At 38.8% G+C, this 262,843-nt stretch overlaps 5 protein-coding genes and 1 pseudogene across 6 annotated transcripts; 4 read left to right on the forward strand and 2 right to left on the reverse strand.

Moving 5' to 3' along the window:
* The first annotated feature begins 48,700 nt into the window (after positions 1-48,700).
* Positions 48,701-72,568, forward strand: NRROS (negative regulator of reactive oxygen species). Its single transcript, XM_061193227.1, has 3 exons — positions 48,701-48,787; positions 66,326-66,446; positions 70,394-72,568. Exons 2-3 carry the CDS (start codon positions 66,339-66,341, stop codon positions 72,362-72,364), a joined length of 2,079 nt encoding a protein of 692 aa, XP_061049210.1. The 5' UTR covers positions 48,701-48,787; positions 66,326-66,338; the 3' UTR covers positions 72,365-72,568.
* Positions 72,569-110,170: 37,602 nt separating this feature from the next.
* Positions 110,171-116,619, reverse strand: CEP19 (centrosomal protein 19). The gene is made up of 3 exons (XM_061193228.1): positions 116,517-116,619; positions 111,285-111,484; positions 110,171-110,666 (listed from the first exon to the last, which is right to left on the reverse strand). Exons 2-3 carry the CDS (start codon positions 111,412-111,414, stop codon positions 110,305-110,307), a joined length of 492 nt encoding a protein of 163 aa, XP_061049211.1. The 5' UTR covers positions 111,415-111,484; positions 116,517-116,619; the 3' UTR covers positions 110,171-110,304.
* Positions 116,620-116,746: 127 nt separating this feature from the next.
* PIGX (phosphatidylinositol glycan anchor biosynthesis class X) lies at positions 116,747-150,965 on the forward strand. The gene is made up of 7 exons (XM_061192739.1): positions 116,747-116,767; positions 116,826-117,027; positions 119,801-119,864; positions 135,025-135,166; positions 145,040-145,253; positions 147,156-147,256; positions 149,944-150,965. Exons 1-7 carry the CDS (start codon positions 116,747-116,749, stop codon positions 150,085-150,087), a joined length of 888 nt encoding a protein of 295 aa, XP_061048722.1. The 3' UTR covers positions 150,088-150,965.
* Positions 121,046-122,645, forward strand: LOC133093977 (poly(rC)-binding protein 2). The gene has a single exon (XM_061194313.1). The coding sequence runs from the start codon at positions 121,358-121,360 to the stop codon at positions 122,453-122,455; it is 1,098 nt and encodes a 365-aa protein (XP_061050296.1). The 5' UTR covers positions 121,046-121,357; the 3' UTR covers positions 122,456-122,645.
* LOC133093773 (ras-related protein Rab-5A-like) lies at positions 131,774-132,393 on the reverse strand (annotated as a pseudogene).
* A 4,320-nt stretch (positions 150,966-155,285) lies between the features above and the next one.
* PAK2 (p21 (RAC1) activated kinase 2) lies at positions 155,286-242,582 on the forward strand. 2 transcript variants are annotated; one of them, XM_061194314.1, is made up of 15 exons: positions 155,286-155,592; positions 201,256-201,463; positions 218,083-218,183; positions 218,524-218,671; positions 220,242-220,273; positions 221,246-221,350; positions 222,408-222,540; positions 227,528-227,591; positions 229,351-229,399; positions 229,883-229,995; positions 231,305-231,422; positions 233,230-233,329; positions 235,761-235,957; positions 238,163-238,300; positions 238,758-242,582. In XM_061194314.1, exons 2-15 carry the CDS (start codon positions 201,277-201,279, stop codon positions 238,842-238,844), a joined length of 1,572 nt encoding a protein of 523 aa, XP_061050297.1. In that variant the 5' UTR covers positions 155,286-155,592; positions 201,256-201,276; the 3' UTR covers positions 238,845-242,582. The 2 variants fall into 2 exon arrangements, with proteins under 2 accessions (XP_061050297.1, XP_061050298.1); XM_061194315.1 differs by lacking the exon at positions 155,286-155,592 and adding an exon at positions 199,838-199,863.
* Positions 242,583-262,843: the final 20,261 nt, after the last annotated feature.

Here is a 262,843-nt window from a genome sequence, read left to right on the forward strand (position 1 = left end):
ATTGAAAGACAAAGTTATATTTGTTGTATTTCAGCTGAAACTCTGATCAGGAAGAGATGTGTAATTGAATTTGCTCTGTTGACTTGGGAAACCAGGAGCACTCTCTTTGGTTCTTAACTTTAGCAAAGCGTGCAGATGGGTAAGAAAACATTACTATTACTCTTATTCATTCTATGGTCTTCTGTCATACTTGAGATAGGCTGGTTTAATTATCTGGTTTTACACAGGAAAGAAGAAATATTAAGGTTTAAAGTCTGTAATGGTCAATGGCTCACAATTCATTAAAACTTTTCATACAAAGAATTCTGTGGTTAATATATGTCATTTCTTAGTTGCCGTTATTTTTACATTGTCTGACTTTTGAATATTGAACCATTTATTTCATCTGCTTCATTCTTATTCCTGTAAGTTTGGATATAGATTTGATAAGGCACCTAAAGCAAGTAGGTGTTGCTCAGTTGAATACTTCAAGTCACGGTTCCGTGATTAGGCATCTTCTGTCTTTTAGATATGATTTGACCTGGGAGAGAGAGTTTTGAAAAGAACAGAGCCCTAACCCACATAGTAGGTATTACAATTAACTTTTCATTTATGTCTCCAAAATGCTGTTTATATAGACTGTAATATTTATATTTTTGATCGTCTAAAATAATGAACGGTTTGATAAGATAGAAACTTGAATTTTAAAGATGGGTATTGAGATTACATTCTAGAAATCAGGACCACCACTTTAAAGCCTTCCTGAAAGGAACAGTTCATACCTAACCCAAATGCTATTCTAATAAAGCATTCCTCAGTTTCTCTAGCTGAATGTAATCTCTCCTTCCTTGAAATTTCCTTGTCTTTATATTTATCTATACTTAGCTCATGCTGTATTACTTTATACCTTGTATAAATTTATTTATATTTATTATTTGTTTATGTCTTAGCTCCCCTAAACATCTTAAGAAAGAATCTCTGATGGACTCATCTTTATGCTCATGTTATCAAACCCAATGTAGGAAGAAAAAAAGCTCTGAATTTACAGACGGTAGTAACAAAAGATAGATGAGAAAAATTCTTTTTGTGTCCTGTCCGAGTGAAGCAAATCTGAGGCTTGTAAGGAAGAAATAGTGACTGTGAATGCATTTTAGCCATTCCCCTTTATTCTTAAATATTGGTAAACTCTGATACTTAGTTCTTGGTATAGATTTCTTATTTGTTTAGAATTAAAATTAGAATTCTGTATATTAATTTTTTGAAATTCTTTTTTGCTTTAGTTTCTTAATAAAAAGTTAAAACAAACATTAATCACCTGTGATTGCTTACATTTAAAGCAAGGAATTTTTTTGTATGTTGGTCAGAAAGAAAAATGGTAATACCTTAGTAGCCAAATGTGTTGATGGAATTTACCTATAAATTCCATGCCTTTTAATAATGGAATCCACATTTCCCATGTTTAGAATGGACCATGGCCAGGGAATAGTAATTCACTAGGATCTTGTTTCGCTATCGCCTCCACCCCCAGCTAACAGTTGTTTGATAATGCAGTTGTTTGCCAAGAGTTATAAGAAGCAGGCATGGCTGAACAAATGGCTCCTGTGATCCAAAAGCTTAAAAGAATCAGTTGATCATGTTGCTGAAAGTTGCTTGATGTATAAATATGTTAAAATTTATACAAAGAGTTTTAATTTTCTAAAGGAAAATTAAGTAGGTGTAAAATTTCTGTATCTTTTTGTTTAGTGGGAAGAGATACCAGGGACAGCTTTACCAGTCTGTCGTCCTAATTTCTTTTTTGAATCCCCCCCCAAGCCATTTGCTTTTCATTTAATGTATTCATTAAAATACTGTTGAGAGCAACATGTTCTTTACTTTTCAGAATATAGTTTGTTGAAAGAAGTAGCCCCTCAAGATTTAAGATTGTCATTGTTCCGCTTCTGTGTGTAGGATTTCATGATGAATGAGTGACTCAAGAAGTAAGAATCATTTAGACAGTTTTCCTTAGGTCACTCTGTTGACAGTCCTTAATTTCTGTTTCTTTTAAAACAGAAAACATATAAGAGAAAGATTAGGGAAGTCAAGTTCTGTCTGTCTATTCTGCGGTAGATACTTAGTAAGTTGTATTGTCTTTCTTCCTCCTTTTCTCTATAAATGAAATGGAGGATGAAATTGAGTAATGGGAATGGTTTTGAGGTCCTATCTCCTTTGAGAAGGCTCCTGAAATGATTTATTAAAATGCTAATATCCATTTAGATTAATTAGAGGCGTATTGTAATGGGAGTAGGCCAGATCTCTTTATTCTAATGTAGCTAATGTATTCATGTTTTCCAACCAATGTTTAAAAGGTTTTTTATTCAGCCGTGCTCTTTGTTGATTACCTTTACTTTAGAAAGAAAGGATACTTAAGGTTGAAATGGGAGAGGTCAATGACTTCTCTCCCCCCTTCAACAGTCCAGAGAGTGATATATATAGTTCACAACTAAATTGCCCAGAGCTCTACCAGCCTCACTAGACTCCACAACCCAGTGGGCAGAGTGAGGGGAGGGTACGCCTGGAGTACATTGAAAGGACAACCAACTGCTCTTTTAAGTAGTGACTCTACCAAGTAAAGGCTGGTGGGGTTTTTTGGTTTTGTTTTAACTCTCATGGCCTACATCTGTGTAACAATCCCTGCACTTCAGATTTTTCAGGTGCCTCTTTTAAAATGTTTTGAGGAGCTCAGTAATGTTCTAGCATTTTGGTTTTAAGGCAAGAACACTGGAGTAATAGTTCAGGAGTCACAAGCTCTAAGGCCTGGCAGTCCTGGTAGCCATGACATGATTCCTGAGCAGATTTCTTCTCTTTTAGGGCTGTTTCCTTATGTGCTTAAATGAGGAGATTGACCCAGCTCAGTGGTTCTCATTTTGAGCTGCTCACTAGAATCATCTGGGAAGCTTTTAATTTTTTAAACAGCTTTATTGAGATATAATCAACATATAGTAAGCTACACTTATTTCAAGTGTGCACTTTGATAAGTTTTGACATAGGTATACACCCATCACAATCAAGATAATATATACCTGGGAAGCTTTTAAAAGGTAAGATTTCCGGGCAAATTAAATTAGATGGGATAGGGGGGATGCACACAGGCATCAGTAACACTAGTTTTTTTTAAAGTTCCCAGGTAATTCTCCCCTGACTAGAAATCACCATTCAGGACTGACTTTTGAAGAGACTGAGAGGGGAGGCAAAATCTCTTTTATGACCAGGAAAAATATATATATATATACATATATATACATATATATGTATATATATATAATTTATATAATATATAATTTTATGTTTATGTAATTTGTTATATATATATATATTCATATATAATGCTCTAGCCCTTTACTGAGAACAAGTCAATGGCAGAGCCAGAGCTAGTAGCTAAGGCATCTAATACCTACCTCTTCTGTTCATCCTTCTGTCATCCTTAGTGAGCTAAATATATGCAGTCATTTAAAAGAGCTAAATATATGCAGTAATTTAAAAGAGAATGGACTTGAGGACACGGGGAGGGGGAAGGGTAAGCCGGTACGAAGTGAGAGAGTAGCATGGACATATATACACTCCCAAATGTAAAATAGATAGCTAGTGGGAAGCAACCGCATAGCACAGGGAGATCAGCTCGGTGCTTTGTGACCACCTAGAGGGCTGGGATAGGGAGGGTGGGAGGGAGACGCAAGAGGGAGGGGATATATGTATAGGTATAGCTGATTCACTTTGTTATAAAGCAGAAACTAACACACCATTGTAAAGCAATTATACTCCAATAAAGATGTTAAAAAAAATAAAAGAGGTCAGTGTCCTTATTAGGATTCTTTCAGGAACAGTGGATTTAGTATCCTTCCTGAATCAGGGTGGTTATGAAATTTGAGTGCTAAACCAAAGCTGAGGAGCTGCACCTGTGGTTTGTCACATGTTAGAATCAAACTTTTGACCTCTTCGGAAAAAAGGGAGATATAATCATTGAAAATTGCTGCAGGAGAGAAATGGTAAAAGCTGGTGTTATGGGTTGAGTTGTGTCCCACCCCCACCCCCAAATTCATATGTCAAAGTCCCACTTGCCTCATAATGTGACCTTATTTGGAAATAGGGTTGTTGCAGGTGTAATTAGTTAAGATCATACTGGAATAGGGTGGGTCTCTAATCCAGTGTGATAGGTGTCCTTATAAAAAGGGTATATTTGGACCCAGACATGCGCAGAGGGAGAATACCACTTGAAGATAAAGGCAAAGATTGGGTGATTCAGCAGACGCCACGGAATATCAAAGATTGCCAGCAAAACTACCAGATGCTAGGACAGAGGAGGCATGGGACAGGTTCCTCCCTCACAGCTCTTAGAAGGAACCAGTTCTGCCCACACTTTGATCTTGGACTTCTGGCCTCCAGAACAGTGAGAAGATAAATTTCTGTTTTTAAGTCACCCAGTGTGTGGTATTTTGCTATGGCAGCCCTAGGAAACCAATATACCTGGTAAGTTTTCGCTCTAACAATTTTCCTATTTCTCTCTGGGGGCAACTTCGATGCTGCATTGTGGTGTTCACTGAATCAAGAATAAGGCCAGGAACTATTTTCAAGGGTGTTATAGATTTGTTGGAAGGTCTTTTGTCAGGTTGCATTGGTAACCTAGAGTTTGTAAAGTACAATACGTAGTGTAGTGGTTAAGGGCATGGATTCTGGAGTCAAGACTGCCTGGATTCAACCCCAGTTCTACCACTTAATAGCTGCATAACTTTGGAGAAGACATTTGATTTCTCTGTGCCTCAGTTCTCTTCTCTGTAAAAGGGGAGTGGCGGGGGGAGTGCTAAATCGTTTATAGGATATGGTGAGTTTGAAATGAAAGGCACATTGAGCTGCTTTAGAACAGTGCCAGGAACATAGTAAGCATTCAGTACATTTCTCATTATAATAGGTAAATACCATTAAGAACCAACCATGAGAAAAAAGCAATTTTGTGTGTGTGTGTGTAAAAAACAAAACTTTAAACGCATTTGGTCCTAAAATTAGGAATAGGAAACATTAAAAAAAAGTATTCAAAGCAACAGAAACTTTAGGTAGTTTAAGCAAAAGAGACAGATTAAGGGATATTTCACAGCGGTCCATGGCAAGAATGCAGTTGGACTTCACAAGGGACTTGCACAAGGCAAGGGAAAGGCATCAGGAACCTGGGAGTATCGCTTCTTCCTCGTCTCTGAGACATCTCTTCACTCTTTCTCTTCTACATAGTTCACTTTGTGGAAAATGGCTGCCTTATACCTCTTCGTTCAGATATCAACCCAGGATGAGATTGGACTCCTAGTCCTAATACCAAATTCGAAAGATAGGGACTCCACTTCCCACTCCAGTCAGCTGTGGTCATGTCACAGGGTGGGGAGCAGGTTCACTAGTACCGAAGCTGCTAGGGTCCCAAGTCTGTACCCAATGGCTGGGAGGGAAGAGGAGGGTAGTTGGGAGGCAGTCACAGAGAAGAGAGGCTGGATACCACACAAACACCAACAAACGTACTTTTTTAAAAAAAAAAATTTATTGGAGTATAGTTGATTTACAATGTTGTGTTAGTTTCAGGTGTACAGCAAAGTGAATCAGTTATACATATACATATATCCACTCTTTTTTTTTTTTAGATTATTTTCCCATATAGGCCATTACAGAGTATTGAGCAGAGCTCCCTGTGCTGTACAGCAGGTTCTTATTAGTTATCTATTTTATATATTGTAGTGTGTATATGTCAATCCCAATCTCCCAATTTATCCCTCCCCGCCTTATCCCCTGGTAACCATAAGTGTGTTTTCTACATCTGTGACTCTACTTCTCTTTTGTAAATAAGTTCATTTGTACCCTTTTGTTTAGATTCCACATGTGATATGATATTTGTCTTTCTGTGTCTGGCTTACTTCACTCAGTATGACAGTCTCTAAGTCCATCCACGTTGCTGCAAATGGCAATATTTCGTTCGTTTTTTTATGGCTGAGTAGTATTCCATTGCATATATGTACCACATCTTCTTTATCCATTTCTCTGTTGATGGAGATTTAGGTTGCTTCCATGTCTTGGCTATTGTAAATAGTGCTGCAATGAACATTGGGGTGCATGTATCTTTTTGAATTAAGGTTTTCTCCAGGTATATGCCCAGGAGTGGGATTGCTGGGTCATATGGTAATTCTATTTTTAGTTTTTTAAGGAACCTCCATACTGTTCTCCATAGTGGCTATGCCAATTTACATGCCCAGCAACATGTAGGAGGGTTCCCTTATCTCCACACCCTCTCCAGCATTTATTATTTGTAGACTTTTTGATGATGTCCATTCTGACTGTTGTGAGGTGATACCTCGTAGTTTTGATTTGCATTTCTCTAATAATTAATGATGTTGAGCTTTTCACGTGCTTTTTGGCCAACAAACATGCTTTTATTTCAAAGTTCAGCCATATAAATAGTAGCATGTTTAGGGACTCTGAGAGGGGGGAAAAAACAGGAGGCTGAAAGGGGTGAGGAGAAAAGGATACAGAGAGGAGAGCAGGGCAACCCCATAGAGGGATGGAGGCTTACAGCATGATAGCACCCGAGGGAGAGGACCAGCGTCTCCATGCCAGACTCAGTCCTGAGAGGCAGCAGACACTGCCTGGGCAGCAGGGGCTGCACCTTAGCAGGAGCTGGTTTGTTAAATAGAGGGCAAGAATAAAAAGCTCAGGTCCTGTGGATCTTGAAAAAAGAAACTATACTTCTTGCCTCATACTTCTGTTTCCTGCTTTAAGACAGAGCCTAAAGGATGGTGAGATTTGAAATTCAAAGGAAAGCCAGCTCCATGATCTGCTTTTTGTTTGGCTGATCTCGCATCATTAGCACCCAGCTACTCACTGGCTGCTCATTTTGAACAGCCAATGTGTTGCCCTCTGTGAATGTGAAAAATGGGGGTAATTGCATTGTTAATAAGTTGCTCCCTCTCTTGTGGGAATCATGCTTACATAGTTCACTGGATTCCTTTCCTGGAGGACCCCAAGTTTAATTTCGGTTGTTTTGGGGGGTCCTGAAGTGAACTTAGGGTCACAGCCTGGAGGGGAGTTTGGTGATGTGGTGAACTGAGGAAATACTTTAGGGAAAGGACAGATCTCAATCAGCTCAGGCTGCTACAGTGAAATATTATAAACTGAGTGGCTTATAAACAACAGAAATTTATTTCTCACATTCTGGAGGCTACAAGTACGAGATCAGGGTGCCAGGGTGGTCGATTTCTGGTGAGAAATCCTCTTCCAGGTTACACACCTTTCTAGTTGTATCCTCACATGGCTCACAGCAGAGCAGAAAAAGCAAGCTCTCTTGTGACTCTTTTAAGGCCACTAATCCCATTCATGAGAGCTTTACCCTTATGACTTCATCTATCCTAATTACCTCCTAAGGCCCAACCCCACCTCCTAATACCATCACTTTGGGGGTGGAGTTTCAACATATAAATTTTGAGGGGACACAAACATTCAGTCCATAAGAGCAAAGGAATCATATGTTCAAATCCTCTACTGCTTCAACCAAGTGAAATGTTCCTGCTTCGCATGGGGTGAAACTTAAGAGCTACAGGTTTTGAGGTAGAAAAGGAGCTCTTATAGGAAGATGGAGCCAGGCATCCTCCCAGAGGGGGCTCAAGAGGACCTACTGCACTGTCTGCACCCTCCTCCCTGCCCAAGCGTGTATGTGTCTCCTGATTTCATGACCTGTTGTGGCCTGCCACACTTGCACCCATGTCCCTGACCTAGGGACCCCCATGAGGAGTTGAAGTCTCTTCTGTGCAGCTGCCCCTCCCATGAGGAAGCACAAGATACAGTAAAGAACAAGGGTATTACAAGGTCTTGGCCTCTGTGCATCTCTCACCCAGGGCCTTATCAGAGGTGGCTGGTGGAAAATTATGATTGAGGCTTTCTTATCTCCTTTCCCATCAGCATCATGACTAGTGGCACGAATAAAATACTAAGAGCCTCTAGTGTAGGGAATCAATGTAGAGCTCACTCTCCTCACTTGGATGTTCATTCATCTCTCACACATCTATTGAGCACCTTCTTCGTAGCATGTACGGTGCTGTGTTAGGACCAGGTTCCTGCACTCCTGATCTTCGTAGATGCTGTGCTTAATATTTCTGAGCACCTGCTGTGTGCTTTACCTACATTATCTCATTTATTTATCACAACATCTTAATGGTATTCACTTTTTTGGGGATGTGAGTTGATTTACAATGTTGTGTTAGTTTTAGGTGCAGAGCAAAGTGATTCAGTTATACATAAGATAGCACAGGGAACTACACTCAATATTTTGTATTCACTTTTTATAGGAGAGACCTGAGGCTCTCAGAGGATAAGTGACTTGCTAAGTTTCAGAGTTGGGATTTGGACCCAGATCTATGACTCAAAAGCTTGATCACTTTCCATTCAAGGGGGAGGCAGACATGTCAATAGACAAACAACCCATAACAAAGTGGGTGTTTTTGAAGAGGCAGACACAAGTAGTGGTGGTGGCCGACTTCCCTGGAAGGTCAGCAGAGACGCTGTGACAGTTGCTTTATTCGTCAGGACTGGGAAGACAAATGGGCACAACACGTGTTCCCTGCTCTCAAGCCACATTCAGGGTCTGTGCTAGCTCCTCTTTTCTTCCTCTCTCACCTCTGTGAACTGTCCTCTTTTGTTTTGCCTATTAATTATGATCAGCAGTAACTACACAACCCCTGACCTTTGTCTGGGTGGCCAGATAAAATACAGGATGGCCAATGAGATTTGAATTTCAGATAAATGAATACTTTTTTAGTATAAGTATGTTCCCAGTGTTGCATAATATGTACTTATGCTAAAGAATTATTCATCGTTTACATAATTCAAAAAGAGACATGTACCACAATGTTCATTGCAGCACTATTTACAATAGCTAGGACATGGAAGCAGCCTAAGTGTCCATCAACAGGTGAATGGATAACGAAGATGTGGCACATATATACAATGGAATATTACCCAGCCATAAAAAGAAATAAAATTGAGTTATTTGTAGTGAGGTGGATGGATCTAGAGTCTGTCATACAGAGTGAAGTAAGTCAGAAAGAGAAAAACAAATACCATATGCTAATACATATATATGGAATCTAAAAAAAAAATGGTTCTGAAGAACCTAGAGGCAGGACAGGAATAAAGACGCAGATGTAGAGAATGGACTTGAGGACACGGGGAAGGGGAAGGGTAAGCTGGGACGAAGTGAGAGAGTGGGATGGACATATATACATTACCAAATGTAAAATAGCTAGCTAGTGGGAAGCAGCCGCATAGCACAGGGAGATCAGCTCGGTGCTTTGTGACCACCTAGAGGGGTGGGATAGGGAGGGTGGGAGGGAGACGTAGAGCGAGGGGATATGGGGATATATGTATATGTATAGCTGATTCACTTTGTTATACAGCAGAAACACACCATTGTAAAGCAATTATACTCCATTAAAGATGTTAGAAAAAAAGAATTATTCATTGTTTATCTGAAATTCAAATTTCGCTGGGTGTCCTGTATTTTTATTTGCTAAATCTGGCAACTCTAAACCCAGCCAGAGACCTCTTGTTTGGTCCTCACAGTCAGCAGCCATACCTTTCTTAGCCCTTGGCTTTTCTGTGTAGCATCCTGATAGCAGCCTGGCCCTGGGCTCCTGGGCTCCACCCAAGCACTCTCACCTGCTGCTGTACATGCCCCAGCATGGGAGCGGGCTCTGCTGCTGCTGCAGAGAAAAGCTTTCATCATAATTTCTTGCTTTGCTTTCCCTGACAGCACCTCCCTGGCACCACACTGGCAGGCTGGCACTGTAGGCAGAGCATGCAGGTAGAAATTGGCAGAACTTCATCTCAAAGGAAATGGCCCAAGAGGGGAAAATGTTGAAACAGTAGAAGTCTGTGGCCTAAACTCAAAGCACAGACTGTTAATAAATACCCTTCACTTTGCAGGTTGGAAGAAGCAGACATTTTTAGTTACTTGATTCTTTCCTCAGTTAGGGCTCCTGGTTCCTCTCCTCCTCTCCCCTGTTCAGATATTTACTAAGGACCTACCATGAACACCATACTATCAGGCAGGCAGAGATGAGGAAAACTTCGCCCTCAAGGATCTCATGGCCCAGCAAGGAAACCAAAATCTGCCTAAATAGCTGTAACATACAGTAGAAAATTAACACCTTAGGGAAGTGCAGAGAGAAAGCTATGGGACTTGAGAAGAAGAAGAAGGTGAGGGAGAGGTTCAATCCAAGCTCCTTCGTGAAGGAGGTGTCTTTTGAGCAGACCCTCAAAGGATAAATAGTATTTAAACATTCTCATTTTGCTAAATAACAAACTGTTGAACACTAATTCATTAATAGCAATTTACAATTTGTCAAACGACCAGTTCACTAAAACCTTGTTTCTTTTAACTATTTATAGACTTTATAGCAATTTGTTTTTTACCAAAACTTCCAAATATTGTTTATTATTGTTTTTTAAAATCTCAGGCAATGTTCATGTCCCAAATGTCAAAAATATCATAAGGTTTATTTCTCTCTTCCACCCAATTTTATTTTTTAATGTCTAAAAATTGTATAAGTTTCAGGTGTACAGCATTATAATTTGACATCTGTATTCACTACAAAGTGATCACCATTACAAGTCTAGCTGCCATCCATCACCATTACAAGTCTTGCTGCCATCCATCACCATAGAGTTGACCCGCTTCACTCATTTTACCTACCCCTTAACCCCCTTCTCCTCTGGTAACCACCGATCTCTTCTCTGTATCTGTATACCTGTATCTGTGAATCTGTTCTTGTTTCATCCTGTTTGTTCATCCATTTTGGTTTTTTTTTTAGATTCCACATATTGGTGAAATCATATGGTATTTGTCTTTCTCCACCTGACTAGTTCACTTAGCATAATACTTTCAAGGTCCATCCAAGTTGTCGCAAATGGCAAAATTTCATTCTTTTTTATGGCCGAGTAGCATGCCATTGTATATATACACCACATCTTCTTTATCCATTAATTCATTGCTGAACACTTAAGTTGTTTCCATATCTTGGCTATTGTAAATAATGCTGCAATCAACTTGGTGCATATATCTTTTCAAGTTTGTGTTTTCATGTTCTTCAGATAAATACCCAGAAGTGGAATAGCTGGGTCATACAGTAGTTTTATTCTTAATTTTTTGAGGACTCTCCATACAGTTTTCCATAGTGACTGCACCAATTTACAGATTAGTAAGTGGATCCCCATCACCTATGGTCCATGCGATTTTCAATCTGGTGGTTTTACCCTGGTTTTTGGGTAGAGTCTGCTCATGAGCCCTTTAAAAGTGGGTTTTCCAGACTGGTGGTTGCTGAGGGGGAGGGGTTTGGGGGAGGGATGGAGTGGGAGGTTGGGGTTAACAGATGTGAGCTTTTATAGATAGAATGGATAAACAACAAGGTCCTACTCTATAGCACAGAGAAACATATTCAATATCCGATGATATACCATAGTAGAATACTTTTAAAAATAATGTATATATGTATATATATGTATAACTGAATCAATTTGCTGTATAGCAGTAATTAACACAACATTGTAAATCAACTATACTTCAATTTAAAGAAAAAAAGTGGGTTTTCCATTCCCTTCATTTCTATAGTTTTCCTGAGCATATTCCCCATTGGTTTTTCAAAGCCAAGTGTTTGGGGTGCTTGACTGGCTTGTCTCTCCCATGCAGGATCTAGGGGTTGGGATGCCTGATGTGGAGCTCAAATCCCTTGTTCCTCAGGGAAAAGATTCATACCTTTGTGATCCCGCTGCGTGTGGATCACTGTGGCTAGGGTGTGAGTTTTCCCTTGAGGAGCCCGTCTCTCTGCTTCTCTTACCCATGTCGATGCTGTCCTTTTACCTTTTGTTGTGGAAGCTCTGTTCCTCCAGTTTTCAGGTCCCCTTCCGAGGGAATTATTCCATACATAGTTGTAGATCTCTTGTGTCCATGGGAGGAGGTGAGTTCAGGATCTTGCTACACCACTGTCTTGAACCTTCTCTTTTCTGATGAATCTCTTCTAACCAACTTTAAACTCATTTCGCTGTATCCTTGGGCTTCTGCGACTCCACTGACTTGATTCCCACAGGTTCAATTTTCTGCAGACACATGCTTGAAGCTTTCTCTATCTCATGACTATTCCTATGTAATCTTGACTTTTTTGAAATAAGCAGAATAATAAAGACAATAACAACAAACACCCACTGTTCAGCTTTAACAAATCTTAACATTTTTCAATATTTGCTTCAGATAATTTTTCACTAGAAATAAAATATTACAGATACAGTTGAAGCCCTTATATACCCTTGCCTATGATTTGATTCCTTTCCTTTCCAGAATCTGAGACTTCTCTTTCCCATGTTTATTTTTATACTTTTCTACATATGCATGATTCCATAAAGGTTTAGCATTGTTTTGCATATTTAAAAACTATTTATGTATGTACATATATATCATAATACCGTTTATGTCCTTCTTTAACGTTATGTCCTTATGATTTATCCATACCTAAACATAGAGCTGTTAATTCATTTTAGATTACTATATAGCATTCCATTTTACAAATATACTACAATCTATTCATTCTTCTGTTGATGGATGTTTAGGTTATTTCCAATTTTTTATTATTACAAACAAAGCTGGAATACATTCTGTACATACACTCTAGTCTCTCTAGAATATATGACTAGAAATGGCATTCTATAGGTTATACACATCTTCACCTTTGTCAGGTATTGCCTAATTGATTATCAAAACATTTGGACCAATTTACTCTCACTAGCAATATTTCTGTTTATCGAGCAAGGGGCAAGGGCAAACCCCACAGATAACACGTGGTACATGCATGTTTCAACCTCCAGGTATAAGGGAATGTATGTGGTGCCTCAGTTTCTGACCATTTCATGAGGAAGTGTGCTCAGGCCAGGCACAGCTGGACACACTATGTATTGTGTACAGGAGAAGGACTACACATTTCCCGTGACCTCACATGTTTATAGAGGTGTATGGAGGAATCAGGATCATCTGAGCAAGCTGACTTTGTGATTAAGATTTTAGCCTTCCTGGCATGAGAAATGTGTCAGAAGCAGCCCAATAATCTAGAGAATTTATAGACCGGAGGTTCTGCAGCCCTCCCCGAAGAGCCAGCTCATTGATAGGCTCCCTGAACGAGGCTCACAACAGTCGTCCAGTAGACAACTGGTTTATCTCTCTACATTACACCTCTGGCCCTGGAGGCTTATTAAACATAGGCCTTCTGACGCAGGGAATGTATTAGTCGACAACATTGTGACAATGTGCATCATGGGCTATGAAAGGCATAAAAGGTATTTTGGAACTTCTTGTCCACATCTGTAATACAAAGGAAGAAAGGGTGTTTTAAATTTTTTAATATAGGTCTTTAATCTATTCAGAACTTTTTGTTTTGGAGAAAGTAGAAATTTCATTATTAAAAAATATGATTAACATATTATCCTTGTCCTATTTATTAAACAGCTTATGCTTTATTCCATTGATTTACAATGCCCCCTCTGTCACTAATCAAGTTTTCATACATACATGGTCAGTTTGAGGGCTCCCTGTTCTATTCCTCTGGTCTATCCTCTACACATAGGCTAACACCATACACTCTTAGTTATTCTTACTTTATAATCAGTCTTCATTTTTGAAAAAGTAAGTTCCTCAACCTTGTGATTTTTAAAAATTGTTTTGGTTTTTCTTGGCCATTTGTTCTTCCATAGAATGTTAGATCTAACTTGTCAAGTTACCTGAAAATTCTGTTGTGATAAGTATTAAAAATAGAAAACATAAATCAATATACATATTGAATTAATAGATTTGGGAAGAACTGATTTTTTTTAAAGAGCTTATCTCTTTATGATAAAGTGTATTATCATCCATGATCATGGTATATCTCATTATCTTTTATGTCTTTCAATGTTATCTTTGAGGGTACGATAATTAGATAGGGTTCTCCACTTGGATTTGGAACAAATTGAGAAATAAAGGAGTAGTACTTAGGAGACAAAAATATTACCTTTTGCTGATAGAGACCGGGTTAGAGGATATGGCTTTGGGTCAGATAGTCAAGTTCTTGGTACTAAATATCAGTAAGCATTCAAAAGATTTATACAAACAATCTCAAAGATAAAACTATATATAGGACCCTGTCTGGAGTTTGCACCCCAAGAAGAAGAAAAACAGAACTGAGCCTAGCATGCCCACATTATTCTTCCTAAATTTACTATTTAATATCACTCTGTCCTCCAAGGAGCAAAATGAGTAAAGGGGCAGAGAGACTGAGAGGGTTTGTCATACCAGTAGAGCTCCTTTCAAATGGATAGAAATCTTTCAAGTAGGAAAAAATATTCTTTCTTTATATTATATACCTTATATTAGGTTTTAGTCTTTTTAAATTGAGAATGGAATTTGTTTCCCATTACACTTTTTCATTGGTTATCATGGGTATATAGGAATTCTATTGATTTATCTATGATGACCTCATTTTCAGCAACCTAAGAACCACCTTATGAGATAAGTAATGTTATTATTCTCTTTTAGGTAAACTGAGGCAATGGAGAGTTTAAGTAACTTGCTCAGGGTCACAGACGTAGAATGTGGTAGAGCCTGGCTCTGTCTAGGCAGTCTGATTCCAGAGCTTTCACTCTAAATCCCCATGCAAACTTCTTTCACGTGATCGCATAGTATCCGTTGTATGGATGACCCATCATTTATTTACTCAATCCCTATTGATGAACATTCAGTTTATTTCCAGTCTTTCCTTATTACAGACACACTGCAACAAGTAACCTTGTACATATGTCATTTTAAACACATGACATGAAATAAATTTCTAGCATAACAAGATGTCCTAGGTTCATCTTGCACTTTTCCTGCCCCAGACCTGGAATCAATTGTTCTATCAGAAGCCTGGTTACTTTTAGTGGGGAATCGTATTTAGAAACCAGTATCTGGGCTTTTGACACGTATCTTTTACTGAGACTCTCTTAATCTTTAGATGTCTAGAAAATGTCTTCATTTTGCCCTCACTCTTGAATAAGTTTGACTAGGGGAACAAAGTCTAAGTTAACAATTCCTTTTCCTTAGCACTTTGAAAATATTACTCCATTATTTTCTGGCATGATAAGAAGTTTGCTGTCAGTCTAATTATTACTTCTCTATAGTTAATCTTTTTTCTATAATGGCTATTAAGATTTTTTCTTTAAACTTATTATTCCACAATTTCACTTCAATGTAACCAGATGTGAATTTATTTTTATTTATCTTGCTTGATACTCAGCATGTACTTTTTATATGAGGACTCATGTTTTTCTTCAATCCTAAAAGATTTTCAACTATTTTTATAGCTTTATTGAGACATAATTCACATACCATAAAATTCACCTTTATAAAGTATACAACTCAGTGGTTTTTAGTATACTCACAAAGCTGTACAACCATCACCACTGTCTAAGTCAAGAACATTTTCAATACAGCAAAAAGAAACTCCATACCCATCAGCAGTCATTCCCCATTCCTCCCTTCCCCGATTCCCTGGCAATCACTAACGTACTTTCTCAATAAATTTCCCTATTCTGGACATTACATATAAATTAAATCATGTGTGACCTTTTGTATCTGGCTCCTTTCGCTTAGCATAATTTTTTCAAGGTTCGTCCATGTTGTAGCATGTGTCAATATTTCTTTCCTTTTTTATGGCTGTGTAATATTCCATATGTATATACTGCATTTTTTGGTCCATTCACCAGTTGAAGGACATTGTGATTTCCACTTTTTGGCAACTAAGAATAATGCTGCTATGAACATTTGTGTCCATATTTTTAGACAAACATATGCATAAAAATATGGTTTCAATTCCCTTCAGTGAAATTCCATAGGAGTAGAATTGCTCCTATGTAGAATTATAGGAGATATATATATATATCTATATATATAACTCTATATATATATAGGAGATATATATATATATCTATATATATAACTCTATATAGAGTTACTATATTATCCTATGTAGAATTATAGGAGATATATATATATCTATATATATAACTCTATATATATATAGGAGATATATATATATATCTATATATATAACTCTATATAAATATAGAGTTACTATATTATCCTATGGATAATTATATTATCCATAGGATAATATAGTAACTCTATCTTTAAAGTTCTGAGGAATGGCTAAACTGTTTTCCACAGTGACTGCACCATTTTACATTCCTACTAGCAGTGTATGAAGGTTACAACTTCTCCAAAACCTCACCAACACTTGTTCTTTTTTTTTTTCTTCTTTTTAAAAAAAATTCTAGCCATCCTAGTGGTAGTGGTAACTTGTGGTTTTTAAATAATGTTGAATATCTTTTTATGTACTTATTCGCATTTACATAAGTTCTTTAGAAAAATGTCTATTCAAATTTCTTGCCATTTTTAAATTGAAAAACTTGGCTTTTTATTGTTGAATTGCAGAGGTTCTTTATATACCCTAGCATGACGGTGCCCCCTTGAAGTACACAAACTTTTAATTTGATGAAGTCAAATTTATCTATTTCTTCTTTTGTCAGTTGGATTTTTGGTGTCATATCTGAGAAACCATTGCCTAATCCAAGGTCATAAAGATTTATTCCTTTGTTTTTTTCTAAGAGTCTAATAGTTTTAGGTTTTACATTTAGGTCTATGGTCATTTGGAGTTAATTTTTGTTTATGGTGTGAGGTAGGAGTCCAACTGCATTCTTTTGCAAGCAGATATACACATGAACATTTTTTTTTTTTTATAAATTTATTTATTTATTTTTGGCTGTGTTGAGTCTTCGTTTCTGTGCAAGGGCTTTCTCCAGTTGCGGCGAGCGGGGGCCACTCTTCATCGCGGTGCGCGGGCCTCTCACTGTCGCGGCCTCTCCCGTTGCGGAGCACAGGCTCCAGACGCGCAGGCTCAGCAGCTGTGGCTCACGGGCCTAGCCGCTCCGCGGCATGCGGGATCTTCCCGGACCGGAGCACGAACCCGTGTCCCCTGCATTGGCAGGCGGATTCCTAACCACTGCGCCACCAGGGAAACCCCTACACATGAACTTTTTTTTTTTTTTTAACATCTTTATTGGAGTATAATTGCTTTACAATGGTGTGTTAGTTTCTGCTTTATAACAAAGTGAATCAGCTATACATATACATATATCCCCATATCTCCTCCCTCTTGCATCTCCCTCCTATCCTCCCTATCCCACCGCCCTAGGTGGTCACAAAGCATCAAGCTGATCTCCCTGTGCTATGTGGCTGCTTCCCACTAGCTATCTATTTTATATTTGGTAGTATATATATGTCCATGCCACTCTCACTTCGTCCCAGCTTACCCTTCCCCCTCCTCGTGTCCTCAAATCCATTCTCTACGTCTGCGTCTTTATTCCTGTCCTGCCCCTAGGTTCTTCAGAACTTTTTTTTTTAGATTCCATATATAACACATGAACTATTAATTTTCAAAAATTTCTTCCTCACAATTCTCTCCATTCTTTTCATATGAGACTTTTAAAAGAAATTGGAATGGAGACTCAACCTATTCTCTATGTCACTTGACTGCTGTTACATTTTTTACATAAGAGTATTTTTCATAGTGCTTACTCCTCTGTCATATTTTAGTTCACAAACTTTCTCTTTGTGTTCCGGTTTGCTAAATTTTTAAAATCATTGAATAAAGATTATATTTACAATATTTCTAAACTATTTTTTCTGATTAAGGAAAAACCCATTTAATTAATTTATTAGTTTTGAATATGCAATATAGGCACATTGTACAAAATTCAAAAGATATAAAACATAATGAAGAGGTTAGTGGCTTTTTAAAAACACATCTGTTCTTGTTTCATTTTTGCCAGTTTTTGTTTCATAATTTTGTATCTGTGTAATGCATATTATTCACAGAGCTAGATGAGCAGCGGGATGGATAGGAGAGAAGCATTGATGGTGAAATGACAATGGGAAGGAAAGACCGAGGGTTTGGGAACAGTGAAGAGTTCAGTTTGATAGGAGAACAGCTTGTGCAATGAAGTCTAGTGGGAGGCAAGGCTGGAAAGGTGGGTTGGGGTCAGTCTGTGGGCTTTGGAATAAAAGGTGAGAAAAGGTTAGTTGAAAAATTTGAACATTATTCTCTTAGCAATGTAGTCTTTGAAGATGTTTTTCACCACACAACAAATACTGTGCTTTAGGAAGATTAATATGTTTCAAATAGGCCAAAGAGAGAAGATGGGTAGTCTAGGCCTCATCAAAAGCTTTCTGTCTCAAGTGAGTACTCTCCCCCTTGCTCTGCTTGACCTCCTTTTAAAAAAATAAAAATAAAAAGTCATTTATTGATTTTAATTTTTATGAAAGCAATGATCTACAGTGTTTTTTTTTTAACCTCTTTTAACAGGCCTATATGCTGATTCTAAGCCAGATGTTTCAGATATTTCCTGCAAAGCTTGATTTTAGTGTCAGTCTGTATTAAAATACTCTGTTTTGTTGACTGCTCCTTAGAGTTCCTACTTCCACTCTGGGTGCGGAAAGGGGCCGCCCTCCAAAGGCACCCGGCTCCCCGGGTCCTGCAGCATTCTCCCAGCAGGGGGCAGCAGCGGCACACTTCAGAGTCTCAGGGGAGGGTGGGGTGTTGTGGGGTGCCTAGCGGGGAGGAGCTCACAGAAGGAAACCCATTGAGTGCAAAAAGTTAACTAGTTCCTCCACCCACTTCAGAGCCAAACCCACACCCTGCGGTGGGTTGAGCCGCAAACACTCTTTTCTGTAAAGCTGACAGAGTCTTCTCTTATGGAGGGAGGAGGATGCTCTCAATACTTCTGAGGACCCGGTTTTTTGTTTTTTCCTTTCTCCTAATTCTTTATCCTCTGCTTTTGCCCATGAAAGTTCTAGTTCCTCCAGCTTTCCTTTTCCATTCTTTCATTTCCTCCAGTTTCCCACCACCATGGTTGTGGGTCCATCCAAATAATCACCTCCTTGACATTGGGTCACTCTGGGAAGAAGAGATGCAGCGTGAGGGAGAGGCAAGCTGGCTGGCTTCCCGAGCTCCTTGCCTCCCTAGAGGCATCATTTTTAGATTAGATTAGAGACTTGAATCACCTCTTATCAAAGGCACCTGGCAATCTCTTGCACATCGTCCTGTTCCCACTCACTTGCTGAATCCTCTGCCTGGACAGGATGAGAACATGGGCACCACCCCCGCAATCTGGCCTGTAACTTGGTCTACACCTGCATGCCATGTGGGGAAGGAATTCCTGGGGGCAGAACACGTGGGGTTGGGGATCAAAGCACAGTGGTGGGGGATAGTTTTTCAAAGATCCCAAAAGAATGTGATCCTAGTACTTTCTCACTGCTTTTCCCCAAATCTGCTGTTACGATGCCCTACGCAGCATGGCCAGCCTGGCATATTACAGTAGAGGTGGTGTGGTGTAGTAGAAAGCACATGGGACCAGGACACAAGCCATAATGCTTGACTTTACTGCTGTGTGGTTTGGGGCAAGTCACTTACCTTCAAGCCTCAGTTTCCTCTCCTGCAAATGGATATTGATAATACTGTCTATAACCATCTTACAGAGTGGAGATAGTCAAGTAAGATAATGATATGAAAAGGTTTTAAAAACAATAGAATGCTTCAAAACTATCATTTGTCACGACTATTTCTTTTTTTTTAACTTAATTAATTAATTAATTTTTGGCTGTGTTGGGTCTTTGTTGTTGCACACGGGCTTTTTCTAGTTGTGGCGAGCAGGGGCTACTCTTCATTGTGGTGCGTGGGCTTCTCATTGTGGTGGCTTCTCTTGTTGCCGAGTACGGGCTGTAGGCACGCGGGCTTCAGTAGTTGTGGCACGTGGGCTCAGTAGTTGTGGCTCGTGGGCTCTAGAGCACAGGCTCAGTAGTTGTGGTGCACGGGCTTAGTTGCTCCGTGGCATGTGGGATCTTCCTGGACCAGGGATCGAACCCGTGTCCCCTGAACTGGCAGGTGGATTCTTAACCACTGCGCCACCAGGGAAGTCCATGACTATTTCTTTTTGAAGAGCACTTTGGCTTCTGTTTCATGGGCACAGAATCAGGTATTGGGACAAACTGGATTCTTGCGGGTTCCAGGGCTATTGGGAGACAAGTCAGGACAGAACAGAGTGGGACTATTTCTAGGGACTTGGCTCCTAGCCCTCTGTGAGAGGAGGGGTTTCTTTCTTTCCCTTGGGCCAAGGGAGACTAATAGGGTGATCTACCTCTAGAATTCTGGGTCTGGACAAGATCACCAAAGGGTCATTAGTCTTAGGCCATTTCCCTGTCCCTCACCTAAGGCTGCATCTAAACTACCTCAGACAGATAAGAAAGAATATGGTATATAGTCTGTTAAGCTGTTTCTGGGGAGATTCCATATCCTCTCCTGGCAATTCAGAATCAAGTATATTTTACAGTGAGTTGTCATTTGTATTTCATTTTTCGCCTTTTTCTGCAGTTGAAGGTTTTGAACGCTTCGAGGGCAGGAAAAGCGTGCATTCATTTTCGTATCCCATCTAAGCCCAGCACAGAGTGGCCCTGGGGTCCAGTGTGTTTGGCTGAACTGTATTGTACTATCCTCAGCAGAACTAGGAAACATGCTGGTCACTGTTCTTTGCCAGTTTTACATGTAGTATTTGCAAAGTTCAAAACAAACATTGCAGTAATTTGGCTTGCAGCTTCTCTCCTAAACCTCCCTCCTTTGGGGACTGACCAGGATGGGGGTAGGAACTGTCAAGACTGAGCTCCCTGTTTCTGCTCAAGAAACGCCCTGTGTTGGCTTGGCTTGGGCTCCCCTCCCTTTCTTATCAAATGAAATCAGCCACTGAAGGAAATTGGCTTCTCCAGATTGCGAGAGACAGGAAGCAGCATTGAGAAGCAATGTCCTGGGAGGGAAGCCAGAGAATTAGCTCGAGGCCCAGCCCAGTCAGTGCCTGGCCCTGGCCTCCTTCCCTACAGCTCTGTCCTGTTCTCACAACCTCCAGCCCCTCCTCTCCTTTTCCTGGGTCCTGGCATGTGAGGCTGAAAGGGACTGTAGATATCATCAAGGCCAGTACTCCCAAGTCTTCCAGCCTGTGCTGGTTGCTTCCAGAGATGGGAATTTTGCTGCTTCCCCAAGGAATCAGCTCCATTTTTGCCTTTTATCCAGTTGAAATCTGCCTCCTCCAACAGTCCCCTCATGCTCACCTGGGCCTCTCTCCTTCCTCCATGGGACAGGCCTTCAGATGCCTTAGTCTGACACCCCCAGGAGAGGCCCTAATAAAAGCATCAGTTTCTCAGAAACTTACAGACCCTAAGGGCATCTGAATTAGAACCTAAGCGGGAACGAAATGCTGAGGACAATGCCATTGGTCATCCTTTTCCTTGCCAAGGAGACCTGTGTGGTTTACCCTGATGTTTTGTATGGCCTTGACATACTGCTTTTGCCCCCCGCCACTGTGTGCCCAGTGTCTTCAAGAAGAATTTGTTTTCCCATCCATCTCACTTTATTAATTTTTGCTAAAATATTTAGAAGTATATTTAAAGACATCATGACATTCTGCCCCTAAGAACTTCAGTATATATCTCTTTTTAAAACAATGGAACAGGGACTTCGCTGGTGGCGCAGTGGATAAGACTTCATGCTTCCAACGCAGGGGGCCCAGGTTCGATCCCTGGTCAGGGAACTACATCCCACATGCATGCTGTAACTAAGAGTTCGCATGCCGCTACTAAGAGTTCGCATGCTGCAACTAAGAGTTCACATGCCCCAACTAAGGAGCCCGCCTGCAGCAACTAAGACCTGGTGCAACCAAATAAATAAATAAATAATAAAATAAAATAAAACTAAAATAAAACAGTGGAACAATATCTTTATTTTATTTTAAAATAATTTTTAAAGATTGAAGTCAAGTTGATTTACAATGTTGTGTTAGTTTTAGATGTACAGCAAAGTGATTCAGTTTCACATATGCATATTCTTTTTCAGATTCTCTTCCCTTATTGGTTATTACAAAATATTGAGTATAGTTCTCTGTGCTATACGGTAGGACCTTGCTGGTTATCTATTTTATATATAGTACTGTGTATATGTTAATCCCAAAGGCCTAATTTATCCTTCCCCCCACTTTCCCCTTTGCTAACCATAAGTTTGTTTTCTATGTCTGTGGGTCTATTTCTGTTTTGTATATAAGTTCATTTGTATTATTTTTTTTTTAGATTCCACATATAAGCTGTATCAATGATACATTATATATCTTTAAACCATAAAAAATACTTTCCTGCAGAGCTGAAATCAAAATATAATACCCAACAAAATTAATTATAATTTCCTGATATTGTCTAATACTCAATCTAAGCTGAGAAGTGGAAGGGAGCATCTCATCTTCTGGATTTATCCGACTGCTTCCTTGTTGTAGTGTTCTTCTAGCTGGTTCTTCTATGCCCTTTATTTCCTATAAATGGTAAGTTAGATTTTAGGGCTTGATTATATTCAAGTTAAACATTTTTAGCAAGGATATACCCTCGATGATGTTGGGACTTCACGTTGCCTCACATCGGGAGACATGTCTGGTTGTCCTACTATTGGTGATGCTAAGATTACCCTGTGGATTAGGTGTTGACCCCTTCATTGTGTTTTTTCCATTTTGTGACCAGAAAGAAATCTGTGTGGTTGCTGTATTATAGCACTATACAAATGTCAAATGATGTGTATTTTAAAGTCACAATTGATCAGAAAAAGAAAAGGCAGGGCCGGGATGGATGGAGGTTCCATCTCTGTTACTGTGTTCTATTCTTGTATAAATCATTTAACACTCAAGGCGCCTCAGTTTTTCTATATCTGTAAAATAAAGGGTTTGAACTAGAAGATCTCTAAGGTTCCTTCTAGGTTCAAACTTCTTTTTTAAAAAAGGTTCAATTGTAGTAAAATACACATAACATAAAATTTACCATCTTAACCATTTTAAAGTGTACAGTTCAGTAGTTACGTATATTCACATTTTTGTGCAACCATCACCACCATCCATTACCAGAACTTTTTCATCATGCAAATATGAAGCTTTGTACCCGGTAAACAACTCCACTTTTTCCCCTCCCCTCAGTCCCTGGTAACCACCATTCTGCTTTCTGTTTCTATGAGTTTGACTACTTTAAATATCTCATATGAGTGAAATCATATAGTATTTGTCTTTCTGTGACTGGCTTATCTCACTTAGCATAATGTCTTCTGGGTTCATCTATATTGTAGCATGTGTCAGAATTTCCTTCCTTTTTAAGGCTGAATAATATTCCATTGTATGTCTGTACCACATTTTGCTTATCCATTCAGCTGTCCCCATGGACACTTGGGTTGCTACCACTTTTGGCTATCGTGAATAATGCTGCTAAGAACAAAGGTGTACAGATATCTCTTAGAGACTGTGCTTTCAATTATTTTTCCTGTATATCCAGAGTGGTATTGCTGCATCACGTGGTAATTCTATTTTAAATTTTTTGACAAACTGCCTGTTTTCCATAATGACTGTACCATTATTACATTCCCACCTACAGGGTACAAGGGTTTCAGTATCTTCACACCCTTGCCAACACTTGTTTTCTGTTTATTTTTTGATAGAGCCATCTTAATGGATGGGAGATGTTACGTGGTTTTGATTTACGTTTCCCTGATGATTAGTGATGTAGAGCACTTTTTTCATATTCTTGTTGGTCATTTGTATGTCTCCTTTGGAGGAATGTCTATTCAAGTCCTTTGCCCATTTTTTAATCGGGCTATTTGGATTTTTGTTGTACAGTTGTAGGAGTTCTTTGTGTATTTTGGATAGTAACTCCTTATCAGATACATGATTTGCAAATATGTTCTACCATTCAGTGGTTTTCCTTTTTGTACTGTTGACTGTGTCTTTTGATGCACATAAACTTAAATCTATACAACTTGAACTACAATTCTTCCTCTCATCTTTGGCCCATAGCTGCAGCCTGAGGACCTTAACTTCTCTTCCCTAAATAAGTGGCATTCCTATCTCACTTCTTCTCTGATGATTCAGATCTCAGAATAGAATTCTAAGTTCTTAATGACTAGAATAGGCCTTAGAGGTCTCGCCCAACCTCATTTCACTAATGGACAGACTGGGGCCCATTGTTAGCAACAGAGCTGGATCTAAAATATGGGTCTTATCCCTCTCTATCCGGGGCTCTTTCTATTTCACCAACACTGTGATTCAACTCCACAAGTCTACTGGTTATTTTAGTAAACTCAGGAAGCATAATCAATTACAGGAAAAGACAACCAGGCTGTTAAGAGGGAATTTTATTCTACCAGAGCTCTGCCATGGGGAAGTATGCATGTGTTTGTTATATGTAATCTATTTACATATTCAAAAACCTTTTTACATTCTAAAAGTAATTACACATACCTGGGATCATGTCAGTGCTGTTTTCTGGTAGGTTGGAAGCTGGCTTAGAGACCAGGAATACAGAGTGGAGATCAGTGGGCTTCTCTGGGCGAAGTGTAACTTGCAGTATTTCCAAGGAATCAACATGAAACTTGTAAAGAGGATGGTCATTATTTCTTATCTGCCCAGGCTCCATCCCTCTTCTTCTGATAAAAGCACTGATTTTCTTTAGGATGCCACTCCTCCTCCACATTCAATTCATATAGTTTGGATGGAACTTCAAGAGTAAGCATATGACCCAGTCCACAAACATCAGTACGTTCTATCACCCAGCCACAGTGAATGGTGAGGGGAGAAGCACTTGACCCCAGGTCATACCAAGGAGACTCAGTCCTGGGACTTTTGCTGGGCTATTTTGAAAGAGGCCCTCTTTCTGCTGGGATTGCTAAACTAGTAGGATGTTGGCCTGGAACTGCCAGTAGCCATTCTAGATGCCACCTGGGAAGATTCTGCCTAATGGGGTGGCCACACGGAGGAAGATGGGGGTGAGACCTGGAGAGACAGATTTTTGAAAGCATTATTTGAGCACTTGGATTCAGGTTTGCCTTAAATCAGACTTTTTGAGTATATGAATCAATAAATTCCCCTTTTTGCTTAAGCCAGTTTGAGTTAGGTCTTTATCATTAATAATTAAAAGAATCCTGATTATTCCAGATTGTACTTTAAAATGCTTGTGTAAATTATCTGGAGGAGGATATAAAAATAATGGGCAAAGAGTGAGACTGATATTAATTTTTTTAGAATAAAAAGTCAAATTGATGGGAATAATTCTGTAGGGAAATCGTGTGAAACCACGTTAGCGATAAGAAAATTGACTGTTAGGTTTAGGTTTCAGTGTAAGCAAGTGGCTGGTAACATATTTAGGAAACAATAATGTAAATTCTGTTTATAGTATGACAAGTTGCAAGACAAAGAATGAGAGGCATTAAAGGCTCTTTAAGAACGTATTGTGCCGAGATGCTACTGTTGCCCCAACATATTGGAAAAGTATAATAGGAAATAAAAACCAGTTAAAATGATTCATTCCACCCTTGTGTAGAACTACAGTGTGCCGGGTTTATTCCATTTGACTTTCTGGATCCACTCTCCACACTTTTTCCATCCTGCTCTACGCTCAGGGCAGTGGACCTGTATTGACTACATCAACCGTTTCTGTGTCCTTTGTCTTCTAGGTGGGATCCCTAACTGGGAGCCCTGACAAGAGATTAGAGGCAGAGAGGAGAGAGAATTTGGGGTATTTATTTCCCTGGTTCCCTCCTATCAGGGTTTCTTCAGGGTGGCTGCTTCCCTAGGTCAAATGTCCTCTCCATGTCACTTTTGGACCTTCTCGCCTTCTGGATTCTGATCATTGTGGCCTCCTCTCAGTCCTAGGGATGTTAACAGCCCTTTGTGGCAAGTCCTGGGTTCCTGTACTACCACATCTTTGTACTAGTCCTTCTATTAAACCCTCCTTGAATTGCCTGATTTGCATGTGCCAAGTCTTCGCTTCTGGGATCCTGTCTGATACTCATAATATGTTCACACTTGGAAAATTACATTTGTTTGTGATTGCGAAGCCTCAAGAGAAATACAAGCAAAGTAGGAAAAGTCTAAAGGAGGGAAGCCAAAGTGATCAAGGGGCTAAGAGTGAGAGTTAGAAGAGTCACATGGAGACAAATCACAACCTGATGCTTGCGCATAAAATCCTTAAATGAATAACTTATACATTAGATTATAGAACAGGATATTAGTACTGGGAGCACATCCTGACCTGGAGATATATTAAATAAATAAAATGAAGTATTACTTCATGCAGAGGATTGTACACCTGTGAAGTTCATTACCCTAAGAGGTGGTATAATTTGAAAGTAAAGATCAATTCCCAAAATGACTTAAATACAGAAATTAAGGAATTTTACATCACTAAGGGAAACTTAAATTTTGAGGTTAATATTGGTATATGAGAGATGGAAATGGGCTGGCTGAAATAGAGCTGACCAGGAAATTCTTAATGTTTAATAATAAAATAAAATTTGAACATAAATAAAACTTAAATTAGCTTTCCATTTTCCACTTCAGTTAACCCTTCTGAAAACAAATACCTTCAATAGTATTATTACCTCTTTTTTTTTTTTTTTGGATTCCAAACTAGGGTCCATGGACCCAAGCGGTGTAAATAGGATTCTATTTCAATATATTTATTTCCTTTATAACACTATGTATTTTATTTTCTACATTTAAAAACATGATTCTGAGCTAAAATATGACACAAATGAACCTACCTATGAAACAGAGATAGACTCACAGATGTAGAGAACAGACCTGTGATTGCCAAAGGGGAGGGGAGGTGGGGGGGGGATGGACTGGGAGTTTGGGGTTGGCAGATGCAAACTATTATATATAGAATGGCTAAGCAACAAGGTCCTACTGTATAGCACAGGGAACTATATTCAATACCCTGTGATAAACCACAATGGAAAAGAATATAAAAAAGAATGTATGTATATATACATATACATATACATATATATATATATATATATATAACTGAATCACTTTGCTGTATTCCAGAAACTAACACAACATTGTAAGTCAACTATACCTCAGTTTTTTAAAATGTTAAACACACACACACAGACACACAGACACACGTGATTCTGAGGAGTCCACAGGCTTTTCCAGACAATAAGAGGGATGTATAGCATAAAGAAGACTAAGATTCCCTTGTGGATCCACCAGCCATCTGGGGTTCCCATGGTGTTACAGAGAACGACATTGCCTTGCTTCACAACTCTTGCAAGGATCCTGGTTACCAGGACACTTCCCAGCTCTTGTAGAGGCAGGGAATGTCTCTATTTTGATCTAGATGCAGAGGGCACAGAGGACTAAGTTGGGGCAGAGACTGGTAAGAAACATGCAGATAAGGGGCCTGGGATGATAGGAGTCATCTTCCAGGCAGAGCAGCAGTGGACACATCCCTTCCTTGGTTGCTGCTAACATAGACTCTCTCCTTGGCTGATCTCATCCTGCAGCTCTGGATATACCTTCGGGACTGTCAGACCAATGCTTAGGTCTCTTCATCCTTGCCCAGCTCTTTAGAGGCTACACAGTCCTGAGCCAGCCTACTCAGCCAGTCATTGCTTTGTCCTCAGCATGTAACCCTTTGAGGAGCAGACTGATGACCCTGAGTCTTTGGATCCCTCAGCTGGTGCTCCTAATCATGTGGCCCAGGAACCAAAGCCTCTGAGAAGCTGAGGACCACACCATATAGTTGTGCTGGATCCCTGCAAAAGAACACTGAGCAGAGGGGAGGAGCGGAGGTGGAAATCTTTCCTCTGTTTTACATGTGAACTGTATATCTCTTCTAATCACACAAAGACATTGTACAGCAGAAGTCCTGAACCGGAACTACCAGTGGTACTGCCCACCTAGTAACAAATCCTTCCCCAGATGTTTCATTGTGTAGTTTAACCTTCATAAGATCATGGTCTCAGGCTTAGCGGGTGCTGAAGTTCTGAAGAGCTACTTAGTCTTCTAACCCCAACCCCAAATACCATATCCAAATCCCCTTTGAATAAAGCATACATTTAGGTTCTTACATTATGCCTGCAGCAATCTCTCTCTCCTTCTTACTAACTCATTGTTTGCAGTATCCTCATGGATTAGTCAAGAAATAAATATAAACTATCTTTCATCTTTTATCTAATTCATAATGAATATCACTGGTAGACACAATCAACAGAAAATAAAACCGAAAAAACTGCTTATACCGAAACATTTAAAAATTTGTTTTAGCTAAAAATTAAAAAATAAAAATCTTCTAGACAAAATTAAGGCCTGTAAAATTTGAGTCAGAAAATCTGGACTTGATGGAAACAAGAGCCATAAAGAAAATCCACAGTGGGTGTATCAGCTAAGGCATTTTCAGTTGCAAGGAACAGAAAGTTCAACTAAACTGGCTGAAAAGGGGGAGTGGGGGGCGATTTAATGGCTTGTATAGCTGTGAAGCCCATAAATAGCTCTTTCAGATGTAGTTTGATCAGGGCCTCAGTTCAGTTTCCATGGAGACTTATAGGTCCTGTCCTCCTCTATGTGGTGGCTTAGCCCTCAGCCAGGCTTCCCTCATGGAAATGAAATGGCTGCAGTGCTTCCCAGCTTCACAGCTTCATATCACACTAGTCCATGGAAGAGAAGAGAACTGCTTTCCCAGAACACCCCACCAAAAGTTATTTTCCAACCTCACTAGCCTGAATTAGGTCACATGCTACCCCTGCAATAATAACAGTTCACTGGAGTTGGGATTTTGCTGATGAGCCCTGGCTTGAGCCATGGTCCTTTTTAAGCTGGGGGTGGAGTTAGCTTTCCTCAAATCCCCTGGATTGCCTAGTGGATATACGGTTCCCGGACAAAAGTTGGGGTACTCACCAGGAATAAGGAAATGGATGGGGGATGATGGGACAATCACAATGTCACTGAACATGGCAGAAACTTTAGTAAAATTTGATACAGATCTGATACAGATAAAGAAACCAAGAAATGAGACAAAACTAAATTTAAAAATTTAAATGAAAAAGAATTGATCCTAGTGAAAAACATTTCAGTTGAATAAAGGTAAAAATGGAAATGTTTCAAATGAGTGTCATAGAAAGATGATCAATGAATTAAATTGATTTCATGGTGTTTGTTCCAGAAAACACATTCCTGATGAAAATTCATCAATGTTAGTATCATTCATTTGAAATGTTGGCATTGAAAACCTCCTTGGGGACAAAATGGCAGGGATGGAAATATTCTCTGGCCCCCTAGTGACGACGGCCTCTTTGAGGTGCCCATGAGCCATGTCATTAATAATTCATTTTGATTCTGGGACTGGCAATAAATACAATGGCTTGTGATGTGTAGAAGTGAATTTTCTCACTGTTTTGAAAATTGTAATGTGTCTGTCTCCAGAGGTCTGTCATTTAGACAATGCCTCAAGGATAATTCACCTGCAAGTCTCCCCGCAGTCTGGAAAATAATTTCTCTCGTCAGATTCTTGGAATTCATATAGAAACACTGGGGTTGTCTTTTGCAATTTTCCCTCCCACCTCGGGTTAACTTTCCTCTGGGCTTTTCTGTTCTAAGAACATTCCCTGTGACAGAGAAAACAGAAGCAAGATACAAATTGAGTTCTGCTTTCTCTTTGTCACCCACCAACATGACAACATTGACCACAAATAGTGTATCCCTTTTTTGCTTTGAATATGACTTATGAAGCCTTTTACAGGTCTCAATTCATGTGAGGCTTTCACTTTCTCGGAAGCACGTTAGGCATTTGTTCCGCCTTCTTGTGCTCATCAGTGGCTCTGCTCCGCCATGTCCATTTAGGCTTACCTTCTCTTACAATCAAATAAACAAATATATATGTAACTGTATGATTTCTCTAAGTCCCTTCCCCTTTTTTACTGACTTGAAATTTCACAGGTAAGGGAGATGTTCTTAAGAAGATACCAAATTCTTGAGCATCTTTCTGAAGTTTCAAGATGTGGTATCTTCTTTTAATTGTTAAAATCTGGGGAACACATCTAACCATTTCTGTCCTACCATTTCTCTCACTATCACAATCTTCAAGAAGACACAGTTGCTCTCTCCCAAGGTTCCTGTCACTTCCACTCTGCCAACCAATTCCTCCTTTTGGCCAAATTTAGGTTTAGAGTGGCAGTTCCCCTTATTACTTCCTCTACCCTTTGGAAGATGAAATTGTCAGCAAGCAATAATACTAGCTAAAGTCTATTGAGCTCTTGCTGTGTGAAAGGCACCTTTCCTATGAGCAAGCTGAGGCCCAGGGAAGCTAATATCTTGTTCAAGTTCACCCACCTGGCAGGTGGTAGAGCATGGACACCGGTGCCAGGGTCAGACTCCAGAGGCCACGTTCTGTGTCGGGTTAAAAGAGCTTATCACCCGGGCTGGTCTGAGCTGTGTAGACTTCCAGCTGGCCTGAGGAAGCGCTCTTCCCACCAGCATCTTCCCGTCTCCATGCCGCTTTTGTGATGTGGAGAGGCTGTGCGCCATTTCCTGCATCTGGTTGTAGGAGCTGTGGTAATTCCCACCGCAGCAGGCTTCCTGCATCTCTCCTCTTCTTCCACCCTCATCTTTCGATCCTTGTGACCTACCACGCGACACCCTCTTGGTTGTGGAGTTTTCCTTACTAAAGCCCTTCCTAGGGTTACCTAACAGGGTTCCTTGGTTACCTCCCAGGATGTCTTCATCCTCTCCCCTCACAAGTCACACAGAGAGGCTTTTCTTAAACACCTTTGTTTCCCCCCCGCCTGTGGACCACTTTGCACTCATTACAGACTTGGCTGGCAGAAGGATAAGGGTGGCACACCTCTGGGGGCCACTTGAGGTTGGTGATGGGTTTCCGAGCAGAAAGGTTATTTCCTGTGCATCCTCCTTTAAACAGTTCTGCTCTTTTTATTTTTATGTTTTTATTTTTTCTAAATTTAGGTCAGTTGTGGGAATGCCTTGCCTTTTGGGTTTTTTAAGTCATCTTGTTTCAACTAAATTGCTGCCCAAGCCTGCTTTCCTTTCCATAGCCATTGAGAATACATCTGACTTTACCCCAAGTAATAAAAAACCCAACAATCACAATAAAAACAACTAATGCTTATTGAGTTCTTAATATACTCAGACCCTGTTCTAAGAGCTTACGATATTAACTTTAGTCCTTTCAGAACAATTCTACGAAGTAGCTACTTCATAGAATGAGGAAACTGAGGCACAGAGAGGCCACACAACTACTGAGCAGCTCATTTCTGCAGATGATCATCCAGTTTGTGCCTAGCATGGAACAAAGCCTATATGAATCTGTTTCTTTTACAAACTTTCTATTAATTATATTCAGCCAATCCGTGTGATTGAAGGGATCCTAAAATGGAAAAAGTATCATTTCGTTGAAACAACCTTAAATTCAGTGTTACTAAATTTAATCTATAAACCACTATGTACTTAGAAAGTATTACTCTCTTATTAATAATGCCAATTATAATATTTGTTATTAAAGTTATATAGAATTATTACTAAATTTAATCTAGAAACCACTATGTACTTAGAAAGTATTGCTTTCTTATTAGTAATGCCAATTATAATATTTGTTATTAAAGTTATATAGAATTGTAATTTCAGGATAGCTTAAGTAGTAATTATAACCCAAACTATAAGCATTTCTATCACACATAATCATAAACCAGTTCTCTCAATTCTTATTTTTATGTTTGGTCTGACATTATTTCACCTATAAAAATTTATTGCTTATTAATTTTTTCACTAATATTTTTGACTTGCTTCAAATATTTCAGTTCTTCCTATATTATTATCAAGTTTTGGGCTAACATTTAACTCCTGTTCTTTTACGTGTTTCCAGGTCTAACTTATCCTAAAGTACACCCACCAAAAAAATCATCTCAGAATATCAGACACTACTGTCTCTGAAAATAATTCTGTCACTCTATCACTTGAGTGAAATCCTCCTAGGGTAGTGGACTATAATTTTTGACTTGTGCCAATTGAATTGCAATCCTGGTTTCCTGGGAGTCCAGCAGCTTTGCTCACAGTTGCAGGTACTGTCTTACTCTAATAAGACTTGTTGCTGTCACTGCTTTATGCTAATTCCGGGGAAAAGCTTATTTACCTTTCCAAATCCCAATACCTCTTTTATCCCCCTGCTTCTCCTCCTTTGCCCATCACCTTTTTCAACTTCAAGAGTTTTTTTGTATTTTCTTTTTCCCATTTGGAGAATGAGTCGGGGTTCTTGACTGCAAGCAACAGAAGCTGATTCTGGCTCACTTGAGCAGGAAAGGAGTTCTTGGAATGATTGTAGGTAGATGTGAATGTGAAGGCTGGAGATCCAGATAAGCAAATGGGCAGCACCAGGGGGAGGTGGGCAGCTGTAGCCACCGCCATGGTCATGCCATGGGGACAGCCTGGTTGGAAGGCTGCATCACTGTGGCTGCAAGACCCTGTCCCTGGCACTGTTGCCACTACTGCTCCAGACATCAGGAGTTGCTGCTGCCACCTCTGGAGCAGTCAGCTTCTTTGCATCGCTTGCTCCAGACCCATGGTTCTTGGCACAGATTCAGATGGTTGAGCCTGGATTGTGCAATCATATTCTAATTTTCTAGGGATAGGGCTCTGTTTCCTACCAAGACCATGCAAGAAAAGGCTCCCCTAACAGGAAGGGGGTTTGGATACTAAGCACCCCTCAAAAACAGCCCAGCAAATATTGTCTATTACAGAACCAAGTCCTAGGTACGTAATCCTCTTTTCACCAAACAGAGGAAGGGATCCATTTCTGCTCTCAAAAGGATGAGGACCCCTTTCTCTTTAACAAGGAATACCAGCTGCCCAGAGTTTTCGGAAATATAATAATATACAATTAATTTGTATATTTAAATTATATAAATATGTTAGTATTTACATACTTATTATATACTTATATTTATCTTTATATTATACTTACAATATAATAACTGTTTAACATACAACAGTAATATAATTAATATATATTCATGATCTTTTTTTTTTGGCCATGTGGCTTGCGGGATCTTAGTTCCCCAACCAGGGATTAAACCTGGACCCTGGCAGTGGAAGCGCAGAGTCCTAACCACTGGACAACCAGGGAATTCCTAGATGATTGTATTTTAAATAAGAAATCTATAACTTCAAAATCTTCAAAACATTTAAAAACATTTAAACAGGTGTTAAAGGGAGAGTTCAATAACATTGAAATCTTTTTACTTTGAAACGCTAAATATAGATGTGAAACATTCAACATCTACAAAGAGAAACTCTGCACAAATTCAAGAGAGTATGGTCAAAATTTTACGTCACTCTGTCACTTAGTATAATCTTTTCAAACATTAAGATGTTGATAGTTGCTCCTATATCCCATCTGCTTTAGAGTGCAGTGGTTAGGAAACAAGATGTTTTACATAAATGTATTTTCCAGATAACTGGACAATATCAATGTAAGCATTAATTTTTTTAATTCTGATTTTTTTTTAAATTCTTTTTTTTTTTTTTGGCCACACTGCACAGCTTGCGGGATCTCAGTTCCCCAGTCAGGGACTGAATCTGGGCCACGGCAATGAAAGCGCCGAGGCTAACCACGGTACTGCCAGGGAATTCCCTAAAAAAATTCTTAAACCATACAAGATTCTTATAAAAGAAACTAAGTCTACAGATTCTGGGGTTTTTTTTCTAGTTTTACTTTTTTTTTTTTTTTAATTATTAGCACCTTTAAAAAATATTATTATTTATTTATTTGGCTGTGTTGGGTCTTCGTTTCTGTGCGAGGGCTTCCTCTAGCTGCGGCAAGCGGGGGCCACTCTTCATCGCGGTGCGCGGGCCTCTCACTATCATGGCCTCTCTTGTTGCGGAGCACAGGCTCCAGACGCGCAGGCTCAGTAGTTGTGGCTCACGGGCCTAGTTGCTCCATGGCATGTGGGATCTTCCCAGACCAGGGCTCGAACCCGTGTCCCCTGCATTAGCAGGCAGATTCTCAACCACTGCGCCACCAGCGAAGCCCCTCGTTTTAGTTCTTATATAAAAGCTTTGTTGAGATACAACTCATATACTAAACACATATTAAGTGTATGATTCAATGTCTTTTTAAAAGCATATTAACAGAGCTGTGCAACCATCACCACAATCAATTTTAGAACATTATCATCACTTCAAAAGGAAACTCCATACCCATTAACATTCTCTCCCCAGCTTTCCCCAAATCCCCAGACCTAGGTAACCACTTATCTTTCTATTTCTACAGATTTGCCTATTCTGGTCATTTCGTAAAAATAGAACCATATAATTGGTTCTATTATGTGGTGTTTTGCGATTGACTTCTTTCACTTAGTATAATGTTTTCAAGGTTCATTCGTGTTGTAGCATGAATTGGTACTTCATTCTTTTTTATGGCTGAGTAGCGTTCCATCCTATGGATATACCGCATTTTGTTTATTCATTTATTCCCTCAATGGATATTTGGGTTATTCCCACTTGTTGGCTATCATGAATACCGCTGCTATGAACATTTGTATAGAGGTGTTTTTGTGGACATACGTTTGCATTTGCGGGGGGTTGGGGGGGTACCTAGGAATGAAATTGCTGATTTGTATGGAAACGCCATGAGGAACTGCCAAGCTGTTTTCCAAAGTTTCTGCACCAGTTTACATTCCTATCAGTGGTGTGTGAGGGGCCCAATTTCTCTCCAACTTCCCCAGCACTTGTTATCTGTCTTTTTTATTTTAGCCATCTTTGTGGGTGTGAAGTGGTATCTGATTGTGGTTATGAGCTACATTTCCCTGATGACAAATGCTGTTGAGCATCTTCTCATATGCTTATTGGGCATTTGTATATCTTCTGGAGAAATGTATGTTCATATCCTTTGCCTATTTTTTAATTGGATTATTGTCTTTTTATTATTGAGCTGTAAGAATTCTTTATATAAGCCTGTTCTTGTTGACTTAGAGCCTTCTTATGGACATCAATGGCTGAGGTTCACTGTGATACAGAGGCGCTCTCATGGGTTATAGACCCATGCAGGGCTGTCTGCTCTATATTAAAAGGCAAGGTGATGCTATCAGAGAGCACTAAAAAGCAGTTATAAGAGCATGTCCTTATATATTTATGTACATCTTTTTTTCTTACTCTCTCTGCTATCACCCCTTGTTCTCACGGCTCTAAATATTTATGATTGATTACTCTAGGTAGAGGCCAAGGGTGACTCAGCTTATCCCATGAATGAGGTGCCTGGGCTTTGAGACAGCTTTCTGCTGTGTTTTGGGTAATTTAGTTACCAGGAATCTGATTTCTGGGAGAATTAGTGGCACTTTACCTAAGTAGAGGTAGTACATTAATAGGGGAGGATTAATTGGGGCAGGTTTTGAGGAGGTGAGTCTTTAGTGAAATCCCTGATAAGGTGGTGACGATAACCTGGCAGAGAAGAATAGACTCCTGTTCGAGGGAATTTGCCAGACGTCTATGGGAATTGCATCATTGGTGTGACCGATGTTGGTAGTTAAGACAGGAAGCAATAAATAGGAAGAGTCTCCTTCAGAGTGGTGAAGGGTCTAAATTCAGACTTTGAGCTCATTGCCAGGCTGATAATAATTGGTCTGATAGGTCAATCTTCCTCTGGTCTGATGGTGTGAGGAAAAAAAAAAGATCACTCCTCCCTGTTTCCGTCTTACCAGCCTCCCCTGACCCTGTCGACCCCGCCCTGCCCCCAGCTTGTGGCTAAATAGCCCAACTGCTAATTAAAACCCACACTTCCCAGCATGCCTTGCACCACCCAGAACCCCAGTCCCCACCATTCATTCTGCTCGCCAGCTGAAAGCAGCTCGAGCAAATAACCTTCCAGATTCAGGGCCTCTCGCTCTCCAGGGGCCTCTCCCCCCTCCCTCCCTTGACTGTGGCTGAGTCTGCTACCACCTGACAGCAAACCACACTTGACAGGGAACAGGAAGGAGAACCGGGCCCACTGCCTTCGGCCTCTATGAAATCAACAGGGCTGTGCTCCTTCTCCCACAGCTGCCGCTTCTGAGCCTTCCACCCTTTTTTCCTCCCTCCCAGGGTCTCAGGAGGCCCAGGAGGACACTTTGGAGGTCTTATCCTGGATGTGTAGAACTTCTGGGGCTAGGTGATGCGGAATGAATTGAGGGGCTTTTGACCTCTGCTTTGTGGCAGTTTGCACCTTGCCCCACTGCCAAGGCCTCTCCGGTCTCAGCCACTGACACGTCCTCCTCCCCCAGGCACTCCCTCACTCCTGAGGACCCTGCTTCTACAGCTGACCTCCAGGCCTGCAGCCCCCCTCTGTTCCAGGAATCGCACCGCCACCTGTTGGCTTCTTTTGCCTCCTGAACAGCCAGAACCTTGCCTTGCGGTTATGCTTTTCATTCTGCTGCCATTCTAGCATGCCACAGCTGTTGGGAAGCATGGCCAGGATGTGGGACCAGCCAGCTTCAAATCCTGATTTGAAGTCCACAATTCTGAACTCCAAAAATCTCTGAAAACTAAAGGCTTTTTTGGTGAGTTTGACACAAACTCATTTGGTTGCAAAACCTGTGAACTGACAAAAGCCTATTTTGTTCACTTTATCTTTTCCCCACTTAATGTGAATATTTATGTTTGTTGCCAAAATATTAATGTGTTGACTTAGGGTATAGTTCTAGATCCTGTTGGAGGAATTATGTAATATATGGTATATGTACCATGTAACCATGAAAAATTGTGATTTTTGAAACACTTCTGGTCCCAACATTTTATGATAAGGAATTTTGGACCTGTACTGTAATGCCACACAAAATAGACCTGGATAATTAACTATTCACATCTAAGTAGCAGAATAGCATAGAATGAATCAAAATCATGTCCATGGACATTTAGGGACGTAGGAAAACAATTCCAATGTTACAGATTATGTATGTAAACTTACAAAAGAGCATGTGGAATCTGATCTCAACATTGTTTTTTAAAAAGCATATAGCACATGAATGAAAAAAAGCTGGGTCTGCAATACACCATAATGTTAACAGTGAGTTGTCTCTGTGGCGGATTTTCTTCTTTTTAGGCTTTCAGCATCTAGGTAATACTTTTATAATCAGAAACTTTTTTAAAAAAACCAGTAACTGTTACTAAAAACAAGTTTCCACTATGTGGCCTTGGGCAAAAGGCCCACAGTATGTTATCAATCTGAGCCCAATTTTCTCTTCTGTAAGTTGAGGCCATTAGTACCTACTTAAATGGAGTTGTTGAGGGACAATGTACGTGCCTGGGTGGAAGGTAGCTATGACTGTAGGCCTTGTGTCAAGATACCTTTCTCCTCCACCAGGCCTGGACTGCCCACTACTGTTATGCAATAGTGCAGACACATTGCCCGCTGTTTTACAAGTGGGTCCTTACAAATGAGGATGATCAACAGCTAACGATGATCAACAGGCAACCTTTCAGAAACACAGCTATCACATGGAAAAACTCGCCTATTGTGTAAACTGGATTGAGAAATTCTCTCAGGTGATCCTGTAGTTTTTTTTTTTTTATGCTAAAGTAACGTATGCTCGAGCATTCTGGTGTTTTTATATGTGTGTAACAATTTCTTAAAACCATTCAACACAGATAACTATTTAAGTTTTTGAAGAAAGTTGGAAAAGGCTCTCCTCCCAAGGACAGTGGCTGGGAGGAGATGGGGCACAGCCAGTTCCAAACGCTGGTAGAGGGTGCAGTGGCTTTTGGGCTCAGCACCTGGAACCACCGACCCAGGCTGGCTCCCCACGTGGCAGCATGTGATCACAGGCATCTCAGAGTCGAATACAGGCCCTTACGCGGGGGCCTCTGAACCAAGCCTCTCTCCCTTCCTAGGGGTGAGAACTGTACAGAGGGATGGAGCCATCTTCCTCCAGGAAGCCTTCATTCACCCTCAGTGCTGCTGTTGCAACTAGGCTGTTCTGGGCAGGACTTCTGTTTGGGTGGGGAAAAAGAACACGGAGGATGTTGATTACCTTCCCTTCTCAGCCAGCCTGACCTTTTAATACCTTTGTAAAAAGCATGTATGTATTTATAGTGTTTTAGAATTTTCTAACTTTTATCTTAAGAGCAGAGCACCTGTTTAATAAGCATTGTACCCCTATTGTTAAAGAACTGTGTCCTCTCTCTCCTTCTCTCTCCCCTGTAAGTGCCCTTCTAATAAACTTTTCATTGAAAAGCTAAAAAAAAAAAAAAAAAGATCAACAGTCCTTTCGGGTCAGTCTTTCCTTCTCCCTGTCACATTGGGAGACATTGATACCTGCCGCATGCAGAGGGCTTGCCACTTTGCCAAGGCTAACCTGCACTTAGAGACTTGATCCCATCTTCACTCATCTCCCCCTGGCCTGTTGTGCCAAGGAAAGAGATATATTTATATGGCACATCTCATTTTACAAAAGGTGTTCACATACTGATCCTTCCCTTCATGACCTTAATTCTTTTAAAATTTAATTTAATTTATTTTTATTGAAGTATAGTTGATTTACAATGTGGTGTTATTCTCAGGTGTACAGCACAGTGATTCAGTTATATATATATATCTTCTTTTCCAGATTCTTTTCCATTATAGGTTATTACAAGATATCGAGGATAGTTCCCTGTGCTATACATTAGGTCATTGTTGTTCACTTATTTTATATATAGTAGTTTGTATATGTGAATCCCAGACTCCTAATTTATCTCTCTCCGCGCCCGCCCCCAACCCCTGAGATCCCCTTTGGTAACTATAAGTTTGTTTTCTATGTCTGTGAGTCTATTTCTGTTTTGTAAATAAGTTCATTTATATCATTTTTTCATTTCCACATTATATCTACCTATTCTTTTTCGATTCTTTTCCATTTAGATTATTACAAGATATTGAATATAGTTCCCTGTGCTATTGTGGTTTATCTCTTTTATATGTAGTAGTGCATATATGTTGATCCCAAACTCCTAATTTATCCCTCCTGCATCCTTTCCCCTTTGGTAACAAGTTTATTTTTTATGCGTGACGTTAATTCTTTTTTTTTTTTTTTAAATCTTTATTGGAGTATAATTGCTTTACAATGGTGTGTTAGTTTCTGCTTTATAACGAAGTGAATCAGCTATATGTATACATATATCCCCATATCTCCTCCCTCTTGCGTCTCCCTCCCACCCTCCCTATCCCACCCCTCTAGGTGGTCACAAAGCACTGAGCTGATCTCCTGGTGCTATGCGGCTGCTTCCCACTAGCTATCTATTTTACATCATGACGTTAATTCTTGAAAGAGCATTTGTCCCTCCCTGGGTTTATTTTCATACCCCCAGTCGCTAATTAACCAACACGTGGCAACCTGGCTCCTGACCCCATGACTCTGCTGCAGCTGTTTTGTTTTTAAAGATCATTCATTCACTCATTCATGTAGTTCACATAAATTTATAAGCCCCTGTATGTGTCAGACTCAGTTATAGCCACTGGGATACAACAGCTAATAAACAAATTTCTTTTCCTTAGGAGCACACAGTCTAGTTGGGGAGGCAGACAATTAAGCAAGTAAATATATAATAGATAACAGGCAGTGACATGAATAAAAAAATGTTGTGAAGAAAATGTAAAGTAAAGGAAAAGTGACGGGGTGTGTGTGTGTGCCACTTTAGATGGTGCAATCAGGGAAAGCCTCTTGGAGGAGGTGACATTTGAGCAGAGGCCTCAGGGAAGTTAGGAAGTGAACTGTTTGGATATCTGGGCGAGGGGGAGAGCATTCCGGACCCAGGAAAGAGAAAATGGCAACAGCCCTGAGACAGAAGCCTGCTTGGTTTAAATGGGCTGCAAAGATGACTTCATGCTTTGAGTGGAGTAAGTGATGAGGAAAGTGGTAGGGTATGAAATCCAAGAGAGCAGAGAGGAGACCAGATCATGCAGGCCATGAGCCCATGGTAAGGACTGGGATTTAGATTTGTCAATCATGAAAAATGATTTCTCGATGACCAGCAAGTGACTTTTCCCAAGTCCTCAACCTCTCCGACTGCTCTAACCTTCATTCATTTAAGAAACCTTCACTGAGCACCTACTAGATGCTAGACTAGGTATTGCTGGGGATACATACAAATGTGAAAAAACTATAGTCCCAGCCAGCCAGGACTCACTGCCCCAGGGGAAGGACAGAACTGTGACTTGTAAATGATGAAGCTCCTTGGGCAGCACTGGACAGAACCATGAACAAGGTCCTGTGAAGATGCAAAGAGATACCATCACCACTCCTACAGTGTCTCCTCCTTGACCTGGCTTTATCTCATCCTCTAATTCATCATCATCTTTTCTCTTCTTCAGTCTGACTTCATGCCCAGTCCCGTCACGTGAGGATCCAGTTCAGAGGCCATCTCTTCCCGAAAGCTTTCCTGGAAGTCTCCACCAGTTGTGCTCTCTTCCTCCCATGACTCTCCCAGCACCTCGTTCCTGTTTTTCCGTGATTTCCTTCCATTCTGCCCCAAACTGGACCATGGTTAGTTGTGGGTGCCCCTCTCCCTTGATGTCCTACTTCCGCCTCTGCCCTGACACTGACATTATACTTCTGTAAGCATTTTGTTATCTTTGTACAACGTGAAATCTTTATCAAATGTTGTCCTACTTCCGCCTCTGCCCTGACACTGACATTATACTTCTGTAAGCATTTTGTTATCTTTGTACAACGTGAAATCTTTATCAAATGTTGATATGGTCAGTGTTTCCAGAAAAGGAAGAGGCAGTGTCCCCCAGACATCAGTGACATCAGTCACTGGAATTAGTAGCTGAGGGAGGCCATGGACTCATTATTCTGGGAGAGCTTTGTGAGCTACTTAAGTCCCCACCTGCTTGGGCAACAAGGAGCAAGAGGAACTGACCTCAGGACTGGAGATCCACCCCCTCACCCAGATGGTTAGAGAAGAGGAGTAAACATGCCAGGAAGGACCTTCAGCCAAGCCAGCCTCACTTGCCCTCAGTCTTTGCATTGACCCCTCAGCTTTTCCAGGACTGGCATCATGAGGGTTTGAGTGGTACCAGTGTGGGTGGTGCCCTCACCTCTTTCCGGTTTTGATTTTTGGTTCTTAAAAACTACATTCCAAATGAGGGAAATGAAACTACTGAAGACTCTCCCCCAGCAGCCAGCTGACATGGGGCAAGAGAATAATCCCCAGTTAAGGCCCCAAAGGAAATCCCCTCCTTGTCATGTGCCGAGGCCGGGAGAAGCGGGGGAGGCACTAGTTCACTGCTTGGCCAGGCCCAGCCACCAAGGTGAAGGGCCAAGATGGAGGGGCTGCGCTGTCTGTGGCCAGGAGTGGAGAACCCAAGGCAGAGTGGGAAACACCACGTGGGAGAGTGAGGTGACCAAAATCTTGGGCCTGGGTGAGCTGCTAATTTCAGAGGTAGACCCTGCCACTCCATTGCTGGGTACAATGGATTGTACTCTTCTCCTGCAGACCCAAATGCAGGAAGGAAGCTGGTCCCCATTTCTCCCACTGAATCCTTTGCACACTTTGCCCCGACTCGGATGTGTCTCTCTTCCCAGTCTCTGCTGTAGGTCTCTCCACCCCCCAGTCTTGAATAGTATCTGGTTATCATCTGAAAAACCAGTGGGAGGGGAGAGAAGAAGCCAGAGTTCCTTTGATCTCTTTGGGAGACTGAGAAGTTCTACCAGTGACAAACTATTATAAAGCTTAGTTTAAGAAAGAAAGGGGAAAAAAAACCCGTCAGAAGGCAGTGCCTAGAGAATCATCGACAAGGTAGCCGTATTGCCTTCCTTTCTTCTTTTCTTCTCTTCCCTCTTTCCTTCTTTAAGCAAATATTTACTGAACCCCTTTCCGTGCTTTGGGCAGTATACTTTTTGGAATAACCATGACCGCCTTCTCTCAAGAAGCTTATAGTGTAGTTCGGGAAACAAGACAGAAATCCTAAGTTAGACCACAATACAAGAGATATCATGAGGCCAGTGGATGTTGTAGACACTTGGAATCGTGTGTTCAGAGGAAGAGGTGGAGGCTTCACAGAGGAGGGGAGCTCAAACTGTGCCTTTGAGATGGGGAGGGTTGGGGTGGTGTCTGGGAGGTCATTCAAGCAAGGGAACCCTCTGATGGAGGGAGCACAGAGTGGGGAGCTTCTGCTCTATGTTTAGGGTTGAAACCCACTGTGGACCATGTGTTGAAGTATGGGAGGTAACAGTGAAGAGAAGCTGGAGACAAGATTGGGCTGAATGAGGCATCTGGACTTTCTCCTCCAACTGGGAACTGCCTAGCTCCTTGCTTTCACCTCAGATCTCCTTGGAGAACCTGTGTGCTGCTTGACACTGAACTTGTCTTTGTTATGGTTGAGCAGGGAATGGGTACAAACTCACAACAAGTGGAGCAGGCTCAAAGAAAAAGGTACATGGTCCCCCAGACTTTCACCATCCCGTGGAGGCATGTGCTTGACCAGGGCAGGGCTGGATGCACCATGGGCTGTGTTCTGGAGGAAACAGCATGGTTGGGAGGGGGCCCAGAGCACCCATCCACGTTGGAGAATCCTGAGCTGTGCAGTCAGGGTTACAGCCTTGCTGGCATGTAAAACGTTCTGTTTCCAGCTGCAAATCAGCATTGGTTTCGCCTGGAAGTCTTATAGGTCCTCCCTGCTGAGCCAGCTTGCTGCTGGACTAGAGGGAGAGCACTGGTGTTATCTGAACAAACTGGCTTGTCTTCAACACCATCAGGATCATTGGTTTTCTAAGTTCTTTTGAGAGGTAGCAGCTGCTTCTCTCAAAAGAAATTCTAAGGATAGATCATATCTTGGGTCACAAATCAAGCCTTGGTAAATTTAGGAAAACTGAAATTGTATCAGGTATCTTTTCCAACCACAACGGTATGAGACTAGATATCAATTACAGGACAAAATCGGTAAAAAATACAAGCACATGGAGGCTAAACAGTACACTACTAAATAACCAAGAAACCACTGAAGAAATCAAAGAGGAAATCAAAAAATACCTAGAAACAAATGACAATGAAAACACGACGACCCAAAACCTGTGGGATGCAGCAAAATCAGTTCTAAGAGGGAAGTTTATAGCAATACAATCCTACCTCAAGAAACAAGAAACATCTCAAATAGACAACCCAACTTTACACCTAAAGCAATTAGAGAAAGAAGAACAAAAAACCCCCAAAGTTAGCAGAAGGAAAGAAATCATAAAGATCAGATCAGAAATAAATGAAAGAGAAATGAAGGAAACAATAGCAAAGATCAATAAAACTAAAAGCTGGTTCTTTGAGAAGGTAAACAAAATTTATAAACCATTAGCCAGACTCATCAAGAAAAAAAGGGAGAAGACTCAAATCCATACAATTAGAAATAAAAAAGAAGGAACAACTGACACTGCAGAAATACAAAGGATCATGAGAGACTACTACAAGCAACTATATGCTAATAAAATGGACAACCTGGAAGAAACGGACAAATTCTTAGAAAAGCACAACCTTCCGAGACTGGACCAGGAAGAAATAGAAAATATAAACAGACCAATCACAAGCACTGAAATTGAAACTGTTATTAAAAATCTTCCAACAAACAAAAGCTCAGGACCAGATGGCTTCACAGGCGAATTCTATCAAACATTTAGAGAAGAGCTAACACCTGTCCTTCTCAAACTCTTCCAAAATATAGCAGAGGGAGGAACACTGCCAAACTCATTCTACAAGGCCACCATCACCCTGATACCAAAACCAGACAAAGATGTCACAAAAAAAGAAAACTACAGGCCAATATCACTGATGAACATAGATGCAAAAATCCTCAACAAAATATTAGCAAACAGAATCCAACAGCACATTAAAAGGATCATACACCATGATCAAGTGGGATTTATCCCAGGAATGCAAGGATTCTTCAAAATACGCAAATCAATCAATGTGATAAACCATATTAACAAATTGAAGGAGAAAAACCATATGATCGTCTCAATAGATGCAGAGAAAGCTTTCGACAAAATTCAACACCCATTTATGATAAAAAACCTTCCAGAAAGTAGGCATAGAGGGAACTTACCTCAACATAATAAAGGATATATATGACAAACCCACAGCCAACATCATTCTCAATGGTGAAAAACTGAAACCATTTCCACTAAGATCAGGAACAAGACAAGGCTGCCCACTCTCACCACTATTATTCAGTATAGTTTTGGAAGTTTTAGCCATAGCAATCAGAGAAGAAAAAGAAATAAAAGGAATCCAAATCAGAAAAAAAGAAGTAAAACTGTCACTGTTGGCAGATGACATGATACCATACATATAGAATCCTAAAGATGCTACCAGAAAATTACTAGAGCTAATCAATGAATTTGGTAAAGTAGCAGGATAGAAAATTAACACACAGAAATCTCTTGCATTCCTATACACTAACGATGAAAAATCTGAAAGAGAAATGAAGGAAACACTCCCATTTACCACTGCAACAAAAGGAATAAAATACCTAGGAATAAACCTATCTAAGGAGACAAAAGACCTGTATGCAGAAAACTATAAGACACTGGTGAAAGAAATTAAAGATGATACAAACAGATGGAGAGATATACCATGTTCTTGGATTGGAAAAATCAACATTGTGAAAATGACTATAATACCCAAAGCAATCTACAGATTCATTGCAATCCCTATCAAACTACCACTGGCATTTTTCACAGAACTAGAACAAAAAATTTCACAGTTTGTATGGAAACACAAAAGACCCCAAATAGCCAAAGCAATCTTGAGAAAGAAAAACGGAGCTGGAGGAATCAGGCTCCCTACCTTCAAACTATACTACAAAGCTACAGTAATCAAGACAGTCTGGTACTGGCACAAAAACAGAAATATAGATCAATGGAACAGGATAGAAAGCCCAGACATAAACTCACACACACGGTCACCTTATCTTTGGTAAAGGAGGCAAGAATATACAATGGAGAAAAGACATCCTCTGCAATAAGTGGTGCTGGGAAAACTGGACAGCTACATGTAAAAGAATGAAATCAGAACACTCCCTAACACCATACACAAAAATAAACTCAAAATGGATTCGAGACCTAAATGTAAGACCGGACACTATAAAACCCTTAGAGGAAAACATAGGAAGAACACTCTTTGACATAAATCACAACAAGATCTTTTTTGATCCACCTCCTAGGGTAATGGAAATAAAAACAAAAACAAACAAATGGGACTTAATGAAACTTACAAGCTTTTGCACAGGAAAGGAAACCATAAACAAGACGAAAGACAACCCTCAGAATGGGAGAAAATATTTGCAAACGAAGCAATGGACAAAGGATTAATCTCCAAAATATACAGGCAGCTCATGCAGCTCAGTATCAAAAAAAAACCAAACAACCCAATCCAAAAATGGGCAGAAGACCTAAATAGACATTTCTCCAAAGAAGATATACAGATTGCGAACAAACACATGAAAGGATGCTCAACATCACTAATCATTAGAGAGATGCAAATCAAAACTACAATGAGGTATCACCTCACACCGGTCAGGATGGCCATCATCAAAAAATCTACAAACAATAAATGCTGGAGAGGGTGTGGAGAAAAGGGAACCCTCTTGCACTGTTGGTGGGAATGTAAATTGACACAACCACTCTGGAGAACAGTATGGAGTTTCCTTAAAAAACTAAAAATAGAACTATCATATGACCCAGCAATCCCACTACTGGGCATATACCCAGAGAAAACCATAATTCAAAAAGACACATGCACCCCAACGTTCATTGCAGCTCTATTTACAATAGCCAGGAGATGGAAGCAACCTAAGTGTCCATAGACAGATGAATGGATAAAGAAGATGTGGCACATATATACAATGGAGTGGTACTCAGCCATAAAAGGAAATGAAATTGAGTTATTCGTAGTGAGGTGCGTGGACCTAGAGTCTGTCATACAGAGTGAAGTAAGTCAGAAAGAGAAAAATAAATACCGTACGCTAACACATATATACGGAATCTAAAAAAAGAAATGGTTCTGAAGAACCTAGGGGCAGGACAGGAATAAAGACGCAGACATAGAGAACGGACTTGAGGACACAGGGAGGGGGAAGGGTAAGCTGGGACGAAGTGAGAGAGTGGCATGGACGTATATACACTACCAAATGTAAAATCGATAGCTAGTGGGATGCAGCCGCATAGCACGAAGCAGCCGCATAGCACAGGGAGATCAGCTCGGTGCTTTGTGTCCACCTAGAGGGCTGTGATAGGGAGGGTGGGAGGGAGATGCAAGAGGGGAGAGATATAGGGTTATATGTATACGTATAGCTGACTCACTTTGTTATACAGCAGAAACTAACACACCATTGTAAAGCAATTATACTCCAATAAAGATGTTAAAAAAAAAAAAAGAAATTCCGTAGGAGAACCTTAATGTATAAGACATTTAAAAGTGGGGACTTCCCTGGTGGCTCAGTGGCTAAGACTCCTGCTCCCAATGCAGGGGGCCTGGGTTCGATCCCTGGTCCAGGAACTGGATCCTACATGCATGCCACAGCTAAGAGTTCGCATGCCGCAACTAAGGAGTCCACAAGCCGCAACTAAGACCCGACGCATCCAAATAAATAAATAAATGTTAAAATAATAATAATAATAAAAAAATAAAACATTTAAAAGTGGAATTGCTTGGGATAAGGAGGGGATGTAATGCCCGGAGTCCCACCAGACAGTCCTTAGGAACCCTGAACCTGCTGAACCTGGTTTTAAACTGCTGATCCAAGTAAGAGGCGGTGGCAAGCCATGAAAGGGCTGTAAGCAGGGAGTGAGATGACCCAATATATATTTTATAAGGATGCCCATGGCTTCTGGGTGGAATCTTTGGAGGCAGGGAGCCCGGTTTTAGAAGGCTACTGAAATGATCCAGACATGAGTTGATGAGGTCTAGATCCAGGGCAGTGGCATCAAGGATTAACAGTAGGTTCGGATTCAAGAAATGTTTCTGAGTTAGAATCAGCAGGGAATGTGAGAGGTGGACTCTGGGAGGGCTGGAGGTGTGCCAAAAATAGTGACAGCCAAATACGGGGAGAGACCAGCTAGGCCAAAGGATGAGTTCAGTTTAGGACACATTGTGTTCCGGCCACTCTGTGACATTGACCAGTGGACAGTTAAAAATATGTTTGGATCTTCTCTCTTGGGAGAGAATGTTGGAGCTAGAAATTACAGTTTGGGAATAATCAGCAAATTGGTAGACACAAAAGACATGAGAGTAGAAAATGTGTATACCATGAGAAGAAAAGGCCTAAAAGACAACAATGGTTTGTGACAATTTGACTTTTGTTTAGTTTTTTTCCATTGGTGTTATCATTATTACCGTTACGAATGAATATTTTAGGGAGCAGAGACAATTTACTGGATGTTTGGGGCAGGAAGGACTTGCTCCTGTTCTCTTAGGATGGACATGCTAATGATAATAATGCAATACAGAATCACAAATCTACAGGTTACAAGAGATGCGAGCGAGCCCTCAAGGACGCTTCAACTCTCCAGATCTGATGGGAAAGAGCAGAACTGGAGATCCTAGCTCTGACTCACAGAGTATGCTTGTTTGCATTACTCTTTCCGAATGCAGCAGACACTGTAAATATTTTGCCTTCTCCACTAGATGGTAAGCTTTTGGGTTTTTTTGTTGTTTGTTTGTTTTTATTTTTTTAATTAAATTTATTTATTTTTATTTATTTATTTTTGGCTGCGTTGGGTCTTCGGTGCTGCGCCCGGGCTTTCTCTAATTGCAGCAAGCAGGGGCTACCCTTTGTTGCCGTGCGCAGGTTTCTCATTGCGGTGGCTTCTCTTGTTGCGGAGCATGGGCTCTAGGTGCGTGGGCTTCAGTAGTTGTGGCACGCAGGCTCAGTGGTTGTGGCCCTTGAGCTTAGTTGCTCCTAGGCATGTGGGATCTTCCCCGACCAGGGCTCGAACCCGTGTCCCCTGCATTGGCAGGCTGACTCTTAACCACTGCTCCACCAGGGAAGTCCTAGATGGTAAGCTTTTGGAGAAGAGGAGCTATGAGATAATGCATAGAAAGCGCTTAGTGTAGTGCCTGGCACACCTCTTTGATGGTGGCTATTATGAATTCAATTAACCTTTTGCATTCTTGGCAAGAGCTAGCAGGGAATTTTGTAAACATCGGGTACAAAAAAATTCATCCATGCTGCCTGTGATCAAGCAGTTCATGGCACCACAAAGCAATTTCCATTTCTTTTTCTTTTTTTGATTTGCTGGAGTCAAGTAAAGACTAGCTGAGTGGATGACTCTCTCCCAATTGGGAAACGTGTATCCTACCCATTCTCAAAGTTTGCCCTAGCTTGACCCTTGGACATAACCTTGAAGAAGAGTTTCTGGGTCAGCAGAGCTCGTAGGCAGGGCCCCCAGTTCCCTACCCCCTCAAAATCTCGAAGGCCAGAAACCCTGGGGAGCCTTGGTTAGCACTGCTGGGAGACCATAAAAATATGTGACCTCTTTCGCGACTAATCCAGTAGGTAGTCCGGGGGCCACTGCCTCCCGCCCTCCTGCCCGCCCTCTCCCATCCCCCCTGCCACCCACCCGCGGCGGCAGTTCCCTCTAAGATGCCTGCTCTCTGTGAGTGCTGAGTTGCTGAGCTGCTCGTTCTCCATGTGACTTCAGTTTCCGTCAGTTCCTTCCGCAAGTGCTAAAATAATCTGATGCCCCAGAGAGAGCAGGCAGTTCAACCGCGCGTTCGGCTGCTGTCGAGGAGGAGGCCAGAGCCCCGGGAGAGGATGCGCCCCGCGGAGCCGCCTGGGCCTGCGGGAGCCGTGAGTATTTCCTGAGGGGCAGCCGCGGTCCCTCCAGAGGCGGGCGGCTCGGAAGAGTGGGGAGGCGGGAGGTCAGCGTCCGTGGCCCACAGCTCGGGGCTGACGGGGAAGTTGTGGCTTGCTGCATCCAAGCTCCACCAGTTCTGTTTGGGGGCCACAGCTCTGGGTGGAGGTGGAAATACCTCCCTCTGGGAGACTTAGTGGTGGCGTGGTGTAGTGGAAACAGTGAGGGCTTCAGAGTCTGACCTGGGTTTGATTCCTGGCTCTGTGGCAGGAATTCCTGAGCCTCAGTTTCTTCGTCTGCGAAATGGGAACAGTAATGCTCCCTCCCTGGGCTGGATGACTGGATGTAGTGAGACTGCTCTGTGAACACTCAGCCTGCCTTTCCTGCCCAACAACGTGGATTGAGAACCACGATTTCATAGATGAAGACCCTGCAACTCATTAACAACAACATATTTATGGATAGCTTCCACGTGCAGGCGAGTTGGAGTTCAAGGTGTTGGGTGGGGCTAGAGCTGTGAAGAAGACAGACAAAGCCCCTTGCCCACAGAGTGTGTGTCCTTGGGAGATTCCCCAGGTTCTGTTACTTGAACCCACAGCCTGGAGACTAGACTCCAGGCCTCTGATCCCCTTGTACAGTGTTCTTCTGTAGCCCACGCAGCTTCTCCATGTGGGCTGGATTCTGGAGGATTCAGCATATATCCCCCTGCCCTCAGGAGCTGACAGAAGTAAGGAGCCACCGAGTGGGCTGTGTGCTGCCCTCAGAATGGGCTGCCAGCTCACTGCACCCCTGAGGGGAGGTGACCACGTGTTCCAACGGTGGCTGGGACTCCAGGAGGCTGAGGCAAGGTCCTAGGAATGGAGCCCCTGGATAGGGCTGGTCCAGGGTGGCGCACTTCCAGGGGGGAGTGAAGGGACTCCACGGGAGGTTTCTTCCATGACGGGAACAGCCTGTTAGGAGTCTGGACAGCAGAATCACTCAGGGTTTGTAGAGTTGGCCTTTTGAGGTCTCCTGTGTCCCCTTCACCTACTAGCTGTGCTGCACAGACTCTTTCTGTGGAGGTTGATGGTTTACTGGGTTTTATAGCCCTGAGACTTATTTATTTTCTTCACATACCACATAGGTTTGTACATGTATGTCTGAGAGTTCCTAGAGGGGATTATAGAATCATGGGCCCCGGGGGTGTGGGTAACCTCAGCTCCCGTCTTTAGGTTCAACAAAAATCAAAACCTCTATCACAAAGAGGGTGATCTCATCTAATGGGTGCCCTCATGGGAACTTCATGAAAACCCATGTGAACCTGATCCCATAGAGTCCTTAAACCCATCATCCAAGAACAGGAGGCTCCCAAACAGAGCAGGCTCCGGGTAATTGTCCCGGGGCCTGTGTTAGGGATACATTGACCTGTCTGTCTCTAGTCTTCTTGATTCTTTCGGAAGAGTGATGCTAGTACTGATTGTAACTTGTGTTCTGGCTGTAGTGTGCATCCACATCACAAAGTGTGAGCTAGATTCTTGGATGGAACACTAGGTGTACCTCACATCATGCTCAGATCCACACTGTAACCACATACATTAGGGGAGGGTGGGCTTTCACCCATGACTGAAAAACGTTATCTTTCTTAAGACATGCATGTATGGTCAGGGATGCTCACTGATGTATCTGCACATTAGTGACAAATATTTTTCTTTATTATACTCATTTCCCCCAAAATTATTCTTCTCAACCTCATCATCAAACGAATGTTATGTGTTCAATATGTGGGGGGTTCTGGGCTAGGTTAGATGATGATCTCTGAAAGCTCAGAGAGGTGAGGAGAGGGAAAAAGGACACTGATCTTATCAAGCCTCACAAGCAACTGTCAACTTGAGTTTAGGGGTCGTTTGGTTGCAAATGACAAAAACCTAACTGAGCTTGGTTTTGGGGGAAAAAAAAAAGAGGATTTATTGTTTCAAATGACCAAAAAGTCTATGGGGAATAGCTTCAGGCATGGCTGGATCTGGGTGCTCAAACATTGCCAGGCATCCATCTATCTCCATTCCTCACCCTTGCTTTCCTCTGTGTAGGCTTCATTATCAGGCAGATCCTAAAGTTGTTGACAAAGATGGCTGCCTGCAGCTCTAAGCTTAATTCCCACCAGTTTGGCATCTGAAGCAGGAAGAGAAAACCTCTTTTCTAATAGTCCTAGCAAAAATGTTTAGATTGATTCTCATGGGCTTGGCATCTGTGCTGTACCTGTTATAAACCAATCACTGTGGTTAAGGAATTAGGAGGCTCTGATGGGTCCAGCCTTGATCATAGTGCTCATCTTGGAGCCATGAGTTGAGGCCAGACCCAAAAGAACACAGACTTTTTAAGAAAGAAAGGGGGTTGGTTGCAGTGTAAATATACTTAACACTAATGATTTCTACACTTAAAAATGGTTGAGGTGGTAAATTTTATGTTAGTGTATTTTACCACAAATAAAACATTTTTTAAAATAAAAGGAAGAGAGAAAAGAAAGGAAGGGGTGGTTTCCTCAAAGGGGAATTGGGGAGCTGTTACCAGAAGGAGAAATGAACGTGGGTAGGCAAAACCAAGTGATTTCCAGAGTGAATGGAGTCAGCGGCTGAGACCAAACCACACGTGTCTTCTCATTTTGATGCGTGAGTGATTTCAGGCTGAAGAAAGGGCATAAAAGAGGAAGTAGAACCCTGTAGTGGTTCTCACTAGCGAGGTGGGCATGAGGAGCAGGGCTGGTGCCAGTGATGGCTAAACGTGGCCACAAAACCCTGTGAGGACACAGGGACTCCCCACCTCCAACCTCAACCCACAAGGTCGCCTTGCTCAAGTGCTGTGCTGTGTGCCCCAAGAAACTTTCTGTTGGCCCCTCCAAGAAAGAAAAGAATCGGGAGGGGATTTTTCTTCACAAGATAGCACTTGGGGCTCTCTGTCTTTCCACCCTGGCTCTCTTAAGCAGGACCTAAGTGTCTGAGGCAACACAGCACCCACAATGCTCCTCAGGGGCTCATCTTGGGGTGTACATCATACTCCCCAATAACTTCATATCATTCTGTTTTAGATGCCAGGCTGGACACTGGCTCCTCCTGATCGTCTCTAGTTTTGCTCCTTGTTTGGCCCAGCCATGATCCCTCAGGTCTCTCCTGCCTTTCCAGTGTCTCCCCTCAGTGGTCCCACCAAAGGGAAAGGCTGAGCTCTCTTCCTCAGCCTGCAGGGTCAGTGGCAAGTGGGTCTTTCTATGCCTGGCCCTGGGCCACCTCCTTCACCCTCAGACATGTTAATGGTCTCCCTATCACTGCCCAGCCTGACACCCTGAGACTTCCTCGTGGGACTCTCCCAATGGCCTTTTTCTTTTTCTAGGTTCTTGTGCCCTTCCTCGGGTCCCTAAACTGAAGTTTCCATTTTCACTAATGTTACTGTCTTCTTATTTCCTTCTAAATCCCCAGTTTTTTCTAGGGTTTCTAGCTCTTTTTACAGAACCTCCAAAGGCCCTCATCTTTGTCATAGGTACACTCCATGGCATTGACAGGGTACCTCATCCCCAGAGAAGACCATAGCCCTCTGAACGCTCAGGGGTGCTATTCAGGATATCAAACACCACATGGAACGGGCACTGACCAAACAGAATGGACATTGTCCTTAGAAGCAGGGTCCTGGGGGCCCCTGCTGGGTCAGATGTTACCTCCTTGGTTGCTGGATCATGGGGGAGAGGGAACTGGGAGATACAAGAGAGGGGCCAGGCAGCCGGGGTGGGGCTCATGGGATACCTGTTTACCAACAAATACTTACCTGTGCAACCCAGCTGAACATTCACCCAACATATATTCCTCCCATACAGGTGCGCATCCAGCACCTCCTACCTGGGCCAGAACTCAGCTCTGGTTTTGGCTTCACTTTCTATAAACCATGAGACTTAAGCAATTCACTTTGGCCTTTTTGAATCTTGGATTTCTTATCTGTAAAATGGGAACAATAAGCAAGGACTCTAACATAGATATTTGTGCACCAATGTTCATAACAGTATTATTCACAATGGCCAAAAGGTAGAAACAACCCAAATGTCCATTGATGGTTGAATGGAGAAACAAAATGTGGTCTATATATTATTCAGTCATAAAAAGGAATGAATTTCTGATGCATGCTATAACATGGAGGGACCTTGAAACTATTATCCTAAATGAAATAATCCAGGCAGAAAAGGACAGATATTATATGATTCCACTTATATGAGGTACCTAGAATAGGCAAATGTATAGAAAAGGAATAGTGGTTACCAGGGGGACAGAATTTCAGTTTGGGATAATGGAAAACTTCTAGAGAAGGATAATGGTGAGATTGCACAACAGTGTAAATGTATTTAATTCTACTGAATTGTACTCTCAAAAAGGGTTAAAATGGTAAACTATATGTATATTTTACCACAATAAAAAATGGAGATAATAATTCCTACCATGTAGAACTGTTGCAAGTATTACGTGAGATCAAATATCTATAAGAAGCCTTTGCAACCTCAAGTGCTATTATTATTATTATTATTAACCAGTAGCATTAAATTATAATCCAGTTGTTTTGGCTTTATCCAAGAACTCCCTAAAAATCATTATTTGGGGGAGGGCGTTAAAAATATCACATTACTCCCATTCCTCTGTGAACTCAAATAAGTGTTAGAGAGAGAAAAAAAATTAGCCTTATAACAAGTAGCCCACCTTGCTAGTATAATTTGAAGGATTTTTAAAAGGGTAAAATTATCTGTCCTACTGTCCTGAAACTACACCATGAACATTTGATTATTTTTCATTATTACCTATATAAATACCTATTAAAGAGCAGTTCATTAAAGAGGAGATCATTCACTCTTTAGTATGAGCTGCTTTCCTGCCAGTTCTGGCTGAGAACACTAAGGCAGTGATTATCAAATCTTTTTTTTTTTTCTTCTTACAAGACAGAAACTTTTTTTTTTTTCCAAATAAAATAGCTGACTTTGCAATCTCAATTAAATTGAGATTAAATTAATTACATTGACCCAGAAGATTGAAAAAGTAGGAACATTTTTTTTAAGGTTAAATCACTTGATATGCAGGGACTTCCCTGGTGGCGCAGTGGTTAAGAGTCTGCCTGCCAATGCAGGGGACACGGGTTCGAGCCCTGGTCCGGGAAGTTCCCGCATGCCACAGAGCAGCTAAGCCCGCGAGCCACAACTACTGAGCCTGTGTGTCACAACTACGGATGCCCGCGCACCTAGAGCCCATGCCCTGCAACAAGAGAAGCCACTGCAATGAGAAGCCTGCGCACCTCAACAAAGAGTAGCCCCCAGTCACCGCAACTAGAGAAAGACCGCACAGCAACGAAGACCTAAAGCAGCCAAAAATAAATAAATTAATTAATTAATTTTAAAAAATCACTTGATATGCATTTTGAAGTATTTAGGGGGAGGTGTACGTATGACTGCAATCTATTTTGAAATGCATCAAAAAATAAGGTGGCTTGAAGGATGGATAGAAGGATGGGTAGATGGATAGATATGTGATTAAAAACAAATATAGTAAAATATTAATAGTAGAATCTAGGTAGTGGGTATACCAGTGATCACTGTTAAATTTTTTCAACTTTGCTGTATGTTAAAAATTTTCATAATAAAAATTGGGGGAAAAGTCAAATTACTATTAATACCCAATCACCACTCACATTCTTTTCATAAACATAAAAATAAAATATTTTTTAAAATGTGAGACTTCCATAGGCATTATAACTATCTATGCTATAGTATCATGTTATTTGGATTATTGAATTATTGCGCATCTGAACTATGAGGATATGATGAGGAGGTGACACATGTACTGGGCCTTGAAGGATGAATAAGAGTTCAGCAGTTGGAGAATACCAGAAAAAGGACCTTTCCCACAGAGAAAACAGTGTGTGATTTAGTCAGGGATAGCCAGTATCCCAGGATGGCTGGGGCTTGTGGAATTGACACTGAGTTTTGCTGGCTTCACAGAGTAAGTTTGAATTGCAGCTCTGACATCCCTAGCTATGTGGCCCAAACCTTTGTGAGACTCAGTTTACCAAGTGTAGGATGAGGATGATAACATTTACTTGCTAGGATTTTGTAAGGATTATTATATGTAGAGCACCTGGCCTAGCACTTATCCCAAGGTGAACACTCAATAAACATTAGATACTATGGTTAAGAGCCTAGAAGGCAATCTGGGAGCTTGAGTACTACCCCAGTCGAGCTGGTCAGTTATCAGGAATCTATATCATTTCATTCCTCAGTTGCGCTCTTTCTCAAGGGAACCAGGGTCGGCTGGTTGGGTGGGAGTGATACATTTCTACTCTGGGCAATAAATCTCGGTTATCACCTATAACCCCTTCCATCCATAATCTCCCACAGACTCTGGGTGGTGTCTCCTCTGAATATCCCAAGGCTCACACATGGGAGAAGGTACTGCAGCTCCTCTGTCTTAGTTAACACCAGCTCCCTGTTTGCACAGAGGAACTCTGCCTTCCCTTTAACCTGACACTACCTTATCTTATTAGTGTAGTCCACAACATTTCCTTATTGACAAAGCCTTTTCACACACATTCTCTCATTCAGTCTTGACACAACCCTGTGAGGTCAGCAAGGCAGCTGTTATTGTCAACCAGAGCCACCACAGGAGTGAAATGATCAGAGAGAACAAACCTATGATACTGAACAGAAACGACAAGTTTGAAACGAATGGGTTATTGGTTGGGTGCCTATCCACAGAGAGTATGTGTGTCTCTCTATACAAAGGAGACACCACCAGCCGTGTAAGAACAAGGTGTTATCACCCCCGTGGGAGCAGATTTGCATCTTTTAAGACCTGTGGCCAGATGCAGCCTGTGTCTATGGAACGGGACAGAGTGACTTGACTTCTGTTGGTTCTAAAGGGCTAACCTTGACCACACAGGGAAGCTGGTTGACTCATTTGTAGCCCCGAGGAGACGAAGTCAGCAGGGTAGCACACAGGCAGCGCTCCACACCCTGGCTGCCTGGCATTGCTATAGGAAGAGCCCAAAGGAAGAAGAGCTGCTGTGGCCTCCAGCCTCCCTCCAGGTGGAGGCAGAGCCTCAACCTTTCCCAGATGAAGACTTTTCTCACAAGAGCCTTTGTGGAGCCTGACTGACCAGGTGTGCTAGGCTCCGAGTAGGAAAAAGAGATCTGGATTTTAAACCGGTGCTTGGAAACCATTGCATTGCATTCTCTGTGGCACCTTGTCCATGTCACTTCATTTCTCTGGCCTGAGTGTTCTCACCTCCGAAATACTGGTGGATAGTCCCTTCAGAATGCTGCAGTTCTTCTCAAAAGTGTGGTCAGTTACAAAATTTGAATGAAAATGCAGTTGCTAAGAGTCACGTGCCACAGAACTGTCCTTCCTCACATAAATTCTTAGGACCACATATTCAAGGAGCATTCCAACAAATTCAAATGATGCAACTCCTCATTTATTTGTCCAGGCTTAAAGGGGGATCCAAGTCCTGGAAGCAAATGCAAAGGGGCCCCAATAGTACAATAGGGAAAATACAAAACAGAATGTGTAGTATATTTGTTAAAAGAATATGCATGCATCTGCATGTGTGTAGAAAATACATGAAAGGGTACATACATGTCAGCATCTCAACAGTGGGGAGAATTGCACCTGATATTTACTTTGTCCACATCTGTATCTTTGCTTCTTTGTATTTTCTAATTTGCCAGCCATCAACTTCAATTACTATATTAAGACAAGCTTTTAAAGAATAGAAACAATCTATTATTAGTTAAAAATTAAAATATATGTCATAATCAGAGCCTAATAAATATCACTGAAATAGAGAATTTCTTATAATTACTTAGAATTGAGATGATTGTGAGTGTACTTAAAAGGATTATGTTTGGAGTCAATGGAAGAAAAAATATCACTGACTAATAACTAAAATAAGTTTTATTATAGACACTACTTTTACTTTTCAGAGTCCAGGGGTTTTAGATCTGGGGTTGCATATTCTTAGCCCAGCCCCTGGAAAGGTGGCTGCAAAGGTAAAGGAAGAGCCCAGGGTAAGGGGATACATGGAACAGGTTCAAAGCCTGGCTCTCATCTTGAGTACATCACTCAACTTCTTGGCCTCAATATCCTCTCCAGTAAAATGGGAATCGTAATGCCTGTGTTGCAAGGTTATTACTGTATTAAGACAACTTTTATAACAAAGTTCAAAAAATAGTTTTTGTCATCATTATAGTATCCTCATCCCTGGGAAGCTGTCCACCTGCCTGTGCTTAAACACACCCGGGGTGGCAGCTCCCTGTTTTGTGAGCAGGTTCCTGACATCTTTCTGTGTTGAATATATTGCTACTGAAGCATTTTTAATTGCCACGCATTATACCTATTGTATAGCTGTATCATAATGTATTTAGCCAATCCTTTCATTATTGGACTTTTAGATGATTTCCACCTTTTTATTATTATCACTGAATATTTGCTGTATTATCACTGAATACAGCAATGAATATTTCTGTAAAAATATTTTTACCTACACTGTAATTCCTAAGTATAAATCCCTAGAAGTGGAATTATTGTATAAAATAATGTTTTTAAGGTCTTTGATAAATCGTGTTAAATTGTCCTTCAGAAAAAGTGTGCCAATTTGCTTTCTCCTATCTGCAGGATATGAGACAATTTCGGGGAGACACTCAAAAGCCGTTGTATTGCCTATATTTTAACAAATTCATTATTTTTTAAAACTTGAAGTATAGTTGATTAACTCTGTTGTGTTAGTTTCAGGTGTACAGCAAAATGATTCAGTTATACACATACCTATCTATCTATTCTTTTTCATGTTCTTTTCCATTATAGGTATTACAAGATACTGAATACAGTTCCCTGTGCTATACAGTAGGTCCTTGTTGGCTATCTATTTTATATATAGTAGTGTGTGTTTGTTAATCCTAAACTCCTAATTTATCCCTCCCCCACCCTTTTCCTCTTATGGTAACCATACGTTTATTTTCTATGTGAGTCTATTTCTGTTAACAAATTCATTATTAAGAGAGGAAGCCAGAGAAGCAAATTATGAGGTCTGAATTCACACATCTCAGTTCTAAATGCTCTCTTGTTCCAATCCTAAATTTGCAAGTTCTTTTTTAATGAGTCAATATTCTTTGCAAAATATAGGAATGTTTGACCAAAAATACAACTGGTTCTTTACTTTTATAACTATTCTGCATTTTCTTTTACATGTAATTCCAAAATCAAAATTTAAAAATCTTTGGATGCGAAAGTACACATTTTGTACATTTCTCCAAAGAAGATATAGAAATGGCCAATAAACACATGAAAAATGTGCAACATTACTAGTCATCAGGGAAATGCAAATCAAAGCAACAAAGAGATAGCACTTCACACCTGCTAGGATGGCTATAATAAAAACGACAGAAAATGACAAGTGTTGGTGAGGATGAGGAGAAATTGGAACTTTAGTAACGTTGCAGACATCACACCCTTTACCTCTAAATAATTCAGTGTGTATTTTGTAAGAACAAGGACAGTCTTACATAACCACAGTACAGTGATCAAAATCTGTAAATTAACATGGATATAATACTATTATTTCAAATGTTGTCTGCATTCAAATTTTACTAAGTACCCCAGTAAGGCCCCTATAGTATTTTGATCATTTGGTTAGGGAGGCATTTGCCAATTTTTCCACTATAAAGCCGTTATTTTCACCTTTGTAAAATTAACAAGTAACTTGTATTAATAAGATACTTTAAGACTATATTAATATCTTGTTTCCCAACAAATTTTCACTCTTTAGTTTTACCATCCCTTGTGATTCTTGCCTATAGGGTGCACTTTGAAAAATACATTCTTGCATTCAGATTTCAGCTACTTTCTCTAATTTTCAGGTAGCATCATAATGCTTGAATGTGCTCTTTTGAAATATTGCGTTCTATTTTGTCTTTGTGTTCAAGCTTATTAAAGAGCACAAGTCCTGTTTTAGTTAGGTTCTTTTTGTTGCTAAGATGCAACTTTTGGGCCAGCCTATGGGGGTGGTGATGGTGGTGAGGTGCTATCATGAAAAACCATGGAGCTTGGAAATGGACCCAGCCATTTCCAAGAACCACCAGGAACCAGAGAGGCAGCCTTGAGCCCACTCTCCCCACCCCCTCTCCCAGCCTTCGAAGTCCACCCTCTCGTCATTCTTCCTAGTCCATCTTCTCTGATCTCTGCCCTCTGTTGACTGTCTCATTCTTTTCTGTCCATATGCCTTGTCGTCTAGCTTCTGCTTTTGCTTCCTCATGGCAAATCCCTCAAAAATTCATCTCCACCTCCCCTCTCTGTGCCTCTTGGCTCCAATTTCCACTGCTAATTACCTAATTCTCTCCCTTGTCTCTCTGCACTGAGGTCACTCATAGGGTGACGGCCACAAGTAAGGAGTGACCTCCCCTGGTCAGGTGCTTCCTGAAGGTTCTGTCAGCTTGGTGGAGGTCCAGGTAGTGGTGAGGTCATAAGCTTCTCCTGAGGGCTGCCCCTCCAGAGGGACTGTGGGTGTGGTGGACAGAGCAATTGACCTGGACAGTGGAAATTACAGTAGTACATCAACCGTGTTTCCTGAACCACAGTCAGGCCACGTGATCTAACACTTCTGTGCCCCTTTCAGGTGTGAGAGATGCTGTCTGGAAGCTCTAGTTTGAATGTCAAAATGTTAGAATTTTCAGAATATTTTAAAGGTTTATGTGTAATGCATTTTAAATTTAACAAATGTTTCCTGAATACCTTTCTGAGAAGAAAGTTTGAAAAATGTACATTCCTGGAAATTTGGGGACCAAAGATTACCATAATCCCTCTCCCTTTAGAAACTCCAACATTTATTTTATTTTTCCCATTATTTTTTAATTTTGAAAAATTTCAAATTTACAGGAGAGTTAAAAGAAAGTACAATGCTAAATTTGTCAGTTGGTAATAATTAGCTTTAATTCTCTCTCTCTCTCTCTGTCCTTCTCACTCTCTGTCTTTGTTGAGCCATTTGAAAGAAGGTTACATAAATTGTAGACATCATGAAATTTCACCCCTAAATACTTCAGCATGCATTTCCTAACAATAAGGCATTTTTCTGCATAACCACAACATCATTATCATACCTAAGAAAATTAGCAATAATCTGGTAATATCATTTGTACATAATATCACCTAAAAAGACATCATTTAGTACACATGTAAATTTCCCCAGTTGTCTCAAATTTTTCTTTTAGAGATTTTTTTAAAATCCAAAATCAACTCAAGGTACATGCATGGGATTTGGTTATTATGTTTCTTAGTCACTTGTAATCAGACTTCTCCCTTCCCCTGCTTTTCTTTGTTTTTCAAGACTGACTTTTTTTTGAAGAGTCCAAGCCAGTTGTCTTGTAGGACATCTTACAGTCTGGATCTTTCGTTATGACTGGTTCAGGGCAAACAATTTTTGGCAAGGGTACTACCGAGATGGGACTTTGTGTTTCCCAAGGCACCACACCTGGAGACTCAGGATGCAGGTGGTCTCATCATGGGAGATGCTAAGTATAACCATTTGGTGACAGTTGAGATCACTCTTTTTTTTTTTTTTGCTAAAAATCAGAGACCAGAGCTGCTTGCCTGAGGTATTCAAATACTTCTTGGTAGCAGGAATTATTTGAAGTGGTCACAGACTGGGGTTTCTGTTCTTTATTATCTATTTTCTGTGGTCTGTGACCAGCTGCCCTTCCCTTTCTCCCAGGATCCCAAGTGGGATCTGCTCTTTTATTTTTAAACAAAGGCGGACTCCCTTTCTGTGGAGTCCTCTACCTAGCACCCGTGGCTTTTGTGTTCAGCGATGTCACCATCACACGTTTACACTCCACACTTGGTGCAAACTCTGCTTCTAGAGATTCTGCCCCTCATCCCCTCCCCCCTGCCCCGCCCACAACCAGTCTATAAATATTTGTTTCTAACACTGAGAGTTCTCCACTTCCACCTGCAAGACCTCTTTCTTTAAAGCTTTTTAAGCTTATCTGATTATTTTGCAGAGAAAATTCTCAGTTACATGCTAATGTATGGATAACACTCTTAGCACTTGCTAATAGCGCCGTTAGCAAAGAGGTTGCAGTCCCAGCTCTGGAGGCAGCTGCTGTAGTAGTAGCAGCAGCTGGAGAAGGTGGGGAAGTGAGAGGGAGTGAGGAGGTGATGTTCAGGGTGCCCCCGAATACTAGAAACCTAGCATCCTTTCCTGAAAATGAATCAGAAAATACCAACAAAGCAAAACCAAAACTCAGGTCAGAGTTACTCCTTAGTATTCCCAAACTTTGAGTATGAGGATACCTTTTTATGGACAAAAATACCTGTAGATCAGCCCTTACCTGATGGTTGTGTTTTACTATCTGCTGATAAAGACATTCCATGACAACAGAAAGCTACTTGGAATTAATAACCCTTAAAAGAATAAGTTATATTTTATTAATACAGGAAAACCTACATCCATGTGAAAAAAAATAGTCTACATGTGTGTTTGTCAGAGGACCTGACAAAAACAGGGACACTGCTGCACTCCTGTATTTTGATTCTTGTGATGATAGGGACATGGAAATTTCAGGACTTCAAGAAACAAAGACAAGTCAAAAGTTTTCACTCATCCTTTCTTCCCCGTCCATTGCAAAAGCAAGTATCACCCACATGTGTGGCTCCTGGACGGGAGCCACTCCTTGTCCTGCATGTGACCGTCTTCTTCCATCCAAGCAATCCTGAGCCCAGAACTGATGCAGTCATGGCGATGGATATGGACGCACTGCCCCAGCTTACAGCCAAGCCACTGCCGGCAGGCTCAGGATGCTCCTTCCAAGAGGAGTGAATATTCCCATCCCCTTTCATTGTTTCACACGGCCCACGGGGCCATCCAGTCAGTCTCCTTTTACCTTACTTGGCTCATTGAAGCAGGAGCTTCTCCCTATTGTTTTGTAGAAACAGGAAAAGCAAACAAGCATAATTTCTAAAACAAAGAGGAATTTTTGCAGCTGATACGCATTCTTCTTCCTCACTATTAGTGTCCTCTTGTTTCAGAATACAATCTTGGTGCGTGTTGTTTTATGAAATAAATTTGTTTTTACCATTCATTTATTATGACCAGATCTGGAGAGAGAAAAGCCAGACAAAAAGGCAATTTTGTCTTTCTGCCTAAAAAAGGAACATTCTTTATAGACAAGGGATGGATGTGGGGTTGAATCACAGGTTTTCATGTTAACCAATTGGAAAGCATAATATCAAGATGAATGGTTACAATAAGGGATGCCATTAAGCATTTGAGGTCCTAATATTTCAAGGACTTCTTAGAGAGGAAACGGGAAAGACATTTTGTGATGACACAAACAAAATAGTTAGAAGATAAAGAAAAAATATAAATGTAACACTAAGAGGGCCTCACTTTAACATGAGGTAGGATTTATAATCTTAACATCTTCAAGTCAGATGTGTTACAGACAGTACAGAGTCTTGTCTCCTGCCCACATCTGGGTCAATGGTGTCTTGTCCCTTTAAAACTCTTCACTAATTAGAAGCTCACAGTCTCTGACTTTAGTCATATTCATGATAACTATGACTGGATAAAAGATACAGAGAGGTTATAGAAATCGTTAGCTGAATAAATGAATATAGGATTTATAGATCTATATAAAAAAGAATGGGACTTAACTATTTTCTGCTTCCGCACTTGGAAAGAACTCTGCAACCTCGTTATCTGGTTTAGGAAGAACAGATACAAGCAGATTCTGTTAATGCCATCTGCTTCTCATGTCAGGATCTCAGGTCTTATATGGGTTATATTCCCAGTGGTCACCCAGACCAGGAGGAAACATGGTACTTTTTCAGACCCTACTTGGAACATGGGTTGATTTGCAGTTCTTTTGTATTACTCTGTGGCTCCCACAGTGGTTCACAGCCCATGAAATAGGCACCCTTGATCCAAGCCCTTTTAAGTATAACAAGGGGAGGTTCCAGGTTACCCCGTTTAAATTGTTAATGTCATACTGTCATGTGTGCTCTCCATCATAATTGTTCTTCATTCACTTCCCTTTCTCCACCAAAAATGTGTCTAAGATGAGAAACATTTGGCTTAAAAAATGGATGTATTTTTCAGAAGTTATCAGACAGATAGGAGTAAAGTGGGATGGTTACTTTTTAAAAAGCACACTCAAGCGTAGACGCTCTCATACAGCTGGAGACACTGTTGAGTGGTCCTCACCCAGCTGAGGGTAAGTGTGGGTGGAGGGAAGCAGTCCTGTGCACACGGGAGAGGGTTCATGGGATTTTCCAATGAGACTTGGCATCCCAACTGTTTATCTTGTACTCTTCACCATGCCGTGGCTCTGAGGAAGGCTTCTGCAGCCACACACCCCAGGAAGAGTGTTTCTCAACCTAAACGGTTATTATTTTGAAAGTCTCTTATTGCTTTTCAGAGGCATTACATACCTTTTTGTTTTGTATTGTTCCAAGCCCCTTCTCACTTACATCATTGTTATCAGTCAGGCTCCAACCAGGAAACAGAAACGCACAGATTATTTAAAACAGAGGAAATTTAATGCAGGAAATTGGCTACACATGATGGAAGAGGCTGAGAAGCCAACCAGAGAACAGACAGTTAATCCAGAGATTAGCAACTTTGGGAAGCTGCCACCTCCCCTTGGTAGGGGGAGGATACCGGGAGGACTACCAGAGCCTGGGAGTCACCAGAAGAAACTCAAGGACTTCTCTGTCCCAGGCAGAGAGGGCGGGAGAGAAATACCATGGATTTTCTCCTCCTCCTACCTTCTAACTAACCTCCCAGTAGTGTTCCCCATTGACCAAACCAGCTGGAGGCCAGCTGACACCCATAGCCTTCAGAAATCAGTCCCTGCAAACCAGAGCTGGATGGGGCAGGGTAAACTATGGCTCTGAGGACAGACTGCTCTCAACCAGCATAGTCATCTGTTACTGGGATTAGCCTTTTTTTTTTTCTATTCAAATAAGTCTTTTCTGGAATTTATTAATGCAGAATTTGTAGTCCAACCTTCCCACGTAACTTTCACACATTTAGTTGGTATAATGACTTACTCATTCTTCTGCCAAATTATTCATTCTTTTCCCTTTTTTCTGTGGCTGTTAAATTACCTTGGAGATTACACATAGGAGTAACAATCACTCATCCAGCTCACTGGTGTTAAGAACTCATAAATAATCATTGTTATTAAGTACCTTCATAGTTGAAGCACTTATGTATATACTATTTGATTCTCATAAAAATTCTGAGTAGTTATTATTATCTCTGTTTTATAACAGGATTATCTGAGTCTCGGAGAATTTATGTGAATTGCTCAAGGACAAATAACAAATGCTGGAGCCAGAATTCAAATCCTGGTCTGTCTGGTTCCAAATCCCATAATTTTCTCATGCTGCCTCATGAGAGATGGAGTGCCCAGAGGGCACAGCAAGAGTCTTTCTGGGCTGGTTGACTGAGTTTAGGAGAAAGGAGAAAATATGCTTTAAATTTGCAAGAATTTTCTTGTTGACCCAGAAATTAAAATTACACTCTAGGCATAACTGACACCAGACCCATCTAGCATTCCAGTCTGCACTCTTGCCCTGAACACATCTAAACTCAATATCAATATATAGGGTTGGCTGTTCTAAAAGGCTCAGTGTCACAGCAGCATGTACCATCCCAAGCCTGACAGAGGGGATGAAGGACGAAGGGAGTAAGTCCACGGTTCCCATCTTTCTGTCTCTCCTCATTTCAAACCCAGTGAAATTTGAATGTTGGACAAATAATGAATTTTTTTTAGTATAAGTATGTCCCAAATATTGCATGGGACATATTTACACTAAAAAGTTGTTTTTTGTTTATCTGACATTCCAACAGCATCTTGTAATTTGCTAAGTCCGGCAACCTTATCTCAAGGTGGGCAGTGATCCTACCGTGTGTGTGTGTGTGTGTGTGTGTGTGTATTGGGAATTCACTGAGGACAGGAGCCCATATGGCCTTGTTTTTGCCATCTGTGCCCTGTACATGCCATGAGGTAATAATTCCTGCACAGGTGCAGAAGTAGAAGGAGAGCCTGGGAAGGGGACTCCCAGTGTCTGGCAAATATGGCTGAATTCTGAATTGGAGGTTCCCTCTGTGGTAAGGAAAGCTGGCCTGACCTGAAGTGAAGGTTAATGCTGACTTACCTGGTTTCACTTAGCTTTTCTGTTAGTCTTTCACTGGTGAGTATTCAAATCTGACCAGAAAGTTAAAATTAGCCTTAGAGATGTGTAAACTTATTCGAAGAAAGGGAAAGAGGAAGGGGCCCAAGATGGCTAGATGCGTCAGGCAGAAATGTCTGTGGGTCCCATGGAATAGGTGAGGAGTTCATGTTAGCACTGGAACTGCTGGCCCAGGAGACAATTCGAGAGCAGACCCTGTGGTCCTTCCTGTGGTCCTTCCTGGGGGGATGTCAAGGAGAGGATGGGGCAGGCGAAATGCTGGGACCAGGCTCTTGCCTCAGATTCTGAGGAATGCAGAGCTAGGAGGGGATGCCACTGGGCTATAAACTCTCCCAACAAGAGGGTAGTCAATTCAACAGCACCTACTGGGAGACAAATTACCCTGGCTACTCATCCTAGAGCTCGGGGGGGGGTGGTGGTTCTGGGGGCTACTTCCAGCCCTGCCACTAAGTCGATCTGGAACCTTGAATAAGCCCTTACTATCTGTGGCCTTTTTATCTCTGGCCCTGTAAAAATGTGGTGGTGGAGGGTATATTACATTTCCATTATGGTTTCTCTTAGTTCTAAAATTCTATTGGTCTATGTATAATTTTATGCCTTCTCATGACTCCAGTTGTGTGCTCACCGGCCAGGTAAGAGAGCCAGTAAGCACACTTCATCAATAACCCTTATTATATCTGAAGATTGTTTTTTCGTTTTTCCCTCAGCTTTTTTCCTTATGCAGGCAAAATATCAAAATCCTTTTTTCAAAGGTCTCTATTCAAATGAGGTAATCAGTGAGGTCTACTCTTTTCTGAAAGCCTCATGTTGACACAGCAATTAGTAACCCTATGAGACCAGAGGCTACAATTAATGTTTCAATCCCAGTTCACTATTCATTCATTCAGCAAATATTTATTGAGCTCAGGTGATGCATGGCAGATTTGAGCTTTGAGAGGAACATTTTAAGAGAACTATGAAACATGGCAAACTCTAGGTGACCTGAGACCCAGTTCCTCAAATGATTTGCTTCTCTCTTCTGTTGCTGGACTCTTGGGAGTTTCAGGTTCAGCCACCTGCCCATCAAATGGTAGAGGCAAAATGAAAATGAGTTCTTGTTGACAGTTGAGTGAGAGGTTAAATGTGTTGGCTAAGTTGAGGTATTTGAATAATCTGTGGGTTTCCACCTCCCTGTAGCCGTGGGCCTCCAACAGCGGTCATACTGAGAACTGGCTCTTTCTCCCGGGAGCGCATAGCAGCCCTCTGGGATGTCCTTCTCTTACCCGCTTCTTCCTTGCCCTCTGTCCACAGTGCTGCACTTGAGATGGAGTTACTGCCCCTCTGGCTCTGCCTGGGTTTTCACTTCTTGACAGTGGAATGGAGGAATCGAAGTGGAATTGTCATGGCCACTTCCCAAGGGGGCTGTGAGTTGGTGAGTTTTCCTGGGCACTCCAAGTTGTCTGTTGCTCCTGTCCTGACAAGGTTGGGTCCATTTGGAAAGCTGATGGATTATCAGTCAAGGAGGGGAGGGAATGAATGAGTCTGAATCACTCTGTACCTACTTACCACGATGCCATGTGCAAGCTGCTCTTTAATCAAAGGTAAAGATGATGCCTGGGAAAGGCCCTGCCCCACCTTTCTCATACCTGCTAAGGACAGGTGATCCCAGAGACAGGCCAAGGTCAACCACCTGGAACAAGAACACCTTGTTAAGAATCTGGATGATGGAGCTCCACTAATGGTATCAGAATCTCTGGTGGGGGGGAGGGCACATTAAAGTTGGAGAAGTTCTGCCTCAGAGTCTGTGTGTGAGCCCATAGCAAATGCTTAACCAGCTGTACTGAAGAGCACGCTGCCCACGCTGCCCTGCACAGCAATGTCCTTGACCATGCTCAGGCTTACAGCAATCCAGGGAGAGATACCTGAGCTTTTACGGTTCACCCGCTCCAGGGCTTTCAGCCTATATGTGGAAGCAGACTTGGCTCCTAATAACTGAGCACTCTCTAGAAATTTTCTCCTTTGCCTATAATTTAGTGGTATTAAAAGTTGAGAAACATACATTTAATGAATATTCCTTGAGCCGTGTTATATACTAGGCACTGGGAAGACAAATTGGATGTCAGGGTTAATAACATTCAAAAATGTTCTTAAAGCTGATGAATCTTAAAAACCCAGCTGGTGGTGGTTCTTGACCACTTTTAGTAACCTCTAACCACTGTGCTGAAGTAGACTCCAGTAGGGGGTAGGGGTTATGAGCTAGACCAGGTTTAAATCCCAGCCCCACCACTTACTAGCTGGTGACATTGGGCCAATCTGTGCTTCAGTTTCCTCGTCTGTAAAATATGTAGGTAGTAATAGTACCAACCAATAATACCATAACACTGGGCTGCAATGATGACTAAATGAGTTAATGTATGTAAAGCACTCAGAACAGTGCCTTGTGTGTAGTAATTGCTATGTGTTTTATCTACTGTTATTATTGTTGTTAGTCTCTGCTATACAGACGTCCATTATTCCCTTACAGAGGCAATGAAAGATTAACTTCACAGTAGCTAATTCAGGAGTTACCAGGCATAGGAAGAGGAGGGAATAAAGCGCGAGTTCTTTGACAGCTTGCAGGGTTCAGGCTAGACTCCCTGCCTGACCCTCTGCAGCCTGGTGGGCAGGAGTAGGGACTCGGCTACCAGTGAGATCAAAGAGTGGCTTTCCAGTGCTCTTTTGAATTGAGGGTTGAGAGTTTGAAAGTCCAGCTACTCTCCAAAGCCCCTCCTTGCATTAGCCATGCAACATTATCATGAAGTGTATGTGGTAAGCTTTCTTGGGCTCTGATGGCCACGTGGACTTTTTGCAACACGTCAGTGGGGCTGCAAGAATTGCAGAGACATGTCCCCAGCAACTGCAGCAACTCTGGTGAAACAGGGTCTCACAGCTTGAGGAAAGCCCCTAACCACAGCATTCTCCAGTCCCCACGGGGGGAAGACCAACACTTACTCAAATAAAGAAATACATCTTGTTTCTGTATGGGGAGATTCAATTTTGTAAAGATGTCAGTTCTCCCCCAAATTACTCTGTGATTATAATGCAATCCCAATCAAAACTCCAAAGACTTTTCTGGGGGGAGGGCAGGTGTAGAAGGAACTAGACAAATTCATTCTAACGTTCATCTGGAAATTAGATATAACTCAAATGCTCAACGATAGGAAATTAACTAATTAGAGCATGCTAATAATCGTTCTAGCAAACATTTATTAAGCATTTATGTGACAGGTTCTATGTTAAGTGCTTTACATAAACAATCACACTGACTCCTCAAAAAAAAAAAAAAAAACCCAAGAGAAAATTACAAGTATAATTTACATTTTACAGGTGGTGTAATGAAGGTCCCGACTGGTTAGGTACCAGCCCAAGCTCACCCATTTGATAAAAAGCAGAATCAAGATGGGCTGATCGTAGAGATCTGGCTCTTAGCCACTGCGCTATTCATGCAATGAACTAATATACAGATGCCTAAAAGAATGTGATCAAATTTATTTTTATTGCCAAGGCAATATATCTATCACATATTATTAATGGGGGAGGGGAGGAAGTCGATTACTGAATGGTTTGTAGAGTACAGTCTCATTTTAAAATGTTTTTTAATTTATTTTTTATTTTATTTTTTAAATTGAAGTATAGTTGATTTACAATGTTGTGTTAGTTTCAGGTATACAGCAAAATGATTCATGTGTGTGTGTGTATATGTATATATATTCTTTTTCAGATTATTTTCCCGTATGGGTTATTACAAAATATTGAGTACAGTTCCCTGTGCTATATAGTAGGTCCTTGTTGGTTACCTATTTTATATACAGTAGTGTGTATATGTTCATCCCAAACTGCTGATTTATCCCTCCCTAATGGTAACCATAAGTTTGTTTTCTATGTCTGCGGGTCGATTTATGTTTTGTATATAAGTTCATTTGTATCCTTTTTTTTTTTTTTTAAAGATTCCACATATAAGCGATATCATATGATATTTGTCTTTCTCTGTCTGGCTTACTTCACTTAGTATGATAATCTCTAGGTCCACCCATATTGCAAAGAAAAATTTTTTTAAGTTAGAGAATGTCTTTGGAAAAGAGTCCAGAGGAGATGTAACAAAAGGTTAACAACGTTTCTTTGAAGGAGAGGCTGAGGTTACTGAATAGTTTAATTTTCATTATTTCTATAGTGTATCAATTTTTAATTACGAGAAGTTTTATTTTAATAATCAGATAAAGAACTTGGGGCTCCAAGAGGTTAATTCCTTGCCCAGAGACCAAAACTAATAAGTGTCAGAGCCAAGATTCAGACTTGGGTCTGTCATCTTTCCAAAGCTGTGCTTCTTCCTCTCTCTCAGGAGTTTTCTCCCCTGTTCCACTACTCCGCTTGCCCCGTGGGACTGGGCCCACAATTTTAGGCAATCACTGACCTTGTTGTACTGACCAATCTGTGGAAAGAAACGCCATTGCTCTTCTATCTCATCACTTAAAACTTTTTTCCTGGACACCGAAGGGATACCCTGTGGATGATTGCTTTTGCCAATCTTGTAGAAAGTGGGCTGAGGGAAAGTATCCTGAGGTTTGTGTGATTCCTGCAGTGAGACCAGACCCATCCGTCCTGGCAGCTTCGCCACACAGTCGCAGTAGAATGGCGTTCAGGAAAAGCACTGGATTGGGCAATAAGAGCTCTGGGCTCCGGTCCCAGCTCTGTCACTGGCTCTTCACCTGTCCTCTCCAGACCCCCTTTACTTCTCTGTATGATTCAGGCTGGTGATGAGCTCTCAAGTCCTCTTGAGCTGTAATATTTATCAATCGAGAGCGTAGAGGAGCCTCCCAGGCAAAATTCCTTCAGGTAAAATGAAGATGCCACAGTGCTGCCGGTTCTTGGGCAGTGTCCCTGTTAAACACACAGTGTTATGATCATAGCGATAACAGTGCAATAGTGACCATTTGCATTAATAGTGTCCACTGTGTGCCAGGCACTGTGCAGCCTCTTGCCTAATCTCACTACAATCCTCTGAAGTAGGTGCTAACTTTATCTCCATTTTTCTGAGGAAACAATAGATTTAGACTACATTATTTGCTCAAGGTCACATAGGGAATAAATGGCAGAGGTGGGATTCAAACCCAAGTAGAGACCTGATCCTCAGTCCCTCTCTGTAGTTAAAACCAAACTGCAGTACAGTGGTCAGCACTCAGCACCCGAGGGACAGGTTCTCAGATCTTCTCTAATACGCTGTGTGCGTTGAGTGAGGCCTGGAGCCTTAGTGAACAGTCTGATGAGTGAACTAAGTTTCTGTACATAAACCCTCACCTCAGAGGCCCCCCGCCCTGCTGACCAGTGTGTTTTTGGACCTAGCTGGATGGAGTCGCTGACTGTCGAGGCCAGAACCTTGCTTCAGTGCCCAGCAGTCTCCCGCCATCCTCCCAGACACTCCTCCTGGATGCCAACCCTCTCAAGACCCTGTGGAACCACTCGCTGCAGCGTTACCCTCTCCTGGAGAGCCTCAGTCTGCACAGCTGCCACCTGGAGCACATCAGCCGCGGCGCCTTCCAGGAGCAGGCTCGCCTGTGCAGCCTGGCGCTGCCTGACAACTCCCTCTCCGAGAGCTACAAGGAGGCAGCAGCCGCTCTCCACGGCCTGCGGGGTCTGCGCAGGCTGGACTTGTCAGGGAACTCCCTGACGGAAGACATGGTGGCCCTCATGCTACAGAACCTCTCTTCGCTGGAGTCCGTGTCCCTGGCGCGGAACACCATCATGAGGCTGGATGACTCTGTCTTTGAGGGCCTGGGCCGCCTCAGGGAGCTGGATTTGCAGAGGAACTACATCTTTGAGATTGAGGGTGGTGCTTTCGACGGCTTGCCGGAGCTGAGACACCTCAACCTGGCCTATAACAACCTCCCTTGCATTGTGGACTTCGGCCTCACCCAGCTGCGGTCCCTCAACGTCAGCTACAACGTCCTGGAGTGGTTCCTGGCGTCGGGGGGAGAGGCCACCTTTGAGCTGGAGGCGCTGGACCTCTCTCACAACCAGCTGCTGTTTTTCCCCCTCCTGCCGCAGTGCAGCAAGTTGCACACCCTCCTGCTGCGGGACAACAACATGGGCTTCTACAGGGACCTGTACAACACTTCGTCTCCGCAGGAGATGGTGGCCCAGTTCCTCCTCATGGACGGCAACGTGACCAACATCAGCACCGTCAACCTCTGGGAAGAGTTCTCTTCCAGTGACCTCTCTGATCTCCGCTTCCTGGATATGAGCCAGAACCAGTTCCAGTATCTGCCAGACGGTTTCCTGAAGAAAATGCCTTCCCTCTCCCACCTGAACCTCAACCGGAATTGCCTGATGACGCTCCACATCCGGGAGCACGAGCCGCCAGGAGCGCTCACCGAGCTGGACCTGAGCCAGAACCAGCTGTCGGAGCTGCACTTGGCTCCGGGGCTCCCTGGCTGCCTGAGGAGCCTCCGGTCCTTCAACCTGAGCTCCAACCGGCTCCTGGGTGTCCCCACTGGCCTTTTTGCCGATGCCAGTAACCTCGCTACAATCGACATGAGCCACAATCAGATCTCGCTTTGTCCCCGGCCGGGGGACTTAGACCCCAGGGGCGCCCCCGGCTGTGTGGATTTCAGAAACGTGGGGTCTTTGCGGAGCCTGTCTCTGGAGGGCTGTGGGCTGGGGGCACTACAAGACTGCTCGTTCCAGGGCACGGCCCTCACCCACTTAGACCTGTCTGGCAACTGGGGGCTTCTGAATGGGAGCACCGCCCCTCTCTGGGACGTTGCCCCCACGTTACAGGTCCTGTCTCTCAGGAACGTGGGCCTCAGTTCCAGCTTCAAGGAGTTGGACTTCTCTGGGTTTGGGAACCTGAGGGACTTGGATCTGTCGGGAAATGCCTTGACCAGTTTCCCAAGGTTCAGGGGCAGCCTGGCCCTGCAGACCCTGGATCTCCGCAGAAACTTGCTCACGGCCCTTCCTCAGAGGGCTGTGTCTGAGCAGCTCATGGGAAGTCTGCGGACCATCTACCTCAGTCAGAATCCGTATGACTGCTGTGGGGTGGAGGGCTGGGGGGCCCTGCAGCGCCTGCACACTGTCGCCGACTTGGCCATGGTCACTTGCAACCTCTCCTCCAAGATCATTCGCCTGACGGAGCTGCCCGGAGGCGTTCCTCAGGTCTGTAAGTGGGAGCGGGTAGACATGGGCCTGCTGTACCTCGTGCTCATTCTTCCCAGCTGCCTCACCCTGCTGGTGGCCTGCACCGTCATCTTCCTCACTTTCAGGAAGCCTCTGCTTCAGGTGGTCAAGAGCCGCTGCCACTGGTCCTCCATATACTGACCTGGCTACGTGCCCACATTAGAAACTTGGTCTGTACACGTAAGGACACTTTCTCTGCCAGGTTTCAAGATCTGGTGCAGAGGACAGGACTGAAGAACTGAGGTGTAAATGAAAGTTTAAAATGTTTCCATTCCTCAGTTGTCCCAAGTTCTTCCTCTATCATTGTGATGCATCCTCAATCATCCTGGTAAAATATTTATTAAGTGGCATTCTATGAAAATAAAAAATGTGTCTTATAAATATTTTTTAAATCAAATGCAGCTTGTGTTTTTTCTTTCCTTAATTTTTTCTTTTTGGTAGTTTCACTTAGATTATTTTTGTGCCCTTCCCTTGGTGACGTCCATGGAGCAGGTGAGAAAGGGAAATCATTCCGTGCTACCCTACAGCAAAAACCACTCCAAGAGCACGTCCTATGGATGGTGAGAGTCAGTGTTCTGAGGGTTCCCCAAGGACAAGTCTTTCAGAGCCAAGCTGGGTAGTCTGAGATGGGACCTCTCACCCACTGCCTTGGCTTGCATCACCGCTGCGGCCAGAGTGGGCCTAAGGCAGAGTCCTCTCTGGGGGCCCTGGTTCCCACCTGGAGTCTCCAGTCTCCTGACCCTTCCATGGAAAAGTTAAGAGAACAATAACCGGGGGCCCTGAGTTTATTCAGGCAGTCACTGAACGCTGGGCACAGTCCTTGTTCTAAGGGAAAGTAAAGAGGACTGCAGAAAGGAGGGAATTCTACTAACTTGTGAACTGCCCCTACTGTCCACAAAACCCACAAACAACTTCTTAGCAGATGTTCAGTATCTGTACTCACTACATTCCTAGTTCCCTTTCTCCTTCCCTCCCCTCAGTGAACAATTTCTGTGTTCCTCTCTGGGGAAAAGATCATAAAGACACAGCCCTTTTGGTAGTTGAGAATTTACGCTGTCCTTGCCTTTTTATCCCTGCTTATTACATCATAAAGGGCCTAATGCAGGGGTGGTGTGGGGATGGGGAGGGGATGGAAATCCCACAGGCTGATTACTGTTACCGTGAAGGCTAAGTGTCAACAGAAATGTTTAGGCAAACCAAAGTGATAAAATCAGTGGTCTCACTTTGACAAAGCAGTAACTTCCCTTGAATGCTCTACAAGTGTAAACAAGGCCCTTTCAGCAAGCTTCCACACTCAATAGCATTAATGTCAGCCCGTGTTAGCTATTGCTCTTATTGTGGCTTCATCTTTCCTGTCATCGTATCTCTCTCCATCCCGCACTGTCCCAGCCTAGTCCCTTGGATATCTGTCCCTCGAAGCGTCTGCCCAGTGTCCTTCTGGGCAAGCCCATCAGCGAATGCCCATAAGACCAGACTCTCCTCCGCCATCAACAAAAACTCTTTCCCGGAGTCCTGCTGTTTCCCAAGGTGACAATTAGCTAATTAGACAAATGAATCTATCTGTGGCTGGTACATGGAAGGCTTCTCTTGAGTTAATGTTTTGCCCCCTGTGTCAGCCAGTGTTCTTAGCTTCTTGCAACTAAGGATGACTCTGGGTGATTTAAGCAGCATGGGGATTTAGTAAAAGGATACTGGGAAGCTCTAGACTCTCTGGGAAGGCTGAGGAACAGACTTTAAAAATAGGCAGGAACAGGAGATGCTACACAGCAGTGGGGACCTCAGCCCAAATCACACCATAAACAATAATTGTGGGAACAGGACTGCAGCCTCTCCCTACTGCTGGACACCACGGTCTGCACTGCTGCCACTGACAGCTCGGGACAGGGCCACTGGCACAAGGCTCACCGCCACTGCTGCCACCCACTGCCGAGTAACTGCTCTCCCAGAGTCTGCTCTCCTGGGTCATCAGCTCCAGATGCGCAGCCTGGAGCAAGTGGACCCGGCTGGTTGACCTCAGCTCCTGTGCCCCTGTCCTGGCAATAGAAAATGGGCTCTGCTTCCTATAAATACTCATAAGGGGTGAAGTTCTCAAAACAGGAAGGGAAGTTAGATGTTGAGAAGACAAAAGAGAAAGACAAATGTGCACCACACCCTTTTAAGCAGCGTGTACATTTTAGCAGAGGACTTCTTGAAGCAAATTCTTTGCATAAAAAAGTGACTCAAGTGATGAAAACTTCAGACAGATCTTCAGGCCAGCAAGGGAGATAGTTTGGGGTCAGGCAGGCCTTTTGAAGCCCCTCCAGTCATACCATGTAGCTCGCCACCCATTGTACCTGTTTTCAGGGGCCAGCCTTGCAGAATGGAGCAAACTGAGAAGACGTTAGGACAGAACGCTACCCCTGCCTGTGGCAGGAACTTCAGAAGGCTGTAAGCTTTTCTTAGTCTGCTAGTCCTTCACTAGGGTCCAAAGGCTGTTTTCCAAATTTATTTCCGTGTAGTAAGAAGAAAGGTAAGAGCAGGGGAATTTCTGCCTCCAGTCCTGAGCTGTGGTTTCTCCAGCAAATTCTGTACCTTTGTTCTGCTTTTCCCACCTCTACCTCCACCTGCAGGAGAAGAGTACACTCTGATGTCCACTCTGCGGGTGCCAGAGGGGGAGGACTCACAGAGCCTGTCCCCAGAGTTCCCTGGGGAGACCAGCATGGTGTCTGCCTAAGTCCTCCCATACAGCCAGATGGAGCACCAAGCGATTCTTCCTCAGTGGGTGGGAAGTGGGGGCCACCCCCAGATGCCACAAGCCAGAGTATTCAGACAGGAGAATATTCAGAATCAAAGATAAATAATGTCAGAGTTTGGACTGTTAACATAAGTAACAATAGTGTCGATTTTGAAAATCCCGTCACAAAACAAAATCTTAAGGTTTTTCTAGAAGCCCAAGATAAGTTATTAGGGGTCCACTGATTTTTTCAAGGACCCCAGTTGCAAGAAATTGGATCAATTATAATCCTTGGTTCATATCACTGGTCATCTTTGGTCACTGCTGGTCCATGCATGGCCCACTTTTATCTATGTGATGTGCCAGATTTCTTCCATTTGCTTCTCTAGATCCATTCTCTACCCTTCTCTATCCTGCTCCAGGAGGCTGACCTCAATGGGCTCCCTCTGGCTTCCTATTGTATTTAGCTGAGCAGGAGCCTTGGTAGATCAGAGAGAAGGAAGAAAGTGAGGTCAGAGTCTTCATTCTCCTGACCCCTCCATCTGGATTTGTCTCGAACCAGCTGCACTCACAACCAAAGCTCACATGCCTCTCAAGGTGGCCCTTTCCACACACACCTCTGCCTTGGGCTTTTAGGAACCACTCACTTCATGGGTTCCTTCTTTCTTGGCCTAGGGACGGGGAACAACTCTGGCATTACCAGCCCTGTGTAATTGCATCATCCCTTGTGGTTTGCCTTTCTCTGCCCACCCCTTTGTAAACAGTCCCTTTATAAATCCCCCTAGAGTTATCCTTGTTTGAATGCAATTCTTACATTCACCTATCTGGTTCCTTCTGGGGCCCTGGGTGAGTTGGTTGTTTATTCAGTAATACTGAGCCAGAGAAATGCTGGTACTTATATCCGGGAGCCACAGACAGCTATGAATGCAACCGGAGGTATAAAGGCAAATCCCCCAGAGATGGTTGTCCCTCCGATTCCTATGGGTGGGCACCTCATCATATTACAAGTAGTATATTTAAATGTAACCCAAATTGGAGAGGGAGGAGATTCCAGCCTTGGAGACCGTCTCTAAAATAGTGTTGTGGTTGTGATGGCATGGGGCCAAAGGAAACACAACAGGTAGAGAAAAAGTGTTATAAAGAAAAGAAAAAGATTGGTGGGAATGTAAATTGATACAGCCACTATGGAGAACAGTATGGAGGTTCCTTAAAAAACTAAAAATAGAATTACCATATGATCCAGCAATCCCACTACTGGGCATATACCCAGAGAAAACCATAATTCAAAAAGACACATGCACCCCAATGTTCATTGCAGCACTATTTACAATAGCCAGGTCATGGAAGCAACCTAAATGCCCATCGACAGATGAATGGATAAAGAAGATGTGGTACGTATATACAATGGAATATTACTCAGCCATAAAAAGAAACGGAACTGAGTCATTTGTTGAGACGTGGATGGATCTAGAGACTGTCATACAGAGTGAAGTAAGCCAGAAAGAGAAAAACAAATATCGTATATTAACGCCTGTATGTGGAACCTAGAAAAATGGTACAGATGAAACCGGTTTGCAGGTCAGAATTTGAGACACAGATGTAGAGAACAAACGTAAGGACACCAAGGGGGGAAAGCCGCGGTGGGGTGGGGGTGGTGGTGTGATGAATTGGGAGATTGGGATTGACATGTATACACTGATGTGTATAAGATTGATGACTAATAAGAACCTGCTGTATAAAAAAAAAACAAACCAAAAAAACAACTAATACTAAACTTTCTTTGGGTTATTTGTATGGAAATATGTTAATATAAATGTTTCAGACATTAAAAAAAAGAAAAGAAAAGAAAAAGAAAAATACTCCCCACTAACCAGCGTCTTCTACTCCATCCTCATCAACAATTACCAAGCCTTTATTTTGTGCTAAGTGCTTTATGTGGAATATTTCACTTAAATTGGGAAAACCCTAGGCTGAGAGCAGTTCATATTTGCCCATGGTCACAGAGAACTGTGATAAAGACATTTAGCATTAGGCTGAAGAAGAGAAAGCAGCTTCAACAACTTGATCATCTCTATCAAGTCTAACAAACTGTCAACCTACAGCAATCTGTAGGCAGCTAGTTGTTACTGAATAGCACACATTTGCCGATAAAATGGCAAAAGTGCAAAGGTTCATATGGTGCAGAGGTGAGGAAGTCCAGAGTAGTTGAAGGTCACCCATCCTTCTGAGGCTGTTCTGAAGGCAGCAGCAGGGTTTGGTGAGAGCTTGGAGGTAATTTACAACGGAGGAATCTCACTCAATTCCTTCCTCCTTCACTCATGCAGCATCTTCCCACTCAACCATTAAGATAAAAGGCTGAGGCAAAAGGATTCTAGTTTTCACCATGATTTTAAAGGTTCAGTGTAGGGGACGGGACTGACCAGGAAACTATCTTGCCCAGGGAGGAGACCCTTTCTGCGATAACCAAGTTTTTCAAATGCAGAACCCAACTTTTATAGATGCATTTTCTCTGGCAGGAAAGATTAGGTGAAACATCAGTGGACATGGTACTTACTCCCTCAGAGACTTAGGAGTTCTTAAGACACTGACCCATTCACTCTAGGACATCTGAGAGCTCAGGCAGTTCTTGGTCTTAGCGTTAGTTACCAGGAGTAGTAGACCAGGGTCATTTAAGCCCCAGGAAAGGCTGCAATGCATGGGCCTCGACATTCCAGATGGAGTCTCTCTCAAATTACACTTCTCAGTGCTCCTTAAAAACTGTCAAGAGGGAAGAGACATGGGAACATATGTATATGTATAATTGATTCACTTTGTTATAAAGCAGAAACTAACACACCATTGTAAAGCAATTATACTCCAATAAAGATGTTAAAAAAAAAAAAAAACTGTCTTCAGTGACTGCTCCCAAGAGCTGCTCGCGTCTTTCACACACAGGGTAGCCACGGCTCTTGTTTTAATTTGTCCCATCGTCATGCCAGTGCAATGACCATTCTCGGCAGCTTTTTGGCTGTTCTTGGTCCTGTGGTCATTCCTCAGGCACTCAGTCTTGTACTCGCCCCACCTCCAGAACCCTTCATATGAAAAATATGGAAACTAGATTCCAAACTTCGGTTATATTTAACTATTATCACTGGACACACTGAGTTTGTAACAAATAATCTGCCCCTCCCCCACTGATTTCAAGGGTGTTTGGGTTATAAAGGGCAACCCAACAAACCATTTTTCATTTAAGAACATGCATAGCAATACTGATACCAGTGGAGTCCGTGTCACAATGATTCATGCTTAATAACTTTAGACAACCGTATCACACGTGTTTCTGAAACTGAGAGAAGAAGTTTCAAAGTCTCAAAATCTTTGGAGAAGTGGCATTAGCAGAACACAGTTTGACAACAATCTTTCCCACAGAGCTCCAAAAAACATTGTCAGAGAGGTGGGCATTTGGAAGGTTCACGGCCAATCCAAATTTTAATGCGGATAAAATTGGCTTGAACACTGGAGTGGCCTCCATAGTGCAACCCTGATAGAGCCTGTGAGGCTCCGAGGGAGAAGGGGGGCCACACGGGGAGGGCATGGAGAGTGAGGGGGAGGGTCATGCCTTCTGGAGGGTGGGTGTGTTTTCTTTCTTTTCCGGCTACTGTTATCAATGCGGTGAGCACATCCCTTCAGTTGAATGCCCTGGAGAGGAAGCCCAGGGCTTCCTGTTGTCTTACCAGTGCTGCAAAATGCAAGTTAGAAATAAAGAAAAAAGGGAAAAGGGCAGAGGGGAGTGGGAAGCTCCTCTGGGTAGGTCAGGGATGCCAGCCTCCACGAGGGAACCCAGCTCACCTTTTCCTTGAGATGTTGCAGCAAGGGCACATCCTCAGCTGCTTCTCAAATCAATCAGGATCCAGAAAATAACCTCCCTCCAGAAAAAGGACATTTTTGCGCAACAACAGAATAGATAAGAAGGTTGGAGATCTTAAAAGGAAGGATAAGGTAATACGTATAGAGGGATACTGCCAAAGAAATAGACTAATCCCCTGCTTAATGCCTTAAAATCCCTCTATTTGTGGGGCCCTACCCCAAAGTTTTGCAGTGTTAGAAAGAATCATTTAAATATCAGATTCTGTTTTATTTTGCTGCTATGCGCTCTTAGCTATCTATGAGATGCTTGAAGAGATTTAGCTGAAATAACATCCTGGCCCCTGGGGTGAAGCACACAGGCGGTGCCAACAGGTTGCCATATATTTACATATTTACCTATTTATAGCACCATAATCAATATAAATACTCATTTATATCACCACATAACTTACCACTTAATAAAATAGCCTGCCCTCGCCTTGCTTTTCAGTGGCCAATTTTTTTCTTCTATTCTTGAAAAGGCCAATTTTATCCCCTTTGAAATTTGGTTTGGCCGTGTACCTTCCCCACACCCTCCTCTTAGATAATATTTTTTGGAGATCTGTGAGAAAGACTGTGGTCAAGCTGCAATCTGTCACCTTTCCTAAGATTCTGAGAATCTGCAAGAAAATTCTCTTAAACTTTTCAAGCCAACCCTGACTCTCTTGAACTAGATTTCTTTAACAATATTATCTTCCTCTGTTGCCTGTGTTTCACATCATAGTACATCCTTCCTTCGAAAGAGAGATAAGAACAACAAAAATTCCACTTTGATCATAACAGTCGATTAGAAAGGGAAACTCCCTCCAGTTTTCTAACTTTTCAAACATGCTATGCTTTCCCCTTGAAAGAAACGTGAGTTTTGCATCCCCAACTCCATTTCCTACAGTTTTCCTAAAGGACTGCCTGGTAGGTGGAGACAAAGGGAAAGAGGCACAGACATCTTTGTTGCTAGCATCACCCTCAGTTCTTTTTTTGGTTACATCCAGCTGTGTTTCTAAAGGTGATGTTTTGTTACTTCACTCTTCTTTACCAGAAGTTCCGACAGTATTTAAATTATCTTCTGGACCGATACTTATGGAAGACTATCAAATATTCCACAATATGTATCATATCCCGGAGAAAAGACCTTACACATGTGTTAAGTAACAACCTACAGTGCAGTAGGTTTGCAGAAGGAGGTGCTCGGCTCGGCTCTGTCAGCTGGGTCTGCTGGGGAGTGGGGAGCATTGTGACACAGACTGAATTAAGCTTTTTTTTCTTTTTTCAGTTTTGAAATAAAAACTGTCATTAATTGCAAAAATGGCTACAAATTTTACTGAAGCACTCATCAGAATAAACACAATAAATAAATAAATACATTATGAATGGGAAAATGGTACAAATATAACCTGGGAATTGATAGTTTAAATGATCATGATGAAAAGAGATTTAATATTATGTGGATTGGGTGAAAATGAAAATACAGTGAGGCACGACAAATTGTTGAGCAAAATCAATCTCTTTATTTTTTAAAAATTTTATTTTATATCGGAGTATAGTTGATTTACAATGTTGTGTTAGTTTCAGGTGTACAGCAAAGTGATTCAGTTATACATATACATATATCTATTCTTTTTCAGATTCTTTTTCCATACAGGTTATTACAGAATACTGAGTAGAGTTCCCTGTGCTATATAGTAGGTCCTTGCTGATTATCTATTTTATATATAGTAGTGTGCGTATGTTAATCCCAACCTCCTAATTTATCCCTCCCCTGCAACTTTTCCCCTTTGGTAACCATAAGTTTGTTTTCTAAGTCTGTGAGTCTGTTTCTGTTTTGTAAATAAGTTCATTTGTATCATTTTTTTAGATTCTACGTATGTGATATCCTATGACATTTGTCTTTCTCTGTCTGACTTACTTCACTGAATATGATAGTCTCTAAATCCATGCATGTTACTGCAAATCTCATTATTTCATTCTTTTTTATGGCTGAGTGATATTCCATTGTATATATGTACCACATCTTCTTTATCCATTCATCTGTTGATGGACATTTAGGTTGCTTCCATGACCTGGCTATTGTAAATAGTGCTGCAATGAACATTGGGGTGCCTGTATCTTTTTGAATTATGGTTTTTTCTGGACATAAGCCCAGTAGTGGGATTGCTGGATCATATGATAGCTCTATCTTCACTTTTTTAAGGAACCTCCATACTGTTCTCCATACTGGCTGTATCAATTTACATTCCCACCTACAGTGTAGGAGGGTTTCCTTTTGTCCACACCCTCTCCAGCATTTATTATTTGTAGACTTTTTGATGGTGGCCATTCTGACTGGTGTGAGATGATACCTCATTGTAGTTTTGAAAATCAATCTATTTAAAGGATCTAGAGAATGGATCCATTCAATGGATCTAGAGAAACGAATTGCCCAAGATAAGGCAAAGAGACATAGGTCTTTATCTAAGTTCCAGTTTCACATGAACTTTAATGCCATTTGGATATGTGTATGGGGATAAATGAGTGAAGAAATTACACATGAAAAAAAAGAGGGTCCAAAAATGGAAAAAGGATGAGATATCACAACTTCATAAATATTAAAGGAATTAAAAAAGCTTAGTACAACAGTAAAAGTTCAAAATGTACAAAAGTATGAAATAGTTCAGTGGAAATATTTTCAATAGGGCAAATTAATTACAGAAAAAAAAAGATTAAAAGGGGGAAGAATAAAATATTTGAATTTGTAAAAACAGTTGCATTTCCAGGTGAAAGAACTGTTTGCATAAAGAATGTGTTTACAAACAAGAAATTGGTACTTCTGAAGTCAGTCCCTGGAATATGATCCTATGTTTTGAAGAGAATGAAAGTACAAAAATTTTTTTTAATTTCTTTATTTTATTTTTGGCTGCGTTGGGTCTTCGTTGCTGTGTGCGGGCTTTCTCTAGTTGCGGTGAGCGGGGGCTACTCTTCGTTGAGATGCGCGGGCTTCTCATTGCGGTGGCTTCTCTTTGTTGTGGAGCACGGGCTCTAGGCGCGCGGGCTTCAGTAGTTGCGGCACACGGGCTCAGTAGTTGTGGCTTGCGGGCTCTAGAGCGCAGGCTCAGTAGTTGTGGTGCACGGGCTTAGTTGCTCCGCGGCATGTGGGATCTTCCTGGACCAGGGATCGAACCCGTGTCCCCTGCATTAGCAGGCGCTCTTAACCACTGCGCCACCAGGGAAGCCCCAAAACATTTTTTAAATGTGCTTTACTTACTTTTGGCTGCAGGTAATTTTACTGAGGCTTTCGAGGTGGGGAGGGTTTCTACGACTACTGAGTTTTCTCTTGGTATTTTAGTTCTCCCACTTCCCGCAGGAGGCAGAACATCTTTCCTTGTACTTTTTTAGTTTATTCAGACCATTGGTGAAATCTTTTAACTGGATTTTTTTTTTCTTTTTGATAGCTGTTAACTTGAGTACTCTCCCCCTTTTGGCATTTAAGATCTTGTAAACAGGTACAATTTGTTTCTCAGGCTTCAAAGGAAGAATATTGCTGATACTTCCTTAATTATGTGAGAAGCTCAGCCTCTGGTGGCTGGCATTGAATTCTAGTTGGGTCATCACTGAATTTATCATCTTTTCCCTTCCTGATTTATTTCACCTTTTTCTCCCGAGTTGGCACCCACTCATCCCCCTTCCCCTTTTCTTTCATTTTCAGGTGCTTTTCTTGGATGTATTTTTGTGAGTTCATGACCAAATTTTACTTCTTTTGGGGGGCTTAGCTTTCCAATGTTGATTTCTTTGCCTCATGAATGTAAATCTCTGTGCCCTTGCAAAATGTTGAACTGTTTATTTTTGTATTTTGTTCATAGTTCTAATCACTGAATCATTTAGGGAGTTGTGATCCTGTTGCCTGGTAACCAAGATGGTGCATGGCTTGTTTGTTAAGACTTAGCTGGTACCTGAACTTTCATGTCCGTGAGGTTTGTTCATTTTCAGAGGACAATTTAAGTTTGAGTTGCTAGCCGAAACTACTAGGTTCTCATATTACTGGGTTTCAATATTACATTCTAGATTCTGCTTAATTTCTGGTGCTGGATGACAGTGCTCAGCACCTCCTTTGTGATAACTGAGTAGAGCTTCTTTTGGAGGCTTGTGGCAAATGACGGAGGGTTGCCAGTTGAATGGTCCTGCTCCTCTGAGTCCTCAATGGCTAGCAGTTTCTATCTTTCATGGGACATCTGCTTTTTCCCAATCCCAAGCTGCTCTTTTCTACATAGATAATTTTTTTTAACCAACCATTTGATGATAAGTCTTTCCACTGTCAGTTCCTGAGCTCTGTTAGGTAGGAAGGTAGGACAGTCTTAGGTCTGGGTATAGAATCTACTCTGAGGTTACCCAGGGTAGAAGAGCAGCACTGGAGTAACCAAGAGCCTTAAACTGCGAGGTTATACTTGGCTTCTAACTCGACGTGACCCTTAAGGCACGCATTTTCCTCCTGGACTTCACCTTCCCCACTTACAAAATAAGGAGGCTGAACTAGATCATTTCTTCAGTGACTTACAAATCTAACATTCCATGATTCTCAGGAGCTTTCTGTTCATCTCTCTGTGTGAAGTAGGCAAGTATTATAAATATTTATAAGTAAAATATTAATTGAAAATAAAATTCTGAAGAATGGGCGGTCAGCCTTTTTAAGAAACAGCGCAATCCGGAGGTGCCTGGTTTGCTGACGGCAAAAGATAATGATGGAGCAGCCTTACCCTCTGTTACCCCCTTTTATCTTACTGTGTATAACTGTGAGCTTCCAGATTTGTGAGAACACATACATGGATCTTTTTTTGTTGTCTGCAAAGGTCTTAGCCAACACATATCCATTCTTGATCCAGTAACCCTCTGAGACTGGTGTGTTTCAGATCTACCCTTCTCATCAGGGTTCCAGGATGCATCTAAGGGATAGAGGGCAGGAACCTCCCTCTTAATGCCCCTAAAATGGGCTGGAATTCCCCTCTGCCACAAACCGACTGACAGTAACTGAGGAGGACAGGGCAAGAGGAAGGTTAGAACTTACTGAGCATGACAAGGGGTGCTCTGCTGGTGAACTGCCCACGGGTTTCTTGGTATCAGTCAACTGGAGCTTAAAAAAAAAATCTTCATCATCCTACCCCTACATCCTCAAATCTGACATCCTAATCACGGAATTACAGCTCAGTGTCTTCCCTATGATTTCAACATTGCAGACCTTTCAGGTTTGTTAAATTTTAAGAATATTCATTCATTTGCTTGGGGTTTATTTCAAGCCCAAATGCACAGAAATATCTTGCTTTTAGTTCCATGCCCTGCAGTGTTCTATAATGAGGGAACGGACACACAACCCTAAGACATTCATTCATTCAGCAAATATTTATTGAGCCCCTGCCATGTGCCAGGCACTACTTAGCCCTGGAAATACAGATAAAGCTATTTTTCTTCTCATTGGTTTCACTTGTAGTTACTTTTCTTCACTTCCATTTCCCAGACCCTCCACTGTTCCTGACTCTCCTCGGTATACTTGAGAGCTGAGTACTGAACCACTCTGATTAAAATAGGCCGGAGGTACTCCTTGCTATATTTGGGCACTTAACCAAAAGGGTGTGGCACATGTGTAATAGAAGCTCTTTTCTGTGTTTTCAGTTTTCTTAATTTAATGTGCTTCTGAGAGAGCAGTTTCTGTTCCTGTGTCAACACAATGGCCCTTTCTATTCTTGATTCCAAAACTGGGTGACACAGAACATCAATCCATCACAGATCCAGTCATCCAAAAGACACTTCAGCCCAGGCTCTGAGCCTCAGAATCTCAAAGAAACTAGAGATGAAGTTAAGTAATATTGGCTTGAGCTCTAGTGCCAGTCAACTGCTTGTTTACTTTCAAATCCATTCTTTACCATTCCCTGCTTTGTTCTGTATCCATCTATACTAATATAAAGAAATGATTAGATAAGTAAATAAATGGAGAAGAAGAGACAAATGAAGAACAATTCCAAATAATGCATGTAGACGCTCCTCACTCTAGGAGGTGAAGCTTAGCTTCCTCCTATCCCCCTTGCTTTTGGGTGTGGGCTGGACTTAGTGACTGGCTTCCAAGGGATAGAGTATGAAGAGGGGAAAATAGCAGTTTTACAGTGGAGAGACCTGGCAGATATTACTTTAACCAGGCAATCAAAGTTAACATCACCAGGGATGTCATGTGGATATTATGCACCCCTGATATGATGTGATGAGATAGGTACATCGCCTCATGGAATTCTTTCCACAAACCCATAATCTCAGTCTAATCATAAGAAAAACGTAAGACAAACCCAATTTGAGGAACTTTCTACAAAATACTTGACCAGTACTCCTCAAAACTGTGAAGGTCATGAAAAACAAGGAAAGACTAAGAAACTAATAACTAAACACAATGTAGTAACCTAGGACAGATACTGGAACACAGGTCATAAATTAATGAAAAAAATCTAGTAAAATATGAATCTGGAGTTTAGCTAGTAGTAACATACCAATGTTGATTTTGTAGTTTTGACAAGGGGAAACAAATTGGGTGAGAGGGGTATGGGCACTTTCTGTACTATTTTTTCAACTTTTCTGTAAATCTAACATTATTCCAAAATAAAAAGTTTACTTTAAAAAATTCCTAGCAAGACTAATAAAGAGGAAAAAACACAAATTATCAATATCAGGAATGAAAATAAGAATATTGCTGCAGACCCTACAACATTAAAAAGATAATAAGATGGTATAACTATCTTTGTGCAATAAATTGAACAATTTAGATGAAATTAGCAAATTCCTTGAAAAACACAGGTAAAACTGATATAAGAAGAAAGAAAAAATCTGAATAGTTCTATAAATTGAATCTGTAATTAAAAACTTCTCACAGGGGCTTCCCTGGTGGCATAGTGGTTAAGAATCCGCCTGCCAGTGCAGGGGACATGGGTTTGAGCCCTGGTCTGGGAAGATCCCGCATGCCACGGAGCAACTAAGCTCCTGCGCCACAACTACTGAGCCTGCGCTCTAGAGCCCGTGCTCTGCAGCAAGAGAAGCCACTGCAATGAGAAGCCCCCGCACAGCAACGAAGAGTAGCCCCCGCTCACCGCGACTAGGGAAAGCCAATGTGCAGCAATGAACACCCAACGCAGCCAAAAATAAATAAATAAAATAAATAAATTTATTAAAAATAAATAAATTAAATAAAAAAATAAAAACGTCTCACAAAGAAAATTTCATGTCCAGATGGCTTCCCCAGGGAGTTACTCAAAATACTTAAGAAAGAAACAATATCAATATTGTTCAAATACTGTCAAAGAGTTGGGGGAAACGAAATACTTTCAACCTGTTTTACAATGCTAAGATAATCCTGATGTCAAAAAAGAAAAATTACATTACAAAAAAGAAAATTATTAGACAATATCTTTTATGAACCTAGATATAAATATCCTAACCAAAATATTAGCAAACCAAATCCAGCAATATCCAAAAAGTATATCACATCTTGATCCGTAATGCCAGATTTGTTTCAGTAGTGCAAGAATAGTATAACATTTTAAAATCAATCAGTATACATTTTGCATTAAAGATTAAAGGAGGGACTTCCCTGGCGGTCCAGTGGTTAAGACCCCGAGCTCCTAATGCAGGGGGCACAGGTTCGATCCCTGGTCTGAGAACTAAGATCCCACAGGCTGCATGGCATGGCCTCCCCTCCCCCTGAAAAAAAAGATTAAAGGAGAATCACCTCATATGTAGAAAAAGCATTTGCCAAAATTAAAAACGGTTAATGATAAAACACTAAGCAAACCAATAATTGAGAGAAACCCTTATTAATCTAATAAATGGTATCTATCTCCAAAAAGCCTATAGGTATCATCACACTTAATGCTTAAATACTGAGCACTTCCCCTTAACATCAGAAACATGACTGATTGGTGGTTCTGTTACCACCAGAATTCAATATTGTACCAGAGGTTCTAGCAATTACTATAAAGCAAAGGGGGAAAGGCATAAAAATTAGAAATAAAGAAATGAAAGTGCCATTATTTACTGATGACAGGATAATATACATAGAAAATCTGAAAGAATCTGCAAATATACTATTAGAATTCAAAAATGAATTAAGTAAGGTTATTGGATAGAAAATCAATATACAAAAAACAACTGATCGTGTTTTATGATCAATTAGAAAATGAAAATCTTAAAAATATAATTTATAATAACTTAAAAACACTAAATATTTAGGAATAAATATAATGAAAGATATGCAAAAGCCCTACACTGAAAACTACAAAATATTAAGGGAGATTAAAGAAAATGTATCAATGGAAAAATATACAATGTTCATGGATTAGAAGGCTCATATTGCTAAGATGTCAAATCTCACTAAATTGATCTATAGATTCAGTTCAATCCCAATCAAAATCCAAGGAAGATTTTTTGTAGAAATTGATGGGAAGATTCTAAAATGTATATGGAAACGCAAAGGACCTAGAAGAGTCAAGATGTATTCAAGAAGATCAAAGTTGGAGGAGTTACACCACCAGATTTCAAGACTTAATATAAAGCTACAATTAACAAGACAGCATTGTATGGGGATAAAGACAAACAAATACATTCACAGAAGAGAATAGAGAGTTAAGAAATAAACTCAACACGTATAGAGTCACTTGATATACAACAAAGTCACCACTGAAATTCAGTGGGGAAAGGATGGTCTTGTCAACAAATGGGACTACAGCAACTGGATATTCTTACAGAAAAAGAAAAAGTAGAACCTTGATCCTCTATTTCACACCATAAGCAACATTTCATTTGAAATGGATTATAGACCTGAGCATTAGAACTGAACCGATAGACTTTATGTAAGAAAATAAGAGCATATCTTCATGAATTTGGGGTAGGCAAGATTTTTTTAGGCAGGACACACAAAGCAATACACAAAAGAAAAAAAAATGATGCTTCAGATTGATTAAAATTAAGACTGCTTATCAAAGATGTTATTGAGAGTGAAAATCAAGCCTTGTACTGGAGAAGATTTTCACAATATATATAGTCAACAAAAGCTCCATTATAAGAATATATAAAGAATTTCTAAAAATAAGTAAGAAAAAGACAACCTAATTTTTAAAAAATGGGCAAAAGACACAAGCAAGATTCCACAAGAGAGGTTATCCAAATGGACAAATAAGCACATAAAAAGATGTTCGGATAAGCAAAATGCAGTTAAATCTACAATCATTTACTAATACCCATTCACTACAGTGGTTCAAATTTAAAAGACTGACAACAGTCATTGATGAATATATGGAACAATTGAACTCTCTCCATTGCTGGTGGGAATGTATATTTATGCAACTTTGGGAAATTGTAGGACAGTGTGTGCTAAAGCTAATTGCATGCCTATCCTACAACCAAGCAATCCCATTCGTAGTATACCTCCAAGGAAAATGAGTCCACCAAAAGACAAGTGCAAGAACATTTCTAGCAGTTTTATTCATAATAGCCAAACACTAGCAACAACTTCAGAGGGCTGGATAACCAAATTGTGATATATTCATATAATGGAATACCACACAGCAATATAAAAGAGTGAATTACTGTTACATGCCACAGTGGATTAATCTCACTGCCCTGTGTCGAGCAAAAAAGCTGGATGCCAAAGAGTAGATACTCTTTCACTCAATTATGTTCGAGACAAGATGGAAACACTCTATGGTAGTATCAATAGAAGTCAGAGTAGTTGTAACCTTCGGGGGGCTGGGTATTGACAAGGAAGGGACATAGGGAGCCTTCTGGGGCACCAGAGATGTATACATATGTAAATATTCATTGAACTGTACATTTTAAATTGATGCACTTTGCTACACTTCTATAAAATAAAAGAACTATGGAACAAAAATAGTAACCAATCTAGACAATAATAACAGTGTAGACAACAGATAAATTCTGGAGCAAAGAAGTGAATTTGGAGATAGATGTTGAGGGGGCAGTGTCGTAATTCCTGAGTTGACTCTTCAGGACTCCATTAGAATCCACAGACATCTCCTTACCAAGAAAGAAAAGTGTAAAAATAGCCACCCCATAATGAGTAAATACATTTATTTTCTTTTCAATATTATCTTGTATTTCAATGGAGATTGTTGCTTTAAACATTTGATATAAACATTTTTTCAAAAAGTGAATTGCCAGTGTTACAACCTAGCTTAGGAAAACTTGCCTGGGGGCTTATTAACACACACGCTATTGCCTGTGAGAAAGTTTAAAAAAAAAAAAAATGGAGCTGTGGGAAACAGGCATCTGAATAACAGAAAGGAAGGAAAGCTATTTCCTCCAGTGAGTGGTGAATGTGTGGAGAAGGGATGTAGGTGACAATCCTTCCTCCCTGTACTTTTCCCTCATGCAAGAAGGAAAGAGATGCAGATATATTTCCTGAGGGGATTTTCCCCAAAGCAAGGTGTAAGCAAAACATAGTGAACCAACCTAAGGCAATTGGGCTGTTTATAATTATGAGGGTCTATCTGGTAGATAACACATAGGTCTCCCGACCCACAGTGTTGCCGCTACAATGAAAGCAAGTCTCAGCCCAAATTTGGCCACACACACATAATAGTTATTATCAGGCAGGCTTAGAAACCCGTCTTAAAACTTGTTCTGTGGACTTGATGAAGCCCCAGGTCGGTGTTGTTTTAAGAACTCCATCTCACTTGAATCAAATAAAACATGAGTCTCCTGTGAGGATTCAACTGCCATCTTGTCAAACTCAAAGGGCCAAGACGCTTCTGAGTCAGTGGCTGGATTACAGGACCATTTAGGAGACAAGCCCAGAACACCGTTCTACAGGGTTTGGGCCACCAGCCTGTGACTCTGACCATGCAATGGCAGGGGTGCTCTTCAATATTTCCAGGGAATCCACACCTCTTGGGTCACTACTAATGTCACCAAGGGAAACATGTCTAACATCCATTTTGCTAGTTAGCAAAGCCTCTGGTGTGAACTGGACCAGGAATGTGGGAGGTATTTCATGACAGGCCTTGCTCACCACCTCTGGAGAAAACACTCCTGCTTAGGATATCTGGCTGTCTCAGGCTTGTAAATCCAGTGTACTTCGCACATGTTTATATCGCTGTGGTTCTGCTGAAGCCGTCAAAGTAAATTATAGACAACAGAACAGAAGCTGTTACAGAACTGATTTCTTAACTGAGGGACATAAAAGTCAAGGTTGGTGGAAGGGAACGAGGCTCTCTCTTTGACATTAGGTCCAGGGATGAAAGAAGAATTGTGAATGACAAAAATTAGGAATAAGTGAGAGAAAATAGGAAAAAAGAAGCAGTTACAGTAACATTGCTTAAGCTTTTCTTAATTTATTGCCTTTCATAAAAGGGGGTTGTAAACCTTTGGGAAAAAAATGTGGAAATCAAAGCCACAAACTCAGGTGAACACTAAAAGAGCCTGCTGGGGGCTTCCCTGGTAGCACAGCAGTTAAGAATCCGCCTGCCAATGCAGGGGACACAGGTTCGAGCCCTGGTCCGGGAAGATCCCACATGCTGCAGAGCAGCTAAGCCCATGCACCACAACTACTGAGCCTGCGCTCTAGAGCCCACGAGCCACAACTACTGAAGCCTGCATGCCTAGAGCCCGTGCTCTGCAACAAGAGAAGCCACTGCAATGAGAAGCCCGTGCACCACAACAAAGAGTAGCCCCCACTCGCAGCAACTAGAGAAAGCCTGTGCACAGCAACGAAGACCCAACGCAGCCAAAAATAAATAAATAAAATAAATTAATTAATTTTTTTTAAAAAAGCCTGCTGGATGGATTACCAAAACCAGTGTTCAAATCCTACCTCTGCCACGCACATGATGCTGGGTTGCCTACTTTTTACTTCTCTCTGCCTTAGCTCCTTAACCTGTAGAGCAGGAACGGTAATTCCTTCCTAAGGAAATTCTCTGCAAGGAAACCCAAACCCAGCGGATTCAAACATCTGACATTGGCACACTCCTGCCCCCTGGTGGCGATTTTTAGAACTCTGTGGACCGTAGTAAGGGCAAAAATTAAAGGTGGAAACTGTAAAACAAAAATCATGAGATGCCTTCCTTGTAATGCACAGTAGCTTTTTAATTGCTAATTTTCTTACCTCCTCGGTGCCTTTCCCCTCCTCCTACTATCAGTAGTACACACACTGCAGGAAGTTTCAGGAGTCATCCAATTACCCTGGAGGAATTGTAGTATATTTATTTTCATTTGTATTTTTCCTTCTCCTCCAGCTCACAAGGATTTAGGAAGCATATCCATGTCTTTATGTCATTAGAATGGCCTGTTTTAGGAGATGTGACCACAGAGTCAAAGCTGTGGGAGTTACACAAAATCCTGCTGGAGATCATTTAAATATTAAAACTTGTAGTACTAGCAGGTAGAGAGAATATGAAAAGAATCCAAGATTGAATGCAGCAGTAAATAGATTAATTGGATTTTATTAAGAAGTGAAGCAACTGATTTATAGAGCTTCACCCATCCTAATTAGCTGATAAAATGGAAAGAAGCTCAAATAATTAGTAGGACTTGTAATTGGAACCCAAAGGAATAGGAATACTAATCCAAGTCCATCAATAGAACAATTTTCTTTTTAAAAAATATCATGCATTTCCCCATTTTTCAATGCTGTTAAATATGAGTTTGGAGTTGGAGTGGGAGAGGGAAGCAACGGAAGAAGTGAAAGGAGTTGGAGGAAGATCTAGAAATGGGGATGGAGTGGGAGCAAAGTCCTGGCAGATGGATGCCGAAGTCAACTCTTGCCCTGCCCCACAGCTGACGTGGTGCCAGTCCCCAGGCCTTTCCCCCACCTTGTGACCTGGCACCCTCAAGTTGCTTCTTAGTTGACCAGGGCTCCTGCTCTGTCTTCCCACCTGGACATCCCTCAGTGGGTCTTGGCCAGGACCCCATTGCTACCATTTACATCTGGATCTTTTGTCTGCTACACTTCTTCACTTTCGTCTGCTGGCTCCAGCCTATCCCTGAGCAAGGTAGTGATGTAGCTGAGGTATTTAGGTGTGATTCAAGAGTCCTGAAAGGAGAGTTATGAGTTCTGGGTTCCAGCTCCAACTTGGTAATTAACCAAGCCACAATGTCCTGAAGACTTGATTTCCTTTTCTGTAAAATGGGTATATCTATCTTCCCTAGCTCTAGGAAGGATCGACTGTGTAAAATACATGGGCAAGTGCTTATAAAAGGTAAGACTTGTAAGATGTAAAGCAGTGTCATCAATAGCTAGTTTATGATAACCTGCTTCCTCCAGCCTTCCCCATAAGAACTCTGTGGTGATCTCAAGCTGTCTCCTTCCTGCCTGTTTTTTCCCTTTCCCTATCACAACCTAATCTTTGTGTATAATTGCTATGTACACCTTAATAGTATTAAATCAGAGATTTGGACAATTAAGTCCAAGATAGTTATACCTTGCCCAGAGATATTTGCATGTTAAACCAAATAGGGTAGTAAAAACATTTAATCCTTGTTTAAGAAATGTTAACCAACAGTTTGGGGTAGGGGAGAGAAGCAAGGCTTTCCTTGCGCTCTGAAATCATTTAATTCGTGCCTGAATTATCCCATCTGAGCTGGAATTCACAGTGAATATTTGGATCAGTGTTTTAAAAGGATAGCTTTACAGACTTGAATTCCATTTTTTTCTATACATATGGTTTGTTTTTTAACTGGGATCATATTACATTTATGGTTAACATCCAATGGCCCAACATGGTCCACTGAGAGACATAATAGTGAGGTGGTTTAGTGCACCTGAGCCAGGTGATCTGTTCAAATCCTGACTCTCCCATGTATTACCTGCATGTCCTTGGGTGGGCTATTTAACTGCTCTGTGCCTCAGTTTCCTTATCTATAAAATAGGCTTATTGGGAGGATTAAATAAGTTAATAATAGGTCTAAAACATGTAGAACATGAGAGTTCCCTAGTGGACCAGGGGTTGGGACTTGGCGCTTTCACTGCCCAGGGCCCGGGTCGGGGAACTAAGATCCCGTGGGCAGCGTGGCCAAAAAATAAAAATAAAAAATTACATGTAAAAATTCAAACCATTTAGAAATTTATTTTTAAAAACTAAAAAATCTCACTTAGGTTCCTCCCCTCTCACTTAAACTTCACTCCCCTCTCCACAGGCCACGATTAAAGTTAACTTGTGATGATCCTTCAAGAGTTTTTAACTGATTTTTTAAAAATCATGGGAATATAATTTACTCGTTATTTGGCAACTGGTTTCTCTCAACAGTGCAGCTAGGAGGTATTTCCAGGTCCCTAGTCTACCTCTCTGTTCCTATGGGCTTCCCAATATGCCCACAGCACAATTCACTTAACCCATGTCTTTTTTTTTTTTTTTAACGTCTTTATTGGAGTATAATTGCTTTACAATGGTGTGTTAGTTTCTGCTTTATAACAACGTGAATCAGCTATACATATACATATGTTCCCATATCTCTTCCCTCTTGCGTCTCCCTCCCTCCCACCCTCTGTATCCCACCGCTCTAGGTGGACACAAAGCACCGAGCTGATCTCCCTGTGCTATGCGGCTGCTTCCCACTAGCTATCTATTTTACGTTTGGTAGTGTATATATGTCCATGCCACTCTCTCACTTTAACCCATGTCTTATTGATGGATATTTGGGGTTTTTCCAATTGTCCACTATTATGTTCCCTTTTCACTCATTCTTTTCTTTGTGTAATTCAAAACCATCAAGCTGAAACTTAGCAGGGCTTCCTCATTTCACAATCATAGCTCATTTCCTATTGAGCAAAGCTTCTTCCTCAGGTCAGCTCTTGCCACACCCCTAAGGGTGGGGGGCTTTTTCCACAGAAAGAAGAAGTGGAATTATCTATCCTGGGCCTTAGGAGCAAACATGCTCATTCTCTTGACAGCGACGCCCATGCTGCTTGGCCCACGCAGCACTGCTGCCCCTGGGGCTCCTGAACAGCTTAATAACCTGAAACAACAAAATCTACGTCACTTTGCCTCCAGAGCGGTTGGTAAGTTGTAATAGATGTGGAAACAGACAGGACGCCTTCCCATGACATATACCACCTCATGGAAGAGAGGGGTGTTCCAGGGTGAGTCTGTTTCCTCAGTGTCATTCCAGTATACCCTCCTGTTTTCAGGGGCCACTGGCGGCATGGTTCCCTGTCGTAAATGCTCTTTCCTCTCCCTTTGAGGATGAACTGAAATCTGACCCCTTTTTTTGAAGCTTTCCCAATTGCTCCGGCCTATAATAGTACTTCCCTTTTCTGAATTTCTTCAGCAAGAATGCCTTCTAAGTGCAGAACACCTTGTGAGGGTGAACCCCTGGGCCACAGAACCAGGGATTGTGGGGAGGTTTGAGATAGAAGGCCATCGTATACCTGAATCTCATAGAAATAACATAGTTATAAGAGGAGAGGCCTATAAGCAGAGAGACACTATGGGATATACTGGAGTTAATATGTACGAAAGGGAAGTGTAGATTAGAAGCATGTATACCCACGGCAAGAAAGAAGGAAAGCAAGAGTCTAGTGCAGTATTCCTCAAAATGCAGTCTGGGGAATTTGTTAGAAATGCAAATTCTTAGACCCCTCTGCAGACCTACTGAGTCAGAAACTCTAAGGGTGGAGCCCATCAATCTGTTTTGACAAGCCCTCCAGGTGAGTCTGATTCACTGGGAAGTTTGAGAACCAGTGGTAGCAAAGAAGAGACTTTTGCAACTGAAAATCTCGGGAGAAGTAGAGCAGCTAGAGGGGACTCCAGGCGCTGCTCATGCTTCAGCCACTGTCAGCTGCTGCAGTGCGGATCTGGTGGTAGGAAGTGGAGGAACAAGTGCCACATGGTCCTTGCCTTCAAGATGGGATGCATAAATAAGACAGCAGTCCTACAAAGTGAGATGGACTCTGTGCCAAAGTGATGGTTGAGACCAGTGGTTCCCAACTGAGGTGCCTTGGGGAAGCCAGTCTGTTACAAATACAGATTCCTAGATCCCACCCTGAGAGATTCTGGTTCGCATGAGGAGTGACTGAGTCTATACTTTTAAAAGCTGCTCAAATTTTTATGACAACTGTAAAGAGAAGCCTGGTTTGGGAAGCCTTGTTATAAATAGTGGTAACGAGGAGGTTCTGAGTAGAAAGGGGAGAACTCAAGCCTGGGGTGGCAGGGAAACTCCACCTAGTAGGAAGGGATAAGCTCCCCTCCAAGGGCCTGTGCCGGTCACGTATTTCCTGGAGGGCCTGCAGGGACAGGAGAATTACCGCCGTCTGGGGCTAAAGTTCTGCCTGAAACTTGGCCCCAGGATTTTTCTCCTCCGTGCCAGATGTGGAGACTGATGGAGGAGACACGACAGGAGGAAGGCTTTTGGGAAGAGGGCGTGTGATGAAGGCTTAAAGGTTAATGCTAATTATCCAGCAAATTGTCAGACCTTCTCAAGGGCTACTAACCAAAAGACTGAGACTGCTTTTTTTTCTTAAGGGAAGTGGGGGTGGGAGGGACGACTTAGAAAGCTCCAGAAGTGATTGAGCTCAGACAAAGCTAGGATTTATCTAGTCCCTGCTCTAGACTGCTCTCTGACAGTCGTGGTCCTAAGAGAGGGGGTGTGGGGTCACCACCTGAGTTGGTGATAAAGCCATCATCTCCAGTGGTCTTCAAAAGTTGATTTTACAAGCAGAGCTTTAAGAAATATCTCAGGTGGAATTCTGAGATGGGTTAAACTTAGAAATATAAGGACTGAGCTGCTGTGGTTAAGTTGTGGGTCCACTTCCCACGTCCTTGGTCTCCTTCCTTTCTATCGCTCGGGAACAATTACCATTCCCCACCCCTCCCTTAGCCCGACTCCCTGGGATGACACTCCCTAGAGAGTGGTATGAAAAAGACTGATCTGGTTGACCTCCTATCCAGAGCCTCGAGAGATTGCTTTCAGGGACAGCCAGATCACTACTGCACAAAGTCATCCTTCCTACTGCTGGAAGCTTTGATCCTCAGAGATTTCTTCCTTTTACTGAGGTGAGAACTGCTCCCTAAACTTCCACCCACTGTGCCTAATTTTTCCCTCCGGAAGTACTGCTACATTCTTCCACATGAAAGGTCTTTAAATAAATGTTCATAAAGACCATCTTCTCTTTTCCAGGCAAAAGCCTCACCACGTCTTCCAATAGATTCTCGTGTGACGTGGTCACTCCCTGCGGAACGTACTCCAATTGGTCCATGTCCCCTTTAAGATAAGGCTCCTGAAGGAGAATTTGGCTCCAGACAGGATCTGGCCCGGGGCGGTGTGCATCGGGGCCATTCCTCCCCTTGATCTGGACATTAAGCCTCAATTAGTGCAGTGTGGGATTACATTAGCTTCCTTGGCAGCCACTCTCCAGTCTGTTCATACTGAATCTGCTGTCTACGAAACCTCCTCTGTTTCACGTTAATTGCTATTAAGTGAATTCTTTCCCATCCTGTGCTCCTGCAGTCGACATTTCTTAATGTAAGAGCTGGACGTTACTTTTAGCTCCATAAAATTTCATCCTCTTGGTTTTAGTCCAGTTATGAAAAATATTTTAAAATCTTGATTCTGTTTTTCAATGGCTATTACTTCCCAGCCTTAGTTGCCTTGAATTTTAGTGTTACTTTTGTACATCTGGAAGACTGCTAACATATATCAGGAGCTTAGCAGGGAGGCGGAGGCGAGAAACACTTTTTTTAAACTTCCACTTACTGAGTACACTCTTATTTAATCTTTCATCTTTACACTGGCTCAGTGAAAACAGATACTAATATTGCATTTTATAAAGGAGGAAACTAAGGGGAAGGGAGGAAAATGAAGATCTTCCTCAGTTATCAGTCTCAGTGACTACTGGGCATGCAGCTGCTTCTACGCATGCACTCACACATGCAAGTTACCTAAGCTCCACCCGTGGTCTTAAAGGAAGGTTTGGGCTCAGCTGTGACTAATAGGCTTATTTCCAAAGGGTGGAAACAAGAAAAACTAACTCCTGGGTCCTTCTTCTTAGAGTGACATCTCATTAGCCTTTTGAAGAAAATGAAGTCAGGCATAGGAATGGATGAAAATCGGAAAGAGCTAGGAAAAGGTGAAGTTGGATTTTAAAAGTAAAGCTTATTGAGCATATAATGCCATTAAATGTGACTTGGTCATACAGGTGTTTTAGTTACAGGATCTTGGAATTTGCATTTGTGGCTTTATCAGGCTGATAGAATTTTTTTCCTTGTCTTTTTAGATGCTGCAGGAGGAAGCGATGATTAAGTGAAGGATTTTCCCCACATTACCCTACTTTAATTTATCTTCACAGCGTTTATGATCACATGATACTTTTCTTATTTACTTATTTCTCCCCACTGAAATGTGAGCTCCGTAAAAGCAGGGTCCTGTCTGCCTTGTTCTCCTCTGTATCCCTATTACCTAGAATAGTGCTCGGCACATATTAAGTGTTTAAAATGAATCTAAGTATGACACAGAAAACCTAGCATTTTAAGAAGAGTATTTAAAAACAACGTACAAGGCTGAGCAAGACTCACCCCGAACTCACCCTGGATGTAGACGTAGGCACGTTGTATAAATTTTAAGAAAATACTACTAACATCCTTCCAGGGCCAGGTCAAAGCTACTTTTTGATAAATTTTTTAAAATGTACTGCCCTCTGATGGTAGTGGGGGGATGGTTAATTTTAATTTTAGCAGCAGTAGTTGGACATCCCAGTTCCCTAAGACCAAACTATGGCTTTGGGTAATGGCAGAACCAAGGTGTGGCCTGGGAGGGCCTGTAAAATACACAATGTGTTTGCTATGCGTATTCAAGACAATTCCCCTAGCTACTGCTCCTACTTACCCCCAAACTTTCCAACCAGGTTGCTGTCTCCAGCCCTCTCATTCTGGGGTCCCACTGGTCAGCTTGGCAGTGCTAGGGTGGGCCTGCTCAGAGATGGTGTCAGAAAGATAGTGACACCGCTTGCTTGCTTGGGCCTGCTGGGACCCTAAGAGGTGTGAGCCCTCATATGGCAATTGTCCTTTATTTGTCTAACTTCTCAACTTGGCCTCTTTCTCTTTTGCCTCAAGCTTTCGGCTCTTTCCTGCCTCCTGTTCCTAGCTCCTCTCATAGGTGGAAATGTCAGATTTGAAAGTTTAAAAAATGTCAGCACATTATATCAAAAGCATGCTTCCAAAGTCTAAAAAGATGTTAATCCTTTTATCATAAGGGCTATCAGGTGTCAAAGCATAATTTTCAAAATTTTAAAAACGTAATTCTCATAACCAATATAAAATGAACACATGCTAAGATTCATTAACTCATTGTTGAAGGGGACCAATAAGATGGTAAAGCTGGTTCCAAAAGTATTTTGAAGGACTAAGTGTTTATAGGTTTTCACAAAGGAATGTTAGAATAAGACTGCTAGGTTAGATACAAAAGTGGTTAATGTCCTATAGGCAAGTAAACCTATAGGTTATCTTCTTTACTGGACAGAAAATTTCATGTTAACAGTGTCTGGGTTTCAATCAAATAGTAAACCTCAAAGTCAAACACAGATACATTGTCCTAGAAAATTAAGCAATCTTTGGAAAAGCTTCTACACAATGCTGTAGTATAATATTGAAAAGACATGTGGCCCTCATGTTTTGCCTTATTTTAAGTTTGGGATAATTTTTCATAACACAAGTTTTTTTTTCATATATATATTAATATAAAGTTTATATGTATTTCTCCTGTTAGTCTTTTCCCTGTTTTGGACAGTGTTAGTATTTTTCAAATGTTGAACAGTGGATAATGAGAGAGAAAACATAAATCTCACAAAACTTCTTTTGTTACTAGTTGATAACTCTAATTTCAGGGTGAAAGTGTTCGGTGTAGAGTGGAGGGAAAGAGGGAAAGTGAGAGAAGAGTTTAAAGGTTTTGGCTAAAATGAACTTTGAGGATTACATTAGGATTTTAATTTATCCATTTTATTATGATTCATTATCAGACATAATGGATACCTCTAAGTTTCTTGTTGGTGGAGAATCCATCAGACCCAAAACATGAAAATTATGTAGTACCCAGTATCTAATAACAGGGAAGAGGAACAGTGGAATCAACAAGTATTTAATGATAGTGATGACAGTTGCTTGGCTCTGGTTAAGATTTCCTTTTAAGTGTAGAGGCACATGGTAATTTTGCTGTCCCAACTATGTAATGCTACTATTAACAAGGTCAAGATGGCAGCCCTAATGGAATTTGCTAACCTAAGAGTTCTTACCAGAAACTGAAAGTTCCTGGATCCATAATCATGCATTAGGGTGTCCATATCTAGGTTAGGAACAAGGATCATTCATTCAGTTTAAAGAAAATCCTGTCTTGAACAGGTACTGCCAATTTTTTTTTGTTGTTGTTTGTTTTTGCTTCTGGTGGAACACATATAGGAACTTTTTTCTGACTTAAAAAAAAAACAACCCTCTAATCTTTTATCATTTTCTCCTCTGTACCTTTTCTCTCTTTCTTCCTAAACATGTAATATTAATTCCATCCTTTTACATTTTCTTCTTCAAATTATTGATGCAGTTGCCTGAAACCATAGTAAGCATTTCATACCTACCCAAATGACTTTAGGAACTGGCTGAGTTTCTTCTTCCCTTTGCCCTTCATCGGTCAGTATTCCCAGGATCTTTCAGCACCTGGGCTACTGCTCCTCCAGACTCCTTAATTTCACAAGGCTCCATAACTTTTTTGATTTTATGGATTTCCCTCTCTATCAGTCTTGGTCTGTCAAATTCAGATGCTGGATCTCATCACCACTAGGACTTACTAAACTTCTAAGATCTCTTAACTCAGAATATCCGTTCTCTAACCCAATTGCTTTATTGTTTTCTCACAAGCTCACCTGTCACAACTTGCCAGACCTGCCTTCTGATGCCACCCTTTCTAGTACTTTTCATTGCCCAGCCCCTCCCATTTGACTCAGTTCCTCCTGGCTCCACAGGACTCCACCCAGCCTTAGATTCCAAGGTCCACAGCTTTGTACTGCCCTTGCCAGTTGCCTAGCCTTCCTCACTCTCTTGTGCTTTGCTCTGTCCACTGTATCAATCTCTTCCCAGAGGTGTCTGGGTCTATCCTTAAAACACACATTGTCCATACTGGGTCCAGAAATGAAAGAGGCCAATGGAAGAGGTTTGTTCCTTTGTTAACAGGAGTTTTTTGGCTGCAAAAAAGAGAAAAACATCCACTTAAATTGGCTTAAAAATGGGGAAATTTGTTATTTCATGTAACAAAATGTCCAAAGGTAGGGCAGGCTCCAGGTGCAGTATGCCAGGGCTCTGGCTCCATCTTTCTGTGATTCTCTTTGTTCTGCCCTCACTAATGATCAGCATCATCCTCAGGCTGGCCACAAAATGACTGCAGTATTTCCAGGTGTCACACTCAGATACAACCATGTCCAGAGAAATAGAGGAGACTCCTTTTCTCCAAAAAATAGTGAACACCTATTTCACAGGTCCTTGTAGATCCCCCTTCACATCTCATTGGCTAGAACTGGGTAACATGCCCATCTCTAAACCAATCATAACAATGAAATGGAACTACTGGGATTTATTGAGACCAAATGGTCTTTGCCTCTAGATCTGAGACTTATGTGGGAGGGATTATACCTGAACAAACAGTATTGGACCTCTGCAGGCAGTGAAGGAAGTGAAAGGATATTGAGTAGGTAATCTGCTATATAACAGTATCTGCTTCAATGTGAAATGGTGAACCACTGAGAGGATTTTATAGCCATAAAAACTGAAACTTTTGAGCTTGAAGGTTGATTGTTCATTCAGCCGTTAACACTCTTGTAAACTTGGCCAGGGGAAGTTCTTTTGTTAGTTTGTTTCTAGGAGAGAGGAGGTGAGGATAGGGGAGATCCTTTTCAGTTTGTGACCCCTGGGTTGTAGGTTTTCATTTGACTCCCCACAGTCTACTTTCTCCATCTATGTTGAACACATCCAACCTCACCCTTCCATCTGAACAAAGCTCCTTCTTTCTTTCTTTCTTTTTCTTTCGTTCTTTCTTTCTTTCTTTCCTTCTTTCCTTCTTTCTTTCTTTCTTTTTTCTTTCTTTATTTCTCTCTCTTTCTTTCTTTCTTTTTCTTTCTTTCTTTCTATCTTTCCTTCCTTCCTTTCTTTCCTTCCTTCCTTCCTTTGTCCTTCCTCTCTCCCTTTCTTTTTTCTTTCTTCCTTCCTTTCTCTCTTTCTTTCTTTCTTTCTTTCTATTTTTGGCTGTGTCGGGTCTTAGTTGCGGCACGTGGGATCTTCATTGTGGCGCTCAGGCTCTTTGTTGTGGTGCACGGACTTCTCTCTAGTTGTGGCCTGCAGGTTTTCTCTCTCTCGTTGTGGCTTGCAGGCTCCAGAGCGCGTGGGCTCTGTAGTTTGTGGCACACAGGCTCTCTAGTTGAGGCGCACGGGCTCAGTAGTTGCCACACGTGGGCTTAGTTCCTCCGTGGCATGTGGGATTTTAGTTCCCCAACCAGGGCTCGAACCCACGTCCCCTGCATTGGAAGGTGTATTCTTTGCTGCTGGACTACCAGGGAAGTCCTCTCCTTCTTAATGAAATAAAAAATCACATTTTAAGGCAAGACAAGAAAAATTTAAACATAAAATTTTTCAGGGACTTCCCTGGTGGTGCAGTGGTTAAGAATCCGCCTGCCAATGCAGGGGACATGGGTTCGAGCCCTGGTCTGGGAAGATCCCACATGCCGCAGAGCAAGTAAGCCTGTGCACCACAACTACTGAGCCTGTGCTCTAGAGCCTGCGAGCCACAACTACTGAGCCTGTGCACCACAACTACTGAAACCTGCACGCCTAGAACCTGTGCTCCACAACAGGAAAAGCCACCGCAATGAGAAGCCCATGCACTGCAACAAAGAGTAGCCCCCGCTCGCCGCAACTAGAGAAAGCCTGTGAGTGGCAACGAAGACCCAATGCAGCCAAAAATAAAACAAATAAATAAATTTAAAAAAAATAGTGATTGGTCAGGGACCTATACTCAATATTTTGTAATAACCTATATGTGAAAAGAATCTAAAAAAGAATATATATATATGTGTGTGTGTGTGTGTGTAACTGAATCACTTTGCTGTAAACCTAAAATTAACACATTATAAATCAACCATACTTCAATAAATATAAATAAATAAATATTTTTAAAAAAAGATAGTGATTGGTGCAGAACAGACTGGTCAGACAACCTGGGGAGATACTGGGCCACATTTCATGGAGGTCCTTAGCTTAAATACTTACTTATGACCTTATTAATGTTACTAGCTGTATTACTTGTATTCTGCCTATTTTACAAGATTATTATTTCTTGCATTACCAAATATGTGACTGAGCCTCAGATAAAATTAATGACGCCTAAGTGACCTGAAATGATTGACCAAATATATAGTCCTATAAGACCAATGATTGTAATAGTGTAACTCTAGATACGGGAAGAAGCAACAAGAGGGAGCCATTTCCTGGACCATAACAGACTAGTAAGACAGGCAATCCAGAGGCTTTTGGCTGCTGTTAACAGGGCATAATCCAGTAATAGCACATTGAGTGGCCTATCAATGAAATCCTCGCCTGACCTGGGAATGAGCATTCCTAGTGCTCTGGAACAAATTGGTCACCAAATGCCTCCCAAACCTTGGTCGAAATTAAGACCGAAAGGGAAGTGATCGATAAACAAAGAATGTTGAGACCTCCCTGGTGGTCCAGTGGTTAGGACTCCGTGCTCCCAATGCAGGGTCTGGCTCCGATCCCTGGTTGGGGAACTAAGATCCCACATACTGCAACTAAGCCTGAGCCCTGCAACTACTGAGCCCACTCTCTGCATGCCGCAACTAGAGAGCCTGCATGCTGCCAGGAAGACCCAGTGCAACCAAAATTAAAGAAAGAAAGAAAGAAAGAGAGAAAGAAAGAAAGAAAGAAAGATAGAAAGAAAGAAAGAAAGAAAGAAAGAAAAAAGAAAGAAAGAAAGAAAGAAAGAAAGAAAACGTTGCCCACCATTGAGTTCAAGAATCAAGTCCTTAACTGCTGCAGTCACTGACCTACAATACACCCTGAAATGAATTCAGGGTGAAAGATCAGGATGAGGCACTCTGTGCTCTAGGAAAACTGACAGAACTGGCCCTCAGATAGATATTTTCAGGAGAAATTTTTTATAAACCCGGATTCTTGCGTCTTCCCATACTTAGAAAAGCACTAAAAACATTAACTAAGATGTCTATTCCCCGTGGCTAGTAGCAACCTTCTACTGAGATGTGTGCTTGGTTGCACATATCTCTTTCACCAAAATCCCCTTACCTCTTTCAAACAGTTCTCAGAGCTCTCTGAGAGACTGCCTCCTGGGTTATAATACTCAGTTTTGTTCGAATAAAATTTTCCATTTCTTTCTCAGATGGGCTATGGGTTAATTTTTTTCATCGACATGGTCGCCCTTCATTTTAACCTTAACTACTCACTCTTACCCCGGCTTCTCCTCAGTCTCACTATAATCTGATGGCTCTGCCTGGCTCATTAAGAAGACTGGACTTCCCTGGTGGCACAGTGGTTAAGAATCTGCCTACCAATGCAGGGGACCTGGGTTCAAGCCCTGGTCCAGGAAGATCCCACATGCCACAGAGCAACTAAGCCCATGTGCCACAACTACTGAGCCCATGTGCTGCAACTACTGAAACCCGTGTGCCTAGAGCCCATGCTCCACAACAAGAGAAGCCACTGCAATGAGAAGCCCGCACACCGCAATGAAGAGTAGCCCCCACTGCTCGCTGCAACTAGAGAAAGCCCGCATGCAGCAACGAAGACCCAACACAGCCAAAAATTAATTAATTAATTAAAACAAAAAAAAAGAATACTGAAATCATGAACCTGCCCCTGACATCATAACTGGCCTATCATCAGTCTTCTCTCTTATTCTTCCCTTTCCTTTATTTTTTTATAAAATTTTATTGGAGTATATTTGATTTACAATTTTGTGTTAGTTTCACGTGTATAGCAAAGTGAATCAGTTATACATATACATATATCCACTGTTTTTTAGATTCTTTTCCCATATAGGTCATTACAGAGTACTGAGTAGAGTTCCCTGTGCTATACAGTAGGTCCTTATTAGTTATCTATTTTATATATAGTAGTGCGTATATGTCAATCCCAACCTCACAATTTATCCCTCCCCAGCCACCCTGCTTTCCCCCCTGGTAACCATAAGCTTGTTTTCTACATCTGTGACTCTATTTCTGTTTTGTAGATAAGTTTATTTGTACCATTTTTTAGGATTCCACATATAAGTGGTATCATACGATGTTTGTCTTTCTCTGTCTGACTTATTTCACTCAGTATGACAATCTCTAGGTCCATCCATGTTGCTGCAAATGGCAATATTTCATTCTTTTTTATGGCTGAGTAATACTCCATGGTATATATGTACCACATCTTCTTTACCCATTCCTCTGTGATGGACATTTAGGTTGCTTCCATGTCCTGGCTATTGTAAATAGTGCTGCAATGAACATTGGGGTGCATGTGTCTTTTCAAATTATGGTTTTCTCTGGGTATATGCCCAGTAGTGGGATTGCTGGGTCATATGGTAATTCTATTTTCAGTTTTTTAAGGAATCTCCATACTGTCCTCCATAGTGGCTGCACCAATTTATATTCCCACCAGCAGTGTAGGAGGGTTCCCTTTGCTCCACACCCTCTCCAGCCTTTATTATTTGTAGACTTTTTTAAAAATTTTTATTTATTTATTTATTTTTGGCTGTGTTGGGTCTTCGTTTCTGCACACGGGCTTTCTCTAGTTGCGGCGAGCAGGGGCTACTCTTCATTGTGGTGTGGGGGCTTCTCGTTGCGGTGGCTTCTCTTGTTGGGGAGCATGGGCTCTAGGCGCATGGGCTCAGTAGTTGTGGCTCGCGGGCTCTAGAGCACAGGCTCAGTAGTTGTGGCGCACAGGCTTAGTTGCTCCATGGTATGTGGGATCTTCCGGACCAGGGCTCGAACCCATGTCCCCTGCATTGGCAGGCAGATTCCTAACCACTGTACCACCAGGGAAGTCCCTATTTGTAGACTTTTTGATGATGGCCATTCTGACTGGTGTGAGGTGATACCTCATTGTAGTTTTGATTTACATTTCTCTAAGAATTAGCGATATTCAGCTTTTCATGTGCTTTTTGGTCATTTGTACGTCTTCTTTGGAGAAATGTCTATTTAAATCTTCTGCCCATTTCTTTTATTGTGTTGTTTGGTATTTTTTTTGATATTGAGTTGCATGAACTTTCCCTTTCCTTTAAAGCTGCCCCTTTCCAGATGTTTTGGGAGCTTCCACAGAATAAATACTCAAAAAGTGTTTATTGAATGAATGCATTTATTCCATCCCTTCTCCAATCTTTTTCAATCTCCATCTCTATGTGGGTTTGAAGAGGTTTTGTGCATATGTTTGACCCTTCTTGTTCGTTCTTAGAACAAATGACCTGTAGATGTTGATTCTATTCTATTTCCTATTTTTAAAACAGCTTTATTGAGGTATAACTTATATACCTCAATATATATACCACAAAATTCACCTGTTTTTAAGTGCACAAAATCAATGATTTTGGTGAAATGTCTAGGCAAATCTTTTGCTCATTTAAAAACTGGGTTGTTTTTCTTATCATTGACTTGTAAGCGTTCTTTATATATGCTGGATACAAGTTCTTTTTCAGATATATGATCTGCAGATATTTTTCTCAGTCTGTGGATTGACTTTTTATGTTCTCAATGTTGTCTTTGAAGTATAAAATTTAAAATTTTTGATGAAGTCCAATATATCATTTTTTTTTCTTCTATAGATCATACTTTTGGTGTCAATTCTAAGATCTCTTTGCCTAACCTAAGTGTTATGGACTGAATGTATCTGTTCTTCCAAAATTAATTTGTTGAAACTCTACCCCTCAATGTGATGGTATTAGGAGGTGGGGACTTTGGGAGGTGATTAGGATTAGATGAAATCATGAGGGTGAAGCTCTCATGAATGGGATTAGTGCCCTTAAAAGAGTCAGAAGAGGGGACTTCCCTGATGGTGCAGTGGTTAAGAATCTGCCTGCCAATGCAGAGGATGTGGGTTCGAGCCCTGGTCCAGGAAGATCCCACATGCCACGGAGCAACGAAGTCCATGTGCTACAACTACTGAGCCTGCGCTCTAGAGCCTGCGAACCACAACTACTGAGCCTACGAGCCACAACTACTGAGCCCACGTGCCACAACTACTGAAGCCTGCGTGCCTAGAGCCCGTGCTCCGCAACAAGAGAAGCCACCGCAATGAGAAGTCAGCACACCACAATGAAGAGTAGCCCCCCACTCACCGCAACTAGAGAGAGCCCGCACACAGCAACGAAGACCCAACACAGCCAAAAATAAATAAATAAATACATTTATTTAAAAAAAAAAAAGAGTCAGAAGAGAGCTTGTTTGCTATTCTCTGTTCTCCACCATGTGAGGATACAACCAGAAGTTGATAGTCTGCAACCTGTAAGAGGGTTCTCACCAGAAACTGACCATGCTGGCACCCTGATCTTGGACTTCCAGTCTCCAGAACTATGAGAAATAAATTTCTGTTTTTCTTATAGTCAACCCAGTTTATAGTATTTTGTTATAGCAGCCTGATCTGGCTAAAACACCAAGGTCATAGAGATTTTCTCTGTTATTTTCTTCTAAAAGCTGTATAGTTTTAGCTTTTTTCATATAGGTGTATGATCTTCTATTTCCTTTTTAATATCCTGCAACTTCCATCCTAATTACTCCCTTCAAGATTCATCCTTGAACATTAATAGAGACCTACTTGCCTTTCCTCAATTTTCACCTGCTGCTTTTGTCAAAATATTAGATAGGTGATTAAATAACTACAAAAAACTTGGTGAATAAAATAGTCCCAAAAGTACAAGGGGACAGATCTGATGAACTTCTCAGGACATAATGTTTACAATGACCACTCACAGTACTTTGACATACAGGGTGCTTGAGTCATACTTGCTTATTGAGAAATAGAAAAAAAACCTTTAGGTCAATTCTTGGGCTGATCCAGGGATTCACATACAATCTTTAGTTAAGAGTACAGTACGCTAAGAGGTCCAAATTGAATTGCATTTCCAGGTTCACATGTGAACAAACCTTCACCACTCAATGAACCAGAGATTCTAGGGATCCAACAGACTGAGGATAACCCAGGGCCAAATTGAATATTCAGGGAAGCTCTCAAAGTATTGAGCTTCATAGCCTGAGCATACATCTCTACACTTGGATTAGAGCCAGATCAGCTCTAAAGGGAATGGGGTGGGGTTGGGAGGGAGAGGGGAGGATGGTGGTTAGATTTATCTAACAAACTAAATGAGCTAAAATTTGGTTAGATGCCATATTAGGTAAAGAAAAACAAGGCGATGTGTTTTCTTGTCTTAGTATGGTGGAGCCTTACGTACGTTGACAGACTGCAGAGAAAGCTAGCAGAGAATGAAGTTGAAAATGAGAAAGACAGGGGCAGAGAGAGAGAAAGAATAATTGATAAAGCCGGGTCATAAGAGAAGATGGAATCCAGAGCCCTCTAGGGAAGCTAATTTCTCTACGGAGTGGGAATTGAGAGAAGGTGAGGGAAAATATTCCCATTTCACTTTTACGCTCTGGTATTTGCCTAAAAAATTAAGATAATGAACAGTGAATATGTATTAATTCTATAATGGAAAAAACACTTAAAAGAGCTCAGCAGAAGAATTAGCTTTGAACAAGTTACACGGAGGAAAAATCGCAATAGCTACTCAGCTCATATGCTCACCCCCTTCTGCTCTGGTTAGTCAGTACCTCTATTGCACATGTTAGTTTTGTTGCTTTGGCTGAACTATGTTAACAACTCAAAGGCGAAAGTTATGGCCCATTTTGTATCTTTCTATAGCTCTTAATTTAGTGAACATAGATGTACTCGATAAACATTAAAAAAAAACCCAAAACATGGATTGGGAAGTGTGGGGCAGATGACATTAACATAATCAAAAGATAATTATTTTGATACATATGGAAAGTTCGTATATGATAAAGGATGCATTTCAAGTCAGTGTAGGGAAAGATAGGTAATTCAATAGACAGTGGTGTTGGGACAGTGGGATGGGCATCTGGAAAAAAGTAATCTCATATTTTACAGCAAAATTAATTCCTGTATAGAAGAAATCATGGGATTAAAACAAAAAGTCTTGGAGTGAAAAATGCCTCTCTAAATATGACACAAAAATGCAGAAGCATAGAGAAAAATATTGATCAATTAGACTTGGAAAAAATATCCTAAAGTCAAAAAACAGATGACAAGGTGGAAATATCTGCAACTCATATCATAAACCAAGAACTATTTTCCTTAATAAATAACTTTTTACAAATCCATAAGAAAAAAACAAGTAACCCAATAGAAAACTGAGTGGACATAACATTTTTTATGTCAAAAAATGGCTTATTTCATAAAAAGTGTATGAAGACGCTCAGTCTCACTCATAAGACATACAAATTAAAACTATGAGATACCATTTTTAAATTATAAAATTGACAAAGATCAAGTTTGATAACTCTGTCAATGAGCATGTGGGGAAAACAGGTACTCTTACGTATTTCTGATAGTTTAAATTGCTACAACCTTCATGGTAAGTACCGTGTGTTGGTAAAATACACTCCAACATCATCTCCTACCATTTTTCTTTTGCTCAATCTGTATTAGCCACATTGGCCACTTTACTCTTACTCAAATATACCAAGCACACTCCAGCCCTGGGGGCCTATGCACTTATCATTCTCCGCTACCCCTGAAATGCACATCAAATTTTCCTTACCTCCTTCAGGCCTTTGCTCAAATGTCACCTCTTCAGTGAGGCCTTCTCTGAAGGCCCTATCAAAAATAGTGGCGCCGATACCATCATTCTCTTTTTACCCTGTTTTGAACTCTGAGCACTTATCATATGACATTATTCTATGTATATTTATTGTCTCTCCCCTCCAAGCAGACCGTAAATCTTGTAAAGGCAAGGACTTTGTTGTGCACACTGCTGCATCCCCAGACTCTAGAACAGTACAGGCTCAGCATGTTGTAGGTGCTTATTAAGTACATTACTGAATGAATGAATGAATGAAACTCTTTGGAGGACAATCTGGCAATATCTATTAAAATTCAGGATGCACATACCCAGCAATTCCCCTCCAGGCGTCATTTTTAGTTCAGCAAAATAGGGAATGTACAAGGTTATTTACTGTGGTATTGCTTGTAATAGTGAAAGGGGAAAACAGCCTAAGGTCAATTTTTAAAATGTATCATTTACATCTATACAGTGAAATAGTATGTAGTTATGGAAGGATCTCCAGTTCTGAAAATTGGTTTGCTACCTTTGACAAATACACATTTGAGACATGGCCATCTTAAGTCCTTGGTGATATCACTATAAGAATGATCTCTTTAATGAGGCTTTTAATGGTAAAGAGAGTAGGGATGAACAGGTGGAAAGAATGAGTAACTTTTATAGCTTTATTTAATGGGTATTAATTTCCTTGCAGAAAATAGGATTTCTACCAATTAAATAATATTCTAATATGAAGAAAGATATATCTGTACATATATAACCTTGTTCAACAAAGATCTCCTCTTTGGAGATACAAACTCATGAATAGGCCTAAACTGGCCGTACATATGTTCATTTATTATGGGTAGATTTCCCATTTTACAAACAAACCTTTTATTTATGGGAAGAGGTTCAGGGTTTCAGAATGTCTTTAGTACATATTTCCTGATACTGGGGCAGGGGGATGGGGCAGAATTCCCCTGCTATCCATCAGATTACATCCACTTGAAGCTGCAGGGCATTCTGCAGGGGTACTCTTCTACTCCAGAGTTAAACAGATATAAAGACAATGCATAAAGGATAATCCCCTGGCAACCATATATGCCCTCTGATCTTATCAAACTATAATTTGCTTACTCTTCCTCAAATAAAATGTTCTAATTCCTATCTCTTTACCAATCCCCTGCAACATCCCCCTTTTTTTCCTCCCAGTTTAATCTGGAATCCTATATAAGCTTCTATCCAAATACTACCATTTCAAGGGCCAGGCAAAGTACCATCTTGCCACTGAAGGACAAAGTCCTCCCTGACTATTCTACCCTACCGTAATCTAGGTTCTGATCCTCTCTAGCCTTTATCAAGCATTTGGATCTAATGCTGCCTAATACCATTAAACTAGCTTTTCATAAGCTTTTGACTTATCTTCCAATTAGACTGTAAGCTCCTTAAAGGCAGATTCCTATATTCTGTTTTCCCTATATTCCATATGCACCTACATAGTAGATGCTCTACATAACTTGGTTTTGAAAAGTAACATGGTCAATCCAAACGTGAACCAATATGCATAGTGTTCTTTACAGATTTTTCTACAACCAATCTATGGTCTTGTATAAACATGGATTTTCTACTACCTGATAATTTTTTTTTTAGTTTTTGGTTATCAGGACTCGTCAGCTGACTCTGTGTCCCAGCCACAGGACTGTAGTTGTTCGTCCTGTGGGAACTCCACTTCAATGTCATAAACAAAATTTGGATCATCCTTCTTCTTCTGATTTTTCTCAAAAAGTTCATCCATGATGCTCTTCCTTTTGGCAAGTTCCTTGTCATCTAGTTTGTTCAGGTCTTCCTCAGGATCAATGGTTGTTTCCCGCTGAATTTGTTCCATTGTTTCTGCCAAACTCTGCCCCCACAAGTAACCTCGTAAAAAACTGAATAACTTCTCTAGTTGCTTCAGGGATACCTGTTCCAGGTAACCCTTGTGTCGTGGATTATTCTTTAATTGTTCAGCAGCTCTGCTGCAATCTAGGAGGGAGAAACAAAACTATTATACCACACGCAACACCACAGACTATTCAGGGACCACAAGTTACTGAAACCATTACCTGTCATTATAGTCAAGTAGCTAACTGGCTTTTGGGAATGAACTATTTCACAGAACTATTTCTTTATATACAGCTTTGAGTGTGATGGGGGAAGGAGGGATATATTTTTTATTTCTGTAACTTAAAATCACTTTGAGGAGATGTTAAATACTTTCAACTGGAGAAAACGTCTGAGAAGAAAAGGTAGTATTACAGCTTTATCAGTACTGGTACCAAGAAAATATCAAGATTACAAATAAAAAACACATTTGGAGGGAGAGAAGGGAATTAATATTACTGAATAATGCTATCTCATTTAACCCACACTGCAGATCTCAAAGGGTGGGATTATCAATTTCCTTTTACAGATTAGGAAACTGATGCTCACCAAGATTAAGTAATTTAGCCAAGATTTCACACCTACCCTGACAGTCACGACTTGAACCTTGGTCGGTCTAACTCTGAAGGCCATGACATTCCATTACATGAGACTCAAATCGTTCTTATAAGCTGACTCAGCAAATATTTAAGATAGGAGGCAAGGTAAAACATAAGATACCTGAATACTTTGAAAAGTTTCGGACTGGCATGATGCGCTGGCGACTTTTCCCCTTCATTTCATTCTCATAGATTAAGATAACAGCCGGAGGCTGGAACCTAATTCCACATTTCTTGGCAGTGCACATCATTCTCACATACACTTCACGGTAAATCAGAGGAAATCTGATGAAAATGTGTCAGTCGCGTAATGACTTCCTGCTAAAGGGGAAAAAAAATTAAGTGTTGGATAAATCACATTCTCCTCTACTTTTCCTCCCCAGCAGATCTGAATCTACTCCAGTTCTGGAGATGCATAGTCAGCTCAAGCTCAGTATGTCAAGAGCTACCCGGAAAGTTCAGTTTGGCCTCAAGTTATCTTTAGTCTATAGAATCCCTGGTTCATTGAGGGTGTAGATTTGTTCACACATGAACCTAGAAATGCAGTTCAGTTTGGATCTCTTAGTATACTGTACTCTTAACCAAAGACTGTATATGAACCTCTGAGTCAGCCCAAGAATCACCTTACAGGATCTTTTTTGTTTACCAATTAAACAAGTATGTACAAGTACTCTCTATGTCAACGTACTAAGAGTTTTTTAATCTTACACATTATGTCCTGACGGGTTCACTAGACCAGACCTCTCTCCTTTGTACTTCCCCAATCATTCTACTCATTGAGTTTTTTGTAACTACTTACTTTATCACTTTTCTTTTCCTTCTATTCTATATGCTCCATGAGGGCAGGGAACATATCCACTGTTCACCACAATATCCCCAGCACAATACCTGGACTGTAGTAGGTATTCCATTGTTTAATTCAATGTGTTAGTAGAAGACACAGCCCCTGTACATCCTCTAAGTGTTCACAGTTTAGAAGTCTGATCAAAAAAGGCAGACTCAGCCTCCACATATTTGAGGCAATAAAGCTTACATGGCTTTTATTTCAACTTATTTGTCTCACTACATGATGTTTTTTCAGTTACAATAAACATTTTATTTATTTATTATTTTTTAATCTTTATTGGAGTATAATTGTTTTACAATGTATCAGTTTCTGCTGTACAACAAAGTGAATCATCTATATGTATACATATATCCCCATATCCCCTCCCTCTTGCGTCTCCCTCCCACCCTCCCTAACCCACCCCTCTAGGTCATCACAGTGTCGGGCTGATCACCCTGTGCTATGCAGCAGCTTCCCCCTAGCCATCCATTTTACATTTGGTAGTGTACATAGGTCAGTGCTACTCTCTCACTTCATCCCAGCTTCCCCTTCCCCCGCTGTGTCCTCAAGTCTGTTCTCTATGTCTGCATCTTTATTCCTGCCCTGCCACTAGGTTCATCAGTACTGTTTTTTAAGATTCCATATATGTGTGTTAGCATACAGTATTTGAAACAACCATTTTAAAGGTTAATACTTTCCATTCCCTCTTCCCTTCCCTGCTCTCAATGCCAAAATATACTTAATTATAGGGACTGTTTTAGATATGACTATGATATTCTCAGAAAGATTTGCAAATGTCAAAGAACCTGGAGGTAAAGCAGCATAGGGATGATATCTTCATAAATTCAGTTCTGTTAGAGAATCACTAGGAACATGGTTACTTAATACATGTTCATTGTAGAAAACTGGGATGGGAGTGGGGAAGGGGGAGGAAGAAACATACAAAATAATCATCCCTGATTCCTTCCAGTCTTTCTAGGCATAGTTTTTTGTTTGTGTTTGGTTTTTTTTTTTTTGGTTTGTTTTTTAGCTATAGTATTTTTTTTTTTTTTTTAGATTCAACTCAAGGGCTACTTTTTATTTATTTATTTATTAAATTTATTTATTAATTAATTTATTTATTTTTGGCTGTGTTGGGCCTTCACTTCTGTGCGAGGGCTTTCTCCAGCTGCGGCAAGCGGGGGCCACGCCTCATCGCGGTGCGCGGGCCTCTCACTGCTGCGGCCCCTCCCGCCGCGGAGCACAGGGCTCCAGACGCGCAGGCCCAGCAGCCGTGGCTCACAGGCCCAGCCGCTCCGCGGCATGTGGGATCCTCCCAGACCAGGGCTCAAACCCGTGTCCCCTGCACTGGCAGGCAGATTCCCAAACACTGCGCCACCAGGGAAGCCCTATAGTATGTTTTTATATCATACATACTGTTTCCTACCTTTTAAATTTTTACAAAATTTTATTTTATGGAAGTATAGTTGACTTACAATGTTGTGTTAATTTCTGCTATACAGCAAAGTGATTCAGTAATAAATATAAATATATATATTCTTTTTCATATGCTTTTCCATTATGGTTTATCACAGGATATTGAATATAGTTCCCTGTGCTACACAGTAGGACCTTGTTTATCCATTCTATATATGATAGTTTGCATCTGCTGATCCCAGACTCCCAATCTATCCCTCTCCTATGCCCCCTCTCCCTTGGCAACCACAAGTCCGTTCTCTATGTCTGTGAGTCTGTTTCTGTTTTGTAGATAAGTTCATTTGTGTCATATTTTAGATTCCACATATAAGTGATACCATATGGTATTTGTCTTTTTCTTTCTGACTTACTTCACTTAGTATGATACTCTCTAGGTCCATCATGTAACTGAAAATGGCATTATTTCATTCTTTTTTAAGTCCTGCCTTTTAAATTTAACAACCTATGTAATTTTGCCATTAAATGTCTTTCTAAAATGCAAATTTTTATGACTGCAAATGTTTTGTCCTATGCATATACCATAATCTATATTATTCACCCCTTACTATTGGATGTGAGAATTTTTACTCTTAGGAAATGGATCATACTGTGTTGGCTAAAAAGGTCGTTTGTTCCATAAGCTGGCTCTAGTAGCGCTTAGTTGTCTTTAACTTCATTCGGAACAGTTTTGTTAGACTGTATTGTGACAGCTGTCATATCAGTGTGCATTAAAATTGGTGAATTTTTGTGTAGCCATTTTAATATAGAAAATAGGGGGAAAAAAGCAACATTTTCGGCATATTATGCTTTATTATTTCAAGAAAGGTAAAAACACAACTGAAACGCAAAAAAAGATTTGTGCATTGTATGGAGAAGGTGCTATGACTGATCGAACGTGTCAAAACTGGTTTGCTAAGTTTCATGCTGGAGATTCCTCGCTGGATGATGCTCCACGGTCGGGTACACCAGTTGAAGTTGATAGCCATCCAATCGAGACATTAATTGAGAACAATCAACATTATACCACGTGGGAGATAGCCAACGTACTCAAAATATCCAAATCAAGCACTGAAAATCATTTGCACCAGCTTGGTTATGTTAACCGCTTTGATGTTTGGGTTCCACGTAAGTTAAGCAAAAAAAACCTTCTTGACCATATTTCCGAATGTGATTCTCTACTTAAACATAATGAAAACGTTCCGTTTTTAAAACAAATTGTGATGAGCGATGAAAAGTGGGTACTGTACAATAATGTGGAATGGAAGAGATGGTGGGGCAAGCGACATGAACCACCACCAACCACACCAAAGGCCGGTCTTCATCCAAAGAAGGTGATGTTGTGTATATGGTGGGATTGGAAGGGAATCCTCTATTATGAGCTCCTTCCGCAAAACCAAACGATTAATTCCAACAAGTACTGCTCCCAATTAGACCAACTCAAAGCAGCACTCGACAAAAAGCATCCGGAATTAGTCAACAGAAAACGTATCATCTTCCATCAGGATAACGCATGACCGCATGTTTCTTTGATGACCAGGCAAAAACTGTTACAGCTTGGCTGGGAAGTTCTGATTCATCCAACATATTCACTAGACATTGCACCTTTGGATTTCCATTTATTTCGGTCTTTACAAAATTCTCTTAATGGAAAAAATTTCAATTCTCTGGAAGACTGTAAAAGGCACCTAGAACAGTTCTTTGCTCAAAAAGATAAAAATTTTGGGAAGACGGAATTATAGAGTTGCCTGAAAAATGGCAGAAAGTAGTGGAACAAAACGGTGAATACGTTGTTCAATAAAGTTCTTGGTAAAAATGAAAAATGAAAAATGTGGGACTTCCCTTGTGGTCCAGTGGGTAAGACTCTGCGCTCCTGATGCAGGAGGCCTGGGTTTGTTCCCTGGTTGGGGAACTAGATCCTGCATGCATGCCGTAACTAGGAGTCCGCATGCCACAACTAAGAGCACCCGTGTGCCGCAATGAAGACCTGGTGCAGCCGATATAAATAAATAAATAAATTTTTTTTTTTAAATGAAGAATGTGTCTTTTATTTCTACTTAAAAACCAAGGGAACTTTTTGGCCAACCCAATATATAAAGAACTGTGTTATCAAATTATTGTGCTCTGCCTCTGATCTGATGCCATGATCCCACTCCACCTCTTCTTCTTTTTCTTCTTCTTTTTTTTTTAAAACAAATACTACTCCCAGTTCACCTCACTAAAATTTGTTCTGTTAGTAAACTTTCTAGAAGATCCTACTGAGCACAATAAAAATTCCATACACTCAAGCAAATGGCTGTATTAATAAATGATATATGCAAGTGATGCTCAATAATGTAGTTTTATGACTACACTCTTTTCTTTCTTTTAAAAATTAAACTCTTATTTTTATTAAAGTAATGTTTGTATTCTGTTTAAAATGTAACATAATTCTAAGAGGCTTAAAACAAAAAACTGTTGTCCTCTCCCCTTCGCCTCTCCATAGGTAACGAGTTTCAATTCTTTTAAATGTTTCTTCCAAAATTTATCTTCATATTTCTTAACAGCATGCTTATACTGCTCTCTTCAGTTTTAGGTAGTATCTTCTGACATCTTTCCTCTTTAAGACATCCATCCTAGAGCCCTCCGTTCTGTTCCAATCTGCACTGGATACTCTCCAGCTCTGCTTATATATTCAATTCATGAAGACAGACAACACATTTACCCAGCATTTCTTCCTAGACATTAATACTTTTCTCCTCAAGGATCAGTGACCTGCATAATCTTGCCAAGCATCCCCACAGCACCTAAAAGTGTACGGATTTTGCCATCAGGTAGACGATCCTCTCCCTATCCACGCCCCCACCAGTGCAAGACTGACTTTCTTACCCATAGAGAAGTACAGAAAATGCATCTTCTGCAGGTCAACGTCTAAAATCTCCGTGAGGGGGTGTTTCCACTAACCGTAGTGCACCTAGGAGCACTCGACTTTGAGGCCAGGCACAGCCTGGCGCTGCAGAAAGAAGCGACAGCCACAGCTCCGCAGCCGTGACTGTGGGGTGAATTCCCCGGCAGGAGGCCCGCATCGGCAAATACCTGGAAGTGGAGGTGGACGTCGGGAGCTGGGCTAGGCTGTTCCCAGGACACCGCGCGGGGCTCGGAGTCATGCTGGGGGCCCGCGGAGCAGTCCCTAGAGCAACTGTCCTGGCATACGTCACGGCGCTTGCGCAGCTCCTCGCTCTGCCCCCGACAGGGAGTGCGAGGGGCGGGGCGACGAGGGGGCGGGACCGCGGCCTCCTTGACACCAGAACATTCGGGGGCCGGGGATGCGGGGAGCAGGGAAACGGGTGAGCCGCTGGTGTGTGCGCAGCGAGTCTTCCGTCCCGGTCCCTAACTCCGTGACAGCGCGCTCTAGGAGGGTGTGAGGCGTGTGCAGGTTCCTCCGACCGCATTTTGTCCCCGCGCGCTCTTCTGGGGCGCGCGTTCTCCGGCGTCCTGGCTCCCCCGGCCGTGGCCGTCCGGGCGGTGGCCTGGCTACTCCTCTGGGAGGCGGCTGGATTCACCTGCTCGCCAGCCATAGCTTTCAACACCACCCCCACCGACGCTGGTAAGGGGAAGGGCGGGGCTTCAGGGGTGAGGGCGGGGTTTAGGGCCGAGAGGGTGGGGAGCACTCCAGGCTCCCCAGTACTCTCCCTTCCGCGCTTTACAAAGGTACTTCTCGCGACCCTAGAACTGTAGGGTGAGCTGCAGGAGGTTAAAAACAAAGGCCGCAAGCTTCCTGCTACTCCCCCCGCCCCGCCCCCCCCCTTCATTGCTTTGTGGCTGCTTCTGGTTCTCTGGAGAGTCAGGCTTTGTCTTTCTGAGGAGGGACTGGCCGCACTATTACTAAAATATTGTAAAGTACAGCCGTGAAGCGTCTTGGGGTGCTCTTGGAATGCGTGAAGCTTCTGATCACTGCGGGGCCAGCAAAGCCTAAGTGTCCTATGAGGTGTGAGAACCCCAATCTAGAATGCATAGATTGTATGTAATGTCCTCGGGGGACGTGGAAAGGGGAGGAAGACTAGTTTCGTTTTACAAACATTTTTGATAATGGACTGAATTGGGCTAGGGTTTCTTTATGACTCAGGGCTGGGCAAGCGAGTTGATTCACTTCTTTGGGCCCGAGTCTGTGGGCAGAAGTGCTGTGCTAGGCGCTGTGGATCCAGCCCTCGTGGAGCTTGCATTGCAGTAGGGGGAGATGTATACAGTGCAGTAGTAATTACAATAAAGTGACAACGTTTGATAGGGAAAGGAAAGTCAGTACAAATCAGGTGAGTTTCTCTGTCTTTAAAACGAGGATATTAGACTAGTATCTGTCAGTCAGTGCAGTTCTGCTTTTGTGTTTACATATTAAGTTCCCAAATTCATTTGAAGAAAGGATTACTAGGCCAAAAAGAATTTTTAAACAACTGGACTTACATCTGAAGACTCTTCCAGCACTGGCATTTTGTGATTAAAAAGGGGTCAATTTCCAGAGCCAGTTCAGGCCGCAATAACCAAATAAGGTAATATTTAAGAGGAAAAATCTTGAAGGTGCATTCAGATGCAACAAATTCACTCTGAAAATGGTACCTTTGGGGACTTCCCTGGTGGTCCGGTGATTAAGAATCCACCTTCCAATGCAGGGGACTTGGGTTGGATCCCTGGTTAGGGAACTAAGATCCCACAGGCCCCGGGGCAACTAATCCCCCGTGCTGCAACTACTGAGCCCGCGCACCACAACTAGAGAGAAGCCCACGCAACGCGAGGAAAGTTCCTGCATGCCGCAACGAAGGTCCCGTGTGCCACAACTAAGACCCTACGCAGCTAAATAAATAAATAAATAAATATTAAAAAAAAGAAAGTGGTACCTTTGCTTTAAAAATCATAAATAATCTAGTATTTGCAATACTGTTTGTAAATTAGCTTTTCTACTATCCCAAGATGAATGAAATTTACTATTCTCTAGTGTATATCCTGATAGACTTTAAGCCTATTAATCTGACCTTTTTTCTAATTAATTTATAGGCAGATATAAACCCTTACCCCCACCTCTATTAAAATTAAACATTGAAGAAATATCTGGATTTATGCAAGAGATATTCTGTAAGTTGCTTGGGAAAAGATGATATGTGCTTCTCCAAAGCAATTAAGGATTTCTTTAAATAGCTAGGAGAGTGGAAATACCTTAGGCTTTAAAAGTTGGGCAGATCTTGCTTCTAAATCAGTTACTTACCTAGTTGTGTGACCTAGACAGTAACTGTTTATAAGTCAGAGTTTCCTCCTGTGTACAAATGCCAATAATTTTGCCTGCCTGTTTAGCTAGACTGTGAAAGTTAAAATACATGTGAAAGCCCCAAGTAGAGAATCTGTCATATAGGTATTATTTAATAAGTGTTGTCTTTCATACTTTTTTCCTTCCTTCCCTAGTATATTCCAAATGTTTCCATCTCCCTGTCATGTTTTTTTTTTTTTTTGGATCTTCTCAGGAATACATCTAATGGACTTAGCAACATACAGTAGTGTATGGTTTTTCTGTATGTTTGTTTTAATATTCTTCCCACACACTTCCAGCTTTTGAAAATGGAGTAAAATTCCATAGCAAAGTGCCTGGGCAGAGTTAGTGGTCATTAGTAGCTGAATTTTTAACTTTATGAGACTGACACTGAGTAACAGTTTTAATGTCTGAATTCTGCATGGAGTCAGTATAGTGAGATTTCTGGTTATTCTAAGTTTATAAAGGAACCCTTTGAACCTTTCAAAAGCCTCCAGTTTTTGTTGTTTCTTTAAACTCTTTCAACGTCTCCACAAGGCATAGTGTACCATCCTCTCAGTTTTTTCTATGTGTGGATGGTAGAATATAGAAGTTGCCAGTTTGTATCTGATACTCAGTTTCAGTGAGCTAGGATTAAAATTGAGGTTTCCTGGCTCTTTGGCCATTCTGTTGTTTTTGGTGTCCTGGGATCACCTGAATAAAGTAATATAAATAGCAAACACTTATATAGAGTGCTTGCTATGTGGTTGACCCTTTTCTAAGTGCTTCTACATATATTAAATTCTCATGACAACTAGTAGAGAGAGAAACTATCTTGCCCAAAGTCACACAGCTGTTAATAGACAGACTGGGGTTTGAAACTAGCCAATCTAACTCCGAAGTCAAGACTTTTAACCCCTATGCTATACTAGAAATAGATTTATGTGTAGCTCAAATTGCTTAAGTTTTAAAAGTTCTTGTTTTGTTTTTAGGTTGGTTAGATTTTCCAGGCAATTAAAGCCTATTCAAACAATTATTTTCTGATTATTTAAATATTCTTTCATTGAGTGCTTATTTTGTTTAAAAAAAATTCTTTTCATGCTTATAGGCATAAGGGCCACTTGTTCTGAAATTATTTTGAGGCAAGAAGTTTTGAAAGATGGTTTCCACAGGTAAGTTGCCCATTGACTTATACTTACATCAAAATACTGTTTCAATGTAATTTAAAGCAAAAAATCAATAGTTGAAAAATGGATAAACTGAAAAAAATCACGTGCCTTCTTAAAGTTATAAGTGACAGATATGTGGTTCATAGTTTGAAATAATGATTAAAATAACAGTGGAGAAGAGAAGGAGAAAACAAACATTTATTATTTACTACACATATCTATTATATATTTATATAGCCAGAAGCTATATATACAGTATTCCATTTAATCTTCACAGTGGTTGTAAGATAGATGATACCTTTCTTGTATGTCAGATGAGGGACTAGGGCTCAGGGAATTTAAATAATTGTGTAGAGGTTAGGGTGGTAGAGCTCTGATTCAAATTTATGACTATCATACTCCAAAGCCACACTCTCAAGTACTAAGATATTATACCACCCTAAATCACTATTTCTAATTTACAAGACTTGGTTCCAAAGACCAAACTATTTCCAAAATAGAAACTATCCTCAAAAATTAATATTTGCTAGTGTTAAAGATATTTAAAAGACTGGTAATATGTTGTGGAAACTGTACCATAAGAAATTCCCAAACTTTAAAGCTTCTCAAGGTGGTCACTTTGAAATTATTATCAGATATTTGACTTATAAATTCTGATACATATATTTTTTAAATCCCTTCATTTTATAAGTCACCTTAAACTAAAACAACTCACTCTCCTCACTCTTCAACGTTAGCCTACAGGTGAATGGCTAGGAGGTGTAGTAGAAAGAACTTGGTTTTTCTGTTTGTTTGTTTTTAATTCAGATAAATTTGGGCTCAAAATGTAGCTCTATTATTTAGTATCTGTGTGGCCTTAGTCAAGTTACTTAAGTCATTGCTACCTTACTGATAAAGGTGGATAATGATAGTATTTCCTTATTAGGGTTGTGATGATTCGATCGGAGAATATATGGAAAGCTCCTTAATGTAGTGCTTGTCACATAGCACATACCCAGGAAATGTTAGCTGTTATTATTAATAATGAGATAGGTGATCAATCTGGGCAGTACAGTTTCAAAGAGGAGGTGTGACTATTAAGTATAAAACTGATTTTGGGAGCGAATTCACTTCTGAAGGGAGTTTTTGACAGAGTTCCAGACACATTTAAAGCAATATCAGGGAGGCAGCAGCCGGAGCAGCCGCAGCCTGCGCCCTCTCCCGCCCGCCCTCCGCCCGCCCGCCCGCCCTCCGCCGCCCTCCACCCGCCCCGGGGTCTCTTTCCCCCTTCCTCCTCCTCCTCCTCCACCCCCCCCTTCCTCCTCCGCCCGCCCGCGGGGCCCCCCTCGCCTTCCCGCCCGCCCCTATTGTTCCGCCCCCGGCCTCCCGCCCTTCCCCTTCCCGCCCGCTCCCCTTTTCCCCTCAGTCGCCTCGCGCCTGCAGTTTTTGGCTTTCACCCCCACCAGTGACCAAAGACTTGACCACTCAGCGTCCAGCTCCTCAGAACACTGCTCGACATGGACACCGGTGTGATTGAAGGTGGATTAAATGTCACTCTCACCATCCGGCTACTTATGCATGGAAAGGAAGTTGGCAGTATCATCGGAAAGAAAGGAGAATCAGTTAAGAAGATGCGTGAGGAGAGTGGTGCACGTATCAACATCTCAGAAGGGAATTGTCCTGAGAGGATTATCACTTTGGCTGGACCCACTAATGCCATCTTCAAAGCCTTTGCTATGATCATTGACAAACTGGAAGAGGACATCAGCAGCTCTATGACCAATAGCACAGCTGCCAGTAGACCCCCAGTCACCCTGAGGCTGGTGGTCCCTGCTAGTCAGTGTGGCTCTCTCATTGGGAAAGGTGGTTGCAAGATCAAGGAAATACGTGAGAGTACAGGGGCTCAGGTCCAGGTGGCAGGGGATATGCTCCCCAACTCAACTGAGCGGGCCATCACTATTGCTGGCATTCCGCAGTCCATCATTGAGTGTGTGAAACAGATCTGCGTGGTCATGTTGGAGACTCTCTCCCAGTCCCCCCCGAAGGGCGTGACCATCCCGTACCGGCCCAAGCCGTCCAGTTCTCCAGTCATCTTTGCAGGTGGTCAGGACAGGTACAGCACAGGCAGCGACAGTGCGAGCTTTCCCCACACCACCCCGTCCATGTGCCTCAACCCTGACCTGGAGGGACCACCTCTAGAGGCCTATACCATTCAAGGACAGTATGCCATTCCACAGCCAGATTTGACCAAGCTGCACCAGTTGGCAATGCAACAGTCTCATTTTCCCATGACGCATGGCAACACCGGATTCAGTGGCATTGAATCCAGCTCTCCAGAGGTGAAAGGCTATTGGGGTTTGGATGCATCTGCTCAGACTACTTCTCATGAACTCACCATTCCAAACGATTTGATTGGCTGCATAATCGGGCGTCAAGGCGCCAAAATCAATGAGATCCGTCAGATGTCTGGGGCGCAGATCAAAATTGCGAACCCAGTGGAAGGATCTACTGATAGGCAGGTTACCATCACTGGATCTGCTGCCAGCATTAGCCTGGCTCAATATCTAATCAATGTCAGGCTTTCCTCGGAGACGGGTGGCATGGGGAGCAGCTAGAACAATGCAGATTCATCCATAATTCCTTTCTGCTGTTCACCACCACCCATGATCCATCTGTGTAGTTTCTGAACAGTCAGCGATTCCAGGTTTTAAATAGTTTGTAAATTTTCAGTTTCTACACACTTTATCATCCACTCGTGATTTTTTAATTAAAGCATTTTAATTCCTTTCTTTGTTCAGCTGTTAATGCTGAGATCCATATTTAGTTTTATAAGCTTCTCCCTGTTTTTTTTTTTGTTTTGTTTTGGTTTTTTTTTTGGCTCATGAAATTTTTTTGTTTGTCATGGAAATGTAAGAGTGGAATATTAATACATTTCAGTTTAGTTCTGTAATGTCAGGAATTTTTCAAAAAAATTAAAAGATGGACTGGAAAAAAAAAAAAAAGCAATATCAGGGTAATTATGCCAATTATATAGCTTCTCTCTTTAACATAATTGGAATATATTTTCAAGAGGAATGGGAGATAACTGATTCCAATAAGGAAGAAAGAAGTAACTGAAGAGACTATCGTGACAACAGAAGTAGCTGTCCAGTTCTAAGTACCGAGGATAAAAAGCAGGATATAAAACCAACAGTGAAGAGTGACAGAACCCATAAGAATAGCTTCAGAAACTAGAAATCTCAGAGTTATTTGAGACCTTCAGAAAATGCCAACAATCATTTTTTAAAAAGGCTTTTTTAGTTATGTTTAGAGCAGTTATAGTCTTGAGAGGGTAGATGAGGAAATATTAACATATCATAGAAAGTAGAATTTGTTAGCCCCTCTTATTTCTGTCTTCTTGGGCAAGAAGCATTAATCCCACTCTGGAAAGGGCCAGGTGGTTATTGGTAGTAGGAAACCGAAGTGCAGAAAATGTAAGGGAATTAATTATACAAAAGGGCCTTAACAAATATAAATGAGTTTAGAGTCTCCCCTCTCTGATGAATTATATCTCATTGCAGTAGGAGAACTTGCTTAAACCATTGCTGAACTTCTGTTTATAATCTTTGGATGATCTGGAAGTTAGTTAGTTATTGTAGATTCTGGGCAAAATTCTAGGCCAGATTACTAAAACGATGGTTTGTGAACACAGAATAGAAACTGTTGGTTTCTGGGGACTAGCATGAATAAGCTTTATTACAAGCTTATTTCTTTTATAGAGTTACTGGATAGGTGGATCAGAGGAATGCTATAGCTATAGTATATCTGATTTTCTGCAAGTCTTTTGATGAAATTTACGTGTTATATTTGAAAACAAGATGAAGAATGTGAACTGGAAGGTAACACAGGTGAATAACTTCATAAAGATTAACAAATACATCCGACATGTTTTGGTTAATGGGTTGAATTCATCTTGGAGGGAGGTCCTGAAGAGTCTCTGTCTTTTTAAAAATATGTGTTTTTTCTGATGATAAGATATTACATGTTCACAAATACATATATAGTATCCAGAAGAAAAGAGATAATAGATATAGTCTACTTTAGAATATATTTAGAAGAATTAAAGCAAACTATATATATATAGATAGCTGTTCTTGATATTTTATAGAGGCAGAATGAAATAGTGGCTAACAATTTGGGCTCTAGAGTATAACTACTGGAGTTTGAATCTTAGCTCTTGGCTGAGTTACTTAGTCTCTCTGTGCTTTGCTTTCCTTTCCCTCTTTCTTTTCTTGAAAGAGGGAAAATATTTTTGTTTACTCACATGTATATACACAACTTTTGGATTTAATTGATTTTTATATTCTGTGATTAGCTTTTACATCACTAGAAATGATATTTTGGGGCAAAAATAGAATATAACAATGCCACAGAAACTATTCAGAATTCTTTCAGTGAATGCAAATTATTAGGAAAATAAACTGCTGTATGTAAAATTACCTCAGACTACTTTAAAGAATAAAAGCCAAAAATATCTATAGAGATAGCTGCTCTTGATATTTAATTCTTGGAATTTCTGCTGTGTTCCTAGAACAATGAGTTCATATAAATTTATTGATTATCTGAGAACCAGAAACTAACATCATACGTAAAGCCTGAAAACATTTCCTCATACTTTTTAAGTTGGAGATGACAATTTTTCTATGAAGAGAGTAACATGGGTATTTTACCCTAGTGCTTTGTTTTCTTACAGGTAAAATAGGAATTATAATAGTACTATTTCATAGTGTCTTTTTTTTTAATTAATTAATTTATTTTTGACTGCATTGGGTCTTCGTTGCTGCACGCGGGTTAATTTCTTTAGTTGTGGCGAGCGGGGGCTGCTCTTCGTTGTGGTGCGCCGGCTTCTCATTGCAGTGGCTTCTCTTGTTGCGAAGCACAGGCCCTAGGCACGTGGGCTTCAGTAGTTGTGGCACACGGGCTCAGTAGTTGTGGCTCGCGGGCTGTAGAGTGCAGGCTTGGTAGTTGTGGCACACGGGCTTAGTTGCTCTGCGGCATGTCGGATCTTCCCCCACCAGGGATTGAACCCGTGTCCTCTGCATTGGCAGGTGGATTCTTAACCACTGCACCACCAGGAAAGCCCCCATAGTGTTTTTTTTTTTTAATAAACTTCATTGAGTTTGACAACTATATACACCCATGTAACCATGTAACCAGTCAAAATATAGAACATTTTCATCATCTCCAAAAATACTCATGTGCTACTTGCAGTTATTCTCCCTCACCCATACCCACACTCAGCCAATCACTGATCTACTTCTGTTACTAGATAGATTTTCTGGAATTTTATATAAATGAAATCATATAGTATGTACTTTTTGATATCTGGCTTCTTTCACTCAGCATTATGTCAATGAGATTTAACCATGTTCTGTATGGCAGTAATTTGTTCTTTTTGTTGCAGAGTACTGAAATTTGTTTATTCATTCACATATCTATGACATTGGAATTGTTTCTAGTTTTGGGCTATGATAAATAAAGGTATAATGAGCAGTTGTGTACCAGTCTTGGCGTGGACATGTTTTCATTAATTTTGGGTAAATATCAATAAACAGAATTGCTGGATATATGATAGATAAATGTTGAACTTTTTAAGAAACTGCCAAACTGTTTTCCAAAGTGGTTATGCTGTTTTACATTCTCATCAGTAATGTGTGAGAGTTCTGTTTCTGCCACGTCCTTGCCAGCACTTGATATGGTCAGTCTTTTTAATTTTAGACTTTCTGGTGGATGTGTAGTGGTATCTCATTGTAATTTTAATTTGTATTTCCCTGATGCGTAATGATATTGAGCATCTTTTTGTGTGCTTATTGTCCACTAGTACATCTTCCTTTGTGAAGTGTCTCAGTCTTTTTTTTTTTTAATTGAAGTATAGCTGATTTGCAGTGTTGTGTTAATTTCTCCTGTACAGGAAAGTGATTCAGTTATACATACGTATACATTCTTTTTTATGTTCTTTTCCATTATGTTTATCTGAGGATATTGAATATAGTTCCCTGTGCTATACAGTAGGACCTTGTTGTTTATCCATTCTATATGTAATAGTTTGCATCTGCTGACTCCAAACTCCCAGTCCATCCCTTCCCCTTGGCAACCACAAGTCTGTTCTCTATGTCTGTGAGTCTGTTTCTGTTTTGTAGATAGGTTCATTTATGTCATATTTTAGATTCCACATATAAGTGATATCATATTGTATTTGTCTTTCTCTTTCTGACTTGTGAAGTGTCTTAGTCTTTTGTCCATTTTTAAACTGGGTTGTTTGTTATTTTATTATTTTTAAGAATTCTAATTTTGTTGGAGTATAGTTTATCAAATTTTTTCTTTTGTGGTTCATGGTTTTTGTGTCCTGTGTAAGAAATCCTTGTCTATTCCAAGATCATGGAAATTTTCTTTTAGAAGTGTTATAGGGAGTATGATCCATTTTGAATTAATTTTTTTATATACTGTTAGGTAAGGGTTGAGGTTAATTTTCCATATGGATATCCAGTTGATCCAGCATCATTTGGTGAAAGGACTATTCTTTCCTCATCAAATTACCTTGACACATTTGTTGAAAATTAATTACCTTATATGTGAGGATCTATTTGTGTACTGTATTCAGACTATGGCCCATAGGCCAAATCCTGCTCATTTTGTACCACCCTTGAGCTAAAAATGATTTTTACACTTTTAAAGGTTGTTTAAAAAAAAGGCAAAGAAAAATATTCAACAGAAACCTTATATGACTCACAAAGCCTAAATAATTTTACTGTTAGGACCTTTACAGAAAATGTTTGCCAACCCCTGATCTGTATGTCCTGTAATGTACTATTTTGATAATAGATGTAGCTTGATGCTACATCTTCAAATCAGGAAGTCTGAGTCCTTCACCTTTTTTTTTGAAAGTTGTTTTGGTTATTCTAGACCCTTTGCATTTTCATATAACTTTTGAAATCAACTTGTAGATTTCTTCAAAAAAGCTTCATGAAATTTTGGTTGGGATTCTGTTGAAACTCTAGATCAATTTGTACAGAACTGATATGTTAATATTAATGAATGTTCCAATGCATGAATATAGTATTTCCATTTATTTAGCTTTTATCAGTTTATCTTAACAATATTATAACTTTCAGAGTATAGGTCTTGCATGTATTTTGTTAAATTAACCCCTAAGCATTATCTTTTTGAAATATTACTGGATTTGATTTGCTAATTCTTTGTTAAGGATTTTCATTTCATGTTCTTGAGGGATATTGGTCTTTTCTTTTGATGTGATGCCTTATCCTGGTTTTGGTGTCAGCGCAATGCCAGCCTTGTAGAATAAATTGGGAAATATTTCCTTCTTCTCTATTTTCTGATTGCGAAGCATTGGCATTACTTCTTCCTTAAATGTTTAATAGAATTCAACAATAAAACCACCTAGGCCTGGGACTTCCCTGGTGGTCCAACGGTTAAGACTCCATGCTCCCAATGCAGGGGGCCTGGGTTTGACCCCTGGTCTGGGAACTAGATCTCACATGCCACAAAAAAGATCCCGCACGAGGCAGCGAAGATCCCACAGGCTGCGACTAAGACCCGGTGCAGCCAAATAAATAAATAAATAAATATTTTAAAAAAAAACAAAAAAAAACAAACATCTAGGCCTGAGGTTTTCTATGTGGGAAGGCTTTAAATTTTTTTTATTACAAATTGAAGATATGGAACTATTCAGATATTTTATTTCTTTTATCAGTTTTAGTGACTTTTTTCTTTCCAGGAATTTGTCTATTTTATTTAAGTTGTTTAATTTATTGGAATAAAATTATTCAAATATTCCCTTATTGTCCTCTTAGTATGTAGAGGTTGTGTAGTAATGTTCCCTCTTTCATTCTGGTAATTTGTGCTTTTTTCTTTCTTTCATGATCAGTCTAGAGATTTACCAATGTTATTGATCTCTGCAAAGGAAATATTTCATTGATTTTTCTTTATTATTTTTCTCTATATTTTCTCTATTTATTTCTATTATTCTCTCTATTATTTGTCTACTTTCTCTTTCATTAATGTCTGCGCTTTATTATCTCCTTCCTTTTTACTTTAAGTTTAATTTCCTCTTCCTTTTTAGTTGTTTAATGTGGCAGTTTAGGTTATTGATTTTTAGACCTTTTCCCCCCTAATATAAGTATCTTTGCATTTAAAAGTATAAATTTCTATGCATGGATAAAGAAGATGTGGTATATATATACAATGGAATACTACTCAGCTGTAAAAAAGAACAAAATTTTGCCATTTGCAGCAAAATGGATGGACTTGGAGGGCATTATGCTAAGTGAAATAAGTCAGACAGAGAAAGACAAATACGGTATGATATCACTTATATGTGGAATCTAAAAATACAACAAACTAATGAATGTAACAAAAAATAAGCAAACTCACACATATAGAGAACAAACTAGTGGTTACCAGTGGGGAGGGGCAACATACAGGTAGGGGAGTAAGAGGTACAAACTATTAGGTATAAAATAAGCTACAGAGGTATATTGTACAACATGGGGAGTATAGCCAGTATTTTATAATAACTATAAATGGAGTATAACCTTTAAAAATTGTGAATCACTCTATTATATACATGTAAGCTACGTAATATTGTATAGCAACTATACTTCAATAAAAAACGAATAAGCAAAAAAGTATAAATTTCCTTCTAAGCAGAGCTTTAGTTATATCCTACAAATTTTCTTTAATTTTATTATTTTTTAATGATTTTTTTTATTGGAGTATGGTTGCTTTACAATATTGTGTTAGTTTATACTGTACAGCAAAGTGAATCAGCTATACATATACATATATCCCCTCTGTTTTTGGATTTCCTTCTCATTTAGGTCACCACAGAGTACTGAGTAGAGTTCCCTGTGCTATACAGTAGATTCTCATTAGTTATCTATTTTATACATAGTATCAATAGTGTATATCTGTCAATCCCAATCTCCCAATTCATCCCCCCTCCCTTTCCCCCTTGGTATCCATAGGTATGTCCACTACATCTGTTTCTGTATTTCTGTTGTCCTACAAATTTTGACATATTTGTTTTCATTTTTTTTTTTTAAAGATATGTTGACTATATGTGTGTGGGTCTATTTCCGGGCTCTCTATTCTGTTCCATTGATCTATTTTCTATTCTTTCACTGGTACCACACTGTTTGGATCACTGCAGCTTTTTTAATTTTATTTTTTGGCTGTGCTGCACGGCATGCCGGATCTTAGTTCCCTGACCAGGGATCGAACCCATGCCCCCTGCAGTAGAAGTGTGGAGCCCTAACCACTGGACCACCAGGGAATTCCCCTATTTTCATTTTCATTTAGTTCAATATATTTTCTAATTTCCTTTTTTATTTCATCTTTGGTGTCAGTCCTTTAGACACAATTGTTTGATTTTAAGGTTTTAGGGGATTTTCCAGAAATCTTTTATTGATTTTTTTTTCTTTTTATAATAACCATTTTATTTCAATCAGAGCACCTTAGTATATAACTAAACACTGGTGAACTGTTTTCCTTACTAATTCTGAATTACTGTAAATGTACAAGTTGTGCTAACAGTTCAACACTTGAATAGATTAAATCATCTCTGACACATGGTAGATCTCATACCTAAAACAATTAGTGCAATATACCTAATCTAGCAAAATAAAATGAATTGGGAAAACAAGGCTGCATTATCGTTACTAACATATCAGAATATTTAATGTTATAAATTACAGGTATGTTGTTTATTATGGTTCTAGCTATGTAGGAACAACTGAAGCCCCTTTTTTTCAAACGGGGAGAGAAGAAAAAAATTGTTTTAGTAACTATTCATTTGCATACTTTTTTTTTTAAACATCTTTATTAGAGTATAATTGCTTTACAGTGGTGTGTCAGCTTCTGCTTTATAACAAAGTGAATCAGTTATACATATATACATATACATATGTCCCCATATCTCTGCCCTCTTGCATCTCCCTCCCTCCCACCCTCCCTATCCCACCCCTCCAGGTGGTCACAAAGCACAGAGCTGATCTCCCTGTGCTATGTGGCTGCTTCCCACTAGCTATCTATTTTACGTTTGGTAGTGTATATATGTCCATGCCACTCTCTCACTTTGTCCCAGCTTACCCTTCCCCCTCCCCGTATCCTCAAGTCCATTCTCTAGTAGGTCTGCATCTTTATTCCTGTCTTGCCCCTAGGTTCTTCTGACCATTTTCTTTTCTTTTTTTTTTAGATTCCATATATATGTGTTAGCATACGGTATTTGTTTTTCTCTTTCTGACTTACTTCACTCTGTATGACAGTCTCTAGGTCCAGCCACCTCACTACAAATAACTCGGTTTCGTTCCTTTTTATGGCGGAGTAATATTCCATTGTATATATGTGCCACATCTTCTTTATCCATTCATCTGTCGATGGACACTTAGGTTGCTTCCATGTCCTGGCTATTGTAAATAGAGCATTTGCATACTTTTAAGCAACTCTTAAATATTACAGAAAAGTAATAAACATATATGTGGAAACTACCATGCATTACCCTACTTACAGCACAGCTGAAGACTAACTTTAAAATAAGTTTGGGGACTTCCCTGGTGGTCCAGTGGTAGAGAATCCGCCTTACAATGCAGGGGACATGGGTTCGATCCTTGGTCAGGGAACTAAGATCCCACATGCCATGGGGCAACTAAGCCCACACGCCGCAACTACTGAGCTCGTGCCCTGGAGCCTGCATGCCACAACTAAAGAAGAGAAAACCCACACGCCACAACTAGAGAGAAGCCCGTGGGCTGAACAAAGAGCCTGTGCACCACAACCAAGACCCGACGCAGCCAAAAATAAATAATAAAATAAAATAAGTTTGTATGTACATGATTGTTAGTGTATTGACTGTATTATGTCCAACGGGGACAAAAGCTCCTTCTTTGCCCCTAAACAACAAAACCTACATAATGACCAGCAGTGATTAAACAGAATCACAGACACCTGGTTTGTTTCACTTTTGTTGATAAGCTCACATGTTTGAAGGGAACACTGTTGATCAAGATGCACTTATCATTTTTCATATTCCTAAAACAAGATGGGGTTACATTTGATTTTTTAAAATATATTTATTTATTTATTTATTTCGTTGTGCCGGGCCTTAGTTCCTGCAGGCGGGCTCCTTAGTTGCGGCTCAAAGGCTCCTTAGTTGCGGCACGTGGGCTTCTCAGTTGTGGCATGCAAACTTCTTAGTTGCGGCATGCATGTGGGATCTAGTTCCCTGACCAGGGATTGAACCCAGGCCCCGTGCATTGGGAGCGTGGTGTCCCATCCATTGCGCCGCCAGGGAAGTCCCTACATTTGATTTTTTAAGCCCATTTAAAATATAACAGGACTAGCTATAGTTTAGATGCTACTGATGTTCATTTTTTTTCCCTTGAAGATATGGGACTCTTTTCTCTTGGATAATTTGTTAAAATGTGGAATGTACACTTTAAATATAGATACTAGGAGAAATTACTGTTAGCCTGAATACTGTAGCTAAGTATAAGTATCTTTAGAACCTCCTTCTAAATAAAGAATGTTTCTGAAGAGTTCCAAATCTTTTTCATAGAACTGTGGGTTCTGGTTAACTGTCGGTCCAGACAGTCATTTGTCTATATCTCTGGTGATGAGAAATGATTCCCCCTAACCTTCCAATGAAATAAGTGGACACACAGCTCTCATTCTCTCCTTCTATTTCTGAAACATTAGTCAGGGACACATGCATGTTATTAAAAATTAAGTTCAAAACACTTAAAATAATTCTGTATTAGAAAATTGACTCTATTATAAGTCTCTTCTTTTTGGAAGTCATATTAAACTTGTTAAACGCTCCAATTCTACTGCTAACATTTAGAAAGCAGAAGAATATTCTACCTAGTTCAAACTGTAGGCTAGTAACTACAACACTGACCCCTGGTTGGCTGTGTGGGTTCATTAAGGCCTGCTGCTCTTCCTCTGGCAGAATTTGCTCCTGGATTCTGTAGTTCATTCTTTGGCAGCTTTTTAGCTATTACTATGAATATTTCATTTACATTTATTGATGTTTGAGCTGATGTCTTCGTGAATAACTTGTCATCTGCATAGGACTGCGCTTCCTGGAAATCTCAGCCCTTTTATTCTAGGTTGGCCTTGTTTCCTGGTAAAGCTATGACTATGTTAGGACTCACTTGCCTCTGAAGTTCTTTAACCCAGTTTTTTGCTCTTGCAAAGGACTCCTCATTTGTGATATCATATGCAACTAATGGCTGCCTGTAGTCCTCTGTAGTACATCGGTGCTAGGCTATGACATCATTCTTGACCAGCTGTATCTCATGTCCCATATTTCACACAGCTTAAAAAGCAGCCCCGGTGGTGCTCTCTTGAAATTCATGAAAGTGGTCCTTCACAGTACGAAGCACCAGGTTTGATTTGCCAACAGCAGGCTCTCCCAGAAGTACTAGTTTGTACCAGCGTACTGTATTTTATTTCCAGTGTTTGGCCCGTTGGGTCTTGTTGCTCCTTGATTAGCCATGTTTAAATTTGAAAGAAGTCCCTAATTTCAGTCTCTTAGATCAGTTTCCAGGATGCAAGGTGTTAATTTTTCTCTTTCTGGAACTGAAGAAACCTGAGACCACACATGCAGGGCTGTGGGGCTGAAGCTACCTGGCAGCGGATCCCAGGTATAGCCCGAAGGACAAGAGAGAAGCTGAAGCTGTGGCTTTGGGGGAGGCGGTGTCTCCTCCTCCGATTGATTTCCAATTTAATTCCATGTGGTTAGAGACCGTATTCTGCATGATTTCAGTTCTTTTAAACTTCTAGAGACTTATTGCCCAGCGTATAGTTTTTCTTATGCACTGAGTATGATCTGTAATTGTTAATCAGATCAACTAAATTGAAGGTTGTTCATGCCTTCTGTATCCTTACTGATTTTCTCTCTACTTGTTCTATCCGTTACGGAGAGAAGGGCATCGAAATCTTTTTCTCTAATTGTGGATTTGTCTGTTTATCCTTGTAGTTCAACCAGTTTTTGCTAAGAAGTAAAATACATGAATACTTTGAAGCTCTGTTTTTAGGTGCATAAAGTACATTTAGGATTGTTATATTTTCTTGATGATTGACCCTTTTATTTTTGTGTAATGTCCTTCTTTATCCCTGACAGTATTCCTTGTCCTGAAGTCCACTTTTTAAGTATTAACATAGCCACTCCATATTTATTGTTATTAACATTTGCATACATTTCCCCATCTTTCTACTTTTATCTCTGTGTTTATATTTAACGTTTCTTGTAGACAGCATATAGTTAAGTGTTACTATTTTATCCAGTCTGTCAATCTCTACATTCTAATTGGAGTGATTAGACTATTTACTTTTAATATAAATATAGATTTGGTTGGTTTGATTTAAATCTATCCATCTTGCTACTTTTTTTCTATTTGTCCCATCTAATCTTTTTTCTTTTTTCTGCCTTATTTTGGATAAATGGAATATTTTTTAATCATTCCATTTTATCTCCATTTTTGGCTTATTAACTATACCTCTCTCTTTTTAAAAAATTGTTTGCTTTAGGGTTTACAATTTTAACTTATCATAGTCTACCTTCAAATAATATTATTGTATACCATGAATAATGTATGAATCTTAGGATAGTTCACTTCTTTCTCCTCCCCTTTATGCTATTCTTGCCATACGTTTATTAACTTTACATGTTTTGCTTATGTTATAAACACTACCATATATTGTTGTTACTTTTGCTCTGAACAGCCAGTCATATATTTTTTACATTATTATTTACTTAAATTGTGGTAAAATGTCCGTAACATAAAATTTGCCATCTTAACCGTTTTTAATTGTACACTTCAGTGGCATTAAGGACATTCCCATTGTTGTGTTACCATCACCACTATCCATCCATAAATCTCTTCATGTTGCAAAACTGAAACTCTGTGCCTCTTAACAATAACTCCCCATTCTTCCCCCCCTGCCCCAGGCAACCACCATTCTATTTCTATCTCTATGGGAATCTCTGCTGAACCCTTTGGTCTCTACCTTCGGTTGGTTGGAATGCAGTGTCTCCCCACCCTGTGCGAAATTTCAGAATTTCTCATCTTTCACTTCCCTTGTAATTCTTTGTCTCGTCTTGTGGAGTTACATCTTACTCATGCTTATTTTAGTATTCAACAAAAACTCAAGAGGACTCCATTTCAGACTTCTAGAACTCTTTCTATGAAGTTCCTTCCTTTCTGGAACAGCACTGTGACTTCTAGCTACTTAAGCCTCCCTTATCTTCTGTCTCTGTTTTCTCACTTAAGCAAAACCACCGTGCTTTGGATCTTCTTCCCTGCGCTTGGTCCAGAATGGGCCTCCAGACAGAATGCCGGGACAATTATACATTTAGGTTTATAATCTATTTCAAATTAATATTTGTAGTATGGTATGAGGTAGAGGTCAAGATTCAGTTTTTTCTATATAGATACACAGTTGTTACAGTACCATTTGCTGAAAAGACAATCTTTTTCTTTTTTTTTTAAACTTTTTTTTTTAATTCTAATTTTTTTTAAAAAATTAATTAATTAATTTATTTATGGCTGTGTTGGGTCTTCGTTTCTGTGCTAGGGCTTTCTCTAGTTGTGGCAAGCGGGGGCCACTCTTCATCGCGGTGCGCGGGCCTCTCACTATCGCTGCCTCTCTTGTTGCGGAGCACAGGCTCCAGACACGCAGGCTCAGTAATAGTGGCTCATGGGCCCAGTTGCTCCACGACATGTGGGATCTTCCCAGACCAGGGCTCGAACCCGTGTCCCCTGCATTGGCAGGCAGATTCTCAACCACTGCGCCACCAGGGAAGCCCTGAAAAGACAATCTTATCCCCATCAAATTATATTGGCACCTTTATTTTAAAAAGTGTGTGTCTGTTTCTGGACTCCATCCCTTTCCATTGATCTTTGTCTGTTTTCACACTAATACTATATTATGGCTTATGACATGAATTTATGAAAGATCTAATGAGTGGTTCTGATGTGATATAAATATTTCATTTGACTTGGTATAATCTTGTTTTGAAAAACTAATTTGAAATATAGTATTTCTACTAACTTGAATATAACGTTATACTAGCTCATTTAAAAAATGAATGTAGATATTTACTTTAAACATACTTGTCTTACAGAGACCTGTTAATAAAAGTGAAATTTGGAGAGAGCATTGAGGACTTACAGACCTGCCGACTCTTAATTAAACAGTACATCCCGACAGGACTTTTTGTGGATCCGTATGAGTTGTCTTCATTACGAGAGAGAAACATAACAGAGGTACAAGTGTTAGAGGGGTTTTTTTGAGAGAGAAATTATTGTAGGGATGCTATAATTTGGATTAAGGCAAAATAGGTAAGACAACATTGTAGTACTTTTGTATTGATTTTTTTAAAGTGTATAAAGTAACCTTTTAAAGATAGGACGGGAGTATTCTTTAAAAAGTGAGTGATACCTGTCATACTTGTCAGTAATAAGCCAACTAAACTGATGTTATTAAAGCTTCTCTTTGAGAAGATTAATGGTTAATAAATACTGCTTCAACAGCAACTTTGTTAAATTGACATATACCCCAGCACCTGTATAATTTGGGTATGGGAGGAAACGAAACAAATATTTATTGGATATCTGTATGACAGATATCTTCTTTTTTTTTTAAAGGAAGCAAGGTAAAATTAAGCATTATAAGAAAGATTATGTCCCACACCCTTTACATAGATTAATCTTATAACAACCTTGGAACGATTGCATTTTATAGATAAGGAAACAGGCACAGAGAGGCCAAATAACTTATCCAGGATCACATAGGCAAATGGAAAAGCCAAGAAATGAATCCAGGATTGTCTAATTGCAAAGTTGTCGTTCTTTTGGGAAATAAATCTTACTCCTTAGCTGAGGGTTTCGCTAACTTTGATAAGAATCACCCATGCAGGTTATTGTCTGCCTGGGAAAGTTTAATTCAGCAGTTCATATTGGACCCCCAAATCTGTTAATGACTCAAGTGATTCCTATTAAGAAATTTTGGGGAACACTGTCTTAGTTCATAGGATTATAATCTATATATGAATTTTTAAAAGGCAAAATGGATACGCTTGGAGTCATTTATGATGGCAGTTTATTTCTAATTGTGGTTTAGGCCAATTTCTTCACCTGTTTTATTAAGTTTGTTTTTGAGTAGGTAATTACATTCTCATGATTCAAAATTCAGGGGGTGTAAAAATGTATACATGATAAGCTTCCACCTATTTTTTAACCCCCAGTCACCATTTCTTCCTGTGTTCTGGAAAACTGTGTTTTTGGAATCGTAAGTTTCACTCAATCAAAATGTGTTCAGACTTCTGCCTTGGCCAAGTTGGAGAACAGGGACCAGATTTACTTTCCCACTTAAACAACCAAGAAATAGACAAAATATATGAAATAATGGAAAAAATAATTGAATATCAGGCAGTGAAGGCAGTGATATCTTAGAGGTGGGAAATAAATAAGGTTAGCCCTTCAGTTGTCCTAGCTTTTTGCATGAGAGTTTTCAGGCTGTAGTACAGGGAGGGTGAACCCAAGCAGAGCCTGGTGAACTTCTTGAGTTGAGGAGATAAAGGTAAGATTTGGGAAAGACCAAAGTCACTAGAATTCACTAGACAGTGTACCAGAGAGGAGAGATCTGCAAAGAGACAAACTGCAGAGATCCATAGAGGTTCCCCTCAAGTACGTAGTTGAGTATTAATTAATGCATGCATGTGAGGAAACTGCTTGATGCTGGGAAAAGAACCATATGAAAAAATTAGAGGTAACAGTGTCTCACACCGGCTCAGTTGTAGTGCCTGTTCCCAACAACCAGACTAGGAAAATCCTCGTAATTCACTGGGCATTGGATAGATTAAACAGAAGAACTTTTACTCAGTAGTGGGGAATACTAAGCCCTAGACTGCACATTGCTTCAGTCCTGCTTAACAAATTTCAAAACGAAGACCTTCCAAAAATCAAACTGTTGCAAGTATATTTACTGCATTCCAAACAAAGCTCAAGAATATTTATAGGAATGCAGAAATATCTAGCACCCAAAAAGATCAAAATGTCTTGACTCTAATAAAAAGTTTGCAAGGATGCAAGGATGTGGGAAAATATGACCTGTAATGAGGAGATAAATGAATCAGTCAAAACTGATGCAGAACTGACCCAGATATTAGAATTAACAGGCCAAGAAAATAGTTATTATAACTGTATTCCATATGTTCAAAAAGGTAAGTAGAGAAATGGAAGATATATGAAAGGACAGTTGACCTTTTAAAGATTAAGACTACAAAGTGTGAGATGGAAAATATTCTGGATGAACTTAATGGCAGATCAATGCAGAAGAAAAGATTAATGAACTTGAAATCATAGCAATAGAAACTACCAAAAATATAAAAGAGATAAAAAAAGAAATGTAAGAAGTGAGTAGAGCATTAGTGAGTTATGGGACAACTTCAAGTGGCCCCCACCATAAGTGAAACTGGGCTGCTTCCAAGAGATGTCTGCACCCCTGCACTCATTGCAGCACTGTTTACAATAGCCAGGGTATGGAAACAACCTAGGCGTCCATCAGTGGATGAACAGACAAAGAAATGTCAGAGAGATAGATATGAAAATGAGAGCTATATATAAATGTGTATATACATGTGTGTGTATGTGTGTATATATATGTGTATATACACATAAATATGTGTACATACACACAGACACACAGTGGAATGCTATTCAGCCATAAAAAAGAAAATCCTGCCATTTGCAACAAAACACATGAATTGTGAGGGCATTATCCTAGGTAAAATAAGTCAGAGAAAGACAAATATTGTATGATCTCACTTATATGTGGAATCTAAGAAAAACTGAACTCAGAAACAGAGAGTAGATTGTTGGTTGCCAGGGGTGAGAATGTGGGAAAAATGGGTAGTCAAAGAGTACAAACTTCCAGTTATAAGAGGAGTAAGTTGTGAAAATCTAATGTACAGCATGGTGACTATAGTTAACGATACTGTATTGTATACTTGAAACTTGCTAAGAGAGTATACTTTAAAAGTACTCACCTCACACACACACACACACACACACACACACACATAAAGGTAATTATGTGAGGTGATGGATGTGTTAACTAATCTTATTATGGTAATCATTTTGTAATATATACATATATCAGATCTTCATGTTGTACACCTTAAACCTACACAATGTTGTATGTCAATTATATCTCAATAAAGCTGGGGGGGAGGTGTAATGGGAATCCACAAGGAGAGAGGAAAGAGATGGAGATGGAAAAAATATTTGGAGAAATAATGGCTGAGGGACTTCCCTGGTGGTCCAGTGGTTAAGAATCTTCCTTCCAATGCAGGGGATGCGGGTTCAATCCCTGATTCGGGAACTAAGATCCCACAGGCCACGGGACAACTAAGCCCGTGCACCATAACTGGTGAGCCTGCGTGCCTCAACTAGAGAGCCCGTGTGCCACAAACTATAGAGCCCATGCTCTCTAGAGCCCGCATGCCACAACTAAAGAGCCCATGCACTCTGGAACTCATGCGCCGCAACTAGAGAGAAGCCTGCGTGCTGCAATGAAGAGCCTGCGTGCCATAACGAAAGATCCTACATGCCACAGTGAAGATCTGGTGTGTTGCAACTAAGACCCAACACAGCCAGAAAAAAAGAAATAATGGCTAAGAAATTTTCAAATTTGATGAAAACTATAAACCCACATATCTACGATGCTCAAGTACAAGAAATATGAAGGAAACTACACCAAGGTACATGATAATCAAATTGTTTAAAACAATGATAATGAGAAAATCTTAAAAGCATCAAGATGAAAAAAACACATGTAAAATACAGAGGACCAAAGATAAGAATAACAGCAGATTTCTTGCCAAAAATAATGCAAACAAGAAAATGGAGTAGCATCATCTTTATTGAAAGAAAAAACCTGTGAATTTAGAATTCTGTAGCCAGTGAAAATACCTTTCAAGGTGAAGGTGAAATAAAGACTTTTTCAGAGGTACAGGCTGAAAGAATTCATTACCATCAGACCTCCAATACAAGAAATGTTAGAAGAGGTCCTTCAGGCAGAAGGAAAATGATACCAAATGAAATCTATATGTACACCAAGGAAAGACTGGCACTTGAAATGATAACTACATGGGTAAATATGACTTTTTTCTCTTATTATTTAAATTTTTCCAAGATAATTGACAAAAAATAATAACAATGTAGTGTAGCCATTCTTAACCATGTCTAAGAATAAAATGTATGATAGCACTATCACAAAAGTTGGGAAGTGAAAAATGAAATACACTTTTGTAAGGTTGTTTTACTAAATGTAAGGTAGTTTAATATCACTTGAAGGTAGACTCTGCTACATTAAAGATGTTTACTATAAACCCTAAAGTAACCACAAAAATAACAAAATAAAAAGTTGTAGTTAATATGCCAGCAAAGCGGATTAAATGGAACTATAAAAAACATTGAGTCACTCGGAAAGAAGGCAGAGAAAGAAGATAAAAGGAACAAAAAATAGATGTAAGATATAGAGAACAAGATGAATTGAACTTAACCATATCAATAATCATATTAAGTGTAAATGTCTAAATATCTCCATTGAAAGGCAGAGATTTTCAGATTGGATAAGAAAGCAAGACCCAACTGTATGTTGCATACAAGAAATGAACTTTAAAATTTAAAACAAAAGATAGAACATGCTCACACTGATCAAAAGAAAGCTGAAGTGGCTATATTAATATTAGGCAAAGGGATTTCAGAGCCAAGACTATCACCAGTGCTAAGGAGGGTCATTTTGATAAAGGGATCAACTAATCAGAAGGAATAATAATAATCCTAAACGTTTATGCCACTAATAACAGAGATTCAAAATGCACAAAGAAAAACTGGTAGAACTGTAAGGTGAAATAGATGAATCCACAGTTATAGTTGGAGATTTCGGTACCCTTCTCTCAATAATTGACATAATAAGTAGACAGAAAGTTGATAAGGATGTGGAAGATTTGAACAAAACTATCAACCAACTTGACCTAATTAGCATTCATGGAACACTCCACCTGACAACAATAGAATACACGTTCTTTTTTAGGTGTACATGGAATATTTACCAAGATAGATCACTCTAGGCCATAAAACAAGCCTCAATAAATTTAGAAGAATTCAAGATGTCCAAAGAATATTCTCTGACTACAAAGGAATTAAATTATAAAGAACAGAAAGATCTCTAGAAAACCCTCAAACATTTGGGAACTAATTAGCATACTTCTAAGTAATCCATGGTCAAAGGAGAAATCAAAAGGGAAATAAAGAATTTTGAACTGAATGGAAATGAAAACACAAAATATCAGAACTAATGGGGTACTGCTAAAGCTGTATTTAGGGGGAAATTTGTAGCACTAAAATGCCTATTTTAGAAAGAAGAGAGGTCTCAGTCAGTGTTTTCAGCTAAGCCTCCTTAATCTATGAAAAGAAGAGCACATGAAACCAAAGTAGAAGAATGTAAATAGTGAAGGTCATAGCAGAAATTAATGAACTAGAAAACAGAAACACAATAGGGAGAGCCAGTGAAACTAAAAACTTGTTCTTTAAGAGGGATAAAATTGATAGACCCTTAGCCAGACTGATTATAAAAAAAATAAGTACTGTTAGAATTAACATCCTGTGTCAGAAAAGTATTGTACATTTCATTTTTATAAAGTTTTACATTTTTAGATTATACAAGTTATTCAAAGATACCAATTACTGTGTCTTAATTGGGGAATGTTTTGGGTTGTTTTGAAAGAGCTGTAGCCTATGAGAGAAAGATCTGTTGAATGTTACAGATATGGTACAAAAGTTTTATAGCTTAATTCATTTAACTTTGCTCTGGTGGTTTATGACACGTGTAGTTGAGTGTTGTCATGAAAAAGTATAGGTCCATGTCTGTTAACCAGTGCATGTTGCTCTAGGATTAATTTTTGTTACATAATTTCAATTTCTTTTTTTATTTTATTTATTTATTTATTTATTTATTTATTTTTGGCTGTGTTGGGTCTTCGTTTCTGTGCGAGGGCTTTCTCTAGTTGCGGCAAGCGGGGGCCACTCTTCATCACGGTGCGCGGGCCTCTCACTTTCGTGGCCTCTCTTGTAGTGGAGCACAGGCTCCAGACGCGCAGGCTCAGTAGTTGTGGCTCACGGGCCTAGTTGCTCCGTGGCATGTGGGATCTTCCCAGACCAGGGCTCGAACCCGTGTCCCCTGCATTAGCAAGCAGACTCTCAACCACTGTGCCACCAGGGAAGCCCCTATAATTTCAATTTCTTGATAACATTCTATTGCCATTGTTTTATCATGGTGAAAGTGGAACAATGAATTCTGACTTTTGTGGATCAGCGTAGAGTCACTGGACTTTTTGGGGTTGCACTGATGGTTTGGCACGTGTTTGGGAGATTTACCAGCTTCCAACTATTGTCTAGATCACTTTTGATTGTCAGGTTATGATTTTCAAAAATATTTCTCTATTATTTGGAATCTGAAGTGATACACATACCTGTAACTCTCTTTTGAGATTTTTTTTTTTTTTTTTTTTTTTTAAAGTACAAACATCCCAGCAACAGCACATGGTAAGCTGTTGCTGAGGGCATAGGTCTTTTTTTTTTTTTTTTTTTTAATTTTATTTATTTATTTATTTATTTATTTATTTATGGCTGTGTTGGGTCTTCGTTTCTGTGCGAGGGCTTTCTCTAGTTGCGGCGAGTGGGGGCCACTCTTCATCGCGGTGCGCGGGCCTCTCACTATTGCGGCCTCTCTTGTTGCGGAGCACAGGCTCCAGACGCACAGGCTCAGCAATTGTGGATCACGGGCCTAGTCGCTCCGTGGCATGTGGGATCTTGCCAGACCAGGGCTCGAACCCGTGTCCCCTGCATTGGCAGGCAGATTCTCAACCACTGCGCCACCAGAGAAGCCCCTCTTTTGAGATTTTGATCACCTGTCAATTGGTGTACCTACTTGTACATTTCCCCCTCTTCCCTATTGTAGCTAGGTGTCAAGAAATTCATAGCCTAAACTCCTGAGTCAGCTCCAGGACCTCAGACTGTTGTTTGTGGACTAGCTTCTGCTGGTTCTTATTTGATCTTGGTTTAAAATGGATTTGGGTCTCTGTTGAAGTTCATTAAAAAGAAATTATCCCCATTTAAAATTTTGAGACATAATTCACATGACATAAAATTCACCCTTTGGAAATGTGTTATTTAGTAGTTTTTAGTATATTCATAAGGTTGTACAACCATCACCACTATCTAATTCCAGATATTTTCATTACTTGCAAAAGAAAACCCCTATAAGGCTGATTTTTGAGATTCAGATACCCAGAGTAAAATTTTTTGAACCATCATCAAATAATCCTTTGACCAACAGGGCCCTACCTGAAGACCAGAATGCCATGTGTAGCAATTTGCCTCATTTTCATTATATCCCAGCTTAAATTCATATTAAAAATATTCTCAGTTTTTGGCAAGTGACCATATTTTTATTTCTATGGAAAAATAAGCAATAAACAAACAAAAATAAACAAAACAGCTCAATAATTAGAGAAGCTGAAGATCATAGTACCATCATAAATTCTAAATAGCACAATCAGGAATATACTTTATGTTAGTTCTACTTATTACACTTAATTTTCAATTAGATAAACATGGGCTATTTTATATTATTTAACCTAATTGAATAGGAGAGTCAGTTTGACCTGGCTTTGAATCTTGTCTCCTTTACTTACTAGCTACAGTATATTGTTTATCCACCCTGATACTTTGTTTGCTCATTTATATAATGGGGCTAAGAGTTCCTACCTGATAGGGTTCTTGTGAAAATTAAAGGAGATAACATATATAAACCACTTAGTGAAATACCTAAGTACTCAAAGAAAGTTATCTTTATTATCTTGTGATCTGTGTTGGCAAGATAGAAAATTTGGGCTTATGTGTTATTTTGATTTGTAACTAGTTGTACCCAAAGAGAGTTCATTAATAAATTTCTAGCAGGAGGTCTCTAGTAAAATTCCTTAGGGGTTTGCTCTTGTGATCCTCCTGGTCAACATTTTTATCCTTAGATAAAAATACAGAAGACACAGTTATCAAGTTCATAAATGTTACATAAATGCTGGTTGACAGATTGGGATTTCAATTAAATCTCAACAGCATAGAAAAAATGGACTGTAGCCAGAAAGATAAATTTAATAGAGAGAGATATAAAGCCCTGCATTTAATTAGTAAAACATCAATTACTCGAAAAAATAGGATGGGAGTTATTTAAAGTTTTGTGCAAAAAGTTCAAATGAAAAATATAAGGATGAATAGGCAGAGCACAGGGTCAGTGAAACTATTCTGTAGGATACTGTAATGATGGATACGTGTCATTTTACATTTGTGAAAAATCCATAGAATATACAATGTAAAGAGTGAACCCTAACTTAAACTATGGACTTTAGTTAATAATAATGTTCATCAGTTGTAACAAATGTACCAAACTGTTGTTAATAATAGAAAAAACTCTGAGTGTGTGTGGGAGCTGTGGGGAGTATGTGGGAATGCTGTTATTTTTTGCTCAGTTTTTCTGTAAAACTAAAACTGCTCTAAAAAATGAAATCTATTAATTTTAAAAAATAATATATAGAGAGATAGTATATAGATATGTGTCACACTGAAATGAGGCTGCTAAAAAGCTAATGCAATTTTTACACCTAGAAACTGAAACAAAAAAAAAAGCTAATGCAATTTTTGCTGAAGAAGGTAGTGTCGCTACTATTTTCTCTGAGTATTTTGGAAGGCAACTGATAAGATGAATGGTTTAGAAACCATGTCATGAGAAACCAAGAAAACTGCATATTTCTTTGGGTAGGAGAAAACTTAGTGGAGGCAGTGTGGTTGCCTTCTGATGTATAAGGGACCCTTAGTAATACAGAGGACATATTTATTGCAAATATTGTAAGTATCGACAATTGGTGAATTATTATGGGTCAGAGCATCAAGTTTCTACTAATAAAAAAGGAATAATTTTAACAGTACATAAAGTGAGATGATTCAAAATAATGAACTCCCTTCCAGTCATTGAAAGCATTAAAATAGTGGCTGGATACTTGATAAATACCCTCATTGGAACAGTGGTTTAACTTGATTACCTCTAGGTTCCTTATGACTCAAGATTATATAATTCCTTGACCTTTGCCAATAAGTTCTGTTACTCCTGTGATGAACAGAGAAGAAACAACATGTGAAAATATAGCACTTGGTATCACTGTCAAATAGAAGAATTAGAATGCTCGCTGTGGTGGGTAGAAGTTAATGCTGGTTTTTTCTCTTTCCATAAAGAATCTAGAGAAAACTTGCGTGTGTGTATGCATACACACACACACACGAACACAGATTATGTATATAATGTTGATATACATTTGTATGTGTGTGCATATGTATATATGTGTGGTTTCATACATAAATATGTATGTATGTGTATATGGATACGTTTGTAAGTTAGGGCTAATTTCTGCCACATGTGCAGTTTTACTTTTGGTGTAGAATACTTACTTTAAAATGTTTTTTACCATATTATTTTTTAAAAGAATCATTTACCATTTTTTCCATTAACTTTTTATGCCCAGTATGGAAAGAGTGCTGACCTTTGCTTAGACTTTCTGACCGCAGTGCTCTATCTTACTCACTACCATCTTACTTCTGTGAAGAACAGGAAATTAGCAGAATGACACCAATCATTTTAACCCAATACTGGGTTAACTGTTTTTGTCATAGTTTTCATACTTATTGAATAATGCTATATTTATTCATGAAATTTCTTTTCTTGGTACCTGTGTAGTTACCTAAACAAAGGTTGATAAGGAAATTACATAGAAATTTTTATTATGGGGAAATTTCACACCCCAGAGTATAATTTCCTCAGTTTACTTTTAGTAAATGTCTATTAAACACACATCACATCTTGTGTTTTCTACTTAAAATTGAGGATGGAAGGGGAATGGAAATTGTTTATAAGGGGGGTGTTTTGACATTTTTGTTCATCTATATAACAATCTTATGGTTTTATTTTTTTTTAATCTTCCTCATTCATTTCTTCTGGACTAATATTTGTTTTCTTTTTGACAGGCAGTGATGGTTTCAGAAAATTTTAATATAGAGGCTCCCAACTATTTGTCCAAGGAGTCTGAAGTTCTCATTTATGCCAGACAGGATTCACAGTGCATTGATTGTTTTCAAGCTTTTTTGCCTGTGCATTATCGCTATCATCGGCCACATAGTAAAGATGGAGAAACCTTTATTGTGCTCAATAACCCAGATTTATTGATGTATTGTGACCAAGGTAAGGATTGCAAGTCTTTTTGGAGAGTTGAAAATAAAATTAAAGGTATAGTGGTAAGTCTGAAGTCAAGGACGGTGATGACAAAATCATGTTTCTTTTTTCTTTCTTTTAAACTTTTTGATTGTAAAATAAAGCACAGATATAGAAAACTTCACAAATATATAGTTTAGTGACTTATTAGAAGGCAAATACCCATGTAACTACCACCCAGGTCAAGAAACAGAACTTTGCCAGCTGCCCTCGCAGGAGCCCCACGTGTCCTGTCCCAATCTCCTTTCCTGTAAGAGTAACCCACTCTCCTGACTTTTAATCACTTCCTTATGTTTCTTTATACTTTTATCTCTCAAGTGAGCATTCTTAGACGCTGTAGCTTAGTCTTGCCATTTAAAAAAAATGTTATTTCCATTAAGTCTCTTAATTTACAGATTTCCCCTCTATCTCCTTTAAAAAAAAATTTATCTGTTGAAGAACCGGGGTCATTTGAGACCCTATCATTGTTGGGGTTTGGGTGATTATACTTATTAGTTCATCTGACTTCTTTATTACTTGGAAATTGGCAGCTGGCTCGAGAGGTGTGATCAGATTCAGGTTTGATTCTTTTGGCAAGACTATAGGTGGTGCTGTGTTCTTTTATGAGTGGGCATATAATGTCTGGTTGTTTCTTTTTTCAGCCATTGATCCTTATTACTCCTTTGCTGCTTTCTGTTTCTTCATACTGATACTGCAGGATTTGTAGCTGTTAGTGCTCTGTGTCCACTCACATGTACTTTGGTGTTTAGGGGGGATACTTTGTCACCTAGTTTTGTTGTAAAAGTTGTCTATGAGTTATTGGGTTTGTGTGTGATTGTTCTTTCTGCTTTTATGTGTGGATTTTTTTTTTTTGGCTGCGTTGGGTCTTTGTTGCTGCATGCGGGCTTTCTCTAGTTGTGGCGAGTGGGGGCTACTCTTCGTTGCGGAGCGCCGGCTTCTCAGTGCGGTGGCTTCTCTTTGTTGCAGAGCACGGGCTGTAGGCACGAGGGCTTCAGTAGTTGTGGCTCGCGGGCTCTAGAGCTCAGGCTCAGTAGTTGTGGCGCATGGGCTTAGTTGCTCCGCAGCATGTGGGATCTTCCTGGGCCAGAGCTCGAACCCGTGTCCCCTGCATTGGCAGGTGGATTCTTAACCACTGCACCACCAGGGAAGTCCCTATGTGTGAATTTGGGTAAATTAAAAAACTATGCTCTTATCATTTTCAGTCTTCCTACAATCAAGACTTTAAGAAGCCCCTTTCAGATTTTGGTTCTTTGTGTCTCCAAACAGAAGTCAGTAGCACTGTTACTAACGATTGGCAGATAGAAAGTTTTTAATCATACATTTGCTGTCATCATATATTTCATGATGAGAAAACTTAAAAAGTATTCAACTGTGTTAGCTTTGTTTATCCAACCTAGTTTTCTGTTTCTTTTCATGGTACCTTTTACTTACCCTAAATAAACTTTGGAAAAGTGCCCCCTCCCAAGAGAGCACCTGGGGTTCTGGAATTGTTCGTTTTTTTGGTCTGAGAGTTCTTTACACGAGTGTATTTTTTCTACGGAAATTTATCAAGTTGTAGGTTTAGGATCTGTTCATTTTCCTGAGATATGTTATACTTCAAAAAAAGTTTAAGTTAAAAAAAAAAATGGCCCCTGGTGTAGTGGGATTTGTTAAGAAGTCATGCTCAACTTCTATACAGTCTTTGTAATTTTATAATTTCCTAGGCATCCATTTAGAACAGGCTGTTAAAATAAAACAGCACATGATAGTTGGGTCCAAATCATGTACATTGTGTATTAAAATATTTGAATACTCATATCCCAACATGAAAGACTGGCCTAGCCTCTAGTCCAGATCAGTTTTCTGATATGGTGTTCTACCACTTTTTCTCAGAGTTTCCGATTTTGAAATGCTGGGCTCAGTCAGAAGTGACAGCTCCTTGTGCTTTGAACAGTAAGGATAACTGCCAATGGAACAATATGAAATATAAATCAGTAAGTTAATATTTTATGTTGTTTTAGGTCATGCGACCTCATATAAAACTCTTTCTATAATGTTTCTGCCACGTTTAAGGGATTAGCATTTTATATTCTATCATAGAAAGCTGTTTTTTTGTTTGTTTTTAATGTTGTTTCTTTGTTACTAATGGCAACAGTCATAGAATCATTTAATTTGGGGGGTGGGGATTTAGAGTTAGTCCCAATGCCTCATTGATGCAGAGCTTAAGTATAGCTGATGTGCTTTTTAAAAGTGTGGAATGGTAAAGAAAAACAATGGTGTGTCCATCTGATTTTAATCAATAAAACTTCACTTTATTTAGAACTTTTTATTAATTTTTGAGCAACAAAATGAATTAGTTGACTTCATTATAGTACACAGAAAAAGTGAAAAAAGGAAAGTAAAACTCTAAAGTTGTATCATTTCTACTGTGGTTAAGTTTCTAGACAGTTGTATTGTTATTATAAATCTAAATCTAGGCTGCTTCAGGCCATTTTTAGCGTTTTAACCTCCCAACTTGTTTTCAGTTATTAAATTAGGTAAGTATTAGTACTTCATTAACACTGGCTTTGTCTAAGGAGTCTATAGTTTTCTACTTACCCTCTTGAGCTAACATAGTCTACTTTCCTCTCAGACTGGTAAGTCTTTGTACAACATATCTCTTTTCTTTCCCTCTTTTTTTCTGTTCTTTTGTTACTCTTTTAAGAGCTGCCTTTTAACTGATGCTTGTAGTATCTGAATTTCTCTTTGTTCCTAATTCTCTTTAAGACCTGTTTTCTTTGGTTGAATGCCACAATCTGTGTCATTATTTTTACAATTTATTTTTACAAGGAGTCAAATGAGTTTGCAACAAAAGTAAAAAATATTTAAAAATTTAAACTAGCAGACAACATAACTGTCAATCAGATAAACATAAAGCAGATTTGTTCATATGTGTGGATATTTAGATTTGAAGTGTTTTCCTTGTAGTTGCTTAGAAGTATGTCTACCAGCTAACTCAGAAAACCACTACTGACAGTGAAGACCTACTGCAAAGCCTATTATTTTGTATTGGAGAACCTTCTTTGAACAGACAGTTGGAAAGATGTATGATTGTGCTAATATCTTATGCAACATAAATTTGCTTTTGAGATTTCTATTGCCATAGAGTACCTGAATTTTTTTCAAACTCTAAAATACATCTGGAGAATTACATTTGATTTTCTTATGTGAATGAAGAGTATGATTAATATTTATACTATTTATGATGTATTGGTTTAAAAAATTCGTGGTGTGCATTGCTACACAATAAATAATCACTCTATTAAAACATTTTAAATTCAGTTCTCTTTAAGACCATGTAACTTGAAATAGGAGGTCGTAATTAAGTACTTTGATTTTTTTCTTTGTTACATTTCTTGTTTATATATACCAGAAAAATAGGTGACCATTACTAAGATGGTGATCTGTACTAAGGCTTGTTTTAAAATGCCATTATTTGAAAGATAATTTTAGATGGTACTTTGTTACAGATTGTGTTGGTAACTTCTTTTTTGAATGTGAAAGTGTAATCCATGCATTTATAAAAAGAAACCAAAAATAAAAGAATTCCCAAGTTACCTAAATTTTAATGTTTTTCAAAACCTATTTTTAAACCATAAAATTTCCCAGAGTTTCTAATTGAATCCCTTTATCTTCAAAACCAAATAGAAAATAGAAACCAAGTTGAACATAGGAGAACTTTTGTATTGCTAGTCAGTATTGCAACTACTTGGATGTTTTAAAAACAGTAAAGGACACATTCAATTGTGTAATTTGTGAATAACAAACTTTTAAAAAAATTTTTGGCTGCATTGGGTCTTCGTTGCTGCACGTGGTCTTTCTCTAGTTGCGGCGAGCGGGGACTACTCTTCGTTGCGGTGCACAGGCTTCTCATTGCGGTGTCTTCTCTTGTTGCAGAGCAAGGCTCTAGGCGTGCGGGCTTCAGTAGTTGCAGCATGCAGGCTCAGTAGTTGCAGCACGTGGGCCCTACAGTGCGTGGACTTCAGTAGTTGCGGCGCATGGGTTCAGTAGTCGCGGTGTGCGGGCTCTAGAGCGCAGGCTCGGTAGTTGTGGCACACGGGCTTAGTTGCTCTGCGGCATGTGGGATCTTCCTGGACCAGGGATAGAACCCATGTCCCCTGCATTGGCAGGCGGATTCTTAATCACTGAGCCACCAGGGAAGTCCTAACAAACTTTTAAAAGCTGTTTGAGGAGAGAAACAGCAAAACAGGAATGAATGGATCCTTTAGTTTTATTGTTGTTTTAATGTTTTTCCTTTAGGGCTTCAACTTCTAGATAATTCTGTATTCTAATATGAAACATAGTAAGAGGAAGTAAGTGTTTATATTGATTACAGAGGTGACATTAGGATATAGCCAGTATTTTTAAACAATATACTCAACTCTGTAAAAAGCAGAAAAAGTCAAAGCTAATGAGAATTTAAGAATTATTGTGGGGATTGAGTCTGATTCTGTCACATTAACTGAAATGTTGAATTTAAAAGAATCATTCAAATAATAATGTTATATGTAGTATAGCAATGGCTGAAAGATATTTAAAAGAAAAAAGAAAAAGTTAAAATTAAAAATCAAAGAAGTAGTGGTTTCACCTTAGGACATTGATCTTAAATGTCTTTAACTTCTCTATCCATCTCTCTCCCTAGGTATATAAGAATGCGAATCTACAGGTTCCAGTGGGACTGACCATACATACCTCTTTAGTATGTTCTGTGACTCTGTTTATTACCATCTTGTGTTCTACTTTAATCCTTGTGGCTGTTTTCAAATATGGCCATTTTTCCCTATGAGTTTTATGTAGTTAAATGCTTTCCATAAACCTAAATAAGACCTATTCATTTGCGACTAGAAGTGTTCTAGAATTACGTCATTACTTTTGTCTTTCGTCTTCATTTATGGCTAATATTATATTTACTAGAGGAAATTCTGGATGATTCTCAGCTAATTTCAAAATTCAGTGCTCTGTTGTGTAGACCTCTCATAATCCTCAAGCATCAAGTACCAATAGAGGAAACTTAATTCTGTTAAATTAATATTTATCTTGTGAGAAGTGACTTTATCTTCATTTGTGTTATAAATGAGTACTTTATGTATTAGAGACAAATTATCGCTAAAAATTGAGAAAATTGTTATGAATAAGATTAATTTGGATGAATCAGAGTTTATTTAAATGTTAATTTTATGAGAATATTAATTTATCCAGTGTTTCAAAAGAAAATCATTAAAGTAGGACAGCTAAGAAATTATTAATATCAAAATTGATTTTTCCTTAAAGCATTTCCATTCTCCTTTTCTACTTTATAATACTGCTTTTGAATATATGAATTGGCAAAGGGCTTGATGAAATTAAGATTAAAGAGTATATTTTATTAAGTTGTACAGTTACAAAACTTTGTTGAATCTTCGGGCGATTTTTTAAATAACAGAAGGTCTTGATTTACTGTTTTTCTTTGTAAAAATTAGAAAATAAAGTAAATGCCGTAAGCTAATTAAAAAATAAAAGGGCAAGCATGTTCCAAAACAGAAGCCAAAAAACTGGGGTTTGTTGGCATTGTTTGTTTTCTGTGGCATAATGGGATATGATGTACTTTATATATGCTATCACTGGTTAATTTCCTAAAACACTCTGGTGTTTTTATGGAATAAATCTTTCATAATTTGGCACATATAGCTTGACCTACTAATAACGGTTCTTTTTTAAGATGTGTTTGAGAACTTATGTATTGAGAAAGGCAACCCAATGCCATAAAGCAGAAATATTAGAGATCTTTAAAATGATGAAAATTTCAACCCAGTCTTGTTTCATAGCTGTTTAGTATTTTCTTATAAGACAGAATTCCATATCTTTTTTTCACAGTGAGATTAATATAGTGGCTTGAAATAGAATTATATGTCAGTAAAGATTCAGTAACATCAACAACATTTTGGAATATGGTTAGTCAGGTGGGGGAACACGGTACTATTTAACCTCTTAAGTGTGTGTGTGTGTGTATTTTCTTTTGTACATCGAAGCCAAGTTCCTCAGTATTTAAATGTTTTCAAGTTAATATTTGAGATTGTGGCTTGGAACATGATTCAGCCATTTTCTCATTTATACAGGTATTCAGAAATGTAATAAAAATGTGAATGTGAGTGAAGATACTTTGATATGACTTTTCTTGCCTGATAAATGCTTGCAGATGACATCACTTTTAATATAACAGAGCATTTCTGGTTTTGAACTCTTTGTATTATCTTCTTTGGATACTTAAGAAATGAATAAGCACTTTATTTTTTAAATCAGTTTTGTAATTCTGTGTATGGTCTTTTTTGTTTGTAGCCAAGAAAATGGGTATTGTTCTGCTGGTCATTGTGTTCCAGTATTTGTTCCACTTTTATGGTTTATTTTTCTTAAAGTATCATGTAATGTTCTTTGAATGAAAATAACAGAGACTCAACTAAGGGTGGTGGTGGGGTAGAGATTGTTGTGTGTGTGTGTGTGTGTGTGTGTGTGTGTGTGTGTATCTCAGCCACTCTACTAGGAACTTAGATTATTTAGCTAGATCTCATGGAGGATAGTACATACGTGACTTGGGAACTGAGAAAATATTGATATATTTCTGCTCTAATGATTTCAGAATATAATGAGTTTAAGGATTACTCTAGTCACATAGTCTATTCATCTCATGCTACTCACCTATATTTTGATGATTGATACTAATTGATATGATATGGAGATAAAGAACTTAGGGTGAGGTGACTAACACCTACCTGTATTATCCATCAAACTTACAAAATATACTACCGGCAGGTAGTTGAATATAGGGTTTAGTAGGCTGTGAGAGAATGAAATAATATAGAGAATTGTCCTAGTCAGTGATAGGATGGTAGGTTTAACTGCCTATCTGATTTCTTGCACCTCAGACCTTACTTCTGGGATTACCTTCCTCCTGAAGTATATCTTTTTAAGATGTTCCTTTAGTAGGTCTCTGTGGTTGATAACATCTCTGTTTTTGCTTGATGATATCTTTATTTCACCCTCACTCTTATTACTGATAATTTAGCAAGATATATACTTCTTAGTTTAGTTATTTTCTCTTGGTAGTTTGAAAATATTTTTCCATTGTCAGATGGCACACATTGTTGCAGTCGAGAAATCTATGCTAAATTTAATAGTTGTTTCTTTGTAGCGGTGTCTTTTTTTTCTGCTTTCTTTATCTTTGGTATTCTGCAGTTTCACTTTGATGTGTTTGAGAAGATTTCCTTTACTTATCCTGTTTGGGATTCACTTTGCTTCCTGAATCTGAAGGTTCTTGTCTTTAATCAATTCTGGAAAATTCTTAGCCATTCTCATCATATACTACCTCTTTTGTTTTCTCTTTTTACTCTCCTGAATTTCTCGTTAGGCAAATGGTATACCTTCATAATCTATCCCCATGTCTCTCAGTCTTTCTTTCATATTTCCTCTGTCTTTGGGCTGCTGTCAGTAATTTCTTTTGATCTGTCTTCCAGTTTATTAATTCTCTCTTCAACTGTGTGTAATCTATTTAACCCAAACATTGGCTTTGGTTTCAGTTATTATATTCTTTATTTCTAGAAGTTCTACTTGGCTCCTTCTCAAAGCTGCTTGGTCATTTAAAAAAAATATTATCTTGTTTCTTGTTTAAAAATAGTATTCTGTCTTACTTTGCTTAATCATTTTAATAAACTTATTTTATATTCTGTAATCAATAATTCCAATATCTAAAGTTCATGGGCTTCATTATTCTGTTTATGGTTTCTGGTGATTCACTTCTGGCTTATTTTCTCAGATGTATTATATTTTGGGTGCTCATGTTTAACTTTTGATAGCCTGTTTGTCTGTGGAAATCCTTTCAGTCCTGTGTTGAGAGTGAACCTGTGCAGTGAAGATTTGTGTTTGTTTCTTCCAGTTCTCCAAGCATTACCAGCCTGGGACATTTTCTTGACTAAGTTTCCTGGGCAGTGTAGGTACTATAAATTTGAACTTTCAAACCCATGTGAGGGAAAGTTTGTGGTTATGAATTCTAAAGGGAAAGTTTTTTTCCCCTCGATGCCAAAGTCCAGGCTAAAACTTACAAGTATCTGCATATCGCCCTGGGTTGGTCCAGGGAATTTTTTTTTTCCAGTGTATTCTTAGAGGGTATAGCCCTTTGAGTTTTCCAGCCTTGTGCAGGATTATAATCCCAACACCTTCTATAGGCCCAAGGCCTTGTCTTTGGTCTCTTGTCTCATGTGCAGCCAGTAAAACCATAGATTTTTCTGAGATAAGTAGGTTCTTTCAACACAACACAACACAATAGGCTTCACTGACCTGGTTACTACTCTGGTTTCTTGCTCCCCCCTTTGGGTTGAATGTGGAGTTTGGAAGACTATCAGATGTATTCCTCTTTCTTCCTTGAAAGCTTAGTTATGCCTTTGAAAGGATGTTCTATTTTATCCAGCATTTTGTGTGTTTAATAGTGGGACTGTTTTTCAAGTTACCTAATGGTGTGCCACATTGCTCCTTGAATCCCTTCTCTCGTACTCTCCATATCAATTGAGTTTTTCGCTCTACATCTGTCAGTAAGAACAGCCTGGCTACTACCTATCTGCACTTCCACGGCTATTGCTCTAGCATCAGTCATGATTAATGCCTCCCTAGTTTATTCCCTTCTATTCTTGCATCTCAATACTCCATTCTCCATGTAGCAATCTAGTGATCTTTTTTTTTTTTTTTAATAACTTTATTTATTTATTTTTGGCTGTGTTGGGTCTTTGTTGCTGTGCGCGGGCTTTCTGTAGTTGCGGTGAGCAGGGGCTACTCTTTGTTGCAGTGCGCGGGCTTCTCATTGTCGTGGCTCCTCTTGTTGCGGAGCACAGGCTCTAGGCTTGCAGGCTTCAGTAGCTGTGGCACGTGGGCTCAGTAGTTGTGGCTTGCAGGCTCTAGAGCTCAGGCTCAGTAGTTGTGGAGCACGAGCTTAGTTGCTCCGTGGCATGTGGGATCTTCCCCGGCCAGGGCTCAAACCTGTGTCCCTTGCATTGGCAGGCAGATTCTTAACCACTGTGCCACCAGGGAAGCCCTCTAGTGATCTTAAAGTGTAAACCAGGTAACATCACTTCCTTACTTACAACTCTTTAATAACTTCTTGGAATAAAGTCCAACCTCCTTACCGTGTCATTTAAGATCCTTCCTGACCTGAATCTTGTCTTCTCTAGTGTTTTTTCCCACTATGCTACTCTTCTTGCACTAAACTGCAGTTACACAGGCCTTCTTAACTGACCTTAGCAAGTTCTTTTCTTCCTCCTTCTGTCTGTAATGCTCCTGGGAGCTTCTCATGGCTCTCTCTTTCTGTTCTCAGCTTAAATGTCACCTCATTAAAGATGCCTTCCCTGGCCACCTTATCCAAAGTAATCATCCTAGTTTTTCCCTCATACCAGATATCACTATTTTAATTATTGTATTTTCATATTTGTAAGTTCCACAAAGACAAAGCGACTTGTATTCACCCTTGTATCCCTGATATACCCAGCAGTGTCTGGTACATATTAGACACTGAAATATTTGTAGAATTAGTGAATACATTAATGAACTCCTCCATGGATAAAACATAGAGGCCTTAATTTGCAAGGAGGTGGGGCTTAATTTAGCACCAAAGTATATTAAGAGCTGTAGGTAAAAAGCAAAATGGATAGTGGATGAATTCCCAGGAACACGTATCCTAGAGCAGGTTCATATAACAGGAATCGTCTTTCAGCATCATTGGTTGGCCACAGACCTGACTGGAGGCAATGCTGAATTACATGAGGAAGTGGCGGTGTCTCTCAATATAAAGAATACCCAAAAAAGGCGGGGGGTTGGGGGGTACGGGGCTGGGGGGTGGCGGAGATAAGTGGTACACACCTCCAAACTACAACTCCCAGCGGGCCCCGCGTGAGCCCGCCCACTGGGAGGCGGTGCCCGTCTCCGCCCCGTGGAGCTCCCGGCTTCGGCCCCACCCCTCCCCGCTCCGCGCCGTAGCCCTCCCCTAGGGTTGTGGCCACGCGCAGCGGCGGCGGTTGTTCCGCTTCCCCTCTGGCCTGGGCCGTCGCCATTGCCGAAGGCTCCCTACCCTCCCTTCCCGGCGCCCGCGGGGCTCGGCTGCCGCCCGGCCTAGCAATAACAGCAGCTACGTTCCAGCGCGGTTCCTCTTCCCGCCCCGCTTCCCTTTCCCTCCCCTCCCCGCCCCGTGTCGCGCGCTTGCTCGGGGCGGCTCCTGAGCTCGCCGGGAGCTCGGCCGGAGGCTCCTCGCTGGGGCGGGGACCTTTCCTCGCCTGGGGTAAGTGTGCAGACAGGCCGGGACGCGGGCCGTCGCTCTTCTTCCTTCTTCCTTCTCCGCGGCCTGGCCGGCGCGAGCGGCCCGGGGCAGCTAACCTGCCCCGCGCGGGGCCGGGAAGCCGCCACCTGCGTGCCTGGAGCCGCAACTCTTGGGGCGGTGGCTCATTGTCTGCGCCCTCCGGCTGTTTTCTTCCCCGACTGTAGCCTGAAATGGGAAGCTTGCTGGGCTGGTGAGGTCTAACTCTTCCTGGACCCGGCCCTACCCTGAACCCTGTCGCGCCACAGTCTCTGCCCTGTTGATCTCCCTTCCATCGCGTTTCCAACCTCCTTTTCTCCATTTACTTTTGTGTTGTGCAGAACGTTGCGGGTTTTGTTCCTCGATTTTTTCGTCTGTTACAGAATCCTAGCCCCTCCTTGCTGTCTCTCTGGTCATCCCAGTTTCTTTGCTTAGGCATATTGTCTAGGATCCCTTTACTGTTTTCTAAACTGCAATCTGTGATCTCTTCCATATTCCGCGTTAGTAGAAACGAATAGTTTTCCGAGGGTTTGAGGGCCTCCGCTTAAGAACAGAACTTTCGGATCTTCTCGTGATTCCTGTTTGATCTTCAGCCAGGAGGTGAATATTTGCTTCTTTAGGTAACTTAGGTGAAGGTTGGCTTTCACCATGTTTGGCTTTCTTTCAAACAACATACACAACATGTTGCCGAATATTCCTCAGTGGACTCAACCTTTTGACTAATTCTTTAAAGATAGAGTCATCCAAGAACTGAAGAGTGGAAAGTAATTGCCATTGTCGCTAGTCGTTGTGGAGTTGTACTACCAGTCCTTGTATCTTATCTTTAATGGGAATTCTCTGGGCAGTGCGAGCGTGATTTCTTTCCTCCTTGATAAATAGTGCTAACTCCCACTGGTATAATTATCTGTTTTATTTTACAAGTGATCTATAGTTTTTTGTTTTCTTTTTAAACCTCTGTAAAAAGACAATCAAAATGGTTAGGCCTAAAATTAGACTACGACGAGCAGTGTTTTGGATCAAGGTTGTGCACGTCACGTTTTTTCCCCTGCTCTGTTTGACTCTTCCGCTCTTGTAAGTAGGCAGGATATTGAAATGTAGAAGAATTTGCTCTGGGGGTTTTGTTTTTGTAGGTTTATTCAAAACAGTAACATTAAATAAAGTTAGATTGGGATGAGGCAGTGAACAGTAATTTTTAAAGCAGGTTAGAACTTGTCAACTTTGCCAGGAGCTCTGTGGCATTAGTAAAACACACTCATAATCACTTATATATATTTTGTATATATGTATGAAAAAATATATATATAAATGAAAAGCTTTGTTCATGTTCTCCTATTAAGGGTGTTGATTTGTTAACTCTTTTCATCCTTAACTTTTAAATCTTTCTAGTAATTAATTAACCAGAAACACTGATTTGCATTATGAAAAATGAACCTTAAAGTGTTTCTGGCCCGTAATATATGTAGGTCTTAAACCCACTTTCATGTTTTGGTGAAAGAGGTTGACCTAAATTCAGTGAATTCTGTGTTTTCACTTCAATACTGTCATTTTGGTAGTGTCAGTTGTCCTTAATTCAGTGAGAGGTCTTCTTGGCCTAAGGGGTTAAGGTCTAGAAATGTTGGAGTGTGAAACTAGGTCTGTTGATGTCAGCTTCTCTGCCAGTTCTTTCTACAAACAGACGCTTTTACTGAGGAAGAGTTCTGGGTATTCTGCTTCTCTTAGAACCTTGATTCTGGTTTACAGTTATTCAAAGAGAGAGTTATTCTTTTGGACTTTGTGACATTAAATACTAGCCTTGAAAACCCAAATTCATAAAGTAAGTTTGTGGTTGGAGTCTATCTACTAAACAAATGAATAGGGGTTCCTATGATTCTCTGATCTTTATGAAAGGGCGATTTCCAAGTAGACATGGTTAACAGTGGTGTATCTTTTCAATTGTACTTTTTTAAAGAGAAAACTTAGAACTTGTTCAGGTAGCTAAACATAAACTTTCAGTTATTCTTTTTAGAAGAGAGAGACCTTGTTCAAATAGCTAGGGATGAAATAAATAGGTAGGTATTGTTAAATTCTTTCTATGTTTAATCTGTCAATATTGATTATTCTAATATTTGAGTATAATATTTCTTTTGGCTTTCTGAATTTTCTACTTCTGATTAAAGTGTGAAACTGCACCTTCTTCAAGTCTTTAAAGCTTTTGGGTTCTGATCAATTTGTTTTCAAAAGCCCTTCCAATTAGTGAGAGGGGGTAATTCCAGACTAATCAGGGAGGGTGTTAAGTTACTTGCGAATCTGAGTTGTCCCTGGTATCCTTTTTGTACCTTGGTAGAAGCAGAAAGAGATGGAAAAAAATAGCCCCCGTTGCCTTGAAGAAATACTGATTATTTTCTTCTGTGACCAGAATTGAGTTTCACTACTTCTTCATTTTAGGATCACTAACCTGAATAAGAGTAGTCAGTCTGAACATTCATGCCGGATTTCAGAGGTCTAGCCTCTTATCTTTGAGGTACAGTAGTACTTGTCATTCAATGTACCACAAGTGGTGAGGAGCTGGAGACCTGGGTTTGAATGCTGGCTCTTCCACTTGACCCTGGGCAAGATACACATCCTTTTCAGGCTTGTTTTTTTCATCTGTAAAATGAGGATTAATAATAACATAATACACATTTCATAGGGCTATTTAGAGCAAATGAGATAATGCAGGGAAAAGTACTTAGCAAATGCAGTGTTTAAGTGATTAATGTTAGTTATTATTAATATTAATATTAATAATATTAATAGTTAATATTCCATTCTGAAATAGGTTTTATATTTAATTGCTTCTACAGCAAATGTTATACTTCCAAACTTAGATTTAAGACTGCTTTCTGAAAGTGATTGGAATCTCAGGGCCAAGTTTCTGAGACCATAACTGTTAAAAATTACTTTTCAGGAAAAAAAATAGTTTCATCACTGAAATAAAATACAGGTTTTTTGAATACATGTTTCTCAGATTTTAAAATAGGCATACTTCTCATAGAAAATTTAGGAAGTAGTGAAAACTATTAAGGAATGGGGCAAAAATTACTATATAAAAATCAGCCCCCAGAGATAACCATCATAACAGATGAGAATAGTGCCTTTTTTCCTTATTTTTAAATTAAATTCCAAAGGTAGTCAGTACATGCTTATTACAAAAGGTTCGAGCAAGTCAATTATTTAGAGTAGAAAGTGAAAATTACTTTCCTTACTTTTTAGTCCCATTCCTTACAGGTGCCCACTGTAAACAATTTTGTGTTCTTTATGCGATTAGAAATAAGCACAGTGTATATGTAGTTTTACCTTGATTTTTTTTTTTAATTAAAAACATCTAATCATTATAAATTCGTTTCCATCTCAGTACTTGTAGTTAAACCTCATATTTTTAATAGTCATGAGATATTCCATTGTATGGTTGTACTTTACTTAATTATTCATGGTTATTTGTTATTTCCACTTTTGGGCAACTAAAACTGGAGCTTTAATGAACTTCCTTATACCTTTGTGCACATGCACATGTATACAAGTATTTCCATTAAAAGGATTCTTAAGTGTGCATTTTAAGTTTTGATAGATGGCAAATTGCCTTCCTAAAAGACTATACTAATTGAATTGTAGAAGCTCTTTACACATAGTAGATATTAATACTTTGCCTTCTGTTTAAGACGATCTTTTACATTTTATCTTTATCAAAAAACAGTCTTCTATATTTTCTTCTGGTACTTTAATAACTTGTATTTGAATCTTAATACTTGCAGATTTTTTTTTTTGGGGGGGTGCTTGGTGGGGTAAGAGTTTGGCTACTGAAATAAAATACAGGTGTAACAGTATTTCAGGAGTTTGAGGTTGGTGTAAAAATTAGTCCCATTATAGGGATTCAGAAAGGAATATTTTAATCATTTTATTGTAAGCATCACATCCGAAAAGGGGGGGGAATGCCCCCTTTGGCCCCTATTTCTTGTCATCTACCTAATTCATCCTCATCCTTCAAATTTCAGCTTTTGAGTATAGCTTTCTTTGGGAGTCTTTCCTGATTTCCAGTATGACTTAGATATTCATATTGCTTTTATATGTTTTCTTAACATGTCCATAATCTTTATTTGCAGTGTGCTGAAAGAATGAGTTATTCATCTGGAAATGAGAGTTATTTCTCAATTGTTGTCAATTGAAATTAGTCAAAAGGGAGGTGCAAAGAACTCAGTAGTGTTGGTTAAAAGTGATGCACATACATATGTATGCATACTTTTAACCCCCTTTTAACCTGCATTACTGAGTTCTTCCTAACATCTTTCTGATCAAGCTGTTACCTTGTAGGTAATATTTTTTCATGTAAATGTTTAATAGGTTCTGGAAAAACACAAGGTTTTATTTTAATCTTGCATTTATTTCATAAGAACAAGGTTATTTGTTTCATAAGAACAAGGTGTATTTTAATCTCAGCTTTTAAAAAATTAATTCCTATTCCGGGAATTCCCTGGTGGTCCAGTGGTTAGGACTCTGCACTTCCACTGCAGGAGGCATGGGTTTGATCCCTGGTCATGGAACTAAGATCCTGCATGCCACGTGGTGCAGCCAGAAAAAAAAAAAAAATTCCTATTCCTTTTAATTTGAGATTAGTAGTTTATAGGCTTATGAAGCAATAATGTTATATAATAAACACGTGAACAACAAGAGTTGGAGTAAAACTTTTAAACACAATTTCAGGTGCTCTAAAGAACAAATTATTAAAGAATAAAAAGTTACATTGGCAGATATAATGGTAAAAATATAACCAGATGTTTGATAAAGAATAAAGTAAAAAAAAAAACCCTTAATTCATTACCTGTGGATAACTGCTGTTAATATTTTGATGTTTCTTTATATTTGTGTGTGTACATAGTTTACTCTTCTAAAATTGGAATCATTCTGTATAATTTGCTATCTTGCTTTTTTTAACTTAACCTCAAATCTTGAAAGTTTCCTTCTTTCTCCTTAAAAATTCTATTTAAAAATGATTTTTTAATGTTTGCCTAACATTCCATTGTACACCTATGCCTTAGTTTCATTATTCTCCTATTGGTGAATGTATAACATTTCTAGTATTTTATATAAATAATGCTATGATGAATATCTTTTTATTCATCCCTGAGTATTACTTTAGAATATTTTCTTAGAAGTGGAATTACTGAATGAAAGGGTATAAGCATTTACAAGTGTTAAATTACCCTTCAGAAAGGTTTGATGTATACCATCACTAGCATTGTGAGTCTCATTTTGTTGCTATCCTCATTGAAACAACCATCATTCTTAATGAAATTGTTAAATTTGCTTATTGCTAGGCAAATAAAAAATACAGTTTAATTTGCATTTCCTGTTTAAATTATAATTTTGTTTTTGTGAATTCGATTTAGTTTTGTTATTTCTGATAAGTATACAGAAGTAACTAGATTTTTTTTTAGTAAGTTCACTTTTTCCTTTAGAAAAAATTTTTTATACAGTTTTTAAAGTTACTTTCCATTTACAGTTATTATTAAAACATTGGCTGTATTCTTCGTGTTGTATAATACATCCTCAAGCCTATCTTACACCCAATAGTTTGTACCACTAGAAGTAACTAGATTTTTGTGGTCACGATTATTTTTATTATCTTGCTGGACTTCAGTAAAATTTTATTTACTTTTGTTTTTCAGGTTCATTGTCTTACCTGAAAATAATAGTAACTTTTGCTTCCTTTCCAATAGTTATAATATTTATTAGTATTTTAGCTCTTTATTACATTGATCAGAATCTCCAAGACACAGTTATATAAGAGAGGTGATAATTGTCTTGGAATGTCTCTGGTATTTTTACGATTTAAGGATGAATGCAGCTGTTGGTTTTAGAGAGAAATTTTTTATTATTTATTCTGTTCTTTGTAAAAAAGAGGAGTGTCTTCCGAATTTTATCAAATGTTTTTGTAACTTATTTAGGTGATGATAAGATTTTTCTTTTAACTACTGATAAAAGTATATAAATAAATTTGCTAATAACATTCCCAAAGGTTATATATCCTAAGGCATATATCATGAGGAATCAAAACCCCACTCTTGTTAGTCAAGTGTACAGAATTTATTGAAAATAGAAGAGAGTCTCATAGAACTTTAGTTTAATAAGAATACACAGTCCATATGGTAACTTCTGTAGTTCCTTCTGTAGTCTGGAGAAATCCTTACTTACTCATGAGTCAGTTTTGAGAAATTTGTATTTCCCCAGATTATATTTTTAAAGATTCTCAAATTTATTATTATATGGGTGTATGTAATATTTTTTTTTTAATTTTTTTTTTTTTTTAAAGATTTATTGATTGATTGATTGCTATGTTGGGTCTTCGTTTCTGTGCTAGGGCTTTCTGTAGTTGCAGCAAGCGGGGGCCACTCTTCATCGCGGTGCGCAGGCCTCTCACTATTGTGGCCTCTCTTTTTGCAGAGCACAGGCTCCAGACGCGCAGGCTCAGTAGTTGTGGCTCACGGGCTTAGTTGCTCCGCGGCATGTGGGATCTTCCCAGACCAGGACGCGAACCCGTGTCCCCTGCATTAGCAGGCAGATTCTCAACCGCTGCGCCACCAGGGAAGCCCTGTAATATTTTTTATAATTAAAATCTGTGGTGTTCATCTCCACCTTTTATTAGTGATTTCATTATTTTTCTTAATTTGATTTGCCAAATGTTTGTCTACTTAGTGGTTTTTAATAAGAAGCTTTGAGATTTATTCTGTTGATTTTCTAATTTCTGCTTTTTATTTTGCTCTGGTTTTTCTTTTTTTTTTTTTTTTTGGTTATACAGTAAATCCCCTACATATGAATGTGTTCCATTCCAAGAGCACATTCGTAAATCCAGTTTGTTCGTAAGTCCAACAAAGTTAGCCTAGGTACCCAATTAACACAATCGGCTATATGGTACTGTACTGTAATAGGTTTATAATACTTTTCACACAAATAATACATAAAAAACATGCAAAAAATAAAGAAAACGTTTTTAATCTTACAGTACAGTACCTTGAAAAGTACAGTAGTACAGTGCAACGGCTGGCATACATGGGCTAGCATCGAGTGAACAGGCAAGAAGAGTTACTGACTGGAGGAAGGAGAGGAGGTGGGAGATGGTAGAGCTGAAGGATCATCAGCAATAGGAGATGGAGGGCAAGCTGCAATTTCACTCACACCTGACGTTCACTACCAGCTACATCACCGCTGCTTTTACGCTTGCTTCTACGCTTGCTTCTGGACATCCTGGGCTTGAAATAAAGATACTGTGCTACTGTTCTCTATACAGTACTGTACAGTAAAGTACACAAAAGCACAACCACTTGTAGAGGATGCCCGCATGTGACAGGGTATGCCAGACATGTGAATTAACTTACGTGGTTGGACCTGTGAACACACGTTCACATCTTTGAAAGTTCACAACTTGGAGGTTCATATGTAGGGGACTTACTGTACTTTTTCTAACTTAGTAAATTCTTAGTTCTCTTTTTTTTTAAATGAAAACATTTTTAATGCTCCTAATTTGCCTCTGAGTACAGCTTTGGCTGCACTCTAAAATGTCTGTGAATGATATTCTTATATTCATTGCTTTCCAAATAGTTGCTAGTTCTAGTTTGTTTGACTCAGGAAGTATTTGGTATAGTTCTATTCACTGTATTTTCTTTCATTGTTAGTGGCTATGTTTTTTTAAAATATCTTTAAGTTTATTGAGGGTTTCTTTGTGACTTAAAGCATAATCCAATTTGCTAAATGTTCTTTGAAAACTTAAGAACATTTTCTGTTTGCACGTACAGTTTTATATACACACATATCTGTCAGTTAAACTTTATTCAAATTATCTTATTATTCCTTATTCATAGTTTTTATTAATTATAAGATAGTCTTTATTAAGTTTTTAATCTTAATCTGTCAAAGACTAAGAGTTAGCATTGTTTCTGAAAAGCTTGTGCTTACATTGGGGCCTTTACATTTTTGTTTCTTCCCCTTGAATACTGTGTTCCTTTCATATGTCACTGTTTTAAAGAGGCCTTACCTGATCAGCCGTCTAAAATAGCCTCCACCTGCTCCTGCTCAGTATCTAACTTCTTTCCCCTCTGTGTTTTTCTTTATAGCACTTCCACCTGAAATTGTTTTTTCATTCACTTGTTTATCTCTTTGCTATTCTGTTCAGAACTTAGAACAAGTATGTATGCAGTATGTGTTTGTTAAGTAAAGAGTGTCCATTTTTATTTCTAATGACTTTTATTTTTTTAAAATTAATAGACTTTATTTTATACAATTTTAGGTTCACAGAAAAGTTGAGCAAAAAGTACAGAGAGTTCCCATATACCCTGATCTACCCCCTTCCTCAGCTTCCCCCATCATCAACATTCTGCAATGTTTGGTATGTTTGTTATGATTGATGAACCAACATTGACACATCATTATCCATCAAAGTTCATAGTTTACATTAGGGTTCACTCTTGATATTACACATTGTATGGGTATGGACAAATGGTGGATAATGACATGTATCCACCATTGCAGTATCATACAGAATAGTTTCTTCACTCCCAAAATTCTCTGTGCTCCACTTATTTATCCCTCCCTTCTCGCTAATCCCTGATAACCACTGAAGCTTTAACTGTCTCCATAGTCTCACCTTCTCCAGAATGTCATATAGTTGGAATTATACAATATGTAACCTTTTCAGCTTCTTTCACTTAGCAGTGTGCATTTGAGTTTCCTTCATATCTTTTCATGGCTTAATAGCTCATTGCTTTTTTATGCTAAATAATACTCCATTGTTGGGATATACCACAGTTTGTTTATCCGTTTACCCACTAAAGGACATCTTGGTTGCTTCCACATTTGGCAGTTATGAATAAAGCTGCTATAAACATCCAAGTTTGGGTTTTTCATGGACATAAGTTTTCAGCTGATTTGAGTAAATAGCATGGAATACGATTGCTGGATTGTATGGTAAGAATCTATTTAGTTTTGTTAAGAATCTGCTAAAACTGTCTTTCAAAGTGGCTGAACCATTTTCCTTTCCTACCAACAGTGAATGAGAGTTCCTGTTGCTCAAATCCTCACCAGCATTTGATGTTAGTGTTTTGGATTTTAGCCATTCTAATAGGTGTGTAGTGCTATCTCATTGTTTTAATTTGCAATTCCCTAATGAAGTATGAGACTGAGCATCTTTATATCAGATACTTCTTTTGCAAATATTTTTTTCCACTCTGTGGCTTGTCTTCATGTTCTCTCTATCCTAATGATTTTTATCATGTTTTTGGTGTAATATTATTGATGCATGTTTAAGTTCTATACTGCTAAAGATCTGCATTACACCTAATCAATAAAAATAATTGTCATATTTAATCTTTCTAAGTCTCATATTTTACTTATCTTAAATTCCCATCTGTCCTGTTATTCTTTGTTCAATAAATTATTATCCAACCTTGTCTTTCCATGCCATTTTTAGTTGTATCTCTTTTAAATTACATATAGTTTATTTTTGTTTTAATCCAAAGTGAATACTTAAAACATTTATGTGTATTGTGATAGTTAATTCTGTTGGGTGTGTTTCTGTTATTTTATTTAATGCTTTCTGTTTTTTAATGATTCATTGCTACTACTTCTACATTTTTGTAAAATATACATAATGTAAAGTTATCATCTTAACCATTTTAAAGTAAAGTTAACCCTTGAACAACACGAGTTTGAACTGCACAGGTCCACTTATACATGGATTTTTTTCAGTAGTAAAAACTACAGTACTGCCCTATCCAAGGTTGGTTGAATCCTAGGATGCAGAACTGCAGATACAGAGGAACTTTGGATTTGGAGGAACCATGTATATGGAGAGCCAGACTATAAGTTATATTCAGATTTTTGGCTGTGTGGCGGGTCGCGCCCCAACCCCCAAGCTGTTCAGGGTCAACTGTATACAGTTCTTTGGCATTAAGTACACTTACATTGTTGTACAACCATCATCACCATCCATCTCCAGAATTTTTCATCTTCCCTAACAGAATCTACGCTCATTAAACACTGACTCCCTGTTCCTCCCTACCCACAACCCCTGGTGACTGTCTCTAATCTACTTTCTCTTATGATTTTGCCGTTTCCAGATGATTCATATAAGTGGAATCATACAATGTTTGTCCTTTTGTGTCTGGCTTATTTCACGTAGCATGTTTTCAAGGTTCATCCATGTTATAGCATTTATGAGTACTTAATTCCTTTTTGAGACTGAATAATATTCCATAGTGTGTGTGTTTATCCTGTTATCTGTCAATGTCTTAAAGCCAACTAATCTATACTTTAAGTGAATTCAACTGTAAATCTAAAATTTAAAAAAATAACAATTTCTGATTTGTCAGTCTGAAAAAGAAAATTATACTTTGACTCCCCATAACTGAAGACTGGCTTATTCTTTTAACCAACCCTCACTTTAATGTTCATTGTCAGTTTCTTAATCTTATACTTAAATTGAGTCATCATGTATGCCAGCTAACATACATTTTCATTTAATATAGGAGTAACTGGAAGGCACATTTAGTAATTATTAGGTCACTAATGTCCACAGAAACTTTCATGCCATGTGGTCTCGCATTAATTTTGTTTCAGAGCTTCCTATATCTGATGGTGCTAGGAATCTTCCTTTTTCTTTTTATTGAAATATTTTGTGACTGATTGTGTCTTGTACATGTTTATTAATGTTGCCTGATACATTAACTCCTTACGGTCTTCATACTTTTTTTTCATTTCCAGAAATATTTTTGGTTATTTTTAGTTCTGTTTTCTTCCTTGAAAACACTTACAGTAATTAGGTTGGCTTATCATTTCTGTCTTTTGTGTGAGCTTCTCGAATGTTTGTCTTTAACACTCATTTGATTTTCCTTTATCACCTCCAATGTAGGCTTTATTTCTGCTATGGAAATTTTAGTTTCTTTACATCCTTTAAAAATTTACTCCACTCCCTTTTCTTCTTAAATTACTCTCATTTCATCTTGGTCTTTTCTCTTCATATATGCCTGTTTCATGGATTTTGCCAAACAGTGTTTGGAACTTAATTCTGTGTCCTGAAGTAATTTTTTTTTTTAATTTATTTATTATTTATTTTTGGCTGTGTTGGGTCTTCGTTGCTGCGTGCGGGCTTTCTCTAGTTGCGGCGAGTGGGGCTACTCTTTGTTGCAGTGCACGGGCTTCTCATTGCAGTGGTTTCCTTTGTTGTGGAGCACGGGCTCTAGGCGGGCGGGTTTCAGTAGTTGTGGCACATGGACTCAGTAGTTGTGGCTTGCGGGCTCTAGAGCACAGGCTTAGTTGCTCCGCGGCATGTGGGATCTTCCCCGACCAGGGCTTGCACCCGTGCCTCCTGCATTGGCAGGTGGATTCTTAACCACTGAGCCACCAGGGAAGTCCCTGTCCTGAAGTAATTTTAATTCACCTTCTAAGTTAGACTCTGCTTCTGTGAAAGGTAATTTTGTCTCTTTCTTGTGCTGCATTATTTTTTGTTGGGATCAATGTTGAATTTTTTCCTGCTTATTCATCCTTGAATGGTAACAGTTATCTATTACTTGATATGCACTTGTCAGAAACATTTGTGGGATTGATTGTCCTTGCCTCTACAGTTGACTGGGATTCTGGTTGAAACCTCTTCTTAGGTGTATTGCTAAAGGATAAATACAGCACCTAGCCTGAGTTCCAGTGATAAATTGGCATTCATCGTATAGGGTAGTTCTGGGCTAGGATGGTGGGATCTTATGGTACCCTGGTTTCTAGTATGTGCTACTATTAAGGCTCTTCCTGATTCTAACCAAGTACCCACAACACAGCACTTTGCTTGTGTGACTACACCTCCCAGGAAGCCATGTGCCAATCCAGGTTTTTCTGCCCATTTACAGCTCCACTTGAACCTTACATACACACAGGCACATAGAAACATACTTGTTTTCTGGAACTTGCATGGCAGTCTCCTAAATGTATGTAGAAAGATCAGAAGAGATGATAAGGAACTCCAGCTGTCACAGAACCCACTTCTATATAGCAAGAAATGGCTTAGCAAGGATGACTGACTAGCTTGTTTCTTTGAGGCAGACTTTGGGTCTCCAAATAGAAGTATGGCTAGCAGAGAGGAGTGAACTATCTTTATATCTTCTTTTAGGCAAATGGTCAAACTTTCTTTTATGAAACAGAACATGGATGGGTCATGAATCTTTTCTTAGTTCAGATTGCGTGACGTTATAGCTAATGGAAAGCCTTCAAAGATTTTATATAAATTGTCTTCGTGGAAATTTGGGATAGACTCCATGGTGACTTCTGATACGATACCATTTTTTACTACAATAAACTGGTTTCAGTTTTTGTTTAACTTAGATAACTACCTAAGTAATCAAATAATCAGTCTGCAGTTGATCTTCATTTTTCAGTATAAGGTCTTAGATTGATAAGTTTTCACTTTGATTGTAGGAAAATGGCATCTTGTTACAATTTGCATCTTTTTGATGTCTAGTTGAACACTTTTTATATACATACAGTCCCCCTACTTAACGATTTTTTGACTTTACTATGGTGCAGAAGTGGTATGCATTCAGTAGAAACCATACTTTGAATTTTGATCTTTTCCTGGGCCAGCTATACAAGGTTCAGTACTCTGGTGGTGCTGAGCAGAGGCAGCGAGCTGTAGCTCCCAGTCAGCCATGCAATCACAAGGGTATACACTTGTGATACACTTAATAACTGTTCTGTACCCATACTACCATTCTCTCGTTCACTTTAAGTACAGCATTCAATAAACTACAGGAGATATTCAACTTTTTGTTATAAAATAGGCCTTGTGTTAGATGATTTTGCTCAACTGTCAGTTAATGTGTTTTGAGCATGTTTAAGGTAGGCTGGGCTATGATGTTCCTTGATAGGTTTAGGTGTATTAAATGCATTTTCGACTTAACGATATTTCAACATACATATTGTTATGTAGCCCCATCGTAAGGAAGATCTGTGTTTGTTGCCCCTCCCCTCTTTTTTCATTTTGAATCGCCATTTGGGGTTTGCGACCAAACTTGAGGAAAGCTAGACTTCACTCTGTTGAATACATTTCTTCTTACTTCTTTTTTAAGTTTTTAATTTGTTGTTCCTTGCTTCACCATTCACTACCTTATAGGCACCTTTGAAGCATTTTCTGAGTCTCACCCCTTTACTTCTTTCTTGCTTAGTCATAGTTTCACGTTTTTAGTGTAGTGATTGGGTGAAGGCCAAGGGGAAGAAGAAAAAAAGGAGGATCACATTTTGATTACAAAGTTTCTTTAACACACTGCTTCCTCTGTTTACAGAGACCTTCCTCTCTTTTTGCTTGGCAAGTTCTTTCTCATCCTTCAAAGGCCAGTTCTGATTTCTTTGCCTAATTACTTTCATATGCATAGGAGCTCTGGGTCCTCTTTTCCATTGCATTCCACTCATCCCTGTCAGCTCTTATCTCATTGCGAAGTAGTCATTTGTTACTCTTTTCCCACTGATGGTGAGCTCAAAACTGAGACTACATCTTAGTTATCTTTGATCTCTAACATCTGACACATTGTATTCACAAAATAAATATTTCAATGACTTAGGAAGGACATACTAAGAGTTTCTTCATTCTTCAACCATGTCGTTTTCCTGCTTCTAGTGTGAAATGTAAAAAACAGTTCTTTCTTGGGAGTGTAATTATGGATATTCTGTTTTTCTTTAAATTTTATTCTGGTTTGGGTTTCTTTGTAATGACCTTGTACTACTTTTATTATGAGAATAAAAGACACTTAAAACCAAACCTCTCGAACTTCCAGGTGTTCCCCATTGCCCAGCACCTGCAACTTTATGGTCCCACTTAACAGTCTTATTTCCCCCTACTTGCTCCTATGTGCCCTTTTGTCTTATGAACTAGATCATTCTTATTGTTCCTGTTGCCTAGAATCCCATCTCCTGTGTAGGAGTATGATCTGTTGTAAATGGAGAAATGCTTGTAATAGAGATTGAGTAGTAAGAATTTAGACTAATGTCCTGCTGGTCTTATTTTGAATATACAGTAGTTAAGGTGAGGTGCTTGGATGAGTTTTATCAGTTGTGAGGATCGAGATAAATGGAGCATTTAATTATCTTAGCTTTCTAGAATAGTGATCTTAAAGAAGATAAAATAGTGAAAATAGCTTCGAAATTTCCTGGGTCTCCCCTAGCCTAAAAAAGGAAACAAACTTTGCTTGGCTCCGATGCCATCACAGATACACCTTTCATTGATTGATTTATTCATTCAACAATACTCATCTCTGAGACACATGAACTAGACACAGTGTTAGGTATTAATGATGTAATGGTCAACAGAATACTCACTGGATCCATGCTTGTGGAGTTTATAACGTAGTTAGGGTAGACGGACTTTTAAAAGCAAATCCATTGTGATGAATGTTAAGACAGAATAAAATAATGTGCCTGGGATGGGAGTGAGGAGGCATCAGAGAAGGTTTCCTGAGAAAGTGACCTTTAGGCCAATAATACTTGAAGTAGGTGTTTGACAGGTGGAGGTGGTGAACAGTAGGGTGACCCGTTCAATCCCAGTTTGCCCTGGGCTTTCCTGGGTTTAGCACTGAAGATCTTGTGTCCCAGAATAACTCCCCCAGTTCCAGGGAAACTGGATGATGAGTCACTGAACAGAAAGTTTTCCAGAAAGGTCATGTGTGAAGGCCTGAGATGGCTATTAGAGAAACTGAAAGAATAGACAAAACTTAAAGCCTGTTGAGGGAAAGTCTACAGAGAGCTGAGTCTAGAAAATTAGGGGCCTGATCATGCATGCACTACTGGGCTTCATCTTAAGTATCCTACTTAAAGGCTTTAAGAAGGGGACTGAAGTGATAAAGTTTTATGTATTTTAAAGTGGCTCCCTGTGCTGTAAAGAACAGACTGGGAGAGACTGAGTGGATTTGGGGACAGTAAATAACAATTATTAGGTTACAGGCTACAGCGACTTAGAAGTTGAAGAAGCTGTTTTGGGAAGCATAGATAGTTTTGAGAATTAGGTTATTTCGATAGTATTATGAAATCCTGAAGCAAATGATTTTCAAAAATTGTTTTCCTCCAAGAATGCTAATTTCTTAAAAATGGGAAAACAAACCTTTTTACTTCCATATTTTTCCATCTCATTGGATAAAAATTTTACTACCAGAATAAACCGAGACAGCAGTTTTTTTGTTTTGTTTTGTTTTTTTTCCACATACGAAGAACAGCAGCATAGAATGTAGGAGGCATGGCTGTGAAGTTTTAGAAGTGATTATTTTTCTGAATACAGTGAAAAGTGTAACTTGAAATAGTTTTGTCACCTTCAAAGTAGTCCCGTTGAAAGGCAATGTGATTATTCCAGTGATGTTTCCATTCTTCAAATCATTTTTCAGAACTCTTCTCTTTGAAATACTCTAGGGGACTGCCGTATGTTCTTTAGAGTATCTTCTTCAACAGAGGCAGACCTTCCATCTTTGCCTCTGCCTGTTTCCATCAGTCCCCGTTGCTTTCTCCACTACATCTGCCCCACCGTGGTTTCTTTCTTTTCCTTTAAATTTAAAAACATGAGATATAATTTGTATATGATAAAATCCACCCTTCAAAAGATGTACAATTAAGTGGGTTTTTGTTGTTGTTGTTGTTTCTGTTGTATTCACAAGGTTGTACAACCATCACCACTGTCTAATACCAGAATATTTACATTACTGCAAGGGGAAATCTTACACCCAATAACAGTCACTCATTTTACCCCGAACTGCACCCGCTTGCGCCAGGCAATCACAGATCTATTTTCTGTTTATAAGTTTGTCTATTCTGGACATATAAGCAGATTCATACAATATGTAGTCTTCTGTGACTGGTTTCATTTAGCACAAGGTTTTCAAGGTTCATTCATATTGCAGCATGTATGAGTACTTCATTCCTTTATATGGCTGAATAATATTCCATTTCATTTATCTACATAGGAGTGGAATTGCTGAGTCATATAGTAACTCCATGTTTAATCTTTTGAGAAGCTACCAGCCTGTTTTACAGAGCAACTGCATCATTTTGCAATCCTGCCAGCAGTGTATAAGGATTCCAGTTTCTCTACATCCTCACTAACACTTGCTATTTTCTATCTTTAGATTATAGCCATCCTAATGGGTGTGAGATGGTATCTCATTGTGGTTTTGATTTGCATTTCTCTGATCACTGATGAAGTTGAGTATCTTTTCACGTGCTTATTGGCCATTTGTTTAACTTCATCTCCTTTTGGAAAGCATTTTATGTTCCGAATTGAGTATTTTAGATGAATGCTTCTTAGAAATTTTCTGTAATGGGCTAATAACTTTTGTACAATACCATAAAATGGAAATGAAAGAAAAACCAGGCAAAAATACAAGCCCCAATTGTTGTTGTTAGAGTCAATGGCAAATCACTCTGTCAAATTGCTCTGAAAGTTTCTAAACACTTATTCTCACTTTCTGTATTTCATTCAGTACGGGTAATAAGTAGCCAGTCCACATAACACTCTTCCAGAGGTACTGCTTTAAATTACTAAAAGGCATTTGAAAAGTAGTTCAACTTTTTCCATGTTTGAACTCAAGGCAGTTGCTTGATTCTTGTGTTTTCTCACTTCCGGATATGTCTACCAATTCTAATTTGCTATTGAATTAATCCCACCGAGGGCTGATTTTGAGGCTTGATGAAAATAAGCACTGCATACAGATTTTTTTTTTTTTTTTTAAACATCTTTATTGAAGTATAATTGCTTTACAATGGTGTGCTAGCTTCTGCTTTACAACAAAGTGAATCAGTTACACATATACATATGTTGCCATATCTCTTCCCTCTTGCATCTCCCTCCCTCCCACCCTCCCTATCCCACCCCTCTAGGTGGTCACAAAGCACCGAGCTGATCTCCCTGTGCTATGCGGCTGCTTCCCACTAGTTATCTATTTTACATTTGGTAGTGTATATATGTCCATGACACTCTCTCACCCTGTCACATCTCACCCCTCCCCCTCCCCATATCCTCAAGTCCATTCTCTAGTAGGTCTGTGTCTTTATTCCCATCTTGCCACTAGGTTCTTCATGACCTCTTTTTTTTTTTTTTTTTTTTTTTTCCCTTAGATTCCATATATATGTGTTAGCATACTGTATTTGTTTTTCTCTTTCTGACTTACTTCACTCTGTATGACAGACTCTAACTCCATCCACCTCATTACAAACACCTCCATTTCATTTCTTTTTATGGCTGAGTAATATTCCATTGTATATATGTGCCACATCTTCTTTATCCATTCATCCGATGATGGACACCTAGGCATACAGATTTTATATAAGCTGGTTATATTTTATTGGGATAAGCTAGAGGGTACATTTTTAGCAAAAGATAACAAGGCAAATTGGGTTTGGGGCCAATGAGGGTAGCCTTCTGTCCTTCTACCAGTTTTTCTCATAGGACCCTCAATGTTGATGATATTGTTCTTGTTGAAGGGGTTTCTGCTAGGTGTTCAGAAGCACAGAGTAGAAGCTTACCATAAAGCCTCTTATACTTCCAACCATGTCACCCTGAAATCCCAATATACTTATTTGTTTGTAAATAAATAGTCACTTCGCTGTTACATCCTTATTCTGAACATAATTTTTTACTTCATTGTTCACATTTATACAAAAATAAGCATTAGTCATGCTTAGCCCCTTTTTGACCCTGTAGCCATGAACAGTCTGTGAGCATGAGCAGTTCATTATCTCCTATCTTACAAGGTCTAGAAGGTCTAAGTCCACAGGCTGTTCCTGACTTTGAAACCTTATAGTCTAGGAATACTGAGGAATACATTCTTAGAGTATTCAAATTACTTATGCTTTTGGTGGTGAAAATTCTGGAAAAAAAAGTGGGTTATTAGAACATGTTTCTAGTGGCCTTAAACTAATGAACGTGTAATAGAGTATTTATGAATCATTTGAAGTGTGATTTTAAACATTTGTTGGTGCTTCTGTGTTAAAGAGCATTATGTTACACAGTGTCAGATTGATACAAAGAAGTATGAAAAGTGTTCCTTGGCAGCCAGGAGTTTATAATCTTGTAGAAAGAAGAAAAGTTAGAAGTTGGTTGACTGAAGTTCAAGGAAGTGTGTAAGTGTCAAATTAATAGATAGGACTGTATCACTCTGGGTCCAATCAGGAGAGAGACCACACGATAATTTGAGCATGGAAGGACTATTGACTATAGCAGAATGGAGTAGTGAAGGATTAGCTAGTAGTAAAAAGTAAATAGAACTCCAAAGAACGTAGGAATAACTCATATCTCAGCACCTAGGGAAGAGTCCTCCTTCCCCCAGAAGGGGAAGGTCCAGACCTTGTTGGACAGAGCATGGCTGTGGATCGTTGAATGACAGAGAAGTTGATGTGGTGCTGTATTGGTAGTATGTGCTGGACATCTGCGCCCTAGGGTGCTCGTAAAGTTGTTCACGGGGAGGTGTTAACTCCACTACAAAACCTCCCACGAAGAAAGTGTGAGGAAGCTGCTGGCTGCTGGGTATGCTGCTGGCCGCCTTGCCCTATAGAAGCCTGGTGCTAGAGGAGCCTGTGAGCAAGGGCCCCAGAACCAGGAAGCAAAACAAAACTTTTCTGCTACAATGTCTCTCCTGCGCCCTCTGCTGATTAAGTTTAGCATCATGCCAACTGGCCAAAGAAAAATACTTGAAGATCCCAGATGTTTTCACAGTAGACAAAAAGGATGAATTTGGAATTGAAAGACACTAAATCAGAAATCAGCATGGTAATGGTAATAGTGCTGCAGGAGCTCAGAGAAGGAGCAGAGATCATATCAGGTTATGAGAGTTAAGGAAGAAGTACTATTTGAAAGAGCCCTTGTAACATGAGTAGGGTTTTTTTTTTTTTAATTGAAAATGACTTAGGGCTTCCCTGGCGGCGCAGTTGTTAAGAACCCACCTGCCAATGCAGGGGACACGGGTTCGAGCCCTGGTCCGGGAAGATCCCACATGCCGCGGAGCAACAAGGCCCGAGCGCCACAACCATTGAAGCCCACGCGCTTAGAGCCTGTGCTCCGCAACAAGAGAAGCCACCGCAATGAGAAGCCCGCGCACTGCAACGAAGAGTAGCCCCCGCTCGCTGCAACTAGAGAAAGCCCACGCTCGCTGCAACTAGAGAAAGCCCACGCACAGCAACAAAGACCCAATGCAACCAAAAATAATTAATTAATTAATTAATTAATTTTTAAAAATGACTTACTGTTTTTCCTTATTAGAAAAATAGTACATGTTCATTTTATAAAAATTAGAATATAGACAAGTATTTTTGTCTATAGTCTCTAGATAAAGAAGGGAAAAGCAGTCAGGTCTATTACCCATGAAGAGAACGATTGTTAATTGTTTGACAAAATATGGCTAGATAGTGGATATAGTAGGGAGGAAAAGCTTTTTATGATGGTGCTTGCTGCTGCTTTTGTATCTTTGTTTACAGGAAAAAAAGTTGGCTTTGAAATATAATGCTAAATTATATAAACTAGCATTTTGAGGAACTTTCTATCTTTGGCGTTAATGAGATTTATTTATGTAACTTCACGTTTGTGAAAGAGACAAGTTTGTCAAATAGACAATTACTAGACATCACTTTTCATGCTCTTTAAGTGACCATTAGGAAGGTATTTTCTGTTGTAATCACACTGATGGAATGTTGTATCTTAGAAGTCCATTGTGCTTGTCTCCTCTTTGCTCAAAGATTTCCATATGAATCCTCCTCTTAGGAATAGGGTTCTAGCAGACTTAATCTGAGAAAACAAATTGAAAACTGAATCTTGCCCTTTTTGAGATATGGGGATTAATTCCCCCAGATAGCAAAGGCTGCAGGATTCTCATGAAAGAGGAAGACTTTATTTTTTTTAAATTTAATTTCTATTTTATATTGGAGTATAGTTGTATTAGTTTCGGGTGTACAGCAAAGTGATTCAGTTATACATTTACATAGTATATCCATTCTGAAAGAGAAAGACTTTATAATACCATATCACTGTTTCTTGGCATTTATTTTTTAAAAGTTAGACAGTAATTGTAGAGAATGAAAACAAAGTTCTTGTGTATTAACCAACAACTGGCTCATGAATGATTAGGACATATAATGTTAGGCCTGTTTTCAGAGAAATATCCTATACTGCTAAATTCAGACTAGTTCCTGTTGACTTGTAGCCTTTTAACCAAGTTGGTACAAAAGTGAATTGTTTGCATTCCTGTTTTTGATAAAATTAGGAAAACATTAAAACTTTAGTGTAAGTTTAGTTTTTATGCCTTTTAGATACGATAAACACTCATCCTCTGACCGTATATGAACAGTTTAGAACTGTCCAATTTGAACTTGTTGCAGTGATGGAAATGTTCTGTATCTGTGCTATCCAATATGGCTAGTGTGATGAAGAAACAATTTTATTTTTATTTCATTTAAATTCATTTATATTTAAATAGCCATATATGGCTAGTATGGCCTAGCCATGTTGGATAGCACAGCTTACAGAATGGTGTGTTCATAAGGAAAAAAGTTTTAAAGATAAATAATTTGAAGATGACTTTAAGAGCAAATTCCCATTCAGGCGAAAGCAAGAAGAAGTAGAACTTAGCAGAGCTTAGCAAGACATAATTTTAGACAGGATGCTGACCTCAGAGTGAGGATTATCCTTTAATTTGTAGACCAAGGTGTGCAACTTAAAAAAATCCCATAGGAGCCTAGAGGGTAAAATAAATGAACTCTTTTTTCTCTACCTGGCAAATACTTGTTCATCTTTCAGGGGGCTCTCTGAAAAATCTGTTCTCACTTCTGGACCACCCAAGCTACTGCTCCCTGGTTCCCTAGGAAATGGTAACAAAGCTTCCCCGTAATCCCGGCTTCCATTTTGTTTCTCCACAAAACTTCTCATACAGCTAGATTAATGAACTAGAACAAGGCCAAGTGTATTAAAGAGTATATTGATGCGAAGAAACAAACATGAGCTCCTAGGTTACCATCTATAAGAGCCTTAACAATAAGAAAAATGGGTTAATAGAGATGATTTATTTTAAAATAAAATATATAAATTTCATTGAAAACAATTTCCATTCAGGGTTGGTCTGTCTACATTCTAGCACTTCATTTTCTCCAACTATCTTAACTTGATATTTTTTGAAGAATTTTTTACATCACTGAATTTTTTACAGTCACTGATGTGATAACAAAAATTGGGTCAAGATCCATTTCTTCTTTTAAGGCGTTTTTTGAAATGCATATCCCTTGGCGACATCTGTTTCTATAACTTATTCACCTACTCTCAGCTCGTTATAGTAAGCATTTGTTGAGCACATACTATGTGCTAAGCTCTGTACTGTGTGCTGGGAGTACAAAAGCTAATAAGGCATAATTGCTGTCGTTAGCAGTTTAGTCAAGTTGGGATTAAGGGAGAGGGAGGTAGGGGTAAAGGGAAACTTTTAAGTGTTCCCTTTTTTAAAAAAAATCTCTGTATGCAGTTTGATACTGCTTAAGAATATTCTTTCTTTAAAAACTTGCCTCACCTTTTAAAAACCATTTTTTTTTTAAAGCAAAGAGAGAGATTTTTGTCTCTCTGTCTTCCCCGGATTATTTTATTTCATATCCTCCCATAAGTGGAATGCAGCCTCAGAATTCTTCCTATCACAGCATACGGATGACATGACAGCCAGCCACTCTGGGTCATTCAGAGTAGCTCTGTGAGGTAAAGCCTGCTTGCCGTTTGTGACCTATGGATAGTACCTGGAGTATCATTCCCCCACTTTTTATGTATGGAAACTATCTGTCCTATGCCATTTATCACAGTTTATCACAGTTTATCACATTTATCACATTATCACAGTCATGCTCTTTCACAGATCATTTTGAAATGATAGAAATAATTTCTTACTCCTCTGTACTCATGCATTTGTTCAACAGGTATTTATCGATTGCATTGCATTGCACGTGCTGGGTTCTGTTGAACCATGAGTGGGGAAGTGAGGCATGTCACTCATGGACTGAGACGGTTATGAGCCCATATGCACCCTCAGTCTCTCATTTTGGTGGTGGCTTGCTGAGAGAGTGGAACTTTAAGATGGCAGCAGCCTAGATCCGTAAATCACCTTAAGAAGAAGAACAAACTTCCTCAAGCTTAGTGTCCACTAGAAATTTTTGTTGTGTTAAACAATTGAGATTTTGAGATATGTTTGTTACCAATGCATAGCCTAGCCCAGCCTAATACAGGGTTGTTTTTAGTCTTTTGCTGTTATGACAGTGCTATTATGAATATTCTTATAATTTGTACATGTGCAAGAGTTTCTTGGATTTATATCCAGGAGTAAAATTGCTGAGTTGCAGAATGTACAGTCAGTCAACTGTATAAGCTAATACCAAGTTGTTTTCTGAAGTAGTTTTACTGGTTTATACTCCTGCTAGCAGTGTATGAGAATTATCTTTGCTCTGCATCCTTGTTTTCAGTCAAATGTCTTAATTTTTGCCAATCTAGGTGTTAGATGGTATCTACAAATGGCCTTAATTTACATTTCCATATGAGACTGGGCTTGTTCTCGTGTTTATTCACTGTTTGTTGTCTTCTATGAAATGCCTGTTCTTGTCATTTGCTCATTTTTTTACTGGATTGTTTGCCTTTTGCATATTTCTTTGTAGGAATTGTTTATTTATTGTTGATACAGTTTTTGTCAGTTACTTTTGTTGCAGTTATACCCTGGTTTGTGGCTTGTCTCTTTATTCTATGGTGTAGAATGTAGTCATATTTATCAATCTTTTCCTTTAGAGTCGTGTATTGTAAAGATATTCTTCTGTATACAGATATTCTTGTATATAATCTTCTAAAAGTTAGGATTTTGCCTTTCACATTAAATCTTTAATTCATCTAAAATTTTTTTGGTATGATGCAAGGTAGGAATCTTTCTTCACCTGGATTCCCCAGAAAACAGAGCTTGAGGCTGCAGGCTTACATATCTTTACATTATTAGGAAGCATTTCCCCAGTGTGGGAAAAGGGGAGTGAAGTGGTAGCCAGAATGGCAGTGCAACTGATTGCTCAATCCCAGTGTATTGTCCCCCAGGAAGTTACACTGTAAAGTCATTCACAGGATCATCCAACAGGATGAGAAAAATGATCTAAGGAGATGGGATCTATCTGTTTCATCACCATTCATCATAGGTTCACTCCACAGTTAACTCCCCTGCACTACCAGGTTGCACATGTGTGGGTGCCACACTATCCCATCGCATTGTGCAGCTCAGAATGAAGAGGGGTGTTGTCATGTTGTGCCTGCATGAAAAAGTTGGCCACACACAGTATAGAGCTGGTTGTTGGGATAGTAGCTTGAAAAGACAGGTAAAGCGAAATAAAAAGATTGGAAAAGATGCATAAGTGGTATGGTATCTGGTATAGGATCCTTTTTTTTTTTTAATAAAGGCTTTTCATTTCACGGCGAGTCTTTCCACATTATTATTCTTCAGGAATATCTTTGCTATGCTCTTGCTCTTCCATATAGATTTTAGAATTAACTGTCCAATTTTTCACAAAACTCTTTTGGATCTTTGATTAGGATTGCTTTGAATCTATAGATTAGTTTGAGGAAATGTGGCATTTGTACATTATTGAGTTTTTAAATTAGTGACCATTAGTATCTCACCGTTTATTTAGGTCTTAGTGTCTTTCAGTACATTTTTCCTCTCTACAAAGATTCTAGGTCCATAGTTCCCAAACTGTGCCATGGTGTCCTGGAGTACCCCACTGAGCTTAAAGGCACCATGGGGTATTTATTTATTGATTTATTTTTGAACTTTATTTATTTATTTGGCTGCGTTGGGTCTTCTTGCTGTGGGCTTTCTCTAGTTGCAGCGAGTGGGGGCCACTCTTCGTTGCGGTGCGCGGTCTTCTCATTGCGGTGGCTTCTCTTGTTGTGGTGCACGGACTCTAGGCGTGCAGGCTTCACTAGTTGTGGCATGCGGACTCAATAGTTGTGGCTCGGGGGCTCTAGAGCGCAGGCTCAGTAGTTGTGGCGCACGGGCTTAGTTGCTCCGTGGCACGTGGGATCTTCCTGGACCAGGGATCGAATCTGTGTCCCTTGCACTAGCAGGTGGATTCTTAACCACTGCGCCACCAGGGAAGTCCCACCATGGGATATTTAAACTTTTAGAGGGAAACGGTGATGGATGTCCATTGGACACAATGTGAACTTCTAGCTCTAGGAAGTTCCACGTTTCAACATTAGATTGTGATACATTTGATAAAGTCTATCTTTGTGAAATGGTTGCTGAGATTAGAAGTATGAAAATCAATGTGGAACAGGAAATGAGGGTGGGTGGGGTCCGAGGTTTCAGAGGTTGTACATGTTTCCCTAATGTACCTGAAAGAGAAAGAAAAGTTTTTTTGTTTTTTTTTTTAAATTCAATTCCTTTTTCCAATAGTTACTAAGTTTTTAGGATGAGTGAATGATAAATACGAATGAAGTTGTTTAGACCTAACTACTAAATACTAAATGAAACTGTTAGGAATGTCTTTTGGCTTAGAGGTGCTGTGAAATGATTACTGAGAATAGTATGGGCATCATGAACTAAGCAGGTTTGGAAATTTCTGTCTTAGGAACTTCAGACTTTTTAATGGTATTATAAATGGTATCTTCCCCCCCCCCCATTTCATTTTCTGTTTAGTGTGCACAAAAGCAATTGAATTTTGTGTATTCCTCTTCATCCTGCAACTTTGCTAAATTTGTGTTTATCCTAATAATTCATCATAGTTTTGTTTGCATTTTGTAGACAGTCTTATTATTTGCAATTAATGACACTTGTTTCTTCTAGTATAGCAAAATGCTGCAGAAAAAGGAATAAATGGTAACAAAAAGTTGTTAATTTACAAATATACAAAACAAGATATGTTCAGAGAAATCTAACTTTTAACTCAGTCCCTTCCATTTTATTCTTTCCCTCCCCCAAAGCAACCATAAAAAAAATTATGGTTTATCCTTCCATTAAAAAAAGTAATAATAACCATGTGTGTGTGTGTTTGTGTATTGATACACCTTTTTTTCTCCCCTTAGGTAAGTGGTAGCATACCAGACATACATTTTTCCCTCATCTTGCATTTTCATCAGTAGTATATCCTGAGATTACTCCATGGCAATGTATACAGTGGTTTCCTCCTTCATTTTTACAGCTTCGTAATACTTTAGTGTGTGATATACCATAGTTAATTCAACCAGTCCCCTATTTTTGGCCACTTGAGATGCTTCCTGTCTTTTGCTGTTATAGATAATACAACAATAACAGCCTAGTGTATATGTTTATTTATATTGTATTTTTGTTGGCGTGTCTTTGGGATAGGTTGCTAGCAATGGGGTGTCTGGGTCTGTACTTTTTTTTTTTTTTTTTTTTTCCGCCACACAGCTTGCAGGATCTTAGTTCCCCAACCAGAGGTTGAACCCGGGCCACGGCAGTGAAGCCCGGAATCCTAACGACTGGGCCACCAGGGAAACACCCTCCCCGCCCCCCGCCATGGGTCTGTTCTTTTTAGACACTATGTTTTACTGCTCTCCTATGAAATTAAAAGTCACAGATTATTTACTTTATCTTCTTTTCAGGGAAAAATCAATATAATGCCTTACTCTACTTCTCTAAATCAATTTGGGGGGGAAAATTAATATATAATGGAAAAAATAGAACTAACAGGAAAACTTTAATAAAATAATATTTCCATTTGTAAATACTTGATCACAACAACTTTAAAAGTATGAAGTGATCATAGGCCTGTATCTAATACTCATAGGTTCAGTCACAGTGCAATCTCATGCAGGTGTACTGCTTTGATGATTCAACCAGCATGAGTGCATTGCTTTCAGTGACACGATATTCCAAATGATGAATAAACTTCTTGGTAAAACTGAGCAAAACAAAGTGTAAGCTCTTCTTGATTTCATAGTGGTTACATACCTGGTTACATAGTGGTTACATACATACAGTGTGTGTTAAAACTGTGTAAAAAGTATCTTTTATGTATAAAATAGAACTGTGCTCTAGGTTCGGATAATTTTATATATATGTCTTTTTAATTATAAATCAGAGCATGGTGGAACGTTCAAGAGTTGTGAAGACTTGCTGGCATGTTGCAGAATATTGGTATTAGTGACCTCTGCTCACTACTGATAGAACCCCTTTTCATTCTTGTTAGTGTTTATTTGTGATTTCTTTGTTCCTTGGTTCATTTTGCCAGAGGTATCACTAGTTTTGTCTAAGACTCAACTTTTTAGCTTTATTGATCTTCTCTATTGTATAATAGCCTTACATTCAGCAATTTCTGCTTTTATCTTAAATTATTATTTTTTCCTACTTTCTTTGGGTTTATTTTGCTATTTTTGTTTGTTTTTGTTTTGCTTCTTAGGTTGGATGCTTAAGTCATTAATTTTTGGTTCTTTTTTAAAGTAAAAATTCAGAACTGTAAGTGTCATTAAGTGCTTTAATCACATCTTGCAAGGTTATTTTGTGTGTGCGGTAAAATATACATAACATAAAATTTACCATTTTTTTAGGTGTGTAGTTCATTGGCATTAAGTACACTCGCAGTGTTGAGCAACTCTTAACCACTATCCATTTCCAACACTTTTTCATCATCCCGAATACAAACTCTACCCATTAAACAGTAACTCCCTATTTCACAACCCCCCACCCCAGGCCCTGGTGACCTTTATTCTACTTTATGTCTCTATTGAATTTGACCACTCTGGATACCTCATATACGTGAAATTATACAGTATTTGTCCTTTTGTCTGGTTTATTTTACTTAATGTTTCCATAGTTCATCCTTGTTAGAGCGTGTATCAAATTTCATGTTTTTAAAGCTAAATAATACTCTACAGTATGTATACACCACATTTTGTTTATCCTAATCCTGCAAATTTTGATACATAGTTTTTCATTCTCATTCAATTCTAAGTATTTTCTCATTTCCATTATGATATCTTTTTTTTTTTAACCATAAGTTTTTAAGAGGTGTTTTATATTTACAAACTCATGGAGTTTTTTCCTAGTTACGTTTTTGTTATTGATTTCCAACTTAATTGATTTTGGTTAAGAGTATATAGTGATTCCAATCTTTTGGAAATTTTCTTTCTCTCAAAATGTATTTATTTTAACCGTATTCTTGAAAGATAGTTTTGTTAAATCTGCAATTTGTGTTGGCAGCTTTTTCTCTCAATACATTGAGGCTATTCCAATGTCTTGTTGCTTTCATTGCTATTATCAAAAAGTAAGCTGACAGTCCAACTGCCATTTCTGTGAGGTTTATCCTTTTTTCTCCTTTGACTGCTTTAAGAACTTTATCTTAATTTCACTATGTTTTGTCTTCACTTTGATGTGCATAGATTACATTTTATCCTGCTTTTGATTCATTAGGTTTCTTCAACTTACAGATTTGTGTCCTTCATCAGCCTTAGAAATTTCTCACCCCTAATTTATCTGGTGAGTGAGTCCCTCATTCATTCTGTCATCTCTTTCTGGAACTCCAAATAGATGTATCTTAGATCATCTAGCCTACTCATTTTACTTTTCTTTTATATTTTCTATCTCTTTGTCTTTTGTGCTGCATTCTAGGTACTTTCTTCACATATATCTTCCAGTTCACTAACTCTCTCTTCTACTGAGTCCATGCTGCTCTTTACTTCAAATGTCAATTTTTAATTTTCAGGTATTATGTTTTTTCTTACTGAAAGTTCTGTATGGTTGTTTTTCACATTTGCTTTTTTTTCTGCTTTTACATTTGAGCTTCTTGTACATGTTCTGTGTCAGATTATTTCACATCTATTTCACCAGTCTGTTTTGGTTAGTTCTCAGTCACAGTGTGTTGTTTGCTTTCTGAATTTTCCCTATGAGCTGCTCCTTTTCGTTAGAATTTGATCTTTGGGTATTTTTTGAGACCTGTGTTGAAGTTGTTTTCTCCCAAGGAGGCTTTATATTTGATTCTGTCATTCACTAGGGAGTGCTACCAACATGGCCACATTCAATTAAACCTGTTTGGGATGTGGGGGGACCTCATGGGTGGCATGAATTCAGACCACAAGCGTGCATTTTGTTGTTAGGATTTCTCAGGGATTCCCCATTGCCTGCACTTCTGTTGTTATTACTGGGCTCAAAATGCTTAAGGTTTTCTCATTCCCTTCTGTGCAAAGGGATTTATTCCTGATTTACTCTTCTATAGATTATAGCTAGCCTTCTGTGGGAGGGACTCCAATTTTGGCAGACTCTGGGTTTTATCACCTGTCCCCTATGGCAGCCATCATAGCAGAACTTTAGTCAGAAGTCCCTTGAGAATACCTGGATTAGTAAATTGCTTACTCTCTTGTTCCTGGTTTCACTTTGCTTTGCACCATATGGAAACATCCCTTTCATCTTAACTAGCTTATCCATGCATATTTAAAGATTTGTTACATTATCCAATCCTTTATTTATTTGAGTTTGAAGCAAAGTTTCTTTTTATTTTCCTTTATTCTTTACCCTGCCCAAGTTGTTTTCTACTTTGCTACTGATAGACTTTGCTACTGATAGACCTGATGTTACAGCCATTGCCACCAAATGAAAACACTCCTTTCTTTCTGATTTGTGAACTTTCCTTTCATAGTGTGTGTTGTCCACTTAAGGTGATTTGGGATATTTTCATTAATGCTTTTGCTCTCAAAGGCATTTGAGGCTTTTTTGGAGGGACTCAGGGTCAGTGATGTTGGGACTATTAGAGCTTATTGAGAGATTGTTTGATATCTTATAGTGTTGTATTATTACATTCATAAGGTACTAAAAAATTAAGGTTTGTTTGGTATTTATATAAAATGTAAGTAAAAAATATAAAGCAAAATTGTGCTTTTAAAATCATGTTTTTCAGTAGTATGTGGTTTGTACTTGGAGTACCATAGATGATCTGAGTGAATTATAATAAATTTAGTAATTTCTCCTAGTTGGACTGACTGGTTCCAGACACCACTCCTTTTTTCATTTCTGTTGGGTATTTAGCTTCCCCTCATCTCCTTCAGTAGACAATTGAGGAATTGTTTGTCTTTGAGTTGTGTCACAATTAAACAATGGTCCTGTTAGAAGAGTACAGTGTGTTTTGGGCATGCTTTTTGTTTCGCCTACTTGTTTTTCACTGAAAAGTAGCAAAAAGTGAAAGGATTTGGAGAGAGGCATTCCTTATCATTTTGCCCTTTTTTATAAAACATTTTTGCGTAATGGTGGAGCAAAACATTGGTAAATCAGTATTTTATAATGAATTGTTTTTATACTCTTTGTTGTTTCTCCTAAAATATAAGATGTAAAGAACCTTATCACATCTTCATTTGGTGCTTCTTAGCCGTTTGACACTGTCAGTAGAAGCAATAAACAAAAAAATACACTGCCTTATGGAAAAGTTGAAGACTAAGGCTATGAATTGGCTGTTAGGGGAAAAGTATAAATCTTTCCAAAGATATTTTTGTTAATATAGGGTAGTTTATATGTTGTCTAGTGAAATGCTGTTTGATACAAGAAAGTTGAGGAAAAACAATATTTCATCTGGGGACAGAGTGTACTACTGTAAGTCAGTAAACATTATTGTCTGATACATGGAAGGATTTGTGTTAAAGGAAATAGTAATATGGTATAATAGTAGTAGTAGCAGCAGCAGTAGTAGTAGTATAATCCCTGCTTTTTAAAAAAATTTTTATTTTATATTGGAGTATAGTTGATTTACAGTGTTGTGTTAATTTCAGGTATATAGCAAAGTGATACAGTTATACGTATACATATATCCATTCTTTTTCAGATTCTTTTCCCATATGGGTTATTACAGACTGTTGAGTAAAGTTCCCTGTGCTATACATTAGGTCCTTGTTGATTATTTTTATATAGTAGTGTGTATATGTTAATCCTAAACTCTTAATTTATCCCTCTTCCCCAACTTTCCCCATTGGTAACCATAAGTTTGTTTTCTATTTCTGTGAGTCTGTTTCTGTTTTGTAAATAAGTTCATTTGTATTATTTTTTAGATTCAAATATAAGTGATATCATATGATATTTGTCTTTCTCTGTCTGACTTACTTCACTTAGTAATGATAATCTCCAGGTCCACCCATGTTGCTGCAAATGGCATTATTTCATTCCTTTCAATGGCTGAGTAATATTCCATTGTATACATGTACCACATCTTCTTTATTCATCTGTTGATGGACATTTAGGTTGCTTCCTTTTCTTGGCTATTGTAAACAGTGCTGCAATGAACATTGGGGTACATGTATCCTTTCGAACCATGGTTTTCTCCAGATATATGCCCAGAAGTGGGATTGCTGTATCATATGGTAGTTCTGTTTTTAGTTTTTTGTTTTGTTTTGTTTTTTATTAAACATCTTTATTGGAGTATAATTGCTTTACAATGGTGTGTTAGTTTCTGCTCTATATCAAAGTGAATCAGTCATACATATACATATGTTCCCACATCTCCTCCCTCCTGCATCTCCCTCCCTCCCACTCTCCCCATCCCACCCCCCCCAGGCAGTCACAAAGCACAGAGCTGATCTCCCTGCGCTATGCAGTTGCTTCCCACTAGCTATCTATTTTACGTTTGGTAGTGTATATATGTCCATGCCACTCTCTCACTTTGTCACATCTTACCCTTCCCCCTCCCCATATCCTCAAGTCCATTCTCTAGTAGGTCTGTGTCTTTATTCCCGTCCTGCCACTAGGTTCTTCATGACCCTTTTTTTTTTTTTAATATCCCTTAGATTCCATATATATGTGTTAGCATACTGTATTTGTTTTTCTCTTTCTGACTTACTTCACTCTGTATGACAGACTCTAACTCCATCCACCTCACTACAAATAACTCCATTTCGTTTTTTTTTATGGCTGAGTAATAGTCCATTGTATATATGTGCCACATCTTCTTTATCCATTCTTCCGATGATGGACATTTAGGTTGCTTCCATGTCCTGGTTATTGTAAATAGAGCTGCAATGCACATTTAGATACATGACTCTTTTTGAATTATGGTTTTCTCAGGGTATATGCCCAGTAGTGGGATTGCTGGGTCATATGGTAGTTCTATTCTTAGTTTTTTAAGGAACCTCCATACTGTTCTCCACAGTGGCTGTATCAATTTACATTCCCACCAACGGTGCAAGAGTGTTCCCTTTTCTCCACACCCTCTCCAGCATTTATTGTTTCTAGATTTTTTGATGATGGCCATTCTGACCGGTGTGAGATGATATCTCATTGTAGTTTTGATTTGCATTTCTCTAATGATTAATGATGTTGAGCATTCTTTCATGTGTCTGTTGGCAATCTGTATATCTTCTTTGGAGAAATGTCTATTTAGGTCTTCTGCCCATTTTTGGATTGGGTTGTTTGTTTTTTTGTTATTGAGCTGCATGAGCTGCTTGTAAATCTTGGAGATTAATCCTTTGTCAGTTGCTTCATTTGCAAATATTTTCTCCCATTCTGAGGGTTGTCTTTTGGTTTTGTATATGGTTTCCTTTGCTGTGCAAAAGCTTTGAAGTTTCATTAGGTCCCATTTGTTTATTTTTGTTTTTATTTCCATTTCTCTAGGAGCTGGTCAAAAAGGATCTTGCTGTGATTTATGTCATACAGTGTTCTGCCTATGTTTTCCTCTAAGAGTTTGATAGTGTCTGGCCTTACATTTAGGTCTTTAATCCATTTTGAGTTTATTTTTGTGTATGGTGTTAGGGAGTGTTCTAATTTCATACTTTTACATGTACCTGTCCAGTTTTCCCAGCACCACTTATTGAAGAGGCTGTCTTTTCTCCACTGTATATGCTTGCCTCCTTTATCAAAGATAAGGTGACCGTATGTGCGTGGGTTTATCTCTGGGCTTTCTATCCTGTTCCATTGATCTATGTTTCTGTTTTTGTGCCAGTACCATACTGTCTTGATTACTGTAGCTTTGTAGTATAGTCTGAAGTCAGGGAGCCTGATTCCTCCAGCTCCATTTTTCGTTCTCAAGATTGCTTTGGCTATTCGGGGTCTTTTGTGTTTCCATACAAATTGTGAAATTTTTTGTTCTAGTTCTGTGAAAAATGCCAGTGGTAGTTTGATAGGGATTGCACTGAATCTGTAGATTGCTTTGGGTAATAGAGTCATTTTCACAATGTTGATTCTTCCAATCCAAGAACATGGTATATCTCTCCATCTATTTGTATCATCTTTAATTTCTTTCATCAGTGTCTTATAATTTTCTGCATACAGGTCTTTTGTCTCCTTAAGTAGGTTTATTCCTAGATATTTTATTCTTTTTGTTGCAGTGGTAAATGGGAGTGTTTTCTTAATTTCACTTTCAGATTTTTCATCATTAGTGTATAGGAATGCAAGAGATTTCTGTGCATTAATTTTGTATCCTGCTACTTTACCAAATTCATTGATTAGCTCTAGTAGTTTTCTGGTAGCATCTTTAGGATTCTCTATGTATAGTATCATGTCATCTGCAAACAGTGACAGCTTTACTTCTTCTTTTCCGATTTGGATTCCTTTTATTTCTTTTTCTTCTCAAATTGCTGTGGCTAAAACTTCCAAAACTATGTTGAATAATAGTGATGAGAGTGGGCAACCTTGTCTTGTTCCTGATCTTAGTGGAAATGGTTTCAGTTTTTCACCATTGAGGACGATGTTGGCTGTGGGTTTGTCATATATAGCCTTTATTATGTTGAGGAAAGTTCCCTCTATGCCTACTTTCTGCAGGGCTTTTATCATAAATGGGTGTTGAATTTTGTCGAAAGCTTTCTCTGCATCTATTGAGATGATCATATGGTTTTTCTCCTTCAATTTGTTAATATGGTGTATCACGTTGATTGATTTGCATATATTGAAGAATCCTTGCATTCCTGGAATAAACCCCACTTGATCATGGTGTATGATTCTTTTAATGTGCTGTTGGATTCTGTTTGCTAGTATTTTGTTGAGGATTTTTGCATCTATGTTCATCAGTGATATTGGCCTGTAGTTTTCTTTCTTTGTGACATCTTTGTCTGGTTTTGGTATCAGGGTAATGGTGGCCTCATAGAATGGGTTTGGAAGTGTCCCTCCCTCTGCTATATTTTGGAAGAGTTTGAGAAGGAGAGGTGTTGGCTCTTCTCTAAATGTTTGTTAGAATTTGCCTGTGAAGCCATCTGGTCCTGGACTTTAGTTTGTTGGAAGATTCTTAATCACAGTTTCAGCTTGAGTGCTTGTGATTGGTCTGTTTATATTTTCTAGTTCTTCCTGGTTCAGCCTCAGAAGGTTGTGCTTTTCTAAGAATTTGTCCATTTCTTCCAGGTTGTCCATTTTATTGGCATATAGTTGCTTGTACTAATCTCTCATGATCCTTTGTATTTCTGCAGTGTCAGTAGTTACTTCTCCTTTTTCATTTCTAATTCTATTGATCTGAGTCTGCTCCCTTGTTTTCTTGATGAGTGTGGCTAATGGTTTATCAGTTTTGTTTATCTTCTCAAAGAACCAGCTTTTAGTTTTATTGATCTTTGCTATTGTTTCTTTCATTTCTTTTTCATTTATTTCTGATCTGATCTTTATGATTTCTTCTGCTAACTTTGGGTTTTTTTTGTTCTTCTTTCTCTAATTGCTTTAGGTGCAAGGTTAGGTTGTTTATTCGAGATGTTTCCTGTTTCTTGAGGTAGGCTTGTATTGCTATAAACTTCCCTCTTAGAACTGCTTTTGCTGTATCCCATAGATATTGGGTTGTCGTGTCTCCATTGTCATTCGTTTCTAGGTATTTTTTGATTTCCCCTTTGATTTCTTCAGTGATCACTGCGTTATTAAGTAGTGTATTGTGTAGCCTCCATGTGTTTGTCTTTTTTACAGATCTTTTCCTGTAATTGATATCTAGTCTCATAGCGTTGTGGTCGGAAAAGATACTTGATACGATTTCAATTTTCTTAAATTTACCAAGGCTTGATTTGTGACCCAAGATATGATCTATCCTGGAGAATGTTCCATGAGCACTTGAGAAAAATGTGTATTCTGTTGTTTTTGGGTGGAATGTCCTATAAATATCAATTAAGTCCATCTTGTTTAATGTATCATTTAAAGCTTGTGTTTCCTTATTTATTTTCATTTTGGCTGATCTGTCCATTGGTGAAAGTGGGGTGTTAAAGTCCCCTACTATGATTGTGTTACTGTCGATTTCCCCTTTTATGGCTGTTAGTATTTGCCTTATGTATTGAGGTGCTCCTATGTTGGGTGCGTAAATATTTACAATTGTTATATCTTCTTCTTGAATCGATCCCTTGATCATTATATAGTGTCCTTCTTTGTCTCTTGTAATAGTCTTTATTTTAAAGTCTATTTTGTCTGATATGAGAATTGCTACTCCAGCTTTCTTTTGATTTCCATTTGCATGGAATATCTTTTTCCATCCCCTCACTTTCAGTCTGTATGTGTCCCTAGGTCTGAATTGGGTCTCTTGTAGACAGCATATATATGGGTCTTGTTTTTGTATCCATTCAGCCAGTCTGTGTCTTTTGGTGGGAGCATTTAATCCATTTACATTTAAGGTAATTATCAATATGTATGTTCCTATTCCCATTTTCTTAAATGTTTTGGGTTTGTTATTGTAGGTGTTTTCCTTCTCTTGTGTTTCTTGCCTAGAGAAGTTCCTTTAGCATTTGTTGTAAAGCTGGTTTGGTGGTGCTGAACTCTCTCAGCTTTTGCTTGTCTGTAAAGGCTTTAATTTCTCCGTCAAATCTGAATGAGATCCTTGCTGGGTAGAGTAATCTTGGTTGTAGGTTTTTCTCCTTCATCACTTGAAATATGTTCTGCCACTCCCTTCTGGCTTGCAGAGTTTCTGCTGAAAGATCAGCTGTTAACCTTATGGGGATTCCCTTGTGTGTTATTTGTTGTTTTTCCCTTGCTGCTTTTAATATGTTTTCTTTGTGTTTAATTTTTGATAGTTTGATTAATATGTGTCTTGGCATGTTTCTCCTTGGATTTATCCTGTATGGGACTCTCTGTGCTTCCAGGAGTTGATTAACTATTTCCTTTCCCATATTAGGGAAGTTTTCAACTATAATCTCTTCAAATATTTTCTCAGTCCCTTTCTTTTTCTCTTCTTCTTCTGGGACCCCTATAATTCGAATGTTGGTGCATTTAATGTTGTCCCAGAGGTCTCTGAGACTGTCCTCAGTTCTTTTCATTCTTTTTTCTTTATTCTGCTCTGCAGTAATTTCCACTATTTTATCTTCCAGGTCACTTATCCGTTCTTCTGCCTCAGTTATTCTGCTGTTGATCCCGTCTAGAGTATTTTTAATTTCATTTATTGTGTTTTTCATCTTTGCTTGGTTCCTCTTTAGTTCTTCTAGGTCCTTGTTAAATGTTTCTTGCATTTTGTCTATTTTATTTCCAAGATTTTGGATCATTTTTACTATCATTATTCTGAATTCTTTTTCAGGTAGACTGCCTATTTCTTCTTCATTTGTTAGGTCTGGTGTGTTTTTACCTTGCTCCTTCATCTGCTGTGTGTTTTTCTGTCTTTTCATTTTGCTTATCTTACTGTGTTTGGGGTCTCCTTTTCACAGGCTGCAGGTTCATAGTTCCTGTTGTTTTTGGTGTCTGTCCCCAGTGGCTAAGGTTGGTTCAGTGGGTTGTGTAGGCTTCCTGGTAGAGGGGACTAGTGCCTGTGTTCTGGTGGATGAGGCTGGACCTTGTCTTTCTGGTGGGCACATCCGCGTCTGGTGGTGTGTTTTGGGGTGTCTGTGGCCTTATTATGATTTTAGGCAGCCTCTGTGCTAATGGATGGGGCTGTGTTCCTGTCTTGCTAGTTGTTTGGCATAGGTTGTCCAGCACTGTAGCTTGCTGGTCGTTGAGTGAAGCTGGGTCTTGTTGTTGAGATGGAGATCTCTGAGAGATTTTCGCCGTTTGGTATTACGTGGAGCTGGGAGGTCTCTTGTGGACCAGTGTCCTGAAGTTGGCTCTCCCACCTCAGAGGCACAGCCCTGATGCCTGGCTGGAGCACCAAGAACCTTTCCTCCACACGGCTCAGAATAAAAGGGAGAAAAAATAGAAACAAAGAGGATAAAATAAAATAAAATACAATAAAGTAAGATAAAATAAAGCTATTAAAATAAAAAATAAGAAAAAATTATTTAAAAAAATGTTTTTAATTTTTTTAAAATAAAAAATAAGAAAAAATTATTAAGGAAAAATTTATTAAGAGAAAAAAATTTTTTAATTTTTTAAAATAAAAAAAATTAAGAAAAAATTAAGAAAAAAGTTTTAATTTTTTTAAAATAAAAAAAATTATTAAGAAAAAATTTTTTTTAATTTTTAAAAATAGAAATAAAAAAATTATTAAAAAATTTATTAAGAAAAAAAAATTTTAAGTAAAAAAAAAAACGGACGGACCGAACCCTAGGACAAATGGTGAAAGCAAAGCTATACAGACAAAATCTCACACAGAAACATACACATACACACTCACAAAAAAAGGAAAAGGGGAAAAAATAGTGCATCCTGCTACCAAAGTCCACCTCCTCAATTTGGGATGGTTCGTTGTCTATTCAGGTATTCAACAGATGCAGGTACATCAAGTTGTTTGTGGAGCTTTAATCCGCTGCTTCTGAGGCTGCTGGAAGAACTTTCCCTTTCTCTTTGTTCGACAGCTCCCAGGGTTCAGCTTTGGATTTGGACCCGCCTCTGCATGTAGGTTGCCTGAGGGCATCTGTTCTTCGCTCAGACAGGACGGGGTTAAAGGAGCAGCTGATTAGGGGGCTCTGGCTCACCCAGGCCGGGGGGGAGGGAGGGGTACAGAGGAGGCGGGGCGAGCCTCCGGCGGCAGCGGCCTGAGGCGCGCCCTGCGTTCTCCCGGGAAAGTTGTCCCTGGATCACAGGACCCTGGCAGTGGCGGGCTGCACAGGCTCCTGGGAGGGGCGGTGTGGATAGTGACCTGTGCTTGCACACAGGCTTCTTGGTGGCGGCAGCAGCAGCCTTAGCGTTTCATGCCTGTCTCTGGGGTCCAGCTGATAGCCGCGGCTCGCGCCTGTCTCTGGAGCTCGTTTAGGCGGCGCTCTGAATCCCCTCTCTTCGCGCCCCAGGAAACAAAGAGGGAAGAAAAAGTTTCTTGCCTGTTCGGCAGCTCCAGACCTTTTCCCGGACTCCCTCCCGGCTAGCTGTGGTGCGCTAACCTCTTCAGGCTGTGTTCACGACGCCAACCCCAGTCCTCTCCCTGCGATCCGACCTCCGAAGCCCGAGCCTCAGCTCCCAGCCCCCGCCCGCCCTGGCGGGTGAGCAGACAAGCCTCTCGGGCTGGTGAGTGCTGCTCGGCACCGATCCTCTGTGCGGGAATCTCTCTGCTTTGCTCTCTGCACCCCTGTGGCTGCGCTCTCCTCCGTGGCTCCAAAGCTTCCCCCCTCTGCCACCCGCAGTCTCCGCCCGCGAAGGGGCTTCCTAGTGTGTGGAAACCTTTCCTCCTTCACAGCTCCCTCCCACTGGTGCAGGTCCCATCTCTATTCTTTTGTCTCTGTTATTTCTTTTTTCTTTTGCCCTACCCAGGTACTTGGGGAGTTTCTTGCCTTTTGGGAGGTCTGACGTCTTCTGCCAGCGTTCAGTGGGTGTTCTGTAGGAGCAGTTCCACGTGTAGATGTATTTCTGATGTATCTGTGGGGAGGAATGTGATCTCCGCGTATTACTCTTCCACCATCTTGCCCAGACACCCCTATTTTTAGTTTTTTAAGGGACCTCCGTACTGTTCTCCATACTGACTGTACCATTTACATTCCCACCAACAGTGTATGAGGGTTCCCTTTTCTCCACACCCTCTCCAGCACTTACTGTTTGTAGGCTTTTTTTTTTTTTTTTTTTTTTTTAATTTATTTTTATTTTTTAATTTATTTATGGCTGTGTTGGGTCTTCGTTTCTGTGTGAGGGCTTTCTCCAGTTGCGGCAAGCGGGGGCCACTCTTCATCGCGGTGCGCGGGCCTCTCACTATCGCGGCCTCTCCTGTTGCGGAGCACAGGCTCCAGACGCGCAGGCTCAGTAATTGTGGCTCACGGGCCCAGCCGCTCCGCGGCATGTGGGACCCTCCCAGACCAGGGCCCGAACCCGCGTCCCCCGCATTGGCAGGCAGACCCTCAACCACTGCGCCACCAGGGAAGCCCCTGTTTGTAGGCTTTTTGATCATGGCCATTCTGACTGGTGTGAGGTGATACTTCATTGTAATTTTGATTTGCATTTTTCTAATAATTAACCATGTTGAGCATCTTTTTTTCTTTTTTAATATTTATTTATTTATTTGACTGCATTGGGTCTTATTTGAGGCACACGGGATCTTCGTTGCCACTTGTGGGCTCTTTAGTTGAGGCATGTGGGATCTAGTTCCCCAAACTGGGATAGAACCCGGGCCCCCTGCATTGGGAGCTTGGAGTCTTAGTCACTGGACCACCAGGGAAGTCCCTTGAGCATCTTTTCATGTGCCTCTTGACCATCTGTACATCTTCTTTGGAGAACTGTCTATTTAGATCTGCCTTTTATTTTTTTTTCTTTTCTTTTGGCAGCGCCATGCGGCTTGCAGGATCTTAGTTCCCCAACCAGGGATCAAACCTGTGCCCTCTGCAATGGAAGTGCAGAATCCTAACCACAGGACTGCCAGGGAATTCCTCTGCCCATTTTTTGATTGGGTTGTTTGTTTTTTAGATACTGAGCTGCATGGGCCGTTTGTACATTTAGGAGATGAAGCCCTTGTCAGTCACGTCATTTTGTCAGTCACGTCAAATATTTTCTCCCATCTGTAGGTTGTCTTTTTGTTTATGGTTTCCTTTGCTGTGCAAAAGCTTTTAAGTTTAATTAGATCCCATTTGTTTATTTTTGCTTTTATTTTCATTACTCTAGGAGGTGGATCCAAAAAGATACTACTGCAATTTATGTGAAAGAGTGTTCTGCCTATGTTTTCCTCTAAGAGTTTTATAGTACCTGGTCTTACATTTAGGTCTTAATCCGTTTTGAGTGTATTTTTGTGTATTGTGTTTGAGAATGTTCTAATTTCATTCTTTTACATGTAGCTGTCCAGTTTTCCCAGCACCACTTATTGAAGAGACTGTATAATCCCTGCTTTTGAATTGCTTTAAGTCTTGGGCAGGAACACACTTAAAATAATAATTAATGATGCACAGTTGTAATTCATTGCCAAAGAATGATCTGATATGTTAATATAATTTAAAAAATATGAGATGAAGGGTTGTTAGTAAACTTGGATTCTGGTCTTAGTTCTGTTAATAATTAAATTTGTGTGACTTCAGGCAAACTGCTTACATTTTGGTGAGTCAGATTCTTCACAAATAAAATAAGGAAGGTGGACCAAATGAATTCCATTCCAACTTTAATACTCTCTGGATTTATATTCCTGTGTAACTGGCATTCAGAGGATGTGAGGGGTCTTTTTGAACAGGGACAGACAGGCATGACCTTACATAGGAAATAATTTTTACTGAGCATTTGGTTGGGTAGAGAAAAGGATGAAGAAAATTTAAGAATGGAGAAATGTATACCCAAAGATGATTTAGGCCAGGAAAGTCTTTGGTATATTTGGGGAACATGAAGTATAGAATTTATGTGCGCTCATGTGAGATCAGATTGATTTGGTAGTAAATGGCCCTAAATGGCAGTAGCTGCTGAGGAACGTATAGCCAGGGAGAGTGTTATCATGTGTTATTTTTAGTCAACCAATTTTAACTTCTTTCTCTAAACAAAAGCTGAATGTATAGAAACTCTTTGGGAAGCTAGTTAGGGCTTCTTCTAACCTTTTCCTCTGAATAGCAGCTGAAGACAGATTCATTAGAGAAATCATGAGATGAAGGGATCAAGTCCTCAGCTTAGCTAGTGGCAGAGTAATCAATGTTTTGTCAAGGGTCATGCTTTTATTTACTACCATCTAATCACTTATGAGGCATATTACTTAGAATTATTGCCATCATATTTGTCATTTTGAGGAATTTCATTAGGGACATCTGTGACCTATAAAATTTAGATTTTGTTCAGACATGTGTTGCCTAATAGGGTGCGTCGTGTTAGTTGGGATTTCCTTGAGACATAGCTAATTTAACTTTATAATGTAGATAAAGAAGAAAGTTCTGAAACAAATAATGTATTAGCTCCTCTTTAGTTTTATTGGACTGAATTTGTGCAGAAAACTTTAAAAATTACTGTACAGTATATTAAAATAAAGCAGTAAAGAAATTTTTTTGAATAACCAGAGTATAAGGAAAGGCTGTGTTCTGAAAGTTGCCTTGTTAGTGTTGTTTGCTTTAGAATTTGGTGGTGGTATTTTTCATATAAATGACAGTCTCTCTGGCTGACATCTTTCTGGTTTTTGTTACAAAAAACAGTGTAGTAATTACTATGACATAAGTATAGATTTTGAACCATTTTCAAGATTTGATTAGGTTTTTGTGCCCCAGCTTGGAAATCAAGCCATTGATTACCTTTTACCTTTTCCTATGTCAAAAATGTGTTCTGTAGAGTATAGGAGGAAATAAATATGGGTCTTCTGCTGCCTCAGTAGCACATCAGAAAGAATTGGGACTATGAGGGTGAAGTATGGAGCTGGGGTAAACTCTAAAGCAGCAGTTCTCAAAGAGTGATCTGTGGTACCCTTGGGGGTCTGTGAGTCAAAACCTATTTTTCATAATAATACTAAGGTGTTCTTTGCCTTTTTACACTGTGTTGACATTTGCATTGATGATGCAAAAGCAGTGGTGGGTAAAACTGACTGTACTTTAATACAACTCATTCAAGGCAATAGCTATGTGCTTGTAGTTTTTTTTTTTTAAAGCCAGTTTCACTTAAGAATGGACTTGAAACAATAAAATTACTAATCTTATTATATCTCTACTTTTGAGTTTACTTTTAAAGTATTTTGTATAGCAAAATGGGAAGTACTCATAAGGTACTTATGAAGTATGAAATGGTTGTCTTACAGAAAACCACTTATATGATTGAGCTTAAAAAGGCCCCGTTTCCTGGAACACCATTTTTATTTGAAAGAACGACTGGCCCACTGAACAACTCTGGTTGTTCAGACTTAGGTATTTGGCAGACATTTTCTTGAAAATGAATGAAGTGACAGAATTCGTTGTTAATTGATAAAATTTAAATTTTCAAATGAAAATTAGAGTTTTAGAAAACTTGTATTCACTTTCTTGAGTTTGACAGGTTCCCAATACCTAGACTTTTCTGATGAGATCAGTGGTGATGTTAATGAATGTGATTTTATTTTTATTGTATAATGAAGTGTAAACATTGGAATATCTTAATAATTGAATGAGCCAATACTTTCCAGATAATCAATTCATGACATTACAAAATTCATTCATGGGTAAAAGATCCATTCAAAGTGCAAGAGAAATCAATGGATTTAATGTAACAGAGTACAAAAAATTTATTGCTGTGGTTTCAGAGTCCATATCTAACCTTATGAAGGTTGAGTTTGGTGTAGTATCAAAGAGGAATATCCACAATTATCTGAAAGCTATTAAAATACTCCCTTTTCCAGCTACATATCTGTGTAAGACCAGATTTTCTTCATATACTTCAACCAAAACATAACACAATAAATTGAATGCAGAAGCAGATATGAGAATCCAACTGTCTTCTACTAAGCCAGACATTTAAAAGATTTGCAGAAAAGTAAACTAATGCCACTCTTGTCACTATATTCTGTTTTGGAAAATGTTATTTTTCATAAAAATGTTATTTATGAATAACATTGTAATGTAATGGGTTTAATGAAATAAATACTTAAATAACTTATTTTAATTTCTTACAGTGAATATAGATAGATAGAACGCACATAAACAAAAATTGAGATCCTCAGTAATTTTTAAGAGTGTGAAGGGGTCTTGAGGCCAAAATGTTTTGAGAACTGCTGCTTTGAAGAAACAAAGTGGCTTTTAATATGCATGTGTTGAGAACAAATGTTGATAAAGGGCATAACCTAACTTAAATACGTATGTGCTGGTCTTTCCCAGTAGATTATGAGCTCTTGGAGAAGAATTAAGTCCTCTTTTCTTGTCTCCAACTTCTAGCATAGAATCTTATAAATAGTAATATCATGATAGTAATAGTAGCAGCCTTCAATTATTAACTCATTTAATCTTTATGAGGTAAATATTATTAATTCCTATCCTAAATTGAGATATAATTCACATAGCTGAAATTTACCATTTTAAAGTATACAGTTCAGTGGTTTTAATATATTCACAAGGTTGTTCAACTGTTACCAGTGTCTAATTCCAGAATATTTTCATTCCTCCAAAGTCACATCCCATTTCCCTCACTGTCTAGCAACCACTAATCTACTCTCTGTCTCTGTGGATTTGCCTGTTGTAGACATTTCATGTAAATGGAATCCTATAATTTGTGGTCTTTTTGTGTCAGGCTTTTTTCACTTATGTTTTCAAGGTTTATTTCATGTTGTAGCATGTATCAGTACTTGACTCCTTTTTGTGGCCAAACAGTATTCCATTGTATAGATATGACATATTTTGTCTGTCTGTTCATCCGTTGATAATTTGGTTGTTTTCCTCTTTCGGCTATCACGAATAATGCTGCTGTGAACATTCATATGCAAGTTTTTGTGCGGACATGTGTTTTCAATTCTCTTAGGCATATACTGGAAGTGAAGTTGCTAGGTCATATGGTAGGTTACTCTATATTTAACCTTTTGAGGAATTTATTCCTTTTGTAATAGCGTTCTTATTTTTGAATAATTTTAGACTTACAGAGAAGTTGCAAAGATAGTAGATTTCCTGTATAACTATCACCCATCTTCCCCTAATATTAACATTACATAAACCATAAAATGTATCTCAAAGCAAAGACGCCAACACTAGTACATTATTATTAACTAAATTGTAGATTTTATTTGGATTTCACCAGTTTTTCCACTGATGTCTTTTTTTCAGTTCCAGGATACCACATTGTCATGTCTCCTTAGCCTCCTCTGTTCTATGACAATTTCTCAATCCGTCTTTGTTTTTCATGTCCTTGATGGTTTTGAGACGTGTTGGTCAGGAATTTTGTAGGACGTCCCTCAATTTGGGTTTATCTGATTTTTTCCCCCATGATTAGATATGGGTTTGGGGAAGAATACCACAGACGTGAATTGTGCTCCTCATCACATTACGTCTGGAGATTAATGATGTCATTGTGACTTATCACTGGTGATGTTAACCTTGATCACTTGGTTAATGCCAGATTTTTCCATTGTGGTGTTATTTTCCCCTTTCCATACTCTTTTCTTTGGAAATGAGTCACTAACTCTAGCCTACACTCAAATGGGGAGGGAAGTTAAGTTCCAACTCCTAGAAGGGAATGTATCTACATATATATTATTTGGAATTCTTTTGTAAGGAAGATTTGTCCCTCTGCCCCATTTTATTTATGTATTCAGTTTTTTTGTATCGATATGAATTATGTATATTTATTTTATACCTTGGATTATATAGTACTTTATTAATTTTATTGTTCAAATCATTCCAGTATTGGCTTTTGGGAGAACTCTTTCCTGTGTCCTTTTGACATGCTGTCATGCTTTATAAGTACTTCCTTATCTTCTGACACTGTAAGACACTATAGACTCATCCTGTATTTTCCCTGTCCAGGCCTAGAATCAGCCATTTCTCTAAGAAACTCTGAGTCACAGTTTAGTCCTAAGGTCACACACTTAAGTAAATGATGGAACTAGGATTCCAACCAAAGCAATCTGATGCCACAACCCAGTACTGGACAACATGCAGCTGAAGGTGCGGTGCCAATTTCTAGTTATGTTCCATTTATGAGCCAGCCTTAAGGATAGAATTTGTAGTCAGTTTACACTAAATAATTATTGTGCCCAGTTTTATATTGATCTTTTTTTAACCACAGCTATGCTGATTATAATCAAGTTTAAAAATTACTTGTTAATCACAGATAACCACTGTTAATGTTTTGGTGCATTTCCTTCTGTAAATGCATGCAAATGTATTTTGGAATTTTGTTATCCTGATTTTTAAATAGGAGCAATTCACAGTGTAATCAAAATCTAAATGTGTAGTTTCTATATTGTAACTGGTGATTAAGATAAAAGTGAGCTACTCTAGGGTTAATCTGTTTTGCCTTAATGTTTGGTCACATAAAAGCTAAATATCTGTCTTGATTTTATCAATTCATCAGGTAATCCACATGATGTGACCAGCTGGTTTGGAAGAATCATCTGACTGTATGTTGTTCACACCACCTTCGTAGATCCCACCCCCATTTCTTCCTTTGAGTACCAGTAGTTTAATTTCACTTCAGGCAGTCTTTCTCATACACAGTTATAGATCTTTTCTTTCTCTCTTCTCCAGCTAGTTACCTCCAGAAATGTTTATTTTCCCCTTTTACCTTCTTTCATTCTTCCTCTTGTAGGCTGAAAAATAACCATCATATGACATATAAATTATACAGTAGTGCTTTAACATACTCCTATCAAGGGAAACAAAAGCTGTAAGATTTGGCATGGAATTAGGTATAATTCTTCATCCCTCAATTCTTTTCAAATTATACCTACTATTCTTCAGGTACTAGCATTCAGACTAAATAAAAATCTTCTAAATTATTTTTAATTTTATCTAAAAACAGTTGCATTCTTTTCATTGTACATATACAAAGTTTTGTTCACTTAACATGTGTTAAATAATGTTACAATCAAATCAGGATCTAATTATCAATCAAAATCTTGTTTAGTGAGGTATTATTTCCTAACATATATACTTTTGTATCAGAGCTCATCTATAAGTTAGGCATCCCCTCTCCTTCACTGCTGATTTTAAATATGTGTAGTCTACTTTTTTTTAAAGACATAAAATAGATGTGTATACATATATGTAAACAAGGTTGACATTTCTGCTGAATTAGCCATGTGGATAAGGAGGGTAACTTGACGGCCTGGACAGGGCATCACAGGATGACAGAACCTTGGGATTTGGCCAAACTCTGGATTTACTTTTGTCAGTGTTCCCAGACTTGAAGGGACTAACGTATGTAGTTAGATGGTCAGATTTTCAGAGAAACCAAATATTGTATCAGTGGCACGTTCCTATCCTTTACGAAAGTCTATATTGAGGTTAAGTTGTGATGACAAAGCTAGCAAGCATGGAATCAGTTTGGAGGCTATTGGTTGATATTTTTAGTAGCAAGCATCCTATCTCTGCTCTAGAAGTAGACCTATCAGAGACATATATCCTATTATTGGCTGGTCAGGACATAGTCTTCCTCTTCGAATTATTATTTTTTTAAGACTCTATGTTGTCTGTTCATTGGAACATTTACTCTTAGAATCAGTTGAATAGGTGGATATACTCTGATACGTTAGTGTCATCTTGCTTCCCCAAAATTATCATAGTCCTCTTAATGGGATATGACTTTTCAAAGATTCCCTCAGCTAGCCATTTACCAACTTTGTTAGGGGAGATTGCCTATATTGCAACTAATTTCATCTCTTAAGTTTTACAGCTTTAAATGGGTAACGTTTTCTAATTTGAAGTTGGGGAGGGAATAAACACTGTTTTGTGCTTGTCCATACTATTTTTTGCCTTGTTGTTAACTGTATGTTTTTGCCTGTCTGTTTCAGGCCATATCATAATTCTGAATCATGTCTGATAACGGAGAACTGGAAGACAAGCCTCCAGCACCCCCTGTGCGAATGAGCAGTACCATTTTTAGCACTGGAGGCAAAGACCCTTTGTCAGCCAATCACAGTTTAAAACCTTTGCCCTCTGTTCCAGAGGAAAAAAAGCCCAGGAATAAAATCATCTCTATATTCTCAAGCACAGAGAAAGGTAAATAGCTACTGTGGTTTCAAGAGTCACAGTTATTATTTTATGTTATTGGTTTTGATATCTTTTTAATTAAAGTATAATAAGCTGGTATCTTTTATGGTGAGAACAGTAAACATACAATTGATGGTGGTATATAGGCACTATTAGAAAGGCTAGTTTGGAAATTCCCTGGTGGTGCAGTGGTTAGGACTCTGTGCTTTCACTGCTGAGGGTGCGGATTCAATCCCTGGTCAGGGAACTAAGATCCCACAAGCTGCGCAGCACAGCCAAAAAAAGAAAAAAATAGGAAGGCTAGTTTATTTTAAACTGTAATGGAAAAGAATAAAACGAAGGTTGTTGCTCATTCTATTTGTTATGTCCAGTGAATTTCTGTACTCCCCTCCTTCATTTTCTAAGGCTTGGGCCACAGTTCATGGCTTCCTAACATTAATGAGATTCGTGATATTTGAGAAAGACTTGCTATTAGAAGAATGGAAATATAAAGTCTACAGTCTCCTGTCTGAAATCTCAGGAGCCAACTGTGGCTTGGAATTAAGAGGTTTTCTGACTTTTGAGTAGTAGTAATGCTGTCTTTTTTTAAAAAGTTAATTAATTTATTTATTTTTGGCTGTGTTGGGTCTTCGTTGCTGCGCATGGGGTCTCTCTAGTTGCAGCGAGCGTAGGCTACTCTTCATTGTGGTGTGTGGCCTTCTCACTGCGATGGCTTCTCCTGTTGCAGAGCACAGGCTCTAGAGCGCAGGCTTCAGTAGTTGTGGCTCACGGGCTTAGTTGCTCCATGGCATGTGGGATCTTCCCGGGCCAGGGCTCGAACCCGTGTCCCCTGCGTTAGTAGGCGGACTCTTAACCACTGCGCCACTAGGGAAGGCCCCAGTAATGCTGTCTTTTTGTCATGTATTCTGTAATACCCTGAGATTCATCTGAGGCAACACTCAGTAATCAACACATAAATGGATCTTCCGTAAACAAGAGTCTAGTCCAGTGTTTCTCATCCTCAGTAAGATAGACATTTGGGGGCCAAATAATGCCTTGTTGCAGGGATCTGTCCTGTGCACTATAGGATGTTAAGCACCATTTCTAGCTTTTACCTGCTAGATGTTAGTAAGTAGCACCTCCTACCCAGTTGTGACAACTGAAAATGTCTCCAGACATTGCCAGATTCCCCTGTGGGGCAAAATTGCCTCCAGTTAAGAACCACTGGTCTAGTCACACAAAGTAGAATAAAGACTATAAATAGTCTCACATAAGTTGAATTCACTAAATTTGTTTTGGTGCCAAACCTAAAGAAAGAACTTTTGGTTTTCAGAGAGCTTTATGGATTTTAGAATTGGATAAGGGATTATGGACTGTAATGGATTTTAGAATAAAGGTTAGGGATTAGTTTGTTTTATTATATTAAGCATGACAGTATGGCTGTGACAGCTAGTAATAGTTATAAGTAGAGGTAAAGATATTTTTTCACTCATATATGTCTAAGTTTACATGGAGAGGTAAACCCTAGTGGAAGAAAACAGTGCTTTGTATATAATAATAAATACACATTTAATTTGAGAGTTGAAAATACATAATCAATGAAAATTTGAATGAGGCAATATAGTTAATATTAATAGAGAATCAAGTGTTAGAGAATTTAGATATGCTGGCAGGATATAATCATTGAACAGTTGAAAAACTGTTCATTTTAGTGTATATCTCTTGTTTCTAATTTTCCTCTTATTTTTAAGATTTCATGTGAGGTTGTAACTGAAAAGCCTCATGAAAGTATGTTTTTTAAGTTTATTTAACAGAAGTGGTAGCATGTGTATTTGACGTGTTTGAGAATGAAAAGTGTATGTACTTAGACTGGATTAAATAAAAGATAAAGGGGGAAATCAGGAAATGAACCAAAAAGTACGCGTGGGAAGAAGGCAGAAAAAGTGGATGTGTTGGAGAGCACTAAATTGTAATCTTCCGTAGTAGTAAATCAGTGTATTTAAAGTAAGAAAACCTAAAAATGGCAGTGTAAACACAGTATTTATAATTACGGAGGTTAGAAAAAAATTTATGGTGGTTGGTTAGTACCAGAAGAAATTGCTCAAAGGGTTGAAATCACTTGCCTGTGGAGAGCAGAATGCAAAATTGGGGTAGGAGAATGCTCAAGATAGGATAACAACATGTACTTGGGGACAGCCTTGGAAAGGGGAAGAGAAGAGCACTAAATGAAGGAGAAAGTGTGGACAGTCCAGCACTTTGGGTAAATGGTAGGGTGGTAGGGTTTGTGAGCAAACTGAACACGCATTTACATAAATGTAGCAGAGCATGCCTATCTCTCTGATCATATTGAGAATCTTCCAGTTTTACCCTCCTTCATTAACTCCCCTTTCTTTTCTTTTCTCCTAGAAATATTAACACTTATCAGTGGTGACTAATTCAAGGTCCCCCACTAACAAAGGGAGGGTGAGGGTACCTGGGGGTCCTAGGGAAGGCTCTGATTGCCTTCAGGTTTATCAGCTTTTGAGGTCTGTAATTAACATCCATTAAATTTTTTTTGGTGATTTCTGAAGTCTTTTGTTTTCTTGTGCTCATTATATTCAAGATTTAATAACTTTTTAGTGCTAATCTTAAAACTTTACAAGCTCTTTAAAAAAAATAAAACAAAACTTTGCCTTTCTTATCCAATTCCTTTATTCCTTTCTCTAAAAAACAGAAAATGTCAAACTATACAAAGTGTAACAGTCTAATGAACCTTGTAACCCAGCTTCAACAATTATCATTCTTTCTCCACTTACTTTTTAGGTTAAAATTACATATATTGAAATGCATAAAAATTAACTACGGTTTTGACAAATGGACAGACCTGTGTAAGCCATAATCATTATCCCCCTATCACATTATACACCACTTCCATCTCCCTGGAAAACTCTTTCACATCGTGTCCCAAATAGTCTACTCCTCCCCCACCTTTGGGAAACTTCTGTCTGATTTTTCACCTTTGATCAGTTCAGCCTGTTTTAGAACTTTATATAAATAGAATTTTGCTTTAATTTTTTAGTTTTGTGGTGACATCATACACAAAAGAGTATAGTATACATAATGTATATATTTTAATAAACACCCTTGTACCCACCACCCAACATAGAATTTTACCAGTATGCCCTGAAGTCCCCATCGGCCACACCCCATCCTACCCCTCCTCTTCCTCCTTCTCCTCCTCCCCCGACAATATCTACCATCCTGAATTTTGCATTTTTTATTTCTTGCTTTTTATTATAATCTTATGGCATAACATCCCCAAATAATATATGGTTTGGGTTTGCCTATTTGGGAACATTTTATAAATGGAATCATACTACAGTATATGCATATTTTCAGGATGTATATTTTCACTCGACCTCATGTTTTTGAGATTTATGTTGATATATATAGCTGTAGTTCTTTTTCACTGCTAATGTTGATATATGTAGCTGTAGTTCATTTTCATTGCTGTACGCTAGTACACTGTATAAATAGATGGCAGTTTATTTACCTGGTCTCCTATCTATAGACATTTGGATTATTTTCATGAACAGTGCTGCTATGGGTAATTTTAAACATATCTCTTGGTGGACATGTGGAAGTATTTTTCTAGGGCAGTGCTTTTCAGACATCAGGTCGTTTTGATTCTAATTGCTTATTAGAATCTCTTGGGAAGCTTAATTAAATAAATCTGTGTCCAAGCTCCATCGCAGACCAATTGAATCAGTCTTCAGGAGCTTACCTGGGCATCAGTTCTGGTTTTGCTTTTAATTTTTTTAATACCTCAGGGGATTCTAATGTGCATCTAATATTAAGAACCACTGCATTAGTGAGTTATGAAATCTATATAGTGGATGACACTAAATGAAATGGAGTATAGAGTTATTGCACACAGTATAAATAGAGTTATTGCAAAAGTTTCATGAAACTTCTGTTTCAGTTGTGTGTATGTAGGGTCAGGATGTAAAGTGTATTGATGTGGGTCCTGGCCAAATATTTAAAGGTTGCTCTCAGGTATATACTTAGTAGTAAAATTGCTGGGTTACAGGGTACTCCCATGTTTGACTTGACTAGGTTTATCAAATTACTTTCTAAAGTTTTTTTTTTTAATGTTCATTCTCACCCACAGAACACGAATGTTCTATTGCTGAACATCCTTGCCAATTCTTGTATTATGGGATTTTAATTTTTGCCAATTTGGGAGGTGTGAAATGGTATCTCATGGTAGTTTTAATTTGGATTTCCCTGATGACTTGGGAAATTGAGTATCTTTCCATATATTAATTTACTATTCATTTGTGTTTTCTGTGACATACCTGTTTTTTAGTCCAGTTTTCTGTTGAGTTCTTTTTCCTTAAACATTCCTTATAGTCTATATACTAATCCTTTGTCAGCTATGTGTTATTAAATATAGATTTCCAGGTTGCAGTATGCCTTTTCACCCTTTCAGTGGTATCTTTTGATGAATAGAAGTTATTAATTTTGGTGTAGTTGAATTGATCAGTTCTTTTCCTTTATGTAAAGTTTGAGCTTTTTGTGTTTTAAGAAATTTTTGCCAAACTAGAGGTGATATTTTCTTAGGTTTTTCTAAAAGTTTTATAATTTGGCTTTTACAGTTTAAACCTTTGAACTATCTGGATTTGGTTTTTGTGTATTTGTAAAGAGAGATTCATTTTCACTTTTTTTTTTAAACCAGTGTCCCAGACCATTTATTGAAACTTTTATCATTTCCCCACTAACCTACAGTATTAGCCATTATCCGTCAGGTTTCCACGTATGCCGGGATCTGTTTCTGTGTTTTCTGTTTTATTGCATTGGCTCATTTCTCTGTACCTACACTAATACCAGACTGCCTTAATTGTTATAGCTTATAATTCTTAATACTGATAGAGCAAATCTGGTACCATGTGGTTCTTCAGGATCTTTTGACCCTTTGCTCTTCTGTATAAATTTTGGACTTTGCTTATCATGTACTTTTTTAAAAAACCTGTTGATGCTTTGATTAGAATTGCCTTGAATTTGTAGGGCAAGTTGGGGAGAATTGCATTCAGCTTTGTAGTTGAGAGTAGAACATCTGCAGAGTCTCTTTGTGTAGTCTACTTGGAGGGAGATATTTAGGAGTGCGTCATTTTCACTTAGACTGAGAGAGAAAAAGATGTTTGGAGGGTGGGGTGCTCTTTGATACCTCCTATTCCTGGGGTTCTTCTCCCTTTCCAGCCCAACCTCCCACACTTACAGTTCCTTTCTGGAAGCGAACACCTCCGACAGGGCCTGAACCTTGAGGGTTAGGAATGTGGATGTGTATGCACATTCATGCTTGTATGAATACAGAAATCCATCTGCAATTTCATCCTCCTGTCTACATCCTGAGCTGCTGTTTCTCTCTCTAGTTTTATCGTAATTGCTTTTCATCTTTGGGCATTCCTCACAGATTTTGTTCCATGGTGAATAAAGAGGTTTGGTGTAGAAGGGGAGAGCTACAATATGTGCTTGGTCTATCACCTTTAAACAGAAGGATAAAAGGGAAAAAACTGTATTTTTATTTTAAAAAATTACAGTGACCCTAAGATCTTTGCCAACTCTAATGTAAAGCCTCATCTAGAGATATTAATTTTGTTCTGCTCAAATTTACATCCCTTATTGCTGTCCTTATTACTAAACAGACAGCTAATATTTTCATTAAAAAAAAAAGACTCTAGAGTATCTTCAGTTATTCATTATTGGTTTTCATGTCACTGCAAAAATTAAGAAAATTAGAAATTGTACCTTTTATAACAACTTGACTGAATAAATCTTTTTCATATCCCTGCTAATTATGTATCTTATGCACTCTGTGAGTCATCAGAGATTCCATGATCAGCAAGGCCGATGATATCCCTGCCCTCATGCACTAATAAAAGACTGCAACATATAATTACGAACTGTGAAAAGTGATGATAGGGATTAGAGTAAGATGTCTGTTATATCTGGGAAGGCTTCCTAAAGAAGGGATATTAGAGCTGAAGACTGAAGGATGAGTAAGTGAAAATAGGAGGATTTTGATAGTTAAAAAGTATGTTCTGTGCCTAGAAAAGAGTTTCAGTGGCCCAGGTACAGGGGGGGATCGTAGCACATTCGTGGAGCTGAGTACGGTCAAGTGTGGTGTGAAAGCAGAGAAGAAGAGAGAATAATAGCATGATGTATGTAGGAAACTGCAGGTAGCAGAAGAGGCTAAAGAGGTAGGCAGGGAGCAGTTCATAAAGGGCCTTGTATTCCATGCTACAGAGCTCAGATTTTATCCTGTTTCCTGGGGAACCATTACAAGATTTTAAACAGTGGAAAGACCTGGTCACATTTCTGTCTTAAATAGGCGAGACTAGTAGCTGTCTAGAAAATAGGTTTTGTTGGAGGTCTAAGACTGAAGTTGGAAACTAGTTAGGAGGATTTTGCAGTAGTGCAGGTGAGAAATGGGCTTAACAAGTCTAGTAGTTTTGATAACGAAAAACGAAAATGTCAGTGAGCCATTGTCTTGGCTTATTTTTAAAAGCTCTATTCAGTTAGCTAGTGTTGAATGATGTGTATTTATAAACTAAAGCAATTTTTGTATCTAATTATTCAACCTATATGCACTTTCACCTCTAGTTGGTTATGAAGATGATAGACTTAGAACTGTAAATATTCTTTCTGGTCTAAAAATCTAATTCTAAGATTAATAATAGTAGTCCATACTCCTCTGTCTGTTTCCTAGAGAATACCCTTCTGTGTGATGGAACAAGTTTAGGTCACCAGTTTGAAGCTTTTTGGGTCAAAAGAACAAAGTAATCAGTAATCACTGATTCTGTTAAACAGAAAAGTCTTCCTTTTAAAGAAATGGGGGCTTTTTTAGCCTTAGACTCTAGCTCAAATGTAGCCTAAGTAGTGGTGGCTTTTAAGGATATGGTAGTGGCATATTTAGGATTCTTTCAAGTACCTTTTGTGCAGCACATTACTCAGGGTACCCACTTCTTAGCTGAAGGTTGCTGCCTGCCTGCTTGTTTTGTTGTCTCATGAAGTTGAAAAATGATGCTAACAATCCTTTTTTCCCAGTCCACTAAAAAATTGTGCATTTTTATTAAAAGAAGTTTCTTTCCCTGGTCCATTACTTCCCATCAAGTGATCCAGTTGCTGGGTGGACATCCTGTAGGTAGATGACTGTGGGGGTTTTTTGTTGTTGTTTGTCCATATAGCTCTTGGATTCCAGAGTTATAAAGCAGTGGTTCTGTTTACATAGCAATATCCTTCCAGCACATTGTTTGATTTGAGACATGCCTCAGTATCTTTTTGTTTTAGATACTGTTTTTAATATCCCTTTCCCCTCCTACTAGGACTACTAAAATGCAAGGAGTATTTGTGTGTATGTGTGTTATATAAAAACAAATGAAATTAAACAGATTTTTAGGGTATTGTGCTTCAAGTTCTGCTTAATCATTTTCACTTCTTTCCTTTAACTCTTTATTCTATACTCCTAACATATATGAAACTTTCTATTAAATATCTCTAAATTTTTCAAAATTCCCAAGTTGAAAAATATGGCTGGGCCTTAGATACAACAGGAACCGGGAATTCTCTTGCTATATGTCTAGTTTTCCTGCTTTCTGTGTATCTGATCATATTTCTTTCGTATATCAGACTGATTTTTTTTCTCTGTGTGTTGGGAAATACAGCCCTCAACAGTTCCTGGGCTTTATTTCTTATATTCACCGGTGAGAGACTGATTCTAAGGGTCCTAAGACTGGCTTAGTTTATGTATTCACCCCTGAACCAATCTAATTGTCTGGGAGTGTGTGGGCAACTGTGGCTGACGTGGCTTGAATTAGATGCCTGCCTTGGACCAGTCATCTGTAATCAGGGTCATATAAGAAAATGGCATCTTTCCCAACTATGTACATATCAGAAGTGGATACTGAGCAGATTTTTTAAAAAGAAGAAACAAATACTTTTATATAGTGCATGAAATTTTATGTTTTTCTGTCAGCAGTTCAGAGCCGTATAAAGAGTCGTCAACTATTAGTTTATAGTTGGTTAATAAATATTTCCTCCTATATGCAGGATACCAAGTTAGAAGTCAAGGGACATAATAGAGAAAGTAGAGGGCATGACTTCAGGTTATTCACAGTCTAATGGAATATGAAAGATTGTTTATGAGAGATGTAAATGTGCATTTCAGTAAAGGTAGCAAAGTTTATATTAGGCTTAACAGTTACATTTCCCTCTGCTCCTTTCCATGACCAATGTGTGCTGCCCTCCTACCATAGCCTATTAGGAGAATCTAATGGTTAAACATGCCTCTATTTACTCTCCCTCCCCAGACACAACTAAAATAACAGTAAAAAAAGAATTATTTTTTCTGTCACAAGGACAAAGAGAACGGGAGAGGAGACAGTAGTGTACAAGAGATTTCAATACATATTTGGAAGAGTGAAGTGGTGGAGAATGGTAACTGACTAAGCAGAACAGAGGAAGACATGTCCTAAGTGTTTGCAGAGGGGAATGTTTATGAGAAGTGACCAATTTCCCTTGTAAAAATCTCAGAGGCTCAGGATTTAGAGGTACACAATTGTGTGTGTGTGTGTGTGTGTGTGTGTGTGTGTGGTTGTGTGTAATACATAGGCTGAAAAGGGGTAATTAGTTGAATATCTCTATAGGATGTGTTGAAGGCCCTCAGGGCCCCTCCTTTATCCCATAGGCATGCAAATATAACTCCATCCTCTGGGGAAACAAAAGAACAAAAAGATATTTATATTTATTTGAGGAGAATTAAATCTGAGAGTCTCCTTATTCTTGTAGAGGAGTCAGAAAAAGGTATAGAACCAAAATGAAAAAGGCAGATTCAGGAAAGCTAACATACTGAACTTCTTTCTTCTGCCCTGCTTTTAGAGCACTTGTACCTTGAGTCAAAGCCCTCAGACAAGAGAATGAACGATTTTTTTCTGGATAAACAGAATGTCCTGGGGAGAAATATTTCAGATACTCCACACCCATCCTCACCTTTAATGAAAAGGCTGACTTATCTCCCAGTTAACTTTTTAATACTTTTCTGTACGAGTAGACAGCAAAGGATCACCAGACATTTGAGAAAAACCCTTAACATAAGAGAGTCCAAAACAACAGGGGGTAAAATGTGAATGTAGAAGAAACAGGGAGGGAAAAAAACCCAACGTATACACACACATAAACTATATAATCTTCAAAGAGAGAAGATAAAGTGCATCCATGAAACAGGAAAAGTATTCTCAGAGAAAAAATGATCAGAGAACAATGAGAAATAATTATCGGAATGTCAACAGTTAAGATTATCAACACAAACAAAAGACATCAATAGGCAAAGGATTGGAAGATAGTCAAGAAAATTTTCCCAGATTGTTGAAAGTACAAAGATGGAAAATATGAGAGAAAAGGTAACAGTTACAAGAACAGACCAGGATGGACTTATCTAACTAATAATGACAAAGAAAATAATTAAATAATAGAAAAAATTTTCCAGATCTGAAGAATATGATTTCTAGGTGGAAGCAGCTCACTGAGTGCTCAACACAGTGAATGAATGAAGACCATATCAAATCACATCATCCTGAAGTTTCATTATACCACAGATAAGACAGCAAAACCTGTTATACTTCCACTCAAGATATAGTAACAGGGACCAGATTTATCTCCCCACCTAAAAAAACTAAAACACTGGGGAAAAATGTACAAAACAACAGTTTTCAAGACATTGGACATCAGATAGTAAAGGAAAGTGATCCCAAAGAGATGGGAAACAAATGAGTTGAGTCCTATAATTGATGCAGCTTATTGCCTGAAGAGCTTACAGCAATAGGGAGGGACAATTAAGTGGTCTCATAAAGTTGAAAAACAGAACTGGGAATTTGGGGGTGCCATGGCTGCTAGTTTGTAGTCAGAGTATCAGAGAGTAAAGAGCTGAACAGAGAGAGAAAGAGATCTGCAGAGGATCCCCTTTGAGTCTTCAGTAGCACATGCGTGTGAGGAAACTACCCAAAACTGGAGGGAAAAAACCACTGGAAATTATAAAAGGGAACAGCCTTTAAAGCTCACACAGGGCCCAGAATATTTCCTGTTCCCACTATTCAGAGTACAAAATATTGGATAGAGGTCTTGCCTCAGTAGCAGGACAGAATTAGCCCTAGATTAAATGCTGCTCTAGCCCTGCCTAACAAAACTTTAAAAATAATACCTAAAAATATCAACTGTTTCTAAATTTGTTTCTCTCCTATATGAGTAGACAGCTAAGAATCACCTATCTATGTCCCAGAACAAAGTTCACAAATATTTATAGGAATGCAAAAATATCTGCACCTAACAAGGAAAAAAAGTCTGGTATCCAGTCAGTATTTGTAAATAAATATGAGTAAATGAGTAAAGTCTAGTCAATATTTGTAAATAAATATGAGTAAATGAGTAAAATCCATCAACTGGAATCAGTGCCAAAGTAACACAGGTGATAGAATTAGTAGGCATGGACATTAAAATATTTAAATAACTGTATCCTATATGTTGAAGAACCCAAAGGAAGGATTTAGCATATTAAGGAAAAGCAAAGGAAGAGAGAAAAAAGAACAAATCAAAATTCTAGAGTTGGAAAATACACTGGACAAAACTAACAGTAGACTAGCCATTGCAGAGTAAAAGATGAGTGAATTTGAAGACCATGGCAATAGAAACCATCAAAATAAAACTTGGAGAAAAAAGACTGAAACAAAAGTGAACAACCATGGAACAACTTCACGCAGACTAATGTAAGTATAACTGAAGTCTCCAAAGGAGGGGAAGGAGAGACATTTAAAAAACATCACCTAGATGGGTGGGATAGGGAGTGTGGGAGGGAGGGAGATGCAAGAGGGAAGAGATATGGGAACATATGTATATGTATAACTGATTCACTTTGTTATAAAGCAGAAACTAACACACCATTGTAAAGCAATTATACTCCAATAAAGATGTTAAAAAAAATAAAAATTAAAAAAAAACAATACTTAAAATAAGGACCTACTGTATATGTATAGCACAGGGAACTCTACTCAGTACTCTGTAATGACCTATATGGGAAAAGAATCTTAAAAAGAGTGGATACATGTATATGTATAACTGATTCACTTTGCTGTACACCTGAAACTAACATATCATTGTAAATCAGTTATACTCCAATAAAAATTATTAAAAAAAAAAAAACCTTAAAAAGAAAACTTTAAACAATGGCTGATTTTTTTCCCCCAAATTTAATGGAAACTATAAACCCACAGATTCAAGAAGTTCAGTGAATTCTGAGCACAGGAAACATGATGAAAACTGCACAAAAGCACATAATCATTGTTTAAAACCAGTGATAGAAAACTCTTAAAAACATCCAGACCTTAGGCTCAATTTTCTTTTTTTTTAAATAATTTTATTTTTTAATTTTAATTTAATTTAACTAATTTATTTATTTGTCTGTGTTCGGTCTTTGCTGCCGTGCACGGGCTTTCTCTAGTTGTGGCAAGCAAGGGCTACTCGTCGTTGTGGTGTGTGGGCTTCTCATTGCGGTGGCTTCTCTTGTGGAGCATGGGCTCTAGGCCCACGAGCTTCAGTATTCAGTAGTTGCAGCACGCAGGCTCAGTAGTTGTGGCTTGTGGGCTCTAGAGCCCAGGCTCAGTAGTTGTGGCACACAGGCTTAGTTGCTCTGCAGCATGTGGGATCTTCCCGTACTAGGGATTGAACCCATGTCCCCTACATTGGCAGGTGGATTCTTAGCCACTGCGCCACCAGGGAAGTCCATAGGCTCAATTTTCTGTGAACCTAAAACTGCTCTAAAAAAGTCTGTTTAAAAGAAAAGCTGTCAGAAAGAAAAGACACATATAGAAGGGGGAAAAAAGGTAATTATAAAAAAAATACATAGTTAATCCAAAATAAGAAAAAAAGGAAGTGGAAACAAAGAGTAGATAGAGATGATTAGAAAACAAATGAAAGAATGGTGGGTTTAAACCTAACTATAGCAATCACATTAAATGTTACTGATCTAGACACCCTGTTTAAAAGGCAGAGATTAACAGATTGCTAAAGCAGACCTAAATTTATATGCAACCTATAAGAAACCCACTTTAAAAATATAAAGCCACAAAATAGGTTAAAATAAAATAATTTTTTTAAAGTATGCTAACAATGGGACATCCCTGGTGGTGCAGTGGATAAGACTCCACACTCCCAATGCAGGGGGCCAGGGTTCGATCCCTGGTCAGGGAACTAGATCCCACATGCATGCCACAACTAAGAGTTCACGTGCCACAACTAAGGAGGCCACGTGCTGCAACTAAGGAGCCGGCGAGCCGCAACTAAGACCCGGTGCAACCAACCAACCAAATAAATAAATAAATAAATAATTTTTAAGAAGACTGTGAACAGCTTCAAAAAAAAAAAAAAGAGAGAGAGAGCACTGGTGCTTTAAAAAAAAATAAAGTATGCTAACAGTGAAAAAAAGCTGGACGGGCTTTGTTAATATCAGACAAAGTAGATTTTAGAGCAAGAAATATTCCTCTGGTTAAGGGATAAGGAATAATTTATTTATAATGATAATAGTGTCTGTTCATCAATATGGTGTAATAGAGCTAAACATTTATGCACTTAATAGCAGAGCTTCAAAATACATGAAGCAAAAAACAGATTTGAAGAAGAAATAGACAAGTGCAGTTATAGTTGCAAATTCCAGTACACTTTCACAATAATTGGTAGAACAAGTAGACAGAAAATTGCTAAAACTGTCAGCCAACTTGACCAATTGACCTTTATAGAATATTCCATTCTTTTTAAGTGAACGTGGAACATTTACCAAGATGTATTCTGTGGCCATTTTTTAAAGTCTCGATAAATTTAGGAAGATTCAAATCACAAAGTATATTCTGTGACCACAGTGTAATTAAGTTAGAAATCAGTAACAGAAAGATCCCTGGAAATATTTGGAAAGTAAATAAAAGCACTTCCAAATAAATGAAGAAATTAAAAGAATATTTAGGAAATATATTAAACAATGAAAATGAAAATTCAAGACATCTATATCTGCATGATGCTGCTAAAGCAGTACTTAGAGGAAATTTATAGTATTTAAAACATCCATATTAGAAAAGAAAAGAAAGATTTCATCAATTCAGTGATTTCAGCTAAGCCATTTTAATAAACTAGAAGGGAAGAACAGGTGAGATCCAGAGTAAGTAGATGAAAAGAAATAATAAAAGTCAAAGCAGAAATCAGTAAAATAAAAAAAAACAAAACAAAAATCAATGAAGTAAAAAGTTAATTCATTGAGAATACCAATAAAAGAGGTGAACCTTTAGCAAGACTGACGGGGTAGTCGGGAGTCAGAAAAGACACAGATTATCAATATTGAGAATGACAGAGATGGTATCTCTGTACTAATTTTACAGATATTAAAAAGAAGGTAGTATTATGAACAAATATATACAAATAAATTCAACACATTAAAGTGAAAAAAATTCTTGAAAGACACAAGTTTTCAAAGCTCACTCAAAAAACAATACGTAACCTGAAAACCCTATATTTCTTAGGAAAATTTAGTTTATAGTTACTAGCCTTCCCACAAAGACTCAGATGGCTCCATTGGTGAAGTTTACCAAGGATTTGAGGTAGAAACATTACCAATTCTACACAAACTTCTAGAAAATTGAATAGGAAGGAATACTTCCCAAATCATTTTATGAGACCAGCATTACTCATACCCCAACCAAAGACATTTCAAGAAAAGAAAGCTACACACCAATATCCTTCATTAACATAGACGCAAAATCTTAGCAAGATTTTAGTAATTACAACCCAACAGTATACAAAAAGAGTAATACATCATGACCAAGTGGATTTCATTTCAGTAACGCAGGGTTGGTGTAACATTTGGAAATCAATCAGTATAATTTACTATACTAACAAAATTTAAAAGGTGAACCACACGTTCATCTCAGTAGATGTAGAAAAAGCATTTGACGAAATCCAATATTCATTTCTGATCAAAGCATTCAGCAAATTTGAAATAGAAGGAAATACCTTTAACATCTTTGAAAAACTTACCCCGGTATCAAACTTGGTGGAGAAAAAATGGCTTTTCCTACTTAGATTAGGAAACATACAAAGATTACCCTTTCACCACTTTTATTCAACATTGTGCTAGACGTTCTAGCCAGTGCAACAAGGCAAGAAAAATAAATGAAAGGAATCCAGAGTGGGAAGGAAGAAGTAAAGCTGTCTTTATTCACCAGCAATATAATTGAAATTTTATAGGAAATTCTGTGATAGCTACAAAATGCTACTGGAACAAAAAGTAAGGCTTAATAGTAAGGTTTCAGGATATAAGATCAGTATTTAAGAATCAATCGTGTTTCTCTGTGCCATCAATGAACAATTGAAAATTGAAATTTAAAAAGCTGTACCAGGGCTTCCCTGGTGGCGCAGTGGTTGGGAGTCTGCCTGCTAATGCAGGGGGCACGGGTTCGAGCCCTGGTCTGGGGGGATCCCGCGTGCCGCGGAGCAACTGGGCCCGTGAGCCACAGCTGCTGAGCCTGCACGTTTGGAGCCTGTGCTCCGCAACAAGAGAGGCCGCGATGGTGAAGGGGCCGGCACACCGCGATGAAGAATGGCCCCCGCTTGCCGCAACTGGAGAGAGCTCTCGCACAGAAACGAAGACCCAACACAGCCAAAAATAAATATAAAAATAAATAAATAAATAAAAGATTACTATTAAAAAAAAAAGCTGTCCCATTTGCAGTAGCATCAGACCTTTTGAAATACTGTGGCAGAAATCAGACAAAAGCAGTAACAGAGCTGTACAATGATAACTATAAAACATTGCTGAGAGAAATGAAAGAAGACCTAAATAAGTGGAGAGAGTCACTATTTTCGTGGATTAGAAGACACAATATTGTTAATAAATCAGTTCTCCCTAAAATGATCTATAGATTCAGTGCAGTCTAAATCAAAATCCCAGCAGGCTTTTTTTTAGAAATTATCAAGATTATTCTAAAATTCACATGGAAATGCAAAAGACCTAGAAAACAGCCAAACAATTTTTTAAAGAAGAAAAGGTCGGGGACTTCCCTGGTGGTCCAGTGGTAAAGAATCTGCCTTCCGATGCAGGGGACGTGGGTTTGATCCCTGGTTGGGGAACTAAGATCCCACATGCCGCAGGGGAACTAAGCCTGTGCACCACAACTACTGAGCTCGTGCACCTCAACCAGAGAGCCCACGTGCTGCACACTACAGAGCCCACGCACTCTGGAGCCCACATGCCCTGGAGCCTGCGCGCCACAACTAGAGAGAAAAAACCCGCACACCACAACTGGGGAGAAGCCTGCACGCCGCAACGAAAGATCCCACATGCTGCAACTAAGAACCGATGCGGCTGAAAAAAATAAAATAAATTTAAAAAAATAAATAAATAAAAATAAAAAATATATGTATAAAACAGGAAAAACTTGTGAATTCTTTTAAAAAAATAAATTAAAAAAAAAGAAAAGGTCCCAAGGCTTATAGTGTGTAGTTTCAATGCTTATTATAAAACTACAGTAATCTAGGCAGTCTTATACTATTGGCATAAGATAAAGAGATGATTGCAACAGAGTTGAACATCCAGAAATAGACCTGTGCATATATATGGTCAATTGATTTTCAACAGTGGTTCAGAATGAGAAAGTGGCTTTGGCCTTCTAAATAGCAACACTGGAAATTAGAAGAAATTCAAAGGGGGATGGTATTTTCAACCTAAATACATATATAGTTAGTCAAGAACTATCAATTAAAACAAAGGCGTATACCAGAAGAGGAGAACACAGGATACAGAAAATAGATTCTAGCACAGTGTAAAAGTGAAGGAATGACCTAGGACCAATAGCTGTGCCAGAAGCCTCCGCATAATAAACTACTGCAGATTAGAGCAAGAGGATCTGAGAGCAAGGTGGCTAGGTGGGGAAAAAAAAGGAACTGATGTGTTTGAATTTACAGAGAATATTATTGATAGGTGTGTGGCAGAAATGTTGTAAAAATAATTGGAACCACAGAAGAACTGGGAAATCTTAAAATGTAACAGTTATTAATGTCAATAAAAAGGAAGAGTTAGAGTTGCTGCACAAGAAAGGTGATGTGGTCCTTGTAAACTACCTGTTTATATGGTGTATATTATCCATAGTCATAGTAATGTAAATTGCTCTTTCTAGATGAGTATAGCTCACTGGAAATAGGACTTGATAGACTTTGTTTTCCAGATTGTTCGGCATCTGAGGTGTAGTTCTTTATTTATGAGAGAACCGATAATCTAAGGGGCTCTCTCTTCTGCCCTGAGGGCTTTTATTCAGGCCTGGTGCTGGGTCAGTCTGTGTGCCTCTTTAATCAGGACACAGGTTGACACCCTCCCCCTCCTCTCCCCTCCCCCAACCCTGGCCCTTGATGACAGAATAGGTTTCTGTACTTGATTTATCAGTTTCCTATCAGCCAGTGTTTTTAGGGAAAATTTCTGTTTTAGAATAATTTTGTTCCTAGTTTGTTTTGGGAAAACTATAAACATGATTATAAGTACCTTTATTAATCTTGTTTAAAGAGACTCTTTTTTTAATGCCCTCTAGGAAGTAAGAAGAAAGAGAAGGAAAGGCCAGAAATTTCTCCTCCATCTGATTTTGAGCACACCATCCATGTTGGCTTTGATGCTGTTACTGGAGAATTCACTGTAAGTTTACCAAGTTCAGACTTATTTATAAAGCAGTACTCAAACCTTTCCTTTCAGTATTAAATTTGAAGTTAACTTTTCTATCCACACGTTAACTGTGAATTCTTAGTGCTTTTCTCTTCTTACAAAAGTGTTTGTGTTTAGATGTGTTCTTTTCCTAGGGAGCTGAGCCTATTGATTATAATTTGCAAAATAGATTTAGAAAACCAGACATTTTAGAATTTAGTCATACCTACAATTATGTAGATTGATTTGTTTTATATATTTTCTCACTTTCCTCTGGAAATTGATCTTATTAGAGCAATTCAAAACAACTAATTTCTGAATATCTTTTTGTTAGGGCATGCCAGAACAGTGGGCTCGATTATTACAGACCTCCAATATCACCAAACTAGAGCAAAAGAAGAATCCTCAGGCTGTGCTGGATGTCTTAAAGTTCTATGACTCCAACACAGTGAAGCAGAAATATCTGAGCTTTACTCCTCCTGGTAAGACATCAGACCATGGTAAAAGGCTGACTTAAATGGGATTGTAGAGTTGTGGAGCACTTCTGGATAAAAAGATTGCTTCTGGAAAAATAAAAAAGCTAAGCTACTTTTTTCCCTGCATAGATCCTGCCTTTTGTAAACTCATTGGGGCAGCTCTTATGCATAATTTGGCGTCTGGGGATTATATTAATCTCTTAGTTTTGCCAAAAGTGGGTGTTTGGACCTTTTGTTTATTTGTTTTTTCTCTTTACTGCTTTTGAATGAGTTCAGCAATAGAAGGGAAAGAGGCTGATTTATAGGCATGTTTGTACTAGAAATATATTTATTGTCAGTGGGACAGGTTGTTTTACTATATATAAACGCAGAGACTTTGAAGTAAAAAATGTTTGCTCAAAAATTGAAACTCATCACATATATAAACATAAAATAAGCATTAGAACTAAAAGTATTTATTCCTCAGAATTGGAATATCATCAGGTAAGAATTGGAGAATAGTGGGGTTTTTTTAAGTTTATTTGTTCAAATAAGGATTAGAATAAAATCCATACATTACAGTTGATTGTGGTATCTCTTGCATCTCTTGTTATTTAGGCTTCCCCTCCCTCACATTGGTTCCTCTCATGCTCTCCTTTTCTTGCAGTTTATTTGTTAAAGAAAACAATCATTTGTCCTGTTTCCTTCAGTGTAGATTTTGCTAATTACATCACAGGTTATCATTTAATATGTTTCTCTGTCCTCTCAAGTCATACATGTAGTTTTAAAAAACAATATGATTGAGCTAAAAATCATACATTTAGTTTTAATTAATTGTACTTATTTGATTGCATTCTCGCAGAAATAAGGGCTGTGTTGAAGGAAGAAATAGAGCCCACTTGGTAAATCTTGACCTTTTTTACATAGTCTAGTACAACCTTAGCAAAAGGTCAGATTTGTCCCCAACTTTCTTGTCAACTTCTAAGTCTGTGTAAATGAATAATTTTTTTTTAATCAGTGTTTGAACAGAGAATGGTATATTCACATGTGTGTGTGTCTGGTCATTTTGAAAGGTAAAACAAAACTTGCTCTTCTAAACTCCAGAATGAATATTGTGATATTTAGTCTTCATGAACTGTGTTTTGTCTTCAGGGATATGCTTTCATACTGATCAAAATTTATGTCAATAATTTTCCTTTGCAGAGTTACTGTTGGTTTTTTAAGTTCCTTGATAGGCAGTTTGCTGGAGAAAAATATCATTATGAATAGACTTCTGTTTTATTTTAATAAATACAGGTATAGTTTCAAATAAAATTTTTTTATTAAGGTATAATTTCATGCTGTAAAATTCACCCACTTGAAGTATACAATTCAATGATTTTTAGCAAATTTACAGAGTTCCATTAAATTTGAGGTTTATAGTGTGTAAATTCTTGTTTGAATACTGATATTGTTTTTCTCAAGACTTAATTCAACTTAAAATGAAACCAATCTAAGAACTTTTTACTTGCTCTGCTTTATCTTTTTTTCCTTTTATTGTATAAAATTGTTTTATTTTTTGAATTGTTAACTTAGCATTATTTTGTTTTGTATTCAGAGAAAGATGGCTTCCCGTCTGGAACACCAGCAGTAAGTTAATATGTTATTTCTTATAGCTCTTGTTCTAATTTAAGTTACCCAAAAGAAGTCTCAGTTTTTATTTTACTTTCTGAAATAAATTACAGCCTCCAGAAATAGCTACTTAATATTGATATATGTTTTTAGCTACCCACTTGATTATTTGAGGAAGCCATATTAAGCAAATAGAATTTCCTCAGATGATGCTTAAAGTAACTAAAGCTTATGATCTTTAGAGCAGTTTAGCTACTTTTGATAATGTTTCCATATATAAACGTGAATACAAAGAACTTGCCAGCATTTTCCTCTGGCATCATCCTACTGAATGTAGACTATGGAAATATACTGAAAAATAGAAGCCTGTCAGAATCTTCAGAGTTTTCTGAAACTTTATCTAAGTTATCATGTAAGCACAAATACCTCTTGCAAACAGTAGCTATTTTATTTTCAATTCCTCAATTAGGAGGACACAGTCTCCTGGAGTTATTTGAAGACTATATGTAATAACATGTGAAGTACCTACCTAGCATACACCTGGCATATAATAAGCTCTGTATAAAGGATAATGCCTTCCTCTTTTGCTTTGTTAGCCACAACTTCTTCTGGTGAATCTAGCTGTTTTAAATAGCCAGAAAACTCTGACTTATACAAAGTCCAGAGGATTTTTGTTTTTGGTCTTAACAAATGAAATGATTGTTTACTTTTTGGGCTTGTTAAAAGGGTATAAAATTCTCTATAAAAGGTGTGAATTCCCTCTTAAGAATACTTGGTATTTACTGTATACATTTGTTTCATAAACTTTTCTGTAACGTATAGAATTACCTTTACTTTTTAAATGATTAGATTAGAACCATTGAGGTTTTATTGCTTTGAAATGAGCTATTAAATATTTTTTCAAGTATGGTGAAAAAGAGAGATAGTCATATTTTAACGTGTTGTTATATTTGACTTGTCTTCCTCACTTTGTTCGTGTGATAAATGCAGCTGAATACCAAGGGTTCGGAAACAGCAGTAGTAACAGAAGAAGACGATGATGATGAAGAGACTCCTCCTCCTGTTATTGCCCCACGACCAGATCATACAAAATCAGTGAGTTTCGGATTAGTGAATTGGGTTGTGTGTGTCTGTGCATGTGTATTTTAAAAAGCAGTCCGTATTTGACTTCCAGTGATTAATTTTTTGAAAGTCCTCAGGCTTAAAATGTTTTAATATGGGATATTTGACTAGGAGATCTTTACCTAAACACCGCTCATCAAAAAACTAGTTTTTTGAAAATTAAAATCGAATGGATCCTTTAAAAGTTAAAATACTTTTCTCATTTTGTTTTCTTTCTGTATTACACCATCTGTTCCAGAGAACGCATCTGTTTCTCTGCCTTTTTCTGTTTATCTCAGTGCAGAAAAGTACTGTATCTAAAACTTGGATCTTACCTCTTATCCAAAGTATGTATTTAACTCCCATTTAACATTTCTCTTAAAGCCTTGGTATTATTCAAGAGGCTGCCGAGAGTGAAGTTTCTAACAGATATGGGAGAATTTTAACAATAAAAACCTTAGATAGAGACAGAAAGAGTCCTGTCCCTCTCCCTGTACTAATACAAATAAAGTCCGGGGAGCATGGTGAAGTGTTGGCACAATAGGCGGGTAAGGCTCTAAGGACTGCCATTGGATCCTCATCTAATGATAGAGAGCTCTATTTTCTTTACCACTTAGAACTGGCTGTTTGCAATGAAATGGTAGATATTATATTTGTATAAAAAATTTTTGTGGAAATTAATAATAGTTATTTCAACATCAGGGTTTCTTTGCTCCTTATTTCTCTCTTGTAGAAAAAATATGATTTTTAAACTTCTTTTTGCTTCATTTCTGGCATATTATTTTCAATCTGGTTACACTTAAATTTCATTCACAGATCTGCTGTTTTGCTAAACAGACTTTTAAAATATATACATGTCGTGCCAAAGAAAAATGTTTCACATTGCATCTTAGTTACCAGTCTTTTATAAGTCTGAAAATACTATTCTCATTCTTTAGAACACTGAGGACAACTTAGTTTTTGTCAAAAATCAAAGAACTGAATAGTGTGCCAGTAAGAATACCTAAAAATATTTTTCCTCAAGTCTCAGTAATTAACTGTTTCTCTGCAGATTTATACACGGTCTGTAATTGATCCTATTCCTGCACCAGTTGGTGATTCTAATGTTGATAGTGGTGCCAAGACTTCAGACAAACAGAAAAAGAAGGCCAAAATGACAGATGAAGAGATAATGGAGAAATTAAGTATGTTAACTACATTTTACATTATTCTTAAATTTTTAACAGCCCCTGAAACGTTTGGCCCAGATGGATCTTAATTTATGTCTTATATGTTAGCTTAAGACATAAAAAATAAATTGTTTTCTTCTAGGAACAACAGCTTCAATTAATGTAGTAAAGCCAAAATAATACTCTTCTTTGCTTTCTTATTATTATGTGCTGGCTAGTGAGCAGCATCTTTGCAAAATAGTCAGTACTTTGGGGAGCAATACTTCTTCTCAAAGGGCCAAATCTAAGGGTCCTAGTTGGAAACTTTATCAAAGGAAGTTTGTATATATTTATGCACACCTGTAGAATACAATATGTCCCTAAGTAACTAAACAAAATGGCCTATATAGATAATATGTGTAAGCATAAAATATATTTTTTTCTTTTCTCCTTTTTCATCCATCAGCTATCATTGGCCTGGATCAAGCACTGGAAATAATACACACAGTGCCAGAGAGAGGGTAGCAATAATGTCTCATTACAAGTCTATAGCAACTTTAGTTATAAAGGATACTGACCTAGAGGGATCAAGGAAAAATATTGTATATTGGCAGTAGGCTTGAGGTTGGGTACCTATGTAAAACTGGATTATTTCTGTGAATTTCTTTGATATGCCCCTCCTTTTACCTAGTGAAAGTTTAAGTGAAAATTTAGTGTGGTTTTCTCATGTTTTGACTTACTGTTAATACGAATATAAGTTAGAGTTTTATGTACAACATCCTAATTTTAAAATCTGTTTCTCAAGAAAAATCTCAAATAAACAACCTAAGCTTACACCTAAAGCAACTAGAGAAAGAAGAATAAACAAAACCTAAAGTTAGTAGAAGGAAAGAAATCATAAAGATCAGAGCAGAAATAAATGAAATAGAGAGAAAGAAGACAATAGCAAAGATCAATGAAACTAAAAGCTGGTTCTTTGAAAAGATAAACAAAATTGATAAACTTTAGCCAGACTCATCAAGAAAAAAAGGGACAGGACTCAAATCAATAAAATTAGAAATGAAAAAGGAGAAGTTACAACGGACACCACAGAAATACAAAGGATCATAAGAGACTACTACAAGCAACTGTATGCCAATAAAATGGACAAGCTGGAAGAAATGGAAAAATTCTTAGAAAAGTACAACCTTCCAAGACTGAACCAGGAAGAAATAGAAAATATGAACAGACCAATCACAAGCACTGAAATTGAAACTGTGATTAAAAAACTCCCAACAAACAAAAGTACAAGACCTGATGACTTCACAGGCGAATTCCATCAGACATTTAGAGAAGAGCTAACTCCTGTCCTTCTGAAACTGTTCCAAAAAATTACAGAGGAAGGAAAACTCCTAAACTCATTATATGAGGCCACCATCACCCTGATACCAAAACCAGAGAAAGATACCACAAAAGAAGAAAATTACAGCCAGTATCACTGATGAACATATCACTGACGCAAAAATAGTCAACAAAATACTAGCAATCCGGATCCAATAATACCATAAAAGTATCATACACCATGATCAATTGGTATTTATCCCAGGGATGCAAGGATTTTTCAGTATCCACAAATCAAGCAGTGTGATACACCACACCAACAAATTGAAGAATAAAAACCATACGATCATCTCAACAGATGCAGAAAAAGCTTTTGACAAAATTCGGCATGCATGTATGATAAAAACTCTCCAGAAAGTGGGCATAGAGGGAACATACCTCAACATAATAAAGGGCATATACTACAAACCTACAGCTAATATCATACTCAGTGGTGAAAAGCTGAAAGCATTTCCTCTAAGATCAGGAACAAGACAAGGATGTCCACTCTCACCACTTTTATTCAACATAGTTTTGGAAGTCCTAACTACAGCAGTCAGAGAAGAAAAAGAAATAAAAGGTATCCAAACTGGAAAAGAAAAAGTTAAACTGTCACTGTTTGCAGATGACATGATAGTATGCATAGTAGATTCTAAAGATGCTACCAGAAAACTACTAGAGCTAATCAATGAATTTGGTAAAGTTGCAGGTTACAAAATTAATACCCAGAAATCTGTTGCATTTCTATACACTGACAATGAAAGATCAGAAAGAGAAGTTCAAGAAACAATCCCATTTACCATTGCCTCAAAAGAATAAAATACCTAGGAGTAAACCTACCTAAGGAGACAAAAGAGCTGTACTCCGAAAACTATACGACGCCGATGAAAGAAATCAAAGAAGACAAACAGATGGAAAGATACACCATGTTCGTGGATTGGAAGAATCAATATTGTCAAAATGACTATACTACCCAAGGCAATCTACAGATTCAGTGCAATCCCTATCAAATTACCAATGGCATTTTTCACAGAACTAGAACAAAAAAATCATAAAATTTGTATGGAGACACAAAAGACCCCAAATAGCCAAGGCAATCTGGAGAAAGAAAAACGGAACTGGAGGAATCAGGCTCCCTGACTTCAGACTATACTACAAAGCTACAGTCATCAAAACCGTATGGTACTGGCACACAAATAGAAATATAGATCAGTGGAACAGGATAGAAAGCCCAGAAATAAGCCCATGCACCTATGATCAATTAATCTACAACAAAGGAGGCAAGACTACACAATGGTGGAAAGACAGTCTCTTCAACAAATGGTTGCAGGAAAACTGGACAGCTACATGTAAAACAATGAAATTAGATCATTCTTTAACACCATATACAAAAATAAGCTCAAAAATGGATTAAAGACCTAAATGTGAGACTGGACACTCTAAAATTCCTAGAGGAAAACATAGGCAGAACACTCTCTGACATAAATCGCAACAATATCTTTCTCGATCTGTCTCCCAGAATAATGGAAATAAAAACAAAAATAAACAAAGGGGACCTAATTAAACTCAAAAGCTTTTGCACAGCAAAGGAAACTATAAACAAAACGAAAAGACAACCCACAGATTGGGAGAAAATATTTGCAAATGATGTGACAAGGGATTAGTCTCCAGAATTTACAAACAGTTCATGAGGCTTAATATTATCAAAACAAATAACCCAGTCAAAAAATGGGCAGAAGACCTAAATAGACATTTCTCCAAGGAAGACACAGGTGGCCGAGAGACACATGAAAAAATGGTCAACATCGCTAATTATTAGAGAAATACAAGTCAAAACTACAATGAGATATCACCTCACACCAGTCAAAATGGCTTTCATCAAAAAATCCACAAACAATAAATGCTGGAGAGGGTGCGGAGAGATGGGAACCCTCCTACACTGTTGGTGGGAATGTAAATTGGTACAGCCACTATGGAGAACAGTATAGAGGTTCCTTAAAAACCTAAAAGTAGAGCTACCACATGACACTACAGTCCCACTCCTGGGCATATATCTGGAGAAAAACATGGTCCGAAAGGATGCATGCACCCCAGTGTTCATTGGAGCACTGTTTACAATAGCCAAGACATGGAAGCAACCTAAATGTCCATCGACAGAGGAATGGATAAAGAAGATGTGGTACATACATACAATGGAATATTATTCAGCCATTAAAAAGAATGAAATAATGCCATTTGCAGCACCACGGATGGACCTAGAGATTGTTACATTGAGTGAAGTAAGTCAGAGAAAGAGAAATATTGTGTGATATCCCTTATATGGGCAATCTAAAAAGAAATGATACAAATGAACTTATTTACAAAACAGAAACAGACTCACAGACTTAGAGAATGAACTTATGGTTACCGGGGGGAAGAATGGGGGAAGGGATAGTTAGGGAGTTTGGAATCAACATGTAGACACTGCTATATTTAAAATGGATAACCAGGGACTTCCCTGGTAGCTCAGTGGTTAAGAATCTGCCTGCCAATGCAGGGGACACAGATTCGATTGCTGGTCCGGGAAGATCCCACATGCCATGGACCAACTAAGCCGGTGTGCCACAACTACTGAGCCTGCGTGCCACAACTACTGAAGCCTGCACTCCTAGAGCCCATGCTCCGCAACAAGAGAAGCCACAGCAATGAGAAGTCTGTGCACCGCAACAAAGACTAGCCCCCGCTCACTGCAACTAGAGAAAGCCCTCGCGTAGCAACAAAGACCCAACACAACCAAAAATTAAAAAAATTTTTTTAATTAAAAAAAAAAAGGATAACCAACAAGGACCTACTGTATAGCACAGGGAACTCTGCCCAATGTTATGTGGCAGCCTGGATAGGAGGGGAGTTTGGGGGAGAGTGGATACATGTATATGTATGACTGAGTCCCTTTGCTGTGCACCTGAAACTATCACAACATTTTTAGTCAGCTATACTCCAATGTAAAATTAAAAGTTAAATAAAGTAAAATAAAACATGTTTCTTAGTTGTGACATAGTGAACTTTCCTAAAACAGATGTGTGATTAGCTCACATTAGAGTAATGTTTATAGTAATAAGTGGTTTCCTAAATATATTCAAAGATATAAGATACACGAGAAGAGTCAGAAAAGCCATTTAGGGTTTTTCATTTGGATATTTTATATATATATAAATTTTTTTTTCTCATAGTGAGTAGTTTTATAACTTATCGTTAGTTTAGTACATTTCAGTGGAGTATGAAAAGTAGGATGACCAACTTTTCCTTTCCCTGGGAATTTACCAGTTTTAAGACTGAACATGCCACATCCTAAAACCCCCTTAGTCTCAAGAAAACTAGTACCGTTGGTCATTCTAAAACGTGATCATTTTTGAGAAAATGGGATAATCAAGACATTAGTTAGGAGGTCTAACCTAGTGGAAATAATGTGTCTTCTTGCTTCTGATACTTTTTTATTTTTATTAATTGTTTCTTTAGTGTTTTGTGTTTGAAACATACATTATTTTTGGAACTTAGTGTTATGTTTGAAAACTACTGTTCTAAAATCAGTGGAGATTATTAAAAGAAATAATGTTATCAGAATTAGTTTACAATTTTTAAATGCTTGACTGAGTTTCCAACTTTTTGTTGTTTTTGTTTAAAATAGGAACTATTGTAAGCATAGGTGACCCTAAGAAAAAATACACAAGATATGAAAAAATTGGGCAAGGGTAAGTATTTGTGACTGTATTACCAGAATATTCATTATTTCCTGGGTGTCCAGCATGATATCTCTTTTGCCTGCTGACATTGAGCACTTCTGGTATTCTATGAGTAGTATCCTTGGATTTGTGTAAATAAGTAATGCATTTATTTCTAGGTGCCATTAAAATACTGTACTACTTAGCAGTGATTGTACATTGTTTCTTCTTAAGTGTTATTTCGCGTTGGTGATACGAAATTAGATGGGTGGGAAAATTGCCCAGCAAATATTTAGAAGACAGTAAGAAAATTTACTACAGGATTATCGTTTTAAAAACCTGCATTTTAATCACGTCATTGAGTATGGATATTTAATTCTACTGATCTTCTGATTTTGTTCAATAATTTGTATTTTTTTAAAAATTATCATTATTATTTTTTGGCTGCGCCACATGGCTCATGGGATCTTAGTTCCCCGAGCAGGGATTGAACCCAGGCCCCCTTCAGTGGAAACGCGGAGTCCTAACCACTGCACCTCCAGGGAATTCCCAATAATTTGTATTTTTAAACTATGCTAACTGAAATCTTTTTTTCTGTTGCTTGGGAGCAAATGAACATCTTGAATTTTTAATGTTATTAATCTCTGGAAAGTGTTCTGTGAGTTTAGAAAGTGAGCTTGAGTCTTTTTGAAAACTTCCTTATGAATTTCTTTTTAATCACTTGCAGCACTGGTTTTAATAACAAGAAATTGAAAATCATGTTAATATTCTTCTGCCTGAGAATGGATAAACTGTAAATAGTATACTGGATAATAAATGTAATAATTACAAATGAACAAGGATAACACCTATCCATATGGATGACCATCCCCAATCCAGTGTTGAATTAAAAAAGCAAATTACAGGAAAATACATAAAATGAAATCATTTATATGAAGTTAAAAAATTATGTGAAACATTTTCTATAGTGGTACACACCTATGGACTTAATAAAGTATAGAGAAATACATGGAAATGATGCACATCAAATACAGAATAAATACCCAATATAGATTACTTTTGGGAGGAGGTAGGATGCCTTTGGAAAGGGCACATAAGAACCTTCAAATTTATTTGTAGTTCTTTGTTTCTTAAACAGGGCAGTGGATCCATGAGTATATGTGACTTTTTTCTTTCTTTTCTTTATCTTTTTTCTGTATTTTTGTAGATCTGAAATTTATGACAAATTTCTAACATAAGTTTTGGCCACAACAATTGCCTCTTTTTCTTATTCCCCCCCCTTTTTTTTTTTTTTTATAAGTTAGATATATAATATCTCTGGATCCAAGTTTCTCACAATTTTTTTTTTTTTAATTAATTCACTTATCTATTCTTGGCTGTGTTGGGTCTTCGCTTCTGTGCGAGGACCTTCTCCAGTTGCGGCAAGCGGGGGCCACTCTTCATCGCGGTGCGCGGGCCTCTCACTATCGCGGCCTCTCCTGTTGCGGAGCACAGGCTCCAGACGCGCAGGCTCAGTAGCCGTGGCTCACGGGCCTAGTTGCTCCGCGGCATGTGGGATCTTCCCAGACCAGGGCTCGAACCCGTGTCCCCTGCATTAGCAGGCAGACTCTCAACCGCTGCGCCACCAGGGAAACCCTCCCCCTTTGTTTTTGCTTTTACTTCTTTTAAAGATGTTCAGTCTTCAACGTTCTTTAACCTCTTTTTAGTTGTTCTGAGTATAAAGTCTTTGTATGTTATAAATGAGAATGATTTAGAAACCTTAAATCTGGTTGTGTCTTTTTTTCCCTAGGGCTTCTGGCACAGTTTTCACTGCTACTGATGTAGCATTGGGACAAGAGGTAGCTACCTTTTCATACTTCTGGGTGTTAGCATTAGCTTTTAATATGGGAAGAAACTAGATCTGCCTGTGAATAATCAATAAGGAATCTCTTTTGCAGTTCAATATGTTGAAAGAATTACTCTAGGTAATTTTATAGCACTGTCCTTATTGAGGGGAAAAAAGAAGTAATTACGTGTTTGGTTTCATAAATAAATATTTTAAAAATTATTTTCCCAGCTTGGGATGAAAAGAGGATTAATTCCTGGCACTGGGCTGACCTTGCATTAAGATTTCAAGAGAAATCTAAAAATATTTAAGCTCTATGTATTACAAAGAATTGTGCATAGGCAGTGTAGAAGTTAAAGTACTGCCTATGAGTAAATTATAATCTCATCGTATAGTATGTATGTAATAAATTAGATTATTAACTGATCAGTGTTTGTAATTTTCTAGGAGTATTAGGAAACTTGTTCTGACTTTTTTTTTCCTGTTTCCATCATAGGTTGCTATTAAGCAGATTAATTTACAGAAACAGCCGAAGAAGGAATTGATCATTAATGAGATTCTGGTGATGAAAGAATTAAAGAATCCCAACATAGTTAACTTCTTAGACAGGTAAATATAAATATTTCTTAAACATTGGGAGAAAAATGTTGAAATTTTAAGTTTCATGGTTTTGGGGGCTAGCCAGTTTAGTTAGACTAGGGTTGAGTGTCAACACTGAAAAGTAAACTTGAAGGAGGAGGAGAGGTAAAAATAGCATATTACAGTTTAGAAGGTCCTTTTTCTACATAGGTATCACTTGGCAAGTGAGAGAAGGCAGTTAAATGAAGGACATTGCTGCTGGTGCTCATATTAATTACAAATGATCAGAAGCAGAAACATTAAGGAGACGTGGCTATGATTCATGTCTTGACTGACAGAGGTGACTGACCACACAGTTTTTAAACTTTCAAGTCAGTTTTTATTTCAAATTTTGTCTTTCAGGGGCAAATAGCATGTTTATCAAAACCTCACTTAATTTAGGAATTGATGTTAAATAGCAGAACAAAAAGTAGAAGAGAAAATTATGTATCTTACATTTTTAATTTTTTAAATTTAAAAAATTTTTTATATTTGGCTGCACCATGTGGCATATGGGATTTTAGTTCCCCAACCAGGGCTTGAACCCGAGCCCTCGGCAGTGAGGGCTCGGAGTCCTAACCAGTGGACCGCCAGGGAATTACCTTACATCTGTTTTTTTTTAAAGCAGTTACATATATGTGAATGAAAGAAGAATAGTAGAAAAATAAATGAAAATTATAGTAGTGGTTGTATTGGAGATAGGGAATCATAGGTGATTTTTTAAATTTCCATATTTAAATTTGTTTTGAATGGGTTAAAAGAAAACACATTTTTAGACTTCAGGGCTAGCTCTGGGGACCATGTTCATAGAAAGAAACTTTCCAGGTACATTTCTCTGCTTTTAAAATAGTATTTCAAGTCAGTAAAGCATGGTGGTTAAGATAAGCCATAAGCTTTGGAATCAGTTGTGCTTGGCTTCAGGTTCTGGTTCTGTCACTTACTGGCTGTGTGACCTTGGATGAGTTACTTAGCCTTTCCAAGCCTCCATCTCTTCATCTGTAAAACAGGACAAATCATTCCTACCATACAAGGTTATTTGAATTGGAATAATCTATGTACACACTCAAGTTAGAATTGTGGGCAAAATTTTAAAGTGATTTGGGAAAATCATAATGACCCTCAGTTATTTTTTTTTGTGTGCTGTTCCATAGCAACTTTTCAGTTTTCTTCCCAGCTATCAAAGCTACCAGCTTTCTAGTTTTTTAAATTAGGATTCCTAACATTTGAATTCTTCAATATAGAGTGCCACGTGTTTAGAAAAAGTAAAAGTGTGAATGTATTTTGTATGTTCTTTTTTTAGTTACCTGGTGGGAGATGAATTGTTTGTGGTAATGGAGTACCTTGCTGGGGGATCACTTACTGATGTTGTAACAGAGACCTGCATGGATGAAGCACAGATTGCTGCTGTATGCAGAGAGGTGAGTTTGCTCCCTTTTTGAAAAGTTACAGTAACAATGTGGTTAACAGGATGTGAAAAAAAGCAAATTTTTAGTTATTATCCAAGCAGGATACTTTTAAGGGTGAGAGGGAGTGCCATTAAAAATACACCGCTCAACAGTGGAAACAGGACAAAGTGGTACACATCTTCACCCTAAGTATTAATTAATAAGTTTACTTGTGGCTTTATCGATCTCATTAAAGGTGACCAATGAGATGATATTCATTAATGAATTTGAGACATACTGTTTGCTTAGGCTAGTAGAATTCTGCCACATTGCCTACATCTAAGCCAAAAATGAGCCTTTCTTTCTTCCATGTAATCTTTTCCTACAGATGAGACTTAGGTTAATGATTTGCTTATTGTCATTAAAACTGCAACAGTACTTTCTTCGAATATCCTAGGAATCATTGTCACAAAGGACAAAATTGTAAAAGTTCTTACGACTATTATGTTTCCTGTGATTTGGCTTTCAGCATTTTTACAGTGAATTATAAGTAAATTATAAACTTTGTTCATGTAAGAACAGTATATATGTGATGTTTTTCCTTTTTCAGCTTTTATTAGGTGTTTTTTAAAAAGTATTCTTTGAAACTTTTCATTCTAATGTAATTATGTTTCACCTAAGGGGAGCCCTCTTGACTCTTTCAGGAGGGAAACAATAATATATCCCTTAACAAAGAATGTTTGATCACTTAAAAGCTGATAAAAACTTAAGGATTTATCTATTTATACTTAATTTGTTTTTCTAATAATTTTTTTCGTAATCAATATAAAATTATTTTAGTAGTTCCTCTAATTGTGATAACATTTGTTTCTATTTGTTTACGCAAGTATTTTTCTGGGGATTTGTTCTTTTCAGGAATCTGCTTAAATGCTTGGTAAATGTACTGCAGTAAAACACAGTTAATCTGGTTTTTTTCTTTGAATAGTAGAGTATTTTGAATGAGATTTTTGTTATTAATGATGTACAGACTTTATTTGTTGTTCTACTTTAATGGGGGTAAGAAATAAAAACAACTTTTTCCAAGTTACCATTTATACTCAGTTTACATTAAAAAAACATAGCAAGCAGATTTTTAAAATTGAATTTCATTCTTGTTTTTAAGGAAGGGAGAGTAGTTCTTCTGCTCTTTTGACTCAGTGCTTTCTGAAATATGGCGTAAGAGGGAAGTGGTGTCCAGGATCATCATTGGTGTCTAGGGTGTGGGTATAGCTTTATGTAAAACCTACCATAGAAGAAATGAAGAAAACATTTTACATAGCATTGAACAGCTGGAGAGAACCAGACCCCCAGTGGCTTACATTGATTAGACTTTGGCATATTTCAGATTCAAATGGGAATGATCACAAGTTTATCCTTTACTGTTGAAATGATTTCTAAAAAGCCTTGTGCATCTTTACCAAGTGCTGCATACCTTTAGGCATTTAAACCTGAGCAGGCCTAGAAATCATGTAGACCCACCCACCATTTCATAAATGAGAACATTGAAGACTAAGTGATATTCTATGGTATTAAATAATCTGTGGCAGAAATAGGACTAGATAAGACATTATTTAATAATTGTCTCTGGATAAGAGCAGAGAGTGGGAAGAGGGGGATCTAATTATTTAAGGTGTCTTGTTTTCATAACTGCATGTGACAGGATTTTTTTCTTCATAAATGTATTATTAGAGTGTCTTCTGTTGGTTACTAGAGGTGGTGCTTAGGTCATAAATAGTGTATGTGAACTTCCCTTAGACTTTTCAGGGACTGTTTCATTGATAGGTGTTTTTCTCCTGTTCAGTGTTTACAGGCATTGGAGTTTTTACATGCTAATCAAGTGATCCACAGAGACATCAAAAGTGACAATGTGCTTTTGGGCATGGAAGGATCTGTTAAACTTAGTGAGTAACAAGTGAACAAACAACATTTATATGTTACTTATCATTTTCTGCCTTTTGTTTAAGTAAAAACCCTCTTTTGCTATTAACATTTTTATGACAATACATGGAGTGGGGGAGAATAGTAGTAAAAAGATATGGACTGTCAGCTGGACAGCTTGAGTTTAAATAGCGGATCTGCTACTACTTGCTGAATAATTTTGGGTGAGTTACGTAATCTCTTTTTGTGTCCATTTTCTCATTTGTATGATAAGGAAAATAACAGTACCTATCTCAGAGAATTCTTCTGAGTAGTAAAAATGTAAAGCACTGAGGAACAGTGTCTGGGACTATTATAATGTTGGTGCTGTCTTCCAAACGTAAACTTGGATTTATCTCTGCTACCTGTTGGGGTAGGTTTTTGTCATTATGCTGTTCATCTTTCTCTGGATTTGGTAGATGGTGGCGTAATTGGGGGAGGGCTGTATGACTCTTATGTCAGAGATGACAAGGTCTGAAAAAAACCATGTGTAAACCTCTTTCCCTAATTAACTTTTGTATCAGACATGGTAGAGTCATGGAAAAAAAAAAAAAAAACCTCCTTTCCTCTGCTGGCTATAATCTCAGTTCCAACCATGTCCTCTGGAGGATTCAAGAAGAACTTCTACTGAGGTTTCTCCAACCATGCAAAATTCAAGGCATTTCTTAGATCAAGAGACCAAAAACTTTTTCTTCTGTTTGCCTAGAAGAGTTTGGCTCCTTTTTCAACATCTCTTTTTTTAAGATAGATCCTCCGAAGGTTATTCAACCACAAGAAAGGGGACCCAGGTTCTATCAGATGGTCAGAATATATAGTTAATAATTGTAATTTTAATGGGAAAACTAGAAATTGACATTCTCATACATTTTTGGTGGATACACAGGTAAACTAAATTTGACTTTTTTGGATAATATGTTACCATGGCTCTACCACTTACTAGATGAATGATCTTGGATAAGTTATCTAAAAATATGTATGCCTCAGTTTCCCCATTTGTAAAATGGAAATCATAATAGTAGTAAATATGCCTGTCTCATAAAGTTATCATGAGGTATGTTAATTCTTGTGAGGTATTATACTTGGAACAGTTATAAGCACTCATTTTAGCTGTAAATGTTATGATTTGACCTAACAATTGCTCTTTTAGGATTCTCTCCTATAGAATTACTGAACATATGCACAGCAATAAGTACAAAGATGTTCTCTGCAACCTTGTAAAGAAAAACCAACAATATCTTAAATGTTTAGTAGTACAGAAATGGTTAAATACATTATGGTATTTTTATGTTCCGTGAAGTTGTGTAGTTATAATAATGAGGTGGGTTAACGTACTAATATGAAAAGATATTTTAAAAATTAGGTTTTAAAAAGCAGTTTACAAAATATCCTAACTAGGTAAAATAAACCAATCAGTTCACGGGTATTATTTGTACATTTGGAAATGCATAACGAAAAGTCTAAAGCTTACAAACCTAAATGTTAACAGTATTTACATATGGAGTAGAATGGGTTTAACAGTAGAAGGAAGGAAAAAATTCTAGATTCTCATCTTGATTTTTTCACTAAATTAATACTGGGTACTAAATTAGGCATTCTGCTCTTCAGTTATAAAATGAGGTGGTCGGAATAGAGTAATGCTGGTGAAGACCTTGTAGGTACAGTTGCAGTTAAACATGTTCTTTTTCTAGGCTCTCTGCTGAGTTGGATGCTTATTATTATTATTTTTATTTTTAATTAATTAATTAATTATTTTTGGCTGTGTTGGGTCTTCGTTTCTGTGCGAGGGCTTCCTCTAGTTGCAGCGAGCGGGGGCCACTCTTCATCGCGGTGCGCGGGCCTCTCACTATCGCGGCCTCTCGTTGCGGAGCACAGGCTCCAGCCGCGCAGGCTCAGTAGTTGTGGCTCACGGGCCTAGTTGCTCCACGGCATGTGGGATCTTCCCAGACCAGGGCTCGAACCCGTGTCCCCTGCATTGGCAGGAGGATTCTCAACCACTGCGCCACCAGGGAAGCCCGGATGCTTATTATTATTAATTCTAGCTTCTGTTTATTTTCTTCAAAAGTAATTTCCACTTCCTGACCTTTGCCTGATTCACAGTGGACATAGTTTTGGTGTCCAGCTTTGGTGACTTTTTCTTTTAGACTTTTTCAACTTTATTAAAAATTTTAGGATAGAATTATTTAGAATAAAAGGCTTCCTGATAATTTACCCTCTACTTGTGGGAAGTAAAAGTTAAAAAGTGAGAGTATATAACATCATCAAAATATTTGTAAGCCCATTCTGGTTTTCTTTATTAATACATTCTTAAAAATTAAGAGGCTGAATACTCAAATGTAATTAGTTAAATCATATAAAGTAAACTCTTAAACAACCCATGGACACCATTAACTCAAGATGTTTTATTTTGTTTTATAGCTGACTTTGGTTTCTGTGCCCAGATCACCCCTGAGCAGAGCAAGCGAAGTACTATGGTTGGAACGCCATACTGGATGGCACCAGAGGTGGTTACACGGAAAGCTTATGGCCCTAAGGTTGACATCTGGTCTCTGGGTATTATGGCTATTGAGATGGTAGAAGGAGAGCCTCCATACCTCAATGAAAATCCTTTGAGGGTAAGACCAATTAAATACCAGCCTTATTTTAAGAAAAATAATTTTCTTTAAATCATTTATTTAGAACTTGCTTTTGCCAGGCACTGGCCAAGAATTTAGGATACAAAGTTGATAAAACCTAGTCTCTGCCCTCACTCTGCATCTAAAAATCATTTGCTTCTGGCTTATTGAGTTGAATGTGTTAGGTAAAGAGTTTGTAAATTTTTGGTAAGCTGTATGGTTTCTAAATTTGCACATAAGTAAGAATTTGGTCACTTTTCTGCAGAATTAAGGGACTCTAGATATATCGTTCAGGTTGTTGACTTTGAACCTTGGCCTCTGTACCCCCAGGTACAAAGAGGAAAGCAGGATCACATCTATGAGAAGGCTGTGTAGATGGCAATGTTAAAGCCCATATTCAAACAAAAGAGTGAGGGTTCTGAGAAACAGATGAAGTCAGTAGATTTTAAACAGTTATGTACGTATTCCAGCAGCTGAGGTGGAGAGTTCCATCTTTCTTTCTTTCTCTTTTATCTTTTACTTCTTTTAAATTATCATATATGACTCAATATCAGTAGTTAATAAGGAAATGCAAATCAAAGCCTCAACAAGATCACTTCACCCTTACTAGAATGACTGTAATCAAAAAGGCAGACAATGATAAGTGTTGGTGAGAATGTGAAGAAATTGGAACCCTCATACATTGCTAGTGGAAATGTAAAATGGTACAGCACTTTGGAAAACAGTTTGACAGTTCCTGTAAAAATTAACTTTGAGTTACCATGTGACTTGGCAGTTCCACTGCTAGGTAAATAACCAAGAGAATTAAAAGCATTCATCCACCCAAGAACTTGTACACAAATGTTCATGGCAGCATTATTCATAATAACCAATAGGTGGAACACAGGGAATTTTTAGGGCAGTGAAAGTATTCTTTGTGACACTATAATGGTAGTTGCATGATAGTGTACATTTGTCAAAACCCATAGAACTGTGCAATACAAAGAGTGAACCCCAATGTAAACTACAGACTTCTGTTTAATGAAAGTGTGTCAATATTGGTTCATCACTTGTAACATAGTGTACTATACTAATGTACGATTTTAATAATGGGGGAACTCTGTGTGTGTGTGTGTGTGTGTGTGTGTGTGTGTGTGTGTGTGTAGGGGTGGTCTATGGGAGCTGTGTACTATCTGCTCAATTTTCTGTACATCTAAAACTTCTTTCAAAAAGTCTATTGAGGTTTTTTTTTTTTTTTTAATTCCATTTCTAGGAATTCAAAGAAAATAGTCAGAGAATTACATAAAGAATACAGGGATTTTCCAAAGGGGATTGACTAAATTATGAAGCACCCATATAATAAGACACTATTCAATTCAGCCATTAAAATAATTTTGTAGATCTAATCTGTTATTATTGATAGTAATGATGAGGGTGGGATATAGCTAGTTTTGTTTCGGGTTTTGTTTTGTTTTTTTTTAAAGACTTTGTTTTTTTAGAGCAGTTTCATGTTCACAGCAATATTGAGAGAAAAGTACAGAGATTTCCCATATGCCCTCTCCCCCTACACATGCATAACCTCCCCCGTTATCACCATCCCTCACAGAGGGTACATTTCTTACAATCATTGAACCTACACTGACACATCATTATCATCCAGAGTCTATAGCTTACATTAGGGTTCACTCTTGATGTCATATGTCATGGGTTTGGACAAATGTATACTGAATAACGTGTCCATTATAAAAGTATCTTAAAGAGTATTTTCATTGCCTTAAAAATCCTATGTGTTCCACCTGTTCATCTATAGCTATATAGATATAGCTAATTTAAAATTAAAGCGGTTTCAACAAATCCCATTGTTTTGAAATGTGGTATGACTTCGAAAAAAAATCTTAAGAAAGATAAATAGGATACTATATGTGGATGGTGGGATTGTGGTCATTTTTCTTTATACCATTTTATTATAGTGGTAGTTTTATTTATCAATATGTATTTATAATCCAAAAAAAGAAAAAGGTGAAGATAATTTTGAAAAAAAGTCAGGGAAATGTAACATCTAAAAATAAAGTGAAAAATATCTAATCGAAATGGGTAGAAATAATAACCGCACTTTAGTGTGTATGACAATTGTCTTTAAATACGTAAAAGATCCATAAACTTTAAAGTACTCTCTAACTTTGTTGAGCTATCTTAAGTATGTCAGAGTTATTCTTCTGTTCTTAGGCCTTGTACCTGATAGCGACTAATGGAACCCCAGAACTTCAAAACCCAGAGAAACTTTCCCCAATATTTCGGGATTTCTTAAATCGATGTTTGGAGATGGATGTGGAGAAAAGGGGTTCAGCCAGAGAATTGTTACAGGTGAATTTGGAAATAATGCTATTTTGGGGAAAAGTTGACTTTTTTGAGTAACCGGCAGAAAGTTTACATAGGGTTAATAATTACATTTCACTATTCATTCATCACCAGCAGCATGGCAGCTGCTGCAGTTTAGGATTTTATCTGCTGGGAATAAAATACCCATAATACTGGGATAAATGTATGAGTTTTTCATATTACCAGTTCTCACACCAGTTCATTGCAGGCATGGGTATGGGTCATTTAACTGAGATTTTATAATATGAGAAAAACTAAAAAGACTACACTTTCAACCATAGAAGTGATGTAGTGATTTTGTTGATTTTATATAAGTACTGAAATATGTGTTTGTTAAATAAATTATGATCCATAAAGTAGTCTTTGGGGCTTAATTGAAAGGAAATATTTAGCTTCTAAACTGGTGACATTTACATTTATTTTCCCCCACTCTTTCTGACAGCATCCCTTCCTGAAACTGGCCAAACCATTATCCAGCTTGACACCACTGATCATGGCAGCTAAAGAAGCAATGAAGAGTAACCGTTAACATCATTGCCGTGGCCTCATATTCTTTTTTCCATTTTCTAAAAGAAGTCTTTTAATATATGAAAAATATTATTCTTTTGGGGTTTAAAGAAATGGTCTACATAACATGGAGGAGAAAAACAAGCTACTATTTCCTGAAGACAACCAAGAAAAAATTGCAAAACAGAATGACAACTTTCTATTGAATCCCTTCTTTAGGGTCCAAAAGGAATTGTGGACTGAATCACTAGCCTTACGTCTTTCAGCAGAAAGCCCATCAGGGCCATTTATCATGCTTGAGATTTGCATTTTATTTTGCTGACTTCATTATAGTAGATCCCATTCATTGTCCCTTTTGGGGTATTTTCAGTACTTGAATGGCAGATTTGAGTTTTTCAGAGTATGTGTTTTATCTGCTAGTCTTCTTTTCTCTCTTCTTCATAACTTTCTTTTCCTTGACTTGCTCCTTTTGAGTTGCTTTGAGAAATGTTTCTTATGCCTAAATTGGAGGCAAGTGTGATAGAAATTTTGTAGCTCCTTATATTGGCGAAGGAGTTCAATATGGTTTAACTTTGTATAGAAGTTAGAACCAGCTATTGTTACATGTAATATTTCAGTTCAGAATTTGAACTGAAGGAAGGGAAGAAAAGTATGTGATTTTTACCTTTCTTAACAAATGTGAAAGAATCAGTTTTAAAAATTTCATAATAGTGAGTTGTTTGGCATTTGTTACATGTATAGAGAGAAGACTAATAATCTATATTTATAACTAAATCATTGAAACAGAAAAAGAATCCCATTGACTCTACTTTCTTACACTTGCGTTTTTCTTTCTATGTCCTCTTCAGATTTGGCTTCAGGACTTGGGTTTGTGCCGCTACTTTCCCCTTCCCTCTTTTTTCCCTTCATTTTGGAAATAAGTTTCTGTATATGTTGTAATTTTAGCTAGTTTGTTTTTTAATTAACCCTTTCTCACCCTACTCCTCCCCCCCCTTCCCATGGTAAATAATATAATAACCATTGAATTTTCAGAATTTAAAAATTAACCTTTTTTTTTTCCATTTAAAGGTAAAAAATATTTGGAGCTAGCAGAGACAAAGTGAGGGGCTTGAACCTTGGTGAGCTCTAAAATAGATAAGATTATATTCATGAAAGAGAAATGTCAGTTACTTAGAGATGCAGCTTCTGACCAGTAAACTGTAGAGATTTGTTATAAACATTGTTCCCAGCCCATTACCAACATTTTTACTGTCTGTGAGAACTTAAGTGACAAAGTACTTCTTGGTAAATTCATCGGTCATTTGAGATGTTGAGTTACTTTAGATTTTTTTCAAATAAGTAAATAATATTCATGTAAAAAACTGGAGAAAGAAAGAATGAAATGTGCTTGTTGATAGCAGTACATTTTTTATTTTAAAGATTTAAAAAAGGTCTGTGACCTGTAGCATTAATTATTAGAGTGCCCTCTCTTCTCCCTTCCCCTCCTCTCCTCTTCTTCTCTCATAATTTTAATTGTTTGGCTTTTGGAGGCAGTATTGTCCCTTCTGACATGCCAAGAGCCACATGAAAGAGAAAAATATGTGCTTTGGTTCTGGCTTTTTGTTCCCACCATTCGCTCCTAATTGACTTCACACCTACTTGCCATCCTGCTATAGTACAAATCATGAATAAAAATAATTTTGATGTTTTGGAGTACATTAGGAGAACTTAATATGAGTTTTATTTCCTATCATTCCCATCATGTCTGTGTTAAGATACAGGTATAAGGATAGAAATGGCTGGTGGGGTTGGTTTGTTTTTTTAATTGGTAATGCAGGAAGGTTTTCACAAAAATAAGTAAGATAATTAGTGAAACTTGTATCTAGAGCACTTAATAGTCTCTGTTTTCAATTTGATTCTTGATTTCATTTTTCTCTGGATTATACTGGCCTTCTACAGCTATTACTAAATTACTTTACAGAAATAAGCTGGTTTATTTCTGGTGGAAAGCTACAGTGTCTCTTGAGTTCCAGATTTGAACATTCTTTGTAAATAGTTGTCTGGATGGATTATGATAAAGAAGATGCTACCAATGAAATAGAAAACCAACTAGATGGTATAAGACTGTGATCCTCATGACCACTCTAGAAGGCACTTCCATGCGTAAGTCATAAAGGCCATATTCACTGAATGCAGTGCCAATGCCCCATTTTTATGCCTGTGACTCAACAAAGGTCTTTTCAGTTTATAGAAGCAGTTTGGGGTTTGTATTTACAACTTCCTTGATGGTTACCTGCATGTCCATTGCTGGCAACGGACTTTGTCATTAAAACCTGACTCCTAGGTTAAGGGAGCTACGTTGTGGTTTATTCTTTACTTACTTGGATAAACTAACTTGTAATAGAAATGTACTTTGGTTAATTCTGAAATGTGTCAATTATTGAATAATCTTAATCTTAAAAGCAATACAGAATTGTGATTTATTAATTTTAAATTAAAATGTTCACATGTTGTTGCAAGAAAAATTATATCTGAATCAAGATTCATGGTTTTTTTTTAAATAACTGCCTTTTGTATTTACCTTTTTGTCATTACTTTAGAATGAAAATTCCCATTTAAATCTAAAAATTACCTTAGTAGTCCTCTTTTGTTATTAAGACAATATTACTGTAGTATTTATTATATTTCAGACTCTCTGGCAGTCTAAAAGTTTCCTTCTCCTCTTGTTCCTTTTGCTGCTTTTAGGGACAGTTAAAACTGGGGAACCATGAAAATATTGAATATTTCATCCTACATAGAATAGTAAACAAGTAGAGTGATTGTGCTAGCATAAGAAACTAAGGCTAACACAACTCTGTTTTCATGTGTTGAGTGCCTGGCACACAGTACAAATTCTCTTCTCAACATATAAATATTAAGCTGCTTAAAATGTATCTAGTTACCACCAGTCCTAAATGACCTGTGCCTTTAATAAGCAATTTAAAACTACCTATGAGTATTTCTTTGTAGGGCTCACATAAATACATGTTTGTTTATATATACCGTATTCTAGCCAGAATAATTTTAGATCTGATCAGGCAGTAGCTATAATTAGGAAAAAAAAAAAATGGGTACTTAAATTTGCATCAGTTTTTTAATCTAAAAGTTTTAAAATGTACTGAGATCCATATCCAGTGAAATGTCAAAAAATCATTATTGAATATAGCTAAAATCCAGATTAAGATTCTTTTGGGGTTTTTTTTAGTGAAATTATAGTAATATAAAAAGCAGATTGTCTTCCTTGTCTCAACTGCTCCCACAATAAACAACTAAAATCAGTTTTTCCACAGTGTGTGTATATGAGTATGTGTAAGAAAGGGGGAAAAAATACACACAGACACAGATTTTATTTCTCACTAACACATTTATTGACCACTTTGACAAAGACACTGTGGTAGATATTGTGGGAATTACAAAGGAGAACCAAGCACTGGCCTGGCCTTGAGAGAACTGAAGTCTTTCTCATTCACCATTCTAGAATGTTGCCAAATGAGAGAGAAAGAAATGTATGATAATTCTGTGAAACATCTTTGGTAGGAATGTCTTGTTTTTTTTGTTTGTTTTGTTTTGTTTTGTTTTTGTTTTTGTTAGAAATGGAACTAAGTGAAAGTAACTTGTCTTTTCTGTTTTGTCTTCAAATTTTATATTGACTTTTATTTTTAATTTAATCCCATTCAATTATTTAATTGTTACATTGACATTAACTGCTGTATTTGATGACCTTGTTCAATAATTTTGTTCTTTCAGGGCTAGAAATAAACTTTTTTAAATGTTCATTTTCCCTTTTCCGAAACTTTAATTCTTTCTTTAGATCAGAATAGCTTAAAAGAATAAGTGTAATAGGTTTTCAAAGAACGTTCTAGTATTTTTAAGGATGAATATTTTTTAAACATGTCATGGCACCATGAATGTATTACAGAGCTCCAAATTGGAAAGGTTTTCAAAAATTAATGAGTAATAAGCGTGAGCCTTCGCTCTTCTAAATCAGGTTCAGAATAAATTTGTTCAAAATGTTCTGGCTATCAGACCCAGGGAAAGCACTTCTGATCTGTTGAAACACCTTCAATAATTTGGCCTGAAATTCTAATGCTTACCTAGGTGAAGTAATAAGAATCTTACTAGAATTTTTGTGTTAAATGCACCAAGAAATTTTTAAAAGTGCCATACATTAAGGCATCACTTCATTATACGCATTTAATTTGAATGTTGGATATGCTGACATGGAGAACAGGTGCATTATAGAGAGTTCACTATGAAAAAACAAAATTATATATTTTTAAGCCTGGAGTGGGGGAGTGTAGGCAATGACTGCATAAAATATATTCGTTACACTATAAAACTGCTTTGTGCTATTCTGACATTTGTATTTCTTTAACTATAGCAAATGCCCAAAACATTTGCCTAAGAAAAGTTCAGAAATGCCTAGATGATTGATTTTATTGAAAAGCACTATTTGTAGGAGCTTAACACATGCTTTACTACTATTTTGATATTTGTGACTTTTTTTAAATTAGGGAATTATTTTTTATGCAAATCATTTAACAAGTTTTTATCTTTTGAAGAGGAGGAAGAGTAGAACAATGAAGGGAAAGGTCTTTTTTGACCTTTATTTTAGGTTTTTAACAAAATAATATGCACAGATTAAAAAGTCAGATAATCTTAAAGGAATCATTATAAATAGTGCCAGTCCCCAGCTGCAAACTTTCTCACTGCAGAGTCCTGCTCCACAGAGGCATCTGCTTTTAACTTTGAGCTGGTTTTAGCATGCATTAATTTTCAGATTTCTATATTATATACTTATACAGGTATTTCTTTTTTTTTTTAACTTTTTTAATTTCGGTGTTTTTTTTTTAATTAATTTTATTTATTTATTTATTTTGGCTGTGTTTGGTCTTAGTTGTTGCAACACGGGCTTTCTCTAGTTGTGGCGAGCGGGGGCTACTCTTTGTTGCGGTGCATGGGCTTCTCATTGCGGTGGCTTCTCTTGTTGCGGAGCACAGGCTCTAGGCGTGCGGGCTAGGCACGTAGTTGCAGCACGCAGGCTCAGTAGTTGTGGCGCACACAGCATGTGGGATCTTCCCGGACCGGGGCTCGAACCTGTGTCCCCTGCATTGGCAGGCGGATTCTTAACCACTGCGCCACCAGGGAAGTCCTACAAGTATTTCTTGACATTTCTGTATTTTACTTTTTCTGGAAACTTCCTGTTATGACAGTTGAGAATTTGGTTACTATTATACCATCCCATTTTCCCATTTCTACTCCCTCTAGTCTCCCAATTAAGAAAGGTGGCAAAGTTTTATTTGATTAGCGGTCAGTTTTTACCTTATGACTATGTGGGACTGTTGTTCACTTGAGTAATTTATTATCACCACATGTCATTTCTTGTGCAACTCTTTGCTTTTCTTTTTGTTAATTTTGTCTTTTTGTTTCCTTTGAAAGTTTCTATGTTTCTATCACTAAGTTTTTCCAAACTCACTGCAAAAGCCCTCTGAAGACAATTTTCTATAGAATTAAATGTCTTGGATAAGGACAGTTCCCTTTTCTTTCTGGGAACTTGATTAGGGCTCCAGTTTGGGCTCTTTCTCTCCAGGCCTTCTGCCCTCCGGCATCTGAAACTCAGTTTCACTTTTCTCCTGAGTTTAGATCCTTTGTTTCCTCTTGCTTGGTTTATTCCGCAGTTTGGAGAAGTACATCTTTCATTAGTGTCCTGAGGAAGGGTGCGTATAGGTTAAGATTTTTAAGAGCTTGCATGTCTGAAAATGTCTCACATTTAATTGATAGTACAGGATTTTAGATTGGAAATAATCTTGAGAATTTTGAAGTCCCTGCTTCATTATCTTAAAAACCTGCCATTTCTGATAACATCTTTATATGTAAGCCATTTTTCTGCCTCTCTGGAGCTTTTGTTCTGAAAATTTACCATGAAATGCCTTGGAGAGGGTCTGTATGTTTAGCTTTTGGCAGGCCTTCATGGTAACAGACTAATTTCCTTCAGTTCTGGTAAATTCTTGTATTATTTCTTTAATAACTGCCACTTTTTTTCCCTGTTATTTCTTTCTGGAATTCCAGCATTAATCTCCTGTTTTTCTTATCTTTCCTGCTTTTCATCTCTTTGCCTTTTGTTTTTAACTTTCTGGGAGAATTTCCTTGATTTTCTCTCTGACCCTTTTTTGAACATATATCAACTATCACTTTTTTTTTTTGTTTTACTTATTTATTATTATTATTTTATTTTTTTGGCCTCACCGTGCAGCGTGCAGGATCTTAGTTACGCAACCAGGGATTGAACCCGGGGCCACGGCAGTGAAAGCGCCAAGTCCTAACCACTGGACCACCAGGGAACTCCCTCACATTTTTAAGATCATTCTTGTTTTCTGATCTTTTTACAGCCTTCTGTTCTTATTTCATAAATTCAGTATCTTCCCTGGTGTATTAAAGAGTTTTTCCTTAGCTCAAGTTGCCATAACAAAATACCATACACTGAGTGGTTTCAACAACAGAAATTTATTTCTCACAGTTGCAGAGTCTTAAAAGTCCAAGATCAAGATGCCGGCAAAGTAGGTTTCATTCTGAGGCCTTTTGGCTTGTAGGTGGTCACCATCTAGCTGTGTGCTCACTGGACCCCCTTCTGTATATGTACACTTGGAAAGAGCAATCTCGCTGGAGTCTCTTCTTACAAGGACACTAATCCCATCAAAAGATCCCACCCTCATGACCTCATCTAACTTTAGTTACCGCCCAAAGACCCCATCTCCAGATTCCAGTGAGGGGTAGGGCTTCGATATATGAATTCAGGGGCAGACACAAACATTCAAGCCATAATAGGTCATTTTTTTAAAAGAGTTTTTTAGTTATCTCCAGGTTTGTTTATTTTTTCTGGGTTCTTTTTTTAAGTATAACACTGTCTGGAACTGCACTAAACATTTCACATTGATTTTTCTCAGTTCTCAGCGGGGCTCTTGGTGCTGCCCACTGCTCATTCATTTCGCTCCTAGGTTTTTTTTTTCCTTTCTCATTTTCTCCAAACTGTCTCATGACTTCCAACCCCTTTATCCCACCATCTCAACACTTTCTTCTCCCCTACTGCCAGAATTCTCTGGGTTTTTGACTTTGCCTTCTTCCTTTGGGTCTCAGTGAAGGATGTTCTTCCTCTCAGTGGCCAGACTCACCGGGAACCCGTTCTCAGTATTCCACCACCTGCCAGGTCTCCAGGCCACTTCGACTGATCCTAACTATCCTATACCTTTTACCTGTGCCTCTGTTCTTTCCAACCCTCAGCAAAACAAGCATGCTCACCTGTCTTCCTTTTAAAACAGTTTCCTTTGACTTTCCTCAGGTAAACTTGTGGAAAGAGGAGACCAAACTTGCTGTTTTTCTCATTATCATATTGCATCTACTGTCAACATGTCTTTGAAACTATCCCTACAAACATCTCCAAATCACTGAATTTCCAAGAGATTCTCAAAACATCAAAAAGATGACTTCCCTAGGGACTTCCCTGGTTGTCCAGTGGTTAAGACTGCGCTCCCAATGCAGGGGGCCTGGGTTCGATCCCTGCTCAGGGAACTAGATCCCACAAGCATGCCGCAACTAAGACCCAGCGCAGCCAAATAAATAAAGAAATAAATAAAGCAAAAAACAAAAAAGTGACTTCCCTTGACTGTTAACTAGCGTGCTCACTGGTGTATTTGAGAATTTCTAAGATTCTACTCGTTATCAGTCTTCCTTTATGCAAAATAGAGGACTTTTATTCCTAGCTTTTTAAAAATGCTGTGACCAGATATTTATTTTGGGCTAAGGTCCAGAATGTGATGTAGGTATGGATTTGGTAAGCTTTTAATCAGTAGGGTTCTGTTTTCACCACTGAATATAAAATATACAAGTAGCTCTTGGTAAACTTAGCAATCGGGAAGGAAGAGTGGTAAGGATAAAAAAGAGCAAATTCTTAAAAATCTCTTCAGAACGTAATTTGTACTGTACATTATTTGAGTAGTCTTAAAACGTGTGTTGTTCTTTGAGCATATTAATGTGGGCACCCAAAGGAGAAAGGCTTACCTAAGAATGTGCAGAGTGATGGAGGAAAGCCAGCCCAGCCTTAAAAACCAGTCATAGATTCTTGGTCAGAAATTAAGAGTTGATGAGTATAAAGAGATTTTTATAGCCTGTGTAGTCCTGATTATAACTTTTTAACCTAGGCATCTTAGTTTTTGTTCAGGGGAAAAAACTAAAAATTATATTGCCTTTCTAGAAAACAAAATATGTTCAGTATATAAGGACAGCCTTTGTATAAATTTGTAACCCATGAGGTTGATTATTTTGAAACGAACAACACTCATGTGGATATATAACTTCTGGTATACTCGTTACTTTTTATCCACACATCCCAGTTTGTGTTCTGCAGCAGATGAAAACATTCATCCTAGTTATGCTGCCCTTTTTTTTTTTAAGCAATCAAAATGGAGTAACAGTGCCACATACATTCTTGTCTTTCATTTTTAGATCTGTAGGTATATACAGTATTGCCATGAATGCACTGCCAAAAAATGTTTTTCTCTATTTCTTAATGAATTACTTTACCTTGACTTCTCCTGTATTTAAAAACAGAAATGCACCGTTTTCAAAAACTATTTGATCTGGGCCATAAGATTAAGGAATGTCTAACAGTACAATCTGATTCTGATTACTTTAATATATTGTCTTTAAAATATTTAAGGAGTTTTGTGGTTGAAGCTAGAAGACCTCTTAATCACATTCAGTATTCCTTACACTTTAGGATACTATAAGTTTTGCTGCTAGTAACTTTGTTGAAGAGCTTTGTTTTTCAATAAACTAAAAAAAAAAAAACTTTGTTTTTCAATAAACTAAACATTTGACTTTTTACTACAGACATTGCCACTATTTTGATCACATTCTTCTTGGTGATATGAGAAGAATTTAAATGTTTTGTCTTTTCTTTTGTTCATCTGTAGATCTTTTGGAGTATGTTCTAAGACCAAGGATTCATTGAAAAATAAGTTTAGGCCATAGGCTGTTGAATACATGGATCAGCCACTTTCATATAACTTGCATTGTCAGCCAAGCAAATACTTTTCCACTTCCTTTCATCTATGAATGTTTTACTGCTGATACTCTCCACTGTGTGCCACTGTGTGTCCTGTTTCAGTATTTATTTTAATGACTATGCACAGGTGACCATGGTCTTGACACAAGAAGTCTAAGTACTTGAGTATTTCTCGCTGCACATTTCTTCATCACTAAGCATTGTAAAACAGAGCTTTATTAAAGCTTTTTTTTTTTAACTTGGTTTCATCATATAGTTATTTGTGCTTAGGAGTTTCTTCTAAATAGAAATAAAATTGGAGTGTATAATTTTAAATTTTGCTGCCAATGGGAGAACCAGTTATGCTTTTAGTTAGTAAAAATATTATTCTAGTAGACTGTGCACTGAAAATTGTTGCTGTGAATTGGTTGTTTTCTGTTTGTTTTGGGCGATAATAAAAGTGCCTACATTATAGGGATTTTTTTTAGGGTCAAATGAGTTAATTTCACATAAAATGCTTGGAATGTGCCTAGCACATATTTAGCACTCGATAAGTGTGATTTATCACTTTTTTTTTTTGGCCACGCCGTGTGGCATGCACAATCTTAGTTCCCTGACCAGGGATTGAACCTGAGCCCCCCCTGCATTGGAAGTGTGGAGCCTTAACCACTGAACTGCCAGCGAAGTCCCCACCTATCACTTTTTTTAACCATATTCATTGGACAGCCCTTTATGACAATGCAGTAGCCGATGGGGGGCTAATGAACTGAGAATGCTGCACAGAGCTATTTGCCCTTTCCGCCACCTCATCTTTTAAAAAATGTATGCATAATATATCTTAAGGAAATTATATTGCAAATATTATATGAAGACAGCCCCAATACATCATTGTTTGGTAACATACTATGAAATTACATATTTCATTTTACAGTATTGCATAACTTGCAATATGAGACATTCTGTATTATAGTTTGGATAATCATTTCCTGAAAGAGATTAAAAAATAAAAAGAAAAATGTACTTTGGAATTGGTTTATATATCTATTATTAATAAGTTTGACTGTAAGTAACAGGTACCCAAGAGTGACTGAACAAGCAGGAATTTAAGTCACACCAAAAAAGTCCACTGGTAGTTTGGGTTGTCATAGAGTCCAGCGATGCCACCAAGAACTTGGGCTTTGTTCGTATTTTCACTCCACCATTCTTCACGTGTAGGCCTATATCCTTATGCCTGTTGCTACACAGATGCACAATGGCTGCTCCACCTCCAGTCTCACGTCAGGCAAGAAGAAGAAAGGTGGGCAAAAGGCAACAAGGAAAGCAGGAAGGAGTAGTGCATGTATCAGTAAAGAACATGTTCCCAGAAACCCTTAGTTTCTGTCTCATTGACCATAACTCTCATTTGGCTTCTCCTAGCTGCAAGAGATTCTGGGGAAGAGTGTTTTAAAAAGCTGGGCACATTGCCTCCCCAGACAAAATCAGACTTGTTAGTAAAGAAGGGGGAATGGATGTGGTATACAGCAGTGGCCACCATAGCTTGCATGTGAAAACTGCACAGTTTCAATTTTTTATAGCTCTTCCCCTTAGTCTGTTCATGCTGCTGTAACAGAATATCATACACTGAGTGGCTTATAAACGACAGAAACATTTCTCACAGTTCTGGAAACATTTCTCAGTCCAAGATCAAGGTGCCAGCAGATTTGATATCTGGTGAGGTCCCTCTTCCTAGTTCATAGCTTTGCTTCTCACTATGTCCTTATATGGTGGAAGAGGCAAAGGAACTCCTTGGGGGTCTCTTATAAGGGCACCCTCATGACCTAATCATCTCCCAAAGGCCCCGCCTTTTCATACCATCATATTGGGGGTTAAGTCTCAACCTATGAATTTTGGGGGAGACAAACATTCAGTCTCTGGCATCCCCTTTCACATCTGTTGTCTCCTTTGATACTACATAGCTCATTTTTAGATAGAAGGAAAAGGGTCAGAGAGGCTGAATAATTTACTCAGTAATGACCCAGCTAGAATTTCAGCCTTTCCATTACCCATCAACTCCTCGAGAGTTAACTGGAAACAACTTTCAGCTCCATAGGCCTCACCTCAGCTGTATAGATAGCTGATTTTGAAGGAATGTAATTGTTTACATAGCTTATGAAAACATAAATGCAATTTAAATATTGTTGCAGTGTTACACATTTAGTAATCCATCAGTGGGAAGAGACCACAAGTAGCTGCTATGAATTCTTGATGGAGTGATTGATTTAGCTTAGCTGAGGCAAGGCAGCCACCCAGAGCAGGAGCAGAGATGACCCACTTGCCCAGTGCAAATGGTCTTTCATGGCTTTGCCTTGCCCTTGAGTTCCCTCTAGAGGGCGTTGCTGCCACTGACAGTCTGAAAGATCGATCCTGCGGAACACGAAAAAACCTGATTCTTGCCACTGCGGTGCGATACTCAGGTTTACAACACTACTCTGGAAGAACTTAGATGTAACAATCTGACTGTTTAGAAGCACGGACTCTCTTGGTTCTTTAGTCAAACAGTATTGGCAAAGCCACGTTCTCGTGGGGAGAAAACTAGTCAAGGCATCTGCCCCAAATTTCCGATGCTCCAGAAAGCCCAACTCCTGTAATCATTTTTATTCTTTAAAAAATGTTTAACTACGTAAGTAAAACAGGAATACATTCTCATTTCGTAAATAACAGCAATTCAGGTTTACTCAACTCCACTCCAAGTCCCTTTCCTGAAGGAAATCTTACCCATTTCTGTCTTTTCAGACTTTTCTCTATGTATTACATCTAGACACAGTTATGTAGACCAAGCAGTTCCTGAAGTGTGCAAAGAACATTTATTTTTGTTTCCCTCTCTTCTAATCCATTTTATGAGGCTAGTTATTACCTGTTCCCTGGATGAAATTTAGAGCGAAGACTCAGGCAGTTTTACCAGAAAGTTCTATAAATATTCAAGGAAAAATAATTCCAATCCTGCACAAACTAACTACTCCAGTATGTAGAAAACACTCCCCAAATCCTGTTATGAGGATAGCATAAAGCGTGATACCAAAACAACATGTGAAAGGGAAAATTACAGGGCAGGCTTATTCATGAAAAACCAAATATGGCAATGTATAAAAAAGGCAGTACATCCCAATCAAGTAGAGTTATGCACAGTTAGTAAAGTTTTAAATCAATTAAATTTACCATATTAGTATATTAAATGAGCATCGCAAAAGGTGAAAAAGAATTTAGTAAAGTTCAATATCAACTCAATTTTTAAAAAAATATATTTTAGCAAAGTAGGACTGAACTTCTTTAACCTGATGAAGTGTATGTACAAAAAACCTGCAGCAAGAAATCATAGGGACTTCCCTGGTGGTCCAGTGATAAAGACCCCACACTTTGACATTCACAGAAAGATAGACAAGATGAAAAGGCAGAGGGCTATGAACCAGATGAAGGAACAAGATAAAACCCCGGAAAACAACTAAATGAAGTGGACATAGGCAAACTGCCAGAAAAAGAATTCAGAATAATGATAGTGAAGATGATCCAGGACCTCAGAAAAAGAATGGAGGCAAAGATCGAGAAGATGCAAGAAATGTTTAACAAAGACCTAGAAGAATTAAAGAACAAACAGAGATGAACAATACAATAAGTGAAATGAAAAATACACTAGAAGGAATCAATAGCAGAATAACTGAGGCAGAACAGATAAGTGACCTGGAAGACACAATGGTGGAATTCACTGCTGTGGAACAGAATAAAGAACAAAAAATGAAAAGAAATGAAGACAGCCTAAGAGACCTCTGGGACAACATTAAAGGCAACAACATTCGCATTATAGGGGTCCCAGAAGGAGAAGGGAGAGAGAAAGGACCCGAGAAAATATTTGAAGAGATTATAGTCGAAAACTTCCCTAACAAGGGAAAGGAAATAGCCACCAAAGTCCAGGAAGCGCAGAGTCCCATACAGGATAAACCCAAGGAGAAACACGCCGAGACACATAGTAATCAAATTGGCAAAAATTAAAGACAAAAATTATTAAAAGCAGCAAGGGAAAAATGACAAATAACATACAAGGGAACTCCCATAAGGTTAACAGCTGATTTCTCAGCAGAAACTCTACAAGCCAGAAGGGAGTGGCATGATATACTTGAAGTGATGAAAGGGAAGAACCTACAACCAAGATTACTCTACCCGGCAAGGATCTCATTCAGATTCGATGGAGAAATCAAAAGCTCTACAGACAAGCAAAAGCTAAGAGAATTCAGCACCACCAAACCACCTCTACAACAAATGCTAAAGGAACTTCTCTAAGTGGGAAACACAAGAGAAGAAAAGAACCTACAAAAACAAACCCAAAACAATTAAGAAAATGGTCATAGGAACATACATATCAATAATTACCTTAAACGTGAATGGATTAAATGCTCCAACCAAAAGACACAGGCTTGCTGAATGGATACAAAAACAAGACCCATATATATGCTGTCTACAAGAGACCCACTTCAGACCTAGGGACATATACAGACTGAAAGTGAGGGGATGGAAAAAGATATTCCATGCAAATGGAAATCAAAAGAAAGCTGGAGTAGCAATACTCATATCAGATAAAGTAGACTTTAAAATAAAGAATGTTACAAGAGACAAGGAAGGACACTACATAATGATCAAGGGATCAATCCAAGAAGAAGATATAACAATTATAAATATATATGCACCCAACATAGGAGCACCTCAATATATAAGGCAACTGCTAACAGCTATAAAAGAGGAAATGAACAGTGACACAATAATAGTGGGGTACTTTAACACCTCAGACCAATGGACAGATCATTCAGACAGAAAATTAATAAGGAAACACAAGCTTTAAATGACACAATAGACCAGATAGATTTAATTGATATTTATAGGACATTCCAACCAAAAACATCAGATTACACTTTCTTCTCAAGTGCGCACGGAACATTCTCCAGGATAGATCACATCTTGGGTCACAAATCAAGCTCAGTAAATTTAAGAAAATTGAAATCATATCAAGCATCTTTTCTGACCACAACGCTGTGAGATTAGAAATCAATTACAGGGAAAAAACCATTAAAAACACAAACACGGGGCTTCCCTGGTGGCACAGTGGTTAAGAATCCTCCTGCCAATGCAGGGGACACGGGTTCGAGCCCTGGTCCGGGAAGATCCCACATGCCACGGAGCAACTAAGCCCGTGAGCCACAACTACTGAGCCTGTGCTCTAGAGCCCGTGAACCACAACTACTGAAGCCCGCGTGCCTAGAGCCCATGCTCCGCAACAAGAGAAGCCACCACAATGAGAAGCCTGCACACCGCAACCAAGAGTAGCCCCCGCTTGCCGCAGCTAGAGAAACAGAGAAAGCCTGCACACAGCAACAAAGACCCAACGCAGCCAAAAATAAATAAATAAATAAATAAATTTATATAAAAAGCACAAACACATGGAGGCTAAACAATACGTTAGTAAATAACCAAGAGGTCACTGAAGAAACCAATGAGGAAATCAGAAAATACCTAGAGACAAATGACAATGAAAACACGATGATCCAAAACCTATGAGATGCAGCAAAAGCAGTTCTAAGAGAGAAGTTTATAGCTATACACGCCTACCTCAAGAAACAAGAAAAATCTCAAACAATCTAACCTTACACCTAAAGGAACTAAAAGAAGAACAAACAAAACCCAAAGGTAGCAGAAGGAAAGAAATCATAAAGATCAGAGCAGAAATAAATGAAATAGAAACAGAAAACAATAGCAAAGATCAATAAAACTAAAAGCTGGTTCTTTGAGAAGATAAACAAAATTGATAAACCATTAGCCATACTCATCAAGAAAAAGAGGGAGAGGACTCAATAAAATTAGAAATGAAAAAGGAGAAGTTACAACAGACACCGCAGAAATACAAAGCATCCTAAGAGAATACTACAGGGGCTTCCCTGGTGGCGCAGTCGTTGAGAATCTGCCTGCCAATGCAGGGGACACGGGTTCGAGCCCTGGTCTGGGAAGATCCCACATGCCGCGGAGCAACTAGGCCCGTGAGCCACAATTACTGAGCCTGCGCGTCTGGAGCCTGTGCTCCGCAACAAGAGAGGCCACGATAGTGAGAGGCCCACGCACCGCAATGAAGAGTGGCCCCCACTCGCCGCAACTAGAGAAAGCCCTCGCACAGAAACGAAGACCCAACACAGCCATAAATGAATAAGTAAATAAATAAAATTTTAAAAAAAAGAGACTACTACAAGCAATCCTATGCCAATAAAATGGACAACCTGGAAGAAATGGACAAATTCTTAGAAAGGTATAACCTTCCAAGACTGAACTAGGAAGAAATAGAAAATATGAACAGACCAATCACAAGTAATGAAATTGAAACTGGGACTTCCCCGGTGGCGCAGTGGTTAAGAACCTGCCTGCCAATGCAGGAGACACAGGTTCGAGCCCTGGTCCAGGAAGATCCCACATGCCGCGGAGCAACTAAGCCCATGTGCCACAACTACTGAGCCTGTGCTCTAGAGCCCACGGGCCACAACTACTGAAGCCCATTTGCCTAGAGCCTGTGCTCTGCAACAAGGGAAGCCACTGTAATGAGAAGTCCGTGCACCGCAACGAAGAGTAGCCCCTGTTCCCCGCAACTATAGAAAGCCCCATGCAGCAACGAAGACCCAACGCAGCCAAAAATAAATAAATAAATTTATTTAAAAAATAATAATAATAATAATAAAATAAAATAAAAATAAAAATAAATAAATAAAAAAATCTTCCAACAAACAAAAGTCCAGGACCGGATGGCTTCACAGGTGAATTCTATCAAACATTTAGAGAAGAGCTAACACCCATCCTTCTCAAACTCTTCCAAAAAATTGCAGAGGAAGGAACACTCCCAAACTCATTCTATGAGGCCACCATCACCCTGATACCAAAACCAGACAAAGATACTACAAGAAAAGAAAATTACAGACCAATATCACTGATGAATATAAGTGCAAAAATCATCTACAGAATACTAGCAAACAGAATCCAACAACACATTAAAAGGATCATATGATCAAGTGGGATTTATCCCAGAGATGCAAGGATTCTTCAGTATATGCAAATGAATCCATGTGATACACCATATTAACAAATTGAAGAAGAAAAACTATATGATCATCTCAATAGATGCAGAAAAAGCTTTTGAAAAATTCAACACCCATTTATGATAAAACTCTCCAGAAAGTAGGCATAGAGGGAACCTACCTCAACATAATAAAGGCCATATATGACAAACCCACAGCAAACATCATTCTTAATGGTGAAAAACTGAAAGCATTTCCTCTAAGATCAGGAACAAGACAAGGATGTCCACTCTCACCACTATTATTCAACATAGTTTTGGAAGTCCTAGCCATGGCATTCAGAGAAGAAAAAGAAATAAAAGGAATACAAATTGGAAAAGAAGAAAGAAAATTGTCACTGTTTGCAGATGACATGATAATGTACATAGAGAATCCTAAAGATGCCACCAGAAAACTACTACAGCTAATCAATGAATGTGGTAAAGTTGCCGGATACAAAATTAATACACAGAAATCTCTTGCATTCCTATACACTAATGATGAAAAACATGAAAGAGAAATTAAGGAAACACTGCCATTTACCACTGCAACAAAAAGAATAAAATACCTAGGAATAAACCTACCTAGGAGACAAAAGACCTGTATGCAGAAAACTAGAAGACACTGATGAAAGAAATTAAAGATGATACCAACAGATGGAGAGATATATCATGTTCTTGGATTGGAAGAATCAATAGTGTGAAAATGACTATACTACCCAAAGCAATCTACAGATTCAATGCAATCCCTATCAAATTACCAATGGCATTTTTTACAGAACTAGAACAAAAATTTTTTTAATTTGTATGGAGACACAAAAGACCCCGAACAGCCAAAGCAGTCTTGAGGGAAATAAACAGAGCTGGAGGAATCAGACTCCCTGACTTCAGACTATACTACAAAGCTACAGTAATCAAGACAATATGGTACTGGCACAAAAACAGAAATATAGATCAATGGAACAAGATAGAAAGCCAAGAGATAAACCCACGCACCTATAGTCAACTAATCTATGACAAAGGAGGCAAGGATATACAATGGAGAAAAGACAGTCTCTTCAATAAGTGGTGCTGGGAGAACTGGACAGCTACATGTAAAAGAATGAAATTAGAATACTCCCTAACACCATACACAAAAATAAAATGGATTAGAGGCCTAAATGTAAGACTGTACACTATAAAACTCTGAGAGGAAAACATAGGAAGAACACTCTTTGACATAAACCACAGCAATATCTTTTTTTATCCACCTCCTAGAGTAATGGAAATAAAAACAAAAATAAACAAATGGGACCTAATGAAACTTCAAAGCTTTTGCAAAGCAAAGGAAACTACAAACAAGACGAAAAGACAACCCTCAGAATGGGAGAAAATATTTGCAAACAAATCAACAGACAAAGGATTAATCTCCAAAATATATAAACAGCTCATGCAGCTCAACATTAAAAAAACAAACAACCCAATCCAAAAATGGGCAGAAGACCTAAACAGACATTTCTCCAAAGAAGACATACAGATGGCCAAGAAGCACACAAAAAGCTGCGCAACATCACTAATTATTAGAGAAATGCAAATCAAAACTACAATGAGGTATCACCTCACACCAGTTAGAATGGGCATCATCAGAAAATCTACAAACAACAAATGCTGGAGAGGGTGTGGAGAAAAGGGAACCCTCTTGCACTGTTGGTGGGAATGTAAATTGATACAGCCACTATGGAGAACAGGATGGAGGTTCCTTAAAAAACTAAAAATAGAATTACCAATGACCCAGCAATCCCACTACTGGGCATATACCCAGAGAAAAACATAATTCAAAAAGACACATGCACCCCAATGTGCACTGCAGCACTCTTTACAATAGCCAGGTCATGGAAGCAACCTAAATGCCCATCAACAGATGAATGGATAAAGAAGATGTGGTACATATATACAATGGAATATTACTCAGCCATAAAAAGGAAGGAAATTGGGTCATTTGTTGAGACGTGGATGGATCTAGAGACTGTCATACAGAGTGAAGTAAGTCAGAGAAAAACAAATATCGTATATTAATGCATATATGTGGAACCTAGAAAAATGGTACAGATGAACCGGCTTGCAGGGCAGAAATAGAGACACAGATGTAGAGAACAAACGTATGGACACCACAGGGGGAAAGCCGCAGGGGGGTGGGGGCAGTGGTGTGATGAATTGGGAGATTGGGATTGGCATGTATACACTGATGTATATAAAATGGATGACTAATAAGAACCTGCTGTATAAAAAAAAGTTTTTTAAGTTAGAAAAAAAAAAAAGACCCCACACTTCCACTGAAGGGGGGCCGGGTTCGATATCTGGTCAGGGAATTAAGATCCCACATGCCGTGCAACGTGGCCAAAAAAAAAAAACCAAAAAAGGTATCATACTCAGTGGTGAAGCATTGAAAGTATTCTTTTGAGGATCAGAATAAGGGAAGGATACCCATATTCACCACTTTGATTTAAATTTTAAGTTGAAGACCCTAGTTAGTGTACTAAGAAAAAGAAAAGATGTAAGAACTGGAAAGTAAGATTTAAAAAAACCCTGTCATTGTTAGATAAGGTTGAGAATGCTGGAAACCCAAAAGAATACATGATGAATTATTAGAATTAATAAGAAATTTAGCAAGTTTGCTGGATACAAAACCAATGTGCAAAAGTCAATTCTATTGCTAAACACTAGCAACAACTAGAAAATATAATCTTAAAAGTCTACCATTTATAAGAGATAAAAAATATGGAGTACCTAGTACTAATACCAAAAAAGTATATGAACTTTATAAAGAAAATGTGAAGATTTTAAAAAATTTTATTGAAGTATAGTGGATTTACAATGTGTTAATTTCTGCTGTACAGCAAAGCGATTCAGTTATACATATATACTCTTTCATATTCTTTTCCATTATGGTTTATCACAGGATATTGAATATAGTTCCCTGTGTTATACAATAGGACCTTGTTGTTTATCCATTCTATATATAATAGTTTGCATTTGCTAATCCCAAATTCCCAATCCTTTCCTCCCCCACCCACCCCCTTGGCAAACATAAGTCTGTTCTCTGTGAGTCTGTTTCTGTTTTGTAGATATGTTCATTTCTATTTTAGATTCCACACATAAGTAATATCATATGATATTTGTCTTTCTCTTTCTGACTTACTTCACTTAGTATGATAATCTCTAGGTCCATCCATGTTGCTGCAAATAGCATTATTTCATTCTTCTTTATGGCTGAGTAATGGTCCATTGTATATATATATCACATCTTCTTTATCCATTCATCTGTTGATGGACATTTAGTTTGTTTCCATGTCTTGGCTATTGTGAATAGTGCTGCTATGAACATTGGTGTGCATGTATCTTTTCGAATTATAGTTTTGTCTGGATATATGCCCAGGAGTGGGATTGCTGGATCATATGGCAACTCTGTTTTTAGCTTTTTGAGGAACCTCCATACTGTTCTCCACAGTGGCTGCACCAACTTACATTCCCACAACAGCATAGGAGGGTTCTCTTTTCTCCACAGCTTCTCCAACATTTATTATTTGTAGACTTTTTAAGGATGGCCATTCTGCCTGATGTGAGGTGATACCTCATTGTAGTTTTGATTTGTATTTCCCTAATAATTAGCGATGATGACCATCTTTTCATGTGCCTGTTGGCCATCTGTATGTCTTCTTTGGAGAAATGTCTAGAAAATGTGAAGATTTTATTGAAAGATTTAAATTTTTGGATTGGGAATTGCTTTATGGATAGTTTCAATTGTGCATGCTTAAAGAAAATTAAAATTATGAAACAATTCCATTTAACCCAGATAAACATTGGTTCAAAATCCGAAATATATATAGTCCCCTGAATTTTGGTATAATGAGGCACTTCCTAGGAGCCATGAAGTGGCTTGTGTACTAATCTAGCGCCTTTGGATAGTTTTTGTTTGTATGAGCCATGCAGCCAATACCCATCCATTTGCTATTCCCAGTTCTTTGGGGGAACTGTTCCCTAGAGAGCCACATCTCCTTATTGGCTGCTAACCATTCTGCCAGTCAAGAAACTTCATCAAATTCTAGAAGCTTCTTCTCACTTGTAATTGGAGTTTTGTTGTGAAAGTTAAATTTTGTGATGCCCATAAAATGTTTAGTGCATGGTAAGAGCTCAATTAATAGCTATTTACGTCTTTAAAAATCTTCTAGAGGAACTTCCCTGGTGGGCCAGTGGGTAAGACTCCATGCTCCCAATGCAGGGGGTCTGGGGTTGAATCCTGGTCAGGGAACTAGATCCCACATGCATGCCACAACTAAGAGTATGCATGCCGCAATGAAGATCCCACATGCCGCAACAAAGACCCGGTGCAGCCAAAATAAGTAAATTAAAAAAAAAATCTTCTAGGGACTTCCCTGGTGGTCCCGTGGTAAAGAATCCGCCTTCCAATGCAGGGGACGCAGGTTCAATCCCTGGTCAGGGAACTAAGATCCCACATGCCACGGTGCAACTAGAGCCCACGTGCCACAAACTACACAGCCCATGTGCTCTGGAGCCCATGCACCACAACTAGAGAAGAGAAAACCCGCAGGCCACAACTAGAAAGAAGCCCACACACTACAACGAAGAGCCTGCGTGCTGCAATGAAAGATCCCACATGCCTCAATGAAGATCCTGTGTGCCACAACTAAGACACAATGCAGCCAAAAATAAATAATAAATAAATCTTAAAAAAAAATCTTCTAGAGGACAAACTTAGGGCAACCAAATGATAACCGAATAAAGTATGGAAAAAAGGTTCTTCACTGAGCAATGGATCTATATAAATGTCTAAGTCTAAAGAAATGTCAGAATTATAGTTATAAACAGGAGGTGTCATTTATACAGTTGGGCATTGTGGACATGATAGAACTGAGTTTTACAAGTCACTTTTGCTTCCAAATAGGATGTAGTAGGTTGCAGCAGGACAATGTGCCTGCTACAACAACCTTAAAAAATGCAGAATAAGTTAAAAACATCATATTTTAAAATATATTAGAGGACTGTGAAATGACTAAGACTTGTTACCTTATTTTAGGTAAACTAAAATTCCAGAGAGGGGAGGGCCCTTCTGAGGTGAATTGATAATCAGTGGCTGTTTTCTTTTGTGGAAATATTTGCTGGTTCTAGTTACAGGCTGAGGATCAGTCTTAACCTAGGCAGAGGTTGTCTACTGGGGCAAAGAAAACCCAGAGGAACTTTTGGTGGTCATGTGGGACTATTGGGGCAGTTTGAAAACCAGAAGAGCCTCAGTGCATGGCTGATTTTCCACATGGGGCATTTGCTGTGTTCAAGACCTCCTTGGGAGGCTGCGGACCTGGGCCAAAACTTTTTAAACGTCATGGTGTTTAGGAAACCATGCCCCATTAGAGGGACTTGGCCTCCTCAAACACATGGCTACTCTCTCCCTCAAAACATTTCTCATATTTTGAAGCTGAATAGCTGGAGGTGAAAAAGCTAAGCTCAATGTCTCTAAAGAACTGAACTGAATAGTACTGTAGTATTTCAGGTCTGAGGAGATATACCCCTGAGGAACATGGATGAACCAGAAATGGAATGAGTCTAAGTAAGAAGGCAACCTTGCCAAGACCCAGCTCGATCCCTAATTAGATTGTGATGATCAGACCCTCACTCTATCAACCTAATGGAGGGAAGGGGGAACTCTCACTGGGAGATGATATCATGTGGTGGCTCACTCTACAGTTCTTTTATACACACTGTCTGGCACAGAAGAAAACATTACCAAGTCTGTGAAGAGGCAGGAAAACATAACTAATAATCAAAAGAGAAAAATGAACCATTGAACTGGACCAACAGATGATTAAAATGTTGAAGTTAGCAGACAAAGAACGAAAAACAAAAACAACTGATGAATAAGATAAAGAAAACAGAGGAAAAGATGAACAAGATGGATGAAAAGATGGAGACTTTCAATGGATAACGAATCTATTTAAAAAATTATAACAACAAATCAAATTCTAAAATTGAAAATACAATATTAAAAATTAAGAACACTGTGCACAGATTTGATAACAGACTGGAGATTATAGAAGAGAGAATTAGTAAACTCAAAAACAGGTCAATAGAAAACATTCAAACTGAAACATCAAGAGACAAAAAAAAGATGATACAAAGTGTAAAGCATATGGTGAACAAGGTCAAATAATCTTATATATGTAATTGGACTCCCAGAGGAACAGAGATAAGAGAATGGAGCAAAAACAATAGTCGAAGAGAAAATGGCTGAGAATTTCCCCAGACTGATGAAAGATGTCAACCCCAAAATTAGAGAAGCTCAGGGAAACCCAGGCCAGATGAATAAAAGGAAAACCACAGTAGGGAACAAAATAGTCAAATGGCTGAAAATCAACAACAAAGAGAAAATATTAAAAAGCAGCTAGAACTTTCTCTTTGTGCAGCTGTCTCTACACTGGGGACTCTTTCCTCTGAACTCTAGCTGCTTTGGCCTTCCCAGTCTCCCTGCTTCTTCCCCTCAACACAAGGAGACCACCAGGCTCCTCCTGGTTTCCCCTACCTGTGACTGTCCTGGAGACTCTTGCCAGGCAGTAAACTGGTGCATTTGGGGGGGGCTCACCCCATTTATTGTCCATCTCTCAGGGATCACCATTCTTTTTTGCCTTATGTCAAATGTTTTTTAAATGTTGTTTCAGGGACTTCCCTAGTGGTCCAGTGGCTAAGACTCCGCGCTCCCAATACAGGGGGCCCGGGTTCGATCTCTGGTCAGGGAACTAGATCCCACATGCCACAACTAAGAGTTCACATGCCGCAACTGAAGATCCCGCATACTCCAACTAAAAGATTCTGCATGCTCCAACTAAAAGATCCCGCATGCCACAACGAAGATCCTGCGTGCCGCAACTAAGACCCGGTGCATCCAAATAAATAAATAAACAGATATTAAAAAATAAATGTTTCATATTTCTTGTCTGGTTTTTTAGTTGTTTCAGTTGGAAGGGTAAAATCTGATTTCTTATTCCATCTTGGCTGGAAGTGGAAATCTCAAAAAGATTTACTTTTAAACTGAGGAAATGTGCCAATCTGAGCTTACACATATGCTATTAAAACTCAATAACTACAGCAATTGTTTATAAGGAAGACCAAGAAAAGCTTTTGTTTGTAAAGGACTACTTTATCACTGACATTGGTTAGAATTTGCTGACACGTGTGATGATTAAAAGCAAACCACACTGTAGTCGGTTTTATTATTTTTTTAACCTTCTTTACAGTCAATGCACACCCTTATTGCTTGCACCTGGGGCACAGAGCTCCCAGCACCCCACCCTTAGTATTGCATAGTATACATCTCCACTCTATTCCAAAAATCGAGTACGGCCAAAATTGAATTCATCTTCCACAATAAATCTGGTATTATTATATTTTCTAACTATCAGGATATCGTATTAAAATTATGTATGTCTCCCCACAATTAGACTGAGGGATTGCAAGAGAAATATTACTTCATGTTCACATTAAAAAAAAAAAATGCTTGTTGAAAGAATCGTGCTTTAACATATCAGACTGAAGTCACTTTCCTCTTTGTTCAGAAAGAGAATAATAGATTTATTGCACAGACTTACTAAGCACTTGTAGGCCAGTCACTATTTGGTGCTGGCTGGGGCTACAATGGTGAATAAGACCAGGTTCTGCCCTCCTGGGGAAGTGTTCTCAGTTGAGGAGAGGCGGGTCAGAGATATAGAGGCACATCGCAATGCCAAGGGGAAAGATCACCATGGAAAAACCAGGGAATAAAAGCTTGGGCCAGGCCTCAAAGTGCAGCCAGAACAGCAATGTG

The sequence above is a fragment of the Eubalaena glacialis genome, chromosome 6 (genome assembly GCF_028564815.1).
Source record: "Eubalaena glacialis isolate mEubGla1 chromosome 6, mEubGla1.1.hap2.+ XY, whole genome shotgun sequence".
Taxonomy (NCBI): Eukaryota; Metazoa; Chordata; class Mammalia; order Artiodactyla; family Balaenidae; genus Eubalaena; species Eubalaena glacialis.

Coding starts and splice junctions, on each gene's coding strand:
- NRROS (XM_061193227.1), top strand. CDS start 66,339: ATGGAGTTACTGCCCCTCTGGCTCTGCCTGGGTTTTCACTTCTTGACA. Junction 66,447..70,393: donor CCCAAGGGGGCTGTGAGTTG/GTGAGTTTTCCT, acceptor TTTTGGACCTAG/CTGGATGGAGTCGCTGACTG.
- CEP19 (XM_061193228.1), bottom strand. CDS start 111,414: ATGATGTGCACTGCCAAGAAATGTGGAATTAGGTTCCAGCCTCCGGCT. Junction 110,667..111,284: donor AAACTTTTCAAAGTATTCAG/GTATCTTATGTT, acceptor TCTCCCTCCTAG/ATTGCAGCAGAGCTGCTGAA.
- PIGX (XM_061192739.1), top strand. CDS start 116,747: ATGCGGGGAGCAGGGAAACGG. Junction 119,865..135,024: donor TTGAAAGATGGTTTCCACAG/GTAAGTTGCCCA, acceptor CTTGTCTTACAG/AGACCTGTTAATAAAAGTGA. Junction 145,254..147,155: donor ATTGATGTATTGTGACCAAG/GTAAGGATTGCA, acceptor ACTTTTTCTCAG/AGTTTCCGATTTTGAAATGC.
- LOC133093977 (XM_061194313.1), top strand. CDS start 121,358: ATGGACACCGGTGTGATTGAAGGTGGATTAAATGTCACTCTCACCATC.
- PAK2 (XM_061194314.1), top strand. CDS start 201,277: ATGTCTGATAACGGAGAACTGGAAGACAAGCCTCCAGCACCCCCTGTG. Junction 229,400..229,882: donor ATGTAGCATTGGGACAAGAG/GTAGCTACCTTT, acceptor TTTCCATCATAG/GTTGCTATTAAGCAGATTAA. Junction 229,996..231,304: donor ATAGTTAACTTCTTAGACAG/GTAAATATAAAT, acceptor TTCTTTTTTTAG/TTACCTGGTGGGAGATGAAT.